At 50.1% G+C, this 262,058-nt stretch overlaps 2 protein-coding genes across 6 annotated transcripts; both read left to right on the plus strand.

Moving 5' to 3' along the window:
• The first annotated feature begins 27,861 nt into the window (after positions 1–27,861).
• On the plus strand, positions 27,862–29,864 carry LOC128840916 (uncharacterized). Its single transcript, XM_054035477.1, has 2 exons — positions 27,862–28,282; positions 29,344–29,864. The coding sequence occupies exons 1-2, from the start codon at positions 27,883–27,885 to the stop codon at positions 29,796–29,798; spliced, it is 855 nt and encodes a 284-aa protein (XP_053891452.1). The 5' UTR covers positions 27,862–27,882; the 3' UTR covers positions 29,799–29,864.
• A 9,738-nt stretch (positions 29,865–39,602) lies between these two features.
• On the plus strand, positions 39,603–187,872 carry DAG1 (dystroglycan 1). Of its 5 annotated transcripts, XM_054036086.1 has the most exons (4): positions 39,708–39,827; positions 98,985–99,077; positions 130,857–131,248; positions 182,951–187,872. In XM_054036086.1, the coding sequence occupies exons 3-4, from the start codon at positions 130,967–130,969 to the stop codon at positions 185,357–185,359; spliced, it is 2,691 nt and encodes an 896-aa protein (XP_053892061.1). In that variant the 5' UTR covers positions 39,708–39,827; positions 98,985–99,077; positions 130,857–130,966; the 3' UTR covers positions 185,360–187,872. The 5 variants fall into 5 exon arrangements, with proteins under 5 accessions (XP_053892060.1, XP_053892061.1, XP_053892059.1 ...); XM_054036085.1 differs by lacking the exons at positions 39,708–39,827; positions 98,985–99,077 and adding an exon at positions 39,603–39,699; XM_054036084.1 differs by lacking the exon at positions 98,985–99,077.
• The last annotated feature ends 74,186 nt before the right edge of the window (positions 187,873–262,058 follow it).

Genomic DNA, 262,058 nt, shown 5'->3' on the forward strand with positions numbered 1-262,058 from the left:
ACTATTTACCAGCGATGGCACGCTGTTGATTAATTGACTAAAATCACGTTATCCCATCAAACCATTCCCTCCATAAACTTATCTAGCTTAATCTTAAAGCCAGACAGGTCTTTTGCCCCCACTGTTTCCCTCGGAAGGCTGTTCCAAAATTTCACCCCTCTGATGGTTAGAAACCTTCGTCTAATTTCAAGCCTAAGCTTCCCCACGGCTAGTTTATATCCTCCCCTTCCCCCCTACTGTGCCCATGGCTGGAACCCAGAGGAAGGCCCCCTCAGGAGTCTGTCACCTGTCGCTGGAACCTTGCAGGGGGCCCCCTGTCGCTGCTGTTACCTATTGCTGGAACCCTGCCAGGGCCCTGCTGGCTGACAGCTCCAGAGTCCTGCAGCCCCTGGGGCTGAAGTAGAGAATGTCACAGATTCCCAGACTTCCGTGACCTCTGTGACATAAACATAGCCTTAGTCATGATCACTTTCCCCCACATTGCCTTCCACCTTCAGATTTGCAACCAATTCCTCCTTGTCAGTCAGAATTAAGTCTGTCCCCCTTGTTACTTCCTCCACCTTCTGAAATAAATTGTCCCCAACACATTCCAAGAACTTAACTGGACATTTTGTGTGTTGCTGTGTCATTTTTCCAGCAGATGGCTGGGTAGTTAAAGTCCCCCATTACTCCCAGGGCATGTCTTTTGGATACTTCTGTTATTTGTTCTTGAAATGCGTCATCCACCTCCTAGACTCATGGACTTTAAGGCCAGAAAGTACCATCATGACCATCTAGTCTGACCTCCTTTACATCATAAACCACAGAACCTACCCCACCCACTCCTGTAGTAGGCCCACCACCTTTGGCTGAATTACTGATGTTCTCAAATCCTAATTTAAAGGCTTCAAGTTACAGAGAATCCACCATTTACTCTAGTTCAAAACAGCCAGTGACCTGCACCCCACACCGCAGAGAAAAGCAAAAAAACCCAGGGACTCTGCCAGGCTGACCTGCGGCAAAACTCCTTGACCCCAAATATGGTGATCGGTTAGACCGTGAGCATGCGAGGGAAACCCATCAGCCAGACACCTGGGAAAGGATTATTTGTAGTAACTCAGAGCCCTCCATATTTAGTGTCCCATCTCCAGCCATTGGAGATATTTGCAACTAGCTGTTGCGAATGGGCCATATCTCCTGATCTGGTCTGGCATAGACCCCTCTCTTCAGTTACTCCCTAGCTCCTAGCTCCCGTGCGAAATGGCACTCAAACCGCACTAACCACACTGGAGCTGCACTCCTATAGGTGTGGCATTAAGGTTTGTGGGGGCACAGCCTATGGTTCTTTGCAGTTCAGTATGCTGACCTGCTCTATTAATTATTTCCCAGTGCATTGTGGGAGATCTTGCCTGACCTTTCTGGGCACACAGGGGGAATTGTGGGAAGGTGTTTAGAGGATTGGCAGCGCCCAAGTGGAGTTAGCCTGTATCTACACTCCCAAGTGTTGCGTCAGCAGCTGATGAGTTGTGGGCTGTGCCCTCTGATGGGTCAGCCAGCTCGAGTTCAGAACACTAGCACACTGGTGTGTGTTCGGGGCAACGTTCCAGTTATAGCTCGAGTTGCCTCTGCAGCCTGAAGTGCCTCCCACTGAAGAGGGTAGAAAGGTTCCTCTTCCTTTGGGTGCAGGTTGGCTCAGCCCTTGGCCCATCAGGCATCCGTAGTGGCAGCGACTCCTTGTGCTGCCAGAGTCCAGTTCCCACTAGTCTATGCTCTCGGATCAGGAACCGAATCCATTCCTAGCGCCGAGGAGGAAAGGTCCCTCTTTTGAAGCTTTTGATTCTTTTGGCCTTCAGTAAAATCCCCCAGCGGATCCAAGCCATCAGACTGGCCTGCCTGTCACTGGAGTGAGCCCAGCGCACGGAAAGCACTCTAATCCCTGGTGGTGTCTGTGGTCAAACGGAGAGCAGGACAAACGAGCGCTTTGGAAAGGTTATCTGATAACTGATGAAATCACTAGAGTAGCCAGCCCCAGGACTGCGACAGAAACACATATAGCTGACAGAGCATGCTCTGGAAAAGAAGCAGCTGAGGAAGAGAGGCAAACATGTTGTCACCTCCTACCTCATTCGCTGACAACCCCTCTGTGGAAGAAATTGATGCGTTCATTGTAGATAACAAATACTTACAGGTACAGTTTACCTGAAGGAAAATTTGAAAAACAAAGGTCTAGCTTCACTTTTCATGGCCCATCCTTACACCTGCTCTGGCCACTTTCTTCCAGCTTGTCTTGGAAAAACGTGTCTCAGAATTCAGGCTGTCTGTAAATCACATGTCCTGAATGTTGTGTGTAGGGGGGCAGCCAGTGCAGAGATTCCAGCTCCTGTGGCCCTCCATAGAATCATAGAATATCAGGGTTGGAAGTGATCTCAGGAGGTCATCTAGGCCAACCCCCTGCTCAAAGCAGGATCAATCCCCAACTAAATCATCCCAGCCAGGGCTTTGTCAAGCCTGACTTTAAAAACCTCTAAGGAAGGAGATTCCACCACCTCCCTAGGTAACCCATTCTAGTGCTTCACCACCCTCCTAGTGAAAAAGATTTTCCTAATATCCAACCTAAACTTCCCCCACTGCAACTTGAGACTGTCATTTGGTACCACTGAGAACAGTCTAGATCCATCCTCTTTGGAACCCCCTTTCAGGTAGTTGAAAGCAGCTATGAAATCCGCCCTCATTCTTCTCTTCTGCAGACTAAATAATCACAGTTCCGTTAGCCTCTACTCATAAGTCATGTGCTAATCATTTTTGTTACCCTCCGCTGGACTCTTTCCAATTTTTCCACATCCTTCTTGTAGTGTGGGGCCCAAAAACTGGACACAGTACTGCAGATGAGGCCTCACCAATGTCAAATAGAGGGAAATGATCACGTCTGTCGATCTGCTGGCAATGCTCCTACTTATACAGCCCAAAATGCTGTTAGCCTTCTTGGCAACAAGGGCACACTGTTGATTCATATCCAGCTTCTCGTCCACTGTAACCCCTAGGTCCTTTTCTGCAGAACTGCTGCCTAGCCACTCGGTCCCTAGTCTGTAGCAATGCATGGGATTCTTCCGTCCTAAGTGCAGGACTCTGCTCTTGTCCTTGTTGAACCTCATCAGATTTCTTTTGGCCCAATCCCCTAATTTGTCTAGGTCCCTCTGTATCCTATCCCTACCCTCCAGCGTATCTACCACTCCTTCCAGTTTAGTGTCATCTGCAAACTTGCTGAGTGTGCAATCCACACAATCCTCCAGATCATTAATGAAGATATTGAACAAAACCGACCCCAGGACCGACCCTTGGGGCATTCTGCCAACTAGACATGGAGCCATTGACCACTACCTGTTGACCCCGATGATCTAGCCAACTTTCTATCCACCTTATAGTCCGTTCATCCAGGCCATGCTTCTTTAACTTGCTGGCAAGAATACTGTGGGAGACCATATATAAAGCTTTGCTAAAGTCAAAGAATAACATGTCCACTGCTTGCCCCTCATCCACAGAGCCAGTTATCTCATCATAGAAGGCAATTAGGTTAGTCAGGCATGACTTGCCCTTGGTGAGTTCATGCTGATTGTTCTTGATCACTTTCCTCTCCTCTAAGTGTTTCAAAATTGATTCCTTGAGGACCTGCTCCATGATTTTTCCAGGGACTAAGGTGAGGCTAACTGGTCTGTAATTTCCCCGAATCTCCTTCTTCCCTTTTTTAAAGATTGGCACTATGTTTGCCTTTTTCCAGTCATCCGGGACCTCCCACCGACTGACTCATAGACTCATAGACTTTAAGGTCAGAAGGGACCATTATGATCATCTGGTCTGACCCCCTGCATGCTGCAGGCCACAGAGCCGTCCCTACCCTTTCCCTTGACTCTGCTGTTGAAGTCCCCAAATCCTGTGGCTTAGAGACTTCAATTGGCAGAGAATCCTCCTGCTAGCGATCCCTGCCCCATGCTGCGGAGGAAGGCAAAAAACCTCCAGGGCCTCTGTCAATCTACCCTGGAGGAAAATTCCTTCCCGACCCCAAATATGGCGATCAGTAAAACCCCGAGCATGTAGGCAAGAGTCTCCAGCCTGACCCTTGTTAGCCATTATACTATTTACCTGCCATGGCACAGTATTCCTTTGGCTGAAATCATGTTTTTCCATTAAACCATTCCCTCCATAAAGTTATCTAGCTTAATCTTAAAACCAGACAGGTCCTTCGCCCCCACCGTTTCCCTCGGAAGGCTGTTCCAATATTTCACCCCTCTGACGGTCAGAAACCTTCGTCTAATTTCAAGCCTAAACTTCCCCACGGCCAGTTTATATCCATTTGTTCTCGTGTCCACATTAGTACTGAGCTGGAATAATTCCTCTCCCTCCCTGGTATTTATCCCTCTGATATATTTAAAGAGAGCAATCATATCCCCCCTCAGCCTTCGTTTGGTCAGACTAAACAACCCGAGCTTCTCTAGTCTCCTTTCATACGACAGGTTTTCCATTCCTCTGATCATCCTAGTGGCCCTTCTCTGTACCCGTTCCAGTTTGAGTTCATCTGCCATGAGTTCTCAGAGATAATGGCCAGTGGCTCTGCAATCACATCTGCCAACTCCTTTAGCCAACTCCATGGACTTGTGCTCGTCCAGCTTTTCTAAATGTATTCCTCCACATGTATTCATCAACGGTCTGACTGGCTGACATGGTTCTCGGCGCCATCAATTGCTCCAGCCATGCTGTTGAAAAGGTGCCTGTCCCCCACGTGGGGTCCCTGGCTGGGCATGCCCTGCTGCAGCCGTATAGCAGCCATATGAGGGCCAGAGTACCAGCTGCTCTCACAAGAGCAAGGGGTGCTCTCCTGTGGTGGCCAAGCCTCCCTCCTTTATCCTGCCCTTGTCTCTTGCTCACCCATGAGCTGCAGGAGCAGGGCGCTGCACAGGAGTTACTGACTTGGCAGTGTGGGGGTTGTGGGAACCCCAGGGCAGGCATAGCTACTGTTGAGAGAAGAAGGGGAGGCACAGGACAGAGCCTGGGGAGGGATCAGAGCCAGGGCAAAGGGTGTTAGTGCAGACCCCTCTACATGGGTCCCGCTACCATGCACCTGCACCAGCCTCGCCCCAAGCAGGAGGCACTGCAGCCACAGGCTCTCATTTCAGTGCTCCCATGCTGCCCCAATACCACTGACCCCCTACTGAACCTGCCAGGCTGCAGGCTCAGGGGGCCCCCAGCCCGCCCCACCCCAGCTGCCTGCTTGGCACACAGGCTGCCCACAGCACAGCACGTCCCACAGGAGGACCTGGCCTGTAAGCCGAGCCCTGTTCCAGGCCTGGTTCCACTGACTCACCCCAGAGGCATGTGGCAGTTCAGAGCTCAGCTAAAAATACCCCCAAGCCACCCGACCATAGAATGCAGCCATATAAAGACATATTGCTCTGCCCAAAGATACCTGGGCCAGGCACCCCCTGTCTACAGCCTCAGCCACAACCACCCAGCATTCCTCTGCATCCCCCTCCCCCGCTAGCTCCCAGTGCCCTCCCTGCCATCTCCCCCGCCTGGCACCTTCCTCCCCTGCTACCCCATGGCACCCCTGGCATTCCCGAAGGGATATTTATAGAAAAATAGGTCATGTCCAACAAACCTGAGTTCATGCTTTGGTGAGATGAGGGGTTGATCTGATAAAGTTAAGTGCATAGATGTCACCTACATAGGCTTTTGTAAGGATACCATGACATTCTGATCAAAGTATTAGTACCATGCAACAGCGCACACATTAAATGGCAAACTGATGGAGCTCAAAGAAATCCCCTAGGGAACCATCGGCAAATGGGTATTTCTGGTTGGGTTCCCAGGGATCAGTCCTGGTCCCATACTAGTCAGCACTGTCACTGCTGATAGCATGCAGATGGCATGGAGACTGGTGGATGGTGAACACTGCTGAGGACAGGGCAGCCGTACAGCCCCATTGGATCACTTGGTAAGCTGGGCCCATCAAATAAGAGGTGCGTTAATACAGCCAAGTGCCGAGGTAAGTGAGCTGCCAGGGCCATGGTGTGGCAAAGTGTCCGATGTGACCCTTGGATGGACAAACAGGGGAGGAGAGAGTGGGGCCGGGAACCCTGGCAATGACCTGGGTGGGACTGACAGCAGACGTCGCATCCAGTGCTCTTTTAAAAGAAAATTAAAAAATTGGATGGTGCAGACAAGAGCCACAAAAATGATTCACCAGCTGGAGGAAAGGCCTGAGATGAGGCACTGACAGCGTGATCTGTTCAGCAGATCAGAGAGCAGGCTGAGGGGTGACACGTTCACAATGTATGAGCACCTTCATGGGGAGGTGACCAGCTATTAGCAGGCTCTTCCGCCCTGCAGAGAAAGACAGCAAAGACCCACCGGCTGGAAGCTGGAGCCAAACAAATTCCAGTTAGAAACAAGGCCCAACAGTTGCCAGGGAGGTGATTAGTCACTGGAACAAACTGCCAAAGGATGGGATAGATTCTCCATCTCTTGGTGCTGTTGCAGTACTTCAGTGTACACATGACTTATGCCGACGAGAGTTCTCCCAGCGGGGCAGGCAATCCACCTCCTCAAGAGGCAGTAGCTGGTCAATGGAAGAATTCTTCCATCCAGCTAGTGCTGTCTGCGGACTTTTCACACCCTGCACGACGTGGCTGGGTCGACCTAACTGTTTAGTGTAGACCAGGCCTTGGTGTCTTCACATCAAACCTGGCTGCCTTTCTGGGCAGTGCTTTAGGTAAACAGGCGTCCCTGGGCGCAGTCTGCAGAGCTGGGGGAGATGTAAGGGCCTGTGCCATTAGGGTGACCAGATAGCAAGTGTGAAAAATCGGGACAGAGGGTGGGGGGTAATAAGTGCCTATATAAGAAAAAGCCCCAAATATCAGAACTGTCCCTATAAAATCAGGACATCTGGTCACCCTACGTGCCACCCAGGGGTCAGACTAGTTGAGTGAATGGTCCCTTCTGCTCTTCACCTCTCTGAGACCATGAATCTGACTCTCCCCCATTAGCTCCCCACAGCCCTTCGCCATTGACCCCAGCTCAAAGGGCTGGGTGCAGGCCAAGGCACGCAGGAAAGAGACCAGGCTCTCTCTCTGCCTAGACAGCCTCCACAGACTCCCCACGTCAAGGGGAGCTTTCCTGCCAAGCACTGCCTCCAGGCTGACAGCTCAGTATGGCCTCTTGGCACCCTTCCCAGCTATTTCAGCACCTGAGAGACACTGCTCACCCTGGGGCAGCTGCCCTCCCTCCGTGCTCGGTCTGTCCCGGAGCCAGGACCCCAGAGATCACAGGAATGAACCTGGCAAAGGGCAGCCTGGCAAAGGCTTGGAGAATCTCAGAATCAGCACTGGCATGGCAAAGCACACAGCATTCTTGGGACTGTGGGCTGGCTGCAGCTGCACCCGCTGGGCCAGGGCACAAACATAGCGTTGATAGCGGACACTTCAGGAATGTGCTTGAGCCCTGCAGCCCACCTAGGACACCCTGCCCCCCCCCCCCCGCCTTGGCTCCACACAGCTCCCCAGAAATGGCCACCATGTCCCTGTGGCCCTTAGGCACAGGGGCGATCAGGGAAGCTCTGCGTGCTGCCCCCAGTATTGGCTGAGAACCGCAACCAATGTGAGCCACAGGGGCAGCTCTTATGGGCCCAGGCAGTGAGCAGAGCCCCCTGTCCCCTCTGCCTAGGGGCCACAGGGACATGCTAGCCATTCTGGGAGCTGCACGGCCCCATAGCAGGCAGGGAGCCTGCCTTAGCCCTGCTGTACCACTGACCGGGAGCTGTCTGAGGTAAGCGTTGCCTGGCTGGAGCCCGCACCTCAACCCCCTTTACCCAGGTTGGAAACCACTCCTGCACCCTAACTCCTGCTCACACCCAACACCCCTGCCCCAGCCCTGAGCCCCCTCCTGCACCCCACACCCCTCATCCCTAGCCCCACGCCAAACCCTGCAACCCCAGCCAGAGCCCACACTTCCTCCCACACCCCAACCCCTGCCCCGGCCCTGCGCCCACTCCTGCACTCCGAACCCCTCAGCCCAGCCCAGAGCCCCCTCCTACACCCCAAACCACTCATCCCCAGCCCCACCCCAGAGCCTGCACCCCCAGCTGGATCCCTCACCCCTCCCACATGCCAAATACCTGCCCCATCCTGGAGCCCCATCCTGCACCCTGAACCCCTCATTTCTGGCCCCACCCCAGCCCGCTCCCCCAGCCATAGCCCTCACCTGTGCCCCAGAAGGATGGGGGAGAGTGAGCGACAGCGGGAGGGGGGATAGAGTGAGTGGGGGCAGGGCCCTGGAGAAAGGGCAGAGCAAGGCGTTTGGTTTTGTGCAATTAGAAAGTTGGGGATGTCACTGAGCTGTAATCTGCCACTCACATGCCCAGCCTGGAGCTGGCCAGGGCCAAGACACCCCAGCAAGCCTGTGGGCAAGGGTGTAGGCAGAGGCTGGTGCTGCTGTCAGCAGGCCTGAGCAGAGTGCGCCCAGCACAGCATGCCCCACCAGCTACGGCACAGACGCACCCTGCCCCAGCCGTTCATTGTCTGTAACTGAGCACTGCTGCGGTCAGGCACCCTGCCCCAGGAGCTGAATTGCTGCAGGCTGGACGAAGCCTTTGCTGACTGTACCCCTAGGTGGGCATGCATGGGAAACATGGGTTTGCTTGTGGACAGAGCCAGCCATAGAGAAAATGTTGCCCTGGGAGAACTTGTATTTTGGCGCCCTTTGAGTTCAGCCACGGATGGTGGAGCTCACGCTGATAGCACTGTACCCCCTAACCACACCGCCCTGGGCAGTAGCCCTCCCATAAGGCCAGCCCTGCTTGTGGAAGGAGGTGTACAAGAGGTGTGCATGTGTTTGCTTGTAGAAGGGGGTATACAGGGGCATGTGTGTCTGTGTGTATTTGCTTGTGGAAGGAGGTGTACAGGCTGTGCACATATGTTTGCTTGTGGAAGGTGGTGTACAGGTGGTGCACATGTTTGCTTGTGGAAGGAGGTATATAGGGGATGTGTGTGTATTTGCTTGTGGATGGAGGTGTACAGGCTGCATGCATGTGTGTTTGCCTGTGGAAGAAGGTGTACTGATCCAGGAGAGGACCTTCCTTCTTATCCCATGACAGCTTACCCGTACACCGCCTGCCTATATACCTTCTTTCAGTGAATGATGGGTGGCAGCGCCGCAGAGTGAAAGCATTGCTTGAGGTTTCTTTCCCCATTCCCTCACCCCCGAGTGGCAGGTGAGCTCATGTGAATGCACCTCTGGCCTCTGAGGCCTGGTCTACACTGCGGGGGGAATTGACCTAAGATACGCAACTTCAGCTACGAGAATAGCATAGTTGAAATCGACGTATCTTAGGTCGACTTACCTCGCATCCTCACGGCGCGGGGTTGACTGCTGACGCTCCCCCATGACTCTGCTTCCGCCTCTCGCCGCGGTGGAGTATAGGAGTCGATGGCAGAGCAATCAGGGATCGATTTATTGTGTCTACGCTAGATATGATAAATCGATCCCCGATAGATCGATCTCTACCCGCCAGATCTGGCGGGTAGTGTAGACAAGGACAGCAGCTGTTAGTGGGGTGTGGTGGAGGGAGAGGGGAGTAGTGAGTTGAAGGGACATTTGTTTGCCGGACTTTCACACCTCAAAGAGAGAACAGAGGCAAAGGACACTGCAGATGATACAAAACTACTCAAATAGTTAAATCCAAAGCAGACTGTGAAGCGCTACTAAGGGATCTCACAAAACTGGGTGACTGGGCAACAAAATGGCAGATGAAATTCAATGTTGAGCAATGCAAAATAATGCATATTGGAAAACATAATCCCAAGTATACATATAAAATTATGGAGTCTAAATTGGCTGTTCCCACTCAAGAAAGAGATCTTTGAGTCATTGTGGATAGTTCTCTGAAAACATCCACTCAATGTGCAGCGGCAGTCAGAAAAGTTAACAGAATGTTGGGAATCATTAAGAAAGGGATAGATAAGAAGACAGAAAATATCGTAGTGCCTCTATATAAATCCATGGTATGCCCACATCTTGAATACTGCATGCAGATGTGGAAGGAGGTATATGGGGAGTGCACGTGTGTTTACTTAGGGAAGGAGGTGTACAGGTGGCATGTTCATTTGTTTGCTTGTGGAAGGAGGTTGTACAGTGAGTGTGCATATGTTTGCTTGTGGAAGGAGGTGTATAATTCTTGCACTTGCAGTGAACAGCCTCTATCAGTAGCTGTTAACCATCCAACATCTATGCTGTCAGGACCTGCGATTTTGGATCTGAGCGAAGTATTTGACGTTGGGTTCTGATCTATTATGTCTGGCTAGTTGGGAAGTGCCGTCAGAGGCTCAGTAATAATATTAACAAACCCAGGCTCTCAGGTAGCGCTTTTCACCTGTAGTTCTCAAAGCACCTTACAATGTAGGGCAGTGTTTTGCAGATGGGGAAACTGAGGCACATATGGTGGGCATGACTTGCCAGAGGTCACCCATCAGGCCAGTGGCAGATCCAGGATTAGAACCCAGAGTGCCAATCCAGTGTTCTACCCACTAGGGCACGCCACCTTGTCACCAAGTAGACAAGAGCTGTTACCCAGAGCTGTTTCGGCCACTACAGAGCTATTAGGAGCAGAGCGTCTGCAGCCCGGCTGAGGTGTCACATCACGCTGGTTATTGGGGGTTGGGGGAAGTGTGTTCCTAAGATCTGCGATCCCAGTGTGAGGATGGTGCCTTACAATGCTCCGGGGCTGATGCAAAAAGCTTTGGTTTTTCTTTGGTGGCAAAAAAGTCAGCCATGGGATTTCCACCTGCGACATACCAGGGCATGTCAAAGCTCTTCAGAAATTGTCAGCTTAGGAAGTCTGCTAAATTCTACTGGTGGGCCATTGAGGCACCTCCCCGGTGTTTCCGCCATGGCCGTAACTGCAGGCCAGATACCTGGTTACTTGTGCCATGGCAGATATGGATCTGCAGGTGGAATCTTCAGAGCAGGCTGGAATGTCTGCTAATCACAAGCAAATTTCCAATTACAAGGGACTGTGGTCGCTTGCCATCCCAGAATGCTTCCATGTCATCTCTAGGGTGACCAGATGTCCCGCTTTTATAGGGACAGTTCTGATATTCGGAGCTTTTTCTTACATAGGTGCCTATTACCCCGCACCCCCTGTCCCTAATATTTCACACTTTCTATCTGGTCACCCTAGTCGACTCATGTCCTTTAGGACCAAGTTCCACGTATGTGGAGTTGGGCCAGGTATGTGCCCGACCCTGTCCCTGACACGGGTGCAGTCAGTGTCTTTGGAGGGGTGGTGGTGGCAAAGGGTACCCCTCCCTGGCATCTGAGGGGGTTGGACACTGTGATGGGGCGGCTGCCTCTCACTTGCAGGAAAGGGGTTAAAAGCAGCCCTAAGGAGGCTGTGCCAGAGGCAGCTAATCAGAGAAGGGCTAAAGGGAGCAGCCAATCATATAAAAAGGGAGCTGCAGGGCAGAGGAATTCAGTTCTCTGCTCGGAGCCCAGGGAGAAAGGACTGCGTTTCTGGAGGGTTGAAACAACTGGGTTTGTCTTGCTTCATCATTTCCCTGGTTACAGGGGCCTCTGGCACTGTGCAGTAGGTGCCCCTGTGGGCTGTGAGACTTTGGTCTCATTTTGGTTGTTGGGTTTAGTGTGGGGGCTAGGGTGAACAGACAGCAAGTGTGAAAAACTGGGACAGAGGCAGGGGGTAATAGAGCCTAATATAAGAAAAAGACCTAAAAATTGGGACTGTCCCTATAAAATTGGGACATCTGTTCACCCTAGTGGGGGCTGGGGGCCTGTGCTAGCTGGGGGGCACAGACTATGTGATCCTCTGGCCTTAACTCTGTGACTCTCCCAGCTAATAGCATTTCCCCGCCAGTCTAATTCACAGACTTCTCCGAGGGCACTTCCAGCTCACAGGGGACAGAGCCTCAGCTTAACGTGTCTGCTAGAACAACATAGTAGGTAACTGGTGTTCACTTAACCCATTCTTATTTGGCTGGAGGCACCCTCCATCGAGCTACACGGGAGTGGTTCAGAGAGCACCTGGGAGCCCTGGCCTGTCTGACTAACTCCCTGCTACCCCCAACACACTGTCTGGAGAAGCTGGCTGAGAGAGCACAAGACCTGGATGAGGAGCATGTGGGTGGGCAGGGCTGGAGGGAACAGGCTGGGGAGGCAGGCATGTTGTTAGTCAGCGGATTGGGCACCTGTGGGGGCATGCACCTCCCTGGGACTGGGCTGCTTACTCAGAGCATCTGCTGGTATAGACCTGGGTGCCTGTGTCCAAGCAGTATGTGGATGGAGAGTGGGTATTAGCATCTGTGTCTGGAGGAAAAGGAGGTTCCTGGACAATACAGGGTAGGTGCCTTTTGTCTGAAATTAAAGCCCTGGCGGTACCATGAAGGGAACTGAGGGACCGGTGGGACCAGCTGGGCCACACACCAGGACCCAGGCATTTGCTGGGACCAAAGGCAGCTGTGTGGACAAAGACAATCCAGGCATAAGCCAGGAGAACCAAGCATGAGCCCCGAGTGTCTGCTGCAGTGGAGCCTCGAGCCCAGCAGGGCTGGGTAAATAATGAAAGAAAGGCCTTGGCGCTGCTTACAGTGCAGGGCTGGGGTCACAGGGTGGGACCAAGGACATAGGGAGGGCTTAGGACAAGGGGCCAGGGTCACAGGGTGGGAACAAGGACACAGGGTGTGGCTGAGGTCAGGGTGGGGCCAGGGTCACAAGGCGGGGCTGAGGACCGAGTGGGGCCAGGGTCACAGGGCAAAGACAAGGACATAGGGCGGGGCTGAGGGCAGGACCCAGGGTCACAGGGTGGGGCTGGGGTCACTGGACCAGGTCAAAAAGATGCTGCTTTGACTCCAGGGGAAAAGAGCCTTTTCAAAGCTGCCAATCACTCTGCATGCCAGAAAGAGGTCAGAGCATGTTCCAATCCCAACCAGCCCCATGAAGGATACCCATGCCCCAACCTGAACCCCATGGGACAGGCTCCCTAGCCCTAACCCCAAGGGACAGGCCTCACTCCCCAGCCATGCCCTCTTGCTCCATGGATCAGGGCCCCATCCCCACCGTTAGCCCCACCTTGAGGGGCAGGCTCTATACCCATGGATGTTAGCTAGCGCTGTCCCAGAAGCCCTGAGGTAGAGTGCTCTGTCCCGGTCCAACCCTGATGTCCTGAAAGGGTCTATTCTCATGCTAGGAGTTCCCTCAACTCCATTCCAAGGCACACCCCCCCCCAATACTCCCCTAGCCTCTTTGGAGGGGAAAGATGCTTACCAAATTCCTCCAAGCCAGGAAGCGTAACCTGCCCCCATCATCCAATCCAGCACAGCACTCAGAGATAGGCGGTGGGTTCTCTCATGGTAGACACTCCCTGTGACAATGCGGTTCTGGCGGAACCCAACTGAGAGTGCCAACTCAGGACAAATTACTCAAACAGGGCAGTTACAGCCCAAGGCTGGGGTTTTTCCACCTCTAAGGCAAACCAAACCAGCCAGACTAAGGGGACTTTGGTCTCACCCCACTGGCTAACCGCAAGTCTCACAAGCAATTTCCTTACACTCCAGTTTCCCAGTATCACCATCAGTGCCACTCGTTATGGGGACAAATGGTTATGAAAACCAATACCCAAGTAAAAGAAAAAGGTTCTCCCAATCCCAAAGAACCAAGCCCCAGACCCAGGACAATATACAAATCAGATCTTACCCACAAATCACGCTGTTGGCAATCCTTTAGAATCTAAAATCTAAAGGTTTATTCATAAAAGGAAAAAGATAGAGATGAGAGTTAGAATTGGTTAAATGGAATCAATTACATACAGTAATGGCAAAGTTCTTGGTTCAGGCTTGCAGCAGCGATAGAATAAACTGCAGGTTCAAATTAAGTCTCTGGAATACATCCCCAGCTGGGATGGGTCCTCAGTCCTTTGTTCAAAGCTTCAGCTTGTAGCAAAGTTCCTCCAGAGGTAAGAAGCAGGATTGAAGACAAAATGGAGATGAGGCATCAGCCTTATATAGTCTCTTCCAGGTGTAAGAACACCTCTTTGTTCTTACTGTGGAAAATTACAGCAAAATGGAGCCTGGAGTCACATGGGCCAGTCCCTGCATACTTTGCTGAGTCTGAAGGCATATTTGCCTTCTCTCAATGAGTCCATTGTATAGCTGATGGTCCTTAATGGGCCATCAAGCAGGCTAGGCAGAGCTAACACCAGCTTGTTTGGGATGTCACCCAGAAGCATAGCATAAGTTTGCCAAACAGACAGTACAGAGCCAATATTCATAACTTCAACTACAAAACTGATACACACATATAGACAGCATAATCATAACCAGCAAACCATAACCTTGTCTTAGACACCCCATTTGACCCCCTTTATACAAGATTTGGTTGCAACAATGATCTATATGGTCCCAGTTTATGTCAATAACGTCACACTCCCTACAGACAGAGGCTGTTTACACAAGTGTTAGAGAGTGGGTCCCTCTCGCTGGCTGCATGGGGCAAGCTGTTGGGGTGAGCATGCCATCAGGGTGCCAGCTGGCTTCTACTAGAGACAGTTAGCACCCCTTCAGCCATTAGCACCCCATCCCTGCTTCAGGGCTCCAGGGGCAGAGAAGGGACTGGGCCCTGCTCTCCAGGCCAGCGCATTAGTGGTTCCAGAGCCCTTAGCTAAAGGCTGGAAAGAAGATGGAGGGGTGAGGTCCTTACACGCAGTAATGGCTGCTGGGGCCCTGTCAGGGTACCTTCCCCACTCTGAACTCTAGGGTACAGAAGTGGGGACCCACATGAAAGCCCCCTAAGCTTATTTCTACCAGCTTAGGTTAAAACCTGGTACGCTGCCACCACCAAGTGATTTAACAAGAAACAGGGAAAGGACCACTTGGAGTTCCTCTTCCCCCAAAATATCCCCCCAAGCCCTTTCACCCCCTTTCCTGGGGAGGCTTGAGAATAATATCCTAACCAATTGATTACAAAGTGATCAAAGACCCAAACCCCTGGGTCTTTGGACAATGGAATAATCAGTCAGGTTCTTAAAAGAAGGATTTTATTAAAAAGAAAAAGGTAAAAATCATCTCTGTAAAATCAGGATGGAAAATAACTTTACAGGGTAATCAGATTCAAAGAGCCCAGAGAAACCCCCTCTAGCCTTAGTTTCAAAGTTACAGCAAAACAGTGATACCTCCCTTTAGCAAAGGGAACATTCACAAGTAGAGAAAAACAAAGATAAACTAATACGCCTTGCCTGGCTATTACTTACAAGTTTGAAATATGAGACACTTGTTCAGAAAGATTTGGAGAGCATGGATTGATGTCCGGTCCCTCTTAGTCCCAAGAGCAAACACCCACCAAAAAATAGAGTACAAACAAAAGCCTCCCTGCCCCCAAGATTTGAAAGTATCTTGTCCCCTGATTGGTCCTTTCGGTCAGGTGTCAGCCAGGTTACCTGAGCTTCTTAACCCTTCACAGGTAAAAGGATTTTGGTGCCTCTGGCCAGGAGGGATTTTATAGTATTGTACACAGAAGGGTTGTTACCCTTCCCCTTGGCCCAATGGACAACTGAGCTGAATTCAGCAACAAGCCAAAGCCAGGAAATGGTGGGACGGCTGGCTCCTACTGGGGGCAGATTTTCAGAGTCAGCAACACTGGGCACTTTGGGGTGAGATAAGTCCTCAGGCAGGATCAGGGATATGGGGGGTGGGAGGGAGGCTGGAGCAGCTGTTCTCAGGGAACCTCCACCGCATTGACTCCATCACCCCTGTCAAGACTGATTCGCCACTCTGGCACTTCAAGAGCAGAAGGTGGGGGCCCACAAGGATTCTAAAAATTAATACTTGTCACTCCAAGCTTGTATTAAACTCCCAAGGTAACAGCTTTTCTCTAACTTTGGCTTGGTAAATGTTGCTACCACCCAAGTGAAAAACTGCCTCTTGCAAATCCTGGGAAAACTCACTTGGGAAGTTTTCCCTGAGGTCCCTCGGCTTTTCCACCCCGCCTTTGGGAAAGCTGAGAAAGAAAACAAACAAAAGGGAAACCCAGGTGTTGCCACCAGCTAATTAAAAACCATATGCACGGACATTTTAAGACAAAACCAATCAGGTTTTTTTTTTAAAAAAAGGTAAATTTTATTAGAAAAAGAAGAAAGAAAATATCTGAAAAATCAAGCTATTGTTAGATGAAAAGGGGTTAAACACCAGGAATGGCTCCCTGGGATCCAGCTTAACTGTTACAAAAGAGAATAGCTAATGTGGTTCCTATTTTCAAGAAAGGGAAAAAAAGTGATCCGGGTAACTACAGGCCTGTTAGTTTAACATCTGTAGTGTGCAAGGTGTTGGAGAAAATTCTGAAAGAGAAACTAGTTGAGGACCTGGAGGTTAGTGGCAATTGCGATAAATTACAACATGGTTTTACGAAGGGCAGATCGTGCCAAACGAATCTGATCTCCTTCTTTGAGAGAGTAACGGATTTATTAGATAAGGGAAATGCGGTGGACCTAATATACCTGGATTTCAGTAAAGCGTTTGATACTGTACCCCATGAGGAATTATTGGTTAAACTGAAAAACATGGGGATCGATATGAAAATCCAGAGGTGGATAAGGAATTGGTTAATGGGGAGAATGCAGCGGGTCGTATTAAAGGGTGAACTGTCAGGTTGGAGGGAGGTTACTAGTGGAGTGCCTCAAGGTTCGGTTTTGGGACCCATTTTATTTAATCTATTTATAACTGACCTCGGAACCGATTGCAGGAGTGGGCTGATAAAGTTTGCGGATGATACGAAGGTGGGAGGCGTTGTAAATTCGGAGGAGGACAGGGATATCCTGCAGGGAGACTTGAATGAGCTTGTGAATTGGAGTATCAGAAATAGGATGAAATTTAATGGTGAAAAGTGCAAGGTGATGCATTTGGGGATGACTAATAACAATTTTAGATACAAGATGGGGACGCATTGGTTAGAAGTAACGGAAGAGGAGAAGGACCTAGGGGTCCTTGTAGACCACAGGATGACTATGAGTCGACAATGTGACGTGGTGGTGAAAAAAGCCAATGCTGTCTTGGGATGCATTAGGCGAGGTATATCTAGTAGGGATAAGGAGGTCCTGCTTCCGTTGTACAAGGCGCTGGTGAGACCTCATTTGGAGTACTGTGTGCAGTTCTGGTCTCCCATGTTTAAAAAAGATGAACTCAAACTGGAACGGGTGCAGAGAAGGGCCACTAGGATGATCAGAGGAATGGAAAACCTGTCGTATGAAAGGAGACTAGAGGAGCTTGGGTTGTTTAGTCTGACAAAGCGAAGGCTGAGGGGGGATATGATTGCTATCTTTAAATATATTAGAGGGATTAATACAAGGGAGGGAGAAGAATTATTCCAGCTTAGTACTAATGTGGACACGAGAACGAATGGATATAAACTGGCCGTGGGGAAGTTCAGGCTTGAAATTAGACGTAGGTTTCTGACCGTCAGAGGGGTGAAATATTGGAACGGCCTTCCGAGGGAAACGGTGGGGGCGACGGACCTGTCTGGTTTTAAGATTAAGTTAGATAAGTTTATGGAGGGAATGGTTTAATGGTAAAACATAGTAGTCAAGGAAAACCAAGAAATGGTAGGTAAATAGTATAATGGCTAACAGGGGTCAGGCTGGAGACTCTTGTCTATATGCTCGGGGTCTTACTGATCGCCATATTTGGGGTCGGGAAGGAATTTTCCTCCAGGGCAGATTGGCTGAACCTCTGGAGGTTTTTCGCCTTCCTCCGCAGCATGGGGCAGGGATCTCTAGCAGGAGGGTCTCTGCCGATTGAAGTCACTAAAAACAGGATTGGGGACTTCAACAGCAGAGTCCAGGGAAGGGGTAGGGACGGTTTTATGGCCTGCAGCATGCAGGGGGTCAGACCAGATGATCATAATGGTCCCTTCTGACCTCAAAGTCTATGAGTCTATGAGTCTATGAAAATAAAAATGCCGGAGTTTAGCACAGAGGAAATCCACAAGCTAAAATAAAGAAATAAACCTGATTGTGTCTATCTAAACATTCCCTGTACCAATTAATCCTTCTAGGTATGGAAGATAATTTTTCATACCTGGTTCAAACTTTACACAGCATTCTTCAGACGAGAGAACAACCCAGAGACCAAGGAAAAGCTTTTTTGTCATTTTTAAAAGAAGTTCTGGCCTTCCCATTAGCTCTTCTGGTTATGTGCTCACTCCCTTTCCTTTACCTAGGGGACTTAACTCTTCACAGGTAAAGCAAGGAGAGAACAGCCCCCAAGAGGGACTTTATTGCTAACTGGCTGGATGGGTGTCCATACAACGGAGCTGCCCCCCTTCATTTATCACAACCCCACATATCGCAGGGGGCTCTTGCCCCTCCCCTGCACTGAGCCCATCACCCCATACATGGCAGGGGGTCTTGCCCTGCCCTCGCACTGTCCCTCATCACCCCATACATGGCAGGGGGTCTTGCCCTGCCCCCGCACTGTCCCTCATCACCCCACACATAGCAACAGGATCTGACTGCTCCCCCACACTCATCACAGTATGGTCTGGCCCCTCCCCCGCACTGATCCCATCACCTCACACATGAAATGAGTGTCTGGCTGCTCCCCCATACTCACCCCACACATCAGCGGGAGGTCTGGCCTCTCCCCCAAACTGACCCCATCACCCCACACATCACAAGGGGGCCTGGCCCCTCCCCCACACTGACCTTATGACCCCACACATCGCAGGGGGTCTGACCCCTCCCCCGCACAGACCCCATCACCCCACACATTGCAGGGGGAGCTGGTACTGTCCCTGCACTGACCCCATCACTCCACAGATCGCAGGGCATCTGACCCCTCCTCCGCACTGACCCCATCACCCTACATATTGCAGGGGGGTCTGGTTGGTCCTCTGTACTGACCCCGTCACTTCACCCATTGCTGGGTGTCTGGTCCTTCCTCCGCACTGACCCCATCACCATACAGATTGCAGGGGGCTATGGCCCCTCTCCTCACTGAATGCATCACCCCACACATTGCAGGGGTGGGGTCTGGCCCCACATCCCCACTGACCCCATCACCCCACACATCCCGGAAGGGTCTGACCCCTCCCCAGCACGGACGCCATCGCTCCAAACATCGCAGGGAGGCCTGGCCCTTCTTCTGCACTGACCCCCATCACCGCGCAAATCTCAGGAGGGTCTGGCCGCTCCCCCACACTCATCCCACACATTGCAGGGTGGATCTGGCCCCTCCCCCACACTGACCCTGTCATCCCACACATCGCAGAGGGGTCTTACCCCTCCACTTCACAGACTCCATCTCTCCACGCATCGTGGGGGGAGGGGGGGCTGGCCCCTCCCCAGCACTGACCCCATTACCCCAAACATCACAGGGGTGTCGGGCCCCTCCCCAGCACTGACCCCATCACCATACAGATTACAGGGGGCTATGGCCCCTCCCCACACTGAATGCATCACCCCACACATTGCAGGCGGGGTCTGGCCCCTCATCCACACTGACCTCATCACCCCACAGATTGCAGGATGATCTGCTCCCCCACCCACACACTGCGCCCATCACTCCACACATCCTGGAAGGGTCTGGCCCCTCCCCAGCACTGATGCAATCACCCCAAACATCACAGGGAGGCCTCGCCCTTCCTCCACACTGACCCTCATCACCGCGCAAATCACAGGAGGGTCTGGCTGCTTCCCCATACTCATCCCACACATTGGAGGGCGGATCTGGCCCCTCCCCCGCACTGACCCCATCACCCCACAGATCACAGGATGGTCTGGTCCCTACCTCGCACTGACCCCAACACTACACACATCGCAGGGGGGTCTGGCCGCACCCCTGCACTGACCCCATCACCCCATATATCCAGGGAGGGTGTGACCCCTCCCCACACATTGCAGGGGGTTCTGCCCCTCCCCTGTACTGATCCCATTGTCCCACACATTGCAGGGGAGCTGGCCCCGCCTCGCAATGGCTCCATCACCCCACACATCGCAGGGGCATCTGGCCCCTTTCCCGCATGGATCCCTTGACCCCACACATCACAGGAGGGGTGTGATAAATGAAGGGCTGGGTAGCTCCCTTTTGTGGACACCCAGCCAGCCAGTAGCTATGAAATTCCTCTTAGCTGTTCTCTAATTGTTCAACCTGTAAAAGGTTAAAAAGTTTCACTGCTATGCATAGGTAAAAGGAAGTGAGTGGGCACCTGGCCAAAAGAGCCAATAGGAAGTCTAGAACTTTTTTAAAATTGAAACAAGACTCTCCTTTTGTCTGTCTGTTGTTCTTCGGGAGAGGCAGACAGGGAGCAGTTATGCTGTAAGAAGCTTGTGGATTCCTTTGTGCTAACCCCAGGTGCTTTTGTTTTGCTTGCAACCTTTAAACTGGACCTCAAGAGAGCTATTCTTGATGCTTAATCCTTGGAGTTATTTTTTTCAAATCTAGCAAAAGCCTAAATTCCCAGGTGTATTTTCTTTTATATTATTATTATTAATAAAATTTACCTTTTTTAAGAACAGAATTGAATTTTTGTGTCTTAAGAGGTCTGTGCACATGTTGTTTAATTAGCTGGTGGCAACCAGGGCCGGCTCCAGGCACCAGCAGAGCAAGCTGGAGCTTGGGGCGGCAGCTTGTAGGAGGCGGCATTCCGCCCAATCCTAGGGCGGCATGGCCGCTTTTTCTTTTCTTTTGTTTGTTTTGTTATTGTTCTGCTCTGGCTGCCCTGTAGGGGGCGGCGGCGCGGAGGACAGCAAGCCCGGCAGGGCAGTCCACGTCCTTCCTTTCCAGCCAACCGGAGCAGCGCGGAGCCCTCCTGGCAGGCGGCCCCGGCAGCGCGCCGCTGAAGCCCTGGCCGCTCCCCTTCTCTCTCTCTCCCCCTCCCTCCCTCCCCCTCCTCCCGCTAGCCGGGGCACATCTGCAGCACAGGGAGTCCTCCTGCACACTGGCTTCGGCCGCGCCGCAGGTTGTGTTTTTTTTTTTCCTTTGCCGTTCTGGCCGCCCTGGTTTTTGTTTTTGTTTTTTTTGCTTGGGGCAGCCAAAAAGCCAGAGCCAGCCCTGGTGGCAACAGCTGATTTCCTCTTTCTTTCTCAGCTCTTGGTGAAAGGGCTTGAGGGTACCCCACAGGAAGGAATTCACAAGTGTGCCTTCCTTGGTTCTCAAAGGGATTCTGCACTTGGGTGGTGGCAGCATCTAACAATCCAAGGTTAGAGAAAGCTGAAGCCTTGGGAGTTTAAAAATTAATACTTGCCACTCCAGGCTTGTATTAGAGTCCCTGCAGGCCCCCACCTTCTGTACTCGAAGTGCCAGAGTGGGGATTCAGCCTTAACATGGTGGCAGAATGGTGGGATCATTTTGAACCAGAGGCACAGACCTCAGGATTTTAAAAGGACACATTTTTCCTTTTGGCAGCCTGCAAAGCCCAGAAGTTTGTTTTTTTCCCCCCTTCTTTCTTTCCTTCCTTTCTTTGCTGCCTGAGGGGGAATAGGGATGCAAAGGGTTCAGCCGCCTGCCAAGCCAGGGAGTCCAACAAGCAGTTTTTCCCCCCCAGCTTTGTGGCAATGAAATTGCTAGGCTAGAGTAGGGAAGCCCTGTGCATGAGGTTGCGGTCGGGTACTGAAACCCTAGAGCAACCAGTTTTCCCAAAGTGACATGCCACGGAGAAGACAGACCTGGATCAAGCCCAGACATCCAGCTCCATGACAGAAAGGCAGAGAGGGGATGGGGGACCAGGAATTTCCCAGGAGGGAAGGGTCAGCCCTCCCCAACCCGAGATCCCAATGCCAGGATGCCCTTAATTCAGACCGAGTTCTAACTGCAGACGACAGGAATTTCTTCCTAGAGATGAAGCGCTTGGAGGGGGAAGCGGAGGCAAAGTGCTTGGAAGCGGAGGAGAGGAGAGAGGCGAAGCACTTGGAGGCAGGAATGGAGCTGAAGCGCTTAAAGCTGGAAAGGGCTAAGTTGAGTCAGCCAGATGGGAATGGCTGAGCCATTACAAACATTGAATCTATCTCCCCTTGTAAATATTCTCACACTTCTTATCAAACTGTCTGTACTGGGCTAGCTTGATTATCACTTCAAAAGTTTTTTTCTCTTACTTAATTGGCCTCTCAGAGTTTGTAAGACAACTCCCACCTGTTCATGCTCTCTGTATGTGTGTATATATATCTCCTCAATATATGTTTCACTCTATATGCATCCGAAGAAGTGGGCTGTAGTCCACGAAAGCTTATGCTCTAATAAATTTGTTAGTCTCTAAGGTGCCACAAGTACTCCTGTTCTTTTTCCAGATGGACTGTTAGGGCTTTCTCCAGGTACCACTCCCCATTCCAAGAAATTCCCCACATACAAGGTAGGTGATGATACAGAGGCCTTCCTAGAAAATTTTGAAAGGGCCTGCCTTGGGTACAACACCCTTCCAGACCAGTATATGGTGGACCCGAGGCCACAACTCAGTGGACCCTTAAGCAGAGGTGGCAGCTGAAATGCCTAAAGAACACATGAATGAGTACGAGCTTTTTAAACAAAAAGCCAGAATTAGGGTGGGACTAACACCTGAGCATGCCTGTTGGTGGTTCAGAGCCCTAAGGTGGAAACCAGACTTGCCATTTTCCTGACATGCCTATCACATTGTAAAAAATTGGGATGCCTGGAAATCAGGAGAAAATCTGTCTCTCCTAATACAAATGGAGCAGTTCTTAGAGGGTGTTCCTGAGGAAATAGAAAGGTACATCTTAGAAGCCCAAAACTGTAATTGAGGCGGGGGAGATCAGAGCCAAATGCATGGACGTGGCAGAGAAAAAGAAAGCTAGTAGCAGTTGGTGGGGATACCAGAAGAGGTAACCTGAGACGATACCCCACCATCGGAGTCAGCCCAAGATGCTCACCGCACAAGGAGGAGCCCTCCACACAGCCAGGGAGACCCCAGATGCCCTCTCGTCCCACAATCCCACTCTCCAACCACCCACCTCGCTCCAGCCCACAGTCAGCTGGGTGATGCTTTAAATGCAGTGAGCCGGGACATGTGAAGGCCAACTGCCCCAAGAGCACCAGCTGATTGCAACTCATCACTCCCTAGGGTTCTGATAGCTGCAAGCCTCTGGTCCAAGTTTCTGGCTCTTCAGCTCCAGGATCTCCAGACTCCTCAGCACCTGACACTCCCTGGGCTTCTGACAGCATCGTGCCTCTGGTCCAAGTTTCTGACTCTTCAGCTCCAGGATCTCCAGGCTCCTCAGCACCTGACACTCCCTGGGCTTCTGACAGCATTGTGCCTCTGGTCCAAGTTTCTGACTCTTCAGCTCTCATAGTTAAGGGCAATAGCGGCTCCTGGGCTGGAACCTCTGCCAAGCATCCTTCCACCTCAGCAGTGACTGAGCAGCTCTGCAGGCTTTTATACTTTACTTCCAGTTGGAGCATGCCCAGTAGAGCCTCAGGGGCGGGGCTTCCTCTGCTAGGCTGACCCTGTATTGAGGGCTCCGGACTTTGACCAACCTTTCGTCATAACCACAGATGCGTCTGAGCGTGGTATAGGAGCAGTTTTAATGCAGAAAGGACCAGATCAACTATTCCATCCTGTCGTGTTTCTCAGCAAAAAACTTTCTGAGAGGGAAAGCCACTGGCCAGTCTCAGAAAAAGAATGTTACTCCATTGTGTATGTTCTGGAAAAGTGATGCCCATAAATTTGGGGACGGCGTTTCCACCTGCAGACTGACCATGCTGCACTGAAGTGGCTTCACACAGTCAAAGAGACTAACAAAAAACGTCTTCAGTGGAGTTTAGCTCTTTAGGACTTCGATTTTGAAATACAACACATTTCAGGAGCCTCTAACAAAGTGGCTGATGCACTCTCCCAGGCAGGTTTCCCAGAATCTGCCAGGTAAAAATGTCACTGTATTCTAAGTCCCTGTAGTCTTTACAACGTGAAAAGTATTGTTTAGTTCTTCATGTAATTAGTAGTAAAATTAGAGGTGCATGTATGATATTAACTGTTTTCCTAAACCTCCAGGAAGAAATCCCAGCCGGTGTGGACCCAACCTGAACCAGGCTGGCCAACATTGTCTGTGATTTGGGGTGTGTGTGATAAATAAAGGGCGGGGGGAGCTCCCTTTTATGGACACCCAGCCAGTCAGCCAGTAGCTATAAAATCCCTCTTAGTAGCTGGTCTCTAATTGCTCTACCTGTAAAGGGTTAAAAAGTCTCACTGCTATGCATAGGTAGAAGGAAGTGAATGTGCACCTGGCCAAAAGAGCCAATGGGAAGGCTAGAACTTTTTAAGATTGAAACAAGACTCCCCCTTTGTCTGTCTGTCTGTTGTTCTCGGGGAGAGGCAGACAGGGAGCAGTTATGCTGTGAGAAGCTTGGGCCAGGGATGAAAAATCATCAGTATCATACCTAGAAACTACTCATCTAAAACCCCAGATATATAAGTAGATCAGGAAATGTCTAGGAAGACACAATTAGGTTTATCCCATTTATTTCCTTATGGCTTGTGGATTTCTCTGTGCTAACCCCAGGTGCTTTTGTTTTGCTTTTAACCTTTAAGATGGACCTCAAGAGAGCTATTCTTGATGCTTAATCCTTGTAGTTGTTTTTGTTTTAAATCTAGCAAAATTCTAAGTTCCCAGATGTATTTTTTTTAATTATTAATAAAATTTACATTTTTTTAAGAACAGAATTGGATTTTTGTGACTGAAGAGGTTTGTGCACATGTTTAATAAGCTGGTCAGAACAGCTGATTTCCTTTTTTTTGTCTTTCTCAGCTCTTCCCTGGAGGGGGCGTGAAAGGGCTTGAAGGTACCCCACAGAAAGGAATTCCCAAGTGCACCTTCCTGGGTTCTCAAAGGGGTTTTCCACTTGGGTGGTGACAGCATCTACCAATCCAAGGTCAAAGAAAAGCTGTAATCTTGGGAGTTTAATACAAGCCTGGAGTGGCAAGTATTAATTTTTAGAGTCTTTACAGGCCCCCACCTTCTGTACACCAAGTGCCAGAGTGGGGAATCAGCCTTGACAGAGGGTCTGACCCCTCTCCCACAATGACCACATCACCCCACACATCACAGGAGGGTCTGGCCCCTCCTCTGAGCATACTGTCTCCAGGGCAAGAAGCTTACACAGCTTCGACCTTTCTGGGTCTGACCTCAGAGCATTCAGCATCCCTTTCCACACCGTGTGTTTCCTGCAGCGAGTCCGCCCAGGCGGGGCTCCAGGGGAAACCAGAGGGCCCTGCACCCCAACTCCACAGTCAGACGTGACTCTCAGCCAGCCGGTAAAACAGAAGGTTTATTAGTTGACAGGAACACAGCATAGGGCAGAACTTGTTAACCTTTGGTGAAATCCCTGGTCATGGGGTACCAAGTCCCCCTCAACTTGTCTAGGATCTCATCAGGCCTAGGTATGGGCAGGCACCAGACATGATGATGGCATGGAGCATCTCTCTGATCTCTGCCTGCTGGGCAGGGGTTAGCTGGTCAGAGACGGGAATTGATTCCAGCAAGGGGCCGGCTCCGGTCTCAGGAAAGAGATCCACCAGGGGATTTTCCCCCTTCTCCCACTGGCCACACATGGTCAGTACCAGCCTCTCCCTCTCACAGTACAGCTTCATCATGTTGACCTGGTCCCCTCGGTGGCTGTGAGCCAGGTTGGGAAGTTCCACCACATCGTTCCTCATTCAGCTGCTTGATGACCTTGAAGGGCCCATCCCAGGCAGCTTGCAGCTTATTCTTCCTCATCGGGATGAGACCCCTCACCTGGTCCCCGGTGCCATAGGCTGAGTGGTCGTACCACGCTTTCTGCCTCTCTTGGGCCCTGGCTAGGTTATCCCTGGTTGGATCCATGAGCTCAGTGAGCTTTTCCTGGAAAGTCAGTACATACTCCGCCACTGATTCTCCATTGGGTGAAGCCTTCCCTTCCCATTCATTCCTCACCAAGTCCAGGGCCACCTTCTGAAAAGGCTCCTCTATGACAGGCAGGTGTCCCAAGGCTGCTTTACCCTTGTCCCTGGCCATTTGCACCTCTGGACAAGGCAGTTCTGGTTGGCAGCTGCCCTGCCCTGACTGTGGTTCCCCACACTCAGCTGGGGTCCCCGATCCCCCTGGGTTCAGCTTTGCCCTGTCTGTCCCAGTGAGGGCAAGCAGCTGGCCCGCTGCTTTGCTCACAGCATCAGAAACAGCGTGAGCCACCTTCCCGTGTGCAGGGGCGGGGGAGCATCTCTCTGTCCCACTCAGGTCCAGGGCTCTGGTTACAGACAGGCAGGTATCCTGAGCTTAGAAACTCCTGCCCTCTGCCAACCAGGTCATTTGCATTTTCACTGACCGCTTCAGATTGGTTCCCTGGATTCAAAATTCAAATCCTCGGCCGTTACAGGGCCAAGGACCTGTCCCAAAGAGAGACAGTCATCCCCCAATAGGACTTCACAGACGATATCTTGGAGAACCCCAACTACCAGCCAGCCCGACCCCTCCTGTGTGTGCACAGAGATCTGGGCCATTGGTACAGCAAGGGGCTTCATCCCTGGGACCTTCATCCAGGTCACACAGCCCCGCAGCATCTTGTGAGGCTGCACCACCCGTGGCCTGACAATAGTTATCTCTGTCCCAGGGTCTTGCCACCCAAGGAATGTCTTCCCATTGACCATCACCTTCTGCTCCCACTGGAGGTCCGAGGGGCCTGAGCCCAGGAGAGTCCATGCATACATATATTCTGGGGCCGGGAGTGAGGGCCAGTCTGCCACCCCACTCATCTGGCTAAACAGCTCTATGGCCTTGGGACCCAGGAAGGGGACTAGACACCAGAGCCTTTCTGCAGGGCCAGCCTGGTTCCAATTGCCAGCCTTCCCAAAGTCCGTGAGACAGGCATCTAGATCTTCCCCCTCCTTAACCTGGGGCAGCAATTTAGTGTTGAGGTTCCCTGTTGAATTTGCAACCCAGGGTCCATCCCCACTCACCCCTTCTGCCTCTGAGCTCAGCCATCACCAGTTCCTGCTGCCTCTGTCTCTCCTACTGTTCTGCTTCATGCCTTCCCTGTCTCTCATGGTCCTCAGATTCCTTTGATCTCAGCTCCAATTCCATCCGTCTCAGATCCACTGATGGGGAACCTGGTGGAGACTCCCGGCTGGCTGGGGACACAGGTCTCTGGGACACCCCACTGCACCCAGCCTCTCTCACGGCCCCAGCTGGATCAGGAACCGGTGTGAGCCCTGGGGCTGCCTGGCTGCTCCCAGCCTCTCTCACAGCCCCAGCTGGGTCAGGAACTGGTGTGAGCCCTGGGGCTGCCTGGCTGCTCCTAGCCTCTCTTGCGGCCCCAGCTGGGTCAGGAATCGGCTCCTTAGAGCAATCCTCTTCCAAGGCCTGGTCTACACTACGACTTTAAATCGGATTTAGCAGCGTTAATTCGAATTAACCCTGCACCCGTCCACACAACAACGCCATTTAATTCGAATTAAAGGGCTCATTAAATCGATTTCTGTACTCCACCCCGACGAGCGGAGTAGCACCAAAATCGATTTTAGCATTTCGAATTAGGGTTAGTGTGGCCGCAATGCGATGGTATTGGCCTCCGGGAGCTATCCCACAGTGCACCATTGTGACCGCTCTGGACAGCAATCTGAACTCGGATGCACTGGCCAGGTAAGCAGGAAAAGCCCCGGGAACATTTGAATTTCATTTCCTGTTTGCCCAGCGTGGAGAACACAGGTGTCCACAGATAGCTCATCAGCACAGGTAGCCATGCAGGCCGATAATCGAAAAAGAGCACCAGCATGGAGCGTACGGGAGGTACTGGATCTGATTGCTATATGGGGAGAGGATTCAGTGCTAGCAGAACTTGTTCTAAAAGACGAAATGCCAAAACTTTTGAAAAAATCTCTAAGGGCATGATGGAGAGAGGCCACAATAGGGACTCAGATCAGTGCCGCGTGAAAGTCAAGGAGCTCAGACAAGCCTATCAAAAAACAAAGGAGGTAAACGGTCGCTCCGGGTCAGAGCCGCGGACATGCCGCTTCTACGCCGAGCTGCATGCAATTCTAGGGGGGGCTGCCACCACTACCCCACCTGGCAGCCCCGTGGATTCCGGGTCAGGGATAGTCTCATCAGCTACACCTGAGGATTCTGCGGACGGGGAAGAGGAGAAGGAGGAGGAGGACGAGCTTGCAGAGAGCACCCAGCACTCCGTTCTCCCCAACAGCCAGGATCTTTTTCTCAGCCTGACTGAAGTACCCTCCCAACCCTCCCAAGTCAGTATCCAAGACCATGACCCCATGGAAGGGACCTCAGGTGAGTTTACCTTTTAAAATATAAAACTTGTTTTAAAAGCAAGCATTTTTAATGATTACTTTGCCCTGAGGACTTGGGATGCATTCGCGGCCAGTACAGCTACTGGAAAATCTGTTAACGTGTCTGGGGATGGAGCGGAAATCCTCCAGGGACATCTCCATGAAGCTCTCCTAGAGGTACTCCAAAAGCCTTGCCACAAGGTTTCTGGGCAGTGCAGCCTTATTCTGTCCTCCATGGTAGGACACTTGACCACGCCATGCCTGCAGCAAGTAATCTGGTATCATTGCCTGACAAAGCCTGGCAGCGTATGGTCCCGGTGTTTGCTGGCATTCAAGCAACATCCGTTCTTTATCTTGCTGTGAGATCCTCAGGAGAGTAATATCGCTCATGGTAACCTGGTTGAAATATGGGAACTTAATTAAGGGGACAGAGGTGGCTGTTCCTACTGGGCTGTTTGCCTGTGGCTGAAAAGAAATCCTTCCCTGCAGTTAGCCAAGCGCAGGGGGGGGGGGGGTAATTGGCCCTGAGCTTTTCGCATTTGGCTAGCAGGGATCTTCCCTGATACCTGCCACGTGGTGGGGGGAGGGGTACAGCGATCATCCCAGAGAATTCATGGCTGGAGGGAGGAGCGGGGGGGTTAGTTTGGTTTCTGCAGGGATCTTCCCTGATACCTGCCACGCGGTGGGGGGAGGGATAAAGCGATCATCCCAGAAAATTGGATGGGGTGGGGTTAGTTTGTTTTCTGCTGCTGAAGGTAACAGGAAAACCGCAGCAATCAACGAGCTTTGCTTGGTATGTGGGAAAGGAGGGCGCAGAAGCCGAAAGACAGTGGCTTACCATGGCTGCATGCAAGCTGAATTCTATTGCCCGGACCTGCGTCTGTGATCTCTAACACCAAAGCCACAGGCACTCAATATTAAGATGGAAATTGCGACCTTGTACTGAAATCACATGTGCTATGTACTGTGAATAGTGTTTTTCACCAAGAAAGAGTATAAGCATTGTTCTGTAAAATGTATCATTTTAAAAACTTCTCTCCTTTTTCTCAACCCTCCCTCCAGCAGCTGCAAATTTATCAAGCCTCCCTCCTCCGTCACGAAGGCTATCTCAGATAAGGCGGCGTAGAAAGAGGACAAGAGACGACATGTTCACTGAAATAATGGAATGCACCCGAAATCAAAGAGCTCATTTGAATGAGTGGAAGGACACTGTAACTAAATTTAGGAAAGATGCCAGTGAACGCGAGGTCCTGAGGGACGCTCGAGATGAGAGGTGGCAGGCTGCAACGCTGGGGCTGCTGCGTGAGCAAACGGACATGCTCCGGCGTCTGGTGGAGCTTCAGGAACGGCAGCAGGATGACAGAGTGCCACTACAGCCCCTGTATAACCTCCCTCCCCCCTCACCATGTTTCATATCCTCCTCACCCAGACGTGTAAGAACGCGGGGGGGTAGGCTACGTGCACCTTCCCACTCCACCCCAGTGGACAGCCCAACCAAAAGGCTGTCATTACATTGAATTTGTTCAGTGGCCTTTTACTTCCCTCCTATCCTCCTCCCAAACCTCACCCAGATTACCTTGTTGGTTCTCTCCCTATGTTTATTATCAGTTAATAAAGAATACATGATTTTTAAATGATAGTGACTTTATTACGTTTGAAAGAAAGCTGGGGGAACGGGGAGGGTGGGTTCCTTACAGAGAATGAATGAGTCAATAAAGGGGGCGGGTTTCCATGAAGGAGAAACAAACAGAAATTTCACACTGTAGCCTGGCCAGTCATGAAACTGGTTTTCAAAGCCTCTCTAATGCACAGCGCTTCCTGGTGTGCTCTTCTAATCGCCCTGGTGTCTGGCTGCGCGTAATCAGCAGCCAGGCGATTTGCCTCAGCCTCCCACCCCGCCATAAAGGTCTCCCCCTTACTTTCACATAGATTGTGGAGCACACAGCAAGCAGAAATAACAATGGGGAGATTTCTTTGGCTGAGGTCAGAGCGAGTCAATAGCAATCTCCAGCGACCTTTTAAACGGCCAAATGCACATTCTACAACCATTCTGCACTTGCTCAGCCTGTAGTTAAACAGCTCCTGACTCCTGTCCAGGCTGCCTGTGTACGGCTTCATGAGCCATGGCATTAAGGGGTAGGGTGGGTCCCCAAGAATAACTATTGGCATTTCAACATCCCCAACGGTTATTTTCTGGTCCGGGAAGTAAGTCCCTTGCTACAGCCCTTTAAACAGAGTAGTGTTCCTGAAGACGCGAGCATCATGAACCCTTCCCGGCCAGCCCGCGTTGATGTTGGTGAAACGTCCCTTGTGATCCACAAGTGCTTGCAGCACCATTGAAAAGTACCCCTTGCGGTTTATGTACTGGGTACCCTGGTGCTCCGGTGCCAAGATAGGGATGTGGGTTCCATCTATCGCCCCACCACAGTTAGGGAATCCCATTGCAGCAAAGCCATCCACTATGACCTGCACATCTCCCAGAGTCACTAGCTTTCGTAGCAGCACCTCAGTGATTGCTTTGGCTACTTGCATCACAGCAGCCCCCACAGTAGATTTGCCCACTCCAAATTGATTCCCGACTGACCGGTAGCTGTCTGGCGTTGCAAGCTTCCACAGGGCTATCGCCACTCGCTTCTCAACTGTGTGGGCTGCTCTCATCTTCGTATTCTGGCGCTTCAGGGCAGGGGAAAGCAAGTCACAAAGTTCCAAGAAAGTGCCCTTACGCATGCGAAAGTTTCGCAGCCACTGGGAATCGTCCCACACCTGCAACACTATGCGGTCCCACCAGTCTGTGCTTGTTTCCTGGGCCCAGAATCGGCGTTCCACGGCTATAACCTGCCCCATTAACAGCATGATTTCCAAAGCACCGGGTACCGCGGTTCGATAGAATTCCATGTCCATATCCTCATCACTGTCCTCGCCGCGCTGCCGTAGCCTGCTCCTCGCCGCCTGATTTTCCAGGTTCTTGTTCAGCATAAACTGCACGATAAGGCGCGAGGTATTTACAATGTTCATGACTGCTGTCTTGAGCTGAGCGGGCTCCATGCTTACCATGGTATGGCGTCTGCACTGTTCACCCAGGAAAAAGGCGCGAAACGCCGTTGTTTGCCGTTGCTTCCTGGAGAGGGGGGAGGATATACCCAGAACCACCCGCGACAATGTTTTTAGCCCCATCAGGCATTGCGATCTCAACCCAGAATTCCAATGGGGGGAGGAGACTGCGGGAACTATGGGATAGCTATGGGAAAGCTACCCACAGTGCAACGCTCCGGAAATCGACACTAGCCCTGGTACATGGACGCACACCGCCGAATTAATGTGCTTAGTGTGGTTGCATACAATCGAATTTATACAACCTGTTTTCCAAATTCGAATTATATAAATTCGGATTAATCCCGTAGTGTAGACATACCCCAAGTGAGCAATCAGCTGTGCCTTAGGGCATGGCTACACTTGCAAATGTAGAGTGCTTTGAGTTAAACCAGCCTTAGGAGAGCACAGTAGGGAAAGCACTGCAGTCTGTCCACACTGACAGCTGCAAGCGCACTGGCGTGGCCACATTTGCGGCACTTTGCAGTGGCATTGGGAGTGGTGCATTATGGGCAGCTATCCCACAGAGCATCTCTTCCCATTCCGGTGCTGCGGCTTGTGGAAAGGGGGCGGGGGGTGCAGGGCATTCTGAGTCCTGTCCCAATGCCCCATGATGCATCGGTTCGCATCCCAACAATCCCTCTGCTTCCGTCCACATCTGGCGCTATCTTTCAAAGTGTTTTGTGCTGCACGCTCTGTCTTCCCTTTCGGTCTGTGGGAATGGAGCCTGAACTGCTGAGGAATATGCTGACGAGTCTCGCCAGAACGTCACGTTTGGCAGTCGAATTACTCCTTAAGATCCAAACTGACAGTGAGGACTCCGACGATGATATCGACTTGAGTAATGCATATGACACGAGATTGCTTGTGGCATTCACGGACATGCTCACCAACGTGGAAAGCTGCTTTTGGGCTCAGGAAACAAGCACTGAGTGGTGGGATCACATCGTGATGCAAGTCTGGGATGACGAGCAGTGGCTGCAGAACTTTCGGATGAGAAAAGCCACTTTCGTGGGTCTGTGTGACGAGCTTGCCCCCACCCTGCGGCGCAAGGACATGAGATTGAGAGCTGCCCTGATGGTGGAGAAGAGGATGGCTATTGCAATTTGGAAGCTGGCAACTCCAGACAGCTACCGATCGGTCGCTAACCAGTTTGGAGTGAGAAAGTCTACTGTTGGAATCGTGTTGATGCAAGTTTGCAGGGCCATTAATCGCATCCTGTTCAGAAGAACCATGATTCTGGGTAACATGCATGACATTGTGGCTGGCTTTGCACAAATGGGTTTCCCTAACTGTGGAGGGGCAATAGATGGGACGCATATTCCAATTCTGGCACCAGCCCACCTAGCCTCCGAGTACGTTAATCGGAAGGGGTATTTCTCTATGGTTCTCCTGGCGCTTGTGGATCACCGTGGGCGTTTCATTGACATTAACGCAGTCTGGCCTGGAAAGGTGCATGACTCACGCATCTTTCGGAACACTGGCCTGTTCAGGAAGCTGCAAGCCGGGACTTTTTTCTCAGACCAGAAGATCACCATAGGTGAAGTCAAAATGCCCATTGTGATCCTTGGAGACCCTGCTTACCCTTTAATGTCGTAGCTCATGAAACCCTACACAGGGAGCCTTGACAGCAAGGAGCGGTTCAACAACAGGTTGAGCCAGTGCAGAATGACTGTGGAGCGTGCTTTTGGCCATTTAAAGGGCCGGTGGTGCTCTCTGTATGGGAAGCTGGACCTGGCCGATGACAGCATCCCCACGGTTATATCTGTGTGCTGTACCCTCCATAACATTTGTGAAGGGAAGGGTGAAAGCTTCACTCAGGCATGGAACTCGGAGGTTCAACACCTGGAGGCTGAATTTGAACAGCCAGAGAGCAGGGCTATTAGAGGGGCCGAGCGCGGGGCTGCAAGGATTAGGGATGCCTTGGGGGAACAATTTGAGGCTGAAAGCCACCAGTAATGTCTGGTGCCCTGCATGGGAGTGAAGTGCAGTGGTTCCAATATTAGTAGGAATCTGTGTCTGCTATGCTGACTTGCAGTGCCTGTTGCTTTCCTGGGCTAAGGTATCTTTTACTTTATGCAATAATAAAGAACGTTTTCAAAGCCAAAAAAATCCATTAATTGAAAAGAAAATTCATTTATAGAAAAGAAACACAGCTGCTTGGGAAACAGAAAGGTTAAGGGGGTGAGGTGGGGAACGGTACAATCACAGATTTGCATATGTCCTGTATCATACTCAGCCTTCCTGTCTGGAGTGCTGTGCAATGAGTGCTGCACTTCAGGATGGCTATACTGCATGGTGATGGGGGTTGAGTGCAGTGGGTAAGGGTCGTAGTTTTCAGGGCTGGGTAGTGAAGCAACAGGTGTTGGAGGCAGTTGGTGGCGATAAGAACCCAGATGTTGGGGAAAGTGGGTTGGAGGTGACATGGGGGCACAAGGGAAAGAGTTTTGGGACAAGGGCTGCAACGGGGGGCGGGGGCGGTAGTGCTCCGCCTGCATGGCTACGAGCGCCTGGTTCGAGTCCGCTTGGCGCTCCATGATGCTTATCAGCCAATCTGTACTTTGCTGCCGGAGCGCCACACTTTTGTGTCGGTGATCCGCATTCTGCTGGTGGATCCTTCTTTCACTCTCCCTACACTCCTGCGCTTTTAGATTCTCGTTAAGTGACTGCTACATTACTTCATACAGCAAGTCTTTGCTTCTACATGGCCTCTTCTTGATTCTTTTCAGGCTCTCGGCCGATGATAACATGGACGGCTGAGCTCTCAAGGTTGCATCCGTAAAGGCAAAATGCAACATTTAACAGAGGCAGCATTGTTCACACCAGACAGAGCAATGATTCCGCCGTACTTAAGGAGGGCAAGCACAGTCTACACAATAGCATAATTTGTCCATCCCAAAGCGAGTGCACATAACCCATGGGAACCCCAAAATGGTGAGTAAGCACAGGGTCAAGGGGGTCTGATTGTTTCATGGCTGTACTGTCCTCTGGGTTTCTGTGCCTTGGGGAGAGCCAACAGCTGCAGGGGGCCCCTATGCTGAACACTGTCCCCACATTTTCCACAGGAGTTCGTCCTGGACGATATCTCGCTGCTGAGGGTGACCTGGGAAGCAAGGGAGGGTCTTCTACTACAATGCGGCTTCCGCCCTGGCAGTTTGCCTGTGTGCAGCAATGGTCCCCTCGCCCCTCATGGCACAGTGGCGCGGACATGTTAGCCTGATTGGGACAAGGACCACAGTGGCTCTCCCAAGCCTGCGCAAGCGCATTGCCCAAGTTCTGGCTGAGACCTTTGAAGAGATCACTGAGGCCAATTACTGCGATGTGAGGGAGCACATCAACGCCCTATTCCGCATCTAGGCATGCATGCAGCCCTAACTCTCCTCACCCCAAGAGCCCGCACTGAATAACTTCCTTCCCAAAATAAAAGCCGCTTACCGGGAACCTCCTCTGGTGTTTGTCTTTCCCCAAGCACCAGCCGCCGCGACTGGCTACCTTCCTCCTGGCTTGAGAGCAGCTCCTGGCTGCATGCATCTAGGGATTCCGGGGTGTATTCCTCCGCCTCAGCACCCTCATTCCCGCTTTGCTCCTCCTCCTGCCTTGTTGAAATGGGCTCTGAAGTGTCCATGGTGGTCCCCGGAGTGGAGGTGGGGTTGCCCCAAAATATCGTGTCCAGCTCTTTGTAGAAACGGCAGGTCACAAGGGCAGCACCTGAGTGGCGGTTTGCCTCGCGGGCTTTGCGGTAGGCATTCCACAGCTCCTTCACTTTAACCCTGCACTGCAGTGCTTCCCGGTCATGGCCCCTTTCCATCATGTCCCTTGATATCTGCCCAAAGGTATCATAATTCCTATGGCTGGAGCGCAGCTGGGACTGGACAGCTTCCTCCCCCGAAACACTGATGAAATCCAGCACCTTGCCATTGCTCCATACTGGGGATTGCCTGGCGCCTGGAGGCATGATCACCTGGAAAGATTCGCTGAGAGCACTCCACGCCTGGATGAGCAAGCAGGAAGGGGATTTTCAAAATTCCCAGAGAATTTAAAGGGTGGGTCTGATGGTTGGTCACCTTTGAAGGCAGGGCAGTAGAGTTCAAACTGATGACCAGAGTGGCTAGAACAAGCATTGTGGGACACTTCTGGAGGCTGATCAGAGCGCATTAACAGACCAGGGCGTACACACTGGCGCCATGGCGCTCCAGCAGGGGCGCATCAAACATTATTCCGCTCGCTGAGGTGGAGTACCAACAGCGCTCTAGCTGCGGAGTCAGAGCGCTCTACGTGCCTTGCCAGTGTGGATGCATCGTGAGTTAGAGCGCACTGGGCTGCTTTAATGCGCTCTAACTCGCAAGTGTAGCCATGCCCGTAGTGAGCTTTCTAATCCACAGCCCTCTCTCCCTGCACACCTCTACAATGTCTTTCTTAAGGTGATGGTTATAGGCCATCTCCATACTGTCCCCAAGTGGTCACAGACTCACAGGCCTGTTCTCTCTCAGCTCCCCACGATCCCTGGGAGGAACCCCTTCTGTGTGACAGCCTTTCTCGGGGGTTCAGTCTCTCTCGGGGTTAAACCATAGGCTCCTCCGCCTCCTGGAACTGCACCTTTCGGAGCCTCCAGCACAACCGTCTCTCGCTAATCCCCCTTTGTTTTACTGTTCCCCAGTCACTTACTGCAGGATGCTCTGTCCTCGGGGTGCAGTTTATCTCACCGCTGCCACCAGTTGTCACGGAGTCACCAAGGCGATGCTCTGGAACTACTCCCTACGAAGCCAGTTAGGACTCTGGGGGAGCATGCCTCCTCTTTCTGAGCATACTATCTCCAAGGCAAGAAGCTTACACAGCTTCTACCTTCCTGGGTCTGACCTCGGAGCATTCAGCATCCCCTTCCACACCGTGTACTTCCCCACAGCAAGTCCGCCTGGCGGGGCTCCTGGGGAAGCCAGAGGGCCCTGCACCCCAATTCCACAGTCATCTGACTCTCAGCCAGCCGTTAAAACAGAAGGTTTGTTAGTCGACAGGAACACAGGGTAGAAAAGAACTTGTTAGCACAGAAGTCAGTGACTTTCAGCCAAGTCCATCTTGAGGGGGAGGGGAGCCCAGAGCCAGGGTTCTGGTTCTCCCCCTGAACCTCAAGCCAGCGGAGACTGACTCGTTTCCAGCTGCCTAGCTCCTGCCCTGCCCGTTGCTCCTCCTCCGGCCTTTGTCTCACTTCCTGGGCCAAGAGTCACCTGGTCGCATACTCCTCCTGGGTCTCAGGTTATGAAGGGGCAGCCATAGCATCCATGTAGGCAGCTGGAGTAACCCCCACAAAAGTCATACACTTATTCCCACCACCTAAGATATTGGTGCAATACACAGGGAAACTGAGGCACACACACCATTCGTGCAAAACAGTAAGACTCCTATATCAAAGCTTTTGATACGGTCTCCCACAGTATTCTTGCCGCCAAGTTAAAGAAGTATGGGCTGGATGAATGGACTGTAAGGTGGATAGAAAGCTGTCTAGATCGTCGGGCTCAACGGGTAGTGATCAATGGCTCCATGTCTAGTTGGCAGCCGGTTTCAAGCGGAGTGCCCCAGGGTCGGTCCTGGGGCCAGTTTTGTTTAATATCTTTATTAATGATCTGGAGGATGGTGTGGACTGCACTCTCAGCAAGTTTGCAGATGACACTAAACTAGGAGGCGTGGTAGATACACTAGAGGGTAGGGATCGGATACAGAGGGACCTAGACAAATTAGAGGATTGGGCCAAAAAAAACCTGATGAGGTTCAACAAGGACAAGTGCAGAGTCCTGCACTTAGGACGGAAGAATTCCATGCACTGCTACAGACTAGGGACCGAATGGCTAGGTAGCAGTTCTGCAGAAAAGGACCTAGGGGTCACAGTGGACGAGAAGCTGGATATGAGTCAACAGTGTGCTCTTGTTGCCAAGAAGGCTAACGGCATTTTGGGCTGTATAAGTAGGGACATTGCCAGCAGATCGAGGAACGTGATCATTCCCCTTTATTCGACATTGGTGAGGCCTCATCTGGAATACTGTGTCCAATTTTGGGCCCCACACTACAAGAAGGATGTGGAAAAATTTGAAAGAGTCCAGTGGAGGGCAACAAAAATGATTAGGGGTCTGGAGCACATGACTTATGAGGAGAGGTTGAGGGAACTGGGATTGTTTAGTCTCCAGAAGAGAAGAATGAGGGGGGATTTGATAGCAGCCTTCAACTACCTGAAGGGGGGTTCCAAAGAGGATGGAGCTCGGCTGTTCTCAGTGGTGGCAGATGACAGAACAAGGAGCAATGGTCTCAAGTTGCAGTGGGGGAGGTCCAGGTTGGATATCAGGAAAAATTATTTCACTAGGAGGGTGGTGAAACACTGGAATGCGTTACCTAGGGAGGTGGTGGAGTCTCCTTCCTTGGAGGTTTTTAAGGCCCGGCTTGACAAAGCCCTGGCTGGGATGATTTAGCTGGGAATTGGTCCTGCTTTGAGCAGGGGGTTGGACTAGATGACCTCTTGAGGTCCCTTCCAACTCTGATATTCTATGATTCTATGATAACATAACAAGGGAAAATCCCCACTTTGTCACACCCCATCATCCCAAAAATCGCAGGGAGGTCTGGCCCCTCTGTCACGTTGACCCCAATCCCCCACACATCACAGGGAGGTCTGGCCCCTCTCCTGCACTGACCCCAACACCCCACACCTTTCAGAGGGGTCTGGCCCCTTCCTAGCCCTGACCGCATCACCCCACATAGCTACATATAACGGGGGCGGGTCTGGTCCCTTCCCAAGAATGACCCCTTCACACTACACATCGCAAGGGGGTCTGGCCTCTCCCCCGAAATGACCCCATCACCACATGCATCGCAGGGGGTTCAGGCACTTCCCCCAAACTTGACCGCATCACCCCAGACACTGCGGCGGGGGGGGGCGGGGGCTGGCCCCTCCGACGCACAGAACCCATTACCATCCATATAGCAGGGGTGTCTGGCCACTCCCCTGAACTTGCCCTATTCCTCTTGGGGACATCTGGCCCCTCCCATGCACTGACCCCATCACCCCATGCATGGCAGGGGGGCTGGTTCTCCCCCCGCAATAACCCCATCACCCCACACATCGCAGGGGGGGTCTGGCACTGCCCCTGCATTGATCCTATAACCCCACACATCGTAGGGGGTCTGGCCCCTCTACTACACTGACCCCATCACCCCACACATCAGAGAGGGGTCTGACCCCTCCCCCCCACTGACCTCATTACCCCACACATCGCTGGGTATCTGGCCCCTCCCATGTATTGTTCCCATCTCCCCACTCATCACAGCGGGGTCTGGCCACTTCCCCTCATTGACTCCAACATCCCACACATTTCAGGGTTCTGGCCCCTCCCCCGCACTGACCCCATCACATCACCCATTGCAGAGGGGGTTTGTCTCCTAAGCCACACTGATCCCATCAGCCCACACATTAAAGGGGGTCTGTTGCCTCCCTCACACTGACCCCATCACTCCACACATCCCAGGGGGGTCTGAACCCTCCCATGCACTGACCCCATAATCCCACACATAGCAGGAGGGTCTGGCCCCTCCCCCACACTGACCCTATCTCCCCATACACTGAAGCGGGGGGTCTGGCCCTCCCCCACATTAACCCCATCACCCCACACATAGTGGGGGTTCTGGCCCCTCACCCACACTGACCCCTTCACCCCACATGTCGCAGGGGGGTCTGGCCCCACCACTGCACTGACCCCATCACTCCACACATCGTGGGGGGGGGGTTGGCCCCTCCACCGCATAGACTCCATCTCCCCACACATCGCAAGTGGGTCTGGCCTCTTCCTGGCAGTGAGCCCAGTACCCCACACGTCTTGGGGGGGGTCTGGCCCCTCCTCCGTACTGACCCCATCACCTATCATATCGCAGAGGGGAGGGGTCAGTGTGTTCCGTGGGTTTTCCATCTGGGGTGAGTGGTGCGGGACAGTGTTTTTGGTGTGTTCCTAGGGGGCAGGCGGGCCTCGGTACGTGGGGGTTAGGGAGGCGGTGGTGGGCGTGGAGTGTGGCTGTGATGGGGGAGGGGCCGGCGGTGGGCGTGTCACCCCTGGTCGGGTAGAGCGATGGGTGGGGTCGGGGTCGGGTTCCCGCGGGGCCTGTGAGGCGGGGCCGCGTATTGGGCGGGGCCGGGGGCGTATCTCGTCGGTGGGGCTGGGCGGGTGAATACCGGGCTGGAAGACGCGGCTTGACGGCGCTGCGTTGCGGTTGGATCTAGTGCCGGGCGCTGTGATTGGATGTGGCGGGCTCGTGCCGTCGGTTGCTAGGTTCCGTGCGCCACCCCTCCCCTAGGTACGTGCCCGCGCGGGGTCGCGCTCGCTCGGTGCTCTGCGCTCGGTTGGTGCCGGTGGTGGCCGGTTCCCGGTAGGGAGCGGCCTTCTCCGCGTCCGGCCGGGGCTGCCTCAGCGCCTGCCGCTCCGGTGAGGGTTCCGCGCGTGCCGGGCCTGAGACGAGGAGGTGGCTCGGGCATTTGTGGCGGGGCCTGCAGCTGCAGTGCGGGGCTGGGCCCTGTGGGCGGCTGGGGCTGTGTTCGCCCAAAGGGGCGGGTGTCGGGCTCCTGGGGGGATGGCTGGGACTGTGCTCGCCCTGTCCCGTGGGGTTCGTGGGGAGCTGGCTGGGGCTGTGCTCGCCCCGGGGGTGAGGGGTTGCTCTTCTCCGTTTCGGCTCTGGGCGGGGGTTGGGCCGTGCACGCCTGGGTGATAGTGCTCTCTGCCTCCCTCGGCAGTAGGGTGTTATCGTTAGTGCTGTGCCTTGTAGCGGGGGGATTAACACTGCTGCGAGGGCAGTCACCTGAACGAGAGGGCTCAGCATTGGTGTGTGTGTGGGGGGAGGGATTCTATCCCTCTTCCCTGGCCACTAGCAGATACTCCTGCACATCCTGTCTCGTCTAAGGCAGGATTAGGGTTCTAAGTGTCTCCTACATTTCCATCCTTTCCCATCTTATGCCCCTGTGCTTAGGGGCCAGCCCACCTTGAGTTACCCTGCACATGCCCTCTTTTAGAGTCCAGGCATAAAACTCACCCCTTTCTATTTAGTTTGAAGTGCCTTGGGAGGCAGTTGGCTTGAGTGACTGGGCTCTGAGATCACCTCTGCATTTGGATACCCTGGAGATGGGCGTGGTAGACATACTTGATAGTCTTATTTGGTATTGAGCTGGAAGTCCCATCTTCCAGCTCTTGTGACAAAAGTTATCATGCTCTTGTGTGCAGTAGTTACCCCCTTGTCCTTCTAGTGGTGTGTTGTAGTTAGGATTGGAAGGATTAGTTTTTTATTGGTATATGTCCGCAAACATCGATTTCACCATGCATGCCAAAATATTTCCCTCAATAATAGGTGAAATGTACAGATCAGCAAATTAAGAAAAATGCTGCTTGAGAACTTTAGAGTTTGATTTATGGATATTTGCTTTGTGTTTTGACATGTGATGTTAACAATTTGTGTTGTAACTTTTATAAAACTTTTTGAATCTCAGCATCTCCTGTCATTAAATAATGTCTATCCCACCATAATTTCCTGAAACTGTTAAAATTTAAATGAATAAAATTTGAAAAAAAAATCTTAAAAACAAACAGGTGGGTTTGGGCTCCGGCCCGGCACCGCTTACCTAAAGCGGCGCTGGGGTGGCAGCGGTGTGCACTGGGGCCAGGGCAGACTCCCTGCATGCCTGCCCTGGCCCCATGCCGCACCGCTTCAGGAAGTGCTGCGGCCCCTGGAGGGGGTGGGGGTGGAAGGACTCCACATGTGCTGCCCTTGCCGTACCTCCAGATACCTCCCTCGAAGCTCCCTTTGGCCGCTGTTCCCCGTTCCCGGCCAATGGGAGATGACGGAGCGGTGCCTGGAGCCAAGGGCAATGCACGGAGCCCTCTGCCCCCATGGCCGCAGGGAAGTGGTGCCGGACGTCTCTGAGACCAGCACAGGGCCCACGGCGCCAAGGCGGCAATCCTGCGGGCCGGATCCAAAGCCCTGAGGGGCCAGATCCACCCGCGAGTCGTAGTTTACCCACCCTTGGCCTAGCACCTTCTGATGGTGCTTAGCACCACCCTTCCTGAATCACTTACCACTTTTGCCAGGTCCAGACATCCTAGTACTACTTGCAGACTGTATTTGCTTCTGGATTCTTTGCCTCAAACTTTAAAATGCACTTCCATTCTGAAAAGTGACTCTACAGAAGTCATTGTTCTGTGTTTGAGATAAAAAGGGTTCACTGGACAAGAAAATACTCCCCCCCCCCCCCCCCCAACCCTGCAAACTCCCCTCCCCCAAGGCTCTGAGAATTAAGCCGTGTTCTTTCCATGTTGTGCATGGCCAGTAATCAATGCTCTGCAGGCTGTATTAGACCCTTTGTCTTCATTGGGTTGGCACAGATGTGACTGATTGGATCTTAGTAAACAATTCTGTTGCACAAGAAGGAATAGATTCCAGTGTTCTCTTTAGGTGTGCTGGCTCATCAGAAGTAAAGAGTAATAAAACTAATCCCTAGTCAGCAAAGTCTAAATCTGTAGCCCCCTAAAGCTAATCTCTAGTCCCTTCAGATCAGCAGACCTGACTCCTGTGGTGTATGTGCATGGGGCAATTGTGGATCAGGGAGATGCTATTTCTGTGTAGTTGCTTTTCAGAATAGCACTTCTTTTTTGGAATTGGCCTAAGGCAGATAACAGAATTCTGTGTAAATGAGTAGTGATTATCCTGTGCTTTGCTGCCAATGACCTCTTGCTGGTGGTCCAGGGAGGAAGAATGTGGAGAAAGCCAGTGTTGCTACTGGGAAAAGTGTGACCTCTGGACAGTAGTGTGCTCCCTAGATACTGACTGAACAGTGTCCTTGACTTGTAGTGGTGAGAACTGGTGTTGACAGACATTTCCTCTTCTTAAAGCATGACAAAACCCCCTTTTCTATGGTAAATATCAAGCAGGAGGCCTTGCTTCTTCTCAGGTGCCCCCTGTGTAATATGGTCTCCAGTGCCTCTTGCCCCAGGCATGCTGCTGCTCTTGTTTATATTTTTAGTTTATATATTGTGCTATTTTGAAAAAGTTTTAGTTTGATGTATTCCTTCCCACCTCCAGGGCCCTCAGTTTAATAGTCTCTAATTAACTGTAGGTTTCTTTGCAAAGTGTCTCCTGTTCCTTCTATTGCAAGCATCCTAAACTATTTATTCGTTCTTCCTGATACTTGTCATTGCACTCTCCTATCCTAAATATAGGGTAGTGTGCCAGTCAAAAAAAAAAAAAAAAAAAAAAAAAAAAAAGCCTGATAGTAAGATGAAGTGTTTGGAATGCCACTACTTAGAGAAATAATCAGCAAAGCCTAGCTTATTGGGTTTTGGATCTTACTTTTTCCTTGGTGCAGGAATTTGCCCTTAGATTCCTATGGGTGTCTGAACTACTCTTGCATTAGAGAAAAATTTTGTGCAGGAGCATGTCACTTTGAAAAATTCACATCTCTCCGATAATCAGTATATAAATGTTTGTAATACATTCTTGGTAACAGCATTGGACTCACTGTTGAGCTGGAAAAACATGTGCCAGTGGGCTGATATATCAGCATTTCTGGTCTAAATTTTGTGGTATAGATTTTGTATGGAATTTTTGAAACGTTGGCACTTAATTGGCCCAAGAAATGGCCTGCTTTCATTGCAGATTAAATTACTACTTGTCCTACCATCAGTGGACGTGGAGAACAATTGATCTCTGTCCTCTTTGTAACACCCTTAACATATTTGAAGACTTATCTGGTCCCCTTCAGTCACCTTTTCTTAAGACTAAACATGCCCAGTTTTTTAAACCTTTCCTCATAGGCCAAGTGTTTAAACCTTTTATCATTTTTTTTGCTCTCCTCTGGACTTTCTCCAGTTTGTCCACATCTTCCTAAAGTGTGGCATCCAGAATTGGACACAGTACTCCAGCTGAGGCCTCACCACTGCCAAGTAGAGTGGGATAATTGCCTCCAGTATCTTACATGATATTGCTGTTAATACACCCAAGAATATCAGCTGTTTTTGCAACTACATCATATTGTTGACCTAGCCAGTTACTCCCCGTTTTGTAGTTGAGCATTTGATTTTTCCTTCCAATGTGTAGAATTTTGCACTTGTCTTTATTTAATTTCATCTTGTTGATTTCAGGCCAATTCTCTAATTTGTCAAGGTAATTTTGATGTCTAACGCTGTTCTCCAAAGTGCTTGCAACCCTTCCCAGTTTAGTATAATGCATGAATTTTATGAACATTATCCAAGGTATTAGTGAAAATATTGAACATTACTGGATCCAGGACTAACCCCTGCAGGACCCCGCTAGGGACATCCTCCCAGTCTGACAGCAAACCATTAATAACTACTATTTGACTATGGTCCTTCAGCCACTTTGCGCGCCCACCTTGTAGTAAGTTCATCTAGAGCGCATTTCCTTAGTGTGCTTATGAGAATGTCATATGGCACTGTCAAAAGCTTTACTAAAATCAAGATGCATTATATCTACTGCTTCCCCTTCTGTCTGGTAGGCCAGAAACCTTTAAAAGAAGGAAATTAGGTTGGTTAGGCATTATTTGTTCTTGATAAATCCATGCTGGTTATTCTTTATAACTCTGTTATCCTCCGGGTGCTTGCAAATTGATTAATGATTTGTTCCAGTATCTTTCCAAATACTGAAGTTAGGCTGACTGGTTTACAGTTCCCCTTTTTAATGACAGGTACTATGTTTGCCCTTCTCCAGTCCTCTGAGACATCACCTGTCGTCCATGAGTTTTTGAAGATAATTTGTAACAATTCCAATATTGCTTCAGCTAGTTCCTTAAGCACCTTAGAATGAATTCAGTCAGACCCTGCTGACTTGAATACAGCTAACTTATCTAAACGTTCTTTAACATGTTGTTTTGGGTTGGCTTCATTCCCTCTTGTTACTATTAGTTGTGTTAAGTATCAGGTCACCATTAACCTTTTTATTGAAGACTGAAGCAAGATAGGCATTGAACACCTCAGCCTTTTTAATGTCATCAGTTACTAGCTCTCCTTCCCTTCTAAGCAAAGGACCTACACTTTCCGTCATCTTTCTCTTGCTTCTGATGTGTTTAAAGAACCTCTTATTGCCCTTTATGTTCCTTGCTAGGTGTAACTTATTTTGTGCCTTAGCTTTTCTGGTTTTGTCCCAATATGCTTGTGCTATTCTTTTGTATTCATCCGTAGATTTTATCCATGTTTCTACTTCTTCTAGGATTCCTTTTTGATTTTCAGGTCATTAAATAGCTCCTGATGGATCCCTATTGGTCTCTTACTATTTTTCCTTTGCATTAGGATAGTTTGCTGTTGTGCCTTTAACAGTGTCTCTTTGAGAAACTGCCAGCTCTCCTGAACGTCTTCACCCCTTAGATTTTCTTCCTATGGGACTTTACCTACCAGTTCTCTGGGTTTGTAAATTTGCTTTTTTTTGAAGTACATTCTTTTGTCATGATTCTAAAGGAATAGAATAATCTATCATTCATGATTACTCATCCAAATTGTCTTACACTTTCAGAGTCACAACCCATTCCTCCAGAATCATGTCTAAAATGGCTGTACCCCTGTACCCCATTTTCTGATTCCAATAAGTTCTTAATGTATTGGGAAACTTTGTTTTGCCATATTACTTTTTCAACAGATATCTGGGTAGTGAGTTCCCCCATTACTACCAGGTCTTGTTTGGTTATTTCTGTTGTTCTGGAAATGCCTCATCCACCTCCTCTTCTTGATTTGATTGTTTATAGTAGACCTACCATGACATCATCCCTGCTTTTTTCCCCTTTATCTTTACCCAGGGACTGTCAACTGTCTGCCTCTCATCTCGTTCTGGACCTTTGAACAAGTGTGTGTGTGTGTGCGCAATGTAAAATAAATAAATAAATAAATATATTATTTGAGATATAGTGTAATACCTCCTCCCTTTTTACCCTGCCTGTCCTTAATGAACAAGTTACACCTCTCTGTACCAATATTCCAATGATGAGATTTATCCCACTAAGTCTGTGTTGCCAGTTAAGTTGTAATTTAGCGTATGCACTTACGTCCTGTTTTTATGTACAGACAGCTAAGATGTTGAGCAGATTGCCCCACTGATTTTCCTTTTGTTGCTACGATGACCCAATTGTAATTTTCCATGTGTCTCCGCCTCCCCCCAACATATAGCCCTCTGTTAAAGTTGCATTTTTGTGCTTACCTGCGGGCTTCTGTCACATGCCCCGTTTGAACCTAGTTTAAAGCCCTCCTAACTAGGTTGGTGAGTTGGTGTGCAAAGACGTTCTTTTCTTTTAGTCAGGTGGACCCTGTGACATTGCACTCCATATGCTTTAGAAAAGTATGCTTGGAATGTGAATATAATGTAACTATAATATGCTTTATGCAAAAGGTCTCTTGTAAGGTATCATTACAAGACTTATAATCTGAGTGTGTATGTATGTATCATTCTTGTATCTAAAACTAGAAATATGATGTTAACTCTGTGGTCCTGTTGTAATTATGCAAAGTGTGGGCTTGGAATCTTGATGGCTCCCATTAACTAGGACAATTGGTTGTGAAAGGCTCTGTTTACTCACAAACCTTCCTGGGTTCCTGCAGGTCAACCCTGAAAGAATGGAGAATGAGGTCTTACAGTGACATGTGATCATGTCACCTGGTACTGGAATCCATCTTAAACTTGGTGCTTTTCCATTTAGAAGGAGGGGTGGGGACTCAAAGACACAAAATATTCCCGCCTTATGCCAAAGATCTAAAAGGGGGTGGAACAGAACAAAGGGGGTCTCAGTCATGTGAAATCCCCTGCTTTTCACCTAAGATGTGTGCTGGAACTAACAAGAACTGTACCAGGGGAAAGGACTGGGCCCAGACTAAGAAGGAGTCTAGTCTGTGAAAGAAGCTTATTGGAGGGTGAGATTTACCTGTTTTCAGTTTCTTAATATATTAGGCTTAGATTTGTTTTGTTCTATCTGTCACTTGAAACCACTTAAATCCTACTTTTTATACTTAATAAAATCACTTTTGTTTATTAGTAAACCCGGAGTAAGTGATTAATACCTGGGTGAGCAAACAGCTGTGCATATCTCTCTATCAGTGTTATAAAGGGCGGGCAATTTATGAGTTTACCCTATATAAGCCTTATACAGAGTAAAACAGATTTATTTGGGATTTGGATCTGTCAAGGTTCCCTCCCCACTCTGAACTTTACGGTACAGATGTGGGGACCTGCATGAAAGCCCCCTAAATTTAATTACCAGCTTAGGTTAACAGTAAGCTGCCACCACCAAGTGTGTTCCAAATCTTAGGGGAGAGCCACTTGGAACTCTGCCTTTCCCCAAATATTTCCCAAATCTCTAACCCTCCCCCCTGCCCTTTCCTGGGCAGATTTGAGACTAATTCCTCCCCCCCAAGTCCTTACCCCCCTTTTTCTGGGTAGGCTTGAGAGTATACCCTCACCAATTAGTCCTGGTGAACACAGATCCAAAAACCTTGGCTCTTAAAACAATGAAAAATTAATCAGGTTTTTAAAAGAAGAATTTTAATTAAAGAAATGGTAAAAATAATCTCTGTAAAATCAGGATGGAAAATAACTTCACAGGGTAATCAGATTCAAAGAGCCCAGAGGAACCCCCTCTAGCCTTAGGTTTAAAGTTACAGCAAACAGAGGTAAACCCTCTAGCAAAAAGAACATTTACAAGTTGAGAAAACAAAGATAAACCTAACACGCCTTGCTTGGCTGTTACTTACAACTTTGAAATATGAGAGACTTGTTCAGAAAGATTTGGAGAGCATGGATTGATGTCCGGTCCCTCTTAGTCCCAAGAGCGAACAACCCCCAAAACAAAGAGCACACAAACAAAAGCCTTCCCCCTCCCCCAGATTTGAAAGTATCTTGTTTCCTTATTGGTCCTTTGTGTCAGGTGTCAGCCAGGTTACATGAGCTTTTTAACCCTTTACAGGTAAAAGGATTTTGGTGTCTCTGGCCAGGAGGGGTTTTATAGTATTGTACATAGGAGGGTTGTTACCCTTCCCTTTATAGTTATGACAGGATCCCATTGGGAACTGGGTGTCTGGGTGCTGGAGATAGGTGACTTGCTGTGCAATTTTTGGTTAAAGTCTGCAGCTTTGGGGCGTGGACCAGACCTGGGTCTGTGTTGCAGCAGACTAGTGTGTCTGGCTCAACAAGGCAGGGTTCTGGAGTCCCAAGCTGGCAGTGAAAAATGGGCTCAGAGGTAATTCCAGCACATCAGGTGACAGTCCCAAGGGGGGGGCGGGAGTCTCTGTGACTGACCCCGTCACAGACCGTATCTCACCCTAGCATTCGCCCTTCCCAGAACAGCATCGCATGGTTGAGGAAGCCCAAATCCTTCCATTGTGCCGCTATCTGCTCAGCCATGTATGTGTCTTCAGGATGTAGGCGTCTCTGCCTGGGCCCTTAACCTCAACCGGAAGGATGGACAAAAACACAACCTGTGCCCCCTTTCACTTTGGCTTCCAGAGCCCTGTAGTCACTGCTGATCTGCTCCGGGTCATACCTGGCAGAATCATTAGTGCCCTCAGGGATAAGTGGCATGGGGTAGACTTTCCTGCTCTCCTTTAGGTACAGGAGCAATAGCCTTGTGAGGAATTTCTAGATTAACAGAATGAATTCCTGTACGGGTGAATCTACACAGGAAAATGGAGGCCTGTAATTCTCCTGTGGTGGTGTTCCATCTCTGTATTAATGGTGGGGATGCCAGTGTAAACAGGGCTCAGGCACTTTTGACCCTAATAAAAGCTAGCATGAAGCAGGGTTAGGCAGCATGATGGTAAAAATACTTGTGTTCTGTTCCTAAACTGTGCTTCATTGTAGACAAGTGATGAATCTGAAATTTCAGAGCTTTAAACTTTGTCTGCTTCCTAAAGCTTTCCACACTATCTGGTTTGTGCTATACAGGCTGCTTTGGTCTTATACTCTGATGCCAAATAGTAGTCAGTCCCTTGTTGAGTTCTGGGAACTCTGAATGACAGTGTGGAAGAACACAAATATATGGGTAATCAGATTGACATAGCATATCCAAGGCCTTGGGATGCTGAGAAGGTAAGTTCTGCTTACGCTGTTTGCTCAGTGTGGAGAGCTTTGTTTATTACGCATGATTCATAAATTTGTTCATCACCCTTTAGACTAGGACAAATAATTCCTAAAAGCTTGGATTCTAGGATGTTTAGTTTCTGTGAAAAAGGATAAGTTTCCAGCAAGCTACTAGAGCAGGGGTCCCCAATGTGGTGCCCATGGGCGCCATGGTGCCCCTGCTTACTGGCCAGCGAATGAGCAGTCGCCGAAATGCCACCGCTGAGCAGCGTCATCCAGAGGCGTCGCTGCAGAAATGCCGCCTATGGATGTTGCTGCTTGTCGGCGGCATTTTGGCAGATGCTCGTCCGCTGCCACGGTCCTCCATGGCTCGTTGTCTGGCATCTGCCAGACAAAAAAGGTTGGGGACCACTGTACTAGTGTTGTTAGGAGCATTAACATACAACTGCTTCACTGTCTAGGTGTCTTATGACAGTAACTCTATCCTAATACTATTCTGTACATCTCAATCTTTTCCTTGTGGGTTTGTGCTTTGGCTCAGATGAACTCTAGTTCTGCTTTTATGGATCAAAATTCTAAACTGCTGATAGAAAATTCAGTAATATTGACTTAAAGTATAAAGAATCTCGGAATAAAACCTGAATGTTTGACCTCTAAGGCCTGGTCTACGCTATGGGGTTAGGTCAAATTTAGCCACGTTAGGTCAATTTAAAAATGAATCGAAAAATGAATTGTCCACACAACCAACCCTGTTCCGTTGACCTAAAGGGCTCTTAAAATCGACTATTGTACTCCTCCCCCACCCCACCCTGACTACCTTGTCCATTGTCATTTTTTTTTTTAAATTAATAAAGAAAGAATGCATGGTTTCAAAACAATAGTTACTTTATTTTGGCTTACAGGGAATTAAAATCAACAAAGGGGGCGGGTTTGCATCAAGGAGAAACGCACACAATTGCCACACCGAATCCTGGCCAGTCATGAAACTGGTTTTTCAAAGCCTCTCTGATGCGTAGCGCGCCTTGCTGTGCTCTTCTAATCGCTCTGGTGTCTGGCGCGAAACAATTGTCTGCCATTGCTTTCACGGAGGGAGGGGCGACTGACGACATGTACCAAAAACCACCCGTGACAGTGTTTTTGCCCCATCAGGCATTGGGAGCTTAACCCAGTATTCCAATGGGCAGCGGAGACTGTGGGATAGCTCCCCACAGTGCACCCCTCTATAAGTCAATGCTAGCCATGGTAGTGAGGACGCATTCCGCTGACTTAATGCGCGTAGTGTGGACATATTCATAGATTCTAGGACTGGAAGGGACCTCGAGAGGTCATCGAGTCCAGTCCCCTGCCCGCATGGCAGGACCAAATACCATCTAGACCATCCCTGATAGACATTTATCTAACCTACTCTTAAATATCTCCAGAGATGGAGATTCCACAATCTCCCTAGGCAATTTATTCCAGTGTTTAACAACCCTGACAGTTAGGAACTTTTTCCTAATGTCCAACCTAGACCTCCCTTGCTGCAGTTTAAACCCATTGCTTCTGGTTCTATCCTTAGAGGCTAAGGTGAACAAGTTTTCTCCCTCCTCCTTATGACACCCTTTTAAATATCTGAAAACTGCTATCATGTCCCCTCTCAGTCTTCTCTTTTCCAAACTAAACAAACCCAATTCTTTCAGCCTTCCTTCATAGGTCATGTTCTCAAGACCTTTAATCATTCTTGTTGCTCTTCTCTGGACCTATGTAACCCACTGTATAAAATCAATTTCTAAAAATCAACTTCTATAAAATCGACCTAATTTCATAGTGTAGACATACCCTAAGCCTTCAAATTAGTTATGGAAGAAAAGCTTTCTTTGTGGGAATGTGTTGTGGTCTCATGTAGCTAATGTTGTTTTTCATTGTAGTTAAACCTGTGGGTTTCTTGCATAATCATAATTGACTCCTGATTTGCTAGCACACAAGCAGTATAAATACTCTTCCCTTCTCAAGGAATTTGAAGACTCAGTCTGTTTCCTCTACGTGTGTCTTACTCATGGTCACTTCAGTCAATCTGAGGCAGAGTCAAGAATCCAAACCTAATACCTCGTGCACAGAAGGAAATTTTAGAGAAATTCCAAGTGATGCTACACCAGTTCAGCTGCTGTATTAGGAGATGCAGTGTAGACAAGTTTCCTATAGCTGGAGATGTTTTTACCATCATATCAGTTAAACCTCTTGAGGAGTGGGTCTAATTAACACATGGTGTGTTAAAAATACCATAAGATGCTAGACACTTCGCTGTGTTAGGTAACACAGGTGCAGCTGAGCTCCTGGTAGTGTTAGTGGAAACTTTTCTAAAATTCTCTATGCTAGACCGGGAAGAGGCCCAGGCCAACTTAGAATCATAGAATATCAGGGTTGGAAGGGACCTCAGGAGGTCATTTAGTCTAACCCCCTGCTCAAAGCAGGACCAATCCCCAATTTTTGCCTTGGATCCCTAAATGGCCCCCTCAAAGATTGAACTCTCGATCCTGGGTTTAGTAGGTCAATGCTCAAACCACTGAGCTATCCCCACTGATAACTTTATAGGTATCATCACACAAGTGGGTCTCTTTCCTCTGGCCGGGGAGGGGGGGGGGAGTCCTTGTGGCATCTTAAGAGACTAACAAATTTATTTGGGCATAAGCTTTTGTGGGCAAGAATCCACTTCGTCAGATGTATGAAGTAAAAAAATACAGGAGCAGGTATAAATACATGAAAGGATGGGGGTGCTTTACCAAGTGTTAGGTCAGTCTAACAAGCTAAATCAATTAACAGCAGGATACCAAGGGAGGAAAAATAACTTTTGAAGTGGTAAGAGAGTGGCCCATTACAGACAGTTGACAAGAAGGTGTGAGTAACAGTAGGGGGAAATTAGTATTGGGGAAATTAAGTTTAGGTTTTGTAATGACCCAACCACTCCCAGTCTTTATTCAGGCCTAATCTGATGGTATCTAGTTTGCAAATTAATTCCAGTTCTGCAGCTTCACATTGGAGTCTCTTTTGAAGTTTTTTTTGTTGAAGAATTGCCACTTTGAGGTCTGTTATTGAGTGACCAGGGAGATTGAAGTGTTCTACTGGTTTTTGAATGTTATGATTCCTGATGTCAGATTTGTCACAAATAACTTTTAAATCAAGATTGGATGTTTTTCTAAAATCTGCTGTAGGAACTATTTTGGGGAAGTGTCAGGGAGTCACGGTGTCTGGTCTAAGCTTCAGCCTGTAACCAGTCTCTTGGGAGTGACCCCTTAATGTGCTGGGCCCCAGCAACCCACACAGGTCCGCCGGGGCAGACCCATGGCCTTCAAGACTGGGCCTTTGGCACCAGTGGATGCAGCCAACCTATCATCCTGAAGGATGCTTTTACTGTAGCCCTTCAGGGCACAATGCTTTCAGAATTTGCAATGACACGGGCAGCCTTTTGAGAACAAGTGAACCATTTATTAGTTACCTTGCTAAAGGATCTTGTAGTCCCTAGCTTAGCAAAGTGAGGCAGAAGTTAAGCCATAGTCCACCTTGGCCAAGCTAGTGCTATGGTGAGCCAGCCATTCAGTAATGGACTCAATCTTGCTCTCTCCTCAGTTCCCCTTTGTCTCCCAGCTGTGGGCTCCTGAGTCCCTCCCCTCCAGTCACCTTGTTCCCAAGCCTGCTTCACAAGGCCAGCCTGAGGGTTTCCTGCTGCCAGATGTCGATTGTTTAGTTGTTGAGGTGACTTTGTCTTGCTGGACCCTCTGTTGATTTGAGCCAGTTCTTTAATTACTCTATTTATTCCACCCAGATGACACACACCTGTCCAGAGGCAGTGTGCCCACTTTTGCACCCACTGGATAACAAAGCAGTGTACAGAGGGAAATTTGAGGTATGCCTAGAATTCATACAAATATTACAGAAAATTCCCACTTTGTCACAGGAAGTTTTTTGGCTATACAGGAAGTCCGATTACATCTGGGGACAGGACAATAGAGTATACATTTTTAACAGTGAAAGTAATTAACTATTGGAACAAAACTTTTGGTGGCCTCAGAGTGCAGCCACCAACTGTTGCTGGTGACTGCTCTGACAAATTTTGCTAAAATACTTAATTAATTTTAGGGAAAAATAAATAAATATGTACATATACATGTGCAAATCATTATTTATTTACGGAGATATTTTTTTGGAGACAATATTAAAAAGAATGTACAGTTGTATTTTGGTGTCCTGGTCCCCACTACCTCCCCTGGCCCTGTACCCGTCACCTCTGGGCCCTTGCTGCCTCCTCCAACCCTCCTGAGCTCCCCATCACTCCCACGGGCCCTGCTGCTTCCCCCCCCATTGCCTTGAGGTCCCTGCCGTGGCCTTGCACTCCACTCCTTGCTTCTGGTAAGGCCAGCCCTGCTGATGCCAGGGGATTGCGGGGGGGAGCTAAAGCCCGGAGCCCTGAAGCTGGAGGGGAAGGCTAAATCCCTCCCATGGAGAACCTGGGTGCTGCAGGAAGCGGCCACTGCTTTGCCCCGTCCCCATCGCTGCCTAGAAGGCTGTTGTGGCCGCAGGAAAACCCGCTGGTGGCCACATTTGAGAAACATTGGACTAGATGATCACAAGGCCTTGGAATCTATGAAGAACGGGCTGAAAACACACTGCTCTGAAAATCCCATTGTGATTGGATATATGAACTTTGTGCATGAGAGAATCAGAATTTCTAGTCTGCCCCACCAGTTTTGCAGAATACCTTGCTAGAGTATACACTTCATGGTACGATTTCTTCACAGCCAGTGACACTGCTGTAGTTAGGGGCAGTTCAGGGGTGAGTTAATTCACTACAAAGCTATTCTAGGCTACCTAAATCTGCTGTTTTATATGCCAGCAAACTTGCACTATTGTTTGTTTAACTTAATCTGTAGTGTGATGCCTAATGGATTATTTTGTAATGCTCAGATGAGTACTAAATACTGCGCACGATACATGCATGCCCCTGCCTGCCCTGGAGAGCTCTCACACAAAGAATGGATTTGACAGATAGGTGAGGAATAACATTAGGAATGGGGGTGGGGGAAAGTACCCAGGCTGTAGTAATATGAAGGGTTACTCCTTTTAGGCAAGTGTACTTCCACGTTGGTTCAGGGTATTTTTCTGTGTGCACACCTAATTTCTTGTAGGTGGGGCTGTAGAAGTTAGATTTTAAGTGATTTGGATGAAGAGAGGGTGGAAAGACTTTTCTCTTGTTGTCTAAAACAGTGGTTCTCAACCAGGGGTCTGGGGGGCCCCAAGCAGGGCCAGAATTGGATTCACTGGGGCCCAGGGCAGAAAGCCGAAGCCCCACCACTTGGGGCTGAATCCCAGGTCCCTAAACCCTGCCACCCGGGGCTGAAGCCTGAGCAATGTAGCTTTGTGGGGGCCCCAGGCAGTTGCCCTGCTTGCTACCGCCTACCCCTGACCCTGGCTTTTATATGTAAAAAATCAGTTGTTATGGCACAGGTGGGTCATGGAGATCTTATAGCATGTTTAGGGGGGCGGAGGTGGGCTCAGAAAGAAAAAGATTGAGAACCTCTGCATAACACATGGAGGCAGAATTAAGGTTGCACAAGTGACAAGGGGGAGGGATAGCTCAGTGATTTGAGCATTGGCCTGCTAAACCCAGGGTTGAGAGTTCAATCCTTGAGGGGGCCTTTTAGGGAATTGGGGTAAAAATCTGTCTGGGGATTGGTCCTGCTTTGAGCAGTGGGATTGGACTAGATGACCTCCTGAGGTCCCTTCCAACCCTAATCTTCTATGATTCTATGACACTAACTGGTAATTCCTAGTTCTTGGGTGCTGAATGTGTAACTTTAGCATTACCTTAATGTAGTTTTTATGCAGTCTTTTGTGTTTTGTGTTAGGGCTCCAGGTGTATAGACCCTGCTATTGTCATTGACTTCTTTCAGAAGGTTCGTGCCGTGATAGTCCATCATTGGGTAAAATTTGTCTTGAATAGCAGGGCCAAGACTAGGGGTAGTCCAAAAAAAAAAAAAAAATTCAGGGTCCAAATTTCTTGGTCAAGGTATAGTTAAGGTCCAGACTCCCAAAGAAACATTTTTCATGCTGCAACATCAATAACAATAATAAGTAAATACAATTTTTGTGGTCCATTCAAAAGTGTGTGGTGGTCTGGATTTGGCCATGGCCTGTCTATTGACTATTCCTGCTCTTGACTTTAAAGATAAAGTCTAATCTTTCCAAAGAAATAATGGCTACTAGGAATAAATATGAACCCTTTCCAGAAGTGCATGTTGCGAGGGGATGCAACCCTGTGCTCTGGGTATTCTTAAACCTCTGACTGCCAGAAGCTGGGACTGGACAACAGGGGATGGATCACTTAATTGTTTTGTTCATTCGCTCTGAAGCATCTGGCACTGGCCTCTGTCAGAACACAGGTTACTGGGCTAGATGGACCATTGGTCTGATCCATTATTATCGTTCTTAAGAAGCCTTAAGGAGCACTCTTGTGAAGTTGTGCTTTCTTGCATTGAAAATGCCCCTTACACCCATTGGATGTGGGAAGGAATCCATCACTCCAGTATAATGTAACTTTTACCCATGTTTAGCTGTAGGTCCAAGCTGTCTATTGCGGTAGTAGATGGGGTTGGTACGACTATTTACTTTGGTATATAGAAATGAGCTCCTTGTGGTTTTGTTGGTTAATTTAGCATTTGGGAGGATTTGATAAAGAATAACCTAAGTCCTAGATGGGAAGGAGCTCCTCCATAATGAATGTGATCCAAAAGTAGAACTTCAAAGGAAGGTTGCATTGGTACCTAAACTGACTTCTCAGTTTGCAGTAGCATTGGCCAAAATATTCAAAAACAATGGAAAGGTGGGCTCAGAAGACCAGATTTAGGTGTATAACCATGAGATTTTCAACAGTGCTTAAGTTAGGAGCACAATTCTTATTCAAGTCAATGGGATTTGTGCTACTAAATCACTTAAGCCATTTCCACACACCCCCCAACATCTTCAAGGCAGTTGCCAAGTGGAGTGGCTTCAAGAACTATGAACTTGTGGACAGGGCAGCTGGGTTGCCTGTTTCATGTTGAAGAGCAGAATCTTCTTTTTGGTGCTGAAAAGATGGTTCTGCTATGCAGTCCTAAGTGATGCTATATAGGAGGAAAGGGGGAGGTGTGTTCCTTCTCCGTCTCCAGGCAAGTCAGTCCCAGGTTGAGAAAGTGGCTGCAAAGGTTCCATCCACAGTGTACCTTGAAGGCTTGAACTTGATGCGAACAAGCTTGTTTGGCCATCAATAGGCACCTCCTTTCTGCCTCTGAACTGATCCCAAACACACAGAGAGGCTTATGAGCATATCATTAGCAACTTTTAAATTAATGGAACACAGGCACAAAAGATGGCTGAATCCCAACTTTGGGAGTGAGAGGAGAGGACCCACTACAAAAACATTGCTCTGAGGAGCCATGACTAAATGGAGGTGAAGAGAATTTGCTTTCTAAAGAGATGGGGGTAAGTGTCCGGGTCAAATCAAAGTATTTACACCCAGGCTAATGTTTTGCTGGTGGCTTTGAAGCAATATACAAACAGAGCTGGTTTGCAAAACTTTCAAAGGCGAACAATTGTCCCATTTACAGTACTCCCCTCCCCCACCCCCTTATTGGAAAGAAATTAGCTTGTACTGGTGGATAGGAACGTTATTCTCTTTGGTAGACTGGAACTTTCCGGAGGACCTGCAGTGAGCTCTCACACTTGAATTCTTTGGGAGTGGATAGCTGAAGTTCCTGCGACTGCTGCTGTTTTAGAGCAGAAACATAATGGGAGCAAAACATATTTCCAGGTCAGCTTGTTGGTGCTATCTGCCACCTATATTCTGAAAGGAAATTTGCGTCTTGCTATGTATTGGTCTTTGGACAGTGATATTTCCTGAGCAATTAGTGTTTAGTATGCTGTCCTCTGTTCATTTCAACTCAATTGGCTGTACTATACAGGGATTCTGAAACAATTCCATAATGTGGCCCACATCTTTGTAGAAAAAAGGTCTTAAAAGCTGCTTTCTACCCTCTGATCACATTCACACATCATTGTGGCAACTATATGCTTACATGGAAAAGTAACAAAGCATTTAATATATTTAGCTGCCTTTAAAGCTGTTTAGCAGCTGGAAATAAAGAGAAGTCAACACCAATTGACTAGCCACTTCTCCACAGTCTGCTAGCGGGTGATTGAGTGGACTGCTAGTGGTCAGCAGAACTGTCTGGGAACTTCTGCTATAAAGGAATCACTTCATATGCTGCTAACATACACTTGCGTCTCAGAAATGGCTGCATTACCAGTGCACGCCACTTAGATGCTGGCTTAGGGTAGGAATGGAAGATGAGTATTACACCCAACTGAAACTGCAAGTGCTCCTTATATATGCAACATGTACCATCATTACTCAAGCCAGAATTTAGCTGCGTCACTGGGACTGTTACCCCTCATGTTCGTGGAATGTCATGGGGATTTTGATCAGGTATTGAGAGACTTGGCTTGCCGTTTTGTGGGAAAGATGACAGCCCTGCCAGAAGTCTGTAGCAGCAGTGCTTTGTTAGTGACCCCTGCAGGGGCAGGTAGGATCAAAGGCATCTTGTTACTACTATCGTTTTGTTTAGAATGCCTTAGTTTTCTTGGGCAGATCCCATCCAACTATCGTGTAGGCCTGATTCTGCTTAGCTTGAGATGTAACAAGATCACTGCCCTTGAGGTGCTACAGTTGCTTGCTTTTATGCTGATCTTCTTTTTGCCATATTTATTTTGCATCTGAAACCTGTTTTGACTGTTCTGGGCTTGGCAACTTGTAATTCAGGTGATAGTTCAAAAATCAGACTGTTTTGAGCTGCCAGAACAGCTATTGCTTTGATGGTGCTCTTTGCCATGTGAATGGCACCTGACAGAAAATAAATTGTCCAAATGGTAAGTTGCTGTGCACTTGAGCTAGCTGGGCTGAAAGGTGGCTTCCAAAGCCAGTTGTTAGCTGGTGTTTCCCAGCAGTAATGGGCTCTCTTTCTGCCGCGTAGTTATAACACTATTGTTGTCCAGTTGTGTGCTCTAGTCAAGTCATCTGACCTGAGTTACCCATATCTTATTGAGAGATGTGCGCAGTGCCAGCACGGGTGCCTTGTCGAGTGGGTTTTTTGGTGGGGGGCATGTCCACCTGTCTGGAAATGTTTTGGGGCTTTAAAGTACAGTGATTGTTCAGGGTGCTTGAGTTCATTCCTGCTCCTGAGATGAGCAGTGCATGATGGATGCTTTGTGGAAGGTGCTTATGGTGCCTCTTAAGCCAATATGACTGAAAATAAGTTAGTGGTACCAGTATATTAGTTTTATGGAGCCATCACACTTTTTAATAATCTCTCCCAATAGGAGAATTTCAGAACAGGGGTTGCCAGCCTGACTCTATTGTTGGCTTTAAAATGGTGAGTGAGTTAGAGCTCCAGAAGCAGATGTGTTCAGGTGGACATAGCAAGGACACTGGAAAGCAGTTAGCTGACCTTTAAAATTGCCTCATGAGATGCTTTGTGGGCTGGTTTGTGCATATCACTAACAATACACCCTTTCTTTGCCTTTAACCTGGAGTTCCTGGGATAGCTTGGGCCACACCACCCTCTGGCCCCTCAGTCCCTGCTGTGTAACCAGGGTGGATTTGATTTAAATCATGATTTAATTATGGATTTCTATATAAAAGTGCATTATTGTTGGTTGTTATAACCTTAATACATATTCTTCACAACTCAGAGATAGATGTAGGGTTCATTTTAGAAGGTACACACTATACCTTTTTAAACAATGATTTATTTTGAAAACTTTTCAGATTAGTTTTACAGCTATATCCGAAAATGAATGATTGGTTATTTCATTTACCAAAGGTAAGTGAAGCAGATCTTTATGAAGTCATTGAGAGGTGAACGATCTCCAATTCAACAGGTTAATCATTTAATGTTTGGAGGATTTTCTTGCCATGCTGTATTAAGAGGAGAACATCACCAGACAGACATTTAAATTGTTTTATTTAACTAAAACAACATTATGTATTCTGGATTTTTTTTTCTTCAACAGCAAACACAATATTTTAACAAAACAAGCATATGAATTTTTGAATTTAGTTAAACATTCATGATTTTTAAAATCAGGATTGTTTTTGTTAAAATTGTTTAACTAAAATAGTTAAATGAAATATATAAAATTAAATCGACGATGTCAGACAGGTCAACATGAGAAACTTAAAATATTGGCTTCTGCAGCTAACTCAGTTGTCTTCACCTTCATTTTCCTGTTTGTTCATAAACTGGAAAAGAAAAACAAGCTTTCCTGCTTTTTCAGATTCCCAAACGATTTCTCAATTTGGAATGAATTAGTCCAAAGGAAGAAAATATTCTTTCTACACCAACAGAAGAAGCTACTGCTGTTAAAAGTGAGATTCACTTCAAAAGTCTCTGAATCCAAGTGTTTAAGTGACTTCCACCAGTTCACTGGTGTGACTTTCATTAAACCATCATCAGCAAACATATATCTTGAATGGTTCACCCTTAGCTCTGAAATTTATTATAGCTGGCATTATGGAGGGATGATTGCTGGATGTGCATGTCATAGCCAACTCTTCTTCTTCAGCAGTTAAGATTTGACCCTGGTACTGAGTATTGAGAATATTTGCAAGAAAATGAGCTGGAGATAGTGCTTGTCCCATTTGTATTTTTAATGCTTGTAATTTAACTCAGTCATTGCCTATTTCTCTTTTTAAGATCTCTCAGTTCCTTCCAAATTTCAACAGTGCCAGCAATAAAACAGTTATTTCCCTGCATTTTGTTCAGCAGAACAGAAATAGGTTTCAGGGTACTCAGCATTTGACCAACATTTCTCTTAAGCCCAATGTTGAGAACTTTGGCTGTGACAGTGCCATCTACTTTTTCATGATTTTGTTCACAAACTGTCATCAGATTAGGTCAGTTCTTGATATAGTGCTCAAAACAGTCCACTACTAAGTCCCATCGCACATCTTGTGGCAGAGTTAGCTTGGTTCCTCCCACTTTTTTCAGAGCCGCTGCTGCAAAGTGGTTGTTACGGAAGTATTTTGCAATTTCAGCAACATTAGCCTTCCAGAAGGAAGACAGGCAGTCCTTAAGAAAAGTATGAAATAAAAAAGTTTACCAACCCGAAGATTCTGCATGTTCAGACATTCCTTTCATCATCTTCAATGCAGCTTCCTCCTGAGAAGGAACACTTCTGATGATGTAGTTTCATTCGGGCAAGTAGGCTTTGCATTTCTTTGTTGCACTGTTTGCATTTTGCATGCATGCCTGTCTTACCCACAGGTAGAGGAACTTCATTAAAATATGATCTGGAGGATGGCGTGGACTGCACTCTCAGCAAGTTTGCAGATGAAACTAAACTGGGAGGAGCGGTAGATATGTTGGAGGGTAGGGATAGGATACAGAGGGACCTAGACAAATTAGAGGATTGGGCCAAAAGAAAACTGATGAGGTTCAACAAGGACAAGTGCAGAGTCCTGCACTTAGGACGGAAGAATCCCATACACTGCTACAGACTAGGGACTGAATGGCTAGGAAGCAGTTCTGCAGAAAAGGACCTAGGGGTTACAGAGGACGAGAAACTGGATATGAGTCGACAGTGTGCCCTTGTTGCCAAGAAGGCTAATGGCATTTTGGGTTGTATAAGTAGGGGCATTGCCAGCAGATCGAGAAATGTGATCATTTCCCTCTATCGACATTGGTGAGGCCTCATCTGGAGTACGGTGTCCAGTTTTGGGCCCCACTCCACAAGAAGGATGTGGAAAAATTGGAAAGAGTCCAGTGGAGAGCGACAAAAGTGATTAGGGGACTGGAACACATGACTTATGAGGAGAGGCTGAGGGAACTGGGATTGTTTAGTCTGCAGAAGAGAAGATTGAGGGGGGATTTGATATCTGCTTTCAACTACCTGAAAGGGGGTTCCAAAGAGGATGGATCTAGACTGTTCTCAGTGGTACCAGATGACAGAACAAGGAGTAATGGTCTCAAGTTGCAGTGGGGGAGGTTTAGTTTGGATATTAGGAAAAACTTTTTCACTAGGAGGGTGGTGAAGCACTTGAATGTGTTACCTAGAGAGGTGGTGGAATCTCCTTCCTTAGAGGTTTTTAAGGTCAGGTTGACAAAGCCCTGGCTGGGATGACTTAGTTGGGAATTGGTCCTGCTTTGAGCAGGGAGTTGTACTAGATGACCTCCTGAGGTCCCTTCCAACCCTGATATTCTATGATTCCCAAACTGGGTCTCTTTTACGGCCTGCTGGCATTATAGGTTTTCTCTTTTAGTGAGAGAATGGTATGGTAGAACTCAAATCAATGAAGGTTACTCTCAGAAAGACCTCTAGACTTCTGGAATATGCTGCTCAAACAGTTTCACTCTTGTTTCTACTGTCTGTCCCTCCCTTGTCACATTTATCTCCAGACTTCTTTTCCTTGTCCAGATCTATTCCGCCCCCAACAATCCTCAATTAATTGAACTATTTGAAACTTTGCAGTTTTTTGAGGAGGGACAATAGGGTTGAGGTCTGTTATTTCTCACCTCTATATATTTATTTATTTATTTAAAACATTTTTGCTGTTAACAAGCATGTTATCTCTGGAGACACAAATCCACAGTTTGAGAACTGCAAAACTAAGTATCTCTGATGGTACCTTCTAGACTGAGGAATGAGTCTCTTTGGGTAGATAGAAAGATTAACCTAAATAATCTATATAGAAGCCCATGGAACCCTGTAAAATTGGGTCCCTAATCCATGAACTATTGGAACTTGTTTACAAAACTTTTCTTAAACATTACATGAATATATTGTCTCATACTATAGAATTAGAATTTATAATCCCTATTCCATGATGAGACATTATAGCTCAGATATATCTTAATTAAAACTATCTTTAGATAGGTTTTTTCCTCAAAAAGCATTTTATCAAAAAAATCTAATTTAAATAAAAAAAAAATAATTTTTATCTACCCTATGTGTAACATCTCTGTGGCCCATCAGCAATTGCCTGTGTGGAAAAGTAACAAGAGTGTTTGAGTGTCTATATCTAGTTGTGATAGTCTTCTGCACTGGGAAAATGGCTCACTTTTTCTTTGCTGTCCGTTTTGTCTTCCAATCTCTTGTCTGTTCTGATTTTCCTAATAGAAATGAGGGCAGTGCCTTAACTCTTTTCCTTTTGCAGCTCTGGGAGGACTGGTTGTGACAATGCAAACTGAACCAACACCTTTGAGTCTTGGGACCAATTGGGTTAATTTCCTTTCCCTTTCAGGAATAGATTCTTGGGATGTTGCTGCCAGGGCTTCCCTAGCAGTGTGGAGCATCCTTCCTGAACCCTTCCTGTAAGTAGTTTCTAGGTAGATCCAAATCTTGTGTGCTCTACGGCTCCTGCAAATGGCAGCTGCAGGCCTAGTACTTTTGCTGCTGGGCACAGTGTAATAGGACATCTCCCCCAAAGGGAAATGTGTTATGAGGCGAGGGTGCAGACTTTCCTTGGCCATCTGCAGAGATTTCAAGTGGTCCGGGGATGGGGCAGCAGAGTCTCCCTGAAGGGTGCTGCAACATGGGAGGGAAAAGCCTCCCCACTTGGAATCTCCTACTCTGTGCAAGTGCCTGTTATGTGATCTCATAAGCTCTGGCAATGGGCCACATTAGAACATGAGAGGAAGCATGTTATGCTGGGTATGAAGGACCTAATTGTATTGTAATTCATCTATTAAAGGGGAAAAAGTAAGGCTACTGTGGAAGTATCTGCTTAATTCCCAAACTTACATGTATGGGACAATTCAAAGCTGTGTATTTGGTAGGTAGAGTTGTTCCTTAAGAAAAAGGACATTACTGTTCCTAGCTGGGTGGGGTGGGTTTGGGCTGACTTCCAAATGCCTAGCCTTTCACAAGTGAAAGGACTGAGAGGTGGTGAAGGCAGGAGGTATATGGAGGACTTATGAGAGGAGGTTCCTGTAATGCCATGTTGGTGCTAGGAAGAATAGATGTGCTTATGGAACACAAACACATTGTAAAATCCTAGTGTAGCCAGGGCAAATGGTAGCTTTACCTACATGTAGCTCATCACCTTGCGGGGGGGGAGAAGCCTTACTTAAATTTCTTGATTCCTCTCATGAAACTCTCTAACTAAAGCAGTTTGGGCTATAGGTTTTGAAAGACTCTACAAAATAAGCTGAAACCGTCATCATGTAAGTTACGTTCAAGATTCTACCTTAGATTACAGTACTAACATTTATACAGTGCCCAAAAGTGTGCGAGGTCCCTTGTGGGCTGGTAAAAATGAGTCATGCTCTACTGTGCCCTGAGAAATCAGAATAAGATTTAACATACCGTGAAAACAAAATATGAGATTGGAGTAAAGGGAAAGATGAGGGCTACAAAAATAGGCTGGTGTGGGTATATCTGCAACCTCCATGAGCGAGATGGTAACTATGTTAGGTATCAAGTTGGATTGATAAAAGTAACTGCTTAGGTGTAACATGCATAAGATTTTGTAAGACTTAGTACCACACAGCACGCTGATTAAAAAATTAGCACTATATCATCAATATAACAACCATTAAATGGATTAAGAACTGACTGACATCTCAAAGTGGTAGTCATTGGGGAATCATCCTCAAATAGGAAGTTTTATTAGCGAGGATTGGTACGAGGCCTGACTATTCAACTTTTCCATCAGTGATCTGGAAATAAATATAAAATCATTGTTGATTTAAAAATTTGAAGGGATTAGAGAACAGTAAATAATGAGCACAGGATAGTCATACAGAGACATCTGGATTGCTTGATATGCTGGACCCATGTGAACCGGATACTTTGTAACACTATGAAATGTAAAGTTATACATCTAGGAACCAGGACTGCTGCCCATACATACAGAATAGGGGACTGGATCCTGGAGCGCCCTGACTCTGAAAGGATTTTGCACAAACAAGTGAACATGAGGCAGACTTGCTAACCTAGTGAGGAGGGCTTTAAACTAGGTTCTCTGGGGGATGGAGACCTAAGCCCTGTGGTAAGTGGGATACCAGGAAGAAACACGAGGAGGGTGCAACAGGAGAGGCCTCCTGATTCATACTGACAAAGTAGGGCAATTGACTGGTTATTTTAGGTGCCTGTACACAAATGCAACAAGTCTAGGAAACAATCAGGAAGAATTGGAAGTCATGACACAGTCAAGGAGCTATGATGTGATTGGAATAACAGACTTGGTGGGGTAATTCAGATGACTGGAGCACTGTCATGGATGGGTATAAACTGTTCAGGAAGGACAGGCGGGGGAGAAAAGGTAGAGAAGTTGCACTGTATGTAAGAGAGCAGTAAGATTGCTCACCGCTCCAGTATAAAACTGGAAAAAAGAGGCGAGAGCAACAAGGGTGATGTCATGGTGGGCACCTGCTATAGACCACCAGACCAGGAGGATGAGGTAGATGAGGCTTTCTTCGGACAATTAATGCAAGTTTCCAGATCACAGGCCCTGGTTCTCATGGGGGACTTGAATCACCCTGAGATCTGCTGGGAGAGCAATACAGCAGTGCACAGACAATCCAGGAAGTTTTTGAGAGTGTTGGGGACAACTTCCTGTTGCAAGTGCTGGAGGAACCAACTAAGGGCTGTGCTCCTCTTGACTGCTGCTCACGAACCGGGAAGAATTGGTAGGGGAAGTAGAGGTGGGTAGCAACCTGGGCAGCAGGTGATGGATGAGTTCAGGATCCTGACAAAAGGAAGAAAGGAAAGCAGCATAATATTGTCTTTGGACTTAAGAAAAGCAGACTTTGACTCCCTCAGGGAACTGATGGGCAGGATCCGCTGTGAGGCTAATATGAGAGGGAAAGGAGTCCAGGAGAGCTGGCTGTATTTTAAAGAAGCTTTATTGAGGGCGCAGGAACAAACCCTCCCGATGTGCAGAAAGAATAGCAAATATGGCAGGCGACCAGCTTGGCTTAACAGAGAAATCTTCAGTGAGCTTAAATGCAAAAAGGAAGTTTACAAGAAGTCAAAACTTGGACAGATGACTAGGGAGGAGTATAAAAATATTACTCGAGCATGCAGGGGTGTAATCAGGAAGGCCAAAGCACAACTGGAGTTGCAGCTAGCAAGGGATGCGAAGGGTAACAAGAAGGGTTTCTACAGGCATGTTAGCAACAAGAAGATGGGACCCTTACTGAATGGGGGAGACAACCTAGTGACAGATGATGTGGAAAAAGCTGAAGTACTCAATGCTTTTTTTAATTTTTTGCCTCTGCCTTCACAGACAGGGTCAGCTCCCAGACTGCTGCACTGGACAAGGGGGGAGGAGGTGAGCAGCCCTCAGTGGTGAAAGAACAGGTTAAGGACTATTTAGAAAAGCAGGACATGCACAAGTCCATGTAATGCATCCGAGGGTGCTGAGGGCTAATGTGTTGGCTAATGTGATTGCAGAGCCATTGGCCATTATCTTTGAAAACTCATGGTGATCGGGGGAGGTCCTGGACAATAAAAAGCAAATATAGTGCCCATCTTTAGAAAAGGGAAGGAGGAGAATCCAGGGAACTACAGCCTCACCTCAGTCCCTGGAAAAATCATGGAGCAGGTCCTCAGGGAATCCATTTTGAAGCACTTGGAGGAGATGGAGATCAGGAACAGTCAACATGGATTCACCAAGGGCAAGTCATGCCTGACCAACCTGATTGCCTTCTATGATGAGATAACTGGCTCTGTGGATATGGGGAAAGTGGTGGACGTGATATATGTTGACTTTAGCAAAGCTCTTGATATGGTCTTCTACAGTATTCTTGCCAGCAAGTTAAAGAAGTATGGATTGGATGAATGGACTATAAGGTGGATAGAAAGCTGGGTAGATCGTCAGGCTCAATGGCCAGTGATCAATGGCTCAATGTCTAGTTGGCAGCCGGTATCAAGCGGAGTGCCCCAGGAGTCTGTCCTGGGGCTGGTTTTGTTCAACATCTTCATTAATGATCTGGATGATGGAATGGATTGCATGCTCAATAAGTTTGCAGATGAGACAAAGCTGGGGGGAGAGGTAGATATGCTGGAGGGTAGAGATAGGGTTCAGAGTGAACTAGAGAAATTGGAGTGTTGGGCCAAAAAAAATCTGAATCAACAAGTTCAACAAGGACAAGTTTAGAATCCTGCACTGAGGACGGAATAATCTTATGCACTGCTACAGGCTGGGTGATTACAGTGGAGGAGAAGCTGGATATGAGTCAACAGTGTGCCCTTGTTGCCAGGAAGGCTAAGGGCATATTGGGCTGCATTACTAGAAGCGTTGCCAGCAGATCGAGGGAAGTGATTATTCCCCTCTATTTGGCACTGGTGAGGCCACATCTGGAGTATAGTGTCCAGTTTTGGGGCCCCCACTTCAGAAAGGATGTTGACAAATTGGAGAGTGTTGAGTGGAGGGCAATGAAAAGGATGGGGCGGGCACATGATCTATGAGGAGAGGCTGAGGGAACGGGGCTTATTTAGTCTGCAGAAGAGAAGAGTGAGAGGGGGATTTGATAGCAGCCTTTAACTACCTGAAGGGGGTTTCCAAAGAGGATGGAGCTAGGCTGTTCAGTGGTGGCAGATGACAGAGCAAGGAGCAGTGGTCTCAAGTTGCAGTGAGGGAGATCTTGGTTGGATATCAGGAGAAGCTATTTCAATAAGAGGGTGATGAAGCACTGAAACAGGTTATCTAGGGAGGTAGTTGTGACGTTGGACTCCATATGTTTTATGGAAAATATGTTTATAAGTGTGAATATGATGTAACTGGATGCTTCATGCAAAAGGTCTCTTGTAAGGTATCATTACAAAGCTTATGATCTACTGAGTGTGGTCATCCTATTTGTTTGCATGTATTATTTCTATGTCTGGAGTTAGGAGAATAAGATATAAACTTGTATTACTGATGTAAACATGTTAAGTGGAAGCCATTATGGGTGCTTCAGAATTAATGAACTGTGAATGGGTTTGTTTACCTGCAAGCCTTCCTGTGTAGGTGTTTTCCAGCTACTAGGTAATGAAGAAGGGGGTCTTACAGTGACATGTGATCATGTCCTCTGAACTGGAATCCATCTTAAAACTGGTACTTTTCCATTTAGAAGGAGGGGTGAGGATCCAAAAAGACAAGATTCCTGCCTGGTACCAAAACTATAAAAGGGGGTGGAACAGAACAAAGGGGACTGCCAGTCATGAGAAATTCCCTAGTTACCACTTGAGCTGGAACTAACAAGTACTGTACCGGGGAAAGGATTGGGCCCAGACTAGGAAGGAGTCTAGTCTGAAAGAAGCTTATTGGAACATCTCTGAGGGTGAGACTTATTTGTGTTCAGTTTCTTAATGTATTAGGCTTAGACTTGTGTGTTTTTGCTTCATTTTTGCTTGTTGACTTTGTTCTGTCACTTGAAACCACTTAAATCCTTTTTATACTTAATAAAATCACTTTTGTTCATTAACAAATCCAGAATAAGTGATTAATACCTGGGGGAGCAAACAGATGTGCATATCTCTCTATCAGTGTTATAAAGGGTGGACAGTGTATGAGTTTACCCTGGATAAGCTTTATTTGGGGTTTGGATCCCATTGGGAGCAGGGTGTCTGGGTGCTGGAGACAGGAGTACTTGCTGAGCTGTTTTCAATTAAGTCTGCAGCTTTGGGGGCATGGTTCAGACCCTGGGTCTGTGTTGCAGCAGACTAGCATGTCTGGCTCAACAAGGCAGGGTTCTGGAGTCCCAAGCTGGCAAAGAAAATGGGCTCAGATAGTTTCAGCACATCAGGTGACAGTCCCAAGGGGGTCTCTGTGACCGAACCCCTCACAGTGGTGAATTTTCCATCCTTAGAGGATTTTAAGGCCTGGCTTGATAAAGCCCTGGCTGGGATGATTTAGTTGGGGTTGGTCCTGCTTTGAGCATGGGGTTGGACTAGATGAGCTCCTGAGGTTTCTTCCAACTCTAATCTTCTATGATGCAACTCCATGCTCTGGGTGGCCCTAAGTCTGTTTGCCAGAAGCTGGGAATGGGCAACAGGGGCTGGATCACTCTGATTGCCAACCCTAATCTTCAGTGATTCTTCTATGATTCTATGAGCTCCCAGTGCAATGCTGTGGCAAAAAGGGTTAATGCAATTGTAGGATGTAATAACGGGAGAACGTAGTAGGAGCAAGGAGAGGTGATTTTACCCTGCATATGGCATTGTGTGCAACCAGTACCGGAATTCTGTGTACTGTTCTGGTGTTCACATCTTCAAAGGATGTTGAAAACTACAAAGATAGTGAGTGAGCCTGATATGTCTGGGCTATGAGTTGGGATCTAGTGTGGGCTTGGGAAGTTAACAGCTTTCCTGATATGCTGCTGCATTTCTCACCTAAATTAGAATCCCTCAAAGTTACTGTTCTTGCTTTAATTTTAGCCCAGATTTAGCTGAACTTTAGAGCAGGAATGTGGGAGTCAGAGGAAAGTGACCTTTGTAGCTGGACAGATGCACTGCTGTGACTACCATTGAGTCCGTGCACCCATGCAGAGGCATGTTTCTCATGGAGTATGTTAAAATCTTGTTAAAGCATTGTTTGATCCCTCAACTCTGATACTATAAATGTTTAGGAGAATGTCAGATTGAAGAGAGTGTTTGTCACTGTCAGGAGTTCATTCTAGGCACATAACAAATGGGCTAGGAATCTCTAATGGGAGGGATAACTTTGACCTGAGGGTTTTTGTTTGTGGTTCTCAGTGGCAAGGTTCCTTGAGCACGTTCATGTGCATGTTGTATGCTGGACTGTGCTGTGGTGGCTGTTTGCTGGCATTTTAGCCCAGGCACATTTTTAGTGCACCTTAAGTAACTGCCAGTTTTCAGGCTTATTGGAGACTCTCCTCTTGTCCTTTCTCAGAGTGTGTACATCAATAGATTAGCATTTTCTTATGGGTCAGGTTGATCTGTGTTTGAAAGTTATGTTGTGATTAAATTTACAGCAAGTTTTTTGTGTAGTGGTGTCTTGCTTTCTTTACTCCAGAAGCTTGTTTTGACTAATGTAGAATCCAGAGGCAGATGCTACCTTTGGACCCCAAAAGAGTTAATTAGATGGGACTTCATAGGAAGGGATTCTTGTTTGGTGTGACTCTCTCAATCAAAAAACTAATTTCAAAACTAATTACCATCTGTGTAATAAGAAGTCTGCCAAGTTTGCTTTGTTTTCCCATGAGTTTGTTGTGACTGCAACATTATTTAGCACTAGTTTTATCAGTAAACACCCTTTGGGATGAGTGTTTTACATCTATCTGAAAACTATCCGGCCAAGTAAGAACTTCAGACTTATTTCTAACTTGATTTAAACAGAAACAGCCTTGCCTCTAATATAAGGTAGGGTGGATAAAAATCAATTAAAAATAAATAAAATCTGATCTCTTATTTAAATTGGATTTTTTATTTAAATGCAGGGTGTTTTAAAAATAAACTTGCTTAAAATTAAATTTGAAATTAAGCAACCTATGTTAAGGCCTAAACTTACCATAATCTATTGCAAACATTTAAATTAAAAAAATTACATGCTTGCTACCAAGTTTAAAAGAGTCAAACCACTTAACTGGTGGAAGTCACTTGCTAACCCTGAGTTTAAGTGCTAAACCAACTTTTGACAGCGCTCCTGCAGGTGCAAAGACACTATTTTCTTCATTTCAGTTTATTCAACTAGTTCAGTTCAGTGACTAGCTCGTTCACAGTCAAGAAAAAGCAATTGGGAAAAAGCAGGAGCACTTGTTTTTCCTCTTTCAATCCATGAATAAAAACTTCATGTGAGAGGATGAGATCTCATCTAAAATCTTGAAGGCTGGACATGGTGACCAGAAAGAATCAGTTCAGTTCACTAACTACAATAATACCTCCTCTATTTAATAAATCAGGTAGTTTTAAATGCAAAACATATTTTGATAATTTTTTAATGTATCCAACACACTTAAGGTAGTTTTATTTACTTAAAAAAAAAAAAAAAAAGCTGGTTTGTGCATTTATAATTGAATTTGAATTTCCATCCAAATGGTTTGATACAAATCACATGTAAAAAAAATTAATCTCAGTAAATGCATCATTCACCATTTTCTAACAATACAAAATGTAAAAAATAAGAATCTGCATAGATGCAAGTTAAGTTGTATAAATGTGCATAGATGTATTGTATTCTCCTGGTTAGCAAAAAGAAGCATCAAATTTAGTGTAAATGCTATATTTAGTTGCAAATCAGTATGCTTTAATGATTATCAACCAAGGAGAATCAGCCTTTCTTTAGGAAAATAACTAAAGTACAAATGCAAAACATGATTAAAATCAGTGATTTAAATCAAGATTTCCTGCTTGCTTATTTAAGTCATGATTAACATTGATCTGAATTGCTTTGATGTAAATCAAATGGGACAGTTACAGTGCCTGGCCCTTTGCCCAGAGGGGGAAAACTGAGCCTAAGGCCTTGGCTACACTTGCAAGTTACAGCGCAATAAAGCAGCCCCGGGCACCCTAACTCACTCCCTGTCCACACTGGCAAGGCACGTAGAGTGCTCTGACTCCGCAGCTAAGCGATGCTGGTATTCCACCTCGGCGAGTGGAATAACGTTTGCTGCGCCCCCGCGCCAGTGTGAACGAGGTGTTGCGTTACTGCGCTGTGATCAGCCTCTGGAAATGTCCCATAATCCCCTTAAGTCAAGTGGCCACTCCTGTCATTGTTGTGAAATCGGCTGCAGGAATGCTTTCAAAGCTCTGTTTTGTAGAAGCCGGCTGCTTATCAGCTCCAAGAATAAGCAAACATTTACTGTTTGCTGTGAGTGAGAGAGAGAGAGGTGGTGGGAGGGGGGAGGGTCTAAACTTACAAGACAGCATGCTGACACACTTAGCACCCCAAAAACCCACACTCTCTCTCTCTCTCTCCCCCCCCCCCCACATACACACAACACACTCCGTCTCACTCACACACACCCATTTCAAAAGCACGTTGCAGTCACTTGTATGCTGGGATAGCTGCCCATAATGCACTGCTCCCAATGCCGCTGTAAGTGCCTCAAATGTGGCCACGCCAGTGTGCTTGAAGCTGTCAGTGTGGAGAGACTGCAGCGCTTCCCCTACTGGGCTCTACGAAGGCGGGTTTAACTCACAGCGCTCTACATCTGCAAGTGTAGCCATGCCCTAAAAGTCCAGCATTCAGACTTTGTTTATGTCTATACAGCTTGCAGAAGCAAGCTTCCCAGCCTGGGTCAACAGACTGGGGTGGACTTCAGAGCCCAAGTTCCAGCCCCAACTGCAACTTCAAAGTGCTGTCTACACAGTTATTTTTAGAGCACTAGCATGAGCCCCACTAGCTCGAGTGTGCCAACTCAGGCTGGGAGGCTCGCTGCTGTGTAGACATACCCTTGAGGCAGGCTTGGAATTTCCTAGAAAAGCTAACAGTTCTCCAACCAAAACATATTGGAGGGAGAGAAATTATTCCAGTTTAGTACTAATGTGGACACAAAAACGAATGGATATAAACTGGCCGTGGGGAAGTTTAGGCTTGAAATTAGACGAAGGTTTCTGACCGTCAGAGGGGTGAAATATTGGAACAGCCTTCCGAGGGAAACGGTGGGGGCGAAGGACCTGTCTGGTTTTAAGATTAAGTTAGATAAGTTTATGGAGGGAATGGTTTAATGAAAAACATGATTTTAGCCAAAGGAATACAGTGCAACGGCAGGTAAATAGTATAATGGCTAACAAGGGTCAGGCTGGAGACTCTTGCCTACATGCTCGGGGTTTTACTGATCGCCATATTTGGGGTCGGGAAGGAATTTTCCTCCAGGGTAGATTGGCAGAGGCCCTGGAGGTTTTTCGCCTTCCTCCGCAGCATGGGGCAGGGATCACTAGCAGGGGGGTTCTCTGCCAATTGAAGTCACTAAGCCACAGGATTTGGGGACTTCAACAGCAGAGTCAAGGGAAGGGGTAGGGACGGCTTTGTGGCCTGCAGCATGCAGGGGGTCAGACCAGATGATCATAATGGTCCCTTCTGACCTTAAAGTCTATGAGTCTATATCACCTGTTTCTGCTGTGGTTTAGGTATTTTTATAGCTAACCTATGAAGCTTTTGTCTGAAAAATTGAGGTCCTGGGAAGGAGGAAAACCAAACCACAAATACGGCTTGCCATGTTTATTTTAGTCTCTGGAGTCACTCAGGCCAGTGTGAGGTTTTTATATTCTCCTACTGTTACAACAATATGCTAAATATATATTATAAAAACACTGGGAATGAGAAGAAAATCTTTGCCACTCGTGGAAGCTGAGGTACTGTGTGCTGTTGTAGCGAAGAGCCCCTGGAAGGAGACTGCAGAAGGGATCAGTAGTTAAATGATACTTTTGCATTCTTCTGTACTGTCCCTGGCTCATTAAGGGCCCCTCTGCCAGGCAGCTGGCCTTGATGTCAGTTATGCTTTGTATATGTGCATATATGTGCATTTCCATGGCGCACTCCTCCTTGCAGAGAAGGGTCTGCAGTGATACACTGCAGTAGGACTTAAAAATCCATTTGCTAGTGACAAGTAAGTACGCTTTCCATAGTGCATACAAAAAGGGGGGAACTTGGCTACCACTTCTGCAGAATTTAAACTTTTCATTTTTTTAAGTTCCTAGTTCTGGTTCTAAAGAAAAGTGTCCAAATGTGATCTGACGTAGTGCTGTCTCCCTGAGTCTCCACACATTTCAGCAAAAAGAACGAGGATTACGTGTGGCACCTTAGACTAACAAATTTATTTGGGCATAAGCTTTCATGCCCACAAAAGCTTATGCCCAAATAAATTTGTTAGCCTCTAAGGGCATGGCTACACTTGCAGATGTAAAGCGCTGTGAGTTAAACCCGCCTTTGGAGAGCGCAGTAGGGAAAGCACTGCAATCTGTCCTCACTGACAGCTGCAAGCGCACTGGTGTGGCCACATTTGTGGCACTTACAGCGGTATTGGGAGCGGTGCATTATGGGCAGCTATCCCACAGAACACCTCTTCCCATTCTGGCGCTGTGGCTTGTGGGAAGGGGGCATGGAGTGCGGGGCATTCTGGGTCCTGTCCCAATGCCCCGTGATGCATCGGTTCGCATCCCAGCATTCCCTTTGCTTCTGTCCACATTTGGCGCCATCTTTCAACTTTTTAATACTGCACGCTCTGTCTTCCCTTTCGGTCTGTGGGAATGGAGCCGGAACTGCTGAGGAGTATGCTGAAGAGTCTCGCCAGCACGTCACGTTTGGCAGTAGAGTTATTCCTTATGATCCAAACGATGATATCAGAGCTCCGACGATGATATCAACTCAAGTAACACATATGACATGAGTTTGCCTGTGGCATTCATGGACATGCTCACCACCGTGGAATGCCGCTTTTGGGCTCGGGAAACAAGCACTGAGTGGTGGGATCACATCATCATGCAAGTCTGGGATGACGAGCAGTGGCTGCAGAACTTACGGATGAGAGAGGCCACTTTCGTGGGTCTGTGTGACGAGCTCGCCCCCACTCTGCGGCGCAAGGACACTAGATTGAGAGCTGCCCTGATGGTGGAGAAGCAGGTGGCTATTGCAATTTGGAAGCTGGCAACTCCAGACAGCTACCAATCACTCGCTAACCAGTTCGGAGTGGGAAAGTCAACCGTTGGAATCGTGTTGATGCAAGTTTGCAGGGCTATTGATCGCATCCTGCTCAGAAGAATCGTGACTCTGGATAACGTGCATGACATTGTGGCTGGCTTTGCACAAATGGGTTTCCCTAACTGCGGAGGGGTGATAGATGGGACGCATATTCCAATTCTGGCACCAGCCCACCTAGCCTCAGAGTACATTAATCGGAAGGGGTATTTCTCTATGGTTCTCCAGGCGCTTGTGGATCACCGTGGGCATTTCATTGACATTAATGCAGGCTGGCCTGGAAAGGTGCATGACTCGCATTTTTTGGAACACTGACCTGTTCAGGAAGCTGCAAGCCGGATTTTTTTCCCAGACCAGAAAATCACCATAGGTGAAGTCAAAATGCCCATTGTGATCCTTGGAGACCCTGCTTACCCTTTAATGCTGTGGCTCATGAAATCCTACACAGGGAACCTTGACAGCAAGGAGCGGTTCAACAATAGGCTGAGCCAGTGCAGAATGCCTGTGGAGTGTGCTTTTGGCCGTTTAAAGGGCCGGTGGTGCTCTCTGTATGGGAAGCTGGACCTGGCCGATGACAGCACACAGATATAACCGTGGGGATGCTGTACTCTCCATAACATTTGTGAAGGGAAGGGTGAAAGCTTCACTTAGGCATGGAACTCGGAGGTTCAACACCTGGAGGCTGAATTTGAACAGCCAGAGAGCAGGGCTATTAGAGGGGCCGAGCGCGGGGCTGCAAGGATTAGGGATGCCTTGGGGGAGCAATTTGAGGCTGAAAGCCACCAGTAATGTCTGGTGCCCTGCACGGGAGTGAAGTGCAGTGGTTCCAATGTTAGTAAGAATCTGTGTTTGCTATGCTGACTTGCAGTGCCTGTTGCTTTCCTGGGCTAAGGTATCTTTTACTTTATGCAATAATAAAGAATGTTTTCAAAGCCAAAAAATCCATTTATTGAAAAGAAAATTCATTTATTGAAAAGACAGAACTGCTTGGGAAACAGGGGAAAGGGATGGGGTGGGGATATAGACTGAAGGACAAGTGCTAGTAGTAATAATAGGGCTCAGATTTTCCTGGATGTGATAGCTGATGGATTCCTTCACCAAGTAGTTGCTGAACCAACAAGAGGGGATGCCATTTTAGATTTGTTTTTGGTGAGTAGTGATGATCTTATAGAAGAAATGGTTGTAGGGGACAACCTTGGTTCGAGCGATCATGAGTTAATTCAGTTCAAACTAAATGGAAGGATAAACAAAAATAGATCTGTGACTAGGAAAAAATTAAGGAAATTAGTTAGGGAAGTGGATTGGACTGAAGAACTTGTGGATCTAAAGGCGGAGGAGGCCTGGATTTTTTCAAGTCCAGGTTGCAGAAACTATCAGATGCCTGCATCCCAAGAAAGGGGAAAAAACTCATAGGCAGTGGTTGTAGACCAAGCTGGATGTGCAAGTATCTCAGAGAGGTGATTAAGAAAAAGCAGGCTACAAGGAGTGGAAGATGGGAGGGATCAGCAAGGAAAGCTACCTTATTGAGATCAGAACATGTAGGGATAAAGTGAGAAAGGGCAAAAGCCATGTAGAGTTGGACCTTGCAAAGGGAATTAAAACTAATAGTAAAAGGTTCTATAGCCATATAAATAAGAAAACAAAGAAAGAAGTGGGACTGCTAAACTCTGAGGATGGGGTGGAGGTTAAGGATAATTTAGGCATGGCCCAATATCTAAACAAATACTTTGCCTCAGTCTTTAATGAGGAGCTTAGGGATAATGGTAGGATGACAAATGGGAATGAGGATATGAAGGTAGATATTACCACATCCGAGGTAGAAGCCAAACTCGAACAGCTTAATGGGACTAAATCGGGGGGCCCAGATAATCTTCATCCAAGAATATTAAAGGAACTTGGTACGTGAAATTGCAAGCCCATTAGCAAGAATTTTTAATGAATCTGTAAACTCAGCGGTTGTACCATATGACTGGAGAATTGCTAACATAGTTCCTATTTTTAAGAAAGGACAAAAAAGTGATGTGGGTAAGTACAGGCCTGTTAGTTTGACATCTGTAGTATGCAAGGTATTGGAAAAAATTTTGAGGGAGAAAGTCGTTAGGGACATTGAGGTCAATGGTAATTGGGACAAAATACAACATGGTTTTACAAAAGGTAGATCGTGCCAAACCAACCTGATCTCCTTCTTTGAGAAGGTAATAGGTTTTTTTTAGACAAAGGAAATGCAGTGGATCTAATTTACCTCAATTTCAGTAAGGCATTTGATATGGTTCCACATGGGGAATTATTAGCTAAACTGGAAAAGATGGGGATCAATATGAAAATTGAAAAGTGGATAAGGAACTAGTTAAAGGGGAGACTACAACGGGTCATACTGAAAGGTGAACTGTCAGGCTGGAAGGAGGTTACTAGTGGAGTTCCTCAAGGATTGATTTTGGGACCAATCTTAATCTTTTTATTACTGACCTTGGCACAAAAAGTGGGAGTGTGCTAATAAAGTTTGCAGATGACACAAAGCTGGGAGGTATTGCCAATACTGAGAGGGACTGGGATATCCTACAGGAAGATCTGGATGACCTTGTAAACTGGAGTAATAGTAATAGGATGAAATTTAATAGTGAAAAGTGCAAGGTCATGCATTTAGGGTGTGACGTGCAGTCTATATGGTTTTATAAAAATATGGTAAGTGAATATAATGTAACTGGAATATGCTTCATGCAAAAGGTCTCTTGTTAGGTATCATTACAAAGTTTATAGTCTACTGAGTGTGATCATGCTATTTGTATAAATGTACCACTCTTGTATCTAAAACTAGAAATATGAAATATAACTCTGAGGGCCTATTGTCATTATGTAAAGTGTGGGCCATTAATGATGGTTTGGAATCTTGATGACTCCCATTAACCAGGACCATTGTCTGCAGATAGTTGTGTTTACCTGTTAGTCTTCCTGTATATGTGTGCTGGCAAGTGGGTAATGAAGTCTTGCAGTGACGTGATCATGTCACCTGAACTGGAATCCATCTTTAACCTGGTGCTTTTCCAGTGAGGGGGGGTGGAAACCCAGAGGGACAAAGGGTTCCCGCCTTATGCAAAAGCTATATAAAGGGGTGGAAGAGAACACAAAGAGGAGAGGAGCCATCATGAAGAATCCCCTAGCTATCACTGAGCTGCAACAATAGCTGTACCAGGGGAAAGAATTGTGTCCAGGCCTGGAAGGTGTCCAGTCTGAGAAAAAACTTACTGAAGCATCTCTGAGGGTGAGATTATCTGTATTCAGTTTGATTAGGCATAGATATGCACATTTTATTTTATTTTATTTTGCTTGGTGACTTCCTTTGTTCTGTCTGTTACTACTTGGAACCACTTAAATCCTATTTTCTGTATTTAATAAAATCACGTTTTATTTAGTAATTTACTCAGAGTATGTATTAATACTTGGGGGAGCAAACAACTGTGCATATCTCTCTGTCAGTGTTAGAGGGCGAACAATTTCTGGGTTTGCCCTGCATAAGCTTTATGCAGGGTAAAACGGATTTATCTGGGTTTAGACCCCATTGGGAGTTGGGCATCTGAGTGCTAAAGACAAGCACACTTCTGGGAGCTGTTTTCAGGTAAACTTGCAGTTTGGGACGAGTGATTCAGGCCCTGGGTCTGTGGCTGGAGCCAGATGGGAGTGTCTGGCTCAGCAAGACAGGGTGCTGGAGTCCTGAGCTGGCAGGGAAAACAGAAGCAGGGGTAGTCTTTGCACATTGGGTGGCAGCTCCCAAGGGGGTTTCTGTGATCCAACCCGTCACATAGGGATTAATAACAAAATTTTTTGTTACAAACTGGGGACGCATCACTTGGAAGTAACAGAGGAGGAGAAGGACTCGGAGTATTGGTTGATCACAGGATGACTGAGCTGCCAATGTGATATGGCTGTGAAAAAAGCTAATGCGGTCTTGGGATGCATCAGGCGAGGTATTTCCAGTAGAGATAAGATGGTGTTAGTAGCGTTATACAAGGCTGGTAAGACCTCATCTGGAATATTGTGTGCAGTTCTGGTCTCCCATGTTTAAGAAGGATGAATTCAAACTGGAACAGGTACAGAGGAGGGCTATTAGGATGATCCGAGGAATGGATAACCTGTCTTATGAAAGGAGACTCAAAGAGCTTGGTTTATTTAGCCTAACCAAAAGAAGGCTTAGGGTAGATATGATTGTTCTCTATAAATATATCAGGGGGACAAATACTAGGGAGGGAGAGGAATTATTTAAGATCAGTACCAATGTAGACACAAGAACAAATGGATATAAACTGGCCATCAGGAAGTTTAGACTTGAAATTAGATGAAGGTTTCTAACCATCAGAGGAGTGAAGTTCTGGAATAGCCTTCCGAGGGGAGCAGGGGAGGCAAAAGACACATCTGGCTTCAAGACTAAGCTTGATAAGTTTATGGAAGGGATGGTATGATGGGATAGCCTAATTTTGGCAATTAATTGATCTTTGACTATTAGTGGTAAATACGCCCAATAGCCTGTGATGGGACACTAGACAGGGTGGGATCTGAGTTACTACAGAGAATTCTTTCTTGGGTGTCTGGCTGGTGAGTCTTGCCCACATGCTCAGGATTTAGCTGATCGCCATATTTGGGGTCAGGAAGGAATTTTCCTCCAGGGCAGATTGGCAGAGGCCCTGAGTTTTTGGATTTCCTCTGCAGCGTGGGGCACGGGTCACTTGCTGGAGGATTCTCTGCCCCATGAAGTCTTTAAACCACAAGATGAGGACTTCAATAGCTCAGACATAGGTCAGGAGTTTGTTACAGGGGTGGGTGGGTGAGATTCTGTGGCCTGCGTTGTGTGGGAGGTCAGACTAGAATATCATAATGGTCCCTTCTGTCCTTGTAGTCTGAGACCTGTTATCATACTCAGCCTTCCTGTCTGGAGTGCTGTGCAATGAGTGCTGCACTTCAGGATGGCTATACTGCATGGTGATGGGGATTGAGTGTAGTGGGTAAGGGTCGTAGTTTTCAGGGCTGGGTGGTGAAGCTACAGGTGGTGGAGGCAGCTGGTGGTGGTAAGAACCCGGATGTTGGGGAAAGTGGGTTGGAGGTGACATGGGGGCACAAAGGAAAGAGTTTTGGGACAAGAGCTGCGGGGGGTGGGGTTGGGTGGGAGAGGTGCAGTAGTGCTCTGCCTGCATTGCTACAAGCGCCTGTATCAAGTCCGCTTGGCGCTCCATGATGCTTAGCAGCCGCTCCGTGCTTTGTGCCGGCGATCCGCATTCTGCTGGCAGACCCTCCTTTCACTCTCCCGCCACTCCTGCACTTTTTGATTTTTCATTACTTGAATGCTGCATTATTTCATGCAACATGTCTTCCTTGCTTCTACGTGGCATCTTTCTGATTCTTTGGAGTCTTTCAGCCGGTGATAACACGGATGGCTGAGATCTCAAGGCTGCATCTGCAAAGGCAAAATGCAACACTTAACAGACGCAGCATTGTTCACAACAGACAGAGCAATGATACCCCCATACTTAAGGGCAAGCACAGTCTACACAATAGCATAATTTGCCCATCCCAAAGCGAGCACGCACAACCCACGGGAGCCCCAAAATGGTGAGTAAGCACAGGGTCAAGCGTGACTGATTGTTTCACGGCCGTACTGTCCTCTGGGTTTCTGTGCCTTGGGGAGAGCCAAAGTGACAGGGGGGCCCCTATACTGAACGCTATCCCCACATTTTCCACAGGAGTTCATCCTGGAAGATATCTTGCTGCTGAGGGTGACCTGGGAAGCAAGGACGGGTCTTCTACTGCAATGCGGCTTCCGCCTTGGCCCATATGCAGCTTGCCTGTGTGCAGCAATGGTCCCCCTCACCCCTCAGTTAGCCTGACTGGGACAAGGACCTCAGTGGCTATCCTGAGAAACCTGCGCAAGCACATTGCCCAAGTTCTGGCTGAGACTTTTGAAGAGGTCACTGAGGCAGATTACCGCGATGTGAGAGAGCACATCAACACCCTATTCCGCATCTAGGCATGCATGCAGCCCTAATCCTACTCACCCCAAGAGCCTGCATCGAATAACTTCCTTCCCAAAATAAAAGCAGTTTACTGGGAACCTCCTCTGGTGTTTGTCCTTCCCCAAGCACTGGCCACCGTGACTGGCTACCTTCCTCCTGGCTTGAGAACAGCTCCTGGCTCTGCCTCAGCACCCTCGCTCCCGCTTTGCTGCTGCTCCTCCTCCTCCTACCTTGTTGAACTGGGCTCTGAAGAGTCCATGGTGGTCCCCGGACTGGAGGTGTGGTCGCCCCCAAGTATCGCGTCCAGCTGTTTGTAGAAATGTCAGGTCGCAGGGACAGTACCGGAGTGGCGGTTTGCATCATGAGCTTTGTGGTAGGTATTCCGCAGCTGCTTCACTTTAATCTTGCACTGTAGTGTGTCCCAGTCATGGCCCCTTTCCATCATGTCCCTTGATATCTGCCCGAAGGTATTGTAATTCCTATGGCTGGAGTGCAGCTGGGACTGGACAGCTTTCTCCCCCCAAACACTGAGGTCCAGCAACTCGCCATTGCTCCATAATGGGGCTTGCCTGGCACGTGGAGGCACGGTCACCTGGAAAGATTCACAGAGAGCACTCCATGCCTAGCTGAGCAAACAGGAAGGGATTTTTCAAAATTCCCAGAGAATTTAAAGTGCAGGTCTGACGGTTGGTCACCTGAGGGCAGGGCAGTAGAGTTCAAAGTGATGACCAGAGTGGCTAGCACAGGCATTGTGGAACACTTCTGGAGGCTGATCAGAGCGCACTATAGGACCAGGGTGTCCACACTGGCGCCGTGGCGCTCCAGCAGGGGCGCAGCAAACGTTATTCCACTCGCCAAGGTGGAGTACCAGCAGTGCTGTAGCCGCGGAGTCAGAGCGCTATATGTGCCTTGCCAGTGTGGATGGGTAGTGAGCTAGGTAGGTGCTTGTTTAAAAAGGGGGGAAGGATAGCTCAGTGATTTGAGCATTGGCCTTCTAAACCCAGGGTTGTGAGTTCAATCCTTGAGGGGGCTATTTAGGGAACTGGGGTAAAAATCTGTCTGGGAATTGGTCCTGCTTTGAGCAGGGGGTTGGACTAGATGACCTCTTGAGGTCCCTTCCAACCCTGATATTCTATGATCTATGATTCTAGTGCAACCGGGGCTCCTTTATTGCACTGTAACTCGCAAGTGTAACCAAGGCCTAAGGTGCCACAAGTACTCATTCTTTTTGCTGATACAGACTAACAGGGCTACCACTCTGAAACCTGACACACATCAGTGTCTCTGCTGCAGCTCAGAGCTTTGCCAGACAGCAGGGGAGTTAATCCATTTAACTGCTGCTATTGAGAACTCTGTAGGCAGTGTGAAACTGACTATCAGGTCAATTTTACCCTGCTGCTTGGCTAAGTCGGGAGGACTCAGAAACAGATCTCCTGGATATTGCCTTCAGATATCACTGGGGATTTTCCTTCATGTATATTGGCCTGGCAAGTGGTATCTTGTAAATGGAAGGCTTACGCTGCCTCTCTCAAATGCTCTCGAAATTTCCTTTTAACACTTTGATCCTGGCAACTACCGGTCTGCAATTAGTATTGCAGTAGTGCCAAGGGATCCATAGAATCAGGACTTCACTATGCTAGGCACTTTACAGATATGGAACAGAGATGGTCCCTGCCCCTTGGAGCTTACAATCTAAATTGCACTGTTGCAAGATGAACCATCAACCCCAACTAACGTTAGGTCTGTGCAGAACACTTCTTCATGGAAGAAACGAGATGTGAGCAGACTGAGGCTATGTCTACAGTACAGCCTTTGTTTGCAAATCTTAGGGGTGTGAATAGTCTCCTGCTGACCTAGCTTCTGCCACTTGCGAGGTGGGTTTTTTATGCTGATGGGAGAGCTGTAACAATGCTGCCGTTGGTGGGACACAACTGAGAGTATCAATTCAGGACAAATTGCTTAGAACAGGGCAGTCACAGCCCAAGGCTGGGTGTCCTTTATTATTAAGGCACGCCAAACCAGCCAAACAGAGAAGACTTTGGTTTTACCCCACTGGCTAACCATAAGTTACGCAAGCAATTCCCTTACACTCCAGTTTCCCAGTATCACCACCAGTGCCACTCGTTATGGGGATGACTGGTCATGAAATACCCCAGTAAAAGAAAAGAGTTCTCCTGATCCCAAAGGACCAAGCCGCAGACCCAGGTCAAATGATAACTTAAATCTTACCCAAAATACACGCTTATAGCGAGTTCTTATTAACTAAAATTTATTAAAAAAGGAGAGAGAGAGTTGGTTGAAAGATCAATATACATACAGACTTGAGTTCAATTTCTTGAGGTCCAGTTACATAGCAGAGATGGTGAGTTTGTAATTGCCAAAGGTTTTTAGAAATAGTCCATAGGTTATAGTCCAATGTCTATATTCAGGGTGACTCCAGTCAATGACATTTCCAGCAGCCTCCTGGCCTGAGAAAACAATAGATTTACCTTTGTCTCCCCAAACATCATGGCAATTAGCATAGGGTAATTTATCCATTGAACAGTTCAGATACGGGTTACCACAACCTTCAAAGAGACACATAGACAATAATACTATTTCACTCAAGTGTCTTCCTACATGTTAATACTCCTTTTTTGATCTTTGATTCAAAGTCATAGTAATAGACAAAACTTGTTTGCTTACATCACAAGACCTGAGCAAACAACTACCCTTTTATCTCTAACAATGCAGGCTTGCATTTCAAAGCTCTGTTCATTCACATATCTTCCTAACAAGTCTTCCGCCATGGATCATGTCAGTCTGTGAGTTAATTAACTCTTTCTGGCCCTGTCACCTTTCAATGAGATATTTTACACTTATAACCTCACAGGAGAGCTCTCACCCGTTGGCATAGAGTGTCTTCCCCAGATGCGCTGCAGCAGCCCTGCTGTCCTGGTACAGCTGCACTGCTGCAGCGCTGTATGTATAGACATAGCCTGATGTGTGCACCTAGATTTTTATTCTTGTGCCTTTAATACTAGCCTACAGCTTGAAGAGCAGAGACTTTGTGGTGATGATTGCAGGACTGGAAGTCTTTCAGCTTGGTTAATCTGTATGCAGTTGACTCAGAAGTCTGTCCTTCAGAAATGTGTAAGGCTACCAGGCTCCAAGTGTTTGTTCCAGTAACAGATTAGATTAAAATTTATGGTTGGCGCCAAATAAATCTGCTGTGTTTTGGATTAAGGAGGTCTGGATTTAATTGTAAATATTACTACTTATGTCGTGTGAAGTGCCTATAGAAACCCACATTCCTAAGGTTAAGCTGGATTCAGTTGTATCTCTATTTTGCAATAACATAGCAGCATGCATGTAGTGAAGAGCAGAACTTATTTTGAGCACTCCATTTCCAGTGTGATGGGATAGCCACTGGGGAAACGGACCACTGGTTTGGATACATTGTCTGCTCACAAGTTTACCCCTTCTCATAACTTTGCATTGCACTGAGCGTTTGAGCCTGTCCACTGCTTTCAGGGATTCTTTGAAGCCTGTCCTTATTCAGCTTACTAGGCATGTGGCATTTCTTGGGGGCAGGTGAGAGTGGTCATGGAGCAGTGGAAGTTGGGTGAATTGAATTGAACAGGGCCGGATTAAGATAATCTGCGATGCTAGACATGCTCCCACGAATTGGTGCTGTAGCCTTGACCACAGCCTCTCTTTAGGGTGGTGGTAGCAAGGATCACCAGCACAAACTTTTGTTGGGGAAGCAAGCAAGTCAAGGGCTCCCTGTCTTCAGGCAGATGGGGGTCCAGGCCAGGATTTGGGAAGCTTCACCTTCCCCCCCTCCCCCCCCCCCCCCCACACACACACACATCCTAGCAGACATCCTCCAATGCCCCAAATAGAGCTGTGTGCTCTGCTGGGGTAGATGATGGTTTGCCCATCACCGCTGCAGCGGTGATGAGTTGGGGTCAGGACGAACTGTGGTCTGAATGTAGAAAAACTGAGGCTTCACATTTTATTCTTGTCCACCCAAAGAGCTGCACCAGGGCAACACCCTCTCCAGTCCAGCACCCAATTGCAGATGTGGGGTGGCAGATCTCCAGGAGGTAAGGGCAGGATGTCCTGCTGACTGGCTCTGGAGCAGACTAACTCATCTCCCTATGGGCTCCAGGCTGTATGTGATGTGAGGCACTTGCTTTACCCCTCCAGCGTCAGGTGCAGCTGCTACCCTCGGTCTCCCTCTGCTGTAGAGTAATGTAGAGTAAAGTCCACCCTTTCTGTGTAAAACGAGTCTCAAAAGCAAACTGCTCCAGTAAAATGGTCCTTCCCCAACTCATCACCCTCTGGGCTGCAGCCTTCAGGAGTTCCTCTTTTGGTGTAGAGTGGTAAGCACAATTCCTGTGGGAGAGCCCATGCCCTCCCTCTACCACAGCCTCCAGCCTGAAGGCCCGAACAGGGAAGTGGGCAGCGACTTTAGCTTCTGATGTTTGGCTGCTCTTACCTCAGAGCTAATTCCTGTGCTTGCCTCTTGGGCACAGGAGATCTGCTACCAGTGGCTAAAACCCAGACCCTCCCAGGTTCCTTCCCTGGCGCCCTTTCATCTGGGAGCCCCGCTGGCTTGTTCCAATCCCTGGAGATTCTGGCCAGCAGGCTGCTGCTCCCTCAGTGTCTCATCCTGTACAGCAAAAGGAAGCACTGCTTGCTTCCCCACTATGCATTGTTTGCAGCTCCCAAGCCCCTGCATAACAGCAATCCCCCAAATGCCTGTCCTGAAAGAGCCAAGGCCCAGTAACAAGTGGTGGGCCTGGGTCTGCCCTTAGAGACAGCGTGTCCTGCTGTAGGGACTCCAGAACCTGGGGCAGAAACCGGGTTTATGGTGGTCTGGAAGCAGCTGGAATTTGATGCCTGTGCAGCCATGGCAGAATAAACAGGCTTCCAGGGGGCCTCAGTGAGTAGGTCATTGGATGCTGTGCTTTGTGGGCAGTGACTGTTTAGACCAGGCCTGCACCACTCGTAAAGTGGTGAGGCCATATTACTCCAAAGAAAACAGCTGAGGGCTGAACCCAGCGAGCCTTTATAGACCTCAGGGGCCAGCCATGCCCAGGGGCTGCTCCCCAGACTAGGTTTCCCCCCCCCGAATTTCCCTGGAGGGAGCACAGCCCCCCCCCACGAGCCCTCCCCACCCCATCCCGGTGGCCCCTGTCCCGAGTCCACTCACTGGCTGTGCCGGGCTTGGGCCGCTGCAGCAGCTTGGCAGGGAGGAGCTGCCTTCCGGAGGCACCAGAGAGCCAGAGCGTCCCGTTTGCGGCAGCGGCGAGCCCCAGCAATGGAGGAGCCGGTGCGGTGCAGGGGGCAGCAGCCATGCCCCCCATCCCTCCTGCCTAGGCTGCAGCCCGGCGCTCCTCCCGGGTGCTCCTGCAAGCTGCAGCAGATGCATGTAGGCGCCGGCCCCCCATGCACCCCCCGGCTGCTCTCTTGCAGCCTGGCGCTTGGGCTCTGCAGCTTCCGGGAGTATGAGCCACCACCGCCCCTCCCGGAGCAGTGCCCCATGCGCCGGTGGCTCACATGCCCAGGAGCCGCAAAGCCCGAGGGGGGAGCCGGGGAGCACATGGGGGCCGCCAACCGCATGCATCTGCTACAGCCTGCAGGAGCCCCGGGGGGTGGGGGGACGTGCCAGGCCACAGCCTGCGCAGGAGTGGCAGGGAGCGCAGCTGCTCCCCACTATTGGTGCCGCCACCTTTGCAGGACTGCTGCGCCCCTGTGCCACACCGGCTCCTGTATGGCTGGGGCTCGCCGCCCCTGCAAGCCAATGCTCTGGCTCTCCAGTGCCTCCAGAAGGCGGCTCCTCCCTGCCGAGCCAGGCCACCGCTTTTTTATTGTTACCATGTTTCAACAATCAAAAAAGAGGACGGGGGAGAGCCCCACCCGAGGCCCGCCCCCATCCACTCCCTCTCATTTCCCACCCTCTCAGAACTCCCAACCCTCCCCCCCCACTCCTTGTCCTCTGACTGCTCCCTCCTGAGGACCCCCCCACCCTAACTGACCCCCTAGAACCCTACCTCCTACCTGTCCCCTGGCTGTTCCAACCCTTATCCAGACCCCCGCCCCCAGACAGACCCCCGGGACTCCCATGCCCCATCCAACCACTCCCCACCCCCTGACAGACACCCCCCCCCCTCCAGAACTCCCAACCTTCCTCCTGCTCCCTGTCCCCTGACTGCTCCGATCCCTCTCCACACCCCCGCCCCCAGACAGCCCCCCCAGGACTCCCGACCCATCCAACCCTCCTCCTGCTCCCTGACTGCCCCCCAGGACTCCCCTTATCACCATGCCGCTCCATGTGGAGCCGAACCAAACAAGCTGACGAGCACACAGCCCCTCCTCTGCAGAGTGCTGCGATGCTGAGGCAGGGAGAGCGGGGGAGGGACTCTGCCTGCTGGAGGCCAATGGGAGCAGCTAAATCAGGCCCAGGCGCCCAATCAGCCGTGCCACACTCTGCGTGAGGGGAGGTGAGGTGAGGGAGGAAAAATCGCGGACGCCCCCAACCCCTTGGCGCCCTAGGCGACTGTCTAGTTCGTCGGCCCTAGTGGTTGCACCGGCCCTGGGCGAACTCGACAGCCCCACCCTGCCGCTTGCCCTCGGCCCGCATGTTGTGCAGGCCTGGTTTAGACATTTGGATTATATTAAGTATCAGGGGGTAGCCGTGTTAGTCTGTATCTACAAAAACAACAAGGAGTCTGGTGGCACCTTAAAGACTAACAGATTTATTTGGGCATAAGCTTTCGTGGGTAAAAACCTCACTTTATCTGAAAAAGTGAGGTTTTTACCCACGAAAGCTTATGCCCAAATAAATCTGTTAGTCTTTAAGGTGCCACCAGACTCCTTGTTTTTTTGGATTATATTGGGGCTATTGAGGGGCAAAATGTCAACTAGCTTGCTATGGACTGAGAATGACTGAGGCTGGTAGCACTGGCCTGTGACTTGGCACAGTTCTTCGAGTGCTTGCTCATATCTGTTCCAATTAGGTGTGCGTGCGCTGTGTGGACGATCGTCAGAAGATTTTTACTCTAGCAACACTCGGTGGGTTGGCTGAGGTGTCCCCTGGAGTGGCACTCTTATGGTGCCAGATATATGCCCCTGCCAACCTAGCGCCCTCTCAGTTCCTTCTTACCATCTGTGATGGTCGTTGGAACTGTGGAGCGTAGCTTAGCTGATCGCCACCCTCCCTAGCATTCGCTTTAGTACCTGTTAATAGTTCTGATTAGTGGTTAATAGTTGTTAATAGTTAGTTACTTAGTGTAGTTAGATTTAGTTTACCTAGTGAGGGGGAGCGGGGCCATGCCTGGGTCTCTGGGTTTCAAACCCTGCTCAGCTTGCCTGAAGCCGATGTCAACGGGAGACCCCCATGACGCCTGCCTAAGGTGTCTGGGGGTATCCCACCAAGCGGACAAGCGCCGCATTTGCAAAGTTTTGAAGCAGAGGACCAGAAAGGAGTGGGACTCTAGATCATGGGTCTCAAACACGCAGCCCGTGGGGTGATTTTCTGCGGCCCGCGAGCCCCTCGCAGCCCCCCCCCACATCCTCCCCCAGTGTTTACCAGAGCGGTGACCCAACCTGCACTGGGAGCGGGGCAGGCTCCCTGCCTGCCCAGCTCTGGGAAGAGGCTGGAACATGGGGAAGGGAGGGCGGAGGGGCTGTGTGTGGCTGTTACTTCAGGCAGTGCCCCCAGCAGCTCCCATTGGCCGGGAACGGGGATCCGCGGCCAATGGGAGCTGCTGGAGGCAGTGCCCCAAACAGAAACACACAGCCCCTCCGCCTCCCATTCCCCACGTTTCCGCCTCTTGCGGGGGCAGGGCAGACAGGCAGGCAGGGAGCCTGCCCTGCCCCTGGTACGCGCCGGGCCAGATCCTACCCCCCGATCCCCTCCTGCAGCTGAACCCCCTGCACCCCGACCCCCTGCCATACCCTGCACCCCAACCCCCTGCCATACCCTGCACCCCTCCTGCACCCCGCGCCCCTCCTGCATCCCAACCCACTGCCCTGTGCCCCATGCCACACCGCTCCTGTGTCCTGACCCCCTGCCATACCCTGAACCCCTCCTGCACCCTGACTCCTGCCCTGAGCCCCCGCCGCACCCTGACCCCCTGCCCTGAACCTCCTGCCTCACCCCACACCCCTCCTGCACCCTGACCCACTGCCCTGAGCCCCCTGCCGCACCCTGCACCCCAACCCACTGCCCTGAGCCCCCTGCCGCACCCTGCACCCAACCCTGAACCCCCTGCCGCACCCCGCACTTCTCTTGCACTCTAACCCCCTGCCCTGATCCCCCTGCTGCACCGTGCACCCCTTGCTGTACCCCTCACCCCTCCTGCACCCCACACCCCAACTCCCTGCCCTGAGCCCCCACCACACTCCACATCACACTCCACACCCCTCCTGCACTCCCTGGGGGCAGGGAGGGGGTAGAGTTGGGGTGGAGATTTTGGGGAAGGGGTTGGAATGGGGGCAGGGAAGGGGTGGGAAGAGGCAGGGCTGGGGCAGGGCCTCATGGAAGGGGTGGAATGGGGGCTGGCGGGGGGGGAGGTGTCAGTAATGCGGCCCTCGGGCCAATGTACTATTCCTCATGTGGCCCTCATGGTCATTTGAGTTTGAGACCCCTGCTCTAGATTGAAACAGCTCCTTATGGAGTCGGGCGGCACTTAGCCCGGTCCCTTCCTCTTTGCGGGACCCGGCACCATCGTCTTCGGTGCGGAGTGCCTCTGCGGCACCAACTGGTCCGGCACCTCGTTTGGACTCTACTAAAGACTTGCAGCAGATCTCCCTGATGCCTCCACCATCACGGCGCCGGTCCCTATCTCTGAGTCAGAAGAAGAAGCAGCCCAAGCGGGTGCAGGCTACTTCTTGTTTGTCAGTTCGACAACCACCTACGCTTCCTGCGCCGCAGTTGGAGCCAGAGTTCAGACTCTGCAGCCTTGAGTCTGTCTTTTCAGAGAACAGACCCTGGCCATCGAAGGGTAGGTCCTCGAGGGTCTGTTGCAACTCTGGTGGTAAGCCAGAGATCTGCAGCCATGAGATGCGGTGCATGGCTATGCCCGAGGCCAGGGTCCTAGCCACCAAGTCCGCTGCGTCCAGAAAGGCCTGTAGGGAGGTTCTGGCCACCTTCTTGCTCTCCTCTACTAGAGCCCGAAATTCCTCTCTGGATTCCTGTGGGACCAACTCTTTGAATTTTGCCATAGAGAGCCACGAATTATAGTCATATCGGCTCAGGAGTGCCTGCTGGTTGACCACCCTGAGCTGCAAGCCTCCAGCCGAGTACACCTTATGCCTAAACAAGTCTAGGCATCTTGCGTCTTTAGATTTAGGCGCAGGGGCCTGCTGACTGTGCCATTCCTTCTCGTTGACCAAAGCTACGACAAGGGATCATGGTTGGGCGTGTGTGTAGAGGTACCCGTATTCCTTTGAGGGGACAAAGTACTTTCTTTCCACCCCTTTGGCCATAGATGGAATAGAGGCTAGCGATTGCCAGATTGTCTTGGCATTGGCCTGTATAGCCCGTATGATGGGGAGGGCCACTCTGGACAGTGTCTCTGCTGACAGAATGTCCACCACCGGGTCCTCTGCCTCCACCACCTCCTCTACCTGGAGGTTCATATTGTGTGCCACTCTGTGGAGCAGCTCCTGATGGGCGTGGAGGTCCATAGGAGGAGGGCCCGAAACCGTAGTTCCTGTGACTGCCTCATCAGGCGAGGATGAGGAAGATACCCCCAGGACTAAGGAATCTTGCGTGAAGTCCTCTTGTGGAGAATTTTGTTGTTCAAGGTCCGTCACACTAGGAGCCTGGGCCTGTAATGGCGCTGGAGCAGTCGCCTCAGAACCCCCGGGGGAGGGGGGGGGGAGCGGCGAGATACCGTGGCCTCCGGTACTCGGGGCTCCAAAGGGGCGGAACGGGAAGCCCCCGAAGGAACTCCCTGGGCCTGATGGTATGCCCCGGGGTCCAAAAGGACCATTATGGGGAGTCCTGGCCTGGGTCCTGGCCTGCACCGCCCTCGCCCTGGTCGTGGTAGCCACCTTGTGAGCAAGACGATGCAGAGGCGGAGCCGTACGTGATGGCGCAGAGTCCCCCAGTGCTGTACAGTGCCGTGGTGCTGGGGACCGGTGGCGTGATGCAGTGTGGTACCGAGACGGCGATCGGTACCTGTGGTCGTATCGGTACCGGGAGCCTGATCTGGATCTCGATGGCGACCTCCAGTGAGATCGACCCCAGGATCGGCTCCGAAATGAGTGCCGCTCTGACCGGTACCGGGAGTCCAATCGGTACCTGCCATACCGCGATTCGAATCTCCGCGAGTCGGAGTGGTGTCGCGAGTACAACCGGCGGAGAGAATGAGATGGGTGCCGGGACTGTGAGCGACACCGTGAAGGGTGCCAGGACCACGATCGGGACCGGGACTAGTGCCGTCCTGCTTCACTCAGTGACGGCGGTCATATCAGGGACTGTTTTCCCTTCAACAGCACCGTCTGCACCGGAGGTGCTGCCAGCTGCTGAAGAGTCGGCTCTGTGAGCGCAATCAAGTCCCGGCCCGGGACAACTGGGCCATCATGCGTTCACTGGGCATGCATACGTTGGTAATGCAGAGAAGGCCCTTCAGACCGCAACCTCAGAGATCCTACTCTCCTCCTCAGCCAAGACAGGACTTCTTTTGAAGACGCGGCCGAGGTGGTAAAAGAAAGCAGACTGGGCACCAAGCCAGTCAAGGCCAAGGCCCTCCCAAATCGTCAGCAGGGCCTAAGCAGAACTTTTGAAGGTGCGCCTGAGGACGGAGCACCAGTCTTCACTCAGGATCCTTTCCCACCTTTCCAAAATTATCTCCCCCACTTCCACCGTGCGTGGTCTCGCATAACATCAGACTGTTGGGTCCTGCGCACGGTAGAAAGGGGATACTCCCTCCAATTGGCTTTTTGTCCCCCTTCCCACCCTCCTTCACCATCCCTCTTCAGGGACCCTTCTCACAAGCACCTCTTTTTACAGGAGGTCCAATCACTCCTACATGTGGGGGCAATAGAGGAGGTTCCAAGAGAGTCAAGGGGAAAGGGTTTTTACTCCCACTATTTCCAAATCCCCAAGGGCGGGCTCCGGCCCTAGACCTATGCGGACTCAACAAATTCATGGTAAAGTTGAAGTTCTGCATGGTCTCACTAGGGACCATTATTCCTTCCCTAGATCCTGGAGACTGGTACGCCGCCCTCGACATGATCCGTCCAGCACACAGATGCTTCCTTCGCTTTGTGGTCAATCAATTTGTGGGGGGAGGGATAGCTCAGTGGTTTGAGCATTGGCCTGCTAAACCCAGGGTTATGAGTTCAATCCTTGAGGGGGCCACTTAGGGATCTGGGGCAAAATCAGTACATGGTCCTGCTAGTGAAGGCAGGGGGCTGGACTCAATGACCTTTCAAGGTCCCTTCCAGTTCTAGGAGTTGGGATCTCTCCATTAATTTAACAGCACTTTCAATTCACCATGCTCCCTTTCGGCCTCTCCACAGCCCCCAGGGTGTTTACCAAGTGCATGGTTGTTGTGGCTGCTTCCCTTCGTCGACAACAGATCCAAGTGTTCCTGTATGTCGACAGCTGGCTCATTTGGGGTCACTCCAGGGATCGGGTGCAGTCTCATGTTCAGATCACCATGAACATCTTCAATCATAAGGAGTCTGGTGGCACCTTAAAGATAACAGACTTATTTGGGCATAAGCTTTCGTGAGTAAAAACCTCACGAAAGCTTATGCCCAAATAAATCTGTTAGTCTTTAAGGTGCCACCAGACTCCTTGTTGTTTTTGTAGATACAGACGAACACGGCTACCCCCTGATACATGTTCAATCATAGAATCATAGAATATCAGGGTTGGAAGGGACCTCAAGAGGTCATCTAGTCCAACCCCCTGCTCAAAGCAGGACCAATTCCCAACTAAATCATCCCAGCCAGGGCTTTGGCAAGCCTGACCTTAAAAACCTCTAAGGAAGGAGATTCCACCACCTCCCAAAGTAACCCATTCCAGTGCTTCACCACGCTCCTAGTGAAAAAGTTTTTCCTAATATCCAACCTAAACCTCCCCCACTGCAACTTGAGACTATTACTCCTTGTTCTGTCCTCTGGTACCACTGAGAACAGTCTAGATCCATCCTCTTTGGAACCCCCTTTCAGGTAGTTGAAAGCAGCTATCAAATCCCCCTTCTTTCTTCTCTTCTGCAAACTAAACATTCCCAGTTCCCTCAGCCTCTCCTCATAAGTCATGTGCTCCAGCCCCCCAATCATTTTTGTTGCCCTCCGCTGGACTCTTTCCAATTTTTCCACATCCTTCTTGTAGTGTGGGGCCCAAAACTGGACACAGTACTCCAGATGAGGCCTCACCAATGTCAAATAGAGGGGGATGATCACATCCCTCGATCTGCTGGCAATGCCCCTACTTATACAGCCCAAAATGCCGTTAGCCTTCTTGGCAACAAGGGCACACTGTTGACTCGTATCCAGCTTCTTGTCCACTGTAACCCTTAGGTCCTTTTCTGCAGAACTGCTTCCTAGCCATTGGGTCCCTAGTCTGTAACAGTGCATGGGATTCTTCCATCCTAAGTGCAGGACTCTGCACTTGTCCTTGTTGAACCTCATCAGCTTTCTTTTGGCCCAATCCTCCAATTTCTCTAGGTCCCTCTGTATCCTATCCTTACCTTCCAGCATATCTTCTGCTCTTCCCAGTTTAGTGTCATCTGCAAACTTGTTGAGAGTGCAGTCCACGCCATCCTCCAAATCATTAATGAAGATGTTGAACAAAACCGGCCCCAGGACCACCCTTGGGGCACTCCGCTTGACACCGGCTGCCAACTAGACATGGAGCCATTGATCACAACCCGTTGAGCCTGACGATCTAGCCAGCTTTCTATCCACCTTATAGTCCATTCATCCAGACCATACTTCTTTAACTTGCCGGCAAGAATACTGTGGGAGACCATATCAAAAGCTTTGCTAAAGTCAAGGAATAACACATCCACTGCTTTCCCCTCATCCACAGACTCAGTTATCTCCTCATAGAAGGCAATTAGGTTAGTCAGGCATGACTTGCCCTTGGTGAATCCATGCTGACTGTTCCTGATGACTTTCCTCCCCTCTAAGTGCTTCAGAATTGATTCCTTGAGGACCTGCTTCATGATTTTTCCAGGGACTGAGGTGAGGCTGACTGGCCTGTCATTCCCCAGATCCTCCTCCTTCCCTTTTTTAAAGATGGGGACTACATTAGCCTTTTTCCAGTCATCCGGGACCTCCCCCAATCGCCACGAGTTTGCAGAGATAATGTGCAATCACATCCGACAACTCCTTTAGCACCCTCGGATGCAGCGCATACGGCCCCATGGACTTGTGCTCGTCCAGCTTTTCTAAATAGTCCTGAACCACTTCTTTTTCTACAGAGGGTTGGTCACCTCCTCCCCATACTGTGCTGCCAGTGCAGCAGTCTGTGAGCTGACCTTGTTTGTGAAGACAGAGGCAAAAAAAGCATTGAGTGTATTAGCTTTTTCCACATCCTCTGTCACTAGGTTGCCTCCCTCATTCAGTAAGGGACCCACACTTCCCTTGACTTGCTTCTTGTTGCTAACATATCTGAAGAAACCCTTCTTGTTACTCTTAACATCTCTTGCTAACTGCAACTCCAAGTGTGATTTGGCCTTCCTGATTTCACTCCTGCATGCCTGAACAATATTTTTATACTCCTCCCTGGTCATTTGTCCAATCTTCCACTTCTTGTAACTTCTTTTTTGCATTTAAGATCAGCAAGGATTTCACTGTTAAGCCAAGCTGGTCGCCTGCTATATTTACTATTCTTTCTACACGTCGTGATGTTTTTTTTTCCTTCAACCTCAATAAGGATTCTTTAAAATACAGCCAGCTCTCCTGGACTCCTTTCCCCGTCATGTTATTCTCCCAAGGGATCCTGCCCATCAGTTCCCTGAGGGAGTCAGTCTGCTTTTCTGAAGTCCAGGGTCCATATTTTGCTACTCTCCTTTTTTCCTTGTGTCAGGATCCTGAACTTGACCATCTCATGGTCACTGCCTCCCAGATTCCCATCCACTTTTGCTTCCCCTACTAATTCTTCCCTGTTTGTGAGCAGCAGGTCTAGAAGAGCTCTGCCTCCAGTTGGTTCCTCCAGCACTTGCACCAGGAAATTGTCCCCCACACTTTCAAAAACTTCCTGGATTGTCTGTGCACTGCTGTATTGCTCTCCCAGCAGATATCAGGGTGATTAAAGTCTCCCATGAGAACCAGGGCCTGCGATCTAGTAACTTCTGCTAGTTGCCGGAAGAAAGCCTCGTCCACCTCATCTCCCTGGTCTGGTGGTCTATAGCAGACTCCCACCACGACATCACCCTTGTTGCTCACACTTCTAAACTTAATCCAGAGACTCTCAGGTTTTTCTGTAGTTTCATACCGGAGCTCTGAGCAGTCATACTCCTCTCTTACATACAATGCAACTCCCCCACCTTTTCTGCCCTGCCTGTCCTTCCTGAACAGTTTATATCCATCCATGACAGTACTCCCGTCATGTGAGTTATCCCACCAAGTCTCTGTTTCTCCAATCACATCATAGTTCCAATCAACTAGGCCTCCTGCTCAATGTCATGAAATCCACTCTGGTACCAACCCAGAGGATAGAATTCGTAGGAGCAGTCTTAAACTCGGGCCTAGCCCGGGCACTTCTGCCGGAAACACGCTTCCAATCCCTGGCGAACACCATCCACGGCCTGCAAAGCTTCCCGACCTCAACTGTGAAAACATGCCTATGCCTCCTGGGGCACATGGCCTCTTGCACGTATGTGACCAGGCATGCCAGACTACGACTACATCCACTCCAAGCCCAGCTATCAACAGTTTACCAACCAGGTCGGGACAGCTTGAACACGGTGGTTACCATTCCACCAGGGATATTAGCCTCTCTAGACTGGTGGCTGCACCCCAAAGCAGTGTGCGAAGGGGTGTCATTTCATCCCCTGCTGTCCTCCCTGTTCCTAGTCACAGATGCGTCATCCCTGGGTGGGGGGCCCACCTCAGGAACCTCTGGACACAAGGACTATGGTCGGCAGGGGAGTTATTCCTGCACATCAATGTACGGGAACTCAGAGCAGTGCGCCTGGCGTGTCAAGCATTCCAAGAGCACATTTAAGGTCGTTGAGTTGCAGTCCTCACAGACAACACAATGGCCATGTTTTACATCAACAAGCATGGGGGAGCTCGGTCGTCCCCCTTCTGTCAGGAGGCCACTCGTCTGTGGGAATTCTGCATAGCCCACTCGATCCATCTGGTGGCGTCATTTCTCCCAGGAGTCCAGAACACCATAGTGGACCACCTCAGCAGATCATTCCTGGCTCACGAGTGGTCGGTTCGCCCGGATGTCATCCACTCCGTCTTCTGGAAGTGGGGCTTTCCCCTGATAGACCTATTTGCGTCTCGCGAGAATCGGAAATGCCAGGTGTTCTGCTCTCTCCAAGGACACTCCCCTGGTTCCCTATTGGACGCCTTTCTAATACAGTGGAAGTCTCACCTGTGCTACGTCTTTCCTCCATTCCTGCTAGTCCACAGGGTCCTGCTCAAACTGCTGAGGGACAGAACCCGTCTGATTTTGGTTGCCCCAGTGTGGCCCAGACACCACTGGTATTCCACTCTCCTGGAGCTGTCAGCAGACACTCCAATTCCAATCCCGCTGTGGCCAGACTTGATCACTCAAGACCACGGACGGCTCTGTCATCCCGAGCTGCAATCTCTCCACCTCACAGCGTGGATGCTGCATGGCTAACTCAATCTGAGCTGTGGTGCTCTCGCTTGGTACAACAGGTCCTTTTGGGTAGCGGGAAGCCCTCTACCAGGTCCATGTACTTAGCCAAGTGGAAGTGTTTTTCCTGCTGGTGTGCTCAGAGCTTCCTGTCCTTAAAGCAGCAGGGCTTGGCAATATTATCCATCAGAGTGCACCTGGCAGCTATTTCAGCTTTCCACCCGGGTGAAAACGGGCGTTCTGTCTTCTCCAATCCCATGGTCACTAGATTTCTCAAGGGGTTGGAGCGCCTGTTCCCACAAACTAGACAACCAGCCCCTACGTGGGATCTTAACCTGGTCCTCTCCAGATTCATGGGTGCCCCATTTGAGCCGATGGCTACCTGCTCGCTCCTGTACCTTTCCTGGAAGACAGCCTTCCTTGTAGCTGTCACCTCGGCGAGGCATGTGTCTGAGCTCAGGGCACTCACATCGGAACCACCATATGCGGTGTTCCACAAGGACAAGGTAAAGCTGCCACCCCACCCGGCCTTCCTCTCTAAGATGGTGTCTGCCTTCCATGTCAACCAGGACATCTTCCTCCCAGTCTTCTACCTGAAGCCGCATGCCTCTAAATGGGAACAGCTGCACTCACTGGACGTTCACAAGGCCCTCGCCTTCTACATTGAACGAACGAAACATTTTAGGTGGGCGACCCAGCTGTTTGTAGCTGTGGTAGACTGGATGAAGGGCCTTCCGGTTTCCACCCAGCGCATCTCGTCCTGGATCACATCATGCATCCGTGCGTGCTATGATTTGGCTGGTGTCCTAACTATGCACCTTACCGCCCACGTGGGCTCAAGCTTCATCCTCCACCTTCCTGGCTCATGTACCCATATAGGGAGATCTGTAGGGCAGCAACTTGGTCATCAGTACATACCTTTGCTTCCCACTATGCGATAGTGCAGCAGTCCAGGGGTGATGCTGCATTTGGTTCAGCAGTCCTTCACTCCGCTACATCTCACTCTGACCCCACCGCCTAGGTAAGGCTTGGGAGTCACCTAATTGGAATTGATATGAGCAAGCACTTGAAAAGAAAAGACAATTACTCACCTTTGTAACTGTTGTTCTTTGAGATGTTGCTCATATCCATTCCAAACCCACCCTCCTTCCCCTCTGTTGGAGTAGAACAACAGTTACAAAGGTGAGTAACCGTCTTATTTAATCCTAAAGGGTCTCACCTTTTCTTTCAGTAGCATAGTTCCCTAAATGCAAGTGCAGAGAGCTCTTGAGGCAGTTCCTAGCTCTATGGTCCTAGGGCACAGGGAGACCTTTCCTGACCTTCCAGAGCACTGAGACAACACTCATTTTATGAATAGTTAATTTAGAGAAAGTTCCTGATTAAATTTCCTCCAGTAGCCATAAAACCATAGTCTCACAGCAGCCAGCTAAACAAATTCTGCTAACTGACTAATGAGTTCTCTCCTCTTCTCCTCCTCCCCCCCCCCCCCGCCCCAGGTAACAGCATTTCCAGTCAAGGGCTGACTGGAAAGCTGTCCTGTGAACAAGTTGTATCTCTAGTATTGAGACTAATATCTGATTCTAGGGTTTTGTGTGAATGAACTGGGAGCCCGCTTGTTAAGCGTGCTGCTGTGATTGAACTGCTTCTTCCAGACTCGTAAATGAATCTAAGGCTGGGAATTAGTAAAATGGGCTATGCAACCTTTATGCCTGACTTCTGCAGCTTGTACAACTGCTGCTTGCAAGAGTCTCCCTGTCTCAGGGTGCAAGATTGCACACACAACCATTCACTGGCATCATCTGCCTCTGGGATCTGCTGCTTGCTCATCTTCCAGGTAGAGAGAAATGTGCATCTGCATGGCCGAAACACTAGGGTTACCATATGTTCGGATTTCCCCGGACATGTCCGGCTTTTCGGTCTATAAATAGCCGCCTGGGGGGGGGATTTTTAAAAATCTAAAAATGTCCGGGATTTCCCCCTGGTCGGCTATTTGTAGACAGAAAAGCGGCGGCCAAGCACCGCCGGGCAGCCAAAGCCCCTTCCCGGCTTCCCCCCATCCCCTGCAGCCTTACCACGCCGTCCGGCCCCGCAGCTGTCTTCCCCCTCCTCCCCTCCCCTCCCCTGAACACTCCGCCCACCTGCTCCTCCACCTCCCCTGCTTCCCGCAAATCAGATCTTCGCGGGAAGTCTGAAAAGAAGCAGGGGCAGGTGGGAGGCAGCAGCAAGCAAGCTGGGGCGGGGGGGGGGGGCGCGAGGAGGAGAGTTCCGGGGAGGCGCGGCCCTGGCTGAGCAGCTCCCTCCGGCCCGGGCCGAGCAGTGCCCGGCGGCCCCAGCGGTTCTGGCTGAGCGCGCCAGCCGAGCACCCCCGGTCCGGCTCGGGCCCCAGCAGCACCGGCCCCAGTTCCGGCCGAGTGCGCCGGCCCGGCCCCAAACCCCGCAACCCCGGCTGGAGCGCAGCCCGATTCCTGAGCTCTTTAAAGCCAGCCCTGGTCAGGGGACAGGGAGGGGGGGTTGGATGGGTCGGGAGTTCGGGGGGGGGGGGCTGTCGGGGGCAAGGGTGTGGAGAGGGGTTGGGACAGTCAGGGACAGGGAGCGGAGGGGTTAGATGGGTCTGGGGTTCTGGGGGGGCTGTCGGGGACAGGGGTGTGGAGAGGGGTCGAGGCAGGCATGGAGCAGAGGGGGTTGGATGGGTTGGGAGTTCTGGGGGTCCTGTCAGGGCGCGGGGAGCAGTTGGATAGGGCAAGGGAGTCCTGGGGGTGTGAATATGGGGTGGGGGTGTGGATAAGGGTCGGGGCAGTCAGGAGACAGGTAGGGTTGTAGGGGGGCAGTGAGGGTGGGAGGTTCTCAGGAAGGGGCAGTCAGGGGACAAGAAGCAGGGTGGCTTAGATAGGGGGTAGGGTTCTAGGGGGCAGTTAGTGGCAGGGGTCCCAGGAGGGGGTAGTCAGGGACAAGGAGCCGGGGGTAGGGGGTACTGAGGGGGCAATCGGGGTGGGAAGTGGGAGGAAGTGGTGGATGGGGATGGGGCAGGGGCGGGGCTAGAGCGGGGCTCCTCCCCCCCCAGTATCCTCTTTTTTGCTTGTGGAAATATGGTAACCCTACGAAACACGACAGCTAGCCCACTTTAGGTAATGCCTTTGTTAGGCCACATCTACACTGCTGTGATCAATGCAGCCGGGGGTCAATTTAGTGGGTCTAGTGAAGACCCACTAAATCGACCGCAGAGCACTCTCCAGTTGACTCCAGTACTCCACCAGAATGAGAGGAGTAAGGTAAGTCAATGGGAGAGCGTCTCCCGTTGACTCAGTGCGGTGTACTCTGCAGCAAGTTGACCTAAGCTACTTTGACTCCAGCTACATTATTCGCGTAGCTGGAGTAATATAACTTAGGTCAACTTACCCTGGTAGTATAGACAAGGCCTTAATTTCACCTTACAGGACAGCAAGTATCAAAAGTATCTGGGTGTAAGGGAGCAATTGTCTTTAACTAGATTTCAAGTTGGTGCCTTTTAATCTGTTTTTAATAGTCAAAAATAGTTAAATGTTCTCCCTGTGTCCCTGAACACTCAATACCAGTTTGAGGTTTTATAGTTTTCCTTGCCCTGACTTCTATGTGAAGACCCACACACAAAGGGGAAACGACCACAGACTATCTCCAGAGTTAACAAATTGAAAGAAGAGAGCTGTTTCTCTGCTCTCTTTCAGTCACAGGAATCTTGGGGGCTATTTGTCAAAATGTTTTAGGCAGGAATGTGCTGTTTAAGGTCTCCACCCTTCAGAGCTGGGTGGAGAATAACAAAGCAGATGCAAATGTTGAGATGCTGTGAATTTCTGACTTCTCTTGTCAAGAATCTAAACTGCAGCTCCCAGCAGAGTCCAAAGCTGCTACAGACTCAGGTTCATCTAGCTGCTAGCATGTCTCTGGAAGGTGGGATGGGGAGAGAACTTGTACATTGGCTGTTGGAGTGGGCTGCTCTGCAGCTGGCCCTTCTGCTCTCCCAGCTGTTGGGCAAATTGGCCCCTTCACGCTGAGATGCCTTCACACCCTCCTTGGGAGTGGAGTGATTTTTCACGCTTATCTCCTTTTGTTCAAGGGTGTGGTTGAACAGTGCAGAAATTGACTTCAGACTAGCAGCTGGAGAGTGGAGAGACTGCTCCCTGCCCAATCTGCAGAGATTTTTAAACCGGTATGCAGGGAAAAGAATGATCAAGGGGGGGTGGGAATGACATTTAAATTCTCATTGTGACTTCTTGGCAGGGACATGAGAGCCACACAAAAGGCAGCTGTTCAAGAGCCTATCAGGCCCCCTGGAATAAATCCAATTCATCAGCTCTTCATCAGCCTGATGGAAAGGAACTTTGTTTGGCACACTTGTGACCTGGAATTGCTTAATTTTTTGTAAGCTGGGCCTGCTCCTTCCCCTTAAATCTCTTCTGCAGCAGTTGATAAGCAGTTTGTCTCTTCTCTGTCAGGGAAAATGCTGCAGAAAAGAAATGCTAGGAATGCATACAGCAGGTGGGGACTGACAGATGTGCTTATCAATCATGACAGACTTGGTTACAGAACGGTTTATTTATTTAAATAGCTACTGTTTGCCTCTGGCATAGTTTATAGAGGGCCTCTCAATCCTTTTTTAGCATATACTGGGGTTCAAGAATGAAAGGCGCTGTATTGCTGTGCCTCCCATTTGAGGGTGAGCTTCCAGGGTTCACCTACTAAAGGAGACTAGGTGAAAAGAAGGATTTGGTGAGCGTACTTCTGCCTTGGCTCTGCGTGTGTCCAGCAGAAGTCTCTCACCACATCTGGCACGTCTTGATAGCATGTTTACTTGAAAGCAAATAACGCGATAGATGTTGGAAGCAGGTTATGGGAAAGGCTTGTCTTCCAGAACAGCAATGTAGGTGGAAAGAAATTCTGCTGTGAAGCAAATTACAGTGCAGTGAACTAAGATCACTGGACTATCTTTGTCAGTTAAAACAGTTTCACAGTGGTTAGCAATCCCAAGTAAATTTTTCCTATAAGGCGCCCTGTTGTTCAGTGATAAGATACTTTGTCGAAAAAGATCTTGCATTGACGAGAGCATATTAATTGGCAAAGCTGCAATCTGCAGTAGGGTGCAGAGCTGTTTCACCCAACGCAGTTGAAAGGTAGATGACTGCAGTACAACTTCTTGGCTAATTCATGCTCTTGGTGCTGCTACTCCTGATTTCTGAGCACCTTGAGCTTGGCACTGGAAGGTGGGAATGATTTAAATGAAATACGAACACTGGTTGAATGAGGGAAAGTGGATGTTTGCTGATCTGTGAGCAGCTTTCTTGTGTTTGTTAGCAATGTACATTGGTGTGCTTATTGCGCGGAAGGCGCCAGACACGTGGTATAGGTTTTAACCAACTTTTAGTTAAATTACATCAAAGGTTCCCATCGGGGGGCAGCCCAGCACAGTCACTTGCACCTTTGTGATTATTTGCCAATTCTTGGGGTTTCCACCACAGGAGGAGTCAGTCATTACACTAGGAGGGTCTCTGGGTGCTTCCACTTGCCTGCTAGCATCCCTCCCCCCTTTGGGGGGGAGGAGGTGAGAGGGGGATCTCACCACCCCAGACAGCACTGTCTTGTAAGGAGATGCCCACTATGTTACCTTTTAGGATCTGGAGCCTAAATCAGCAGGCTCCTGCACTGGGCACTGCCAAAGGTGTGACAACTAAACAACTCAGTTCCAAACTGTGATCTCTGGGAGGGGGAGAATTCCAGCTATCCAGTTGCTCAATTCCTAGGTTTCACTGCGAGAAAGGCAAAAAAAACCAACCAGCTGTAGCCAGCCTGGTGATATGAGGAAAAATTCTTCCCAGCCCCCACACAGTGACTAGCATAGCCTGCAACAATCTAGATGAGGGAGGGAGGAAGGGTGGGTTTATTGTTGGAAACCAGCAAACAGGAAGTGGCCCTGAGCAGATGACTCAATATCATGTGCTAAATCCCAGGGGACTTCAGCCTACTCCGGAAGTCCTGTGTGGGCTGGAAACTTTGTGGGACGGGCCTGTCCTGTCCTTTTTGCCTTCTCCCATCGTGGAAACTACCAAAACACACCCTTTGCTAGGTTCGGGGGCCCTTTTACAAGTGGAACAAAGCTAAAGGACAAGTGATTCTGGAAACTTTGTTCCAGCCCTCTCAACATCCACTCTGACTTACTTGCTGGTACTAGACCCTGAATGAGTCTCTGATCAAAGTGAAACCCTGTAAAACTAAACTTTTAGGACAAGCCAGAGCAAGCCACAGACTTGCAGATGATGTGACTAGAAGAATTCTCTCCTTTTAGATGACTTTCTACATGTAGGCCATTTCCGCCTGTCTATCAGGAAGTCCCTCCTGAGTACTTCCTGCAGTATTGGAAGGAAACTTGACTATCCTTTGAAAGCTATCAATGTCTGTAGAACTGAAAGGGGCACTGACAACTTGAAATCTAGTCTGTTTTTTAAAAACAGTTCAAGGTAGTTTCAGTCACTACACCTGTTCAGAGTCCCTCTACCAACTTTTGTGGCTTTGCAGTCACTTGTTTTTATATTTAAAAAAAAACAAAACCTCATTTGCATCTGTGTGAAAGACCCTTAGAACAGAGGAGACTAATTTTCCCATGCAGCAGGGGAAGCAATGAACATGAGTAAACAGTGCTATCAAATGCAGCATATAAACACAAGGACAAAAGTTAGCAAGTGTAACTTACAACAGCAGCAGATCGAAAGCATTTTCAGGGCTCTGATTTGTTCGAGATGGTGACCCTGCAAACTTTCATTTGAAAAAGTTTCTAGCCCTTAAGGGTTGCCAAGAGCTTTTCAAAAGTGCCCTTGTGCAGCACTACCCTTGAGTCTGTTCAGAGCCGCTGCCCAGTTGGGCAGCAATTTAAAAAGTAAGGATAATCATACTGCCATTTGCCCTGTTATTCACCTTACCTATTATATTTCATGCCCTGCTCAGAATTATTAATCAGCAGCAGAAGGAAATTAACAAAACTGCTCAGTTTCACAACTGCTGTGGTCAGTAGTGACACTGCAGAATCATCAGTTTCATTGTACTGCTGCTAGGGAAAGTGCTGAGGATGAGCAGAGAGGCCCACATAGAGCTATTTTCAGGACAAGATCCATCAAATGGAAGCTGGGAAGTGGAATAGCAGTTGCCGTTCCAGGAGCCAGAAAGGGCCACCTATTCAGAGGTTTAGCTATAGCTGCCAGGCAGGGCCCAGAGATTACTCTCAGCACCAGATTGGAATCTAGGCCTCTCACCAGGGTGTTGATTGCTCCCCAGAGCTCACTAGTGGGAGCTGTTCTATTGGCTTCTGACTAGTAAGTCATCGTCATAGCGTGTAAGGCCAGAAGGGACCACCAGATCATCTAGTCTGACCTCCTGTATATCACAGACCACCAACACTGCACCCAGCCCTCGCACGCTACACCCAATAACTGAAACGAGACCATGGTATTACAGACTACAGGAGATTGTGCCAGAGGCAGGGACCAGTGTCAAAGGCCCCTGCAGTGGCAGGGAAATAATTGAATTGTCTGGTAAACTTTTCAATCCTGGTCTTAAACTACTTTGCAAAAGATCAGTGTTAGAGCTTATTACGGAGTGTGGGGGAGTCAGAGCCCTGCACCCCTCACTTCCTGCAATTCACCATGACTCTCAGCCAGCCAGTAAAGCAGAAGGTTTATTAGATGACAGGAACAGAGTCTAAAGCAGAGCTTGTGGGTACAGAAAGCAGGACCCCTCTATCAGGTCCCTCTTGGGGAGTGAGGAGCCCAAACCCAGGTTCTGGGCCTCCCCCCATATCCCCAGCCAGCTCCAAACTGAAACCCCTTCCTGCTGCTCCCCCCAGACACACCCCCAGCCCCTCCTCCAGCCTTTGTCCAGGTTCCCGGACAGAAGGTGTCACCTGGCCCCAACCCCCCTCCTGGGCTTAGGTTCCGAAGGGCAGCCACCATCGTTTACGTGCTGGCCATCAAATATCATCCCTCCGTGAAGTCACACCCTTATTTCCCATCACCATCTAGTATTGGTGCAGTACCCCAGGGAAACGGGGGCACGCCTCGTGTTAGCAGAAGACAGTAAATTAGTAAAACTCTCATGCAACATTAAATATTAATACTCCCTATTCTGTCACAGAGCTCCCTCGAATCTTCTGATTTGCAATTTGTATTAGAGGGGAAGCTGGTAGCACCACTTGTAGTTAAGTTTGTCCAAAACTTCTCATTTAAGACCCTGCTTTCTGTTGCTTTTAACTTTGCACACTGTAACTGTTCAGGCTGGAATTTCCTCTGCTGGGAGTCTGCCTCTGGCTGAGTTTGTTTCAGCAAATTCTGTTCAGTCATTTCCAAGAATTAGGGGAAAATACATTATTTTGCCCATGCTTAAAAAAAAAAAAAGTCTTACAACAGTTTTGTGGAGAAGCTGTAGCATGCTTGAAATTTGGAAGTTGGATTGCCCTTGTGTCAGGGATGTGCCTTTTGCCAGCCCCACAAAAACTCACCCAAATCTGGTGAGTTAGAAGCATTTGAAAAATTTGAGTTTGCACATGCTCATCATAGACTTGTTAGTAAGCCAGCTAAATTCTCCAGCAATTCCACCTGCACTGGACATTCTCCAGCCTGGGGGTGCAGAGGCTGAGCAGGACTTTCCCTACAGTTGCTGCTCATGGCAGCTGGGGGGTGTTTTGGCACCATGCACTTAACTGAGAGCAGGGAGGTTCTCTCATGTGCTCTCGGTGCTCGTAGAGCTGGTGCCCAGGTAGCATGGAGGAGGAAACAGCCTGATTTGAATGTAGAGAGGGCAGGAGCCAGACTGATGGCAATGAAGGGGAGTGAATTGTGACAAAGGGGTGCAGGTTGTTGAAAGCAGGCAGCAGGTGGCTACTGCAGCAGGTTGCATGGGCAAACTTAATTCTGGCATTTCTGAACTTTTGAGTGCTTGACTTTGCAATCTTAATGCCCGCTTTCAACGGTGGTTGTATTAGATCTCTGAGTATGTCCTTGTGAAAATGCTTAGAGGCTCCTTTGGGGTGAGGAGTGAGGGAGAAGGAGGAATTAGATGTTTGAGACCTTCAATAAAGGCTGTGAGGAAATGAGCTCCATTCCCTCATCCATGGGTGCTCTTGCTGGGAGAAGCGCTGTGGTTGCTTTTGGATGTTTTTTTTCTGCCCTCTGTTTGGGGAAGGTCCGTGGATATGTCCTGGCTGCAGTTGCTGTAGACTTGACTTTGCTACTCAATTTCTGTTTCTTTGAGGACCAGGCTTCACTCTAACCTGTGATGAGATATGAGATAGTGCAACATCCTCTGCCTTTATTTGCTTCTTTCTCTTTATACTAAGTATTGCTGTTGTAGATGTTTTTATTTATTGCTTGTTGCAGTGCCATAGTTAGGCCAGGCACTTTCCAGACAGCAGAGACAGGACCTTGTCTGAGGAGTTCACAGCCCAAATCAGACATGACATAAATGGAGGAAGGCAAGGATGAGGCTCGCACAGTGACCTTGGTTAGACTAGGGAGAAGTGGATTTTTAAACAGGTTGCCAAACCCAACTAAGTGCTGTTCAAAAATATTCCCACCTTGTGTAGGAGCCTATTAAACATGTGTTAGCTGCATGTGGTCATAGCCATCAGTGCAGCAGGTAGCAATGGTGAAGCACTAGCACAGACCAGCCCAGGAACATTAACCACCTTTTTCTGACCAGCAAGGGGGCAGGTATTGAATGTTCAGTGAGTCTCAGCAGCCTGTAGAGCTGAAATTATTTTTGGTGTAATCTGTCACGTTAGGGGATGTGGAGGGAGGGGGATTTCCTGATTACGCACAATTCAGACTCTTCCTTTATGGAACCAGTTATTAGACCAAAACTGGAAAGGGCTAAAGCAGAATCCCAGAGTTTTGATGGAAAATAGGTTCTTAGGGGAGACCCAGTTTTGTAGTCTGCTGAACTAGTTATACTGCATAGTTCTCCATGCAATTCAGTGTTCATGGCTGGATCTACACTGCCCTGCAGGACAGGAGCGATCTAGCTGGAAATACTGTAGCTCTTGCCTGTACCTGCAAATCTTGTAATGCCAGCAAGCTGGGGAAAAATTGCACAACCATTGGGGGAAAGAAGGGTAACCTGTGAATCTGTGTGCTTAATGAGTACCTAATTCCTGCTGCTGCCCCCTGGGGGTTGTGGAATCCCACTCCAGCACTGCAAAACCAGAATGGGCCAGAGTGCAGTAAGCAGGTTCCTTTGATTTGAAGCATATGCAGAAGGGAGTTGTAAAAGGAAAGCAAACTAAATGGGCCTTAAGTGGTTGTTGGTTTCTTCTCTAATGCTTGCCCTTCTCCATCTGTAGCTGTATTCTTCCTGTGAGTTTTCCTGAGCACTGCCTGTATAGCCAGGTCTGCATACTCTTTGACTGTCTAGTTTGCTTCTACCACCACATTGCACCATTGAAATTAACATTCGACAGAAGTGCTTCAGACTCATTCAAATTGACTTAGCTGTGAGCACTGTCACATGGGCCAAAAACTGGTGGTAGGAATATAAACATAGGGCGAAGAGCAGTGGGGAGGGTGCTGGTAAAATAGGTTTCCTCTAAGTTAATGGTTGGGGAGAGGGAGAGAAACAACACCGTAGATCTGTAATGTTGTGACCAACAAGGACAGAACACAATGCCGGGGAGTTTAGAAATAGGTAGGAAGCAAAGTAAGACTAAATTGGGGTGGCGGGGTGGGGTGGGGGAATGAACTAATAAATCTGTGAGGGCTAGGGTTACCATTCGTCCGGATTTACCCGGACATGCCCTCCTTTTGTGTGCTAAAAATAGCGTCCGGGGGGAATTTGTAAAGCACTCACAATGGGATTTCCCCCTCCCCCAGCAGAGCGAGCGGCTGGGAGGGCTGCAGGAAAGTCCCGGGCTGGACTCCGGAGCAGCTTCCTCCTCCCACCCCCCCCCCTCCCTGCATTCTGAGCCGGCCGGCAGCTCCTCCTCCTGCAGCCCGCTCCGGCAGCCCTGTGCAGGGCCAGGGACCGGGTTTTGTGTTGTGCTGGGGAGCTCAGCCATGTTTCCGGCTGGCACAGAGCCCAACACCCTGTTCTGAGCAGCAGGGTAAGGGGGGGCAGGAGAAGGGACAGGGAGGTTCTGGATGGGGCAGTCAAGAAACGGGTGGGGGCTTTTGGAGGGGAGTGGAGAAAGTTTTGGGCAGTCAGGGTACAGGTAGGGGGTAGGGTCCTGGGGGGCAGTTGGGGGGGGGTCTTAGGAGGGGGCAGTTAGGGGACAAGGAACAGGGAGTCTTAGGTAGGGGGTGGGGTTCTGGAGGGCAGTTAGGAGCAGGGGTCCCAGGAGGGGGCAGTCAGGGGACAAGGAGCGGGGGGTAGGGGGCTGGGAGTTCTGGGGGGGAGCTGTCAGGGGGCAGGAGTGGGGAGAGGGATCGGAGCAGTCAGGGGACAGGGAGCAGAGGGGTTTAGATGGGTTGGGAGTTCTGGGGGGGCTGTCGGGGCAGGAGTGTGGAGAGGGATCGGAGCAGTCAGGGGACAGGGAGCAGAGGGGTTTAGATGGGTTGGGCGTTCTGGGGGGGGCTGTCAGGGGGTGGGGAGTGGTTGGATGGGGCGTGGGAGTCCCAGGGGTCTGTCTGGGGGTGGGGGTGTGGATAAGGGTTGGGGCAGTCAGGGGACAAGAGGCAAGGAGGCTTAGATAGGGAGTGGAGTCCCGGGGGGCAGTTAGGGGCAGGGGTCCCAGGAGGGGGCAGTCAGGGGACAAGGAACGGGGGGAGGGTTGGGGGTTCTGGGGGGGTGGGAAGTGGGAGGGGCAGGGGCGGGGCTAGGGCGGGGCTCCTCCCGTCCTCTTTTTTGCTTGTTGAAATATGGTAACCCTAGTGAGGGCAATAAACAGTGAGTAAAAGGAAGAAACCTGGAGAGCAGCAGTGCTGAGAGAAACCTGAAGTGCTTGTGGACACAGCTCCACGTTGTGCTTGGAGTATATTCACCCAAGGATAATAATTAGGATTGCTGTGTTTTGTTCTGGTTGCCTCAGTACCAAAAATATGGCAGCTAAACGAAAAGAATTTAAAGAAGAGCAACACCCGAAAGAGGGGTGACTTATGAGGAGAGATTTAAAGACCTAAATATGTAGAACTTTGCTAAAACAGTAGGTGGGTGGGGTGGGGGGGATGGATGGTCACAAGAGCCTGTAAGTATTTGAAGTATGTAAACAGAGAGCTTGGAAAGGGCTAGGGAATGGTCTGACTGGGAGTGACAAGATGAAATTGCATAAAGAAAAATCTAGGCTGGCTGGCAGTAGAAACTTCCTTACAGTGTAGCTTGGAAATTGTGCCCTCCCCCTGGGTGTTGGATAGTGAGGAGCTGTCTTGTGACTTCTCTTACAGTCCTCGGGATGGCACATCAGTTTAATTAGACACGGAGGAGAGGTATCAAATGCTTAATTTCATTCTGTCTCAGTGTTGGGGGAGAAGTTAGTTTGTACTCAATGCATCCATCACCTCTCTGCCCATTATCCTTCTTCCCACCCTTAAAAGAAGTCCGTGGTTTAATCAGGTAGAGCTAGCTTGAGTTGGAGCAGTTCTCTGACCAGGGAGAAGACACAGCTGCTCCCATCCTGCATATGATTGGAAGATCTGAGTCCTGTTTCCTGCCTGCTGTCTTGTCACAGCTTTCTGCTTTGGGACCAACATGGAGGAGGAACTAACAGGATAGTAGTTCATATGTGGATGGAGGGGAGTAAATTATCTGCTTTCATGAAACTCTGACTCTCCTCCCAGAGTTCTCTAGGAAGATCACAGTTTGATATCAAGGTGCAGTGGCAACATATTGTGCCCTCAGCATAGATTAAAACCTCCAGCACTAGTCTATACTAGCTTGCACTGGAACTGTTGGAGCACTTGGTCTTCTGACTTGTCAGCCTTATTGTCTCCTTCTGGAAATCTTTCTGGACAGAGCTCCTCTCCATGGAGATGTTACTAACCCTTTCTTGCCCCTCCAGCAGAGATTGGGTGAGACTGGGAGCTAATATCCTGAAGGAGTTTTATAATTGTCTCTTGCCCTGCAGGTGCACCTCACCTTCTTCATAGTCTCTTAAGCATTGTACCGCTGAGCTACGGTACTTAAGTAAAGCAGAGTATCAGACAGACCTAGATTCAGTCTCCTACCACAGACATTCACCTTCTAAGGTTAATAGGCTAATGGAACTGGTTGGGCTTCAGATTGTGCTGAGGAAGGCGACTTGTTAGTGCCTGAGCGCCGCCTTTGGCTCAGTCATCCATGTAGTCTCCCTGGTACACCAGTGACTACAGGCTCCTCAACAGGTAGAGGCAAGAGTGTCAGTGCACACACCAGTCAGCCCAGCCCATCAGCTACTGAAACCTCTTGCTGTGGCTGTGTGTGAGGAGGTGTTTTTTACTCCCACCAGCGTCCACATGAATCCTCTCTATGGAATTGTTCTTGGTGGTGAACAACCTGTTTAATTCAAGCTGTCTTCTCTCAGCCAAGTATTGAATTTCTCAGCTGTGTGCAGCTTCATGGCTACCAGGTAATATTCATGTGGACAGGCTTTATGCTTGAGTGGCTCTCAGCTCTCAGATTTATAAATACCTCTGAGTGAGGATGGAGATGGTCAGGCACTTCACTGAAACCATGCACTCATAACGGCTGCCCCAGCCTTCCCTGAACTGGCAAATGTCTTGCTGACATGGCTGATGCCATCAACTGTCTGGAAGAAGCCTTAGGCAGGAACAGAGAAAAATTATTTTTAAATGATCTTACTTCCCTGCACTGCATAATTCAACTCCATTATGAGGTTGATGCTGCACGAATGAGCTGAAGGTCCTGTTAATTACATTAGCGCCATGAATGCCAAACTACTCACGAGCTTTCCTGATTTCAGGAAGCCAGTAATCCCAGATAGACACTTGTGGTAGCTGGGGCACCCTGAGACTTTCCAGGATGCTGGCTACATGCATAGTCCTACAAGCAGAGAGTTTAGATTGCCCTGCAGGTCACTGGCTAATGCTTTAGAGAGGCAGCAGCAGTGACTGTGGCACTTATGGTTTCAGAAGAGTTGAGTGCTGTCTAGGTTGCTCCTCAATGCTGTTAGCTGTGTGGTGACTGCCTGGCTCCTTACATGTGCTATTGAGATATGAGTTTTGGAGGCCCTTTGTCTAAGACTGGAGAGACTCACTTGTTAGCCTCTGGATCTTCCCCTCCAACTGTCCATTCAGCCAAGCGGGGAGCTATAGCCACTGCACACTGCAGATTCCCCCTATGTTCCAATTGCTGGTGTGCTCATAGCATCTCACTCTAGTCCACTTACTGGTAGCCAAGGAGCATGCTTCACCTATGCTGAGATCTGCTGTTGAAGGCCATATTTTTAGTTACACATGAGGGTATTCTGTGCCAAAAAATTAAAAATTATGTGCACAATGTTCTAAAATTCTGCAAATTTTATTTGTCAAATAAATGTGGAGGCTCCAGCATGGCATTGGGTTGCACAGGGCACTGGCTGCACAGAGGTGGGAGATCACTGTACAGCTCCACCCGACATGGACTTAGTGGCAAGGCACCTAACCCTGACACAGCGCAAGGACCAGGCCTTCCCCAGAAATACCCAGAACCCTACCAGGTGTGGGCAGGCAGGCTCAGCAAGGCAGGATCCAAGTGTGGAGGGGCTTAGTGTTGGGGGAGTCCAGGTGTGGGTTGAGGAGGTTCTATGTGGGGCAATCTGGTGCGGGTGGCTCAGCGGGGGATTGTGTGCAGGGGGGATCTGGATGCACAGGGTCTTGTTGGGAGGTTCTGGGTGCAACGGTATTGGGACTCTGCAGGGGTGTCCAGGTGAAGGTGGTTGGGGCACAGCAGTGGGGGTCTGAGTGTGGGGGGGATAATGCTCAGCAGACGGGTTTGGGTGTGGGGGGCTCAGTGGGGTTAGGATCAGTGTTCCCTCTAACTTTTCCCACCCGTGTGCAGAATGAATTTTATTGCACCAGTATGGAGGTGATGTGTCACACATCACCTTCATATTGGTGCACATAACAAAATTCATGTGGTGGGGGTGGGGCCAAGGGTTTGGAGTATGGGAGGGGACTCAAGGCTGGGCCAGAGGGTTAGGGTTCAGGGGTGTGAGGACTCTAGCTGGCGGTGCTGGCTCTGGGGTGGGGCTGGGGATGAGGGGTCAGGGGTGGGGCAGAGGGTTGGGGTGCTGCGGTGTGAGGCCTCTGGCTGGGGGTATGGGCTCTGGGGTGGGGCCGGGGATGAGCCGTTTGGGGTGCAGAAGGGTGTTCTGGGGCTCTGGTGGGGAGAGACGACTCCCCCGGTGCTCCCCCCCCGCGCCCCCCCCCCCCGCAGCAGCACCTGGGCTGGGGGTAGGGGTGCCTCTCCTTGCTGCAGTAGCTCCGAGGCTGGGGCTGCAGGATAGCTGCCCCTCCCCCGGCAGGTCCAGGCCACTTCTGCACCCCCAAACGGCTCATCCCCAGAGCCCATAACCCCAGCCGGAAGCCTCACACCGCAGCACCCCAACCCTCTGTCCCACCCCTGACAAACCGGGACAAAGCATCTGCTATAATGTTGGTATTCCCCTTAACATGGACCACCTCCATGTCATCATCGTGAAGCTGGAGACTCCACCTCAGGAGCTTGTCATTAGTCCCTTTCATCTGGTGTAGCCATGCCAGGGGTTAGTGGTCAGTGTACACAGTGAAGCGCCGCCCAAATAGATATGGCTGCAGCTTTTAAGGGCCCACAGAGAGCCCTCTGGCACTGCTTGGTCCAGACCACCTTATCTGGCTTACCCTTTTTGCATGGCTCAGTGATAGGGGCAGCTATGGAGCTAAAGGGAGGCACAAACCTCCAGTAGTAGCCTGCCGTCCCAATAAAGGCCTGGACCTGTTTCTTAGTCTGGGGAGTGAGCCGATCTCTGATTGCCTCCACCTTGGCCAGCTCTGGCTTTAGGCAGCCACTCCCCACCTTGTGGCCTAGGTATGATACCTCTGCCAGCCCCCTCTTGAACTTCCCAGCTTTTATAGTCAGTCCTGCATCCTGGAGCCGGTCCAGCACTTGTTTAACCTGGGACACATGGTCCTCCCAGGTCTGGCTACAAACAGATATCAATATATGCCAGGGCAAAATTCTCCATCCCCTTGAGTAACTGGTCCACCATGCACTGGAAGGTGGCAGGTGCTCGTTTACGCAGAAAGGTAGACCAGGAACCTGTATAGCCCCAGAGGGGGGATAAAAGCAGATTTCAGCCTGGCATCCAGATCCAACCCTTGGTGAGATCCATAGTAGTGAGATAACAAGCCCCCCATGCTTGTCAGGCCTAGGCATGGGGTAGGCATTGAACTTGGTGATGGCATTAAGCTTCCAGTAGTCCACACAAAACCAGATTGACCTGTCCTTCTTGGGGACCAGCACTATGGGAGAGGCCCAAAGGCTGGAGGACTGCTGGATCACTGCTAAAGCCAGCATGTCCTTGACCATCTTACAGGAGGGTGGGTTCTTGTCTCCACCTGGTGGACAGCCACGTTAGTGAGCTCAGGCCGGTTGGAGAACAGCTGCTGGTTTGAACCCAGCACCTCTTGGACCTCTGCCTGCTGGGCAGAGGTTAGCTGTCAGAGAGGGGAATTGATTCCAGCGTCTCAGGGAATAGATCCACCAAAGGATCATCTCCCTGCTCCTCCCACCGGCCACACATAGCCAGAACCAAATTCTCCCTGTCAAGATACAACTTCATCATGTTGACATAGTACATCTGGTGGCTGTGAGCCCGATTAGACAGTTCCACCACATAGTTCACCTCATTCAGTTGCTTGATGACCTTAAAGGGCTGATCCCAGGCAGCTTGTAGTTTGCTCTTTCTCATAGGAATGAGAACCATCACCTGGTCCACAGTGGCATAGGAGCGGGCATGTGCTGAGCAGTCATACCAGACCTTCTGCTGCCCTTGGACCCTGGCTAGAGTCTCCCTGGCCAAGTCCATAAGCTTAGCGAGCTTTTTCTGGAAAGTCAGTACATATTCCACCACTGATTCTCCATCAGGAGAGGCCTTTCCCTCCCATTTGTCCCTCATCAAGTCCAGGGGTCCCATCACTCTCCTCCTGTACAGCAACTCGAAAGGAGAGAACCCTGTCGATTCCTGGGGCACTTACCAGTATGTGAACAGCAGGTGGGGTTAAATACTTGTCCCAATTCTGCCAGTGCTGGTTCATAAAGGCTTTCAGCATTATCTTTAGGGTCCCATTGAATCTCTCCACCAGTCTGTTGGACTGAGGGTGATACGCCGAGGCCCAGGTGTGTTCGACCCCACACTTCTTCCACAAGTATCAGAGCAGGGTTGACATGACTTTGGAGCCCTGGTCTGTAAAGACCTCACTGGGGAACCCTCTGCTGAAAATGTTTAGCAGTGTGTCTGCCTCAACAGAGCACAGAGCCACTGCCTTGGGATAGTGAGTAGCAAAATCTACCAGTACGAGAATGTATTTTTTCCCTGTCCGAGTTGCCTTGTTGAGTGGCCCCGCTATGTCCACGACCACCTTCTGAAAAAGCTCCTCTATGATGGGCAGGGGCTTCCAAGCTGCTTTCCCCTTGTCCCGGGCCTTCCCCACCTGGCAGGAGTCGCAGGACCTACTGTACTGCTGGATGGCATCAAAGACCCCAGGACAGTCAAAGTTCTGTAACAGCCTCTGTCTGGTGTGCTGGGTTCCCTGGTGTCCTGAGAAGGGGACATCATGGGCCAGATACAGTAGCCTGCGGCGGTTCTTCTGAGGGACCACCAGCTGCCTTCTGATCCCCCTTGTTCCACTTCTCCTTGGGGAGTCTATTCCCGGTACAGGAATCCCTTGTCCCACAGGAATCTTTCCCGGCAGCCTTCCCCCAGGGATTTTGCTGTGCTATGGCCAGCAAGTTCCCTCAGCTTCTCTAAGGAGGGATCCTTCCCCAGCTCGGCCTGGAATTCAGCAACTGGGGAAGGGATGGGGACCTCCTCTCTCTCACTGTCTGGGTCCGAGGCCACAGCCCCGCCAAGTCCTGTCCGCAGTGGGCTCCCTTCTTGCCCTGGGTAGGGTCCTGTGCCCCCTGCAGGGTACCCTCCCCCCCTTCCCCCGCCCGGTGTCAGGGAAGAGTGCCCTTTGCTGGCTTTGGCTATAGGTAATGACTAGCATGCTCTAGGGGCTGCCCGGCCAATTCGCCAGGTCACCCACCATCAGCATCTCGGTTGGCAACTGATGGTGCACCCCCACATCTTTGAGGCCCTCCTTGGCCCCCCATTTCAGACGTACCCTCACCACGAGTACCTTAAACAGGGGCCTGCACATGCCCGTCAGGGTCAGGTAGATGCTGGGGCCACCACCTTGGGCCAGCATCACCTCAGCGCCAGTACCCAGTGGGTACTCTCATCCACCTCCAGGGGAATGAGGCACTCGCTCCTCAGGGGCTGTCCCACGCCCACCCTGTAGACTGAGAACTTTGAATCCGGAGCATCAAGCCTCCCCGAGGAGCTGGCCTGGGAGACTCCTCCCTCTTGGGCCATTGCTAAACTGCCAGCCCATCTTGCCTGGGGAGCCAGCCCCTCCTCCGGCTGGGCTCCCGCCCAGTTAACCCTTTGGGGGCTCGGTTTGCTCATCTTGTCCCTGAGCTTTTGGCACTGGGCCCATCTGTGGCCCCTCTGCCCACAGTAATTATACCTCAGGTCCTGTTGATCCCCTGGGACCGGTCAGCCAGCTCTGATATTGGCTATGCTTCTCGGGAGGGATTTATCAGAGTCCCCTTCTGGGAAGTCCCTGGGTGATCCCCCTTCTGCACTGATGTGGGACTGTTCCCCTGGGATTCCATTCCATATCCCAACCTGCTGTCTACAAACTTGTCAACTAGCAGCCCTGTGCAGTGCAGGTCCTTCGGCCTCTTGTCCACCGGTCATATCCTCAGGTCAGGGGAACAGAGTTCATATAGTCGTTCCAGCCCCACCAGTCCTTTTCTGGGCCCTGGGCCCATTCACCCACTTGTGGATGTATTCCCCCATCGGGGGGCCAGTTCCAGAAAGGTCATCCCCTGGGTATTCTGCATGCTGGATCCTTTTCCTGTACGCCTTGTGGGTCAGCTCAAGGAGGAGGGCTTTTCTGAACAGTTCTGCTTCCACCCCAGCCATCTGGCTGAAGGTCCCTGTGGCCTTGGGACCTAGTAAGGGGATGAGATGTTTAAACCTGTTTGCAGGGTCAACCTGGTGCACACTGCAGACCTTCTCAAAGGCAGTGAGGAAGTTATCTATATCCTCCCCTTCTTTAAACAGAGGCAGCACTTTTTTATATCAGAGTTCCCTGCGGGCTTAGCCACCCTGGGCCCATCTCCACTCACCCCAGCAGGGGTCCCACTGCTTCTGAGCTCCTCCATCACCAGTTCATGCTGCCTCTGTCTCTCATGGTCCAGCTCTTTCAGTATCTGTTCCATTTCAGCTCCACCGACTGGGAACTCAGCTGTGAAGATCCCCTGCTGGTCGGGTAGGTGGGTCCTGGAATCGCCTGGCTGCTTTCAGCCCCTCACACGGCCCCAGTTGGGTCGGTGGCTGGGGTGGTCATTCTTAAGGAGATGGTTATAGGCCATCTCCGCACTGTTCCCAAGTGGTCACGGACTCCCAGGCCTGTGCTCTCTCAGCTCCCCCTGGTCGGAACCCCTTCAATGCAACAGCCTTTCTCGGGGGTCTACTCTCGGGGTTAAGTCGTAGCTCCTCCGCCTCCTGGAACTGCACCTCTCTGAGCCTTCAGCATGCCCGTCTCTTGCTAATCTCCTTCGTTCTACTGCTCCCCAGTCACTGCAGGATGCTCTGTCCATGGGGCGCAGTTTATCCCCCAGCTGCCATTAGTTGTCACAGAGTCACCGGGGCGATGCTCTGGAACTACTCCATATGAAGCTGGTCAGGACCCTGGGGGAGCATGCCTCCTCTTTCTGAGCATACTGTCTCCCGGGCAAGAAGCTTACCCAGCTTCCACCTTCCTGGGTCTGACCTCGGAGCATTCAGCATCCCTTTCCACACCGTGCACTTCCCACAGTGAGTCCGCCTGGGCAGTGCTCCTGGGGAAGCCAGAAGGCCCTGCACTCTAACTCCTGCAGTCAGCAGTGACTCTCAGCCAGCATGTAGAACAGAAGGTTTATTAGTTGACAGGAACACAGCATAGGACAGAACTTGTTAGCACAGAAATCAGTGACTTTCAGTCAAGTCCCTCTTGGGGAGTCCTGGGCCAGATGGCCCGGACTCCCCCTCTTCCAGTCCCCCAAGCAGACTGCCCAACTTCAAGTGATCTGTCCCCTGAGACACCTGCTGCTTTTCCTCCTCCTCTTTGTCCTGCTTCCCGGGCAAAAGTTGTAACCTGGTTGCACCCCCCTCCTGAGTCTCAGGTTACAAAGGGCACCACCATAGCACGTGTGGCCTCAGTAAAAATCACACCCAATTCCCACCACTGAAATATTGGTGCAGTACACAGGGAAACAGCGGTACACACAGTATTAGTATAGGACAGTAAGACTCTCATGCAACATAACAAGACAAAGCCCACTTTGTCACATCATCACATAGTTGTTCTCTCTAATTAGAATGTGCCTGCTAACAGCTCATCTAATTATTCTGGCAAAAAGTGTATAAATGATGCCACGTATGTACTTGCCAGTGTTTAGTGTTCATTTGATCTTCCTGCCTTAAGTTGTATTAGGCTTCGGGTAGTCACTTAAGGTATGTCCACGCAGCAATGAAATGCCCGTAGGATGGTGATCAGAACTCTTCCAGGACCATCTTTAATACTTGTAGATTTGTCTTAGTAAACTTGCTGTCTTGCGTGCAAAACCTTAACCAAGGTTCCTTTTGCTGCTCACACTGTTGCTCTTATCATAGACGTGAGGTGCCTGCCAGACCTGTATTGCACGTTTCTCACCCTGAATGTGCAAGTACAATCTTTCACCCCCTCAAGTCCTCTTGTTTCCTTTGGTCGGGTTCACACTTTACTTAGAACTAAGATTAGCAAGGCTTATGTTTGCACTGTGACCCCAGCTCAAAAACTTCCCAGGGAAGTTTTGTATACAGTTCCCAGGATGCATAATTCTGGTCTGGAAATCTTAAGTACTTTGCTTACATCTGTTCCTGGAGGGCTGGACCCAGAGGAGGGGCTAAAGTTATTTGTGTTGAGCCATTGCGGTTGGCTTGGAGGCAGCGCTGGAGCTGATATCTGAAGGCTTGAGTTGTTCCCTTTAGGACAAAGGTAGAAGTTTGTTTTGAGCAGCAAACATTCCCTTCAGGGGCAGGAGAGTCCCTAGCTGTTTCGGAAGGAGTGTATTGATGTCACTAGCAGTAGTGGCTTTAGAGCGCTGTTCTGGGCTCTAGCCATGACAGCTCTGCAGAGTGGAGTTTGATCCCCTGGGACAAAGCGTGGGACAAAACTTCTTCCCAAGCTGCCTTCCTGATCTGTCATTCCGTGTAGTATCTGCATCAGACACCCTCTAGAGACAATATAGAGAGCCTAAACCTCGTCCACTCTCGGAGGAGTGTGTCTTCCTTCAGCTTTGCTGAGGGCTAGAATTGCTCCATTCACTAAGTGGACTGTCCTGGCTGGGAACATAGTAACATTATCCTAAACACAGATGCCTCTGTGCTTCCAGATACTCTTTCTGCTTCTGACTCCTGCAAGCCCTTGCTGCCAGTGCAAATAGCAGCTTCATGTACCTAGCGATGGCTAGTCATTGCTGCTGGCAGCCTCTTCTCCCACACTCCCCAATATTCTGGGGACACTTGGAAGAGTGCTCCTTTCTGGAGCTTCTCATAGTCTCTGCTGTGATTCTATAATACTACAGTAAAGGCAGTCCCTGGCTCTGCTGGCCAGGTAACCTGGCTTAGAAACCACCTGGCTTTGACCATAGCACAGGCACAGCATGCATGAAGCAGCATTTGACTCCCCAGACACCTGAAGGGTAGGATTCAGGCTACAGAATAGTGGGGAAAGGAGCTGCAGGTGTAATGATTTCCATGCCTACTGATCTTGCGGTTCTGTCCAGGTGCTTTAGGAAAATACTTACCTGGTGAGATGCACCAGAGGACTAGAAGAGCCATGCCCTGATGTTGTGTAATCCCAGTCAGTCCCCTTCAAGGAGCAATCATAAGTGACTTGCTATAGTGTACTTGGGTTTCTTCTCCACCGGTCTTCATCTCCTCTTGCCTTTCCTGTTTGCATATCCTTGGCAGCATCCTCCAGCCCTAGCTCTCCTGACTGTAATCCTTGTCAAACAGTTTTGAGAAACTCAATAATATCTTTAATGTCTGGTGATTTAGTCCAATAGAAGTTATTCCCTCACCCACCCTGTGTCTTTAATATCCTAGGACCGACATGGCTACACCACCACTGTGACATCTGAAGATTTCAAATCACTTAAACGTTAACCCTTGCAGCTATGCTGAGTAGGGGTCTATTAATTTTTTCCAGATGGATAAAGTGAGCAAGACCCATCACCACTGGGTTTGTCTACACATAAACATGCTCTGGTTTAGTTAAACCAGTGCAAACTCCTGTGTGGACATTTATACTGGTTTAGAACTAGTTTACCCCCTGTAAATTGATAGGGTCAAAGGGGGTGTATGTGATACAAATCACATTTAAATTGATTTAAGAATGTTTCCACATGAAGCCACACCGATTTAACATCAGTGTAAAATAATATCTTTAGTTAAACAGGTGCAACTGTGTAGACCCATCCTAAGTGACTTGGCCACTGTTGCCTATGTGGCAAGCTTATTGAGGAGTTGAGAATACAACCCAGGAGTCCTGTCTCCAGTCCCTTGCACTAGATGCTAGAAATACTGCCTAAAGCTCAGTGTATGTGCAGTATTCTGCATGCCTGCCTTCTCCTGGGCACTGGGACATGAGACCATAACACTGCTGGCTCCCCAATTACTTCATGGCCCAATTTGAAATTGCCCCCCCCCCTTTTTTTCAAGAATAGTGGACTTGCACTTGTCTACATTAGACAGGATTTGCTGGGATATGTATACCTAGCGGAGATGTAGCTGATACTGGCAAAAGACTATAACTGCATCTACACTAGGCTTTTGCCAGCAAAGCTATAGAAGTTGGGGTTGTGATTTGGTTTTTTTGATACTCCTAACTAACATAGCTGTGCTGGTAAAACTGAAGTCTAGACCAGTGGCTTCCACTCTGCCCGCTCATAGTTTTACCGCTGTGGGTGCAAGAGCCTTTTCCTGTGCCGCACACTGCATCTTCCCCTATGTCTAGCTTATTGACTCTCTACCTTCTTCTAAACCAGTGGTTCCCAAACTTGTTCCGCCGCTTGTGCAGGGAAAGTCCCTGGCGGGCTGGGCTGCTCCAGGCCAAGGGACATACTGGCAGCAGCTCCCATTGGCCTGGAGCAGTGAACTGCAGCCACTGGGAGCCGCGATCGGCCAAACCTGCGGATGCGGCAGGTAAACAAACTGGCCCGGCATGCCAGGGGCTTTCCCCACACAAGCGGCGGAACAAGTTTGGGAGCAACTGTTCTAAACATCACCTGAAAACATCTTCCCTTCCTTGCCTTTGCCTTTTAATTCTCCTTATTGGAAGGAAAGCACCGGTGTTTTAATTTCAGAATTAACTTGTATCAAACAGGTTCAGTAATGTATGAGGCATCCTTATAACAGAGAAACTTACTGGCCAGAAGTATGTTTCTTGCTTTGTGGGCACTGTTGATTATTTTCACCGAGGCTTGTATGTGCCTCCAAGCCAGAAAGTCTGTATCCTTCAGTCCTAACTTAGAATTTGTTTTTAGAGCTGTTGTGTGAATAGTTCTCATACCCAAATTACTTTGTATTTTTGTATTCGAATCTCATAGTTGTTGCTGTCCACTGATGTACTTTAATACTTGCCTCTGCTTGCCATCCTCTAAAAATACATTTTTAAAAAGTCAAGTTAAATATAGTATTTCAGTTTAACTTTTCCCTTTTGTTACCAGACAGAACCCAGGCGTGAGAAATAGAAGTTCTTGTGCACTGTCTAGCAATAGAATAGACATTCACGTTAACTCAGAACTAGCACTTTTAAAGAAATATGTTCCCAAAATGGCCTCTCACAGTATTCTGAGCCCAGTGTTATTCCTGGGGAGTTCTGTGCAGAATGAGTTTTTCTGTGTCCTAATTGCTCTACTTCCTGCAAGTTGGCAGGAAAATGGTGGCCTCCATGGAATAAGCTTAGTGCCCACAGTTATGAGAGGTATCTAAATATTTGTGTGTGGCGTTTGGCTTATTTATCTACCTAGACTAAGTCTGGGAGGAGAATAGCAGTGTTTTTTCATTAACTCACAGCATTTGAGGATACAGTACCTGTGAAAGACATTCCACACAGCTGTGGTGTGGGAATAGCAGTGAAAGCTGATGGACCATTGTGATCAGGATTTGGAAAATGTACCCAAAGCCTCATATATACCCAAAATTCTCACCAAGCCAAAATACAGCAGTGCTCCAACCAATACCCCTTTTCCTTGGTCTGTGTTTGGCAAGAAAGCTACTGCTGCTTTGGCCCAAAGACCCCAGCCTTCTTTTGGCTGACCTTTATGCTCCCATCCCACCAGCAAAGAGCCGTGTGAATGAGGCTGTCTCTCTGCAGACTCAGGAAGACTTGGGTTCAGTACACACTTGGTCCCGTTGGAAAGATTTCTTCAGCTTTCAGAGCTAGACGCATAGGCGCCGACTTCCCCTCTGCCCGGTGGGTGCTCGCCTCTTCCTGCCCTGCCCCCGCCTCACCCCCTTCCACCCCTTCACCAAAGTCCCTGCCCCACCCCGCCTTTTCCCACACCCTTCCTGCCCCCAAGTCCCTGCCCCCAAGTCCCTGCCTCTTCTCCGCCTCCTCCCCTGAGCAGGCCGCATCCCTGCTCCTCCCCCTCACTCCCAGAAAGTCCTAAGCGCAGCCAAACAGCTGTTAGGCGGGGGGGGAGGGGGGAGGAAGGAAGTGCTGGGAGAGAGGGGGAGGAGGCGGCCAGGAGGGGGGAGCTTGGCTGCCAGTGGGTGGGGAGCAAATGCAACAAGCAATCCCTTGTTGTGGTGATTTACATCCTTGCTGCTGCTTGGTTAAACCTGAGCAGAGCTTGTTCAGCCAGGCTGCTGCTGTCCTTAACAGGGTTGTAGGACCCAGACAGTTTGTTAGAGATGGTTTCAGGGCCAACCTGTAAGAGTCAACTCAGCCCTTGTGGAGTAAAACATCCATTTTGAGCTGCTGATTCCTTTTATATTTGACCATTTTCTCTGTCAGTCACATATTTGCGTGAAGCTGATGCTGCTAGCACGCTGTGTGCAGAATGTTAGGCATAGGAGGTAGTGATTTAGAGTTTATGATTGGGTTTCACATAAGCAGCAAGGGATTCCAGTAACTGCCTGTTTCCCAGTCTGGGACATGTCATTTAAGCTGGGATGGTAATTTTTCTTTCTAGATTGTTCCCAGTGGTCAGATTTTTCTGTTGCTGGTAATGGATGTGCTGGAATCCAGCAGTGTGAAATGAGTAAAGTATGGTTTGACCAGGGAAGTGATTGTGAAAATGGCACCTTGTTACTGCATATATCTGCTTAGTTTGATGCTAGGTGTGTATTCGTCAGCACTACAGAGCCAACGCAGCTGTGGAAGAGCACATTGAAATCCAATACGGGAGGCAAATGAAGCAGGCAGAGCACAGCTTGGCTTGCAGGATCCAGGCTGAGCTTGCAATGGTTAGAGAACAACAAATCAGGGTTTAACTTGTAAACTCAGCCAGTTCACTGTGGTCAGTTTGGGGTGGGGGAATTCTTGAGCTCCCAGCTGCTGCTGCATTTCAAGAGTGAGTATCCATGGAACCTAACTCTTGTGGCACTGGACTCAGATGTGATTCCATTCTGCTGATCTTTGAAGCCAGAGGAATGAAACAACCCAGAAGAATGCAGAGCGCAGGCCAGTGGGTATTAGTGCACCTGACCCTGGGGGAGCTGCCATCCACATGGATTCCTGGTAGTTTGTGTGTGGCGTAAGACCAAGATTGTCAAGCTAAGCTGTTCTGACCATTCTAGGAAAGAGATGTCTGCCAGGGTCCTCTTGTGGAGCCTCAGAGGGCTGTTCTTCACAGACACAAAAGCTTCTCCCTTGAGCCACTGCTCTGGCTATTTCACAGGAGTTCTGGTAGCAGGCTACATATAATGCTTTTAGCCAGCATGTGTGGGGTAACTAGGAATTCCAGCACCTCCAGGCTTCAGTATAGAACTAATCCCAACTGCAGACACGCCTCCTCTTCTTCAGAGCAGAGAATTCAGATCCAGTCTCCTGGGGGTGCTGCGCCTCAAGCTCAGTGACGTGAATCTGCTGACAGCTATCAGTTACTGTGACCCACTTACGTGAATTCTGCACCTGGGCAAATGGTTTGAGTGCAGGGCTGGAGCTAGCCTGTCACCCTCTGGGTCTTGCAGGAACAGCCATGTAGTCAGTAGTAGGGTTACCATATTTCAGCAAGCAAAAAAGAGGACGGGAGGAACCCCGCCCCAGTCCTGCCCTAGCCCCACCCCTGCCCCTCCCACTCCCCCCCTCAGAACCCCCAACCCTCCCCTGCTCCTTGTCCCCTGACTGCCCCCTCCTGGGACCCGTGCCCCTAACTGCCCCCCAGGACTCCACCCCCTACTTAAGCCTCCCTGCCTCTTGTCCCCTGACTGCTCCCTCCTGAGACCCTCCCCCCATCCTAACTGGCCCCCCAGGACCCTACCCCCTACCTGTACCCTGACTGCCCAAAACCTTATCCACCCCCCCAGAAACCCTCCCCCGAACTCCCAACTCCCCCCCCCCCCGTCTCTTCACTGCCCTATCCAAAACCTCCCTGCCCCTTCTCTGACCCCCTGGCCCCCTTGTTGTTGGCCTTCGCCTAATGTCTCTGTGAGCTTGCTCAGGAACGGCATGAGCTGTTCGTCCTGGCACGCTGGGCAGCAGTGGAGGAGGAGCGTGGGAGGAGCTCCAGACTGCTGGAGGCGATCTGCAAATGCAGGGAGGGAGGGAGTGATCTCTGCTGCAGGGGAAGCGGAGGAGGGGCTCTCTCTGGCTGTCGGAGCCCCATGTAAGTGGCACCATCCGGCTGGCTGCCCTGTTAGCCCCGCGCGCTCTGCATGGGGGTGGGGAAGTCCGGACATTTACAAATTCCCCCCGGGCGCTATTTTTAGCTCAAAAAGCCGGACATGTCTGGGGGAATCCAGGCGAATGGTAACCCTAGTCAGTAGCAAGGGAAGAGGCACTTGGGGCGGCTCTGGCCTTAGCCCTGCTCTGCATGGGGGGTAGGTTGACCTAGCTTATGGAACTCAAGGCTGTGACAAACTTAAAGCTACCACGCTAGCTTATTGATAGGGCTGTGGGAACCACTCCCAATGCAATGTATTGATTGTACTGAGTACTGCAGCTTGTCATACTGCTGCAGAGCACAGGGCTCTTTGTGTATCTGTCAAATGAGATGTGGGTTGAGGGAGCGGGCTCGCATGCACAGCCTGGTTCTTCCATTTATGGATCCTATATGTATTCCAAACATGGGTGTGCATGCGCGCCATGCGCCAGACCTGAATAGTTTTGCAGTAGTGTCCTTTGACCCGCTTGTGCGTCATCTGAGTGTTTGTGTCCCAGGCTATAGGAGGCCATGCAGGTCAGCACCACTCCAGTTTCTCTTACCGTTGCAAGGCCAGAGTTGGAACCCCTATTCCTTGGTGCTCTTAGCTCTGCTAATCCCCAGAAGGAGCATAAGGTGAAACACTGCTGTGAGCCACAGGTACCACCTACTGCCACAGTTCCTGGTCCACCACAGTCAATGCCACTGGGCCTCTCCGGATTGTCATGCCTGGTTCCCCGCATGCTAGCTCACCTGATACAGTTGATGCCCATGGCAAAGCTGATGCTCCCATACACCAGTTCACCACCTCACCCCAGTCCTCTGGACATCTCACTGCTTTCCACTATGGCGGATGAAGCTCTCCTACTCCTCCCAGATGAAGCTCTCCTACTCCTCCCAGAGTGGCGCACCTCTTTCACCCACGCACCACCAGTGCCGACGGTTCTGCCTCTGCCAGACCTGTCCTCTGAGTCTAAGTAGTTTTCCAAGCCAGACCCCTCCTTGACACCTGCACTCTCTCGCAGTCCATATCCCTGGCAACACTCAACCTATCCACCCGCGTATGACCCTGAGCCATAGTTCCATTCCCCCTGGAGCCCGCTGATGCCCAGTCACCCCTACACTTGGCCTACTGGCCTCCCTGTAACTCTGCCAGGATCATGGGGTGCTGCCGCTGCCATCTTAACAGGTGCCCCCTGCCTGCACCGAGCACCCTCTGGATATGAGGAGTCAGAAGAAGACATTTCTCCTGGGCAGCACAGTGTGGGGAGGAAGTGGGCAGCCCTCAGTGGTGAAAGAACAGGTTAAGGACTATTTAGAAAAGCTGGCATGCACAAGTCCATGGGTCCAGATCTAATGTATCCAAGGGTGCTGAGGGAATTGGCTGATGTGATAGCAGAGCCATTGGCCATTATTTTTGAAAACTCGTGACGATCGGGGGAGGTCCTGGACAATTGGAAAAAAGGCAGATATCGTGCCCATCTTTAAAAAAGGAGAACCGGGGAACTAGTGTCTCACCTCAGTCGCTGGAAAAATCATGGAGCAGGTCCTCAAGGAAACCATTTTGAAGCATTTGGAGGAGAGGAAGGTGATCAGGAACAGTCAGCATGGATTCACCAAGGGCAAATCATGCCTGACCAATCTGATTCCCTTCCATGATGAGATAACGGCTCTGGATATGGGGAAAGCAGTGGATGTGATATATCTTGACTTTAGCAAAGCTTTTGATAGTCTCCCACTCTTGCCAGCAAGTTAAAAAAGTATGGATTGGATGAATGGACTATAAGGTGGATAGAAAGCTGGCTAGATTGTCGGGCTCAACGAGTAGTGATAAATGGCTCCATGTCTAGTTGGCAGCCGGTATCAAGCGGAATGCCCCAGGGGTCTGTCCTGGGGCTGGTTTTGTTCAACATCTTTATTAATGATCTGGATGATGGGATGAATTACACCCTCAGCAAGATTGCAGATGACACTAAGCTGGGGGGGGGGGGGGGGGGGAAGAGGTAGATGCACTGGAGGGTAGGGATAGGGTCCAGAGTGATCTAGACAAATTGGAGGATTGGGCCAAAAGAAATCTGATGACGTTCAGCAAGGACAAGTGCAGAATCCTGCACTTAAGATGGAAGAATTCTATGCACTACTACAGGCTGGGGGCTGATGGGCTAAGCAGCAGTTCTGCAGAAAAGGACCTGGGGATTACAGTGGATGAGAAGCTGGATATGAGTCAGCAGTGTGCCTTTGTTGCCAAGAAGGCTAACAGCATATTGGGCTGCATTAGTTTGGGCATTGCCAGCAGATCGAGGGAAGTGATTATTCCCCTCTATTCGGCACCGGTGAGGCCTCACCTGGAGTATTGTGTCCAGTTTTGGTCCTCCCACTACAGAATGGATATGGATAAATTGGAGAGTGTCCAGCGGAGGGCAACAAAAATGATCAGGGGGCTGGGGCACATGACGTACAAGGAGAGGCTGAGGGAACTGGGGTCTGCAGAAGAGAAGAGTGAGGGGGGATTTGATATACCTGAAGGGGGGTTCCAAAGAGGATGGAGCTAGGCTGTTCAGTGGTGGCAGATGACAGAACAGGAAGCAATGGTCTCAAGTTGCAGTGGGGGAAGTCTAGGTTGGATATTAGGAAATACTATTACACTATGAGGGTGGCAAAGCACTGGAATGGGTTACCTAGGGAGGTGGTGGAATTTCCATCCTTAGAGGTTTTTAAGGCCCAGCTTGTCAAAGCCCTGACTGGGATGACTTAGGCCTGGTCCCCACTAAGCCCCCACTTCGGACTAAGGTACGCAAATTCAGCTACGTTATTAACGTAGCTGAATTCGAAGTACCTTAGTCCGAACTTACCGCGGTCCAGACACGGCAGGAAGGCTCCCCCGTCGATGCCGCGTACTCCTCTCGGTGAGCTGGAGTACTGGCGTCGACGGCGAGCACTTCCGGGATCGATCCGGGATCGATTTATCGCGTCTTAACCAGACGCGATAGATCGATCCCAGAACATCGATTGCCTGCCGCCGGACCCTCCGGTAAGTGAAGACGTACCCTTAGTTGGTGTTGGTCCTGCTTTGAGCAGGGGATTGGACTAGATGATCTCCTGAGGTCCCTTCCAACCCTAGTCTTCTATGAGTCTATGATCACCAGTCCCAGCCTTGTCATCCCAGACGAGGCATTAATTCCACCTTCCCTCTCCCCTCTGGATGACCATAAGCAGTACCACAACCTACTTTGGCATGTAGCAGAGGCTCTCAACCTCATGGTGGAATAAGTCCAGGACCCGCAAAACCAGCTCCTGGATATCTTCCAATCACAGTCCCCCTCCCACCCAAATTGCCCTCCCTATCCACACAGCCATCCTACAACTGGCATAGTTGGGCTAACACATGCTGGCCTCTTGTGCCCCTACTCTGAAGCATACTGAGCAGCCGTACTTTGTCCCATCCCAGGGTGCGGACTTCCTGCTTACACACACCCGCCCCTCAACTCCTTTGTGGTGCACGCAGCGACTGAACAGGCTCAACAGCTACACCTTAAGGCCACACAACACCCCTGCACAGGGTGGCAAAGAAGCTGGACCTTTTAGGGCAAAAGTCCTTTGTGGGACTTCAGTTCCGTATTGCCAGTTACGAGGCTTTAAGCTTATTGACTCTCAGACCTTTCTCTGGGCAGACAAACAGCAGAATCTCCAGGCGCTGTTGGATGAGGGCAAACTGGTCACCAAGGTGATCCTCCAGGCAGCGGTTGGTGCTACTGACAGTGTCCCGCTGCCTAGCTACCAGTGTCATACTCTGCCAAGACTCCTGGCTTCAATCCTCCAGATTTTCTAAGGAGGTCCGGACCACTCTTAAGGACCTTCCCTTTGATAATCATAAACTCTTCCGTGACAAGATGGATGGATCCTCCCACTCCCTTGAGGATTCCCACGTCACACTGTGGTCGTTTGGTATCTACACCTGGCCCTGACCTGCAGGCAGCAACGGTCATCCTTCACCCCTGTGCCCTACCAGCCCTATTTTCAATGACCGCAGGAGCAGTCTTGCCAATGTCCATGCACTCAACGACCCCATTACCCCACCATTACCACTTCTGCTTCCTCGACTCTTCTGCAGCATCACTCCAAATGGCCACTTGACTCTTCCATTGAGACCCGCCAACCTCCTCCCATGCTGACCCTGATCATCCTTGAGGGCTGTCTCACCCTGTTCGCCCACACTTGGGGCAAGATCACCACCGATTGCTGGGCGCTGGACATCATTCACCAGGGTACTCAATAGAGTTCCTCTCCTTCCTCCCTCATCACCCACTCCATGGTGACGTGGAGATCCCTCTCATTGTGATCTTCTCTGAGAGGAAGCGGATGCCTTCCTCTGGAAGGGCACCATAAAATGTTTCCCCCATTACCGGGGCCAAGGATTCTATTCCCCTTATTTTGTTGTTCCAAAAAAGGGGGATGGCTGCGATCCCATTCTGGACCTTCGCTTGCTCAACAAGTTCATATGCAAATTCTGGTTCTGGATGGTCACGCTCACCGTTATTATTTCATCCCTCCTCCAGGGCTCCTGGTTCATGGCTCTCAATATTAAAGATGCATATTTCCACATCAACATCCACACGGCTCATCGGAAATTTTTCTATTTTACAGTGGGACACTCCCATTATCAGTTCTGAGTCCTCCCCTTCGGTATCACCACCGCTCCCTGCGTGTTCAGAAAAGTTTTCACCGTTGTTGCAACCCACATGCGACCCTTCAGCCACTCGGTATTTCCCTACCTGGATGATTGGCTCCTCATTGCAACGTCATGCACCTGCCTCCTTTCCACTATATAGACCCTTTGTGATCTACTCACCAGCCTGGGTATCTGTATCAACAAGGAAAAGTCAGTCCTCATCCCTACCCAAGAGATCACCTTTATTGGGTTGTACCTGGACTCTATCGTAGGCTGCACTTCCCTCCTGATGGACCGCTTTGCCACCCTCATCTTTCATGACACCGTTACGCCACAATCCACACGCCTGTCTGCCAATGCCTTTGCCTCCATGGCCATATTGTGGCCTGCACCTCTGTAATGCCCCAGGCACAGCTCCATATGCAATGCTTTCGACTTTGGCTCCAGTCAATCTGCAGACTTCAGACAGATTGTTTGGACAAGCTGGTCTTGCTTACCCGATTTGTCCTGGCTTCCTTCACGTGGTGGTCTGATCCATCCAACATCTTGATTTGCATTCCAGTCACCCTTCCCGCTCCCTGCTCCACTCTCACCACAAACACCTCCCTCACAGGGTGGGATGGCCATCTGGATGGTCACACAGCCCAGGACCTCTGCACACCACAAGAGGCAAGGATGCACATCAACTTCCTGGATCTCCAAGTTGCCTGCTTTGTCTGTCAGGCGCTCCTCCCCCTCATAAGATCACGGGACTTTCAGTTGCTGTCAGACCTGTCGGCAGTTGTGTATATCAGCAAGCAAGGTGGCACCAGGTTACCCTCCCTGTGCAGAGGCTGTCCACCTCTGAAACTGGTGCATCAAGCACGGGGTCACACTGCATACCATGCACCTTCCAGGCACCAGAAACTCCTTGGCAGGCACGTTCAGCTGGTCCTTCTATGCAAATCACGAGTGGAAGCTCCATGATCCCACACTTCTCTCCGTCTTCCACCGGTGGAGGACCCCGGCTTGGGACCCCTTCGCAACCACAGAGAACCACACACTCCTCCTCTTCTGCTCCAAAGGGGCCCTCGGGACGAGCTCACGGGGCGACACTCTTCTCCTGCCATGGTCGGTTGAAATCTGCTATGCCTTCCCGCCCATTCCCCTCCTCCCACAAATCCTCCACAAGGTGCAACAGGATCAAGCGACCATCATCCTGATAGCCCCCTTTTGGCCTCACCAATGTTGGTTCACTGATCTCCTCCAGCCTCTCCACTCTCCTCTGATCTGCCTTCCCACCCACCTGGATCTCTTCACCCAGGCACAGCGACGCCTGCAGCACCCCAACCCGGGCCTGCTCCACCTTACAGCTTGGTGTTTGGATGGGGCTCATATGTAGACAGAACGTGCTCCACCCTGGTGCGTGGCATCCTCTTGCACAGCAGGTGGACATCTATCAGCGCCTGCTATCAAGCAAAGTGGATACATTTCATCGCCTGTGCACACCACCACCATTATCCACTGGAGAGTCTCTACTCCCATCCTCCTGGATTACCTTCTCCATCTTAAGTGTCGTACCTCGCTCACTCATCCATATGGGTCTACCGAGTGGCACTCGGTGCCTCTTCCCCTCCCCCCTCTATCCCCCATGGACAGTTCCTCCACCTTCACTCACCCAACCACCGTTCGCTTCCTTCAAGGCTTGCTCAATGCCTTTCCACCAGTACGGAACCCCTCCCCCCACTTAGGACCTAAATATAATCCTCTGCCCTCACTAAACTGCCCTTTGAAGATCTTCTTGATGGCTATCACGTCGGTGCAGTGCATTAGCGAGCTGGTGGTTCTGATGGCTGACCCCCACCCCCGCATACATCTTCCACAAAGTTTCCCTGCGCCTGCACCACAAGTTTCTCCCCAACATGATCTCCCCGTTCCACCTCAACCAAAGCATCCACCTTCCAGTCTTCTACCCAAAACCGCACACCACCTCCGGAACGAAAACAATGCATTCTCTCAACGTCCGCCAGGCACTAGCCTCCTGTCTCCAACACACCCGTGCCTTCCAGGCTTCGCCCAGGCTCTTCGTCACCATTGCTGAATGTTGCAGGGACCAGGCCCTCTCCTCACAACACATCTCTAAATGGATCTCCCATTGCATTGTGGACTGCTATGCTCTCACATTCCTCCGCCTCCTGGAGTCATGGCTCACTCCACGCAGGCACAGGTTGCCACGTTGGCCTACCTCACGGACGTACCTTAGCAGAACATTTGCAAGGCAGCCACATGGACCTCTGTCCACACCTTTACCACTCACTACGCCACCACTGTGGATGCGTCTGTCGGCTGAGCTGTCCTGCCGCCTGTAACTTCATGCAAGTCCACGCACCCACCTCCATGCTGAGCACTGCTCACTACTCACCCACATCTGGACTCCATGTAGGGACCATCACTCAAAGAAGTTCTTTGAGATGTGTGGTCCCTATTTGGTTCCAATACCTATCCTCCATCCCCTCTGCTGCGGACTCCATTGCTTGCAAGTAAGAGAGAACTGGAGCGGCGTCAGCTGCATGGCCTTTTATAGCCTCAGACACAGGCATGCGGGCGGCTCATGTGCAGATCAATGACACTACTAGAAAATAGCTCTGGCAAATGCCGCGCATGCACACCCATGTCTGTAATCCAAATAGGGTCTATACATCTCAAACAACTTCCAGTTACAGTAAGTAACTTTTTCTTCCTGCGTCTGTCAGGAGGGCTGATGTGTCAAATGGCACAGCTGGAATGGATTCATTGATAACTTATAGGCTGTGCTCAAATCTGGCAGCCACAAAGACCTGCAGCTTGTCTCGGAATGGGGGTTGGACTTGCTCCTCCCTGGATCAAGAAAGGGATGCTGGAGCCTCTGTCAGCTGCTGAGCCCTGAAGAAAGCCTCATCCCTTAGCAGTGTCTCACAGGGTTAAGCAGCTTCTACTTGAGCCATTGTGTCCTGATTCTTGACCCTCTAGCCCAGCATTGAGCACTGCCCAGTCCGGCATCGGGGGATGGGGGGGCCTGCATCTTCTTGTGCCACCTTGCGGTAAAGACTCCCAAGGGCTTCCTGAGGGAAGAAGCTGCAGCACAACACAAGTGCAGTGGAGAAACTTGTTGGATAGACACAATTCATGAGAGGAGCAGCCATGACATGGCGAGCTGCATTGCAGATCTCTGGCTATCACTATGGGCCTACACAAGCTGTGAGCACTGAGGGGAAAGGGGAAGGAACAAAGGGAGGGAATGAACTAGGAAGGAAGAGGAAAGCAAAAGATGGGAGTTGGGGCACCAAAGGGGAGAGAAGGGACCGCAAAGGTGGGGGGAGAAAGAACAAGCAGGTAAATAAGAGACATTGAAGGCAGGTCCGTGTGAACAAGGAATGGACAGCATCTGATCCTGGCACAGTGCTGGGAAGGAGCAGTAGTGCCCACCCTATGTGGGGAGGGGGGCAGGACAGTATACGGGGAGGAGTGGAGTGGGGACTGGGGGGGTATGATAGGGAGGGGAGCGTCCTGCATGTGTAGGGAGGGCGCTGGGGGGCCCACTGCATGCTTATTGCCCCCACACCAGATTTGGCTGTGCATTGCTAGCCAAGAGGGTCTGTTCTGCACATATGCCTAACACTGAAAGCTTGAGTTGGGGACAGATCTGGTTGAGGGGACTCCTGGGCCTTCGGAGCAGAATCATCTGTCCTGCCCCAGACTGTCAAGGTGGCAGCTTCCTGCTCACACTGGTGTACATCTCTTCAGGGTCTTGTTCTGTGTAATTAGCATTTAAATTCATTGATGTCCTAGCTTGACTGCAGCTTTCCTGGAAAGGTCACCTAGTTCCAGTGTAGCTTCTGTCACTGAATCAGTTGCTCCTGCTCACACCCTGCAGTGTTCCTCACTGAATCACTGAGTGCTCAAGCTCCAGCAGTTGGTGGCTGAGGGTGGAGAGGAGGAAGGGTCCTTGTTTCCATTGAGTGGTTGTACTCCAGTGTGAGCACGGGCTGCTAAAGGCACTTTTTCTCCACTGGGAATGGGCCTCTTGCATTTGCACAGCAAAGTTGAAAGGGAGGGAGGGCGGCAGCATTAGGCAAATGGGCTTCTCTTTTGTTCTTCAGTGCTCTTAAACGGGCATCTTTCATATGCTGACCTGGCCTCTTCTTTCTCTCTCAGGTTCGGGAGACTCCCAGGATGAAGCTGCTGTGAGGAGCTTGAGGAGCCAGCACACAGGCTTTCAGGGCTCCCTTTCTGAGTGGAATACAGTATTGGAGTCTGCAGGAAAAATGACTGTGGGATTTGTACTGCTTCTCCCTCTGCTGGGGAGGACTTTGCTTACGCTTCTGGTGGTGGCTACCTTTGTTCAATGCCATTGGCCCAGTGAACCTTCCGAAGTTGTACAGGACTGGAAAAACCAGTTAGAGGCCTCCATGCATTCTGTGCTGTCAGATCTCCGTGAGACGGTCCCAGCAGTGGTGGGGATTCCAGACAGCTCTGCTGTGGTGGGACGCTCCTTCAGAGTCACCATCCCCACAGATTTAATTGCTTCCAATGGAGAAATGGTGCAGGTGAGAAATGCATCAGCCAGCCTCATATCTCACAATTCCCTTCCTTGCAGTCATGCCCTGGGGAGGGACTGGGCCTGTCTCCGCACCAGTGTGACACATGGGTTTGGACGGATAGGTCATAAGTGGTCATGATTCAGACGGGAGAAAGGGGGAGGCTGTTGGATTTGGTGATAGCTGGGAGGAAGAAACGTCCATTTCCCTCTTCTGAAAATTCACTGTGTAGTGCCCCCTCTTCACCCAGTTACCTTATTTAATGCCAATCTGCTTACAGGTGTTGATGGACAGGTCTGGGTTCTTCTGGATCCCGCAACTCACTCAGCAGGCTGTATCTTCTTTATTTTCTCCTATGAATTTATTTGGCGGTGCCTCCACCCGCCTCGCTCCTTCCTGGCAGGGTCACCAGGGCAGCTTGGGAGGAAAATTCTAATTACAGGGTAATCCCCACTTACTTGCCAGATAGTTGGAGACTTTCAAGAAATAACACACACACATACAACATATTCAACACAATAATTATATTAAACAGGAGACAAATATAACATGACAGGGTAAAACACTATTGTTAGGGTGACCGGTGCCCACACTGATAATACCTGTGACTTTCCCCAGTCACGTGACCTGATGTAGCAAATATAAGATTAGTGTCCCGTTGATACGTGTACTTTTTGGGGCCCTTGATGATCTATGACCACAAAATTCTTCTCTGCAGTGGTTTAGCAGTGTGGCTGACTGAGTTCAGTACAGCCCAAAGGATTCTCAAGTAGGAGGAGGTGGTAAGTCCCTCCACAGGTTTAATATGCATCAGGTTATAAAATCCCCAAATCCTTACTCCCTGGCTTGAGGACACAGTTCAGGGAGTAGGCGGTCCCCAAAACAAGTTCCCTGAGTGACTGACTAAAAGATGGTGCACTCACAAACTCCATGAATGATCTTCAGATTCAGAGCTGACTCTAGCTTCCTCAGTCACTGCAGAGAGGCTGATCTCTGTTGGCAGGGATCCTCTTCAGACAGGAGTCAGGCTGCTTCTGGTCCCAGAATTTCCCCTCACCACAAAGGGGTGCAGGGCTCAAGGTGCAGATTACACAACTATACTAAAATCTAAACTGTAGTTTCCTAGCCCAGCATCCAGACACACTCACAGCAGGCAGCAGCCCTGGACTAGCAGCCAGAGCAGAGCTGATCATATGGTGACTGGTTTCCCCTAGGGAGCTGGAAGGGAGGGCTAACTCAGCCTGGCTGGGGAAGTTTCCCAGCAAAACTCTACAAACTGGGAGTCATCAGTGAAGAGGGGAAAGCCCAGCTGAGGGAATCTTGCTTTCAGGTCTCTAGAGGCCAGTTCTCAGGGGGAACCCTGCATTGCAGGCCTGGGACTCCAGCTCCCCACACAGCCAGTCCTTCTCTTGCCCTGACTGGCTCCAGACTGACTCAAAAATGGCTTCTCCCCTTTCCTGAACTCCCTATTGGTTGCTGGGCAGACTGAGTCTGCCTTGGCTCCCCCTTCCTACCAGGGACAGTGTGCCTCTCCCTGAGCTGCCAGCAGACAGAGCCCCAGGAATCTAGGTAATCTTCTTAGGTGTTACAACTGTTTATTTCTTACTGAATTGAACTCCTTCATCCCAGAGTGAAGAATAGATGAGGTCTGATCCCCTCTGTAGGAGCTGATTTGGTTCAATAACTGGTTGCATTTAACCTGCCATGCACCCAGATGCCCGAGGAAGGGGCACATGAATCACTGAAGGACAGTGACCCTCAGCCTCCCATAGCCCAAATCCTTGATTGATCCTCTGATACCATGGGGTGACTTGTTTTACCATGGGAACAAAATATTGGGCACTGATGTGGTGCCATAGCCCAGACCCTGTTTTATGGCTATGGCTCTCAACTCCATTTGACACAATGTGTCCTCCCCTCGCCCTATGTCCCGTGGGGAGAGCTGGGGACACTTCTTGTCTGAGAGGAGCTATGATCAAACCATCTGCCTGTCCACAAGCTTTGAGTCTATTGCCTTCAGAACTTCCAGGTGCTGTAGCTGCAAGAAATGGAAGTGTGAAAGTGACACTGGCTAGGCAAGGAAAGGATAGTGAGAGAGACTATCAGGATGTCACTATTCACTACTGGTGAGGAGTCCTCTCCAGGCTGGGTGCAGGGAAGACTGCTCCTGTGCCCCATGCTTTTCTAGATTCACTGACAGCTGGGGCTGGAGCATTTCCCAGTCTAAACCTGAGAGAATTACGTGTTTGCTATTTTTCAAGTGGTCAGAAAGGAACTGGGGGGGAGGGAGAAGGAAGAAAATCTTGGACTTGTCAACTTCTCCTTATAGGCAGGTTTGCTCTAGAGCCAGAGGACACAGATCACAGCGCTAAGGAATCTGGATCAGGAAAGTGAAGTGTGAGTAGGTCCCATTTGCACTACTAAGAGTCCTGATGCTGAGGAGTGCGAGTGATAAGCTGGAGATCTAAAAAGTGAATCTGGAACACCTGGATTCTGGGTCGGGTGGGGAGGAGAAAGGTGCTGGGTGAGTTCTATGTTTAGAAGAGCTAGAGGACTGTCATCTGCTTTGAACTGAAGGCTGCAGCACTGTGGGGCTGATGAAAGTTGTCCAGGTGGAAGCTAGGACATGCCCTGGTGGCCTGAGTCATGCTACCTGCTCTCCTCATCTGACCACTGCCATGTGAAAGCCTGGTTCTTGGCTGCTTAGGACCCAAACTCCAGGGAGTCTGGGGAGCTGCGGGTGCTAAGCAAATTGTCAGCTAGCATCATCTGTTTTATCAACGAAAATACAAGTGCAGGCCAACAGTCAACTTTGGATTTTTGTCTCTAAATGCACAGACTCCTGCTGATCAAATTCCCTGGCTTCCCAGTGCAGCCCAAGGTGTGAGTTGTTCTCTAGGAACCCCTATCTGTCTGAGAAACCACTTCCTGACCAATGTCTCGTACTGGCTGCTTTACTGAAGTACACACCCTCTTTAACTAGGAATGCACGGGGGTGGGCTCTGGACAGGGTGTTCTCAGAGGAGCACATGTAGGATTGGGGGTAGCACTGAATGTCCATGTGGGGGTGTGGCAGGTTTGGGGGAGCACTGAGCACACATTCTTGGGATTATGGGGCAGGTAGAGCATGCAGGGGCGATTGAACCTGCATGGAAGCGCTAAGAGGTTCCGTAGCTGGATGTTGTAATGCTTCCCTGCCTCCCAGGGAAAGTGCTTCCAGCTCCTCAGCTGGAAGGTGCTGGAGGAGGGTTACTGGGCTGTGGTGCAGTGAAGTCTGAGTGGTTTTCAGGTGTGTCAGAGGACTAGTCTAAACACAGAAGTTGGACTTCGGGGGAGGGATAGCTCAGTGGTTTGAGCATTGGCCTGCTAAACCCAGGGTTGTGAGTTCAATCCTTGAGGGGGCCACTTGGGGATCTGGGGCAAAATCAGTACTTGGTCCTGCTAGTGAAGGCAGGGGGCTGGACTCGATGACCTTTCAAGGTCCCTTCCAGTTCTAGGAGATGGGATATCTCCATTAATTTCTATTTCTATTAAATTGATTTTAAAATCAGACTTAGGCCTTGTCTATGTGAGACTTTCATGGGATTACCCTACATTGATTTAATACGGATCTCTGCGCTGGTAAGGATGCATCCATACTTACTGTGTGTGGAGGACTTCCTTCCGAAGGAGAGGGGATTCATAGATTCTAGGACTGGAAGGGACCTCGAGAGGTCATCGAGTCCAGTCCCCTGCCCGCATGGCAGGACCAAATACCGTCTAGACCATCCCTGATAGACATTTATCTAACCTACTCTTAAATATCTCCAGAGATGGAGATTCCTAGGCAATTTATTCCAGTGTTTAACCACCCTGACAGTTAGGAACTTTTTCCTAATGTCCAACCTAGACCTCCCTTGCTGCAGTTTAAACCCATTGCTTCTGGTTCTATCCTTAGAGGCTAAGGTGAACAAGTTTTCTCCCTCCTCCTTATGACACCCTTTTAAATACCTGAAAACTGCTATCATGTCCCCTCTCAGTCTTCTCTTTTCCAAACTAAACAAACCCAATTCTTTCAGCCTTCCTTCATAGGTCATGTTCTCAAGACCTTTAATCATTCTTGTTGCTCTTCTCTGGACCCTTTCCAATTTCTCCACATCCTTTTTAAAATGCGGTGCCCAGAACTGGACACAATACTCCAGCTGAGGCCTAACCAGAGCAGAGTAGAGCGGAAGAATGACTTCTTGTGTCTTGCTCACAACACACCTGTTAATACATCCCAGAATCATGTTTGCTTTTTCTGCAACAGCATCACACTGTTGACTCATATTTAGCTTGTGGTCCACTATAACCCCTAGATCCCTTTCTGCCGTACTCCTTCCTAGACAGTCTCTTCCCATTCTGTATGTGTGAAACTGATTTTTCCTTCCTAAGTGGAGCACTTTGCATTTGTCTTTGTTAAACTTCATCCTGTTTACCTCAGCCCTTTTCTCCAATTTGTCCAGATCATTTTGAATTATGACCCTGTCCTCCAAAGCAGTTGCAATCCCTCCCAGTTTGGTATCATCCGCAAACTTAATAAGCGTACTTTCTATGCCAATATCTAAGTCGTTGATGAAGATATTGAACAGTGCCGGTCCCAAAACAGACCCCTGCGGTACCCCACTCGTTATGCCTTTCCAGCAGGATTGGGAACCATTAATAACAACTCTCTGAGTACGGTTATCCAGCCAGTTATGTACCCACCTTATAGTAGCCCCATCTAAATTGTATTTGCCTAGTTTATCGATAAGAATATCATGCAAGACTGTATCAAATGCCTTACTAAAGTCTAGGTATACCACATCCACAGCTTCACCCTTATCCACAAGGCTCGTTTATCCTATCAAAGAAAGATATCAGATTGGTTTGACATGATTTGTTCTTCACAAATCCATGCTGGCTGTTCCCTATCACCTTACCACCTTCCAAGTGTTTTCAGATGATTTCCTTAATTACTTGCTCCATTATCTTCCCTGGCACAGAAGTTAAACTAACTGGTCTGTAGTTTCCTGGGTTGTTTTTATTTCCCTTTTTTATAGATGGGCACTATATTTGCCCTTTTCCAGTCTTCTGGAATCTCTCCCGTCTCCCATGATTTTCCAAAGATAATAGCTAGAGGCTCAGATACCTCCTCTATTAGCTCCTTGAGTATTCTAGGATGCATTTCATCAGGCCCTGGTGACTTGCAGGCATCTAACTTTTCTAAGTGATTTTTAACTTGTTCTTTTTTTATTTTATCTGCTAAACCTACCCCCTTCCCATTAGCATTCACTATGTTAGGCATTCCTTCAGACTTCTCGGTGAAGACCGAAACAAAGAAGTCATTAAGCATTTCTGCCATTTCCAAGTTTCCTGTTACTGTTTCTCCCTCTTCACTAAGCAGTGGGCCTACCCTGTCTTTGGTCTTCCTCTTGCTTCTAATGTATTGATAAAAAGTCTTCGTGTTTCCCTTTATTCCCGTAGCTAGTTTGAGCTCATTTTGTGCCTTTGCCTTTCTAATCTTGCCCCTGCATTCCTGTGTTGTTTGCCTATATTCATCCTTTGTAATCTGTCCTAGTTTCCATTTTTTTATGACTCCTTTTTATTTTTTAGATCATGCAAGATCTCGTGGTTAAGCCAAGGTGGTCTTTTGCCACATTTTCTATCTTTCCTAACCAGCGGAATAGCTTGCTTTTGGGCCCTTAATAGTGTCCCTTTGAAAAACTGCCAACTTTCCTCAGTCGTTTTTCCCCTCAGTCTTGATTCCCATGGGACTTTACCTATCAGCTCTCTGAGCTTACCAAAATCTGCCTTCCTGAAATCCATTGTCTCTATTTTGCTGTTCTCCCTTCTACCCTTCCTTAGAATTGCAAACTCTATGATTTCATGATCACTTTCACCCAGGCTGCCTTCTACTTTCAAATTCTCAACGAGTTCCTCCCTATTTGTTAAAATCAAGTCTAGAACAGCTTCCCCCCAGTAGCTTTTTCAACCTTCTGAAATAAAAAGTTGTCTCCAATGCAGTCCAAGAATTTGTTGGATAGTCTGTGCCCCGCTGTGTTATTTTCCCAACATATATCCGGATAGTTGAAGTCCCCCATCACCACCAAATCTTGGGCTTTGGATGATTTTGTTAGTTGCTTAAAAAAAGCCTCATCCACCTCTTCCACCTGGTTAGGTGGCCTGTAGTAGACTCCTAGCATGACATCTCCCTTGTTTTTTACCCCTTTTAGCCTAACCAGAGACTCTCAACACTTCCGTCTCCTATGTCCATCTCTACCTCAGTCCAAGTGTGTACATTTTTAATATATAAGGCAACACCTCCTCCCTTTTTCCCCTGTCTATCCTTCCTGAGCAAGCTGTACCCATCCACACCAACATTCCAATCATGTGTATTATCCTACCAAGTTTCAGTGATGCCAACAATGTCATAGTTGTATTTATTTATTAGCACTTCCAGTTCTTCCTGCTTATTCTTGCATTTGTATATAGGCATCTAAGATACTGGTTTGATCTTTCCTCCCAGTTTTGTCCTGACCCTCCTTTCTCTCTGACAATATAGCCCACACTCCCTCTCGTTTCCGACCCATCTCCCCGGTCTCCATGTTCCCCACTTACCTGTGGGCTTTGCTCACCTGTCCCCGTCGAACCTAGTTTAAAGCCCTCCTCGCTAGGTTAGCCAGTCTGTGTCCAAATAGGGTCTTTTCTCCCCTCGAAAGGTGAACGCCATCTCTGCCTAGCAGTCCTTCCTCGAATAGCATCCCGTGGTCTAGGAAGCCAAAGCCCTCCTGGCGACACCATCTTCACAGCCAGGCATTCACCTCTATGATGCATCTGTCTCTGCCCGGGCCCCTACCTTTAACAGGAAGAATTGAAGAGAATACCACCTGTGCTCCAAACTCCTTCACCTGTACTCCCAGAGCCCTGTAGTCACTCTTGATCCGCTCAGTGTCACACCGCGCAGTATCATTTGTGCCCACATGGATGAGTCGCATGGGGTAGTAGTCAGAGGGCTGGATAATCCTCGACAATGCCTCCGTAACGTCTTGGATACAGGCTCCCGGCAGGCAGCATACCTCCCGAGATGAAATGTCAGGGCGACAGATGGGCCCCTCCGTCCCCCTCAGCAGAGTGTCTCCGACCACCACTACCCTACGTTTCCTATTCGCAGTGGTGGCAGCAGACCTCCCAGCCTTAGGGGTACGAGGCTTCTCCTCCTTTACGGTAGGGAGTGATTCCTTCTTTCCTGTATCAAGAAGAGCATAACGGTTACCTATTACCACGGCAGGAGGGTTCGGAGCAGGGGTGGAGCACTGCCTGCTGCCAGAAGTAACCAGCTGCCAGTGTCCACCCTGAGCCATCTCCTCCTCCACCAGTGGTGTATCAGCAGTCCTGTGTACTGGGACAGCTACCTCAGCTGTCTCCACATGGACACTGTCGAGGAATTGCTCGTGGATTCGGATGCTCCTCAACCTAGCAACCTCCTCCTGTAGCTCTCCCACCTGCTGCCTGAGAGATTCCACCAGCAGGCTCCTCTCACATTGGATGGTCCCCCTAGCCTGGATATCAGTAAGTGGAAATTGCAAGTTACAGTCTCTGCAAAACCACACCAGGATCTGGGTAGAAGCATCCATGCTCAGGCGCTCTGTCTGGCTACAGGCACAGGTGGAGGAGACAGAAGCAGTGCTGGCACAGGTGTTGCGGGTCTTCCTAACCATCGTAAGCCTCCCTCTGTCAAACTCCCGTCTGCAGCCCCCTGTCCGCTGAAAGGGTTGTTTAAGCAAGAAGTTTTGAATGTAGTTGGTTTATAGGTATTAAGGGGAATAAAGAGAAAACAGATAGAACCGGCAAGGGACCCTCGCCCCCTTCCTGCTCCCCTTCCAAACTCCCTTGCGAAACTCCCTGTTAGCAGCCCCTGTTTGCAAAAGCTCCCTGGTCGCTTGTGCGCTGCTTTATAAAGCCCTGGCCTGTATGAATGCCCCACCCACTGATTAAGGCTCAGCCACTTACCAGAGCTTTCAAACCTTCCTTTGAAGCTCACAGCTTCCAACTGCCAGCCACAGCACATGGTCCTTCAAACAACCAAAACAAACAAACAGACTGACAAACACAAGCTCAGCACACAGCAAGTAACCCTCAAACACAAACAAACACACACTACAGACAGTCACTTACCCCAAAAGGGTGCTGTATTGCTCCTCCTTCACCTGGAGAACTCCCTTGCGAAACTCCCTGTTAGCAGCCCCTGTTCGCAAAAGATTCCTTACTGAAGACATAGGTAGGCAACTTTAGTAGTGGAAGGGCATCAGCAGTTTCCACTTGTTTTGCTGGGGCGATTTTGGCCTGGACAGATTCCCTATCCGAATCCATCCCTCTTGAGGTTAGGAAATCCTGTGGGCTAGGTGCACCTGAAAGAACTCTGGCATTTATTTGCTGTTGCATCTCATGCAACCCTAGACAATTTGTGCTGCTCAGCTGGAGCTCTCAGCAAACCAATGTATGTAGTAGTTATGGACTCAAAAGAGCCAATCCCTTCGTAGCCAGTACAGAGGGAGCTCAAGCCCTAATGAAAATCAGGCCAAAACAGTAATTAAACGTCTCCCAATTAGGGCAGTAAAGCAGATCAGAAAGATAATGACCTATACTCTTTTTCTTCCTGGTCCCCAGGAAGTCAGGAATGATATGCTGGACCTAACAAGCTCCTCAAAGCCACAGTTCAAGATGGAGACATTTAAAGCCTTCCCTAGTAGTTAACTCCCAAGGGGTTTTCTCTCCTATAGATCAAAATGAGGCATGTTACCACATCCCTATATAATAGTTCTTTGAATAGTCCATAGCTGTGTTTGTTGTGGTCAATACTTCCACTGTTCCTACACTTTGGGCTAGCCATTGTCCCAGCAGCACTCACAGGAAGAAGTTCACATTAACCTCTTCCTCCTGTCATCACTCCAAGCTGCTCTCATGTGCTGTCGTTGAGGTCGCTCTCTGCTGATGGGTGTAGGTCAATAGAACTGCAGGCTGCAGAATTTTTGAACTAGAAAGAATCAGTGACTTCTAGGTATGCGTCTAGAGGGCTGGGAGCACATTACCAGCAGAAGGGTGATCAAGGAAACGTCACAGGGAGGAGAGCACAGCAGCAGCTGGCTGGAGCAGAATGATATATGACATGGTCTCAAAGCACAGCATCCCCTGAATGCACCAAGAGTGTCCTAGTAATGATGAGCATCACATCCACCATAAGTATTAAATGCCGGGACCTGATCCCCTTCCTTACAAGTCTTACTTTCCTAGGCAGGAGAGTATCTCATCCCTGTGTGCACTTCATGCTGAAGGAGAGCTAAGCACTGGAGCAGACTAACAGAACACTAGTAGAGCTGGCTGAGGGCGGGTGTCTCTATTTTGAGACTTTCCCCCACCTAACTGGACATCTCGGCAAACCGCCAATGGACTTTTATTTCCAGATTTAATAGTAAGACCCCACTCCCTCCCTTTCTCCTGAGAGGGACCAAACCAGTACCAAAGGATACTTCCTGAAAATGTACCCAGAGTGCCTTCTACATACCTTTCCTCTTGTCCCGTTTCTGTCCAGAACAGTTCAGAATATCAAGGAGAAGACAGCAGTCATACGGATGGCCTTCTCTGGCAATGTATGGGGCTATGACTTTCAGGCCTAGTCAGCATGACTATAGCCCTCTTTCAGGGACTGGTATTCCATCACAATCCAGGAAAGTTGATCCTAGCTGCCTGGGCTTTCAGAGGAAATCTTCTTACAAAAGACAGGGTATTCACTCAAGTCTGGCTTCAAGATGTCCCAATGCTTAATCTGACTTGGTTGGGATTTTTGCATTAGTGTAGAGAAATGCTTTCTTTAGCCAGAATGTGACACCACCTGAGCTCCTACAGGGAGGGTTATCAATGGCTCTAAAAGGTCATTCTCACTAACATTTTGGTAGAAGTAAGTAGGAGAAAGCTGGACATCAGATGGCTCTGTAAGCCAGCCTCACTCATCAGCTTACCCTGCAGTATGTGGAGCAGAGCCCTGGGATCACAGATGAATGTTAAATGTTCTCACAAACATGCATCTGAGTCACTGAAGAAGGAAATTCTCTTCTTTCAGTCTCTGGCATTCTTAATGAGTAGCCATCTCAAAAGAGCCTGTAGGTGGGAGCTCTGTGCATTGAACCCCACTATTGTATGTTCTTCTCAGAAAAGGCTGGGTCTTCTAATGAACCTGGCATTGTTCTCCAGGTACACATTCTTCCTCAGACTGCAGGGAGATCATGTTTCCCCATTCTGTCCTAAACCTTTATACCTACTGGAAAGATGCTGATGCCACAGGATCTCCAAGAGGTATCCTGATCACCCACCTCTGACAATGCAATACCCTAACTGCACTCTCCCCTGTGGGGAAATATATGAAGGTTTCAAAGGCCTCTCATTCAAGATAGATCAGGTAGAGCACGCTGGATGGATAGAGTCCAAGATTTAACTCAACCTACCAATGCCAGAGCACATTTGCTGAGAGCAGTGTCCACAATGTGGGCTGAAAACATGTATGTTTTGTACAATGAGATGCGAGGCAGCTTCCTGGCTTTCTCTCTGTACCAGCATGAAGGTCTACAAGAGGGACATGTGAGCATCAGAAGGCTGTTGTGTGCACTGAGACTAAACTCTTAAATATTTATTTATCTCCGCGGTGTCATACTTGCTGCTGATTCGCAATCCCACTGCAGAGATTGGCAGCCCTTCACTCTCAGCAGAATAGGAGAATTTCTGTGCTTAACCAAAATATTCTTCTGGTAGGAAGTTGCACAGATCCAGCACAGGCTGGGTGAAATAGAATCAATAGCCAGTGTGGTGGTGAAGTAATCTGTAGGTCCTGTAGCAGACAAGTTTGTGTACTACAGTTTGTTGCTATCAACAGAAATGTTGCATCTCTTTAGTACTATAATCTGAATATTGATCAAGGTAGTCTTTGCTAGCAGGCTCTGGGAAGGGGGCGTGCCAAGTGTGGGACTGTCTCTGGCATGGCAGTGAGACTGCAGACCTAGCATAAGATTCTGATTCTATAGATTGTCCTACTAGTAGAAAGGAAATGACCTCAAGTATGGATCCGTTTTTCTATCTTCCGTTGCTCAGTCTGTAGCTCCTGGTATAGGGTCCTTTCCAAAGAGCATAGGGTCAGCAGCACTCTGAGAAGGGTGCTGTTGGTGCACAGTGAGACAGCCACTCACAGCTCCATGCCAGTGAGTCACTCAGGATGACATTGACTCCTTTTAATTTCGTGGGTTAATTTACTTGATTCTGTTAAACAGTGTTTCTGTGACTGTTGGAACATTTGGATATAAATCTGTGCAAAGCAGCTTTGCTCCTTAAACAGGAGGCTGCTTTTGACCCAAGCCCAATGAGCACTCTGTTTGCCATCTGGTGAAAAGACTTTTTTTTTTTAACGGGTTTATTCTTATTGGATATTAGAGAGTTCATTCTCTAGGATCTATAGGGACTGATTTGCAGAAACCATACTAGATTTATTATCTGCTATAAGTGTGGTGTGTGCACAGGTCCCCTGCCTGTCCCTGGTAATGTAACAGTTTCACTGAGAGAGGCAGACTTCTGAAGCATTTAGACTTGGTGGTGGGTGTGAGTTCTGCTGAATTCCTTGAAAGAAAGGTCTGAAATCATTCTATTCTCCCTCTAAGGAGCTTAGTGCAGGGATTGCTAACTGAATGTGACCCATCAGCCAGCATTTCTTGGAGGAGGTTTGGTACAGACAAAAAGCATTGCCAGTTGGAGCCGTGGGCAGGTGTTGTGCTAAGTCGTGGTGGCTTTAGAGTTAGGAACACCTGGGACCAGGGGAATAATTCTCCCTGATTCAGATGTAAAGAGCAGTGCTGCAGTAGCTTCAAGAGCACCTGTGGCTGTTTACTCCTGTATATCTTGGGCTCAACAGCAGTCTCTGGTTGGATCCGGTCACAGGAGCTCTTGGGAAGGGATCTGCTTAACTCTAATGCTGGGATCCTGAGATAAGATTTGTTGATAGTGGTTCATTGTCTGTTTTTCTGTAGTGAGCCAGGGTGAGGGAATTGGGTATTTTCAGTGAACTCTCAGTAACGAGCTGTGGATTTGAAGAGCTGGAAAGTATGACTCAGTCTAATTATAACAAGCTTCTTGGGCAGGCCTGGAAGTTCCTTGTTTTGTCTCAGCACCACTGTTCTGGATTCCTTCCTCCAGTGTTTGGGAGGATGAGGGTGGCCCATGGGGAGTAGAACGTGTTAGTACACAGGCTGGCTGGAGGTCACTGGTTTAGGCTTAGCTAACCCTACTGCCAGCTCACACATCAGCCTGCTGCATATCTGCTGAGCTTGTAGTGAGTGGGGGGGGGGGGGGTTAGCTGTGAGATCACAGCACTTGGCACAAGCATTGTGGGGTAGTTCTGCTCACCTCTGGCCTTTGGCTTATTAAAAGGCCATGACTAGAGAAGAGACAAACTTCCCTTTCTGAAAGCTGTTCAGGGCTTTTCCTGTGCTGTTTCTTTGTGAGTGAGAAGAATCAGGGTGTGGGCAGTGGGCAGGGATTTGAACTCCACGCAGGCATGCAGCTTGTTCCAGTCAGAACAATGCGACTGAACAAACCCTTTTCAAGTTGGCAGTGTGAGCTGCTGAAGGGAGCCTTTCTGGGGACACTCAATGTTTTGTAGTGACCTTCCTGTGAAACAGCCGCCCTGGCAGAGGGAATCTTTGTACTCTGAATAGTTCCCTTACAGGAAACATGAGCACATCTGGAAAATGAAGGTGTCCTAATGGGAGTGGGTGAGAACGGCATTCGCTGGGGCACATCTATTCCAGAACTTTGCCTGTTCAGTTGTGAAAGAGAGCTATCTGGCAGGAAGTTAGTGTTTAAAAAAACAAAACCAGTGCTCCTTGCACACCAAAGAGATGTGGACACAATGAAGTCTCTCACTGATATCTGTAAAAGGGTGATTGCCTTCCAGGGGTGTCGAATAGCAGGCATGTGGCTGCTATTTCGTCTTGCCATGAACTTGTGAAGGTAAGGCAGATTCTTTAGGCTGCCTTAATTGTCTGGTTTAATGAGGGACTTGCTGCATTTGAAGTCCCTTCCCTCAGTTAAAAAGCCTCCAGTTCCAGGGCTAGTAATGTGGTCCTTAGAACTGATGGACGGTCTTCTTTGAGCCCTTTGGCTTCTCAGAGCTCGGCTTTCTTACCAGCAGGTTTTCTTCATGGGGCTGTGACTTCAGTTTGTGGAGTGAGCAAGGAGGCCCTTTCAGGGTTGTCATGGCTAGCACAGATGTGAAGATGCTCCCAGCCCTTCCTACTCACAAGAAAAGTGACTCTTCTGCACTAGCTGGAGCTTCTAGAAAGCCCTGGGTAGAGGTAGTCAAGCCCTAAAGATTGATGAAGGCCTGTATGACTAAGGTGAGGTGTACTTCTGAGAACTGGTGAAATCTCTTGGCCATCTGTAGATCTGAGGGGAGAGGATGAATTTCTATATGAAAGCTTGTTCATTTTCCAGGGGGTCTCTGGGCATGTTCCATTTGTGGGATATGGTGCCCCAGCCTGGAGCTGTAGAACTGCCAAGAAGAGCCAGGTCCATTTGGGGCAGAGTGCATAAGATTTCTTATGATGTGAGTGATATCGACCTATTCTGTATCAGGAAGGGCACCCCCAACCATACTTCTTTCTCCGCCCTCGTAGATTGTGAACAGAATACACCATCATGTCCTCAGACTAGACCTTTCCTTAGTCTTGCTTAAGATTTTCTTGTAAATGGTTAGTTCAGAGTACTACAGGATAGCTTAGTATAGATAGCCCTTCCCTTGGGCCACTTAGTGAGACCATAGCTGGTCGGGAGCCTGTAAGGTTTCAGGAACTGCACTTCCTGCCAGCAGTCATAAAGACAGATGCTTACATTCAGTACCTTCTGTGCCTGGGCCAGACCCACTTGGTAACCCAGTGTACAGCAGAGAGCTTTGAGACGCCAGGCTCATCAGTCTGATACTGGGTCTGTCAATGGTACCAAGACCAGCCTCCATGTCATAAGTCCTGCACCAGAGGACCAAGATGCACTGTGCCACTCTGGCTTTAGTGCCATCTTCTATCACAGCCTGGAGACCGGACTCTCCTCTGCCCTATACTGGGAGTGAATTCTTTACCCAGCACTGATGAGGCTTCAGTAACCTTGGTGGGGATGCAGGAAGCACCCACCTTAGCACCTCTTCCCTCACCTGGCACCATCGTCCTTCACACAGACTTCAACCTGTTCTGTGATGCCAGGTTTGTCTTGGCACTGCAAACCCACTTAGAGGTCTGTCTGGGTAGAAGGAGGAAGCACGTCTCCCCACAAGAAGGGCATTAACAGAAGAAAAGTACCCCCCCCCCCCCATACTCTCTGAGCTGGGAGGACTTTGAAGAGATTGGGATCTGTTCTTAGCTTTATGCTAATTAATAGTTTTATCAATGACCTGGAAGAAAACAATCACCACTGATGAAATTTGCAAATAACATGGATTGGGGAAGTGGTAAATAATGAAGAGGACAGGTCACTGATACAGAGTGATCTGGATCACTTGGTAAACTGGACACAAGCAATCAGTATGCAGTTTAATATGGTTAAATGTAAATGTATACATCTAGGAACAAAGAATGTAAGACACTTACAGGATGGAGGGCTCTATCCTGGGAAGATAGTCCTCTGAAAAAGACATGGGGGACATTGTGGATAATCAGCTGAACAGGAGCTCCCAGTACAATGCTTTGGCCAAAAGGGCTAATGCAGTTATTAGATCCATAAACAGGAAAATATCGAATAGGGAGGTTATGTTATTTGGCGCTGCTGAGACTGCTGCTGGAATCCTGGGTCCAGTTCTGGTGTCTACAAGAAGGATGTTGATACATTGGAGAGGGTTCTTCAGACTAGCAGACAAAGGTATAACAAAATCCAGTGGCTGGAGGTTGAAGCTGGACAAACTTAGACTGCAAATGGGGCACTTTTTTACGGTGAGGATAATTAAGCACTGGAACAATTTACCAAGGGGTGTGGTGAATTCTCCATCACTGGCCATTGTTACAGCAAGAGTGGATGTTTTTCTGAAAGATCGTCTCTAGTTCAATTCAGGGCAGTTCTTTGGCCTGTTATACTAGACATCAGACTAAATGATCACCATGTCCCTTCTGATCTATAACGGCTCTCAGACCGCACTGGTTACACTTTAATGGAGAGGGTGATTGACCATTGGAACAAACTACCAAGGGAAGTGATGGATTCTGAATCTCTTGATGACTTCAGATCCAGACTGTATGCCTGTCTGGCAGAGATACTGTAGCCCACAGTTACTGGCTCAATGTAGGGGTAGTTGGTGATATCCCACAGGAAGTCAGTCAATGAGCCAATGGTCCCTTCTAGTCTTCAACTCTGTGACTCCTATGTACTATTCTCTGCACTCCAGCTCTCTCCATCCTTCTTCCTGTCTGCCTCAGAACTACTGTGGTTAGGGAGAAGGACCAGAAAGGGGTGAACTTCCTTATATTTGGTCAGCTGATATCACCTTGCACAAGGGTGCTTGTGCACCCCCCAGCACATATGGCTTTTCAAGGCAGCCAGAGGTTAGGGGTCTATTACAAGAGTGGGTGGGTGAGATCTGTGGCCTGCAGTGGGCAGAAGGTCAGATTAGATGATTGCTATGTGCCCTTCTGACCTTAAAATCTGAGTCTATAAGAAGAGATAGCTCAGTGGCTTGAGCATTGGCCTGTTAAACCCAGGGTTGTGAGTTCAATCCTTGAGGGGGCCACTTAAGGATCTGGGGCAAAAATCAGTACTTGGTCCTGCTAGTGAAGGCAGGGGGCTGGACTCGATGACCTTTCAAGGTCCCTTCCAGTTCTAGGAGATAGGTATATCTCCATATATTATATATTATTATTAAGAGCTCTAGTGGTGACAGAGCAATAGCAGCTGCCAGCATTTCAATCACTATGGTGTCTAACCTTGCCCGGGGCAATCTAATCTGCACCTACATGAGGAAACGTATCCACTGTTTGAATAGGTTCCAGCAGCGGCAACTTAATGGCTGCTGAAACGATTCAACTGTAAGTAGAGCTAGGCCCATGCCATCTCCAGCTCATCTCTTAAACTGTGGCCCAGCCCATTAATTGAGACAGGGTACAGGCTGCGGTTATGATGGAGAAGCACTATCTTCTCTGTCCCTTTGACTGGGAGGCCTGTCTGCAAGATAGCCTCTGCCTTCCTGGCTTGCTTGTCATCCTCACTGAAAGCCCTGAGAGACTTCTCGGGGTTGTGATGTGCCTGTTCACCCCACCTGGTATCTCTGCATTCTTAATACATGGCCACTATATGGTTTTAAGTCCTGTCCTGTTGGTCTGTGTGAACAGGCTTGGGAGCTAAGTTCCCTCTATGCTGCGTGGGAGCTCCAGCAATGGGAGCTCTAGTGCTGACATGGCAATGCCATGTTTATCGCATTCTCATCCAGCCCGTTTAGAGAAGCCTAGACACACTTGTGATTGAAATGCCGTCTACTCCGGTTGCCTTGTCTACACTAGCATTCCTGCAGTTGCTTCCACTTCTGTAAACTGCCCCAGTACTATTGCAGAGGGGAATTTAGAGCGAGCCAAGTGTAGACAAGGCCTGAATATCCCTTTGAAGCTGTTTGCACTCAGGTGAACCGTCATCCTCCATTTTCTTCTCTTCTCTCTCCCCCCCGCCCCCCGGTAACTGTTTGTAGAAGCCTATTTGGGATGCTAAGTAACCTCATAGCAAATGTTGAACACCTTCAGCCAGGGTCTTAAATGCAGTTCACTGTATGCCATGCATCCGAGTTTTAAATATAAGGCTCCAGTATTTTTATACTTGATGTTAATTCTACTCTACATCAATAATAGCTGTTGACAGACTAATTCAGTCTATCACACCCACACATGGACAAGGGGACTGCAGTGGACATGCTCATGTCTGGATGATCTGCCACTTCAAAAAAATCTTAATGCTTTTGAGCGGAAGTTTTAGGAAGGATTTGACTGGGCAAAGAAGGTGGCTTGCAGCAGGTGTTCTTTGTTTAAGGAGACATAATAGAAAGTTCAGTATTGGTGAAGAATACAGAACAAACTTTACTCTTAGGTGCTCAGAGAACAAGTGAAAATACCTGGCGGCAGTATCTCGGCGCTCAGTCCCAAACGCTTAGTTTTACCTCTGTTTCCCCAACAAAATCTTCCAGAAGTGAAGCAATATGATACAGGGCAGACCACGGGAGATTTTCTACCTGTGTTCAAAAAAGGATCAGAATAGTGGCACTAAGGATTGGTAAAATCCCTTGACCGGAGCAGATGAAAGCTACCTGTTGCTGGTGGAGCACTCTAGAGCTCCTGGAATGCAAGCTGAGAGTTCCCTCCAGTCCCACCCTGGGAACACACACCTAGGACTAGGGAGAACTCCAAATAAACAGACCTTCAGAGATGAGTTATAACACATTCTGGGCAGCACATACCTCTCCCCTGGTATTACTGCTTATTTTTTGTAAGATTCCAGTGGAGAAGCAGGAGTAAAACTTCAGACTCCTACTGGTTAAAGTGCTGTAAAATTTGTTGCATTCTTTAAATTTAGTCCCTTTTGGCTAACCAGAATCCAACTGCTGGTTGTGCCTATATAAACTTTATAAGCCTTCTCCTTGGCATGCTTTGCGCAAGAAAAGGAAAGGACAACTGTCCAACCAAAGCCCTCCAGCAGAGTGTCGCACATATCCGAGCCCTCAACACAAGGCTGTCCTCATATTGAGGAGCGGCTTGCACAATTCTTCCTGTACATAGTGGATAGTGACCGATGATCATAGTAGATGAATGTGTGGCTCTTTACAAATGATTTTCCCTCTTTGCTTCTCTACTTGTTTGAGTCTCTCAGTGATCAAATCTACTAAACTGCTTTGGCTTTGTCTACAGTGAAGAAACTTTTAGGTTTTCAAATTGATTTGAATTTTTATTCTGCTGCAAACTGCTGGAACCGCAGTGTAGATGAGGCTCTGGTATCGACGACTGCTGTTATACCTGCTTTGAAGATGTCTAACTACACTGATTATAAGATCAGTTCCAGGTGCTGGAGCCTAGTCTATGTTGCAGCTCCAAACGACTTCAAGTTTTTGGTAAATTTCCAAAGGTTAGTCGTAGCCTTTGTGTCTTGAGGCTCTTGTTCAGTAATAGCAGAATAACTCTGGCTAGAGAGAGCTGGCATTCTAATAAACAGCGGAAACCCCTAGAAGGTTTTGAAGCCCTGTGTCCACTAACCGGCCCCCAGAGTGTCCAATAACTGGACTAGAGGAGGGTTTCAGCAGGCCTAATAACCACTTAAGTGCCACCATGGATGGAAAAATAGCACCGACGACTCAAATCGTCCTCCCACCACTGTTCCACCATGCATTGCTTCCTGCTGATGTGGCTAGCTCAACAACTTCCTTCACTTGTTGTGGCCGGAAGCTATTCTCCTGACTGAGTGCTGCGTGCATGGTGGCCCTTGACTACGAGTTACTTCCAGCAACCAGCTTTTCCTTACGTAGAAAGCTTGCCTCTGAGGAGGTAGCCATCTGTTTGTGCAACTGCGTGGCCAGAAGCCACCTTTCTGGCCCTGGCGGCAGTCTGTGCTGAGTTGGAGATGTCTAGACAGCTTCTTCAGCTGGCTCACCAAGGCTAGTGTGAACATACTGAACCACTTGTGCATTAGCCAGACAAGGAATGTTTCTGTGTAGATGCAGTTTGTAGAGCAGTAGCAGTTGTAAATGAAGACCCCCTTCTCACAAACTGACTCTTGTTCAGTGTCTGAGCCTGAAGATTCCAGGCCTGTGCTACTCAAAGAACCTCATGAACTCTATTGTCATATCTACCCAGGCTGTCCTTAAATTGTGAACGCAGCTAATTCTTCAAGTGCTTGCTCGTGTCATTCCACGTTAGATGTGTGCGCGTGTCATGTGTACCGTTGCCAGAGATTTTTCCCTCAGTGGTATCCATCAGGCTGGCTCTTGTGCCCTCTGGTGCTGCGTGCATGTGTGCCAGTGTAAGGGGTGCCACCAGCCCTACACCCTCTCAGTTCCTTCTTACCGCCCATGACAGTTGCTGGAATGACTCCTCTTGCTTTGGCAAGGCATTTTTCAGTGATTTCTTCTCTGTACCCTAGTTTATTAGTCTTACCATAGTTGTGTAAATATTGTAAATAATACCAGTTTAGCTAATTAGAACCCCTCCTTTATCACTGAGAGGCTCCCTTTGCCCTGGGCATGCCTCAGTCCCCTGGCTTCAAACCTTGTGTGATGAAGTGGGAGGTTTCTTCTTGATGTTTTGCATGAATATTGTGTGCCTCAGTTTCCCCTGTATGTTACACAAATACCTAGGGGGTGGGACAAGGTTGCGTGATTTTTTGCTGAGACCTAGTGGACAGGTGTGGCTGGCTCTACATAGTTAATGGCCAAAGTATTCCGTAACCTGGCAACAGATGGTCAGGGACCTCTCGCCAGGAGCCCGGCTGGGACAAGATGAAGCAAGAGGAAGGGCTGCAGACCAGCTGACCCTTTTGCCCAGAAAACAGCACAAAGAATAGAGGAGGGGCAACAGGTATGTCTGAAGCTGGGTTGCTGGAAGCTTAACAGTCTGCTGGCCGTGGGGAAGTGGGGAGAGCCAGGGCCTTGGGGCTCTGGGTCCCCCCAGGATGGACTTTACTGAATGTTCCTGATTTCTGTGCTAACAAGCTCTGTTCTACGCAGTGTTCCCACCAACCAATAAACCCTTCTGTTTTACAACACTGGCTGAGAGTCACTGCTGACTGCAAAGTGGGAATGCGTGGCCCTTTGGGGGTGTGTAAGGCTTCCGCAATGCCCCATCCAGGTGGTCTTGCTACGGGAAGCTCACAGGATGATCAGGGGTGCTGAATGCTCTGGGGTCAGACCAGGCAGTGTTGAAACCAAGCAGTCTTCTTGCCCTGGTGAAAGAGTAACCCTGAGGGGGGAGACACTGCACCAGAGTCTTGGCTGAGCTTCATCCAGACCAAGACTGCGACTCCGTGACACCTTGTGCCTCCTGTGGCAACCCTATGCCTGTGAGCGACCCACATTGCAGCTGTCTGAAGTGTTTGGGAGAGGCTCACGTACAAGAGCACTGTCCGATTTGTTGGGAGTTTAAGCCTTGTATGAAGAAAGAAGCTAGACTGATGGGTTTCCTAATGGAAGCCACTCTTACACTGACGTAAGAGTCAAGTTGCTCAGCTTCGGCACCGAACACTTCAGCCTCGGTGTGAAGCGCTCCTCCAGCACCACGCATATCTCAGCACCGTTCTCCATTTCTGGTGCTGAGGAAAAAATATGAAAAGCAATGCTCTGAGAGAGGGCGCTCGCTGGTGCTGAAGAAAGGTAAGCAAGGGGAAGGCAGTGGAATGCAAACCATGTTCAGCCACTCCTCCACCCCAGGTCCCATGTCGACACCATCAACTCCAACCAGCACATTGAGTCCTGTGTGGGACATCCTGCCAACACTAGGAAGTCATTGTGGCGCCAATGGAATGATGGTGCCTTCAGTCCTGGAGGCAGCAGCCAGAGACTTGCTTATTGCTCCTGGGGACCGCTGACTTCAATGGGACAACCATAGGTATGGTACTCTGAGCTCCTTCCCGGCACCAGAACCTTCGAGGGGCAAGCCGACCCTGCTTGCTTCTACGAGGTCGTCCCCAGACCCTTGGTACCAATCTGCAGAAGTGAGGGGTACCACTCTCCCATCGTCACCTCGGGAGGAGGACTCGTCTGAGTCTAAGGTGGAGCCCTACATCCATCCCGAGAGTCGCTGCTAGTACCTGTCCTTCATCCTGCCGGATCCCAGGGCGGGTCCCCTCCTCCCCCCACTGGTACCAGGTGGACAGTGGCAGAGGCCCTATGCAATGGCTATTCTGGAACCCATGGGGGTTTCCCTTGGTACCAGGTCCATCTTCTCACCAGTCATACTCTGTTTCCAAGAGGAGGGCCCCTGCACTGCTTCGCTTGGCACCGGACCCTGACTCAGGTACTGAATCCAGTACTGATACACAAGACGTGGGCCCCATGGAGGTAATTGAGGCTGAAAAAGTTGGTCTGAAAACAAAGGCAGGATCCGAAGTGGGAACTGGTAAAGCACCCTTGGACTCGCCTTCAAAAGGCCTGCTTGGGCCCACCGGAGTACCTATACAACCTCTGGACTGAGGTGGTAGAAATGCAGCCATACAGGCCTCTTCCCCAGGCGAGGCTGTCTCGGGACCGAGCAGCTTGCTGCCTCAAGATGACTTTCAAGCCCATCAGGAGCTTCTAAAGAGGATAGCAGCTACCCTGGGGCTAGAGATTGAGGAGCTCAAGGAATCGTCCCACAGCTTCATTGACATTTTGGCTGCAGCTGCACCATCTAAGGGGGCCCTGCCCATTAACAAGGTGGTAATGGGTGAGGGCAGAGCCCTGTGGCAGGCCCCGTCTTCTCTCCCTCCCACTTCGAAGAGGGCAGAGAAGAAATACAACGTGCCAGCCAAAGGGCTCAAATACCTATACTCCCACCTCCCTCCTGGGTCCCTAGTTGTATTGGCAGCCAATGAGAGGGATAGACAGGGTCAAGCAAGTTGCTATCCCCAAGCAGAAGGACACAAAGAAACTTGATCTATTTGGGAGAAACATTTATTTGGCAGGTGGGCTACAGCTACATATTGCTAACCAGCAAGCCCTTGTGAGACTACAACTTGTGAGACTCCTCGTCCAAATGTAAAGACTCCATGCCTCAGGACTCAAGGCAGGAATTCTCTGCCCTCTTAGAGCTTCAGTTCCTTCTTGCCAGCTACTCTGAGAGGGGAAGGTGGGGGGAATGAAATATATATGAGCAACACATCTCGGAGAACAACAGTTACAAAAAGGTGAGTAACCGTTTTTCTTCTTCGAGTGCGTGCGCATATCAATTCCAGTTGGTGTGTGCACGCCTTGTGCACGGCTGTCGGAAACTTTTTCCTAGCAGCTACCCGTCGGGCTGGCTGTGGAGCCCCTGGAGTGGCACTGGTATGGTGCTCTATATACGACCCTGCTGGCCCGACCTCCCCCGTGCCCCCACCTTCAGTTCCTTCTTACCACCAGTGACCGTTGATGGAACAGTGGTCTCTTGCTTGCAAGTGTCCCACTAATCCCTAGCTCTTCTGCTAATTTCTGTATATAGTTACCCATTGTTAGTTAATAGTTCTTACTTAGTTGTTAATTGTAGTCTTTAGCGGTTGGGGGGGCTTCCCCTCCACCACGTGCCCCGCAGGGCCTTGGGGCATGGCATCCCAGGGCTTCAAACCCTTTAGTTCCTGCGGTAAGCCTATGCCCACGGGCGACCCCCATGACTCCTGCCTCCAGTGTCTGGGAGAAGCCCATCAATCAGACAAGTGCAAGATCTTCAAGGCTTTCAAGCCTCGCACCAGGAAAGAGAGGGACATTTGCCTAAAGCAACCCCTTATGGAGTCAGCCTTCCGTCTGCAGCAGGACCTGGCCCCGAGCACCTTGGTGCGGAGCGCTCCTCCTTCAGTGCCTTTTGCGGTGTCGAGAAAGGACTCTGCACGCCAACCCAGGAGCCACCGGTCCCCCAGGCCACAGATGTGCTCTCCCCGGCACCGCTCTCATTCACCAGCTGCCCGTAAGAAACAGGCCAAGGGGAAGTTCCCCCAGTGGCCCGCTACAGACACTGCACCCCCAGAAGGGGACGGTGCACGGAAAGAGCCTATGGCTGACAGACCCTTGGGCCGGGCACAATCGTTGTGGACCCCTGTCTCCCCAGGAATCCCCGCTCTCCTGGACTCACTGCGGCTGCATATGGGGGAAGTTATGATGCCTTCCACCCCAGACACCTTCAAAGCCACTAGGGGGCTCATTGAGATGACTATGCCCAAGTCTCCAACTACGAGGGATAAGCCTCCACTCCCTCAAGACACGGCACCATCCAGAGGCAAGCCTGCCATGTTCGGCCCATCTGCCCCCCAACCCGTATCCCCGTGCCGCTCTGAGTCCCGGCACCGCTCCTATGCCCCACCCTGGTCTGACTTGCGGCATCGGTCCAACTCATGGCATTGATTCTGCAGCCCTGATCCTGGGAGTCGCTACCGCTCGAGGTGGTCGTCGGCAGATAGGTCGTGGTCCCGCTTGAGGTCCAGGTCCTGCTCTGTGACCTTGCAGCACCATTCGCAGCACCGGGCTCAGCCTGCACGCCACTCACCTTCCAGGCGTCGCTCGACGGACTGGCACCACTCTATACAGCAGCACCGTTCCACTTCGCAGCACCGTTCCCTCTCAAGGCACCACTCTCGCTCATGGCACTGGTCCCCGCTTCGGCACTGCTCCACATCGTGGTGAAGCTCTACTTTGCGGCACCGCTCCACATCCCACCATCGCTCCCCGCAGCGGCACCACCCTGCACTGCAGCACCGATGGACATTGAGGCCCTGTTACGCTTCACAGCATCTGTTGGAGGAGGATGCCTCTCTGATGCAGTATCACACCGCTCCCCCTTGGCTGTCCCCCTCGAGATCGCCCTCCCTCTGATCAGGCAGGGCATTGGGAGCATCTGAGGCACCCAGATCAGGGCCGGGGAGTCTAAAGCAGGAAGCTTCGGGGCCCCAATGGCCACCCCAGTGGCGATTTTGGACCCCTTGGCTGTACCATCAGGACCAGGGTGCCCCTCTTGGCATCCCTCCACCTTCCCATTTGGGATCTTGCCTCCCAGAGGCAACCCTCAGCCGCCCACCCCAGGACCCTCCACAAAACTTAGACCCAGCCCCACCCCACCCAGCGGTGGCAGGCACTTCTACGTCTGGGCCACCACCCATGGACTACAGGGCCATGCAGGAACTCCTCCGACAAGTGGCCCTGAATATGAACCTCCAGATGGAGGAAGTGGTCGAAGAGGAGGACCCTATGGTGCACATCCTGGCACCAGAGGGGCCCTCTAGGGTAGCCTTACCCATTATAAAAATTATTCAGTCTAACGCCAAAACTATTTGGCATTAACCTGCCTCCATTCTCCCCTGCGGCCAAGGGGGCTGAACGTAAATACTTTGTTCCTACTAAGGGATATGAGTATCTCTTCACCCACCCTCCCCCATGCTCTCTTGTGGTGGAGGCAGTGAATGAAAAAGAGAGACAAGGTCAGCAGGCCCCCACACCCAAATCAGGAGCCACAGAATGGCTTGATTTGTTTGGAAGGAAAATTTATTCCACAGGGGGCCTCTCTCTCTCAGGATCGCTAATCAACTCACAGTACCGAGTAGATACAACTATAACTCACAGTCCTCGATCTTAAAATTTAAAGAGCTCCTCCCCTCTGAGTCACGAGCAGAGTTGGGGGCCATTGCCGAAGAGGGCAAAGCTGTCACCCGGACTTCCCTCCAAGGCTCCCTTGATGCCGCGGACTCGGTGGCACATACTCTGGCATCTGGGATTGTGATGAGGCGCAATGCCTGGCTCCAATCCTCTGGTCTTCCCCTGGAGGTTCAGCAGACCTTACAGGATCTTCCCTTTTATGGCCAAGGCCTATTTGCTGAACAAACGAATTACAGACTGCATAGCCTAAAGGACTCCCAGAACACAATAAAGTTCCTCAGCATACACACTCCGGTGACCCAAAGGAAGCCCTTTAAACCGCAGACCACCCAGCAGCGGTCCTTTTCCCCCCCCCCGCCCCCCAAGGCCAAGACAGGACTTCTCTCGTAGGAGAAGTAGATACAATCGATGCAAGCCGTCGAGTCCTCCCTCTGGGCAGGGCCAGTGGAAATCCAAACCCCCCTTTGGGCCCTAAGTGCCCCTTTTGAAGGTGCACACGAGGATGGATTACCAGTCCACAACCCGGTTATTCACCCTTCTTTTCTGAACCGTCTATCCCACTTCTACCGTGCATGGTCCCTTATTACGTCGGACCAGTGGGTGCTCCGCACGGTAGAGACGGGATAGTCTATCCAATTCTGCTCCTTCCCACCCTCCCATCCCCCTTGCCCGTCCCTCTTCAGGGACCCCTCTTATGAGCAACTTCTCGTCCAGGTGGACCAGGCTCTCCTCACTCTAAGAGCAGTGGAGGAGGTCCCTCAGGAGCTCAAAGGCAAGGGTTTCTACTCCTGTTACTTTCTCGTCCCCAAAGTGAAGCGGGGGCCTCAGGCCCATCCTGGACCTGCGGGAGCTCAAGCTCATAGCCAGCTTGAAGTTCCGCATGGTCTCCCTGAGCAAAATCATCACTTCCCTAGACCTGGGAGACTGGTACGCCGCCCTCGATATGAAGAACGTTTATTTTCACATATCTATCACCCCGGCTCACAGATGATTCCTCAGTTTCGTGGTGAACAAGATGCATTATCAGTTCACGGCCCTCCCATTCGGGCTGTGCACAGCACCTCGCATCTTCACCAAATGCCTGGCGGTTGTAGCAGCTTTTCTCCGCTGCCACCACGTGCATGTCTACCCTTACCTGGACAACTGGCTCCTTTGGGGCCTCTCCTGTCAGCAGGTAGAATCGCAGGTGCAGATAGTCAGATACGTTTGAACGATTAGATATCATTCTCAGCATCAACAAATCAGTGCTCACCCCAACTCAAAGGATAGAATTCATCGGAGCCGTTCTGGATGCAACTCAAGCAAGAGCATTCCTGCCAGAGACACGTCACCTGTCCCTCTCGCAGATAATCAGCACCTTTGCAGCTTCCCCACCACCACGGCGATGCAGTGTCTCAGGCTGCTAGCCCAGAATTCCAGACTGCAGACTTTTCCTGAAAGGACTGGAAAAGATACATCCCCCGATGAAGCCCCCCATCCCGAGCTGGGACCTTAACCTAGTCCTCTTCAACCTCATGGGCACTCCCTTCGAGCCGTTAGCTTCTTGTTCACTCCTCTACCTCTTTTGGAAGGTTGCTTTTCTGGTGGTTATCACATCAGCATGACACGTGTCTGAACTACAGGCCCTCACCTGTGAGCCTCCGTACACTATCTTTCATAAGGACAAGGTACAACTTAGACCTCATCCAGTTTTCCTTCCCAAGGTGGTGTCTCGCTTCCATATTAGCCAGGACATCTTCCTGCCAGTCTTCTATCCAAAGCCGCACAACAGCCCTCACAAACAACAGCTGCACTTGCTGGATGTCAGGAGGACACTTGCCTTCTATATCGATCGCACAAAGCTATTCCACAAGACAACCCAGTTGTTCGTTGCTATAGCACAGCGGATGAATGGTTTGCCCATCTCTTCCCAGCGGATCTTCTCCTGGATCACGACATATATCCACGCTTGTTATGACTTGGCAAAGGTTCCTCCGTCTGCCATCACAGCTCACTCCACGAAGGCGCAGGCCTCATCGACAGCCTTCCTAGCCCATGTACCTCTCCAGGAGATCTGCTGGGCTGCGATGTGGTCTTCAGTGCATACTTTCATGTCGCACTATGCCATCGTCCACAAATCTAGGGACAATGCGGCCTTCGGCAAAGCGGTACTTCAGTCAGAAATACCTTGACTCCGACCCCACCTCCGAGATAAGGCTTAGAAGTCACCTAACTGGAATTGATATGAGCAAGCACTCGAAGAAAAAACGGTTACTCACCTTTTTGTAACCGTTGTTCTTCAAGATGTGTTGCTCATATCTATTCCATTTTCCCACACACACACACACCTTCCCCTCTGTCATAGTAGCCGGCAAAAAGGAACTGAAGGGGGGGGTCGGGCCGGCAGGGTCGTATATAGAGCGCCACACCAGCACCACTCCAGGGCGTTCCACAGCCGGCCCGACGAGTAGCTGCTAGACCAATTCATCACTCTCCCTTTTGTCCATAGCCCCCTGCGTTTTTACAAAATGCATGGTGGTGGTAGCAGCCTTCCTCAGAAGGTGAGGCATTCAAGTCTACCTGAACCTCGATGCCAGCAGATCGAGGAACGTGATCGTTCCCCTTTATTCGACATTGGTGAGGCCTCATCTGGAATACTGTGTCCAGTTTTGGTCCCCACACTACAAGAAGGATGTGGAAAAATTGGAAAGAGTCCAGCGGAGGGCAACAAAAATGATTAGGGGTCTGGAGCACATGACTTATGAGGAGAGGCTGAGAGAATTGGGATTGTTTAGTCTCCAGAAGAGAAGAATGAGGGGGGATTTGATAGCAGCCTTCAACTACCTGAAGGGGGGTTCCAAAGAGGATGGAGCTCGGCTGTTCTCAGTGGTGGCAGATGACAGAACAAGGAGCAATGGTCTCAAGCTGCAGTGGGGGAGGTCCAGGTTGGATATCAGGAAAAACTATTTCACTAGGAGGGTGGTGAAACACTGGAATGCGTTACCTAGGGAGGTGGTGGAGTCTCCTTCCTTGGAGGTTTTTAAGGCCCGGCTTGACAAAGCCCTGGCTGGGATGATTTAGCTGGGAATTGGTCCTGCTTTGAGCAGGGGGTTGGACTAGATGACCTCATGAGGTCCCTTCCAACTCTGATATTCTATGATTCTATGATCTATGATTCTATGACTGGCTGATCAAGGGTTGCTCAGAGATCCAAGTAAAGAGCAGTGTCAGCCTGGTCCAGGCCACCTTCTGAGCACTGGGCCTATTGATAAACAGACAAAAGTCAACTCTCATTCCAGTACAGAGAATCAAGTTTATTGGGGCAGTGTTCAACTCGACCGGGCTAGAGCCTTCCTTCCAGAGACTTGATTCCAGACAATGTTGGACCTGCTATCCAAGGTCATGGCCCATCCAATCACTACAGCCCGGTTTGCCTCAAGCTCCTGGGGCACATGGCCGCAGGCATTTACATGGTATGGCATGCAAGGCTGTGCCTCAGGCCCCTGCAGGGGTGGTTAGCTTCACTGTACTCACCAAACAGACACCACTTGGACTTGGTTCTCATTGTTCCAGCCCTGGTCCTCAACTCCCTCGACTGGTGGAAGGGCTCCCATTTGGCAATTGCGGGTGCCCCCTAAGTCGCCCCCCAGCCATCAGTGTCCCTAGTATCAGATGCTTCAGGCCTAGGTTGGGGAGCCCATCTCGATTGCCTCAGGACTCAGGGCCTGCAGACCCAGGAAGAGCTCTCCCTGCATATAAACATCAGAGCGTTCAGAGCGGTTTGCTTAGCTTGCCAAGTGTTTCTTCCCCAGATCACAGGCAAAGTAGTGCAAATGCTGATGGACAACACCGCGGCCATGGTCTACATCAACAAGCAGGGAGGAGCATGCTCCTTCGTCGTGAGGCCATCCATCTATGGAACTTTTGCATGAAGCACTCCATCCACCTTGAGGCTCCCATCTTCCAGGAGCCTGGAATGCCCTGGCAGATCTCTTTAGCAAATCCTTTCTCACCATGAGTTGTCCCTTCACCCAGAGGTCACCAGATTCATCTTCCAAAGGTGGGGATCTCCTCAGGAAGATGTTTGCAACCAGGCAGAACAGGAAAAGCCATCAGTTTTGCTTGCTGAGTGGGCACAGCCCAGGCTCCCTTTCAGATGCCTTCCTGCTTCCGTGGATAGTTCTATGCATTTCCTCCAGTTCTGGTACAGAAGGTCCTTCTAAAAATCAAGCAGGACAAGGTGAGACTTAATCTTATAGTCCTGGCATGGTGTGACGTTATTGACATAAACTGGGACCATATAGATCATTGTTGCAACCAAGGTCCTGTAGTGGCACCCAAATCTTGTATAAAGGGGGTCAAATGGGGTGTCTAGGACAAGGTTATGGTTTACTGGTTATGATTATGCTGTCTATATGTGTGTATCAGTTTTGTAGTCGAAGTTATGAATATTGGCTCTATACTGTCTGTATGGCAAACTTATGCTATGCTTCTGGGTGACATCCCAGACAAGCTGAGATTAGCTCTGCCTAGCCTGCTTGATGGCCCATTAAGGACCATCAGCTATACAATGGACCCATTGAGAGAAGGCAGATACGCCTTGTAACTCAGCAAAGTATGCAGGGACTGGCCCATGTGACTCCAGACTCCATTTTGCTGTAATTTTCCACAGTAAGAACAAAGAGGTGTTCTTACACCTGGAAAAGACTATATAAGGCTGATGCCTGATCTCCATCTGGTCTTCAATCCTGCTTCTTACCTCTGGAGGGACTTTGCTACAAACTGAAGCTCTGAACAAAGGACTGAATGACCCATCCCAGCTGGGGATGTATTCCAGAGACTTGATTTGAACCTGCAGTTTATTCCATCGCTGCTGCAAGCCTGAACCAAGAACTTTGCCATTACTGTATGTAATTGATTCCATTTAACCAATTCTAACTCTCATCTCTATCTTTTTCCTTTTATGAATAAACCTTTAGATTTTAGATTCTAAAGGATTGGCAGTAGCGTGATTTGTGGGTAAGGTCTGACTTGTATATTGACCTGGGTCTGGGGCTTGGTCCTTTGGGATCAGGAGAACCTTTTTCTTTTACTGGGGTATTGGTTTTTATAACCATTTGTCCCCATAACGTGTGGCACTGGTGGTAATACTGGGAAACTGGAGTGTCTAAGGAGATTGCTTGTGAGACTTGCGGTTAGCCAGTGGGGTGAGACCGAAGTCTTAGTCTGGCTGGTTTGGTTTGCCTTAGAGGTGGAAAAACCCCAGCTTTGGGCTGTAACTGCCCTATTTTAGCAATTTGTCCTGAGTTGGCACTCTCAGTTGGGTTCCGCCAGAACCGCATTGTCACAGTGGCGTAGTCGTGCTTGGATCCACAGAACCAGGTCAATTAAGCTTTGGGTCAGAACCCCACGCTATCCAAATTTGAATTTTGGGATTGAGAGTTTTGTTGGTTAAAGAGCTGCTGCAATGGCTGAGCAAAGAGCATATGAGGGACTTGGCAAAAAAGCCCTGGAAAATTTGTGTTCAGAAAAGAGGATATGCTTTAGAAAGAAAGCTACAAAGGAAGAACTGAGAAATCTGTTAATAGCCAGTGATCAGGGGGCAAGAGCACAGCCCTTACCTGAGGCTGCAGAAGATGCAGAAAAAATTAGGATGCAAAGGGTGACAAGTAAACTGCAATTTGAGCATGAACAGGAGCTAGCAGATCTTCGATTGCTGGAGAAGCAAAAAATAGCAGAGTTAGAAAGAGAGAGAGAGAAAGAGGCTGCTGAGAGAGAGAAAGAAGCTGATCAAAGAAAGAAGGAGGCTGATGAGAGAGAAGAGAGAGCTCGTAAGGGACGTCTAGAGCTGCTCGCTGCTGAGCAGGAGACTCACAGGATGGAACAGGAGACTCACAAGATGGAACAGGAGACGGCCAGACTTCAGCTCCAAGTAATGGAAGAGCGGAGAAAGTCATCCCCACCTGGTACTCCACTTCCCCCCCACCATGAGAAAAACTGGGAAAGGATGTGTCCCATTTACAATGATACTGAGGATATAGAGGAGTTTTTGTCTACCTTTGAACGCCTCTGCAATCTGTACCAGATCCCTGAGGGTCAGCGAATGCCTGTCCTGCTGACCAGACTGACTGGAAAAGCCAGGGAGGTGTTTAATGACTTGGGGGAACAAGAAGCCTTAAATTATGAGCGGTTTAAGGATTCTGTGTTAAGGCGGTTCAAGGTTACTCCTGAATCTTACAGAGTTAAGTTTAGAGAGTTTAAAATGTCTAAGGATTGTACTTTTGTAGAATGTGCTCATAAGCTGATGGGTTTTGTTAAAAAGTGGGTTATGGGAGCCAAGGTTCATGGGAATTTTGAAAAACTGCTGGATTTAATAACTTTGGAACAGTTCTTAGACATTGTGCCGGACAATGTGAGAGCAGCTGTGTGTGACAGGGACCCTGAGTCAGTCCTACGGGCAGCAGAGATTGCGGATGCCCATACCCAAAACAGGGCTCGAGAAGGGTGTAAAACCCCGGGGAAAACTGATCACCATTCTCCCCAGTTCAAGAGGAGGGAAGGATTTAAAAATAAACCTGACTCTTCTAAAGGAGTTCAAGGGGGCCCGGAGGGTAGGAACTCACATCCCAGGACGGAACAGGTTGCATGCTATCACTGTGGTATGCTGGGCCACATGAGACCAGACTGCCCGACACTGAAGGGCGGCCCAAAACCAGCAACCCCAAATGCCACGGCCAATGCTAACCCTGTTGTTGTAAACTCACAGGCAAGCCACACAGAGCCCAGCATTGGTGCCCTGTGTGCAAATGCTGTTTCTGTGGTCTCGGAAGAATTTGACCTTAAAACTCACATTAGAGCTAAATATGGGGGAAATAATGCAGAGTTTATTAGCAGTGCAGAAGTGAATGGAGTGAGGTGTATGGCATGGAGGGACACCGCAGCAGATATTACTCTGGTTAAAGCAAGTCTTGTCAGGAAGGAAGATTATTTGCCAGGTGAAGATGTAACTGTTGTAGCCTTATCTAAGTATTTTGTCAGGGTGCCTTTGGCTAAAATCCACCTGAAATGGAAGGGATTGGAGGGCACCATGGTTGTGGGAGTAAAAGACATAATCCCTAAGGATATTATGATTGGAAATGATATTAAAGCTATGGTCAGTCAAGTTAATACAAACCAGGCACAAGAGAGGATTGATCCTAAGGTTGTGCCTATGGAGGGTTTCTCCAAAAGTTTGTCTTTGGAAAGTAGCTGTTTGGCTGTGAATGAAGTTTCTGAATATCTATCTAATGTCTCAGAAGTAAATCTGGAATTAGATCAAGCGAAGGGAGAGGAGAACAAGGAGATTTTGGATGAGCCTAGGCAGTCTTGTGAGCTGATGGCTTTATCTAGTCAGCAGTTTGGGAAGGCAAGGAGAGTGGAAGATGAGTGTCCCTATACCTTATCTGTTTCCTGTGCGAAGAATAGTGACAGTGAAGGAAATGTGCCTGTGTCTGTCAGGGGTATTGACTTGCCTATGGAGGAAGCTACCCCAGTCTCCAAGCAGTTGTCTGTGAACAGCCCGGTGTGCTGGGACAAGGGAAATGAAATCCCAAACCGTATGTCTAGTAAAGGAAAATGAGTCTCCAACTCTTTTTTTGTCTGTGGAGCAGACAGAAGGTGCCTTTCGGCCTGTGATGGTTGAGAGTAATTTAGTTGTCTCAGAGTTGGTTCTGGATTCAACTAAAGCCCAGGAAGGGAATGGTCCTAAGTTTGCATCTGCTGGGGAGAATGGCACCGTAACTAGGTTGCATCCAGTTAGTGTCTTAGCAAAATCCCAGAGATCAGACAATTCTGATGCTTGTATTGGGCCTGTTGCTCATGTGTGGTTGGAGAAGGGTGTAACAACTCTATCTGATCAGGGTGATACCCTAGCCAGGGCACAAGGAGAGCAGAAAGGTAATTTGGTTGTTACCTACGGACAGTTTAACAACTTGTAGCAAAAAGGAAAAAATTCCTAAGCTTGTGTGTGGCAAAGAGAAGGGAAGTATTTCTAACCTTTTATCTAGGAAGTCTATGGGTTCGCCTGAAAGGGGATTGTGTAGAGATCTGCCTGATGGGCCAGAGGTGATCCTGAATGTAAGTAAGACCCAGACAGAGTCTGTTGTTGCTCAGGAAAGTGTGCCTTTAGAGCAAGCCCTAGGTGAAGAGGGTAAGGGCAGAATTTCTGTGAGGGGTGAATTGCTGCTTAGAAAAGCTCCTGGAGAAAGGAATCCTCATGGTACTCGGTGCAAGCAGTTCCCTGCAACTGAAGGGTGTGAGAGTGATTTAATCAAGGAAGTTTCAGTTCCTAGCAGCCAAAAATTGTCTGTTGTGAATGGATCCTCTGACTTTCCTTTTAAAAGATCCAGTGTGGGTAGCTTTGAGAAGGTCTCAGAGGAAGTAAAAGTTGTTAAGGAATTGAGGCATCCCTATAACCGAGTGGCTGTGTGGGGCCAACTTTTTGGGGAGACAATGGTGTTGGAACAGGAATGTCTCCTTTCTGATTCTTTAAATGAGCAGTTTGTGCTTCAGGGTTTGAGGACAGATTTGGTTACTGATGTGTCAGAGCAGAGCAGTTTTATGGCTAAATGCTTGAGGATGCGGGGGAGAGCAAGCAAACTCTCACCCGCAGACTCTTTGGATTTGTGTGGTATCTCTTTAAGACAGAGTCCAGCCTTGGAGATGATAGCAGTTGCGAATATGAAAACTGGTGGACTGGCTCTGGTCTGGGGTAGTGCAAATTACTTGCCTGGCTGGGAAAGGAAGGACTTGCTAATAGCTGTTAGCACAGAGGGCCCACCCCATCAGCCAGTGAATTCTGTTAAGCAAGAGAAATCGGGGTTTGATCCTGCAGGACAAGGAGGAAAGAGAACACTGAATTTTGCAAAGGGAAGCCACAGGTTAACCCTAAAATGCCCAAACTCCAATGGTATTGAGCCAAAGGTGTGGCATAACAAACACGACTGTAGATGGACACTTGCAATGAACTTGTTGTTATTGCTAAATTTTGTAATTAACAATGTGCCTAATCTTTTGGAGAATCCCTTGAACATGTTAAAAGGAATACATGAAAACACATGTTATGTTAAAAGGCCTTGTTACACTGGGGTTTCACAGGTAATGCCTATAAACAATATGGGAACTTTTCACAGAGGAAAAGACATTCCAGACCTAATGTGCTGTATGAAAAGGAAGACTGAGGCACACTACCATATTGCTTTCATGGCTAAATGCCAAGATTCCTGGACTATGAAGAACATTAATATCTGCATTTATTCGATGTTAATTGGGTTCCAAACATTTGCCCGAGCTTGTATGGATAAAGTAGCAGTTTTCTTTAGCTCTTGGCAAGATCACATGGCACATACAGGAACCATGCTGCCAGAGCAGATCCAATCCACTATTGTTCTAACTAAGTTTTACCTTGAGTTTGTAAAGAGGTTCAATCATGTGGTTGAACATGATTTTGATAAACCATTTCTGTTATACACTGGTACGGCTTCTAACCCAATACTAGCTGTAGTGAGACAGAACCCAGGATGGGGAGCTCTTGGGATGCAGTCAGTGATGTTTGTGTCATCCCTTCCTGCATCAATTTTGCGTTGGGGGTGTGACGTTATTGACATAAACTGGGACCATATAGATCATTGTTGCAACCAAGGTCCTGTAGTGGCATCCAAATCTTGTATAAAGGGGGTCAAATGAGGTGTCTAGGACAAGGTTATGGTTTACTGGTTATGATTATGCTGTCTATATGTGTGTATCAGTTTTGTAGTCGAAGTTATGAATATTGGCTCTATACTGTCTGTATGGCAAACTTATGCTATGCTTCTGGGTGACATCCCAGACAAGCTGAGATTAGCTCTGCCTAGCCTGCTTGATGGCCCATTAAGGACCATCAGCTATACAATGGACCCATTGAGAGAAGGCAGATACGCCTTGTAACTCAGCAAAGTATGCAGGGACTGGCCCATGTGACTCCAGACTCCATTTTGCTGTAATTTTCCACAGTAAGAACAAAGAGGTGTTCTTACACCTGGAAAAGACTATATAAGGCTGATGCCTGATCTCCATCTGGTCTTCAATCCTGCTTCTTACCTCTGGAGGGACTTTGCTACAAACTGAAGCTCTGAACAAAGGACTGAATGACCCATCCCAGCTGGGGATGTATTCCAGAGACTTGATTTGAACCTGCAGTTTATTCCATCGCTGCTGCAAGCCTGAACCAAGAACTTTGCCATTACTGTATGTAATTGATTCCATTTAACCAATTCTAACTCTCATCTCTATCTTTTTCCTTTTATGAATAAACCTTTAGATTTTAGATTCTAAAGGATTGGCAGTAGCGTGATTTGTGGGTAAGGTCTGACTTGTATATTGACCTGGGTCTGGGGCTTGGTCCTTTGGGATCAGGAGAACCTTTTTCTTTTACTGGGGTATTGGTTTTTATAACCATTTGTCCCCATAACGTGTGGCACTGGTGGTAATACTGGGAAACTGGAGTGTCTAAGGAGATTGCTTGTGAGACTTGCGGTTAGCCAGTGGGGTGAGACCGAAGTCTTAGTCTGGATGGTTTGGTTTGCCTTAGAGGTGGAAAAACCCCAGCTTTGGGCTGTAACTGCCCTATTTTAGCAATTTGTCCTGAGTTGGCACTCTCAGTTGGGTTCCGCCAGAACCGCATTGTCACACATGGCAGTGCCAATGCTGGTTCACCATGCTGCTAGACTTATCAGTAGCACCCCCACTACCACTCCCACTCCACCTGGACCTGATCTCACAAGACCATGGCCGTTTATTCCACCCAAATGTCTGGTCCCTCACCTGATTGCAGGGAAGCTCCATGGCTGAACCTGGAGGAGCAAACTTGTTCGGAACAAGTTCAACAGGTCTTGCTGGGTAATAGGAAGCTGTCCAGTAGGGCTACCTAGTTAGCCAAGTGGAAGCATTTCTCAATAGGGCCATCCCCACAAGGCCTTTCTTCGACTGTTTTCTCTTCAGTTTATTCTGGAATACTTGCTCCACCTACAACAACAAGGTCTGGCCCCAGAATGAAGCAGTTTCAGCCTTCCACCCACCAGTTTTATCTTACGAAATGACAATCCGGTTTCTTAAGGGGTTAGAGACTTTACCCTCAGGTTTGCGAACTGATTCCCCTGTGGATTTGAACTTGGTCCTATTGAAAGTCACAGGCCCTCCCTTTGAGCCGCTAGTATTGTGCCCTCTGCTCTTTCTCTCTTGGAAGGTTGCCTTCCTGATAGCAATTACCTCAGCCAGAAGGGTTTCTGAAATCAGGGCCCTTATGTCAGAAGCACGGTGTTCTTGAAGGACAAAGTTCAACTGTACCCCCATCTGGCCTTCCTGCCAAAGGTAGTCTCGCAGTTCCATAGCAACCAAGCCATTTTCCTGGCAGTTTTCTTCCTGAAGCCACACAAGAATTCAGAAAAGCAATGGCTTCACTCATTGGACGGTAGGCATGCCCTCGCCTTCTAGATTGAGAGGACTAAACCCTTTCACAGATCCACATAACTTTTTCTGGCAATAGCAGAGAGGATGAAGGGCCTACCTCTTTCAGCCCAGAACATCTCGCCCTGGAAAACCTCCTGCATTCGGGCATGTTATGGGCAGGTGAATGTTCCACCGCCTGCCATCCTGACCACTCATTGCACGAGAGCTGAGGCCGCTTCAGCAGTGTTTTTGGCCCAGGTTCTGATCCAACACATCTGTAGGGCCGCAACCTGGTCATTGGTGCATACCTTCTCATCTTACTATGCCAGGAGTGGGTAAACTTTTTGGCCTGAAGGCCACATCTGCATATGGAAATTGTAGGGCTGGCCATGAATGCTCACGAAATTGGGGATTGGGGTGCAGGAGCGGGGGAGGGCTCCGGCTGTGGGGTCCGGGCTCTGTGGTGGGGCTGGGGATGAGGGTTTGGGGTGCAGGAGGGTGCTCTGGGTTGGGATCAAGAGGTTTCAAGGGCAGCAGGGGGATATGGGCTGGGGTAGGGGTTTGGGAGGGAGTCAGGGGTGCAGACTTCAGGCGGCGCTTACCTCAAGCAGCTCCCAGAAGCAGCGGCATGTCCCTTCCCCTGCTTCTATGTGGAGTGCAGCCAGGCAGCTCCAGGAGCCGTGCGGGGGCACGGTACGCAGGGCATGGGGCAAGCCCCAGACTCTGCTCCCTGGTGGGAGCTTGAGGGCCAGATTAAAATGGCTGCAGGGTCGGATGTGGCCCCCGGGCCTTAGTTGCCCACCCCTGTATTACGCCGTCATCAACAGGCTCAAGATGATGCCAGGTTCGGGAGAGCAGTGTTGCAGTACACATATCCATGAACTCCAAGCCCACCACCTTAGGCGACTCATAAGCAGCACCTAGCATGGAATAGACATGAGCAAGCACTCAACAAAAAAAGGTTACTGATACTACATAACTGTTGTTCTTGTAATATGTGGTTCCATGACCCGCGCTCCATCCCTGCTATTGGAGTTGATGGCAAGAAGGAGCTGAGAGGGTGCGGGGCTGGCGGAACCCCTTACAGTGGCACACATGTGCGCAGCTCCAGAGGGCACTAGAGCCAGCCCGACAGATACCACTGAGGGAAAAATCTCCAGCAATGGCACATGCAGCGCATGCACACCTAATGTAGAATGTACATGAGCAACACATCTCGAACAACAGTTATGGAAGGTTGGTAACTGGGTTTTTTTTCTGTGTTAGATGGGTCTTCACTATGCCCCCAGGCTTGTGTGATCTTTAGCTGCTAAGGTCTCATTTATAAGTGTCTCCAAAATAACTGGAAAAATAAAGGCAGCTTTTTTTCTCTCAAGTAACAGAGGAGATATTTCAAAACTAGAACCCTTGAAGGAAATGGCAGAGCTTGGAGACTTGGCACTGAGATTGTGTACACAGCAAACTGGAAAGCTTCTCTTGATGAAGTGATCTCAAATCATTAACAGTGTGTAGCCTTAACAAATACATTTAAATGGTATTTTAAACCTATTCTTAGAGTAGAGTCCAGGATTTTCTTTACTCTACCAGTGTTCATACTGTCACAAACATGACAAGGGAGTGCAGAAAACACTGTGCTCTGTGGATTAGGGGCGTGCTATCAAAGTGCCTCATGGAGAACAGAACTCTGAACTGCACCAAGGTGGCTAAGTTAAGGACTCCCCATTTAGTGTTACTATTTATAAATTAGTATCAAAGTTTATATTTACATATATTCCTTCCTTTAGTTTAGCGACCGGAGTCTGCTCTGAAGTCAAGGCTCTGTGACTTTTCATCTAAGATTTAGCTCTGTGTTCCAGTAATTCTCCATGTGTCTAACCTTTCGTAGAGGAAGGAGGATGGGGAGAGTCCCAAGTGTGCTAACACTGAGGTCCAAAGGCACAAAGTTTAGGCATGTGCAAAGTCTGTATAGAAAGATGCCTGGAACTGGGTGTGGCCGGGTTTTGCCAATCCCTCAGGTTCTGGGCCACCAACAGAGGCTTCCATGAATCTAGGGAACTTTGCTTTGAGTTCCTCAGTTCCACTTCATTAACAGAACAGGAATTACCACAGGCCTGTGACTTCTTGTGGCCCAAGGTCCTTGCAGTACAGTTTTACTGACTCAGACTCCACTGGCTCAAAGGTAGGTCTCCAGATCTTTAAATGGCAGTTGGCTACAGCATCCTGGTTTTGTGTGCTGGACATCTTTTCCTGAAGAAATGTCCTTCAAGAACAGTGAGAGCTTTCAGTTAATGCTCTGTCCACTTAGTTACCACTTCCTGAAGTGGGAAACCATGAAGTTCACACCCCGGGACCCTAGGATAGCATGGCCCCCAATGCCAGCTCTGCCACTGTGACATGCAGGGTACCATTGCATCCCTCACAGTGCCTTGGGACAGAATGGATCTTGTGAGATCAAATTATTCCGGAGCGTGGAAATGCTTTTTTCAAACATCCTTCCCCCCTCTCTCCCTTTTCCCTGTGTGACTCTGCTTTCTGGCAGGTTGATAACGTGGCTTAGGGTGGGGGACAGGAGACATTCCTCTACATTCATCACCATCTTCCATGGGCCATGCTGCCTGTACCTGGTATCTGATGGTAACCTGGCAATGTGCTGCACAGATGCTTTACCTGGGGACTAGAGCAATATCTTGGGCCTGTGCTCTTGCAGGCTGCACTTGCCATGCTGAGCTCAGGTAAAGAGCAGCACTTCCCTTCAGGCTATGTGTTGTCTCTGCCTTGCTGCAGTGCACATGAAGTGTGGAAAAATGCCATAAAAATGCCTTTTTCCCAAAGGCAGATTAGGGCATATCTCCTATGTGTACATGTCTCAGAGATGAATTCCATGCAGCTGTCACAGACTGCTCACTCCCCACAGTGACATGTGAGGGTCCATCAGCAGCCTGGTGCAGGCCACTGCTTTGGCTTGGTTCCTTGTTTCAGAATCTGTATCTACAGGACTTTGGATTTCCTGCTCCAATACATTGACACCTGAGTTACGTGCAACCCAGCATTCTAACGATTTTAATATCTGCCCAGTGCAACTGCTGCCTTTGTGAGCAAATCTGTCTCATGCTGTGCTCTCCTGCCGTGTCTGCTCTCGCTAAAATGGGGGCCACAAGTGGTAGCAGTGGTGCAAGCTGTGGAGTGGAGAGGGCACAGGCTCAGTGGCTGTGGGTGAAATCCTATGCTCGGTCTACACTGCAGCTTCCATCATTGCTATTCCTGGAGGAAATTGCAGATCCCAATATTACTCCTGTAGGCGCAGTCATGTAAGTCTGTGTTGCCCCCAGTAACTGCTATGGTCACATCGCAGGACAGAACCAGGCTGCTACCAACCAAAGGGAGCCACATGGCTGCATATAAGGAGTGGGGCAGGAGCAGCAGCTCCTGAGGAAAAAGGGGAATGTCTCAAATACCTGTGAGGGAAGGAGAGGGAGCTGATAAGGGGAAAGACCTCTACAGTGGGCAGCACCTCTCTGCAGACTCTCAGGTGGTAGGCCACTGGGAAGGAGGTGAACATCCATACGACTTGGATCTCTGCTGCTGATGCTGCTCACTGCTGCCATTGGGTGAAGAGCTGGGTTGTTTATTGTGGGAGGCATTCATGAAAACTCAACTCCACAGCAGCAGCTGCTATTTTCTTGGAGCTGAGATCCACTCGAAATGTCTATAAAATTAAGATCTGCCTCCAAAAAGAAATGGTATTTAAAAAAATGTTAAGGTTGCACAGTCAAGCTCTTAAAAGTTAGGAAATGCCAGAATTCGGGTTGCTATTGCAACCGGAAATGGCCCCCTTGTGCATATGCGCTTTTGCTCTAGTCTTTAATTATAGGATTGCATCCTGTTTTTTCCACATTCAGTATACAGCATTGATGGTGGACAAGGCAGAGGGGGGTAGTGATTCAGGAAGCCAATATAAGGCCCTGGGGGTCTTAAGTTACACACCCAAAATCAGTGAATACTTCTGCAAATTTTTACCTTAATCTTTCTGTAAAATGGGAATAACGGAATTGTGACAACAGATTCATTGTGAGGTATTTGTACCACAGTGATGAGTGCCACAGAGAAATCAGTTCTACATTCAGTGCAGGATTTGGGTGGTGTGCGGTAAATAAGCTATTGGAGCACCCAATGAGGATAAAATGAAATATTAAGCAGTTGCCTCATTCTCTGAGCACCATCCATATTGTGCACTGCTTGAGGCAGGGGTCCTGTAGAAAAAAGTGATTGTGTAAGTAAAGGCTATATCCAAATTGAATACACGTGAGGGCAGAATTAAGGTTGTACAGGCATCCCTAACTCTGGAAGTTCCTAACTTTGGAGCACTTGACTTTTCAGCTCTAATATTTTTAACATCGTTATAAGCACAGCCATACTGGGTCAAACAAATGTTCCATCTAGCCCAGTATCTTCTGACAGTGGCCAGTGCCAGGTTCTTCAGAGGGAATGACCAGAACAGGCAATCATCGAGTGATCCAGCCCCTGTCGCCCATTCCCAGCTTCTGGCAAACAGAGACTTAGGGCCACCCAGAGCATGGGGTTGCATCATAGAAGATTAGGATTGGAAGAGACCTCAAGAGGTCATCTAGTCCAACCCCCTGCTCAAAGCAGGACCAACCCCAACTCAATCATCCCAGCCAGGGCTTTGTCAAGCTGGGCCTTAAAAACCACTAAGGATGGAAATTCCACTACCTCCCTAGGTAATCCATTCCAGTGCTTCACCACTCTCCTAGTGAAATAGTTTTTTCCTAATATCCAACCTAGATCTCCACTACTGCAACTTGAGACCATTGCTCCTTGTTCTGTCATCTGCCACCACTGAGAGCAGTCTAGCTCCATCCTCTTTGGAACCCCCCTTCAGGTAGTTGAAGGCTGCTATCAAATTCCCCCTCACTCTTCCCTTCTGCAGGCTAAATAAGTCCAGTTCCCTCAGCCTCTCCTCATAAGTCATGTGCCCCAGCCCCCTAATCATTTTTGTTGCCCTCTGCTGGACTCTCTTGGACATCCCTGCCCATCTTGGCTAGGTAAATTCTGTGTAAAACAATACATGCAAATAAAATGTTATGTTGAGATTCAGCTTTGTATTTGAAGACTTGACTTCATATGTCAGACCTGCTCTCAGGGGACAGCACTTTGCAGCTAGCTGCCAGAACGTGTATCCACATTCTAAAACTAGGTAGAAAGCTTAGGTCAGCAGGAGACGAGGCCTGTTAGCGCAGGCCCAGCACTGCCACTGGGATACTGCGCTTTTTCTGCTCGCAATAGGGTACAAAGCAATGTGCATAATTTCACTGTTAGTTAAGCAGCAGAGTAAAGAGCTGCGAAAACTCACAGGTAGCAAGAGTGGCTGGTCAGACCCATTGGTTTGAATTGCAAATGGAAAAGGATTTCTATTAGTCTAGCTGCTAATCATTTACAGTCTTTGCTCTGCTTGCTGCAGTCCTAGGACTTTTCTGTGGTGCATGTCATGTCTGCTCTTGTCACATATGAAGGGAATTGTCACCCACCGGCCTGGTAAGGTACTAGGTATTCTCCTTACCATACAGATGGAGAGCCGAGGTCAAAGGTCACACATTGAGTCTGGTCAAGCCCTGAATTGAACACACCTCCTGAGTTCCAGTCCAGTGCTTTAGCCACAAAGCCTTCCTTCTGGTCTGGTGACTAGGCTGAGCCTGTCTGCCCTGACCCTAAATCCAACTGCAGATGAGAGGGGGAGGAGCTGAGAAGGTTGGAGAAGGAAGAAACCATGCTTACAGCACCTAATATAGTCAGTGAGTAATGACTGATCTCGGTGCTCTCCTAAAACAGAGACCCCATGCTCGGTAGCCAGCTCCAGCATTCCAACCCTCTCTTTTCAACTGCTCTCAAACCTCATGTGCATTCCTACAGTCTGGTTCCATGACAAGGCCGTCTTGTCCAGCTTTATGTTGGGACAGATTATGAAATATGTGTGAGCTTTACAGAATTGCAGAGGTATGAAAATGGCCTTCTTGGAGAGAGCTTAATCACAGCACTGCATTAGGCTGCAGCAAACCCAGCAGGCTCGAGGGAACCTGAGTATCCCCCTGTGCACGGGAACACCTTGCAGTGGTGAGAGGAAGCTGCTTGTAGCATTAGAAACTGCAGGCTGGAGCAGTGGGAGCTGTGACTTAATTCTTGCATCACTCTGCTGCCTCCCAGTTCTCATTGAGCTCCAGTGTAGGCCCCCTTCACTGGGCAAACCTTTTAGCTTTGCTAAGGTGTTAAAGTGCTGCTTGGGGAGGGGATTCACTATGAATTGTAGCTGAATTCTCAGTTCTTCAACAATAGAATCCACCACTCGCTGCAGAGTCATGTTTCAGCATCTGTGTTGGTGTCTTCAAAGCTACATTTCTTGTCCTTCCAGAGGTGAATGACTCCTTCATGCTGCTAATGTAAAGCCAGCATGTGTGCAAGGCTATGTACCAGCATAGGAAGGGATGGTGTGCTCAGCTACCCAGAGAGCTTGCAGTATAACTATGGGATTTAATCCACTTAATATCGAAATAAATAATGAGAGGGAAATGGCACCAAAGTAGCCACTTCCTTATCGGTTACTGCAAACTGCCACTTAGCTGCAGAACCCCAGGGCTTGCTATATAGTCAGAGGGAACTGGGAAGCCCTGCTGTGGTAGCAGTGGCCTTGCAAACAGTGCGTCACAGTATGTCAGACCTGCTCTTTGTTGTGAATGGAGGGAAGTGGCCATAACACAGACACAACTTGAGTGGGCGCTAGAAGCATACAACTGCCACCTGGCAGGTGCAGTTGGTGTCCCATAAGTGGGAGCCCAGTACCTGGACTTCGGAGCAGGCAGGAATAGGCATAGAAGTAGATACTGTGGCTTTGCACATGTGGTTTTTCTTTATATGTGGGGGGAGGGGGAAGCACCTTGGCATCTCTCCAGACTGTCAACTGTGCTGATGACAAACAGCTTGCCGTGAAAGCAAAGTCCCTGTAACACAAAATGATTGGCAAATTGAGGCATGCTGTCTGCTGGCTGACATTTCAGAATGAACTCAGAACGTCTCACTAAATGAACAAAATGGCTAGGAGAGCTTGGGGGAAATAGTTTTATTTATGTCTCTCCCCTCCTGTGCCCCACATAGAGACGTGTGTATGGTCAGGGTTATCTGAGAGCTGCAGGGCAGGTGTGTGCTGGGAAGATGGGGGTGGAACACTGGTAGGAATCACATTGAAAATACGTTGGAGAGAGCTGGAGGGATTAGGTGCACTTACCTTTAACTTGATCTTCCTTCTCAGCACATGGCAGTTCCATCTTCACTTACATTAACTTTCCACTCCTAAATTAGACAACAGGATTTCAAGGAAAGACTCAGGTTAGTGATCCACTAACCATGGCCCCAAGTCGGTCAACAAATAACAAAATAACGTCCAATATAAACTTACAGGAAAGCAACAAATGAAATGTTCCGAATTCTTGGGTGCAGGGGGCCAGGCTGGAGCACATCTTTGTTTCTGTTCTAGGAAAGTCAAATTCTTCTTCGAGTGATTGTTCACGTCCATTACACATTAGGTGTGCGCGTGCCGTGTGCACGGACGTCGGAAACTTTTTCCCTCAGCGGCTCCCGTCGGGCCGGCAGGGCCCCCCCCTCTCGCCAGAGCGGCGCCCCGCTCTAGGGTATATATATCCCTGCAGGCCCGACCCTCCCTCAGTTCCTTCTTACCGTCCATGGCGGCGTTGGAACAACTCTGTCTCTCGTCTGAGAGTGTCCCTTAGCATAGTCGTTAGTATTATCTTTACAGTTATCAGTTCTTTAGTAGTTAGTGTTAAGCTTAGCAGTTAACAGTTCTTTAGAAATACTCAAACTTCTTGTATTAGGTGTTTGGTCAACTCCGGCACCGGCCCTGGGCGGTGGGGCATGCCGCACGTCCAAGGCTTCAAGGCTTGTGCCACGTGCCGTAAGCCTATGCCATTAAGCGATCACACGACTCATGTCTCCGTTGCCTAGGGGAAGCACACCAAAAAGAGCGCTGCAAGATCTGTAAGGCTTTCAAACCCAGGACTAAGAAAGAGAGAGACTTTCGCCTTAAGCAGCTGCTCATGGAGACAGCGTTACAGCCCTCCACTTCGACGGCATCGTCAGCCTCGGTGCGGAGTGCCCCGGCATCGGTCCGTGATCCGGCGCCGGCGGGACACCCTAAGCCCACGGCACCGAATCAGCGAGAACACCTCCGGCATCAGTCGTCTTCGCCGACGAAATTGAAGGGCCAACCAAAGGCCCGAGGACGCTCCCCGCATAAGAGGGCAGCGCCCACGAAGACCTCGAGTGCGCCTAAGGCCGTTGCGGCCCCAGCACAGGTCCCGGTGTCAATGGCTCCGGCGCCGAAAGGCCCGTCGAGCCCCAAGATAGGCGCGTTGAGTGAGGAGGAAGGGCTGGAGGAGCTTTTGGAACAGCCCTCCACCCCGGACACATTTGAGGCAGCAAAGGACCTCATTGAATTGTCCGCTGAGGGCCCATCCAAACTAAAGACGTTCCGCCGAGACTGCCATCCAGAGGCAAGCCGGCAATGGTGCGCCAATCACGGTCGCCATCTCGGCACCGTTCACGGCGCCGGTTCCGGTTGAGCTCCGCCTCAGTGGACTCCCGGCTTCCCTCCGCGCAGAGAGCTCCGCAGCCGTCTGGCCTCAATAAGCAGCCGGCACCGACCCAGCAGCCCTACTCGAGTAGGCACCGGGACGTGTCAGTTACTCTATCCCCGAGATCGACCACCCGTAGTCGTTCCCGATCCCATGGTCACTAGTACCGATCCAGGTCCAGATCAGCAAGATGCTACTCCAGGTCCCGGTCACGGAGGCACTACTCTCCGACCCCGGACCAGCACCGTCCCACGGCACCGCCGTGGCCTTCCAGATCACCGTCCGTGGTTTCAGAGGCAGACTCGGGCCGGTACGGCGGATATGCCCACAGGGCACAGGCCAGTAGGGACCACGAAGCCGCTTGGCATCCTCAATGGGGCCAGCCAGGACAATGGCCATTCTGGATCCCTTGGGCCTACCACCAGTAAGGCCCCCCGTCCAGGACCTCGAGATCTGGGCCCTTGGGACACCAGTCCCGCTCTCCGCAGTGGCGCCCGCCCTCTTGCAAGGAGGCCACGGTCTCCAGACCACCGGAGCGAGAAGGAGCAGACTCTGCACCGAGCCCGGTACCATCTCAGACCCACGTCATGGGACAGGCCCCAGACGAGCGCCCAATCGGTGAGGAGTTGCAGGAAGACGAAGATGCGCAAAAGGCCCTGACCTCTTCCTCCTCACCAGACGAAACCGTGGCGGGCACAACAGTGTCTGGCCCTCCTCCGATTGATCATCGGGCGCACCAGGACCTGCTCCGCCGTGTAGCCCTCAATCTGGGCTTGCAGGCGGAGGAGACAGTAGAGCAGGAGGACCCCATGGTCGACATCTTAAGCCCAGAGGGCCCCTCCCGGATCGCGCTCCTGATCATAAAAACGGTCCAGTCCAACTTCAAAAGTGTGGCAAACACCGGCCTCCAGTGCACCAACTGCGAAAGGCGTGGAGAGGAAATACTTCACCCCATCTAAAGGGTTTGACTTCCTCTTCTCTCACCCAACTCCCTGTTCGCTGGTCGTCTCTGCGGTCAATGAACGAGAGTGTCATGGCCAGCAAGCCCCAGCCCCCAAGGCCAAGGTGGCGAAACGCTTGGACTTATTTGGGAGAAAGGTCTACTCGTCCGGGGGCCTCCAGTTGAGGATCGCTAATGAGCAAGCGATTCTGAACAGACACAACTTTAATTCTTGGGCATCAATCTCCAAGTTTAAGGAATCCCTGCCTCAGGACTCACAACCCGAGTTTACGGCTCTAGTGGACGAAGGGAAGGCGGTAGCCAAAACCTCCCTACAGGCCTCCCTTGACTCCGCGGACGCAGCTGCTAGGACAATCGCGTCAGGGGTAGTAATGAGACGCTCGGCATGGTTACAGGCTTCCAGCCTTCCACTAGAGGTACAAAACACCCTCCAAGACCTTCCGTTCGAGCGGTCAGGCTTGTTTTCGGACCAGACAGATGCCAGACTACATAGCCTCAAAGACTCTTGAGCGACCCTCAAGTCGTTGGGAATGCATACCCCAGTGACACAGAGGAAACCCTTCAAGCCCCAACCACCACAGAGGCAGTACCACCCTCGTCCTTGACAAGACCCGTACTGCAGACGTGGCAGGGATAACAGGCGGAGACGTAACAATACGCCTAACCAGGGCCAAAATCATGGCCAAGGCAAGCCGCAGCGAGGAAATAAACCAGGGTTTTGAAGCTGCGATCGAGGACAGCGTACCACACTCTATTCCGGATCCACCGCTATGTTTCAGGGACCACCTGTCCCGTTTTTACCGTGCTTGGTCACATATAACATCGGACTGCTGGGTCCTGTGCACGGTGGAGGCGGGCTATACCCTTCAGTTCTCCTCGCCCGCTCCCTCCCATCCCCCTTCTCCGTCCCTCTTCAGGGACCCCTCTCACGAGCAACTCCTCATGCAGGAGGTGCGGACCCTCCTCACTGTAGGAGCAGTGGAAGAGGTCCCCCCCGGACCTAAGGGGGAAAGGATTCTACTCCAGGTATTTCCTGATTCCCAAAGCAAAAGGGGGCCTCCGTCCCATTTTGGACCTAGGCGGACTAAACAAATTTCTGGTCAAAACACGTTTCCGTATGGTCTCCCTTGGAGCTATTATCCCATCCCTGGATCCGGGGGATTGGTATGCTGCCCTCGACATGAAGGATGCGTATTTTCACATCGCCATCCGCCCGGCCCACCGGCGGTTCCTTCGCTTCACCATCAACCAGCGCCATTTTCAATTTACGGTCTTGCCCTTCAGCCTGGCAACGGCCCCACGAATGTTCACAAAATGCATGTCCGTGGTGGCAGCTTTTCTTCGGAAGAGAAGGATGCGCGTGTACCCGTACTTGGACGACTGGCTCCTCGCGGGCAGGTCGGAGGCTGAGGTCCGCTCCCACGTGATGCTGGCTCTACAGGTGTTCTGCAAGCTCGGCCTACTGGTCAATGTGCCCAAGTCCTCACTGATCCCCACGCAGAGACTGGACTTCATAGGAGCAGTCCTGGACTCGGTGGCAGCGCGGGCAAGTCTTCCAGTGTCACGGTTCTTGGCCATTCAAAGGGTCGTAAGCTCCGTCCAACAATTTCCCACGACTACGGCCATGTGCTGCATGCAACTCTTGGGGCACATGGCGGCCTGCACACATGTAGTCAAACATGCCCACCTAAGACTCAGGCCATTGCAGTTGTGGCTAGCCCAAACGTATCGCCCCAACAGAGACCCTTTAGACCTGGTGGTGACAATCCTGGCTCGGGTGTTGAACTCCCTCCGCTGGTGGATCAATCAGCAGCAGGTTTGCGAGGGGATCCCCTTCGCTGCCCCACAACCCACTCTGACGTTAGTAACAGATGCATCGGACCTGGGTTGGGGGGCGCACCTGGGGGACCTGCAGACCTAGGACTTGTGGTCCAGGGAAGAAAAGTTGCTTCACATCAATCTGAAGGAGCTAAAGGCGGTTCGCCTCGCCTGTCAGACCTTTCACGCCACCATAGAAGGCCACAGCGTGTCAGTTCTGACAGACAACACTACCGCCATGTTCTACATAAACAAGCAGGGCGGGTCCCGATCCTCTCCCCTCTGTCACGAGGCGCTCCGCCTATGGGACTTCTGTATAGCCCATTCCGTCCACCTTATCGCAACATATCTCCCAGGGGTCCAAAACGGGTTAGCAGACCGCCTCAGCCCATCCTACCACATGCACGAATGGGCGTTGAGACGGGATATCCTGCATTCAATCTTCCAGAGGTGGGGGTTTCCCCTGGTGGATCTCTTCGCCACCAAGGACAACAGCCAATGCCCTCAGTTTTGTTCTTACCAGAACCTCAGCCCGGGCTCGTTGGCAGATGCCTTCGCGATCCCATGGGGCGGGAGCCTGAGGTATGCCTTCCCTCCATTCCCGCTCATCCACAAGGTCCTCCTCAAGATCCGCAGGGACAAGGCGGCAGTCATCCTCATCGCCCCAGCGTGGCCACGCCAGCATTGGTTCACGACCCTGCTGGAATTGTCCATAACCGCCCCGATTGTCCTCCCCCTCCATCGCGACCTCATCACACAGGACCGGGGTCGCCTACTCCACCCGAACCTACCATCGCTACGTCTCACGGCGTGGTATCTCTCTGGCTAAGCGATACGGAGCAAAGGTGCTCTCACCAGGTCCAGCGAATTCTCCTTGGTAGTAGGAAGCCCTCCACAAGAGCGACCTACCTTGCCAAATGGAGGAGGTTCTCCCACTGGTGTGAGCCTCATCACATACAGTCTCTGCGGGCCTCGGTCCCATCAATTTTGGACTACTTGCTGGAACTCAAACGTCAAGGGCTTGCCCCCGCCTCAACTAAAGTGCATCTGGCTGCCCTATCGGCGTTCCATCCTGGGGAGTTGGGAGTTTCGGTGTTCTCCAACCCCACAGTAGCACGATTCCTCAAGGGACTGGAAAGGGTGTTTCCCTATTCGCGCCCGCCGGTCCCTGCGTGGAATCTCAACCTGGTCCTAACTAAACTCATGGGGCCCCCCTTTGAACTCCTAGCCTCTTGCTCTCTCATGCACCTTTCATGGAAGGTAGCGTTTCTCGTGGCCATCACATCGGCCAGGAGGGTATCGGAATTGAGAGCCCTCACTTTGGAACCTCCTTATACAGTTTTTCATAAGGATAAGGTGCAACTGTGGCCACATCCTAAATTCCTTCCAAAGGTGGTCACGCATTTTCACATGGGCCAAGACATTTGTCTACCGGTGTTCTTCCCTAAGCCCCATATGGACCCAAGCCACCGCAGCCTGCATACCCTTGATGTCCGTAGGGCCTTAACATTTTATCTAGAGTGGACCAGGCCATTCCGCAAATCAACTCAACTGTTTATTGCCATTGCAGAGCGAATGAGAGGCCTGCCTATCTCAACGCAACGATTGTCAGCATGGATTGTGCTTTGCATACGCACGTGCTATGAGCTCGCCAGTGTATCAGCCCCAGAGATCCGGGCTCACTCGACTAGGGCCCAAGCATCCTCAGCGGCTTTCTTGGCGCAGGTTCCACTCCAGGAAATCTGTAAAGCGGCCACCTGGTCGTCGGTGCATACGTTCATAGCCCACTACGCGATCCATCATCAGACCAGGGAGGACGCGGTGGTCGGCAGGGCTGTGCTTCAATCGATTGTTCCTTGACTCCTACCCTCCTCCAGTGGTAAGCTTGTGAGTCACCTAATGTGTAATGGATGTGAACAATCACTCGAAGAAGAAGAAACGGTTACTTACCTTCTGTAACTGTTGTTCTTTGAGATGTGTTGTTCACGTCCATTACACTTCCCACCCTCCTTCCCCTCTGTCGGAGTCACTGGCAAGAAGGAACCGAGGGAGGGTCGGGCCTGAAGGGATATATATACCCTAGAGCGGGGCGCCGCTCTGGCGGGAGGGGGGGGCCCTGCTGGCCCGACGGGAGCCGCTGAGGGGAAAAGTTTCTGACGTCCGTGCACGCGGCGCGCGCTCACCTAATGTGTAATGGACGTGAACAACACATCTCGAAAAACAACAGTTACAGCAGGTAAGTAACCGTTTTCTCCTGAATAGTAGGAGTCAGTCCTATTCAAAATGAGACTATCAAATGGTTTGAACCTTTTGTACAAACTAGTGATTAACAGGTTAACAGTGATCAGTCATTCCACCCGTTTTTATTCTCCACTGCCGTGTGCCTCAGCACCTCAGAGGTAAGTGCTTCTGTGCTGATCTGGTGGCCCTCACTTTGTTCTGGTGTAAATGGCCCCACAAGGAGTATGGGGAGGCAGTGGAGAGTCAGGCCTCTAGTCCTCTCGGGAGGATGGAAAGCCAAGGGCAGAACCCTTTCACTGAAAATAGCAGCATGGCTTTAATGATTCATTTCTGCTGTTATCAAGAGCTAAATGTGAAAAGGGCAAGTGGCATGTTAATCGCCCTAGTGACAGGAGATCCTTGTGAACCTCAGATGAGGGCCTGAGGCTAAGTGGATATGCCATCATTTCCTTCTGGGCGTCTTAGGTTTGTAGAAGACTCCAGAAAGAAGATGAATTGTGACAAAGCCAGAAAACTTACTGGCTTAATCAGTACTATTGTGAGGAAGATCTTTATCTTAGACTCTGGTATCTGAATTTGTGGCTCTAGTAGGTATATGTAGCTCAGATAGTGCTGGGATAATAAAATATTTTAGTTTCATAGTTCTTGTGACTTAGGGTATGTCTACACGGCAACTAGACAGTTTTGGCTGACTTGTGCCAGCCAACTCAGGCTCGCTGGTCTTGGGCTGCAGGACTGTGTCATTGCTGTGTAGACTTTCGGGCTCTGGGGCTCTGCAAGGTGGAAGGGTCCCAGAGATCAAGTGGAGTGCCCCAGGGGTCGGTCCTGGGGCCGGTTTTGTTCAACATCTTTATTAATGATCTGGAGGATGGGATTAATTGCACCCTCAGCAAGTTCGCAGATGACACTAAACTGGGAGGAGAAGTAGATACGCTGGAGGGTAGGGATAGGGTCCAGGGTGACCTACACAAATTGGAGGATTGGGTCAAAAGAAATCAGATGAGGTTCAATAAGGATAAGTGCCGAGTCCTGCACTTAGGAAGAAAGAATCCTATGCACCGCTATAGGCTGGGGACCGACTGGCTAAGCAGCAATTCTGCAGAAAAGGACCTGGGGATTACAGTGGATGAGAAGCTGGATATGAGTCAACAGTGTGCCCTGGTTGCCAAGAAGGCCAACGGCATATTGGCCTGTATTAGTAGGAGCATTGCCAGCAGATCGAGAGAAGTGATTATTCCCCTCTAGTCGACACTGGTGAGGCCATACCTGGGCATCCAGTTTTGGTCCCCCCACTACAGAAGGGATGTGGATAAATTGGAGAGAGTCCAGCGGAGGGCAACGAAAATAATTAGGGGACTGGGGCACATGACTTACGAGGAGAGGCTGAGGGAACTGGGGTTATTCAGTCTGCAGAAGAGAAGAGTGAGGGGGGATTTGATAGCAGCCTTCAGCTACCTGAAGGGGGGTTCCAAAGATGATGGAGCTAAGTTGTTCTCAGTGGTGGCAGATGACAGAACAAGAAGCAATGGTATCAAGTTGCAGTGGGGGGGGTCTAGGTTAGATATTAGGAAACACTATTTCACTAGGAGAGTGGTGAAACACTGAAATGGGTTACCTAGGGAGGTGGTGGAATCTCCATCCTTAGAGGTTTTTAAGGCCCGGCTTGACAAAGCCTTGGCTGGGATGATTTAGTTGGGGTTGGTCCTGCTTTGAGCAGGGGGTTGGACTAGATGACCTCCTGAGGTCTCTTCCAATCCTAATATTCTATGATTCTACGATCAGGCTCCAGCCTGGGCCCAGAAGTTTACACAGCAAGGGAATAGCCCAAGACCCGTGAGCCCGAGTTGACTGTCACGGGCCAGATCTGGATGTCTTTCTGTGTAACCACACCCTGGAATTGCACTTGTGCCTTAGCAGAAAATAACATACTTATCCAATATAGTGGTGCCTACTGGTCTTTGGGAGCTTACATCATGGAGACAAGAGCCCTTTGATTAAGTATTTTTAAATACCCACTTGCTTTGCTCCTCTATTCAGGCCATTCAGTGTTTTTGGGGCAGATGCATGCAATTAAAATCAATCTTGGTATTCTGGCTAGAATTTACCTTTTACATCTGTTATGCTTGCAAGATCAGTTGTTGAAAGCCTGTAATGTCAACATTAATTGTGATCAAACTGGTCTATTTACTAATTTCTAAAAGGCAACAGTACCTTACCATACCTCTCCTTCTCTTCCATAGATATCTGAAGCGGGGAGAGACTCCTTGCCTTCTTGGCTGCATTGGGAACCGAAGAGTAGCACCTTGGAAGGTCTTCCCCTGGATACTGACAAGGGTGTGCATTACATCTCAGTGAATGCAGGGCAGCTGGAGCCCAATGGAAGTTATGTGTCCCAGACCACCAATGTCTTTTCCATTGAGGTTCACCCTGAAGACCACAATGAACCTCAGTCAGTACGAGTGGCTTCCCAAGACCAGAATGAGGCAGCACCATTCATGTGTGGCACAGAGGAACCAGTCACAATCCTGACTGTAATTTTGGATGCTGACTTAACAAAAATGACACCAAAGCAAAGGGTTGAACTTTTAAACCGAATGAAACGTTTTTCAGAGGTGGAACTTCATAACATGAAGTTGGTTCCTGTTGTAAATAATAGACTCTTTGACATGTCAGCCTTCATGGCTGGGCCAGGAAATGCAAAGAAGGTGGTGGAAAATGGGGCCTTACTCTCATGGAAATTGGGATGTTCTTTGAGCCAAAATAGTGTTCCCAACATCAGCAACGTTGAAGCTCCTGCTAAAGAAGGTGCCATGTCTGCCCATCTTGGCTACCCTGTTGTTGGCTGGCACATTGCTAACAAGAAACCTCATCTTCCTAAGAGAATAAGGCGGCAGATCAATGCCACCCCTACACCTGTCACTGCCATTGGGCCACCTACAACTGCTATCCAGGAACCACCAACCAGAATTGTTCCCACCCCCACATCCCCAGCCATTACACCGCCCACAGAAACAACAGCTCCTCCAGTAAGAGAGCCTATACCGTTACCTAGGAAACCTACAGTTACTATTAGAACAAGAGGAGCCATTGTTCAGACACCAACTCTAGGACCAATTCAGCCAACCAGAGTAGTAGAAGCCACCAGTACTATCCCTGGGCAGATTCGCCCAACGATGACTGGATATGTAGAGCCTACTGCTGTAGTTACACTACCCACAACCACTACTAAGAAACCAAGAGTCACCACGCTGAAACTAGGCACACCATCAACAACAGATTCCTCTACAGCTACAACTCGAAGGCCTACCAGAAGACCCAAAACTCCTCGACCTACCAAGCCTCCTGGCATGACCAGATCACCAGTCACTAAGTTGGAAACCCCCTCTCCACCAACCCGCATACGCACTACTATTAGTGGTCCTTCCCGTGTGTGGGAGCCAAATGAGCCGCCAAGGCTGACAAACCACATTGACAGGGTGGATGCATGGGAAGGCACTTACTTTGAGGTTAAAATACCTTCTGATACATTCTATGATAAAGAAGACACCACCACCGATAAACTGCAATTGACTCTAAAGCTGAAAGAGCAGAAAATGGTGGAAGAAAACTCCTGGGTCCAGTTCAATAGCACTAGTCAACTAATGTATGGAATGCCTGATCACAGCCACATAGGGAAGCATGAGTATTTCATGTACGCCACGGACAAAGGTGGTCTCTCTGCCGTGGATGCTTTTGAAATACATGTTCACAAACGGCCACATGGGGACAAGTCTCCAGTTAAATTCAAAGCCAAATTCCATGGAGACCACAATGCAGTGGCCAATGACATCAATAAAAAGATTCAGTTGGTAAAGAAGCTGGCTTTTGCATTTGGCGACCGGAACAGCAGCACAATTACCTTACAAAACATCACCAAGGGCTCCATTGTAGTGGAGTGGACAAACAACACTCTGCCTCTGGACCCATGCCCGAAAGAACAGATCAGAGCCTTGAGCAAAAGAATCTCTGATGACTCTGGTGGTCCTAGCCCAGCCTTTTCCAATGCCTTAGAGCCCGAGTTCAGGCCCATAAATATTTCTGTGGTTGGCTCCGGCAGCTGCAGGCACATTCAGTTTATTCCAGTGGCTAGAGATGGCAGGATTATCTCTGAAGCCACCCCAACATTGTTGGCAGGTAAAGACCCCGAGAAGAGCAGCGAGGATGACGTGTACCTGCACACTGTGATCCCTGCTGTGGTGGTTGCTGCTATCCTACTAATCGCTGGCATCATCGCCATGATCTGTTATCGCAAGAAGAGAAAAGGCAAACTCACCATTGAAGATCAGGCCACCTTCATCAAGAAGGGAGTGCCGATCATATTCGCAGACGAGCTGGATGACTCCAAGCCTCCCCCTTCCTCCAGCATGCCCCTGATTCTTCAGGAGGAGAAAGCCCCTCTTCCCCCTCCAGAGTACCCAAATCAGAACATGCCAGAGACCACCCCCTTGAACCAGGACACTATCGGGGAATATACTCCATTGCGGGATGAAGACCCCAATGCGCCTCCATACCAGCCTCCCCCACCTTTCACAGCACCCATGGAGGGTAAAGGCTCCCGCCCGAAGAACATGACCCCCTACAGGTCTCCACCGCCATACGTTCCCCCTTAATGAACAAAAGATTCATTGCGGAGTAGGGGCCTCTAGTCCCGTGCTAGGGTTGTCTGTAGGGACTGATGGCCTGCAAATCCATTGCCAACCAGAAACACCACTTAGAATCCCAAACCGCAGCCAGCCCCTCTCCGGAAACGTTCGCTCACCAGAGTGCTGGGGAGACTTTGGGACACTGATTTTATTTTTGCCTAACAGCTTTTATTTTATTTTATTCATAGAAAATTCTTCTTGGCTCAAACATATTTCTAACGGCAGGCTTCTCGACGCGTCCGTAGACTGGTGAAAAGGGAGAGGGATGGCTGGACGTACAGGCAGCACTGGGGGTGGCACTCTGAGGCTCTGCTGTTTGCCTTTAACACTAACTGTACTGTTTTTTCTATTCACATGTGTCTAGCAACAGGACGTAACATGAAAGGTAGCCTACAAATAATGACATTCAAGGGACTTTCTGAGGTCAAGGCTGAGTTTTTACATTTAATCTGCTATCTACCTGAAGTTGTCTGTATAGTTTTTGGGACGGGGGAGGGGAAATACCTTGCTAAAAATCAGCTCCAGAGGTGTTTCAAACCCAGTTAGAGGATGGACCTAGCCAGTGTTTTTATCAGAAGAATCCTATTTTTTCACGTATTGTAAAATTGTCGTCAGCCTGGGTGTGGGCATCCTTTGCCAAGCAGCCAGGAAACACCCTGCCCCTACATAAGCCGTTGCTGGCCTGCCAAGATCGCCCTGCCCGTCCCCATGCTGCTGGAGAACAGAACTCGGAGGTGCCTCAGAACAGCCTGGAAAACAGCCATTGGGTAACAGAGAATGGGGCTCAGTCAGGCTCAGAGGGGCAGCATCTCCACGGTGGGCCGCATGGCTGTGGTGTGGGCAGGCCAGCGGTGTGGGGCTCTGCCAGGAATGGGAGAAGGTTTTATACTGCCCCAATTCTCCATGTAAGTAGCGAGGCTGGGGTTTGACACACTTTGAGGTATTTTGGCGAAGATGCAATATTTTTATGTAGTATGTTGCTATCTCCTCACTTCTTGAGCGTAGTATTGGCACAGCTTCTCATCCATCCCCTCCTGCTGTCCCAACCCACTTGTGCTGTGCTACCCTCATGCTCACGCGCACATTACACTGGCGGTTGGGACCTCCGAAGTGCCAGAAATGGCTCAGAGTAAAACTCTCAAATCTAATTTTTTACTAAATTTTTGATACAGCCTCAGATTGTTTTATTAAAAAATCATTAAAAATGGTAACGCTGACAGCAGTTTGTATGAGCATAGCTTCTTAGTATCAGCGCCATTGGACTGACTGCGTTGCTCACTTTGAGTTTTGTCTCTTAGTCATTGTTAAATATTAGAGCCATGTCTAGGTTTCTTGCCTTTTTAAAATGAACTTTCATCTCTCCTGTGAGGTTGGGGTTGCCCTGTAGGCTGCTCCTGTGCTTTTTTCCTTTGAACTAAATCATTTTAAGCATGGATTTTTCTGGACCGTTTGAGAACTGTTTTTGGTACATTTAGAGGGAGGAAAAACCCTTTGCAATAATGTGGCCCTGCCCTGGCCGGGGCTGGCTGGGCAGGTTCTGGCTGACTTTGCACACCAAGCAGACACTTTAAGCCATATTGACTGTTTTGCAAAGTATGTTTGTGTGCTGACGTGGCCAAGTTACACAGCAGTAGGTGACTGGAGAAAATGACCTTCACCTCTTAATTGCTAGGGTGGCATTTCCCATCAACCCTTTTCTCGACTTCAAGGGAGTTTGCCTGTCAAAAGCAAACACTAGCCTAATCTTGTTAGGGCCTTAGCTCGGCAGTGTCTGCTTCTGCACCTGCAGAGGGGTGGGAGGAGTGAGGTTGGGGTGGCTGCAAAGTGCACCTCAGGCAGGATTTTATTGGTGCTGGCTTTACCCCACACACCACCTGTGACTCCCACTCCCCCCCTGCAGGAGTGCTGGAGCTGAGCAAGCTTCCTAGGAGAGCACTGGTCCATCTTGTCCTGTCTGGCAATGAGAGGAGTGGGAGTGTTGTCACCCAGACGCTCTGTTGGCTTTGTGCTGCACCTAGAGCTGTGTCTGGAAGCCCGTTGCAGCTGGCAGTAGATTGTGAGGGCTGAGCTGGCAGCAGTGCCTTTCGAGTGCCTCTCCAGCAGGCCTGAAGTTATCCCCACACACGCAAGTTGGAGCAGGCTCCCAAACAGTGCCGTTGTCCCTAGCAACCACAGCCACTCCATACTGGCCATGCGCAGGCGCACATGCGTTAGGCCTGGGCCTACCCGTCACCATAGAAACTGGAGGCGAAGGGGCAGTGAGCAGAATAATAATAATGGCATTCTCAGCGGCCGCCTTCCCCTTAGCACCAGTGCTGTTTGTTTATGCCACTAGACACTGTAATGGTGAGAGAGACTTGTATTAAAAAGTGTTCACCAATCACTGCTGTGTTTTTATTCCTTGTATGATTATTTTAAAGATGTTTTCTGCATTCTGTAAAGAATCCTATCAACTAAATAAACCTATGTACTTTACTACACCGGAGTGGGCTCTCACACTCTTCCTCCGCTACTGGCCGCAACCGTGCGGCATCACCCACCCAGCAGGCTTCTGGGGGCAGAGAGCTGCAGAGCAACTGCTGTGGTGGAGCTCCAGCAAGGCTTGGGGGCAGCTCTCTGAGGGTACTCTGGGATGTGGGGGCTTTTACTAAGAGCTGCTGGCTTGCCCTCAGTTGTGCCTGGTGCTGCAAGGCAGGGTGTGTAACTGTCTGTTTAGATGAGAGCCTCTCCCATTTGTATGCTCTCTAGGTCAGAGTGAAGCAGACAGAGAATACAGGTGCTTGAGTTCCTGCAGGGAATCCCAGTCTGCCACCAGCATACTACTGAGAGGTGTTGGGTACACATCAGACCTGCCCTGCCCTTAGGGTCATGGGTGTGACTCCCACTCATCCACCTGTGCAAGTCCATGGAGATTTGAGCCCTTAGCCCTTTATCTCCAGAGCAGAGCATGGGCAGCAGTGATGGCAATTCACCCCCATGCTGCACTGGGCCTTAGCCCTGGCCTGAGGGGCCCACTAGATGAAGACAGGAATCCCAGCCAGGGTTTGAACAAGATTTTAACCAGTTCCAGTGAAGCCCAGGTTTGAACACAGTCCAGCAGGGCTCTGCTCACGCAGCGGCTGTTGTCACTAACCCAGCCACTCGCAGAAAGTCGGTGGTTCACTCTCCACAGGGGATTGTACATTTGCTTTCCCTGTGTGCTCACAGCACAAACCTTGCTCATCCTATCAAAAACAAGACTGTGTGTGACTAATCACAGCAAAGCAGCTGAGATTTCAAATGCTTGGTCACAGACAAAATTAAATTTTGAGAAAATGGGGATGTGTGTGCACCAATCACCTGTTTGCAGGGACCCACTCGGCTCTAATTCAAGCTGCATCTCAGGCCCATAGCACTGGCTGGTCCATGTGTTCACTGTGCCCTGGCGAGGCAGTGAAGGCCTAGCACACGATCAGTTCTGTCCCTGCCCTAGACTCAGACAAGTGAGGTGAAGCAAAAGGCTCCATACATCCCATTATTTTTCTTATCCCACCACCTTGTGTATTCTGAACATGGCTTCCATCCACTGCTTGGGTCATGGAACCAGCTCTCCTGAACTACAGGGAAGCATAGACCCAAAACTTCACTGGCACCAGAGCACTAGTGAAAGGCAAGATTGGGGGGTAGGGAGAAGCTGGATGTGAGGAAAGGAGAGCTGTTGCCATTAGAGCAGGCAGAGAGAATCGCTTCTGACTAGATAAGTTGTCAGGTTCACAGGTTTGTTATACCAATAAAAACTAGCAGGATCTTATTAAAGGGGACAAGATAAAGATGCCACATTTATTATAACAATTTGATTTATGACCAATAACTAATATCTTAATCCTTATATACACACACATTATACCTAATACCTATACACACACACACACGCTCATATATACACACATCCATCAGATGTTCTGCAGCTGTTGCATAGTTACCAGTCCTGCTTGAGTTTGCAGCTTGGGTTCGTAGCTTGTGGCGGCTAACTGGCCAGGAAAGCCGGGCACAAGGATAAGCTGGGTCTCTGTTGGACATGCACCGATGCCCTTCCATGTTGGCAGCAGAATGTTACCCTCCTCCAAAGTTTTCCATCTCACCCATCCTTTTTGTAGGCTTTAGTTTGAATCCAGAGTCTATAAGTCTTGCTGTGTCACGCTGCCTTCAGGTTTGGTGATTGATCACCCGTCAATTGCAGACATGACTTTCAGCCTTGGACCAGGCTTTGATCTTCCTTCTATTATACCTTTTCTTTTTTTAGGGTGGATTCTTTTTACTTTGTTAAGGCTCTTGTCTGCATCTTCAGCCATTGGTGTTTGAACTCTATTTAATCAGGACAGGCTGGGGCTGGAGGTTGATTCCATCATCCATACATACCTCATTCACACATCTAAACAAGCCTTTACAAAATGGAGTAAGCGTTTTAAAATGGGGTTCGAATTACAATATGGCAAACAGTGAACAGAAGTTACACTGTAGGCAAGTGTAATAAATGGTGAACAGAAGTTACAATACTGAAACAGTGCAAGTCTCAGTAATTTAAGCAGGAATTGGATTGATAGTAAAAAGAAGAACAGGAGTACTTGTGGCACCTTAGAGACTAACAAATTTATTAGAGCATAAGCTTTCGTGGACTACAGCCCATATATGCATCCGAAGAAGTGGGCTGTAGTCCACGAAAGCTTATGCTCTAATAAATTTGTTAGTCTCTAAGGTGCCACAAGTACTCCTGTTCTTCTTTTTGCGGATACAGACTAACACGGCTGTTACTCTGAAACTTGGATTGATAGTGAAACTTACAAAGGCAGCTAACTGAACAGCTGTGGCTCTTAACAAGCATCTTAATTGTTAATTAGCCAGTTATTGGGGTAACCGGTTTTATGAATGAATATTGTTTCATTCATAAAACTTTACTTATGAAGTTACATTAATAAAGTGAACAATTAAAAACAATTTCATTCATCAGTTCTACAGGCTGAGGTTAATTAAAGCTGGAGAGACTGTGGCAGGGCCTAACTTCCCAACCTTGAAAGGACACTGCACAGATGTTTCTCTGGCTGCTGGGCAGCTGGCTGAGGACATGGGCTTTAGCCTGTGGTGTTCGTTCCCCGTGAGGACAATATGGACTCTGGAAAGATGGGTAGTTGACAACCCAGCACAGCTGGTGCCTACTGCATTGAGCCACAGCGAGCTTGAATCTTTCTCCTCCTCTCCTAGGTGTATGGATCCTGCTCTCCTCAGAGGTTGGGCACTAGATTGGTCAGTGGGCTGTTAATCGTGCTGCAGCCAGAGAAAGGGAAGGGAAACAGAGAAAATGGAAACTTAAAAAATAGCTTTTCAGCATCATCTGTTACAGGGGTGAGCGGGGTGCCCCAGGGCCGCTGTCTATGTGTGCACCCCACTTCCCCCGCTTGTTAGAATATAGATATGCAGGGCTGCCTGTAAAAGCCAATACTTTAAGAACTTAGGTGTGTTTTTATCACTTAACTAGTTATAGAGGTATAAAACAAAAAACCAAAATCACAGTCTGCCTGTGTATGGGCCTCCTCTCACTAGGATAGTCTGAGGCCCGGTTCTTAGGCTAAGGCCTTCGGCTAAGCAGCAGAGGCAGCTATAAGCTGGAAAGTGTACGGTCACATCCTCACATCCCAAACCAGTCACATTGAAATAAGATGGTATTGGGCTGTTAGGAATACAATCCTGTCCTGATAGGACACTTTATCACCACCAGATAAAGATGATTAAAGAAAACTTAGTTTGATAGCATCCTGGCTGGCAAGAAATCACTTCTCAATAGCTGTGGTTGCGAAACCCTCATTTCTGTATGTTTTATCTTTATGGCCCCGACTTTTCTATTGTTAATCTGTCTGATTCTCTTATTGTTTCTGTCTGCTGTATAATTAATTTTGCTAGGTGTAAGTTAATTAGGGTAGTGGGATATAATTGGTTAGAGAATTATGTTACAATATGTTAGGATTGGTTAGATAGATTTCAGTAAAATGATTGGTTAAGGTATAGCTGAGACTATTACTATATAAACTGGGGTCAAACAGGAAGTGAAAGAGGAAATATGAATCATGCTTGCTAAAGGGCGGGGGAACGGGAATAGGGAACGGGGAACAGGGACACAGGCAAGCCTGTGTGATGTCAGAGCTGGGAAGCGGGACACGGGGTAAATGCTCTGTGGCATCACAGCTGGGAAGGGAACACTGGGGAACAGACTCTATTGGTGTATAGAGATAAGCCCGACTGGTGTGAAGGGCTTCGGAATATGTTTGCTTGGAAATTAACCCCAATAAACATCTCATTGTTTGCACTTCAGACTTCTGGTCTTTTGCTGCTTGCTGTCTGCGTGATAAGAACCAGGGAAGCGGGAGGGTTGAGGGAAAGCTCTCTAACATCTTGGTTCTGTGACTTGGATGCATCACACTGGACAGGTAAGTAGCAGCCACGTAAGTCCCCCTCCCCAACTGTCTGTGCAGCTGCTTGGAGGGGGTTATGGTGGGCTCTCATGATGGTAGTTGCGAGTCCTTGCAAGCTGGGGTAATGGTCTTTTTGGATAAATGGATACGGAAGAATCAGGGCCCATTCCAGGTGCAGGGGGTCAACCTGGGATGAGATTAAGAAGGAAATGGGAGCAGTGTTAGGGGACCCAGAGGGATGGGGGCTGGCTGAGGAGCCCACCCTCCATGGTAAATGGGTAGTGGAAGGAGGTTTGTGCCCATGGGTACAGGATGCCTTCCAGGGAAAGGAGTCACTTAAGTCCACTTGTAAGATGTTTGAAGTAAAGGCAGCATTATGGGAAGCTGCCAGTAATCTTTCAAGTTTGATGCTACTCCAGCAAAGGCTACTGGAGTATTGTGAATTAAAGTTAAGGGTGCTTTAAGATAATTTGGCAAACAGGGTTTGGAGTCAAAAGCAGAGTTAACAGACACCTTAAGAGACAGGAGCTGGGACTTGCTCCTAGGGGAGTGGAGAGAAAAAAAGTTTCGAAGTGAAAAACGGCAGGGTTTGTAGGAGCGGGTAACAACCCCCACTCTTCTCCCAGAGCCAAGATAAAAACCTGGGGGTAAGGGTTCCCAACTGTTTACATTTAGGGAGCCCTACCCTTTGCTCAGAGCTAACTATATCCTTTTTTTCTTCTTCTTCTCCTCAGTTTGTTTAATTTGGTTGGAAGTTGTGAAAATGTTAAAAGATAACAGTTGTGAAGCAAATTACACAAGGGGGTCAGTGGCTACTACCACCACTATCTTTCTGTCCCCAGGAGACTTTATAGCTATTCTGAGGGGAAATGGGCCCTTTCCCCACAGAAATGGTCTGTAAAGGACTGCTGCAGGCAGCAAGCAGCCAGATACTCTGATTTATATTATTTGACTATTGGACGAGTTAATCAAAATCACTAAAGGAATGTAGGAGATTTCCATTAAAACTTGACTGTCTCCAATTATATAAGATGGAAATCTGGGTACAGTTGTGTAAAAATAATAAAAGCAGTGCATGGAGTGTTGGGCAAAAGAGAATTTTTGTGTGTAAATCTTTTTGTGTAATTATGTAAAGTTTTAAGGACCTAAACCAACATTCATGGTTTGTAAAATCCTATTTGTAGGTTTAAGATGAATTGGTTTGGTTTATAAACAATGGCACTAAATCCATTTGAATCTTTTATTCAAAGTTGCAAAACTGACAGACACTTTTTTTGCCAAACACAGGTAACTCCAGTAACCCCTTACTGAATGAGGGAGGCAATCCCCCCTTACTGAATGAGGGAGGCAACCCCAGTGACCGAGGATGTGGAAAAAGCTAATGTACTCAATGCTTTTTTTGCCTCTGTCTTCACAAACAAGGTCAGCTCCCAGACTGCTGGACTGGGCAGCACAGTATGGGGAGGAGGTGACCAGCCCTCTGTGGAGAAAGAAATGGTTCGGGACTATTTAGAAAAACTGGATGAGCACAAATCCATGGGGCCGGATGCGCTGCATCTGAGGATGCTAAAGGAGTTGGCAGATGATGGCCAATGGCTCTGCAATCACATCTTTGAAAACTCATGGCGATCGGGGGAGGTCCCGGATGACTGGAAAAAGGCTAATGTAGTGCCCATCTTTTAAAAAGGGAAGAAGGAGGATCCAGGGAACTACAGGCCAGTCAGCCTCACCTCAGTCCCTGGAAAAATCATGGAGCAGGTCCTCAAGGAATCAATTATGAAACAGTTAGAGGAGAGGAAAGTGATCAGGAACAGTCAGCATAGATTCACCAAGGGGAAGTCGTGCCTGACTAACCTAATTGCCTTCTATGATGAGATAACTGGCTCTGTGGATGAGGGGAAAGCAGTGGATGTGTTATTCCTTGACTTTAGCAAAGCTTTTGATAGGGTCTCCCACAGTATTCTTGCCGCCAAGTTAAAGAAGTATGGGCTGGATGAATGGACTGTAAGGTGGATAGAAAGCAGGCTAGATCGTTGGGCTCAACAAGTAGTGATCAATGGCTCCATGTCCGCTGGTTTCAAGCGGAGTGCCCCGAGGATCGGTCCTGGGGCCGATTTTGTTTAATATCTTTATTAATGATCTGGAGGATGGTGTGGACTGCACTCTCAGCAAGTTTGCAGATGACACTAAACTGGGAGGCGTGGTAGATACACTGGAGGGTAGGGATCGGATACAGAGGGACCTAGACAAATTAGAGAATTGGGCCAAAAAAAACCCGATGAGGTTCAACGAGGACAAGTGCAGAGTCCTGCACTTAGGACGGAAGAATCCTATGCACTGCTACAAACTAGGGACCAAATGGCTAGGTAGCAGTTCTGCAGAAAAGGACTTAGGGGTCACAGTGGACGAGAAGCTGGATATGAGTCAACAGTGTGCTCTTGTTGCCAAGAAGGCTAACAGCATTTTGGGCTGTATAAGTAGGGGCATTGCCAGCAGATCGAGGAACGTGATCATTCCCCTTTATTCGACATTGGTGAGGCCTCATCTGGAGTACAGTGTCCAGTTTTGGGCCCCACACTACAAGAAGGATGTGGAAAAATTGGAAAGAGTCCAGCGGAGGGCAACAAAAATGATTAGGGGTCTGGAGCACATGACTTATGAGGAGAGGCTGAGGGAACTGGGATTGTTTAGTCTGCAGAAGAGAAGAATGAGGGGGGATTCAATAGCTGCTTTCAACTACCTGAAGGGGGGTTCCAAAGAGGATGGAGCTCCGCTGTTCTCAGTGGTAGCAGATGATAGAACAAGGAGCAATGGTCTCAAGTTGCAGTGGGTGAGGTCTAGGTTGGATATTAGGAAACACTATTTCACTAGGAGGGTGGTGAAGCACTGGAATGCGTTACCTAGGGAGGTGGTGGAATCTCCTTTCTTAGAGTTTTTTAAGGCCCGGCTTGACAAAGCCCTGGCTGGGATGATTTAGTTGGTAATTGGTCCTGCTTTGAGCAGGGGGTTGGACTAGATGACTTCCTGAGGTCCCTTTCAACCCTAAAAAGCAACAGAGGGTCCTGTGGCACCTTTAAGACTAACAGAAGTATTGGGAGCATAAGCTGTCGTGGGTAAGAACCTCACTTCTTCAGATGCAAGTACATGCATCCTTCCAACCCTGATATTCTATGAAACTAGTGTTTGGCTTTGGTATTTAGCATTTAACCCTTAAGGTACCTCAATGCTTTATAAAGTTTAATATGTTTTTAAATAAAGACCAAAGTTGTGCCTGTGGTGGGAGGCGGCTGGAGCCAGGGGATGGGGGAGACATTCTGGATCTTTTTTTGTGTGTGCACAGGAAAAAGAGAAGGAAAAGGAGAGCAATGATGGGAACACTGAGACTTGGGGTGGCTCTGGGGGATCGGACTATTGCTTTGGTGGGGATGAATGAGAACTCTGTGGGCAAAGGGGAGGCAGTTACACCTTCTATGAAAGTTGATGTGGCTAATATAATGTAGAGATGAACTGTGTAGGGGGTGTGCATTTTTCCAGAACATGTGCAGTGTATATTGTAGAAGGGATAAAAGAAATGCAAACAAAACATACTACTTAATTAAAATCCTATTAGGTCTCCAAAAGGAGTCACAATAGGTTGTTTTCTTTTTCAGATAGCTATGTGTTTTAGAAGCAGGATTTAAAAGTGAAAAGTAATCAGAACTCTGGTGGAAGTTAATTGTGTCCCTTTTAAGACAGAGTCTCTGAGCTGCTAGTAGCTTTGGATCCAAAAGCAAGCCAGAAAGTCTCTGTGGATGCAAATTACCTAGCTGACAGGGAAAGGAGAGAACTGTCCATAAATGGCAGCATAAAGGAGCTGCAAATAATAAATATACCTGGTCAGCCAACAAGTTAGAAGACTCAGATTATGGCCCTCCAGGAAAGGGAGGTGGAAAAACAAGTCAAGCCTGAAAATAAGAGGGGAAACTGAGGTACACCACCTCATGAATTTCATGAATGAACAGTGGGATAATTCACTAGTCTGCCTATAGAACAAAAGAAGAAAAGTATGGAGGTAATTCTTCTGTTTTTCCTGCAGTTAGCAAGATTTGTAAAAGGAAGGGGTATTTTTAGGCAATAATCTGTCACCACTCAGGGTGCTGGGAAATGTTTCTTTTGTTTTTCAGACACTGTACAAGCAAGCTGGTGCCAGCAGAAAAATAACCCAGAGAACTGTGGGTCTACTGTCACGACAAAGATTGTGTTGTTTGTCTTGTTGTTACCATTATTTTGGTGGATATTGTACGAGGAGGGTTAACACATATAAAAGCAAAGGTCAACACATGGTATGACCTGCCTGGGAAGCATGGTCTACCCAAACTCAGAAATCAAGTGCAAATAAAAAGACACAAAATGGGGGTTAAGAAGGAGGACATATAAATTGTTACATGCATATTACAGGTGGCCCTACAGAGGAGAAACCAAGAATTCCCTGTCCTGGAATGGAACAATCGTTGTGGCTAATCACAGTTGTCACTATTGTAAACCCTGCCCAGATCCCGTGATGTGAAGTGGCAAAAGGAGGGAACACGTGGACTGCAACACCCCCAAGTTGTGGTAATAAGGCAGATAAGGACCTTAAGAATCTACCTGTAGAATATTGTACCGCTGATCCCCTTCCCCCCCCCCCATGGGAATTTGGCAGTGTTGGTATGTGGTATACTGATTGGAAGGGGGAGAGGTCCTAGCCCGGTGGAGAATATCAAATTTTTCAGGAAATGTTGCATGGTATTCCTTAGGATATGTCATGAACAATGACCGTGGGAAACACAGTCATCTGAACATGTGGTTTAGCATGGAGGGCCCAAAATTTAGGGGCCACCAAATGAAATTAATGGGCAACGGGTTTAAAACAAATAAAAGGAAGGTCTTCACACAGCGCACAGTCAACCTGTGGAACTCCTTGCCTGAGGAGGTTGTGAAGGCTAGGACTATAAAGGGTTTAAAAGAGAACTAGATAAATTCATGGAGGTTAAGTCCATTAATGGCTATTAGCCAGGATGGGTAAGGAATGGTGTCCCTAGCCTCTGTTTGTCAGAGGGTGGAGATGGATGGCAGGAGAGAGATTACTTGATCATTACCTGTTCACTCCCTCTGGGGCACCTGGCATTGGCCACTGGCGGTAGACAGGATACTGGGCTGGATAGACCTTTGGTCTGACCCAGTATGGCCATTCTTATGTTCTAAAAAACATATAACCCTGGTCTCCTGGGGTGTTTCGGTTATGGGGTCCCACAGTTAGGGTGTATTGTTGCCATGTGTAATCATAATGGTACCTCCACAGAGAGAAATCCCTGGATGTGCATTTGTTATGTACACATCACACGGGGCATACAGTCTCCCCTGGGGCGCTGGGTATGACAATTTAACTACTTTGCAGAATGTAACCCTATAGATAATATGGATGCCAAGCTGGAAGAATCCTGATCTAAGCTGGCCGCAGCCTGGAGCCGGAAATACTTCCTGATGAGCGAATGTGTGGGAGCCACTGTGGGAGTGGGTGCAACCAGCGCTTTTTAACGTGTCTTTCCAGTTCATAACATGGGTGGTACACCCCAGAGAATGGTGGGTGAACCAGGTACACCCCAACTGCACTACATACATAGAAGGGTTGAAGCAACAATTTAATTGGTGGGTGAGGGGACATACATGCAATCGTCACTGGAAAAGGGATTTGTGGGCAGCAGGAAACACAGGGTTGGGTGTATGAAATCTGGGGGACCGTTGGGTAACTAAGTAATTGATAAGCCAAAATGTGAAATTGCAGCAGCAAATCAATGAGCTGCTGGCACAAAAGCTGTCTGCAATCGCAATGGGATGGAAAAGGGCAGCAAAAGTGAACCTGCGCCTAACTCAATGGACAGGAAACCTCATGACATGGGTGGAGGATGGCTTCAAGAGGCTAACTTGGGAGGGGGAGGTGTGTATGGGGATACAAAATGCTCAACTCTGGGGCTAGCACCTGTGTAATAGTTACCATTGTACCTTGGAATGGGACAGCTACTAAGGTGGTCCCCGTGAGACCTGTACATATTGGGTTCCGGGAAGTGCTAGAGGATCCTCCCACCAGCCTAAGGGGAGGATCTACAGGACCTGAACTGATTTTTGGGGGACAACTAATGAAATAACAGGGACAGGAGTGTGGTCAGAGGGTCAAAAGAAGGGAACCAGATGGGGACACCGAGCAGAGAACCCCGGACAGCTCCCACTGCTCCTCAAAGGCGTCAAGGGAGCCAGTGGACGCCGCCCAGAGGAACTCTGCCTGGATGCGTGAACGGACAGAGGATCGGAAACAGGCCCCACAGTCACAGGAGTCTCCATCGGCCAACCTCCTCTCCCTGGTTTTATAGATGGCCGTTTTAGCCAGGGCCAGGAGGAGGTTGACCAGGAGGTCCCGTGACTTTGTGGGACCACGGATAGGGAGTGCATAGAGAAGGAGGTGAGGGGAAAAGTGCAGCCAGAAACGTAACAGTATATTTGTGAGGAGCCAGTTTAGGGGCTGCAACCTGGCGCACTCCAAGTAAATGTGCGCCAGGGTCTCCCTCACGCCCCAGAAGGGACAGGTGTCCGGGATGGGTAAACCGCGCCAAATACATGCCCGTGCTCATGGCCCCCTGAAGGAACCACCAGCTGATATCCCCGGCAGACCTCGGGACCAGGGTGGAGTATAGGCTGGCCCACCAGGGCTTTTCACCCTCTAGAGTGGCAGGAGGTCCTGCCACTTTGTGTCGGGGCAGGACACAAGGGTGAGGAAGTGAAGGGTGTGGAGCATGAGCGTGTATAGGTGTTTCCTTGGCGCGGTTTGGAAGTGGACCGGCTGCAGATTGTGCAGCCGGCTCACGGAGAAGGAGCAGGGGGGCTGGTTGGGTCCATGGGGCAGGAGCTCGATGAAAAGGTCCTGGGGTGGAGGGTGGGCGGGGCGTGCCCTCGTGCAGGATCTGGTTGAGGTAGGCCCGAGCAGCGGGCGGCAAAGCAGTCCTCTCCTACTGAAGTACGCGCCGGGGAGTAGAAGGCCTGGAGAGCCCCATACGCCAAGCGAGCGCAGGGATCCAGCCAGTCTTCCCGGTCGTAATCCAGGAGGTCTCCAACTCTGGTGACTTCTACCAGGACCAACCTCTGGCGCACCGAGGGGGACTCCGCCACCTGCACACGGAGCTGAAGGTTGTGTAGCAGGGGCTCCGCGAGGAGATCTGCCCCCTCGGTGGCCGCCACAGACCTGGTCGCTGAGAACAGTTTCTAGATTCGGAGGAGGTTCTGGTAGAAGACCGGCAGCCTGGAGAGGTCTCGCAGAAGACCTCTCGGATGGAGATAAAGGAGCTGCTGGTCATATCGGAGCCCTCAGAAGCGGCGCAGGAAGGTGTGCACCAGTACTCGCCACGCTGGACTACCTGCACCATAAAGGAGCCTCTGCAGGGCCTGGAGGTGGAAGACATGGACCTGAGTGCATAGGCACTTCAGGCCCTGCCCTCCCTCCTCCAGGGGCAGGTGGATGACCCCTGCAGAGACCCGGTGCAGTCCTGGCCAAAAGAATTCCAGAATCACCCTCCGGAGGTTGGCCAGGAAGCCCAGGACCGGGACCAGGGTGTTGAGCCGGTACCAGAGCATGGACAGGACTAGTTGATTGAGTACCAGTGCCCTCCCTCGAAGGGAGAGGCACCGGAGTAGTCCTGTCCATTTCTGGAGCCGCTCAGTCACCCTGCCCTGTAAACCGTGCCAGTTCTCCGGCAGAGACGGATGCGTGGCAGAAAGGTAAATGCCAAGATAGAGCAGTGGACCTGCGCTCCACCGGATGGCCTGAAGTGCGGGTGGGAAGGAGCTCACCTGCCACCCGCCTGCCACCCATCCCCGACCACCAGGCCAGAGCTCTTGACCCAGCTGACCCGGGCAGAGGAGGCCGCCGAGTACACGGTGTGGCAAGCCTCCACCCGCGCCAAGTCCTGGATCACGAGGACCACATCGTTGGCGTATGCCGACAGGACCAGCCGCAACTCCGGCTCCCGAAGCACCAAACCTGTCAACCTCCTGCGGAGGAGACAGAGGAAGGGCTCAACTGCCAGAGCGTATAGATGGCCCAAGAGGGGGCACCCCTGCCACACTCCCCACCCGAAGCTGACCGGCTCAGTCAGGATCCAGTTGAGCCTGCTCAGACACTCTGCAGAAGCATACAGCACTTGGAGAAAACCCACAAACTGGGGTCTGAAGCGTAACCCTCGCAGAGTGCCCAGGAGATACCCGTGGTCCACCCTGTCAAACGCCTTCTCCTGATCCAGGGACAGGAGGGCGAACGAAAGACCATCCCTACACCCACGCTCCAAGAGATCCCAGACCAGATACAGGTTATCAAAGATGCTACGGCCTGGGACGGTGTAGGTCTGGTCTGGGTGGATCACATCCTCCAGCACAGACCCTAGCTGCAGCGAGATGGCCTTCGCTACGATTTTGTAGTCCGTGCTGAGGAGTGAGACGGGACGCCAGTTCTGTAAGTCGCGGAGGTCCCCCTACTTTCGTGCTCGCCTGCACGAAAGAGGGAGGACCTCGCTCTGCAAGGACTCTGCCCAGACAGTGACTAGGTCCGGGCTGAGGACGTCCCAGAACACGCAGTAGAACTCCACTGTCAGCCCTTCAATGCCTGGAGATTTATTGGTGGGCATGCGGCAGAGGGCTTCCGAGAACTCGGCCAGAGAGAGAGGCAACTCTAGCTGGTCCCAGTCGTCTGCGCTGACCATCGGGAGTCCATCCCAGAGCACTCTGCAAGCGGTAAGATCGGTCGGATCCGGGGAGAAAAGGTTTGCGTAGAAGGTCCTGGCCCTTCCAGACATCTCCGCCAGATCCGTGAGGGGGGTGCCATCCTCTGCCAGGAGGCAGGTGACGTGCTTCTTGGCCCCCCTCTTTTTCTACAAGGCATAGAAGAAACGGGAGCTGCGATCCGTCTCCCGAAGGAGGCGGATGCAGGATCAAACAAAAGCATCCCAGGCCCAATGGTCGTCAAGGGTCCGGAGCTGCTCCGCAAAGGGATGGATCCTCAGGGCTGGCGGCCAGACACCTCTCTAGCTCTAAGACCTCCCGTTCCAACTGCTGTATCGCCATATCCCTCCGTCGGCTGGCACCCCGGGTGTAGTTGCGGCAGAAGAGCCGGGTGCGCACCTTTCCTAGGTCCCACCACCGCCGTGCCGAGGGAAAGGCATGCTGCTGCCCTCGCCAGATCAACCAGAACTCCCGGAAGGACGCCATAAAGCCCACCTCCTCCAGCAAGCTGTTGTTAAAATGCCAATAGGCCAGCCCCAGCCTCTCCGCACAGAGAGAGGCCGTCACGGTGACTAGATGGTGATCTGAAAAAGGGGCTGGCCGGACGTTGGAGGAGTGGGCTTGTGAAACATGGAAGCGTGACAAGTAGATGCGGTCCAACCGGGAGTGGCACGGCCGATGGGCTTCTAGCCGGACATAGGTAAACGTGGAGACATTGTCCGAGTGGTGGTCGCGCCAGACGTCCACCAGGGAGTGATGTTCGACAATTTCCTGGAGGATGTCCGCAGCGGCCGGGCTCTGCTCGGTTCCTCTCCTCAAGGGTGGCGTTAAAGTCCCCGCCCAGAACAGGCACTCATGAGGATCCAAGGAGCTGAGGAAGGCAGACGCCTGCTGATAAAAACGCAGCTGCTCCAGGCCCGATGTTGGGGCATAGATGTTAACAAGATTGACCACGAGCCCCTCCATAGGGACCCGGAGGTGCAGCACGCGGCCCGGCACAGCCTCGGCAACCCCCAGCACCTCGGGCCGTAGGTCGGGGGAGAACATGGTAGCCACTCCAGCCGTACAAACTATGAGATAGCTAAAGTAGACCCTGTCCCCCCCCACTCCAGCCGCCAGCTGTCTTTGGCAGCTGGATCCGTGTGGGTCTCCTGCAGGAAAACTACAGAGTACCCCCCCCCCCCCGAAGGAAGGAGAGCACCTGGCTTCTGCGGAGTCCTACCCTACAGCCCCGGGTGTTCAATGTTGCAGAAGTGATGGGTGCCATGAGGAGGGCTGGGGGGGATCCTCGCTGGCAGGGATGCTCACGGTCCCCGTTGGGCTGCGCAGCAAACCGTGACCGACCCCGAAGGTGAGCAAGGAGTCACGGAAGCTGCGGACCCGCTGGTAAGCCACGGCACCCTGCTTCCCGGTCCTTTTACCTTCCCCCATGAGGGCCCTCGCGGCCCGGAGGATCTGATGAAAATCCCCCCATCGCTGGAGAGCAAGCGGCACCTTATTGCGGGAGCCACGGACGTCTTCTAAAAACTCCCCCAGCTCTTCTCGCAGCATATGGGGGGGTGGGGTCACTGGCCTCTGGTCATCCTCTGGTGGGGCCCTGGCACAGCCCTGTGGCCCACCAAGACGGGCAGGCAAGGGGCGGTCCCTCGACGTGGAGCCCGATGGGCCAGCACCACATGGCCCGCCTCAGACCCCGGCTCAATGGGGGGTGGCGGAGGGAAGATAGCAGCCCCTAGTGGTTCGGGAGTGGGAAACACAAAGGCCGCGCCCTGGGGGTCATCCTCCGGGAAAGGGAAGGAGACAGCCCCAGGGGCGGCAATGACATCGCGGGAGGTGGAGGGGATAGGGATGGGGTCAGGAATAGGGTCGGGGAGAGGGACAGAGGTGGGATCCTGGGCCCCAGGAGCTGGACTGCCGGGAGGTGGTTCCTCTCGGTTGGGTTCAGGGGTCAGAGGGATGGGGAGGAGGTCCCCAGTGATGCCGGGCTCAGGCTCAGGCTCAAGGGCAGGTGTGACAGCCATGGCATCAGGAGGTGGACAATCTTCAGTAGGGCCCCTGCCCGGGAAGAAACTCAGTTGCCCCACGCCAACGAGGGGTACCCCTGGTAACTCGGGTCCTCAGCAGGCTCGGCGGCTGTTAGCGGAGTGCCACCTGCGGCCGGGCAGGTCAAAGAGTCCAGGGGCTCCTCAGAGGTGGGAGCGGAAGCAGTGGTTATGGGAAGGGAGCATGGGGAAGGAGAAGCCGGGGTGAGGTCGCTCAGGTCGAGGCCCGCTGGCTGAGGGTTGTCCTCCCCCGGGTGACCGGGGTCAGACCCAGGGCCTCGATCTCCTCATAAATGGATGGGAAATCACTTCACACCACCCCAGGGTCCTCCCCGCTAGCGCCCGAGGTGACACTTGCCTCGGGCATTGTAGGGGGTGTAGGTGGCAGGGGGCAGGAGGGGCTTCATTGGGGACCTCCGTGAGGAGGGACTGCGGAGGATGGATGTTGGTACCCTCCGGTGCTGCCACGCCTTCCCCAGCCGGCACTGGTGGATGGAATGTAACCGTGGGCAAGGCGGAAGGTCTTCCAGGGGGCCTCCGCACCAGATGGCAGGAGCGGAGAGGATCTGGAGCAAAATCAGTACTTGGTCCTGCTAGTGAAGGCAGGGGGCTGGACTTGATGACCTTTCAAGGTCCCTTCCAGTTCTAGGAGATGGGATATCTCCATTAATTTAATTTAAACATGCTGCACACAGGGAAACTGAGGAGCGCACACATTATTCATGTAAAACACTACAAAAATCCCAAACTTCATCACAGCTTAGCCATCAGATTCATCATAGGCTTTTATAGTCTATAGGCCCAGATTCAAGATGAAAATTTGTGAGGACAATCTTGTACAGTGAGTTTTGTGAGGACACACGTTTGAAATTTTTGGACATTATCCCTCTGTTTGCAGGGCCGGCTTTAGGCCAATTCAACCAATTCCCCTGAATCGGGCCCCGCCCCTAAGAGGGCCCCGCGCCCAAGCCCCGGCACAGAGTACCGGCAAGAGCTGGTGTGCTGTACCCGGGTGGCTCGGCTTCCCCAGGGGGCAATTTAAAGGGCCTGGGGCTCCCAGCAGAGGCTGGAGCCCCAGGGCCTTTAAATTGCCACCAGAGCCCCACTGCTGGAGCCCTGGGGTAGGGCTGCGGGGCTCTGGGGGCTATTTAAAAAGTCCAGGGCTCCCGTTGCTTCTACCGCCCCGGCCCGTTTAAATAGCCGCTGGAGCCCCGCCGCTTCCCTAGGGCTCCTGCGGCTATTGAAAGGGCCTGGGCAGTGGAAGCAGGGGAGCCCCGGGCTGCTGCTGCTATCCGATGGGGAAGGGAGGAAGAGGGGGCACTTACCATACAGGGTGGGCTGTACCCGCACCCTCTGCCTGCACCAGCCCCGCACCCCCTGCCCTGCCCACAGCCAGCCCCTGTCTCCAGTCAGCCCCGCACCCCCTGCCCTGTCTCCAGCCATGCACCCCCTGCCCTGCCCGCCAGCCAGCCCATCTCCAGCCAGTCCCGCACCTCCTGCCTTGCCCGCAGCCAGCCCGTGTCCAGGCAGCCCTGCACCCCCTGCCCGCAGCCAGCCCCTGACGCACCCCCTGCCCTGCCTGCACCAGCCCTAAACCCCCGTCCTGCCCGCATCAGCCCCGCACTCCTTGCCCTGCCGCTGCTGGCAGCCAGCCCTGCACCCCCTGCCCACAGCCAGCTCCTGCCGCACCTCCAGCCCTGTCTCCAGCCAACCCCTGCTGCACCCCCCTGTGGCCCTGCCCAAAGCCAGCCAGCCCCACACACTCCTGTCTCCAGCCAGCCCTGCATCCCTTGCCCTGCCTGCAGCCAGACCCTACCTCCAGTCAGCCCCTGCCCTGCCTCCAGCAAGCCTCATGTCCACTGGTGCCCTGCAGTTCCCAGGGCAGTAACCCTGCACACCTGCTTCAATGAGGGGGGCAGGGAGCAGCTGGGACCCACACATGTGCACATCCTAGGGTGACCAGACAGCAAGTGTGGAAAAATTGGGACAGAGGGTAGGGGTAATAGGAGCCTATATAAGAAAAAGACCCCAAAACCGGGACTGTCCCTATAAAATCGGGACATCTGGTCACCCTAGTACACCCCCAGGGAGTGGTGGGGACTCACACATGTGAAACAGAGCTCATTTCTAGTTCAGGCCCATCTTTTTGAAAAAGGACTTTAGGTAGGGTTAACATACATCCGTATTTTCCTGGACATGTCAGGCTTTTTGGTTCTTAAATCACCGCCCGGGAGGAATTTTTAAAATTTAAAAATTCCTCCCGTGAAAATATGGACGTATGGTAACTCTATTGGTACAAAAAATACATACTGTGGCACATCCTTTAAATCAGAACTTTTTATAGGGAACCAGTTGCTAAGAAATGAAAGGCTTTTTTTTTTACATTTTTTTTTTAAAGTCATCCCTGCTGGGGCCCCACCGAAAATGTTCGAATTGGGCCCCACACTTCCTAAAGCCGGCCCTGTCTGTCTGTATCCATGTATGTGTTTATTATATATATGTCATCCCTTTGTCTTCAGCTCAGCCTGTTATATTATATCTTGCATGCTTGAGTTTTGATTCAGTGGTAAGGATAATTACCTGTCTGACTGTCATTTTGTGTTCTTAATTACTATTCCTTCGTTTTAAGTCTTTTCAGCATTTGTGTACCATTCAGCATTTGTGTACACATTTACAATAGAAGATTTCAAGTGTAGATAAGCTACTTATTCACAGCAGAATATTTCAAGTGTGGATAGGCTACATATTGACCAGATAGATCACTATTAAGAGAAGATTTGAAAGTGGGGCAAGCAAGAGACGGTGAAAACAACTGAGTGAAGCAGCAGCTAAGAGCTCAAAGCCAATAACTTCATTTCTCAAACCACTGGAAAACACACCTTACCCAACAAACAATGCTACAGATAATGAAAACTCCGCAACTGCACCAGGTGATATTTCAGTGCCAATGCCAGTAAATGAACATGGGGACAGTAGTCAAGAAGGAGATGTGCCAACATTAATGCAGCAGAAGATCCTATGTACGATCAAGAAACTCAACAGCAACAGGAAGATGTAGATCTTACGCAACAAGAGCAATTCATGAGTACTACAGGTTTGACTGTGACTGACAAGAGCAATGCTACCCAAAATGCAATCTTTTCTTCAAATTAGTTGTTTTGAAATTCCAAGTAATATTCCATGAGATAGTAATAATCATGCTTTCCCTACTCATCTGCTGACAAAAACTCTTCCAAATGGTGAGACCTGCACAAGAGACTGGTTATGCTGGAGTACGGAAAAACAATCTCTGTACTGTGCACCCTGCTTCATTTTGAACAAAAGTGCTGCAAATGCATCAGTTCTCTCTGATCAATCAGGATGGAGCATCAACAGAGGTTGGAGGAAGTTGAAAGAGCGAATACCATCACATGAGAGTTCAACATCACACAAAGAAAACTGTTGCATGGAAATCAGCCAGCAGGGCAGCACCAGCTGAAAGTTCAGCTGAGACTTTACTCTTGACTGTAAAAAGCAACAGAGGGTCCTGTGGCATCTTTAAGACTAACAGAAGTATTGGGAGCATAAGCTTTCGTGGGTAAGAACCTCACTTCTTCAGATGCAACTGTTCAACTATGGGACAAGAGCGTTTGAATGGGCTCGCCATGCTTAATATCAACTGTGACATTGCACGAAAGCTAGATTTTTCCTCAATAATTAGTGCATTTGCACAGAAAAAGGCTAGAAAAGTATTTGTTAAATAAAAAAATATTCAAATTGTCTCTTTTTTTGGTGTCTTTTTTTTTTTTTCCATGTGTTATCATTTTTTATTTTTATTGTGTCTGGGGCCTCAAAAGCTGGAAGTGGCCCAGGCCTCTCTGGACCTCTGAAAGGGCCTGCTAGTAATGCCCCACCATCCCAATAAAGGCCTGGGCCTGTTTCTTAGTCTGGGGAGCAGGCTAATCTCTGATCGCCTCCACCTTGGCTGTTCTGGTTTTAGGCAGCCGGTCCCCACCTTGTGGCCCAGGTATGACACCTCTGCTGTCTCCACCTTGCACTTGCCATCTTTTACAGTCAGTCCTGCACCCTGGAGGTGACTCAGCCCTCTCTTCACCTGGGACACATGGTCCTCCCAAGTCTGGCTAACAACACAAATATCATCAATGTCCGCTAGGGTAAAATTCTCCATCCCCTCAGTAACTGATCTGCCTGGCGCTGGTAGGTGACCGGCACCTCCTTGAGGCCGAAAGGTAGGACCAGGGATTTGTACAGCCCCAAAAGGGTGACAAAACTAGGTTTCAACCTGGCATCTTGATCCAAAGGCACCTGCCAGTAGCCTTTGGTGAGATCCCTGGTCATGGGGTACCAAGTCTCCACAAAGTTGGTTAGGATCTCATCAGGCCTATGGGCAGGCACCAGACATTATGATGGCATTGAGCTAGCAAAAGGCCACACAGAATCAGATTGACCCATCTTTCCTGGGGACCAGCACCATGGGGGAGGTCCCAGGGCTGGTGGATGGCTGGATCACCCCTAAAGCCAACATGTCTCTGACCTCTCCCTCCAGGCCCCGTTACTCTGAATGGGGAACACCTGATGGGAGGGCCAGCTCCCATCTCCACCCAGTGGACAGCTCGGTTAGTGAGCCCAGGCCGGTTGGAAAACAGCTTTTGGTAGGAATGCATCACCAATCTGATCTCTGCCTGCTGGGCAGGGATTAGCTGGTCAGAGAGGGGAACTGATTCCAGCAAGGGGCCAGCTCCTATCTCAAGGAGGAGACCCACTAGGGGATCTTCCCACTTCTCCCACTGGCCACACACGGCCAGTACTAGCCTCTCCCTGTCACAGTATGGCTCCATCTTGTTGACCATCTTGATCGTTCTCCTCATTCAGCTGCTTGATGACTTTAAAGGGCCTGTCCCAGGCAGCTTCTTCTTCCTCACTGGGATGAGAACTCTCACTTGGTCCAGGGGTCCCTTCATTCCCCTCCCATGCAGCAACTGCAAAGGAGAGAACCCCATTGGTTCCTAGGGTACTTCCCTGTACGCGAACAGCAGGTGGGTTAAATACTTGTCCCAGTCCTGCAGATGCTGACCCAGGAAAGTCTTCAGCATCATCTACAGGGTCCCATTAAATCTCTGCACCGGCCCGTTGGACTGAGGGTGATATGATGAGGACCAGATGTGTCGGACCCCCACACTTCTCTCACAAGCACTGGACCAGCGTTGACATGAAGTTGGACCCCTGGTCTGTAAGAACCTCCTTGGGGAACTCCACTGTGCTGAAAACGGTCAGCAGCATATCTACCACAGTGTCTGCCTCGATAGAGGACAGAGCAACAGGTACCAAATGTACCCCCACCAGAATGTATTTTTTCCCTGCCCAGGTCCGCATGCTGAGGGGTGCCATTATGTCTGTGGCCACCTTCTGAAAAGGCTCCTCTATGACAGGCAGGTGTCTCAAGGCTACTTTACCCTTGTCCTGGGCCTTTTGCACCTCTAGACAAGGCAGCCCTGATTGGCAACTATCCCACCTTGGCTGTGGTTCCCCACACTCAGCTGGGGTCTCCGATCCCCCTGGGCTCAGCTGTCCCAATTAGGGTGACCAAACGTCCCGATAAAATCGGGACCGTCCCGATATTTAGGTGTTTGTCCCGCGTCCCGATCGATCTTCGGTCGGGATGCTGCACTCTGCCTTTTTTTTTTTTTTCTCTGCCAGCAGCACTCAGCTGTTCCCGGTTGGTTCCCCCCCCTCCTGAAAACCAGAGGCTCCCCCACTGTAAACTGATCCACACATTGCTACCAGTCTGGACCCAGCAGACTTGCATGTCAGAATGCAAAGTGAAAGGAAAAGTTACAGCGGTTTTTACTTCTCTGCTCTGTCATTAGGGTGATGAGCATGGTGTAAATACCTAGATGCTGAAGGTATGCATAGCTAAGGGAGGGTGCATAATCTCCTCTGACTGCCCGCAGCACTTGGCTGTTCTCGGCTTCCCCCTTCCCTCTTTCCCCCCCCGCTCCCCCCGCGACTGCCGGCAGCACTGGGCCACAGTAGAGAATTGGGAGAGGGAGCTGTTTGTGTCGTTACAGGCCTGACAACAGTTCTCTCGGTCCCAGGATCTCGCCACCCTAGGAATGTCTCCCCATTGACCACCACCTTCCGCTCCCACTGGGGATCCGAGGGGCCTGAGCCCAGGAAAGTCCACACAGACATATATGCTGGGGCCAGGAGTCTGCCACCCCGCCCATCTGGCTAAACAGCTCTATGGCCTTGGGACGCAGGAAGGGGGCTAGACACTGGAGCCTTTCCACAGGGTCAGCCTGGTTCCAATTATAAGCCTTTCCAAAGGCCATGAGACAGTAGGGTTACCATATCTCATAAATAAAAAAAGAGGACCCTCCACGGGCCCTGGCCCCGCCCATTTTCCCACCCCTAGCCCCGCCCCAACTCCACCCCTTCCCCACCCTAACTCTGCCCCCTCCTCCCTCCCACTCCCAGCCAGGGGGAAAGGGCTGCCCCAGTGCTACCAGCTTCACGGTTTCCCGGGCAGCCCCCAGACCCTGCGCCCCCAGCCGGCCCTTCCCCAGCGCAGCTGGAGCCCGGGACGGGAAGCGCCCAGCCGGGGACGCAGGGTCTGGAGGCTGCCCAGCAAACCGTGAAGCCGGTAGCGCTCGGGCTTTGGGCAGCCCCTATGCCTCCGGACCCTGCGCCCCCAGCCGGGCACTTCCCCTCCCGGGCTCCGGCGGCGCAGGGTCTCGAGGCACGGGGCTGCCCGAAGCCGGTAGCTCTCGGGCAGCCCGGCTCTTAAATAGAACCTCCAGCGGCTGCGGCTCTGTGTAACTGAGGCCTGGTCCCCACTAAGTCCCTACTTCGGACTAAGGTACGCAAATTCAGCTACGTTAATAACGTCCGAACTTACCGCGGTCCAGACGCGGCAGGAAGGCTCCCCCCGTCGATGCCGCGTACTCCTCTCGGCAAGCACTTCCGGGATCGATTTATCGCGTCTTAACCAGACGCGATAAATCGATCCCAGAACATCGATTGCGTGCCGCCGGACCCTCCGGTAAGTGAAGACACTGTGTCAGTTACGCACAGCCCCGGGGGCTGGAGGCTTTGCTCCTCTTTGGCTCTGTGTAACTGACACTATGTCAGTTACACAGAGCCCTGGTGGCTGGAGGCTCCAGCCCCCGCGGCTCTGCTCCTCCCCGACTCTTTGGCTCTGTTTAAGAGCCGGGCTGCCCGAGCACTACCGGCTTCGGGCAGCCCCCCTGCCTCCAGACCCTGCGCCCCCAGCCGGGCACTTCCCCTCCCGGGCTCTGGCGGCGCAGGGTCTGGAGGCACGGGGCTGCCCGAAGCCGGTAGCACTCGGGCAGCCCGGTTCTTAAACACAGCCGAAGAGTCGGGGAAGAGCAGAGCTGCCATTTTCCCGGACATGTTCGGCTTTTTGGCAATTCCCCCCGGATGGGGGTTTGACTGCCGAAAAGCCGGACATGTCCGGGAAAAAGAGGATGTATGGTAACCCTATGAGACAGGCATCTATGTCTCTCCCCTCCTTAACCTGGGACAGCAATTTTGTGTCAAGGTTCGCTGTGGAATTGGCACCCTGAGGTCCATCCCCACTCATCCCTGGACTGGTCCTTCTGACTCTCAGCTCAACCATCGCCAGTTCATGCTGCTGCTATCTCTCCTGCTGTTCTGCTTCATGCCTTCCCTGCCTCTCATGGTCCTCTGACTCCTTTGATCTCAGCTCCAATTCCATCCATCTTAGATCCACCATCAGGGAAGCTGGTGGAGAGCCCCAGCTGATCGGGGACACGGGTCTCCAGGACTCCCAGCTGCTCCCAGCCTCTCTTGCGGCCCCAGCTGGGTCAGAAACCAGCGCCTTAGAGTGATCCTCCTCTTCCAACTGAGCAATCAGCTGTGCCTTTTAGGCCTGGGGGGAGGGGGAGATCGATCTAAGTTACACAACTTCAGCTACGTGAATAACGTAGTCGATGTACTTAGATCTACTTACCATGGTGTCTTCACTGCTGATGCTCTCCTGTCGACTCCGCCTGCACCTCTCATCCTGATGGAGTACCGGAGTTGACGGGAGAGCGCTTGGCAGTCGATATATCATGTCTAGACTACATGTGATAAATCAACCTTCACTGGATTGATAGCCACCCATCGATCCAGTGCGTAATGTAGACAAGGCCTTGGTGAGCTTTCCAATGCGCAGCCCTTTCTCTCTGCACAGCTTTACAATAGCCTTAAGAAGGACATCTCCACACTGTTCCTAAGTGGTCACGGACTCACAGGCCTGTGCTCTCTCAGCTCCCCATGGTCCCTGGGAGGAACCCCTTCAGTGTGACAGCCCTTCTCAGGGGTCCACTCTCTCTCGGGGTTAAGCCGTAGGCTCCTCAGCCTCCTGGAACCGCACGTCTCTGAGCCTTCAACATGCCTGTCTCACTAATCCCCCTTCGTTCTACTGCTCCCCAGTCACTTACTGCAGGATGCTTTGTCCACGGGCTGCAGTTTATCCCACTTTTGCCACCAGTTGTCATGGAGTCACCGGGTGATGCTCTGGAACTACTGCATACAAAACCAGCCAGGACTCTGGGGGGTATGCCTCCTCTCTCTGAGCATACTGTCTCCATGGCAAGAAGCTTTCACAGCTTCCACCTTCCTGGGTCTGACCTCGGAACATTCAGCATCCCCTTCCACACCATGTGCTTCCCGCAGTGAGTCTACCAGGGTGGGGCTCCTGGGGAAGCCAGAGGGCCCTGCACCCCAACTCCACAGTCAGATGTGACTCTCAGCCAGTCAGTAAAACAGAAGGTTTATTAGTCGACAGGAACAAGCATAGGACAGAACTTGTTAGCACAGAAATCAGTGACTTTCAGCCAAGTCCATCTTGGGGAGTCCTGGGCCAGAAGCCCTGGACTCCCCCTATTTGAGTCATCCCGCCCAGCAGACTTTGAGCTTCCAGCAACCTAATCTCAGACACCCCCCTGTTTCTCTTCCTTGTCTTTGTCTCGATTCCCCGGGCAGAGAGTCACCTGGTTGCATCCTCATCCTGGGTTACAAAGAGCACCTGTCATAGCATAAGTGCAGGCAGCTGGAACAGTCTCACCTGCCCCACAGGTCTCAGCCAAAGTCACACACCCCTATTCCCACCACCAAGGTATTGGTGCAGCACACAGGGAAACTGAGGCACACACAGTATTCTTGCAAAACAATAAAACTGACATAGGCTCAAAAGTAAGACTCACATACAACATAACAAGGGAAAATCCCCACTTCGTCACAGGGGTACCTGGGGTCTAGAGATGAGGAATGGGCAGGGGGTCTCTGTATAGCAAGGGCTACCTGGGGTCTAGAGGTACAGGGGGTCTTTGTACAGCATGGGTTACCTGGGGTCTAGAGATGAGGGGTCTCTACAGCGGGGGGGTACCTGGGGTCTGGGGGGGTGTCTCTGTACGGTGGGGGGTACCTGGGGTCTAGAGATGGAGAGTGGGCAGGGGGGTCTCAGTACACAGGGGCAGCTCTAGGCACATGCTTGGGGGCAGCCCATTTGCAGGGGTGGCAGGATCCAGCATGGGAGGTGAGAACCAAGAGGGGGCCCTGGAAGCTGTAGTTCCTTTGTTAGCTCCCTGCCTATACAGCCAGCCCTGGAGCAGGGAAAGAACTACATTTCCCAGCATTCCCTTGGCCACTACCAACAGGAAAGGGGGAGGGAGTGAGGTAGCTGAGACCTCATGCTGCAGCCTGCTGTGAATGGAGAGCTGCGCTGTGAGTAGGGATACCATATTTTAATATTCAAAAACTAGGACACTCCACAGGGAGGGAGGGTAGCCCCACCCTGCCACCATCCACTCCCTCCGACTGCCCCCCACAGAAACCCCAACCCATCCAACCTGCCCTGCTTCCTGTCCTCTGATCACCCCTGCCCCTAATGGCCCCCCAGGACCCAACCCCTATCTAAGCGCCACTGCTCTTTGGCTCCTGATTGCCCCCTCCCGGGATTCCACCCCCTATCTAAGCCTTGTCCCCAACTGCCCCCTCCTGAGACCCCCCAACTTCTGCCCTAGGACCCCACCCCCTACCTGTTCCCTGACAAACCCCCGGGACTCCCATGCCTAGCCAACCACTGCCTGTCCCCTGACTGCCCCCACAACCCCTGACCTATCTAACCCCCTCTTCTCCCTGCCCCTGCCAGCCCGACTGCCCCCCCGAACCTCCGCCCCATCCAACCCCCCCCAGCTCCCTTACCGAGCCACTTAGACCAGCATGTCTGGCTCCGCGCAGTGCCAGACACAGTGCTGCATACATGCTGCTGTGCTCCCCAACGGAGCCACAGTCCCCCCCCTCCGCCCCACCTCCCAGCACCTGCCTTCCAGATTTGAACAGCTCAAAATTCAGGAGTGCTCAAGCTCAGTTTGGACATCTGTTATTTCATTTCTCCCAAATCAAATATACTGATCCACTGTAACTTGCTGTAGAAAAAGTAGGGTAAAATTGAGCAAGAAATGCTTCCCAGTGGTTATTAGGACTGGAATTGCTATTTTCAACAGCCATTGCCTTTTTTGTTTGTTTAAAAGGAAGACAGTGATATTGCACTGGGAAATTCCCCATAGAAAGAAAGAGTGGAACAAAAGAATAATAAAGGCACTTCAACTTTTCCTCATTTATGTAGGACAGTCTTATAATATGCATCCAGCTATCCTCCAATCACACAAGCTGAAAATTGTTCCACTTTACTGCAGTTCTGTAACCATATGGGAACCAATCCTGTCTGTGTTCTGTGCACATCTAAAATTCCTGCTGAATGACTTGCCGTGGGAGCGAGTTACCAGTGACCCAGGGCTGCGGTGGAAGGAGGGTGCAGGTGGGGGTGGCAGAGAGCCCAAGGCTGGGGCAGCGGGGGTGTGCGGCGAGGAGCCCAGGGCTGGGACGGGGGGCAGCCAAAATTTTTTTTGCTTGGGGTGGCAAAAAACCTAGAGCCTGTACAGCGGGGGGAATTTAATCCTGTTTCCTGGAGGATCACGTCTGTGCCCAGCCTGAGGGGGGTTCTGGCCTGTGGATCTGGCCCGCAGGCTCTGGGGAAGGCAGCTCTCAGCTGGGAGCCCTCTGGCTTCGGTTGTGCACATGCTCCTGTTCCATGGGCTAGAAGCACAAAGGGCCCTTCACCGCTGGCATGCTATGTAACCCATGGTTCAGCCCTGCCTTGACCCCTGCAGCTCGGGGGAACTGGCAGGCAGTGTGGAAGCTTTGGCACAGACAGCTCTCCCTGGCCAGCTATGTCCCACCAAGGGCCAGCCCCCACCAAGGGTGCAGGTACTGAGAGCAGCCTCTCCCCCGCACACCTCCGGCCCTAGCCCCAGCCATTGGGGAGTGGGAGCAGTGCTGGGTTGCCTCCATTGTTTGTGGGGCTGGGGAGTGTCAGTGCTGAGGGTCTCTTTGGCCAGAGTTCTTCCTCGGCACTGTGTCACATACAGAGGCCAGGGCACTTCGCACAGATGCACTCGGTGCCAGATCCTGCTGGCCCGGGGCTGGTTGAGGACAAAAAGCTGCCTCCATCAGGAGCTGCTTGAGCCTGAAATCCCGCTCTTTCTTTGTCCTCAGGCAGAATGCCTTGCAAATCTTGCACCTCTCTGTCTGGTGTGCCTTTCCCAGACACTTAAGGCAAGAGTCGTGGGGGTCACTCATTGGCATGGGCTAATGGCAGGTTCTGCAGGGTTTAAACCTGTGGGACCGAGACATGTCCCGGCACCCAGGGGAAGGATATGGGGTGGGGGAAAGTACCCCACTCCAACTACTCTCATCACTAACTAACTTAGCTACTTAACACCATAAAACTAAGAACTATTAAACTATAACAGGTAACAAGCAGAGTAAGCTAAGGGAAGCCCTTGCGAAGCAAGTGACTGCGATTCCAATGACTATCACTGGCGGTAAGAAGGAACTGAAGAGGTGTTGGGTCAGCAGGGCCCTATATTCACTGCGGCAACAAGGGGACTGTGCCATGGGTCTGAAAGTTCGGGGCTCAAACCCTGAGCATAACTGCTGGGAGAAAAAATACTCTGTGATCCAGTCATGAAAACCAGTCCCTCAGGACAGATGCCCCAGGGAAAAAGTTAAGGTCACACAGGCATGGCCTAGGTTTGGAGTGCTTGGCTTTGGGCCCTGTGTGGGTGTGAGGTTTCTTCATATTTTGTAAATGTGCATATGTGGCACGAGCCCCCTGCCCTTCCCCGGGGACCAGCTGCCACAGGAATCTCACAGCATTCACATGTCAGTCCAGTGGTGCAGCCCACCTACCCAACAGCAGTGCAGGTGTCTTGGGACTCAGCTCCAGCTCCCCACTCTGCCTGCTTGCCACTAAGGGCAGACTCAGCAGAGAGGCCAAGAAATGTCTGGACTTGAGTTGCCCCGTGGCCCCTGGAGGAGCAGCCCCAAAGCAGGGCTGTGTGGTCCTGGCAGGCAGGGCAGAGTGGGGAATGCTTGATGTGTTCCCCCACCCCCATGATAGACTAAGGGCTCCATTCCCTGGGGCATCTCCCCAGCACTGAGCAGGGTGCCTTTCAGAAACTGCCCTGTGTGACTAAAGGCAGATTCTTTAATCATCAGTCGGCTCATTATCTGCAGGCCCCAGCCCTGGAAACCTTGAAGAGAGACACACTGGGTCCACAGGAGTCAGGGGCCAGTGCAGGACCCCAGGAGTGGGGGTGGGGCTGGCCTGAGCTGGATATTCACGATGGGCTCTTCGATCTTGCCATCTAGGGCTCCAGCATTTGCACATTTCACAGTACGCCCCATCAGTCCTGCCTTTTTGTCGCACAGGCAGCCCGGCCCTGCTAACTGAGATGTGAACGTGCTGAGAGTGAAGTGGGGGATGGAGGATGGCTGGGGATAGATAGAGAGTGAGCTATGGGCTTAGATAACTGGTGCCTATGGAGTGCGACAGATAGATGCTGTGCATGGGGACAGTTATGAAGCGCACCACCTCCTGGCAGACAGAACACGTAGCACTGTCCCAGGGCGCTGGCTGAGCCCAATTGCTGTTCCAAGCTGCCCAATGGTTCCTGATTCAGCAGCCCCGAACACCCGTCCCCTTAATCCCCATTCTCTCCCTCAAGAGCTGCCCCGAGCAATGTGCTAACGCTTCTCCGTGAGCTGGGGAGGAGGCAGGATGGCATTGGACAGATGGTATTGGGGCGAGGTGCCAGTGTCTGGGGTCTGCGCACTGGGAGGGACAGGCTCCCCCTAAGCTGCACTGGGTTTGAGGAGTGGGGGAATGTCTGAAGGGTGGATCTGGGGCCTCCTGTGGGAACTGATACCTTAGTTGGCTGGGTGTTCAAGCTGTGACTCTGAGCCCTCTGGGTTTGTGGGGTGGGAGTGAGGGGCACTGGCAGAGCTGGGGGAGCCCATGGCTGGGCCAGAAGGGAGCTGCCGGTCGGGCACAGTCCCCCCTCCAGCGGGTCAGGAGTGAGGAGCACTGGCAGATCTGTTGGGTCTGGTCTGAACTGGTACAGCTGGTGTGTGCTTCCCACTGCCGAGTTGTTGCCAAATGCTCCCTGGGAACACGGGCCACGCTGGTTAAGAAGCACTGGCCTGTTCCCTGGCCCAGGGTGACTCCCTGCTTCAGCCTGCACAGGCAGCCACCAGCTGTGCTGTTCCCTGGAGCCATGTCAGCACCAGACCCTGGGCAGCCTCGCACCTGTGAGCCATGGTGCCAAACCCCACTCCTTTCCCAGGGCCAGGGCAGTTGCTGCCAGTGCCAGCCACTCCCTGGGGGCTGGAGCCTGAACACAGCCCCACTGTGCTGCCCCAGCTGCCCAGAGTGAAGCTAGGAGGATGCCATTGGCCCAGGGACCACAGTGATGGGCCAGGAGCCCTGATTCCCCAGCAAAGCCCAGAGCATGAAGCCCTCCAGCCCCACCCTCTGCTGGCACCCTGAGGCCCTTCTATACAGCTGGGTACCCCCCCCAGTCCCGGTGGGCCGCTCTCCCCCCCCATGCCAGCTTGCCCTGCTCTGTGCTGGTGCATACTGGGCCTCTACAGGGGGCAGAGGCTTGGTGTGTCCCCCAAGTGGTGTTACAATCTGTGCAGTGTCCACCCAAATGGGCCTGCTTAGCGTGGCGGAGGTGGGGGTCTTAACCCTGTGCCTGTCTTTCCCCTCTCCTGCCTGGGGGCAGGCTCATCAGCACGAGCATCTCAGCTGCTCCCCTCCTCAGGGCTCCTCGCCAGCTGTGGGGTACAAAAGGCTCCACCAGGCCGTGCTGTGGGGAGCCATGCTGGCTATTGAATCTGCACTGGGGCTCATGCCCCTGTGCCCCCAGCTGGGACAGGTGGCTCCACAGCCCCCCAAGTAGAGGCAGGGTGCCGTGGAGAAGATGGGAAGAGCTGGGTATGCCAGTGCTCCCTCCTTAGCTGGCAGCAGTGAGGGGGAGTGCCTATGTGCAGGGCATGGGCAGCTCTGGCATAATCACTGCTCCCCAGACAGCCCTGCCCTTGCGAGCACGAGGGCGAAATCCAGGAGCAGCCCCACTGCCTGCCGGTTGGGAGCCATGGGGTGTCTCTGGCCCTGCTGGGGCAGGACTGCCACAACCTGGGACAGTGCCCAGCCATGCCCTCCGAGGGACAGGGCAGCAGTGCTGGACATGCTGCCAGGAGCACAGGGAGGTTTATGGGTGACAGCACCTCTTGAGGGATGCCCAGAGGAAGCTGGTGTTGTGGCACGAGCCAGGCTGGCCAGACCTCCCAGCATGTGCCTGAGCCCGGCGTGCCCAGCTCACAGCTGCAGCAAAACCCAGCAGTGCCAGGACTTCTGGGGTGTGGGTACCCGGACCTGAACCACAGAGGTGCAGAAGGTAAAGTGGCTGGTGCCAAGTGATATTGCGCTGAGGAGTGGTGCTGAGTGGCCAGTGCCTTTCAACTGGTGCCAGGGATCGGTGCTGCTCAATCAGTGTCAGGGACCAGTGCTGCTCAGCTGGAGCCAGAGACCAGTGCCGCTCCATCTGCGCCAGAGACCATCGTCTTGGTGCTGAAGATGGGGAGCATTGTCTGGATGGTACCAGGGAACCCCGTCCGGAGGCCGTTGCCGGTGAACAGTGCCATGAAGGAGGAGTCATGGAGCGGTGCTATGGGGATGGTGCTGTGTTGGCAAAGGTGACCGCCTCATCATGGCATGTTTGCCTCTTGATGTTGCCGCTCACTGTGGCACCGGAGGTCTGTCTCTGCCAGCTGGGGACTGAGGTGCCATCATGGCAATCAGATCCCTCGTGGCCTCGAAAGTGGGTGGAGGGAAGCTCTCACTCCTCCGCCTAGCAATCTCGGTCAGGAGAGTTGGCAAGCACCGGACTTGACAGCCCCCTTTGAGGGACTGAAGTCGACAGTGCTGTCTCCTGTGACTTCTGCACCAGGTACTCCTGCAATGGATGCACCCCAGTCGCGGCAGTCAGCACGGCTGTCTTTGGTGCAGGGGAGCAGTCCCTGTCCCGTCGTCTTGTGCTGCTTGTAAACAATGGTACACCACACTGCTGGAACTGTCAGTGGACACCCCAATTACATTGCCACTGTTCCCATACCTGATCACTCAAGACCATGGGTTGCCTTCACCACCCTGACCTCCAATCCCTCCATCTCACAGCCTGGAAGCTTCATGGCTAAACCTCATGGAGCTCATGTGCTTGGAGCCAGTGAAGGAGGTCCTACTTGGTAACAGAAAACCCTCCACTAGGGCTACGTACCTGGCAAAGTGGAAGAGGTTTGCAATCTGGTGTTCTCAGGGCCGCACACCCTCACTACAGGTGCCCATGCTGCTCATCCTGGAGTACCTACTGCATCTGAAACAGCAGGGTCTTTCAGCATCATCAATGTGCACCTGGCAGCCATTCCACTCCATTCGACTTTCCACTCAGGAGCGGCCGGGTGTTTCATCTTCGCCAACCCCATGGTCAGCCGTTTCCTTAAGGGCCTGGAATGTCTGTACCCACAGATCAGACAACCGTTTCCGGAGTGGGACTCTCCAAACTAATGGGGTCCTCTCCAAACTAATGGAGCCCCCATTTGAAACGCTGGTGTCTTGTTCGCTCCTCTACCTATCATAGAATGTTGCCTTTCTGGTCACCTTTACCTCAGCAAGTAGGGTGTCAGAGCTAAAGGCCCTCACCTCCAACTCCCACTACACGGTCTTTTTAAGGACACGGTGCAACTCAGACCTCACCCAGCCTTTCTTTCAAAGGTGGTGTCCCAATTTCACACCACACAGGAAATTTTTCTACCAGTGTTCTACCCTAAGCCTCGCAACAGTTAGCTGAGAGCAGAGGCTCCATTCACTGGATGTTCGGCGAGCGCTGGCCCTTTACATCGAGCTCACAAAGCCGTTCCGGTCGAACCAGCTGTTCGTGGCAGTGGCAGACCGGATGAAAGGATTCCCGGTCTCATTGCAGAGAATCTCATTGTGGATCACGTCCTGCATCCAGACATGCTACAAGTTAGCCAAGGTTCCAGCCTCTGCACTAATGGTGCGTTCCACAAGGGCGCAGGTCTCATCGGCGGTGTTTCTGGCCCAGGTCCCGATACAAGAGATCTGCAGGGTGGCAACGTGGTCCTTGGTTCATACTTTCACTTCTCATTATGCCATTACCCAGCATGGCAGAGATGATGCAGCTTTCGGCAGAGCGGTGTTCCAATCAATGATTCCATAACTCCGACCCCACTAGGTAGGGTTTGAGAGTCACCTAATTGGAATCGACATGAGCAAGCACTCGAAGAAGAAAAATGGTTACTCGCCTTCTCATAACTGTTGTTCTTCGAGACGCGTTGTTTATGGCCATTCCAAACTCACCTGCCTTCCCCTCTGTCAGAGTAGCTGGCAAGAAGGAACTGAGGAGGCACCGGGTTGGCAGGGTCATATTTTGAGCGCCATGAAGGCACCACTCCAGGGGGCTCCAGAGCTGACCCAGTGGGTGCTGCTAAGGGAAAAACTTCCCAACGACTGTGTACGTGGCGCGCACATACCTAATTAGAATGAATGTGAGCAACACATCTTGAAGAACAACAGTTACAAGAAGGTGAGTAACCATTTTTTATCCTCTGTGTGACCCAGCCCCTAGTGAGGGATGTGGCACGCACCTTGCCAGCAGGTTACATGACTGCTTGCTAGGCAGAACCTTGGCTGCCTGGTTCTGGGAGGTGGGAAGACAGTGTGTTTAGTGGTTTGAGACGGGCCAGCTAAGCCCATGGAGGTAGCAGACTCTTTCTGGAAAGCAGCATGGCTGAGACTCGGAGTTGTTGTACTGGGGTTCCGGGTTCTGTCCACGCTGCTATGCCATCCCATCGGGGCAGCTTTCTTGCTAAGGACAGTTCAGAAGTGCACAGAGTCCCTAGCAGGAGCAGGTGGAAGAGGGGAGACTCTAAGGTGCAGTGCCCTGGCTCCATGCATCTGCCCCCCAGGCTTCTGGACAGGGGGTGTCTCTCTGGCCAGGGCTGGGGAGTCAGCAAAAGCCAGGGTGGAGGAGCAGCCTGCAGGAACAGTGCAGTCTCATTCTCCCCATGCTGGCATGGGGACTCCTCACGACATCACCCCCCAGACAGGGCTCTCCAAGCTGAAGTTAATAAAACTGGGTGACTCTCAGCTTTGACCACCCAAGTCCCTTCCAGCCCAGACCACCCCGTCCAGCCAGCATCTCTGGCCAGGGGTGACACCTCGTGGTGAAGGTTGGTATTGCACCAGTGACCTTGGCGGCTGGGTTCAGCCAGCTCAGACAGGGTTAGCCTGGCCTCCCGGGTCTCCCCCTTTCAGCCTGCGTGTTATTGGCTCAAGCCCAGAGGTGATGCGTTGGGGGGTTGGGGGTTCAAATCCCTCTCCCCCCGATTGGCCTGCCGGGGGCGGGGAGAGAGAGGAGCTCTACCTTTTCTCCCTGGGCCTCCCCCCACCCCTATACCTTTGGCTAAATCGGCTGCTCTCCCTGGCAGCCAGGCAGGGAGCAGGACAGAGCCGCATCTGCCTGAGAGAGCCTGGCTGGGAGGCCGCAGGTAATGTGGGGCGTGGACAACGCGGTGGCCCCAGGCTGGGCGGGTGTGTGTGTGTCATTCAGCAGGGGAGACACGTGGGGTGGTCACATGTCCTCCCCTTTAGCTTGTGCCCCCCCAGTCGTAACTTGCCCCCAGAAATGGGGAGGACAGTAGTCACAGTGCAGGGATTGGATTTAGTTCTCTGAGTTGGAGCTAGAGAGTCTATTGACATTTAACAGAGGCGCTGGTGTATTAACAGGGGCACATCAACTCCCCTCACAGATACTTCCCGTCCCCAGAAGGCTTCCTTGGTATTTCCCCAGCTGTGCAGATCCCACGTTCTTGTGAGCATGGGAAGGGTGCTGGGGTTAAAATAATGGAACAGTGAATGCTGAGACATTTGGCAGGCTGGGACCTTACCTGTTGACTTGTCCATGTGCATTCACAAGTCTGACATCAACTCCTGCCTGGAGTAACTTTGTCCAGGGCCGGCCCACAACATTTTGGCACCTGAGGGGTGGGAGCTCAAATGACACCCCCATGCTTGGGCCAAAACTTTGAAAGGTCTCAGTTCTGCCTTCTTCCTGTTCTACTCCTCTCATGGTACTGCTCTGCTACTTACTCCAATAAAGGAGAACTAACAACTTAAAATGCCTTGTTCAAAAATGTTAAGTAACTTTTAACTTTCAAATGCCTGAACAGCAAATGTAACTTTTCTTGTCTGCAAAGTAAGCACTGACATTTTTATCTGTTTGAATAATCAAAGTGGTGCTTTCCATGCCTTCTTGGTTGCAAAGATTTGAACTGCTTCCTTGAAGGTCCACAGTCTGGGCCAGCTCATGCTCTATTGAGATGGTTGCAAGGCCAACCAGCCTCTCCTGTGTCATTGTGGAGCGACGCGTAGATGTGTTTTTATTAACTTCAGCTTGGAGAAGCTGCGTTCTCCACTGGCAACTGTTACAGGAAGTGTTAGAAGTATGCGCAGAGCAACAAACGTATTTGGAAAGAGGGTGATCATCTTATTTGTGCACATATATTCCAGAACAGCATTTGGAGTTGATCCTGCTGAAATGTATCTTGAGAGGGCTTTCAGTTCATCACCTAAATCACTCGCATCAATATCGCGCATGTCATCATGTGTCAACACTGTATCTAGTGCCCTGCATTGCTGGTGTAGGTCTTCTTCACACATAGTGAGGCGTTTTGGAATATCATACAACATCTCAAATATACTGCTGTGTTCCTTGAGCTGCATGGAACATTCTTCAACTGATGTATTGCACAATCTAGCACCTGGTTAAAGAATTCAACTTTGAATTGTTGTTTGGGGTCTCTTATGGGATTATCCCGTGCCTCGTAATCAAAATGTCTTCTTCGGTGACTTGTATTCTTGAATGGTGGGAAAATAGCTTCAGTATGAAGTTCCTCTGCCAACGTCTGTGCACGCTTCAGAATGTTTTGAAAGCCCTCATCTGACCGGTAAGACTCTAGATATGACTTTGCCTTGTCCAGTTGTTCCATTGCTCCAGATATATCAAGGTCAACACCTTGGAGTCTCTTGCTTACAACATTTATTTCAAACAGTATGTCATGCCACAACACTAAGCCACACAGAAATTTGAAGTTATGTATGTTTCTGGTGATTCCATTTCCCTCTGCCACTGTTCTCCCATGAACAGTTCCTGTCATAGCATTATCCGCCATAATGGCAACTATGGCATCATCTATCTTCCCAATTTGCTGTTTGATAGGCTTTATTGCCTCCATTCGACTTTCCCATCGTGTGGCACTCAGTGGTGTCAGTGTCAGAGAGGATGTTCCCAGATGTTGTTTCAAAATTTGCCATTGATGAGTTGATGCAGAGAAAAATACATAGATGCTTTGAATTACATTAAAAAATTCAGCAGCCTCACTAGAAGCTGATGCTGCATCACTGACCACCAAGTTCAATGAATGAGAACTGCATGGGACAAAAAAAGCTCAAGGGTTTAACACTCGGTTCCGTGTCTGCACTCCGCTGTTCTTTCCTCTCATGTTGGACCATTATTGTAACCCTGACCTCTCATGTCAGCTATGTCGATTCCCATATCTTCCAGCTCTTTAAGAAGCACATTTGTCATACCAACTCCTGTAGTATCATCAATGTCAATAAATTCTAGAAAACGTTCTCTGACAGTCACCATTACAGGGACATTTTCACTAGGTTCTGTTGTTACAAAATGCACCATTAAAGTCATTTGTTCCGTATGGCTGATGTCAGATGTGCAGTCCAGAATAACAGAGTAATATCTTGCTGGCTTCAGATCTGCCACAATCTTCTGTTTGACTTTTGTTGCCAGTAACTGTATGATCTCATTTTGAATTGTTTTTCCAAGGTAGTGGTGTGTGTACATTTCTTGGGTGGTGACTCTTCTGGAGTACAGCATCAAACTCAGCCATCAGCTCCACAATTTTAAGGAAGTTTCCATTGTTTGGCACATACAGTTGATCTGAAGTGCCACGTAGTGCTAGGTTTTGGGTTGCAAGCATTCTCACAATGGCAATGAGCCTTTTCAGAGCATTTTGCCAGTAAGGAGACTCTGATGCATTCTTCTCTTGAGGCTGATCATCTATGGTGACCTTTAACCTTAGTCTCATCTCAAGCTCTTTTCACCAATGGAATGCTCTCTGGTGATTTGCTGCCTTCTCATGGCATGCCAGATTTCTAGCCAGATTTTTCCAGTCCTTTGTTCCTGTAGAACCCAATGTGGCTGGAACATTAGACTGGAAGAGATTGCAACAAAAACAGTATGCAGCATTCTGGGTTTTTGAGTACATAAGCCATGGCCTCTCCACTTCATCACCATTGGGGAGTTCATGCCAGTAATGTGTTGGATGGAAGCTTCTATTTTCATTGTCATTGGGGAACATGAAGTTTTTCACTTGCTGTAGCCCATGCAGTACAAGGAAGTCCCTCAGGCTACTGCTCAAGTGGGTCCACAGTCCTGGATCATCTAGACATAAGGAACTAAACTCAGCAGCAGCTGTTTCTTGTGCCTCCATCATACTCTTCTCTGATCTACACTTTTTTCAGGACTGTGCATGGTTACATCCATTTGCGATGGAGACATGGATGCTGCAGTAGCTGCCAGGTCACCTGCACTCTGACTTACTGGAAGATCAGGCATCTCCTCACCACTCACATCCTCACTGGGGCCAGAAGGCTCACCGTGAACATTTGTGTCTATGTATCTCAGGAGAGCTCTTTCTTTTTCTGAATGCTGCCCCAGAGGGGCATTTTCTTCTTTCACTCATGACTGCTGTTCTGTGCCAGCTATAGTGGTTCTCAACACTCAATTGAAGGGCACAAATAAGCAGGCTGGTAGCAGGGCCTCAGTGAGGGAAGATAGCGCCTTAAGGGCCTAACTGGCTCCTACTACGTCAGTTGACTGCCTGTTCTCCTCAAGTGGGTTCAGGGAAGCAGCAGGAAACAGGAAGCTCCCTGAGAAGTTAATCAGTCCAAGCTCCTGGGGGTGCTAGAGAGGTACATAAGAGGCTTTTCCTCCTCTTTCTCCCTGCAGCTCCTGCTGCTTTCTGTTATTCCCTCTCACCTATTCTCCTGCCTGCCTGTTATGTTTCTTGTGCCCGCCTTCATCCAGCACAGCATTCCACCATCTCTGTGCATCTAGAGCAGAGAGAATAAATATGCACCAGCAGCAGACACAATTTTCTACACTCTGGGTCCTAGTGGCGTCCTCCCCCAACCCCTCGCAGTCTGGCATCTGAGGCAGCCGCCTCAGTTCGCCTCATGGTAAGGCCAGCCCTGCCTTTGTTCCTGCTTCCCAGGGCCTTGAGGAACCAGAGATCCTGAGAGGCATCTACACAGGTGCGGGATGGGATAAAGCACCTCCGAACCCATCAACGAGTGAAATTAAACGTTGAGACCCTGGGAAAGTGGTGTGAGCACCCCCAGCTCTGCCTCCTCTTGTGAGCTCTGTAGAGGCAGGTCTCAGCTGGAGATGTGAGGTGTTTGCCATGTCTCTGAGCAGCCCCTTTCTGCCTGAGGGGATTCGCCCCCTGAATATCAGAGTTCTGGAGCCATAAAACAAAACATAAATGTAGAGTCCTGAGGCCAGAAGGGACCATTATGCCCATCCAGTCTGGCCTCAATCACCCAGGCCAGAGAACCTCCTCTGGAGAATCCCGCATCCAGCTCAGTGGCTAGTGAGTATCCAGAATGGATCTTAGGGTCCCAAAGAGAGAGAGAGAAAGAGAGACCCCTGCAGTTCCCCCACTCTGTCGCCTTCCCTTCACTGTTTCCTTTCCTAGTTGTCCTCTCCCATCTCCTCCTCATCCTGGATGTTGTGCATTCAGCTCTGAGGTTCATGTCCTGGGAGCAGTGATTATTGGTGACACACCTGTGTGCGGTTCCTATTTCCGAGGTTCCCTGTCTCCCTCCCCCAGGGGATGGCTCATGCCCAGATGGCCTCTTTATCCCAGATGATGACAGGAGTGTATCTCTAACTTGAGAGTCCTCATTGGGGTTCTCAACTGGAGAGTGAGCAAAGCAGTGGGCACCCTCTGGAGCCGCACAGCGAGAAACCTCATCTGTGCACTGACTGTGGCTGGCGTCAGAACTGGTGTTGCATCAGACACCCCACTGGATAGAAACCAGCAGTGCCGCGTCCTCTGGGCCCACAAGGCCCCATCCCACCAGACACTTTCTGCATCACACGCCATTTGAGGATGTGGGGTCAGCTGTGAGCTGTGGGTTCGGGAGAAGGGAGCACATTCCTGGAGTGATTAATTGCTTAGGAATCATGTAATGGGGGGATTGTGGAGGAAACCAGAGGAGCAGGATTCCTGGCTGCAACCCTGGCCTGCTGGGTGACTTTGGGCAAGTCACTGCCCTGCTCTCTGCCTCAGTTTCCCTATCAGTAAAATGGGGATAATGTTACTGACCGTTGTAAAACACTTTGCAGTCTTGTGATAAAAAGCACTAGCTAGGAGCTGGGTCTTATTATTTTATTTTATTATTAAGGAGCACAATCTTGGGCTTATTGATCATTGCATAGGTGCCAGTGATCATGACTGGATTACATTTGTCATGTGCAAACAGAATAATGTCTAAACCAGTATAATTATATCTACCCTTATGCTTTAAAAGGACCAGAATAACAAAGCTGAAAACAGTGACAAGTCAAATGAGCTGGGAGAAAGGATTTAATCAGAAAATTGTGAATGATATTTTGGAGTTGTATAAGAACTTTGTACTAGATGTCCAAAAAGCCAAAATTCTGCAAGAAAGAAAGCAAGAAAGAAGGCTACACAGGTGAAAAAAACCCCAACAACCTGGCTTAGAGGAGAAGTGAAAGCAGCTATAAAAAAATACAATGTGTAATGGGGGAAAAATATAAATTAGACGCTAAGGGAAGCAAAAGGACACAAGGAGTTATCTATGGCCAGCTGAGTTAAGGACAATAAAAACACATTTTAAGAATATTCAGAACAAAAGGAAACATAACAACACTATTCGTCTATTAGTAGGTGGAAATGGTAGAACTGACAATAACAATGTAGAAAAGGCCAAAGCGTTCAATAAATATTTCTGTTTTCCATTTGCGAAAATGCCAGATAATATATTTGTGTTATATGATGGTGAGAAATACTTTCTATTCCAACAGTGACTAAGTAGGTTGTTAACAGTAGCTACTTTTAAAGCAGCAGATCCAGATAACTTGCATCTAGGAGTTTTAAAAGAGCTGGCCTAGGAGCGGTCACCCATTAATGCTGATTTTTCAATAAGTCTTAGTATACTGGGAAAGTTCCAGAGGACTGGAAGAAAGCTCATGTTATGCCAGTATTATAAGAGGGTAAATAGGACACCCTGGGCCTGTCAGACTGGCATTCATCCCAGGCAAAATAATGGAATGGTTTAACTCACCAACTCAATCAATAAAGAATTAAAGGAGGGTAATATAATAAATGCCAATAGCATGGTGTGACGTTCGTGACATAACCTGTGACTGTATAGATCATTGTTGCAACCACTGTTGTATATTTGCAGCAAATATTGTACAAAGGTTGTCGTGTAAGATGGCTATGGAAAGGTTATGATTTGCTGATTATGATTATGCTAGCTGTATGTGTGTATAATTTTTGTAGTTGAAGTTATGAATATTGGCTATGTACTTGTATCTTAATGTGTTTTGATTCTAAGTAGCCTCAGTGAAGCATTTGATCAGGCTTCTTCAGAAGGGACTGTTCTCAGTAAGTGCCCAGTCAGAAAACACTTATCTGACAATGAACTTTGGGAGATGCTAATCCACATCTGAGCTTTCCTGGGAATGTTCAAACTCAAATGTAAACAATGGTGTCGGCCGTAAAGAACTGAGTCATGCATGAACATGTGACTTGCCCATGTGACTCCAAACTCCATCTTGCTGCTGTGATTTTCCACAGTAAGAACAAAGAGGTGTCCTTCCACATGGCAGAGGATATAAAAGGCCCTGGAAACCCCTCCATTTTGTCTTCAGTCCTGCTTCTTATCTCTGGAGGAACTTTGCTACACTGAAGCTCTGAACAAAGGACTGAATTACCCATCCCAACTGTGGATGTACTCCAGAGACTTGATTTGAACCTGCAGTTTATTCCATCACTGCTACAAGCCTGTACCAAGAACTTTGCCATTACTGTATGTAATTAATTCCATTTAACCAATTTTAGCTTTCATCTATATCTTTTTCCTTTTATGAATAAACCTTTAGATTTTAGATTCTAAAGGATTGGCAACAGCGTGATTTGTGGGTAAGAGCTGATTTGTATATTGACCTGGGTCTGGGACTTGGTCCTTTGGGATCGGGAGAACCTTTTTTCTTTTATTGGGATATGGTTTTCATAACCATTTGTCCCCATAATGAGTGGCACTGGTGGTGATACTGTGAAACTGGAGTGTCTAAGGGAATTGCTTGTGTAACTTATGGTTAACCAGTGGGGTAAAACCAAAGTCCTCTCTGTTTGGCCGGTAAAGGAACTCCAGCTTTGGGCTGTAACTGCCCTGTTCTAAGCAATTTGTCCTGAATTGATACTCTCAGACGTGTCCCACCTAAGGCAGCTCGTTACACATGAGTTTATAGAAAATAGATCCTCTCAAACTAACTAGATATCTTTTTTTGATGTGATTACAAGTTTGGTTGATAAAGGTAATAGTGCTGATGTAGTATATTTAGGGCTTGTCTACATTACCCGCTGGATCAACGGGCAGCGATCGATCCTGCGGGGGTCGATTTATTGCGTCTAGTCTAGACGCGATGTCACAACCCAGTGGCCCCCTCCCTCAGGGTGTCCCCTGGGGAGGCAGATCAGCAATGTATGTTGTTAACATAGTTGCAAGCATCGCAAGTCATTTTGGGAAGTGTTAAAGGCTTAAAGGTGTAAGTGTGGAGTGGAAGATTCCTTTGCAAGAGGCCGAAGGGGGAGGAAGGGAGAAGAGAACGGGTTAACGCGACGCCTCAGCTCAGTTCGAAGATAAGACGCCAGCTCTAGTCAAAGGTCACTGGGCTCGAAAAGACTCTATGTATCTAAGAAGCCTGCAGCTGCACCTGGATCTTACCCAACCCCAGCCAACTGTGAGAAAAGAGAAGCAAGCTGAATCAGACTGCAGCGGATTGCAGAAAATAGGGAGACAATGCAGGCCAGCGAGGGGAAAAACAACCGTCTCACATCCCTGAAGCCGGTGTGTTTTGGGAACACTGAGGAGGCCACAGAAAGCCAGGTTGGACTGGTACAAAGAGCATGAGGGACAGAGGTCCCTGAACGAAATGCCCCCAAAAGACACCAGGACTTAAAACCCTCCCGAGAGCTGAAGCAAATCGGAGATCAACAGTGGACCCTGGACAGCCTGGAGAGATAGAACTCTCGTCCACCTTTCCCCCTCTTCTTACGTTACACTCAGGCTTGGCCAGTCTTGGGTTGTGTGTGTGTGAGTATGAAAGTGGGTTAGGGCATGGGCACTAACGTTTTCTTCCTTCCTTTGAGTGACGTGGGCAGCCCCCGCATTAACCACTGTGATTTTATTAATAAAGCTTTAAAACTTAGACCCTTGGTGTGCTCCTTCATCTCCTCCCCTAACGATCCTGCGGCCTCAGCCTGATCACCTGATGCCTCAGGCAGATTGGTAACAGAAATCTGTTACAGTTTTGGTGGAGAATTGCCGGGGGGGACCTGCGGAGCACACCAACTGGTCTGCCCTTGGTATTTCATGTTTGCTCTGCCCGGCACTGTTGGTATTTCATGTAGGAGATTTTTATGATTCAAGGTGTGCCCCACCCTCAGCTGTAGTCTGATTGAGAAATGGAGGGAGGTTTAGTGTCCTCTCTCCACCCCATTTGGCGGGGGAAGGGTGCAGGTGGGTCTACCCCGGCCGTAGAAGTGCTGGGCAATAGGAGGAGGCCTTAGAGAAAATCCTTGGTGCATACACCCTCAGCCGTAGGAGTGGAAGAGGAGAATTTACGGTTTCTCACTCTGCCCCTGGGGGGTGTTTTGTATTGGATGTATGGGCCCTCAGTGGTAGAGGCCGAGTAATACAAAGGGAGGCTTAGCGCCCCTCTCTCTGGCCCAGTGGGGTAACATTGAAAGCCTCGGTACCGGTGTGGGCAAAGTGAAATCTCAAGTGATTAAAAAGACTTTAAGAGTGCCACTAATGGTGCAACATGTTCAGGAAACAGAATGGTACAACTGCGGACTCGGGAGTCCAGCAGTCGTGGGCGATGGCATCAATGATGGGGGTCAAGGCTGGACGTACAGGCATTAGGGAGCACAGACATGGGAATCCTGCTGCCCGGACCTCTGGTGTCATGGGAGGCTAGTGGCCCTGATGCCCGAGCTACCGAAGGGGCGACAAAAACCTGGTTGCCTCTTTCACAGGGGGGTGAAGACCTCTCCCGATTGGAGGGCTCTCACCAATGTGGGATATAATCCCTGGGGTTCCGTCCCAGAGCTACAGAGAAGCGTGCATACTTGGCAGGATTTATTAGATCTGTATGCCAAGTATGAAAAGCAGAAGGGTATTTCGGGCAGTTGTGGGATTGATATGGACTGCACCGGCCATGTGGTACCAAATATTGTCGGGACAAAAAGAGGAGTTGGGGAAAAGGGAAGCAGTGTGCACCCGACAATTAGTGGAAATTGAGCAATTGAAAGCACAAATTACTAACCAGGCGGCAACCCTACGCCCAGGACAAGTTGCAGGCCTTGAGACAGGACTTTCAGGTGGAAAAAGCAGAATGCACCCACCTGGAAGCGCTGGCTAAGCAAGTACTGGTCCTTCACGGACTTATCAAAGATTTGGCCATTCATGCCCAGCATACACCGCAGCAGCAGTGTGTTTGCCATGAAAGGGAAATTGAACAGTTGAAACGCCAATTGGCCGTGCGTTCTGTCCAGGTGACAGCCATTACAGCAGGAGAAGGGGAAGAAGGTCATATATACGGCATCCTCAACTATGAGGCAAGCACCCAATGGGATTATTACAAAGAAGAAAGGGACTGGGGGGGGGAGGCTAGTTAAGGAGCCCACCCTCCTTGCTAAATTGGTAATGGAACAAAGCCTGTGTCCATGAGAAGGGACGGTTCAATGAGAAAAACAGGATCGGGCCCAGACAATCAGGCAGGCAACAAATAAAAAAAAGTGGAAATCGGGTTGGAAGCCTTAAGGGCATAGTGGCAGGAGTAAGGAAAGGAGTAAGTACAGGCATGGCGATTTTAGATCCCTGGGACAATACTCGAAATGGTGAAATCTGAATTGATGAAGGTGTCATTTTGGGAGACAAGCCAGTGATTTAAGAAAAGAGTGAGAACTTAACTCTGTAGATGCTGGAGGAAACTGAGCAGTTAAAGGTTGTGATAATGTTAAAGAGAAAAAGAATTCTTGGTTTTTTTGCACCCATTCTGAAGGGAAAATGGGCCCTTTTCCAAAGGAATGTCTGTAAATAAGCCAGGCAAAAAGACAATCTGATTTAAATCATTTGACAATAAACAATTTAGTCAAATTTGCTAAAAGAATATAAAACGCTGCTCAACCACTACTACCTCCAAACCCATAAAATCTCAGTATAAGGATATCTTGGGGAAGATATCTTGGGGAAGCCCACTGCCATCTCGCCCCTGGCCAAGAATAATTCCCCTACCACATCCTTTTTGGTCGTCCAATGATGTGGGGTCATCTTTGGAAATGATTTATTCTGGATGTCAAGTTGGTGGGCCGTACCCCATTGTGAGTCGCCTCTCCCCCGTAGTGTACCAACTTCAACTCCCCGGTAAATTAAAATGGGTGCATGCCAATCAATTCAAAACATATGTTTCTTCCTAGGTTTCTGGTCATGGCATCATGGGCCTCGGTTGTGGACCAGCCATCTGCCTGGACCATCCGGGTTTCCAGCTATCCATGGGATTATCTGGATAATTGTAATTTTGAGAAGGGAGAATACCTCCAAAGGCTCGCCCTGGCTCGAGCTGCCGATGGGGTCCGAGCCACAGTGTGGCACAAGGCTGGAGGGGAGGTGCCTTGGAGACAGTGCATAGACACAGCAGGGCCACAGCAAAATACCAGATGTGTGGCCCCGAACCTCCCCTGAATCCCATGGGGACAAACCCTGTTCCTCCTGTGGTGGTCTGGAATGGAATGGGAATGGGAAGCCCTTTGGCGAGTGATAGCAATCCCTGATCTCTGGAACAATATTGTTGTTGTGACCTCCTAAACCAAGCAAACGACATCCAGAACGGGAGCTAGGAAGGGCTATAACAAAATGACTTAGGGAGTTTTTCGTATGAGCCTCAGTTTCCCCAATAGGTGCGTTTATGTTGTTGTTTTTCTTTTCCTTTTGCTTTGTTAACAGGACAAGGCAGTAATAGCGAAAGCCCAGGGATACCCTGAACAGGAGTGGTGGGACCGCTCTTGCTGCTTTAGGCATGCAGAATCCTTCATTGTAATACAATGTTTTTCTGGGTATTTTCCAGGGGCGGCCCCCGGCCAAGAGCCCCAGGTCCCCTCTGCATATCCCTCCTCATTTGGGTCCCAGACGGGATTAACCTAGAAGAGCTCCGTACCCTGCCAGGCAGCACCACACAGGACAACTTTACGTCCCATCACCCCACCAGCGGTGGTGGCAGTTGTTACCCACCACCAAATGGGAGGCAGCCACTTAATGCTGGATACTCCTGAATGCCACCTTGACATTTACCTGCCCCTGACACGCTTTCAGGTCCCAGCCTTCCTTCCCAATTGTACCAGGGGGGCCACCCTCCAACTTACCCTCCTTACCCAGATGTTGTCCCCCCTGGAAAAGGCAGACCCTAGTAAGCTCCTTGTGGGATGGGGCTAATTTGGCAGTCAATATTTGGAATATTCAGCAGGGGGCCATGAAAGATAAGCAGTTGGGACAATTGGAAAAGGCCATAGGGCTGGTTACACAAGTGCAGATCTCACCCACCTTACAGTGGCCACCTCCACCCTCAAACGTACTGTCGAATTGGCCCTCCACATGCTGGACACCTTGCGGGAATTGATTGAGACCGTAATTGAGGCCGGAGACCAACTAGCTTGGGATTGTGTGTACTCCCAAATCCAATAATATTTAACTCAGCAAATTCGGTACATCCAGGAGGATGTGTTCCATGGAGCCTGGCCCAGCGAAATCCATTCCCACTCAGGAATTCCCCGGGAACGATGGCCTTTTCGCTTCTCCTGAAAACTCACTAATTGGAAGTGCACAGGCATAGCCTGCTCCTTCACGGCCTTTGGCTCCATGAAAGGAGTGTGGGCCCCTGCTATAAAAACCCAACCAGGCCTTTGGGAAGGCTGCCTCTGGGACTGGGTGGTCCATCGCGACGTGTGGGAGGTGGTGCCCCCCAATGACATGGCTAAGCGGTATGTGCTGACTACATCTTCAGACTATCAACACATATGGATTGCAAAGGCCAACACTTGGCAATTGTGGCCTACGGAGCCCCCTCAAATGATGTGTAAAGAAAGGGCAATGCCAGGCCACTTTTATGAGGTGGGTCACCACATCTGTTGGGAAGGGAAGGCATCGGAATATGCCCCCACTAAGGCCCATGTGTTTACCAATACCAATGTGTGTGTGTGAAAACCCACCTACCCCAGGGTGCCCCTCAATTTGGTGTTACACTCTGAGGCACAAAATTTTTCGGTGCATTGGCCCGCGGTTATGCAAAGTATGGTTAATATCTCTAATTATGTTGTGTTTAATTTTTCATGGATTACACCCAATGTTTTCCTATTGTGATAGACCCAGGCCAGTGGGGTACAGCAGAGTAGTCCTGTTGGTATCCAGGAAGTGGATGGGCAGAGCCCACTGCTAAAGGCCCTCCCCCAGCCTAAGGGGAAGAGCCACAGGTCCGTGATACCAAATAATTGAGGGGGACAACTAATGAGATAACAGGAACGGGAGTGAGGTCACAGGGCTAAACGAAGAGAACCTGATGGGGACACCAAGCAGAGAACCCCATGTACAGCAGAGTAGTAGAAGGCAGATATACTGGCCACTGGATAAACAGTTTTCTGTTCCCTGACTGACCAGAGCAGGGGCTGCTCCAGGCTAGGGTGGACACATGACTCCAATTAACCTTCAAAGAGTCAGGTGAGGCTGTTAAGCTAATGTGAACACCTGACTCTAATTAAAGCCCCTCTGATACTATAAAAGGGCTCACTCCAGTCAGGCTGAGGAGAGTCAGGGAGCCAGAGGAGAGGAAGTGCGGCCAAAATAGACTGTGACCCTTGCCTCTAGAGGGAGAAGGACTATGTAGAGGGTCACAGTGAGCCTCTGAGGCTAGCGTAATCCACCAGGAAGTACGGGACCCACTGAGACAAGGTCGGAGCTCTGCCACAACTCGTGTCAAGGCTGGGATTGTGATTGTTTACAGTATGGCAGAACAAAGAGGTTTTAAAAAAAAGTGTACTGGAGTTTTCGATTTTGGGTTTTTTGTTTGTTTTGTACCACAATGGATGAGGTGGTGAGAGCTCTGGTGCAAGCCTCGGCAGCCCAGCAGGAGGCCACCTGGATTCAGGCAATGGTGCAACAGGAGTCTATGTGGCTACAGCAGGAAAGTAATCAATTATTAATGGGCCAGGCGACCCAAGATTGTGCCTTCTTGTGAGAGGTAGTGGACCAGCTAAAGATCCTCACCACCCAGGCTCAGGGGTCCCACGGGACGCGAACCCTGAGGGCCACTGGTTGTCTGCCAAAGATGATGGCAGAGGATGACATAGAGGCATATCTCCTCTCATTTTAAAGGACTGCTCAGCATGAGGCGTGGCCCCGGGAGCAGTGGGCCAGCATTCTAGCCCCTTTTTTGTTCAGAGAGGCCCAGAAGGCCTAATTTGAGCTGCCCCCCGAGGATGCTGCTGACTATTCCCAGCTGAGGGCAGGGATCCTAGTACGATTAGGGGTGACGGCAGTGGTAGGGGCCCAGAGGATCCAGGAGTGGAAATACCAGGAGAACAACCCTCCGAGGTCCCAACTATTTGACCTCATACACCTCGCTCAGAAGTGGTTACGGTCTGAGGCATGCAGCCCAGAGGAGATTTTAGAGACTTTGGTCATGGACCATTACATGTGGGGACTGCCGCCAGATCTCCACAAATGAGTATGCCAGAACGAGCCATCCACCTACAACGAAACAATCACATTGGTGGAAAGACGGATGACAGGCAGGGAATTGACCCAACTACCTAACGAAGGCCCCTCATGAAGCAAACCCTCGACACCGACCCTGGAGGGTCAGGCAGCCAAACCCCCAGGGAGTCCTAGGTGAAAGTATAGGGGGGCCAAAAACCAGCCGGGAACCCAGATGGCAGGGAAAGGCCTGAGGGGGATGACTCTGTGACTAAACCCCCTAACCCACGTGATAGGGGAGTGACTAGAAGCAATTATAAGTGTTACGGGTGCAGAGAGTTGGGGCACATAGTGGCCCAGTGCCCCAATGTTGTAGAGCCCATGCAGTGTAACCTGGGAGATGGGGCAGACCCATGCAGCCTACTCAATCTTCTAGGGGTTGCAGTCACTCCACATAAATATACAAGTCAGGAAAAATTGGATGGGGTAGAAACCATGAAACTCATAGATTCGGGGAGTGCTATCACCCTAATTTCGGGTAAATTAGTGAAGCGAAGCCAGTTTATGCAGGCTAAGCGTACGGGGGTAACCTGTGTCCATGGGACTGTTAGTTACTACCCCATCATACCAGTGAAAATTGAAATTCAGGGAAATGTCACCGGGGTGAAAGCAAGGGTAGTCCCAAACCTCCCATACCCTGTGCTCATAGGTAGAGATTTCCCCGGGTTTGGAAACTTGCTCCCACTGGAGGGAGGGGAGCACCCTGAACTTCGGGAGACTTTCACGGCAGAATGTCACCTCCCTTTTTTCGCGGAAATGTCCCAGGAACTATTCCCTGTCCCGGGGAAAGGCAGGAAGACCAAGAGAGAAAGAAGGGCGGCCAAGGCCTTGGGTACCCGACTCCTGATACAAGGACAGAGGACCGCCTATGTAGGCAGACGTACACAGGCAACTGAAGGGGAGGGCCCCGAGATGGAGGAGGGGTCAGAGACCGGTTCCAACCCCAATTTCATGGAGCCAGCCAATAGGGCAGAAACAGATCTCTCAGAGTTTGGGCTGATAAGACCCAGGAGAGAGAATTTTGGACGGGACCAGGTGGAAGACCCAAGTACAAGAATGCCAGGAAGGAGGTGGCTGAAATAGATGGGGGACCTATAGAGGGAAAGGCCTGGGGGGCCAGGGCCTTACTTTGTGATCAAGAGGAACCTCCTATACCAGGTCGTGCAAATGCAGGAGCGTACGGGGGTAACCTGTGTCCATGGGACTGTTAGTTACTACCCCATCATACCAGTGAAAATTGAAATTCAGGGAAATGTCACCGGGGTGAAAGCAAGGGTAGTCCCAAACCTCCCATACCCTGTGCTCATAGGTAGAGATTTCCCCGGGTTTGGAAACTTGCTCCTAGTGCCCCAGAAACACCAGAAGGCAATATTAAGCCTCGCTCACAGTCACCTTTTTGGAGGGCACCTGGGGGTGGTGAAAACACAGGCGCAAATCTTACGCAGGTTCTTCTGGCCGGGGATATATGAAGACGTCCGGTGGTACTGTGCCTCCTGCCGCGAAAGTCAATTGCACAGCCCGCATCCACATCTAAGAGCTCCTTTGATACCCCTGCCAATCATCGAAGTTCCGTTTGAGGGGATCTCCATGGATCTTGTGGGGCCGCTAGAGAAAACGACGCGAGGCTACCAGTATGTACTTGTCATCCTAGACTATGCAATCAGATACCCAGAAGCTGTCCCCTTACGAAACACAGCCTCCAAGAGCATTGCCAAAGAATTAGTGGCAATCTTCGCCCGGGTAGGGCTACCAAAAGAAATCCTCACTGATCAGGGAACACCATTCATGTCCAAGTTGATGAAGGACCTGTGTTCCCTGTTCCATGTCCAGACCCTGTTGACCTTGGTTTACCACCCACAAACCGATGGTCTGATGCGGACCCTTAACGCCATGATAAGAAAGATGATAAGCAAGGATGGGAAAGATTGGGACAACCTACTACCATACTGCATTTTCGCCATCCGTGAGGTCCCCCAAGCTTCCACCGAATTCTCCCCCTTTAAGCTGTTGTATGGACACAACCCCCCAGGCATCCTGGAAGCCAAGGAAATTTGGGAGGAGGAACCCATTGAGGGGAAGAATGTAATATAGCATGTGCTACGGATGAGGGACCGGATAGCCCAGGTCATTCCCATAGTGAGGGAGCACCTAGAGAAGGCCCAAGAGGTCCAGCAAACTTACTACAACCGTCAAGCCAAGGTTCGTCAGTTTCAACCCGGTGACCCAGTAATGGTACTGGTACCCACAGCCGAAAGTAAGCTGTTGGCCCAGTGGCAAGGGCCTTACGAAATAGTCAACCCGTAGGAGAAGTAAATTATAAGGTGCAACAACTGGGACTTCAAAAACTAGAGCAGATATACCATATCAGCCTTCTGAAACCCTGGCATGCCCAAGAGGCATGCACAGTGGTTCGAGAGGACCTGCACCCAGGGAACAAAACCCTGGAACAGGTGAGGGTGTCTCCTGATCTAACGACAGCCCAGAAGAAAGGTAACTGAGATGATCGCCCAATATCAAGACGTATTCTCGACAAAGCCAGGTGACACAACCAGGACATATCCTCACAAACCCTGGGGCCAGAGTAACAATGAGGCCCTACCGGGTGCCAGCAGCCAAAAGGGAGGAAATAAAAGCGGAAGTCAGGAAAACGCTAGAGATGGGGATCATCGAAGAATCCTAGTCAGTGGTCCAGCCCAATAGTGTTGGTGCCCAAACCTGATGGCACCACAAGGATCTGCAACGACTTCCGTCGACTAAATGACTTCTGTCGACTAATCCCAGTTTGATGCCTACACTATACCTGGCATAGATGAACTGGTGGACTGTCTGGGGAATGCCCGGTACTTGACAACCCTAGGCTTGACAAAGGAGTACTGTCAGATTCCCCTAGCCGAAGATGCAAAGGAAAAAATGGTGTTCTCTACACCAGAGGGTCTTTTCCAATATACGGTCCTCCCTTTTGGACTACATGGGGCCCTGGATAACTTTCAGTGCCTCATGGACAAGTTATTATGCCCCCATGCCAGCTATGCTGCGGCCTACTTGGATGACATGGTGATTCATACACCAGACTGGGAAACCCACTTGTAGAAGGTGGGGGCGGTACTTGATACCTTCAGGCGAGCTGGCCTTACGATGAACCCTATTAAGTGCGATTTGAGGTTCATGTAGGCCAAATATCTTGGCTACGTGGTAAGAAAAGGTCTGGTAAAACCCCAACTGAATAAATTAGAGGCCATACAAAATTGGCCACGGCCGAGTCATAAGAAGAAAGTCCGAGCATTCCTAAGGGTGGTGGGGTATTACTGGCGTTTCATCCCCCATTTTGCCACAAGGGCAAGTCCCCTAATGGACTTAGTGAAGGAAGGTGGTCCTGATCCAGTCAGATGGTCTGATGAAGCAGAGAGGGCATTAGCAGACTAACGGACTGCCCTCTGCAGTAATCCTGTAGTGATAGCCCCGGATTTCACCAAGGAATTCATTTTACAGACAGCTGCATCCAAGGTGGGGTTAGGGACGCAGATGGTTGGGGAAGAGGAACATCCAATTCTCTACCTCAGTAGGAAACTCCTTCCGAAGGAACAAAAATACGCAGTGGTAGAGAGAGAGTGCCTCGCCGTAAAATGGGCCATGGAAATGCGTTACTACCTGCTGGGGCATAGATTTGTCTTTGTGACCGACCATGCCGCTCTTCAATGGATGCAACGGAACAAGGAAAAGAACACAAGGGTAACCAGGTGGTTCTTATCCCTCCAACCTTTCCAGTTCTGTATACAGCACAGAGCAGGGAGTCGCCATGGCAACGCGGATGGCTTATCACGTCTACACTGTCTGCTGTAGAACCAATGTGAATGAAATTGTTTTTAAGTTATCCACTGTACCATTGTAACTTCTGTTACCACATTGTAACTTTCATTACACTTGCCATTTTGCCTACATTGTAACTTCCATTACACTTGCCATTTTGCCTACATTGTAACTTCTGTGCCATATTGTAATTCAAACCCCATTTTAAAATGCTTACTCCATTTTGTAAGGGCTTGCTGCAACCTTCATTTTTGCAAACCCTGCTGTAACTTTATTAGTCTAGTTAAGATGTGTGAATGAGGGATGTGTGGGTGATAGAATCAACCTCCAGCACCAGCCCGTCCTGATGAGATAAAGTTCAAATACCAAGGGCTGAAGAACTAGACAACAGCCCTAACTCAAGCAAGAAGCATCCACCTTAAAAAGAAACAACAGAAGGAAGATCAAAGCCAGGTCCCAGGCTGACAGTCACGCCTGCAATTGACGGGTGATCAAGTCAAACCCAGAGGCGGCGTGACACAGCGAGACCTAGAGACTTTGAATCCAAAAACTCCTATAAAAAAGGAAGGGTGAGATGAGAGACTTTGGGTAACGTTCTGCTATCAACATCAAGGAGCATCGGTGCGCGCCCAACAGAGACCCGGCTCCCCCTCGTGCTCAGCTTTCCTGGCCAGTTAGCTGTCACGAGCTACGATCCCAAGCTGCGAACTCAAACTACACTCAGGACTGGTAACTATCCAGCAGCTGCAGAACATTTTGGTGTGTGTGTGTGTGTGTGTGTGTGACTGTATGTGTATAAGCATTGAGGTATTTGTTAATAGTTACAGATTAATAAATGTGGCATCTTTGCCTTGACCCCTAAAACGATCCTGTATAAGTTTGTGGGACAACATTATGTCTCAAGCTACCCAACCCCTTGGTTTTGAGCAGGAAGGAGGGATATGTGATAGACCCAGGCCAGTGGAGTACAGCAGAGTAGTAGAAGGCAGATAAACTGGCCACTGGATAATCAGTTTTCTGTTCCCTGACTGACCAGAGCAGGGGCTGCTCCAGGCTAGGGTGGACACATGACTCCAATTAGCCTGAAAAGAGTCAGTTGAAGCTGCTAGGCTAATGAGAACACCTGACTCCAATTAACCTTCAAAGAATCAGGTGAGACTGTTAAGCTAATGTGAACACCTGACTCTAATTAAAGCGCCTCTGATACTATAAAAGGGTTCACTCCAGTCAGGCTGAGGAGAGTCAGGGAGCCAGAGGAGAGGAAGTGTGGCTGAAGGCCTGGGTAATGAAGACACCCACAAGCCATGGAAAAGGGAGCCCTAAGATAAGGGTGAAGGAGGCGTTGAGAGAGAGAGATGCGGGACAGCTGTGGGGAAGTGGCCCAGGGAAATGTAGCAACTCTGGCAGTGAAAGGTCGGCTGCCAACAGCTGCTGCCATTAGGGTCCCTGGGCCGGAACCCGGAGTAGAGGGTGGGCCCGGGTTCCCCCCAACTCACCACTACAGAAACACCTCCTGGGAGGGGAAGACAGGCCCCTGTCAGAACAGGAGGCTAAACTGTTTGGGAATAAGGCCGTAGGGACAACGGAGACCATGGCTGTTCTCTCATCAACCTCCTTGCTGGCTTATGATGAAAAGGGCTCAGTAGGCTGTGACCCTTGCCTCTAGAGGGAGAAGGGCTATGTAGAGGGTCACAGCGAGCCTCTGAGGCTAGCGTAATCCACCAGGAAGTGCGGGACACACTGAGACAAGGTCAGAGCTCTGCCACACTGCTCTTGACGCACACCCAGGAACAACTGACTGTATTCCAGACTTTATGGCCTCCTCCTTTATGGTGTTGCAGCACACGTTTAATCTGGAGAAAGCTGCCTTTGTCACAGCCATCTGGAGGGGGCATCTATGCCAAGAGGGGGATGTGTTATGTTATTTTACTAATGAAGCCAGGAGCTAGTGTATGCAATTGTTGCCACCTTAACAATTTTGTTTGTGCTATATTGTTGTTTATATAGGAGACCAACAGTAACCCTTGCCACCGTGTCAAAGGGAGGATGGAAACCTAAGTGGTGACCCCAAACAACAAAATGTTGATTCTGGGTCAAGGGTGGGAATGTCACAACCCAGTGGCCACCTCCCTCAGGGGGTAACCAGGGGAGGCAGATCAGCATTGTATGTTGATAACGCTGTGAGACTTATGGAACTCTAGCTATTTAGCTTAGCAAAGAGAAGGTTAAGGGATTACGTGGTCATAGTTTCTAAGTACCTACTTGGAAGCAGAAATTTTATAATGGGCTCTTCAAGATCCAATCTTTGGAATTTGGAGCCAGACAAATTCAGACTGGAAATAAGGCACACATTTTTAATAGCCAAGTAGTGTGGCAGATTCCCCATAACTGGCCATTTTTAAACCAAGCTACTTTCTGAACAGTTTTGTAATGTATTGTGGGAGAACTTGTCTGTCCTTGGCCTGTGTGTGGAAGCATTTTTAGCCCACCAAGTCAGTAACCAGGAGCCATGGGAGGAGCTTAGAACTATAGAATATTAGGGTTGGAAGGGACCTCAGCAGCTCATCTAGTCCAACCCCCTGCTCAAAGCAGGACCAATCCCCGACCCTTGAGCCCCAGGACACAGGGAGGCCATAACAGTCCAGAAATGGGTTGCCATTGCCATATGGAAGCTGGCCACCCCAGGCTGCAGGTCGGTGGCTGGTCAGTTTGGTGGTTACAAGCCAACTGTCGGTGTTGTGACGATGGAGGTTTGGGAGGTGATTATTCCTGTGGTTTGCCCTCGGGTGGTGGTGACTACTAAGAGCCCCGAAATACTGGCTGGCTTTGAGCAGATGGCTTTCCTGAGTCAATTATTTTTTGTCAAGGTCCAAATTGCTTGGTCAAGATCCACACTCTAGAGAAAATTAAAAATAATAATGATTGGTAAGTAAGTAGAAAGATTTTAGGGTCTGCTGTAGGAAGCACATAAGGCAGATTTGGTCAACATAGTGTGAAGGGGTTATTCACGTAATTGGGAGTACTTAACTAACAATAGACTTTGGGAGACACCAATCCACATCTAAGCTTTCCTGGGAACATTCAAACTAACATGTAAACAATGGCATTGGCCTGCAAAAAGCTGAATTATTCATAGACATGTGACTTGCCCAGGTGGCTACAGACCCCATCTTATGTCTATGATGTTGCACAAGAGAGAAAATATAAAAGATATATAAAATATGGAAACCTCTCAATTTTTGTCTTCAGCTGGCTCAAAAGATAGCCTCTCCACTCCAAAAAGATGCTTGAAAGCAACTGGAACGAAGGACAGTAACTATGGGGGTGTGAGTGATTGCTGGACCCAGACTAAGACGGAATCTAGTCTGTCAAAGAAGCTTACTGGAACATCTCTGAGGGTGAGATTTACCTGCATTTAGTTTCCTACTGTATTAGGCTTAGACTTGCGTGTTTTTGTTTTATTTTGCTTGGTCATTTACTTTGTTCTGTATGTTATTACTTGGAACCACTTAAATCCTACTTTTTATATTTAATAAAATCACTTTTTGCTTATTAATTAACCCAGAGCAAGTAATTAATTCCTGGGGAGCTAACAGCTGTGCATAGTGCTCTATCAATGTTATAGAGGGTGGAAAATGTATGAGTTTACCCTGCATAAGCTTTATACAGAATAAAAGGGATTTATTTGGCGTATGGACCCCATTGGGAACTGGATATCTGGGTGTTGGAGACAGGAGAACTTCGTAAGCTGTTTTCAGTTAAGCATGCAGCTTGTGGGGGACATGGCTCAGCCCTGGGTCTGTGTTTGCAGCAGGCTAGCATGTCTGGCTCAACAAGACAGGGTACTGAAGTCCCAAGCTGCCAGGGAAAACCGGCTCAGAGGTAGTCTCAGCCCATTAGATGGCAGTCCCAAGTGGATTTCTGTGTTGCATCTTCTCACAATAGGAAGGGATAGCTCAGTGGTTTGAACATTAGCCTGCTGAATCCAGGATAGTGAGTTCAGTTTTTGAGGAGGTCATTTAGGGATCTGGGGCAAAAATACGTCTGGGGATTGATCCTGTTTTGAGCAGGGGGTTGGACTAGATAACCTTCTGAGGTCCCTTCCAACCCTGATATTCTATGAATGGACACAGCATAGGATGCACCTGCATGGTGCCAGAGATCTGGCATTTACCTTTTTGGACAAGAAGGGGCTTTCATTCCTCCCTCCATGATATGGCTATCAATGGAGTGTCTTTGCCCACTTTTGTGTTGGTGGCCAGGACAACCCCCTGCTCTGGCTTATGAAGCTGAACCCTGATGAGAGAGCACCTGGCAGCAGAAGGCTCAGTCACCCCAGAGCAGTTGCTGGATGGTGGGGGAGTGTGCCTGGGACAGGTTGAAGGCAAAAGAGTGCTGCCTACAAACCCATCACTTGTTCCCGGGGGGTGCTGCACACTGCAGACCATACATGAGGACGCAGGCGAGAGCTGTCACCAGAGGCGGGTCAATGCCTGTGCTGAGTTACAGATGCAGTGCAGGAAGCCTGACAGTAGCCTCTGCTCAGTGGGGCTGGGTCTTGGAGAGTAAGCATGAGGGTCGCCCTGTGTGCCCCCAGCCTTGCTCTGCAGGGGGAGATGGAGACACTGGCTCACCTATACTGTCCATAGCAATATCTGTATCGTTTATCTGAGGCTCTATTAAACTTCCCACCCTTTAGGGGATATTGAAAAGGTGTGTGTCTGGAGTCAGGTGCCCTTTCTTGAAAAGGGTGCATCACCAGCCCATCACCCAGGCCCTCACCTCCCGGGGGTTAATGATTCCTGCTAGGGGCACAATGAAGTGGACAGGGAAGCCCCCTCCCCTTGGCCCTAGACTCTACTACACATTCACAGTCTCTCTGGTGGGAGGGGAAGGGGGAGATATCCCAGCCAGTTCTGGTCTCTCTGGTGGGAGGTGTTACGGACTCAGAGGTCGCGCCCACTCTTGGCCTTGTACAGTCCCTGGGAGGGCGGGGGGGGAGAACCCACTTCAGTGTCAGAGCCCTTCACCAGGGGTCTACTCTTTCCCAGGGGTTAAGCCCATCCGCCTCTGGGAACCGCACCTCTCTGAGCCCTCAGCATGCTTTTCTCTCGTCGTGGTCCCCCTCAGGGAGTCCACTCGCTCTGGACCCACCCTGGACTTCCACTCCCGGAGGGAATAATGCAACCCTGTTCTCTAGACCGGAGCGACTCTCCGCCAGCATAAAACAAGAGGATTTATTGAGCATCTGAACACAGCATGGGAAACTCTCAGGGCCCTCAGGCCTGGCCTCCCTCAACACAGTACAGCTAAGTCTCCCCTGCATCCAGGTGGGGTCTGCCTGCTCTCTCTAGTCCTGAGACCCTGCACTTTCCACCTAGGCATCCGATATCACCTGCCCCCAAGCCCCGCCTCTGTCTTTTGTCTTCTGTCCCCCCCCTTGCCTCAGTGGCTACTGCCAGTCATCATCTAGCCCCCGCTCCCTGGAACAGACTGCAGTCTATAAACCACTAATCATTGGCAACCACTCATCATTGGACCAGCTCCCTCTGCCTATATCTGGGCTGCCCCCCTACAGCCCTGATATCCTTTTGTGGGCCCTTAAGTAGGCCTGCAGTCTGGAGCTTTGCTAGCCCTGAGCTCCCTAGCTCCCTCTGCCCTTCCCCAGCACTGCTCCACCCTAGATACCCTTCTCAGCTTCCCAGGCAGCCAGGTCCGTCTCTCTCAATGAAGCTAGAGAGAGTGTCCTTCTCAGTCTCTGGCCCTCAGGCCTCTTATAGGGCCAGGTGTGGCCTGATTGGGGCGTGGACCCACCTGTGGCTGCTTTCCCCAATTAGCCTAGCATTTCCCCCACCTCAGCCCTCTCCCAGGGCTGTTTTAAGCCCTTCAGGGGAGGAGTGGGGCGACCACCCCACTACACCTCCCTTCAGTGTGACACTCCTTCACAGGGGTCCACTCTCTCCTGGGGGTTAAGCCCCTCAGCCTCCTGTAACCGCACCTCTCTGAACTTAGCATGCCTGTCTCTCACTGTGGGCCCCTCAAAGAGTCCACTCACTCTCGGCCCCTGGGGCCTCCACTCCCAGAGGGAATAATGCAATCCTGTTTTCTAGACTGGAGTGACTCTCAGCCAGCGTAAAACAGGAGGGTTTATTGAGCGTCTGACCAGAGCATAGGAAACTCTCTAGGCCCCCAAGCCTGGCCTCCCTCAGCATAGTACATCTAAGTCTCCTCTGCATCCAGGTGGGCTCTGCCTGCTCTCTCTCTCCAGTCCCGAGACCCCACACTTTCCACCTGGGCATCCGATATCACCTGACCCCAAGCCCTGCCTCTGTCCTTTGTCTTCTGTACAGATAAACAGGGTCGCCTGGGACTCCTCTCCTCTCAGCTGTCCTTTGTTCCCCTCTGGCTGGAAGCGACTGGTCAGATCACCCGGGTCCTCTCTCCGCAGCCCTTTGTCCTCCCACTAGCCAGAACCGGCTGTGACTCCCAAGCTGGGCCTCCTGGTCACCAGGTCACCAGTATCCATTCTCCCAGCCATTGGCTGGGGTCCCAAGTTCCATTGCTGGTCCTCTGTAACAAAAAACTCCCTCTCCCATCATCTCGTTAAACCAGTAACACCCAGAGAAACTGAGTCCCACCCCCTCGGCGTGCAAACCATTGAAAAAAAACAAGAAAATCCCTCACATTGTCACAGGAGGGAAGGCTGGAGACATCCCGGCTTATTCTGGTCTCTCTGGTGGGAGGGAAGGGGGGAGATGTCACAGCCGGTTCTGGTCTTTCTGGTGGGGAGGTCGGGGAAGGGGGAGGTCCCAGTCAGTCCCATCTCTCTGGTGGGAGGAAAGGGGGAGATGGCCTGTCCAAGCTGGTCTGTCTGGTGGGAAGGAAGTGGAGAGGGAGAGATCCTGGCCAGCCCCTGTCTCTCTGGTGAGAGGGAAGTGGAGACGTCCCGGCCAGGCCTGGTCTGTCTGGTGGGAGAGAAGGGGGTAGATGTCCTGCCTGGTCCCAGTCTCTGTGCGGGAGGGACGAGGGGAGATGTCTCAGCTAGTTCTGGTCTCTCTGGTGGGAGGGAATGTGGGGAGACGTCCTGGCCAGGCCTGGACTGTTTGGTGGGAGGGTGTGACGAAGTAGGAATGTTCTTAATGTTTTGTTTGAATAGTGTGCGCACCTCAGTTTCCCCTGTGTGTTACTCAAGTATCTAGCTGGTGGAACAAGGATGTATGATCCTTGCAGAGACCCCTGGCCAGGAGGTGTTACTGCCAGCTGGCTGCCTGAGCACAGATAATGGCCGACACTCTGTATCCTGGCAACTGATGGCCGGGGCCCATCTTTGAGAGCCAGCTGGAGGTGGAGAACAAAGCGAGAGGTGGAAGCCAGGGGACCTGCTTGCCCTGGAAAGAGACAGAGGACAGAGGAGGGAAACTGGGTGTGAGGGAGGCTTGGCTGCTGTAAGCTGGTCCATCTATGGTTGGGGAACTCGAGAGGGGAGAGCTCTGTGCTCGGGATTCCCCAGTCTCCCACCAGAATGGCCTTTGTTGAATGTTCTTATTTTCTGTGCTGACAAGCTCTGCTCTACGCTGTGTTCCCGACCACTAATAACCTGTCTGTGTTACCTGCTGGCTTGGGTCACTGCTGACAGCGGGGGTGGGGTGCACGGCCCCTTTGGGGGGGGGGGCTTCCCCAGGTGCCCCATCCAGGGGGACTACCTGTGGGGAGCTCACAGCATGGAGCACTGAGGGGTGTCACGCTGCAAGATGGTATTGCCTGAACCTCATTCAGAGCAGTTCTGGTGCACCCATGACAGAGGGGAGGAGGAAGAGTTTCCGGGGGAGGAGGGAGAGGTCCTGGCCAATCTCTGTCACCTGGGGCTGGTCCTTGGAGATGAGGAAGAAGCAGCAATTGAAGTCACCAGAGACCAGAACAGCAGACATGGGAGCAGCAGATCCTCTTGGGGCTTTGGGCCCTGGGAGCCCCAAGACCCAGCTCCCCACTTCCCAGAACCCTGGGCCACCGTCTCCTCATGCTGCCTCTGTGACGTTATTGATACACTCTGGGACCATATAGAACATGGTTGCAACCAAGGTCCTGTAGTGGCACCAAATCTTCTATAAAGGGGGTCAAATGAGGTGTCTAAGACAAGGTTATGGTTTACTAGTTATGATTATGTTGTCTATATGTGTATATCAATTTTGTAGTTGAAGTTATGAATATTGGCTCTGTACTGTCTGTATTTCAAACTTATGCTATGCTTCTGGGAAACATCCCAGACAAGTTGGTGTTAGCTCTACCTGGCCTGCTTGATGGCCCATTAAGGACCATCAGCTATACAATTGACCCATGGAGAGAAGGCAGATACACCTTGTAACTCAGCAAAGTATGCAAGAACTTGCCCATGTGACTCCAGACTCCATTTTATTGTAATTTTCCACAGTAAGAACAAAGAGGTGTTCTTACACCTAGAAAAGACTATAAAACGGCCGATGCCTCACCTCCATTTTGTCTTCAATCCTACTTCTTACCTGTGGAGGGACTTTGCTACAAACTGAAGCTCTGAACAAAGGAGTGATGACCCATCTCAGTTGGGGATGTTCCAGAGACTTGATTTGAACCTGCAGTTTATTCTATCGCTGCTGCAAGCCTGAACCAAGAACTTTGCCATTACTGTACGTAATTGATTCCATTTAACCAATTCTAACTCTCATCTATATCTTTTTCCTTTTATGAATAAACCTTTAGATTTTAGATTCTAAAGGATTGGCAACAGCGTGATTTGTGGGTGAGATCTGATTTGTATATTGTCCTGGGTCTGGGGCTTGGTCCTTTGGGATCAGGAGAACCTTTTTTTTTCTTTTACTGGGGTATTGGTTTTCATAACCATTTGTCCCCATAACGAGTGGCACTGGTGGCCAGGAAATTCCGCCCCAGGAAATCCTGTCATCAGTGACAAGGGTTGCAGGGATGCCTGGACTCCCATCGAGAAGCAGGTAGCGGAGGCTAGTGGGCCCCTCACTAGCGCCGTTAGTGTCCAGATGTTAATAGTCAAACACGGAGTGGTACCAGGCCCCAAAAGGGTTGCCACTCTTTCTTTTGGGCAGGCAACAATTAGTAGTGTAGCGACTAAAGCCTTCTCCCAAAATTTGGGTTGCCTCAGCCTAGGCTTTAGAGCCGCGACTATTTGCCGGACCAGCTCCTGCTGTGTCCTTATCCAGAAGCGGTCTCTTTCTCTAAGGCCCTATCTTTTCTTTTCTAAATTAAGTACACAATCCATAATAAATAGCGCAGGATGGATTGTGTCTTCTGCCTCCAAGGGTGGATATCCCAGACTAATAAAAATTCAGTTGATTTCAGTATTGATTTATTTGGGAAGGGCAGAAAACCCTTGACGAAAGATTCAATGGCAGGAGTTGACTCCATCAGATAAGTTTTCCACACTGTAGGCTAGGTATTCTACCAGCAAGCCTCCCCCTAATAAAAAGGCACGTAAATGTGCTCTTATTTAGGACCTGGCCATGGTCTGCAAGAACTAAACTCGCAGGTGCTGCTGATTAAACAGCAGACAGATCAAGCACTTGTAGAGAAGCAGCAGCTAAAACAACAATGTGAAAGGCAGGCTGCAGAAGAGCAAGCAGCAACTGCCCGAATAGCGAATTTAATTATGAAAGTCTCCCAGCTCGAACAACAGTTGAGCGGTTTAAACACCAGGGTTGCTGCTGTAGAAACTGTTGCTGAGGTAAAAAACAGGGAGCTCCAGGAGTCACAGGCGGAGGTGCGCCAGCTCCTAAGTGAGGCCCATAATGGCAACAAAAGATCTGTTAGCCATGCGGCCTGTGACTGCCGCATTGAGAAGCTGTAAAAGCAGCTGCAATTAGCTAAAGGTTTAATGGGTGCAATTAAGACAAACCCTTTAGCTGCTTTTAATTCTGGGTTTAATGAGTTAGATCCAGATTCAGAAACTGAGGACTCACCACTAGCTACTCAGTGGGAAAAGGGTTGGAACCCTCGGCATCTCACAGCCTTGAGGAAGCCATGCATGTAAACTGGGGATAACCATTGGCCCCTATTGTCACCACTGTGACTCAATATGATGATGATAGACCCCCCCCCCCCCCGCCAGTAAAACATGAAAGCAGAGCTCTCACTCCTGAACAAACTTGGGCTTTGGGGAAACAAATGGGTCCTTGCAATAAAGAGACAGTACTAAACTGGCTGGCAAAATTGTCAGCAACTCCTAATCTCAGTCAGGAGGATGTGGTAACCATCCTAAGGAGTGTATGTCAACAGAGGATTTTGCTGCATTGCCATATGGCACTATAGTAGATATTAATGTTGACCAGTATACTATATATAAGTGTGTTATCAAATTATACTTTCCTTTTGAAAATATAATAGGTAAGGAATGTGCTGAAAAGCAGATGCCGGAGGATCGTCCGGAAAGGTACTTATTGCGGAAAAACTGTTATTTTAGCGTGCTGGTTTGGGAGTTAACAATGGTAGTGTAGTTGATTATGATGGCCCTGAATTGAGGGAGCTTTATGTGCAAGGTTTAGTACCCAGCATAAGGTTGGGAATGGGCCCAGTGGATGTTCGAATAGCACATATGCCTGATTTGGAAGCCAGGGCCAGGGAAGTTTATGAGCCACAACAGCTAGCCTACCCTGGTGGAGAAACCAAGAAAAAGATGGCAGCATTTAACAACAAAGCCTTTTATGATAAGGACCAAGGCAAAGACCAAATACAACAACAATCCAAAACTCCTGAATTTAACAACAAAATGTTTAGTGGCTCTGCAGAGGAAATGAAAATAATGAGAAAAGTACTATTAAAGAGACTAAGTAAGCATGAGCCATGGGACAGTCTGGTAAAGCAAAGATTATCAGCAGAGGACATGTTCCTGAAACTAGCTCAGTATGAGGTAGGACAAGGTTCAGCAGGCAAGAAAGGAAATGGCCAAGGTTCTTATGATCCTATAGCATCCACCTCACTTAATTTTAGTTGAGGTGGCCGAGCTTCCCAAGCCCCTGGGTTTGTGGCCCCTTTAATTAATGATTATTGGGGTAGGCCTACTGTAGAAATCAAACTGGAGGGAAGTTTCGGAAGTATTAAGTAGCAGGCATTGCTAGACACTGGGGCATCTATCAGCCTCCTTTGTACCAAGGCAAATTCCATTATAAGGACTATTCCAGTAAAATACATTGTCTCTCCTCTCTTATAATGGGAAGGAGAGCACTATACCATTCGCAGAATTTATCACCTGTTCTGTGGGACATCTGTCCACCCAAGCTTCTTCCGACCTACAACAGCTAGATGGAAGTGGAATCTTGGGAATAGATGTATTGAAGACATTTCGGGTGGTAGTGGACTTACCCAACAATATGCTATGGCAGGTTGACGGTGGAGAAGTAGGTCTTGTGATCCCCGTAGCCCATAGAATATATGTTGTCAAGGCACCTGACGAACTGGTTCTTCCTGAGTGAGAAGAGGACATTAAACAGATTACAGGAAGAGATTGTGCAGTCTTTGCTCCTATTAAACTCAGTTGCGGGAAAGTGGACGCTTCTGTGAAGGTAGAGGGACCTGATCCTAAACCATTAAGTCAGTACAGATATTCAGTCGAGGCAAAGGAATCCCTTTATAAACCCACCATAAATGCACTTTTGGAACAAGGAGTGCTGGTCCATTGCCGAAGTACATGCAACTCACCCATCTGGCCTGTTAGGAAGGCAGCTGATAAATCATGAAGGCTCACCGTGGACTACAGAGGGCTAAACCAGGTCACCCCAAGATTGGCTCCTGTGGTGGCGAAATTTCTCGAGGTGATGGCGTTAATCACGGAAGGTGCTTGTTGGTTGAGCCTCCTCCCCGAGCACGCCGCCCCTGCTCTAATTCTCCTCCCGCCCCAGGCTTGTGGCGCCAAACAACTGATTGGCGCTGCAAGCCTGGGAGGCGGGAGAAGTGGAGCAGTGACGGCATGCTTGGGGAGGGAGCATAGCAGAGGTGAGCTGGGGTGGGGAGCCCTGCGGCAGTCCCCCCCTGCCCTGAGGCACCCCCGCGGCAGATCCCCACCCCCCCGGCCCAGGGAGCCATGTGGCACCTCCTCACCCCAGCTCACCTCTGCTCCGCCTCCTCCCCGAGCATGCCGCTCCCGCTCTAATTCTCCTCCCAGGCTTGCAGTGCCAAACAGCTGATTGGCACTGCAAGCCTGGCAGGCGGGAGAAGTGGAGCGGCGACCGCCAGCTCGGGGAGGAAAGCTGTAAAAAAAATTGGGGGCACCACTTTTTGGCACCCCCAAATCTTGGCGCCCTAGGCAACCACCTAGTTTGCCTTAATGGTAGCACCGGCCCTGTTTGTGGGCAATGCGGGACTGAATAGTGCAAGTACTGGACTATGTACAATCACGTCTTTCACCCTTTCGAAACTAGCTTGTGCATCCGTTGTCCACACTAAGGTTGAACTTCTCTATAGTATTTCTCGTAACGGTTCAATGCAGAAGCATAATTGTGAATGAATTTTGCATACCAGGAGGTAAGACCCAAGAAGGAACGTAAGGTTTGCAAATCTGTTGGAGGAGGAGCATTTGAAATTTCCAGGCTATGATCTGGATCAGGTTTTAGTCCAGCCTGTGAAATTGTATGCCCCAGAAAGGAGAGTTCAGTTTGTCTAAATTTGCATTTGGACCTATTGAGCTTGAGGCCTGCTTTGTTGATGCAGTTTAGTACAGACTGCAGGTTATTGTCATGCTCCTCAGTAGTATTTCCAAACACAATAATATCATCCAAATAGCACTGAACTCCATGTTGATTCTTCAGAATCAATGACATCATTTTTTGGAAGGCACTTGGGGCAGATGCGAGACCGTATGGAACACGTTTAAAACTAAATAGTCCCTCATGTGTAATAAATGCTGTGAGGTCTCTGCTATCTTCATGCAACATAACCTGGTGGTATGCGCTCTGCAAATCAAGAGTAGAAAACATCTTTGCTCCACGGAGTTCTGCAAATACTTCTTCTATGTGAGGAAGAGGATGGCTGTCAATCACAATAGCTTTATTTGGCTCCCTTAAGTCCACACGAAGGTGAATGTCTCCACCCTTCTTCTGCATCACTACTATAGGTGAAACCCATTCTGAGGAGTTAATCTCTTCAATAATGTCCTTTTGAACAAGTTTTCTAAGTTCCTCTGAAACAGCTTCCCTGACTGAAAATGTTACGGCCGTAATTTCTGTCGTACAGGCATCACATTATTCCGCATTTTAACTTTATGCAGAAACCCATAAGCACAGCCGAGTTTCTCCTCAACCTGGAGTTGGGTCCCAGCTGAAACTGGTGTGTGTACCGCAACAGTGCTTTGCTGAGGAAGATCAATTCGTCCATTAACTACCCTGAGATTTAAAGCATCTAATAAATCTCTGCCAAGGATAGGAGTGCCTTGGTGGACAATGTAGAACTCCGCAGTTACACAGCAATCAACAAAAATAACTATTGCTGGCAGGCAGCCATGTATTGGAATATGGTTTTTCAAATATCATACCAAGTGAAGTTTGGGTTCAGTAAGAGGCACATGTTTAAATTAACGCAAATAGATGGAATCAGGTAGTATAGATACTGCTGAGCCAGTATCCAACATTAGCTGAATAGAGTGTGATTTGCCTGAGGGTATGGCAGAAACATTTACAGTGCACGTTATTTGTTCTGCAATATGTGCAGTAGTGATTTTGTCTACACTCAGCACAGTAACATCTGGTATTGTAACTGCATGCACCTGTTGATTGCACTGAGCTACTTTTGCTGGATATCCTGTGTAGCTTGCAAGATGTGTGGATCCACAGAGAAAGCAAGCTTTTACTGTATTTTGCATTTGCTGATTCAGTGACTTTTCATTAGTTTTCCTTTTGCAATTGTTTGTTTGCAGTGATAGTGAACTAACTGTGCTCTGACCACGCAATAGTTATGCTAAGGAGGGTGCCTGCATTGGGAAACCAGTCTGGCCAAGTTGATCTGCTTGGGTTTTGGGGGGTGGAAATTCCACAAGCAGGACAGAGAGGGGTGACTAAGCTGGGAGAGGTCGGAGAGGCACATGCAGGAAGTTTGGACAGCAGAGGGGAAGGGGACGGGCTAGCCCTAGGAGATGAGCTGGAGGAGAGATGGATCCATGTTTCAGAACCCAAGCCATGCCCTGCAGCAGAAGAAGGCTGGAGGAGCCCAGACGACCCTGAGCCCAGCCCAGAGTGCCCTCTGGAGAGCTGAGGGAACCAACCGGGCATATGCAAGCCAGGTTTGGGAGTTTGGTAGAGAACAGTGTATTTTGTGTGCCGGTAAGTAAGGAGCAGTGCTGCGTTCGAGTCCTTTGCCGAGTGCATGTGTGTGTTATGGGCTCCCCCTGCTCGCAAGCTCCCCGAGAGAGGTCAGCTGGCACCCAGCGGGCTCACACCCCTGGCTGTGGCTCCGGACCCAGACCCACCCCCAGCCTCAGTCCCCTTACACCTGTCTGCGTCTATTCCCCCCTGTCCCCAGGAGCCTTGGCCCTGCTCTTGGCCCTGGCTCTGGCTGTGGGGGGGCACGAACATAGGGACAGGGGGGCGTGACCCTCAAAAGTTTGGGGACCATCCATCTAGTGCTGGATGGTCAGTGTTCTCAGGATGGGGTGCTGAATAGAGGCTATGTGCCCCAAGCGAGTGCTCTGTTCAGACTGCAGGCTCAGAAGACCTGGGACAGCAGCCTAGGGAGAGGTCGTGGGAGGCAGGAGGGGGGTGCTTGACTGGACCAACACCACAGACGGATGCACCTCCAGGGGATGGGACTGATTGTAGATCAAACAGCTCATGTTTCACCCTCTGCCAATGCCCCTCACCAGCCTGCCCTGGGGGACCCACTCTGGGCAGAGAGGGGAAGGCCTGACTGTGCCACTCTGCTGAGGATGCCAAGGCTGGGCAGTAAACACAGGTGGGGTTGGAGCTTTTAAGATGGGGACCCCTATCCGGCAGGACCTGGGTTGGGACCCACCCAGTGGGAAGAACACCTGGCTTCTCCAAGGGCGGTGACAGCACCATCTGCTCTTCTCCCCAAGATGACGCTCCGCTCATTAAACTCCTCTAGATCAGTGGTTCCCAAACTTTAACAACCTGTGAACCCCTTTCACTAAAATGTCAAGTTTTGCGAGCCCCCTCCTAAAAATGAATATTTCCAGGGATTTTCTCCTTTATCTGAGTCAGGGGTGGCTCTAGATTTTTTGCCGCCCCAAGCATGGCAGGCAGGATGCCTTTGGTGGCATGCCTGTGGGAGGTTCCTGGTCCTGCGGATTAAGCGTAACCACCGCTGAATCCCCGCAGAATCCGCGGGACCAGCGGACCTCCTGCAGGCAAGCCACCGAAGGCTCCCTGACTGCCGCCCCCACAGGCACGCGCTTGGAGCGCGCCGCTGACCTGAGTATAAATTATAAAAGCAGTGATCTTGGAAATATGAAATTTGTTTTGATGACATGCTTATTACACACTATTTATTATTAATTATTTATCATTACAGTATTTTTATTACATTATGAAAACGGCAACACTCTTCCAAGATCTCACTTTTGTAGCTTGTATCTCTTTGAATAAGCCTGTTATAAGACAAAGCTCCTATGTTTCATCAAGGAGTATCAGATGTGAAACAATATGAAGGTATTTAAGAAGCCAACTCAAAGAGTTCCTCCTACACAAGCATTCAGGTCTTGAGCATTCCAGGCAAACAACGCACGTTACAATAAAGCTTAAACTTGTTCTTCATAATAATTTAAAAAACAATACTAGCGGCCTATTTAATTTTAAAAACAGCAAAAAATATCCACCACCCTTTCCCTTTCTTATAAGGAGTCTTGAAGTTTAAATCTCCTCAGTGTGCTAGATATGCTTGCACTGATCTACTTGGCTTTTGGAAATCTAGAGGCTCTGGGCTGCTGGACCCATGCTGCCTGAGGTCCCTAGGGACAGCTCTGTCCACCATTAGAGAATTTTTTCCCGAGAACCCCCTGTAACATTTTATGAAACCCAGTTTGGGAACAACTTCTCTAGATGGTGCCGTGTCCCTGCTGCCCCCACCCAGGGTCTAACAGCAGCCTGGGCTCAGTCTCCCTCTCTCTGCAGGTTTCCAGGAGCTGGACCAGGCCCAGAAGCTCTGCAGCATCGCCCTGGTGGCTGCAGGCTGCGGTGGGGTGGGTGTATTATGCTCTGTGTGCCCCCTCTGGCAGAAGCGGGACAGGAGAACCAGACACAAGGTGTCAGCTCAGGGGCAAGAGGGGCTCTTTGCCCAGGGAGATGACAGCACCTGATAAGAGGATATCTGGATCCATATTGTAAGACTGCCCACATAATGAGGAAAAGTTGAGGTGACTTTGCTGTTCTTTTGTTCCACTCTTAGTTTCTGTGGGGAACATGCTAATGCACTATTACTGTCATCTTTTAAAAAAAAATGGTAATGGTTATTGAACATAGCAATTCCAGTCCTAGTTAGCATTGGGAAACTGCCAGCATTTATTGCTCAATTTTATCCTACTTTTTCTACAGCAAATGACAGTGGATCAGTATTTGATTTGGGAGAAATGAAGTAACAACAGACAGCAGCCCAAATTGAACTTGAGCACTCCTGAACTTTGAGGGGTTCAAATCTGGAAGGCAGGTGCTAGATTCCCATTCTGAATATTAGATAAATCTGGAAATGAAAAGCCAATTGCTGCTTCCACGACTCAGAAGTGAAAATTGAGTCACATTCTCCTGCGCGGATACCTCCCTTGCTAGGCTTCAGATAGAGATGCATTGGTCCATTCATTCCACCCAATTCCTTCCTCCACGTGTAATCAGGAAGGCCAAAACACAATTGGAGTTGCAGCTAGCAAAAAGGGTTTCTACAGGTAAGTTAGCAACAAGAAAAAGGTCAGGGAAAGTATGGGACCCTTAATGAATGGGGGAGGCAACCTAGTGACAGATAAGGTGGAAAAAGCTGAAGTACTCAATGCTTTTTTTGCCTCCGTCTTCACAGACAAGGTCAGCTCCCACACTGCTGTCCTGGGCAACACAGTATGGGGAGGAGGTGAGCAGCCCTCAGTGGTGAAAGAACAGGTTAAGGACTATTTAGAAAAACTGAACATGCACAAGTCCATGGGTCCAGACCTAATGTATCCAAGGGTCCTAAAGGAATTGGCTGATGTGATTGCAGAGCCATTGGTCATTATCTTTGAAAACTCATGGTGATCAGGGGAGATTCCGGACGATTGGAAAAAGGCAAATATAGTGCCCATCTTTAAGAAGGGAAGAAGGAAAATTCAGGGAACTACAGCCTCACCTCTGTCCCTGGAAAAATCATGGAGCGGGTCCTTAAGGAAAGCATTTTAAAGCATTTGGAGGAGAGGAAGGTAATCAGGAACAGTCAACATGGATTCACCAAGGGCAAGTCATGCTTGACCAACCTGATTGCCTTCTATGATGAGGTAACTGGCTCTGTGGATATGGGGAAAGCAGTGGATGTGATATATCTTGACTTTATCAAAGGTTTTAATATGGTCACCCACAGTATTCTTGCCAGGAAGTTAAAGAAATATGGCTTGGATGAATGGACTATAAGTAAGATAGAAAGCTGGCTAGATTGTCGGGCTCAATGGGTAGTGATCAACAGCTTGATGTCTAGTTGGCAGACGTTATTAACCAGAGTGCCCCAAGGGCCGGTTTTGTTCAACATCTTTATTAGTGATCTGGATGATGGGATAGATTGTACCCTCAGCAAGTTCGCGGATGACACTAAGCTTGGAGGGGGAGGTAGATATACTGGAGGGTAGGGATAGGGTCCAGAGTGACCTAGACAAATTGGAGGGTTGGGCCAAAAAAGGTTCAACAAGGACAAATGCAGAGTCCTGCACTTAGGACAGAAGAATCCCATGCACCGCTACAGGCTGGGGACCGACTGGCTAGGCAGCAGTTCTGCAGAAAAGGACTTGGGGATTACAGTGGATGAGAAGCTGGATATGAGTCAGTAGTTTGCCCTTGTTGCCAAGAAGTCCAATGGCATATTGGGCTGCATTAGTAGGAGCATTGCCAGCAGATCAAGAGAAATTATTATTTCCCTCTATTCGGCACTGGTGAGGCCACATCTGGAGTATTGCATCCAGTTTTGGGCTCCCCACTCCAGAAAGGATGTGGACAAATTGGAGAGAATCCAGTGGACGGCAACAAAAATGATCAGGGGATGGGGCACATGATTTACAAGGAGAGGCTGAGGGAACTGGGCTTGTTTAGTCTGCAGAACAGAAGAGTGAGGGGGGATTTGATAGCAGCCTTTAACTACCTGAAGGTGGGTTCCAAAGACGATGGAGCTCGGCTGTTCTCAGTGGTGGCAGATGACAGAACAAGGAGTAATGGTCTCAAGCTGCAGTGGGGGAGGTCTAGGTTGGATATTAGTGTAAGCAGAGTCAGGATGAGCTCTACCCTGACATCTGGTGGTGAATTATGGCAAGTGTGGAAAAGAACTCCAGGGGCTGATCTTGTTTGCATAGGCACATCCACTCGCCTGGCATGAAACAATAGCAATTCAAAGTGGTTACTTTGGCTGGTGTGGGATCCCCAGTTTTCTCTGTTATTGGGGCAGGAAGAATAAAGTTTTGTTACCCTGATTCCGTGAATCAAGGCCAGTGGAACTGTTGTATGACAGAAGGACTGAGTGAGTCCTTCACTATTACCTAAGTAGCACTTGCTTGACAAGGGGCATGGGTTAATAGGCAGCAGGTTTAAAACAAATAAAAGGAAGTTCTTCTTCATGCAGTGTACAGTCAACTTGTAGAATGCCTTACCTGAGAAGGTTGTGAAGGCTAGGACTATAACAGAGTTTAAAAGAGAACTGGATAAATTCATGGTGGTTAAGTCCATTAATGGCTATTAGCCAGGACAGGTAAGGAATGGTGTCCCTAGCCTCTGTCTGTCAGAGGATGGAGATGGATGGCAGGAGAGAGATCACTTGATCATTGCCTGTTAGGTTCACTCCCTCCGGGGCACCTGGCATTGGCCACTGTCGGTAGACAGGATACTGTGTTAGATGGACCCGGTACGGCCTTTCTTATGTTCTTATAGGTTACAAAACCCAGTGAATTGAGAGAGGATGAGGACAGGTATTTGTACCTGATGGGTTGGGTCCCCTCTGAGGGCTTGAAACACCAATTGCACTACCTCCTCTCTCCACTGTTGAATGTTAGAGCTAACTTTGATTCCATTAGGAGTTTAGTTACAGGCTGCTGAGCTGAATTCAGCTTGGGCCAATGGTGCACTAGCACTGTGGCTCCCCTACTATGAGCTGAAATCACAAAATAGCTAAAGTTATTAAGAGCTGAGATCACTGAGTGCTGTGTTAACTAGTGGGGGAGCCTGAAGCTATATTGCTAAGCAGCTGGCGGAGCAATTTGTGGGGATGACTGGAGGAGCAGTGAGTGGCGCGAAGCCTTGCGGGGCTGGTTGGAGCGAGGAACAGCGAGCGGAGCTGTTTGCGGGGACGGCTGGAGCGGCTCACAGGTCAGTGAGTGGAGCGGAGCAGCTTGTGGGACGGCAGGAAGTGGAGTGGCTCGTAGTGAAGGCTGCGGCAGAACCCCACGGAGAGACGGTCAGCTGGCCTCGGATCACGTAGGGTGCCCTTTAATACCCTGTGTGCCCCCCCACCTTTACTCTGGGGCTGCACTGACCAGGGACAGAGACTTAGGGGTTTGTTGGACTTTTTGGGACTTTGGGTGGTTGCTGGATCCAAGAGACTTTGGGGGTGTTGGACTTTGGGGACTCTGGGTGATTTTTGGGTTGCTGGATTCAAGAACCAAAGGGAAAGGACACAGCCCAATTTGCTGGGGTGGGTTTTTTGCTCATGGTTTGTGTAATGAATCCTGTTTGTGGTGTTTTTCCAATTTAATGCTGATGTCGTTTACCTCATGTTATTAAACATTTCCTGCTACACTCAGACTCCGTGCTTGTGAGAGGGGAAGTATTGCCTCTTAGAGGCACTCAGGGGGTGGTATGTAATTGTCCCAGGTCACTGGGTGGGGGCTCGAGCTGGTTTTGCATTGCGTTATTGAAACGGAACCCCTAGATACAGAACCCGGCCCTTGTTGCTGCCAACTTAGATGGGCAGAAGGGTTGCATTTTTGCCCCAGTAACAGAGAAAACTGGGAATCCCACACCAGCCAAAGTAACCACTTTGAGTTGCTGTTGTTTCATGCCAGGCGAGTGGGTGTGCCTATGCAAACAAGATCAGCCCCTGGAGTTCTTTTCCGCACTCGCCATAATTCACCACCAGATGTCAGGGTAGAGCTCATCCTGACTCTGCTTACATTAGGAAACACTATTTCCCTAGGAGGGTGATGAAGCACTGGAATGGGTTACCTAGGGAGGTGGTGGAATCTCCATCCGTAGAGGTTTTTGAGGCCTGGCTTGATAAAGCCCTTGCTGGGATTTAGTTGGTGTTGGTCCTGCTTTGAACAGGGGGGTTGACTAGATGACCTCCTGAGGTCTCTTCCAATTCTAATCTTCTATGCGTTGTGACAGACCCAGACCAGTGGGGTACAGGAGTCTGGTAGAGGGCAAATATACTGGTCACTGGATGAGTAGTTTTCTGTTCCCTGAGTGACCTGAGCAGGGGCTGCACTAGAGTAATCAGGAACCTGCTAGAACCAGTTAAGGCAGGTAGGCTAATTAGGACACCTGGAGCCAATTAAGAAGCTGCTGCTAGAATCTACTAAGGCAGGCTAATCAGGGCACCTGGGTTTTAAAAAGGAGCTCACTTCAGTTTGTGGTGTGAGTGTGAGGAGTTGGGAGCAAGAGGCGCAAGGAGCTGAGAGGGAGAGGGTGAGGGTGAGGGTGTGCTGCTGGAGGACTGAGGAGCACAAGCGTTATCAGATACCAGGAGGAAGGTCCTGTGATGAGAATAAAGAAGGCGTTTGGAGGAGGCCATGGGGAAGTAGTCCAGGGAGTTGTAGCTGTCATGCAGCTGTTACAGGAGGCACTATAGACAGCTGCAGTCCACAGGGCCCTGGGCTGGAACCCGGAGTAGAGGGCGGGCCCGGGTTCCCCCCAAACCTCCCAATTGACCTGGACTGTGGGTTCTTCCAGAGGGGAAGGTCTCTGGGCTGTTCCCCAACCCACATGGTGAATCTCTGAGGCAAGAAAATCCACCAATAAGCGCAGGACCCACCAAGATAGAGGAGGAACTTTGTCACAGCATCTATGATTCTTTGGGGGCTGCCAGCCGAGGCCACCAGCATCCCTAATCCTGTCTGGGGAAATCTTCTGAGGGTGATATCTGTGCGAAAGCCTTCTACTCCTTGTGCATGTTGCCCATTCACAGCACCACCCCCTTCTAGCAGCCAGCTCCCCATTCACAGCAAGCCCAGTGCATCCGGTCTCACACCAGCCCTAGCAGCTTCCTCACACCCTCCCCCTCCCTTTCCTGTTGATAGCGGCCAAGGGAATGCTGGGAAATATAGTTCCTTTCCTGCTCCAGGGCTGGCTCGCCAGGCAGGGAGCTGGCCAAGGAACTACAGCTCCCGGGGTCCCTTGGGCTCTTGGGCTGGATCTTTGCGGTCAAGGATGAGAGCTGGAGTGTTGCTGCCTGTCTCTGGGTAAGGTGGGGGGGATACAATGTATCATAGTTCAGGGAAGGGTCTGCCTGCCCCAGGGGCTACCCAGGCCTCCAGGGGAGGGGTTAGGTGTTCTCTGCGGCTGGAGGCTTGGCGCTGTGGTAACCAGTGTGCTGCCTCTCACAACGCTGCGGGAGGGGAGGAAGCGGGTGTTATGGGCCCCTTCTGAGTGTGGGCCTAGTGCCAGGAAACCATATTGGAGCCCCTGAAAAAGAGGACACTCCAAGGGGCCACGGCCCTGCCCCAACTCTGCCCCTTCTCTGCCACTGGCCCTGCCCTATCTCCGCCCCTTCCCTGCCCCGCCCCAGGTCCGCCCCTTCCCCAAAGTCCCCGCCCCAACTCTGCCCCCTCCCTCGAACACTCCGCCCCCCTGCTCCTCCCCCTCCCCTGCTTCCCGCAAATCAAATGTTCGCGGGAAGCCTGAATCAGGCAGGCAGCAGGTAAGCTGGGGCTGGGGGGGGCCATGAGGAGACGCGGCCCAGTCCAGCCCCCCCCGGCCGAGCGGCTCCCTCTGGCAGCCGGCCGAGCACCCCCGGCCCCGGTCGCTCCGGCCCAGCTCGGCTCAGGCCCCGGTTCTGGCCAGCAGCTGAGCACTCCCGGCCTGGCCGAGCTGCTCCGGCCCGGCCCCGGCCCTGGCTGAGCAGCGCTGGCCAAGCACCCCCAGACCTGGTCACTCCGGCCCAGCTCGGCTCGGGCCCCAGTTCCGGCCAGCGTCCGAGCACTCCCGGCCTGGCCGAGCTGCTCCGGCCCCACCGGCCTGGCCGAGCTGCTCCAGCCCCACCGGCCCTGGCCGAGCGACGCTGGCCAAGCACCCCAGCCCCTGTCCCAGCGGCTCCGTCTCGGCTTGGACCCCGGTTCTGGCCGAGCACCCCCGGCCCAGCCCCGGCCGGCGGCCGAGCACCCCCAGCCCCACCGGCCCTGGCCAAGTGGCTCCAGCCCAGCCCCGCCCCGGCCCGGCCCCCAGCCCCACTGGCCGCCTCCTCCCGGGCTCCGGCTGCTGCTGTGCTGGGGAGAGCAGCAGGAGCCGGGAAAGTTGAACCCCGGGGAGGAGGCGGTCCCCTTACCATGCCTCCCTATTTTCCCGGACATGTTCGGCTTTTTGGAAATTCCTCCCGGACGGGGATTTGAGGACCAAAAAGCCAGACATGTCTGGGAAAATCTGGACGTATGGTAACCCTAGCCATGGTGAACCCAGTACTGACTGGGCTAGTATCGCTCAGAGCAGGATAATCTTTCTTTGCATTGGAACCTGCAGGATCGCCATACCTGGATCAGACGCAGCCACCTCGGGGAGGGAGGGCAGCAGTCAGTGAGTGCGTGCAGTACATCTTTGGGGAAAGGGAAATTGAGCCAATGCCACCAAGGCAAACCCTGTAGTCCTACAAACCTATCCTCCATGGGAAGCAGATGCCAACTCTGGTTTGTAAGGAATGTGTCTGCCTTGGGAAGTGATTGGGCTAACATTGCCCAAAGGGCTGAGTGTCTCTCTGTGTTTCTGAATCCCCTTCCTCCAATCACAGATATTAATGGGCCAAGTTAATACTGACTCCACTTAACAGCATTTCTCTGTTGCTCCATCTGCCTGGATGGAAGTGTGACGAAGCAAGGATTTTCTGGAATACTTTTATGACTCCAATGTGTGCCTCAGTTTCCCTCTGTACTTCCCCCAGCATGGGGAGACGGGTTAAGTTTGCTTTAGGCTGGCACAGGAGACGTGAGGTGTGGGGGTCGCCTCGCAGTCTGGACTCCGTATCAGCATCCCAGAACATTCACATCCAGCAACCAGCCTCCGGGAGGAAGGAAGTTTCTCTCCCTACCACCTCTCAGCAGGGAAGCTGTGCAGAGACTCCACCAAGAGTGGGCATCTGCAGAGGCTGGCTGCTCCCAGCTGGGACTCTCAGGGAGGGACAGAGCCTTTGAGGAGTCTTGGGCTGGGGAAGTTCAGCTCCAGGGCACAGCACCCTCCATGCTCCTGGCCGTGCTCTCCGTATGTGGAGATGCTGTTGAGAGCAGCGCCTATGCCTAGGAATGTTCATGGCACATGACACAGAACAAGGTCAGGGCGCACCCAGAGCTCTCCCCTTTCGAGTTCCCCATCCTCAGATGGACCTATGATGGCCCCTGAGCCTCACTCACACCCAGCTGCCCTCCTGTGTCCTCTGTCTCTTTCTGGGGCAAGCAGGTCCCCTGGCCTCCATCTGTCGCTTTGTTCTCCAACACCTCCAGCTGGCTCTCACAGAGGATGGGCCCTGGCCACCAGTTGCCAGGATACAGAGTGTTGGCCATTGTCTGTGCTCTGGTAGCCAGCTGG

Source organism: Malaclemys terrapin, chromosome 7, assembly GCF_027887155.1.
Source record: "Malaclemys terrapin pileata isolate rMalTer1 chromosome 7, rMalTer1.hap1, whole genome shotgun sequence".
In the NCBI taxonomy this organism is placed as follows: domain Eukaryota; kingdom Metazoa; phylum Chordata; order Testudines; family Emydidae; genus Malaclemys; species Malaclemys terrapin.

Excerpts from the sequence above, each read along its gene's own strand:
- LOC128840916 (XM_054035477.1), top strand. The coding sequence starts at position 27,883 with ATGATGGAGAGAGGCCACAATAGGGACTCAGATCAGTGCCGCGTGAAA. Across the intron at positions 28,283-29,343 it reads CCCCATGGAAGGGACCTCAG|CAGCTGCAAATTTATCAAGC; the intron begins GTGAGTTTACCT and ends CCCTCCCTCCAG.
- DAG1 (XM_054036083.1), top strand. The coding sequence starts at position 83,168 with ATGTGGGGTGGCAGATCTCCAGGAG. Across the intron at positions 83,193-130,856 it reads GGGTGGCAGATCTCCAGGAG|GTTCGGGAGACTCCCAGGAT; the intron begins GTAAGGGCAGGA and ends TTTCTCTCTCAG. Across the intron at positions 131,249-182,950 it reads CCAATGGAGAAATGGTGCAG|ATATCTGAAGCGGGGAGAGA; the intron begins GTGAGAAATGCA and ends TCTCTTCCATAG.